At 48.7% G+C, this 243,539-nt stretch overlaps 7 protein-coding genes across 10 annotated transcripts in view; 3 read left to right on the top strand and 4 right to left on the bottom strand.

Moving 5' to 3' along the window:
* Positions 1-7,987: 7,987 nt before the first annotated feature.
* Positions 7,988-78,252, top strand: LOC146037301 (metabotropic glutamate receptor 6-like). Of its 2 annotated transcripts, XM_083161354.1 has the most exons (12): positions 7,988-8,157; positions 8,488-8,572; positions 23,252-23,823; positions 44,419-44,635; positions 53,133-53,268; positions 53,412-53,566; positions 53,652-53,792; positions 54,298-54,498; positions 57,731-57,870; positions 59,761-60,696; positions 61,007-61,266; positions 75,601-78,252. In XM_083161354.1, exons 3-11 carry the CDS (start codon positions 23,341-23,343, stop codon positions 61,253-61,255), a joined length of 2,658 nt encoding a protein of 885 aa, XP_083017480.1. In that variant the 5' UTR covers positions 7,988-8,157; positions 8,488-8,572; positions 23,252-23,340; the 3' UTR covers positions 61,256-61,266; positions 75,601-78,252. The 2 variants fall into 2 exon arrangements, with proteins under 2 accessions (XP_083017480.1, XP_083017479.1); XM_083161353.1 differs by lacking the exons at positions 7,988-8,157; positions 8,488-8,572 and adding an exon at positions 16,752-17,184.
* A 5,016-nt stretch (positions 78,253-83,268) lies between these two features.
* On the bottom strand, positions 83,269-168,359 carry LOC146037300 (caM kinase-like vesicle-associated protein). Its single transcript, XM_083161352.1, has 11 exons — positions 167,547-168,359; positions 127,433-127,532; positions 127,178-127,309; positions 104,866-104,940; positions 92,608-92,746; positions 88,335-88,455; positions 88,130-88,205; positions 87,903-88,039; positions 85,903-85,981; positions 85,585-85,672; positions 83,269-84,107 (listed from the first exon to the last, which is right to left on the bottom strand). The coding sequence occupies exons 2-11, from the start codon at positions 127,525-127,527 to the stop codon at positions 83,859-83,861; spliced, it is 1,191 nt and encodes a 396-aa protein (XP_083017478.1). The 5' UTR covers positions 127,528-127,532; positions 167,547-168,359; the 3' UTR covers positions 83,269-83,858.
* Positions 168,360-176,982: 8,623 nt separating this feature from the next.
* NDUFB11 (NADH:ubiquinone oxidoreductase subunit B11) lies at positions 176,983-190,726 on the bottom strand. Its single transcript, XM_083161351.1, has 3 exons — positions 190,506-190,726; positions 180,639-180,769; positions 176,983-177,159 (listed from the first exon to the last, which is right to left on the bottom strand). Exons 1-3 carry the CDS (start codon positions 190,683-190,685, stop codon positions 177,027-177,029), a joined length of 444 nt encoding a protein of 147 aa, XP_083017477.1. The 5' UTR covers positions 190,686-190,726; the 3' UTR covers positions 176,983-177,026.
* A 541-nt stretch (positions 190,727-191,267) lies between these two features.
* On the bottom strand, positions 191,268-196,894 carry PQBP1 (polyglutamine binding protein 1). 3 transcript variants are annotated; one of them, XM_083161348.1, is made up of 7 exons: positions 196,564-196,894; positions 195,942-196,022; positions 195,701-195,812; positions 194,512-194,612; positions 194,324-194,431; positions 194,178-194,235; positions 191,268-191,534 (listed from the first exon to the last, which is right to left on the bottom strand). In XM_083161348.1, the coding sequence occupies exons 2-7, from the start codon at positions 196,006-196,008 to the stop codon at positions 191,378-191,380; spliced, it is 603 nt and encodes a 200-aa protein (XP_083017474.1). In that variant the 5' UTR covers positions 196,009-196,022; positions 196,564-196,894; the 3' UTR covers positions 191,268-191,377. The 3 variants fall into 3 exon arrangements, with proteins under 3 accessions (XP_083017474.1, XP_083017475.1, XP_083017473.1); XM_083161349.1 differs by having other exon boundaries at positions 195,942-196,042; positions 196,613-196,894; XM_083161347.1 differs by having other exon boundaries at positions 196,613-196,889.
* Positions 196,698-205,193, top strand: TIMM17B (translocase of inner mitochondrial membrane 17B). The gene is made up of 6 exons (XM_083161350.1): positions 196,698-196,850; positions 200,781-200,880; positions 203,178-203,241; positions 203,322-203,450; positions 204,272-204,382; positions 204,992-205,193. The coding sequence occupies exons 1-6, from the start codon at positions 196,825-196,827 to the stop codon at positions 205,030-205,032; spliced, it is 471 nt and encodes a 156-aa protein (XP_083017476.1). The 5' UTR covers positions 196,698-196,824; the 3' UTR covers positions 205,033-205,193.
* A 1,459-nt stretch (positions 205,194-206,652) lies between these two features.
* On the bottom strand, positions 206,653-225,526 carry LOC146037294 (chemokine-like protein TAFA-1). The gene is made up of 5 exons (XM_083161345.1): positions 225,138-225,526; positions 214,869-215,014; positions 210,166-210,306; positions 208,481-208,605; positions 206,653-207,275 (listed from the first exon to the last, which is right to left on the bottom strand). Exons 1-5 carry the CDS (start codon positions 225,227-225,229, stop codon positions 207,258-207,260), a joined length of 522 nt encoding a protein of 173 aa, XP_083017471.1. The 5' UTR covers positions 225,230-225,526; the 3' UTR covers positions 206,653-207,257.
* Positions 225,527-240,153: 14,627 nt separating this feature from the next.
* Positions 240,154-243,539, top strand: part of LOC146037295 (ficolin-2-like) — a 20,271-nt gene continuing 16,885 nt past the window's right edge. Inside the window, exon 1 of the mRNA XM_083161346.1 lies at positions 240,154-243,539. This exon is cut by the window's right edge and continues 935 nt beyond it. The gene's annotated coding sequence lies outside the window, so the exon portion shown is untranslated.

Here is a 243,539-nt window from a genome sequence, read left to right as displayed (position 1 = left end):
CGCTCAGCCATCCACTCTATCACCCATTCCTGTGCTCCCTGCCATCCTCTACGCTCAGCCATCCACTCTATCACCCATTCCTGTGCTCCCTGCCATCCTCTACGCTCAGCCATCCACTCTATCACCCATTCCTGTGCTCCCTGCCATCCTCTACGCTCAGCCATCCACTCTATCACCCATTCCTGTGCTCCCTGCCATCCTCTACGCTCAGCCATCCACTCTATCACCCATTCCTGTGCTCCCTGCCATCCTCTACGCTCAGCCATCCACTCTATCACCCATTCCTGTGCTCCCTGCCATCCTCTACGCTCAGCCATCCACTCTATCACCCATTCCTGTGCTCCCTGCCATCCTCTACGCTCAGCCATCCACTCTATCACCCATTCCTGTGCTCCCTGCCATCCTCTACGCTCAGCCATCCACTCTATCACCCATTCCTGTGCTCCCTGCCATCCTCTACGCTCAGCCATCCACTCTATCACCCATTCCTGTGCTCCCTGCCATCCTCTACGCTCAGCCATCCACTCTATCACCCATTCCTGTGCTCCCTGCCATCCTCTACGCTCAGCCATCCACTCTATCACCCGTTCCTGTCATCTCTGGCTTTTACTGTGCATGACAGCATCCACAGATGGGGATGCGCATGCGCAGCAATCATGCAGCCAACTAGACTAGTGGATTGCATTCTCAGCTGCGACCGCAAGTAACATAAAAAAAGTTACATACGGGGAAGACGAAGGCGGGAACGCCAGGAACAGGCTGCGAAAGCAGCACAAGCAGACCGCTGCAGCAATGTGGTAAATAGTACATCCCGCCCCATGTATGGTAAATATTTCTCATTGATGAGGCGAAGCAGGTAGTGTTATAGTATTCTTTAAAAAACAGTTTTGTACTGATAAAATATCATTGTAAAGACATTACATGTAGATTGTATAAATAATACGTAAAATATCTATCTATAATCAAATGTAAGTTGGGCTTGTTTTTGGGCTTTTTAGGATTAGGTTGGGCTTGTTTTGGGCTTGTTTTTTAGTCATCAGTTGCTTGTTTTACGTTTCAGAGTTGGCAACACTGGTGGTAACATATTTCAGTGGCAAAGGCTCTTGAGTCACGTTTAGTGTCCTCCTTCTCATGTGTCACTAATGTGTGTGATTTTTATTTTTTAATATATAAAAATACGCCGGGGACCGATCAGGTCAGAATGACCTCCATTGTGCCCAGATCGCATTGCAGCTGGATCTGTTTGGAAGCAGAATGGGGGCGGCCAAGTACAGTAGTACAGTAGTATCTCAGACAGACCTGCAGCAGTGTGCGGGTGCCGGACGGGGTCCCGACTGTCGGGATCCCGACGGGCATTTACCCGACATCGGGATCCCGACTGTCAAAACACCGACAGCCGGGTTCCCGATGGCCACCTGCTATTTTCCATCGTGGGGGTCCACGACCCCCATAGAGGGAGAATAGAATAGGTGGCGAGCGTAGCGAGCCACGGTGCCCGCAAGGGGCTTAGTTGCGCTCACCATGCTGTCTGGGTCCGGCCAGTCGGGATCCCGACTGTCGGACCCCTGTACCACACCCGCAGTGTGCATATGGGGGGCACTGGTAAAACAAGGTGCTTATCAGATTGGTATGGACCACGCTGTGCTGTTCTCTGTATATCCGCTGCTACTGGGCTGCAGGAACAATACAGGGAAGTGCAGAGAAAGGTGCACATATCACAGTGCAGAGATACAGCTGTAGGCCCGGTCTCAGGAGTGTGCATGGGGGGGGGGGGGCACTGGTAAACCAAGGTGAATATCCTGTGGGTATGGACCACGTTGTGCTGCATACTCGCTACTGCTGGGCTGCAGGAACAATACAGGGAAGTGCAGAGAACGGTGCACATATCACAGTGCTGTATGCAGAGATACAGCTGTAGGCCCGGTCTCAGGAGTGTGCATGGGGGGGGGGCACTGGTAAAACAAGGTGCATATCCTGTGGGTATGGACCACGTTGTGCTGCATACCCGCTACTGCTGGACTGCAGGAACAATACAGGGAAGTGTAGAGAACGGTGCACATATCACAGTGCTGTATGCAGAGATACAGCTGTAGGCCTCGTCTCAGGAGTGTGCATGGGGGGGGGGGGGGGGACTGGTAAAACAAGGTGCATATCCTGTGGGTATGGACCACGTTGGGCTGCAGGAACAATACAGGGAAGTGCAGAGAACGGTGCATATATCACAGTGCTGTATGCAGAGATACAGCTGTAGGCCCGGTCTCAGGAGTGTGCATGGGGGGGGGGGGCACTGGTAAAACAAGGTGCATATCCTGTGGGTATGGACCACGTTGTGCTGCATACCCGCTACTGCTGGGCTGCAGGAACAATACAGGGAAGTGCAGAGAACGGTGCACATATCACAGTGCTGTATGCAGAGATACAGCTGTAGGCCCCGTCTCAGGAGTGTGCAGGGGGGGGGGGGGGGGGGCACTGGTAAAACAAGGTGCATATCCTGTGGGTACGGACCACGTTGTGCTGCAGGAACAAACAATACAGGGAAGTGCAGAGAACGGTGCACATATCACAGTGCTGTATGCAGAGATATAGCTGTAGGCCCGGTCTCAGGAGTGTGCATGGGGGGGGGGCACTGGTAAAACAAGGTGCATATCCTGTGGGTATGGAACACGTTGGGCTGCATACCCGCTACTGCTGTGCTGCAGGAACAATACAGGGAAGTGCAGAGAACGGTGCACATATCACAGTGCTGTACGCAGAGATACAGCTGTAGGCCCGGTCTCAGGAGTGTGTAAGTGGGGGGTGGGCACTGGTAAAACAAGGTGCATATCCTGTGGGTACGGACCACGTTGTGCTGCATACCCGCTACTGCTGGGCTGCAGGAACAATACAGGGAAGTGCAGAGGACGGTTCACATATCACAGTGCTGTACGCAGAGATACAGCTGTAGGCCCGGTCTCAGGAGTGTGCATGGGGGGGGGGGGCACTGGTAAAACAAGGTGCATATCCCCTGGGTACGGACCACGTTGTGCTGCATACCCGCTACTGCTGGGCTGCAGGAACAATATAGGGAAGTGCAGAGGACGGTGCACATATCACAGTGCTGTACGCAGAGATACAGCTGTAGGCCCGGTCTCAGGAGTGTGCATGTACAGTAGGAGCCTGGATGTGATTTACAGACATGTGAGCATCTCCCTGCCTTGCTGCCAAATTAAAAAGCTTCTATTAATTATAAGCAAGATGATGAGGTGGGGGCCGTGGCAGTATCATGGAGCCAGTGGGGTATAATTAATATGAATCTACAGCCTTTGGATGGGAGGGCAGGGATTTGGGGGATGTTAATCGGGTTCAGACAGCTGCCTGCCATCCAGGGATTACAGGCACAGATCGGTACTGCTCACACAAAGCCTCCGTCCATTATACATTATTACATGACCCTCTGCTGGCATCACCTCCACAGCCTGTGCACTTGTACTTACACATATACACGCGAGTAATGAGTTCACACAGATGCGCCTACTGGTCCTGCAAACCGCTGCTGCTCTGCTGCTCTGGGGACCTGTTACTGCACCAAGATGGCTGCTGTGTAGAGGCCTAGGGCCTGATTCAGTAATGTTTGCAGTTTTGTGCATGGCATGGTCTGCTGGGTCCTTCCTTGCCATGCGATTATTTGCAATCACATTACAGCAATGCGATGCGCTCCCATGTCCATGGTAAGTCCCTGCCTGTGCAACCTATCTGCGAAGGCAGGTGCTGTTCCACCATGTTTTGGCTTGCACCGGCTGTGTGTGACGTCACGCAACTGCCCCAAGTGCCCAATTCAGACCCTGGCACACATGGCGAAGAGTAACAGATCGCGATTTTCAGACATGTGCACAGCCTGCCTCGTAATCGGGGATATTTACTAAGATGGGAGTGCTATTGCAAATGTGATGTTGCTGTGGGCAACGAATCAGATACTATCTATTATCTTCTAGAACAGGGATGGGGAACCTCCGGCCCTCCAGCTGTTAATGAACTACGCATCCCAGCATGCCCTGCAACAGTTTTAGCATGTCCAAAGAGTAAAATTGTTGCAGGGCATGCTGGGATGTGTAGTTCATCAACAGTTGGAGGGCCAAAGGTTCCCCATCCCGGTTCTAGAAGGTGCTACATACATAAGAAGTATATTCTGATTGGTTTCCCCTAGCAACAGCCCATGTGAAATAGATCTCCCATCTTAGTATATTTCCTCCTTTATCTCTCTCCAAACTTTGGTACATGTGACCCGTAGTCTGTTCTCTGTCCCATCTGTTTATGCCGTTCCCACTTTCGTTTGCTCCTGACTCCCGAGTTATCCGTTCTCCTGCGATGCGCCTGTCCAGGCCGTCGCTGATTCCTGACCTATATATTCCTTATTGCACTGTTCCTTCACATCTATCAGTCTGTCCTGTTAGGATTGTGTTCTACCTAACTTGCTTTATGTTACTTTGTACTGTTAGAATGCGGACCCTGCCCTGGGGTCTGCTCTGTAAGTAATTACTGTATGTCTCCCCCTGTTCTGGCTCTATCCAGGCTCATTTATTCCAGACAATAAGAAGCCACTCAGCACCGGAGTTGGCTAGGCCAGGGCCGGGGGCTGCCTATTATCTCTGGCCCATCAATGTGGTTGTTACTGCCGCCTCAGTGCCCCCTATATGTTCCCCTGGGCCATAACCACCTTTATCATGTTACTTTCACATAAAGTCACAATTCTTTTCTTCAGCCATCTCTGTGAGTGGAGATCAACTTTGTCTGAGTCGTCCTTCTGGGCTACAGATACAGAGTAGGAAGTGCATTCGTCAGAGATAAGGGACAGAATGCTTTGTACATAGTGATCAGGAACAGAGAATTGGTTTTACCAGATGCCACAAATCTACCTTTACTCTAGAGAATGGCCATTCTCAGACTGTAGATCTCTGCTCCTTTATATTTACTGTATGTGCTCTTAATACTTATCTTCCCCCTATTTCCTGTAACCACAGGTGTTGCAGCGCTCCCCTTCCTAATATTTCCTGTAACCACAGGTGTGTCAGCACTTCCCTTCCTATTTCCTGTAACCACAGGTGCGTCAGTGCTCCTAAAGTAACCACAGGTGTATCATCATGCCTCCTGTAACCACAGGTGTGTCAAGGCTCCTCCTGTAACCACAGGTGTGTCAGTGCTCCTCCTGTAACCACAGGTGCATCAGCACTCCTCCTGTAACCACAGGTGTGTCAGCACGCCTCCTGTAAGCACAGGTGCATCAGGGCTCCTCCTGTAACCACAGGTGTGTCAGTGCTCCTCCTGTAACCACAGGTGTGTCAGTGCTTCTCCTGTAACCACAGGTGTGTCAGTGCTCCTCCTGTAACCACAGGTGTATCAGCGATCCTCCTATAACCACAGGTGTGTCAGCCCTCCTCCTATAACCACGGGTGTGTCAGCCCTCCTCCGGTAACCACAAGTGCATCAGCACTTCTCCTGTGTCTTAGTGCTCCTCCAGTAACCACAGGTGTCTTAGCGCTCCTCCAGTAACCAAAAGTGCATCAGTGCTTCTCCTGTTGAAAAGTATTTTCTTGGATGCTATTGTCCCAGTTTCGCAAAGGCTACGTGATGCTGTCATGATCTGGTCGCATTGTCCCAATAGCCAGGCAGTTGGGTGGCTGTGCTTGTCTAATGTTTCTTTAAATACCAGATACTAGGTGATTCATCGCGCCCTCCGGGCGCTCTTCACACGCAGTGTTGCAGAGCTACACCTACCCCCTTGGGAATGACTATTGGGCCCATTTATCATTGAATATTTGGTACTTGTTTCCTAGAACGGCGCCCATCGCGGGCATCGCATGTACATCGCATGCCATTATAATGGCATGCGATGCGACCGATGCGATGGCCGCGATTTTACATAGAAATGCATGGTAAAATGTAAATCGCGTCGGTCACATCGCATGTGGCCAAAAAATCGCATGCGATGCGACCGACGCGATTACCGATTTTACATAGGGAACAATGTTAAATGGCCCAATTGACCCGATTTCACATAGGGAACAATGTTAAATGGCCCACAGACCCCAAATAGCCACCCTGAAGTGTGAAATGGCCCCCCCAATTGTTAACGCCACCCCACGATCAACGTCAACCTGAAGTGTGGCGAGCACAGCGAGCCCGCGAGGGGCGGCGGTACGCGTCCTCCGACCTTTTCATACCCCCACTATCCACGTCGGCGTGGACCTGAGAATAGAAAGTGTGGCGAGCGCAGTGAGCCACCGAGCCCGAAGCGTGGCGTGCGCAGCGTGCTCCGCGAGGGGACGCGGATACCTGTGAAGCCCGCGAGGAGACGCGTATAGCTGTGAAGGTATCCGCGTCCCCTCGCGGGGCTCGCTGCGCTCGCTACGCTTCGGGCTCGGTGGCTCGCCACACTTTCTATTCTCAACTCCACGCCGACGTGGATAGTGGGGGTATGAAAAGGTCGGAGGACGCGTACCACCGCCGCTCGCCACGCTTCGGGTTGACGTTGATCGTGGGGTGGCGTTAACAATTGGGGGGGCCATTTCACACTTCAGGGAGGGTATTTGGGGTCTGTGGGCCATTTAACAATGTTCCCTATGTGAAATCGGGTCAATTGGGCCATTTAACATTGTTCCCTATGTAAAATCGCGGTAATCGTGTCGCGTCGCATCGCATGCGATTTTTTGGCCGCATGCGATGCCTAAGATAGCCAGCTGTGGCCTATGGGCTGTACATTGCACACCTAGCAGGCAGAGGGAGTTTTATAAAAGCTTGGAGAGAAATCCAACCAACCAATCAGTTTCTGTCATTTTTCAAACACAGGCCCAATCATCAAGGAGTTTTAGCTATTTAAAACTCGTGTATGACAAGTGGTGCTCCAGCCTTGCCGTGCATAACTGCCACATGTTTGAAAAATTACAGGAGCTGATTGGCTGGAGTGCGCTGTATCATACGCAATGAGTTTTAAATAGCTAAATCTTGTTGATAAATGGGCCCCACAGTCTGAACATGGCAGTTATGAGCTGATGACCTCCAATTTATCTCTCTCCAAGCTTTGAGAAATCTTCTCATTTATTTGTTATAAAAGATTGTATTTTTCGGTGCCTGACTACCACCGGTGATTAAAGGGGTTCCAGACGATGTACCGACAGTCAAAATACCAACACGGTCAACATGCATTATACCGACATGGAAAAATGTCAACATGTCAAATGTCAAAACAAACAACTTGTTTTTACTTTACCATCCCAGCGGGCTTAGCAACGAGCGCAGCGAGTCATGCGAGGGGAACGTGGTGCACGTATACAATGTTTATGTCGACCTATGTCGACACAGGCACTTAAAACCCCGCAAAAAAACTCACGTTGACTTTTTGACATGTCACCATTTTGATTGTGTTGACATTTTCTCATGTCAGTATAATGCATGTCGACATTTTGACCGTGTCGCTATTTTGACTGTCGGTAAATCATACAACACCCGATAAAAGGGTAGATGTACTAAGCCTTGGAGGGTTATAAAGTGGAGAGAGAAAAAGTATCAACCAATATCCTAACTGTCATTTTTCGAACAAAGCCTGTAACACAGCAGCGAGGAGCTGATTTGCTGTTGCGTTATCTTTCTCCACTTTAGCACTTTCCAAGGCTTTTCCTAGCCATTGTCGACATAATGCTTGTGTCAACCTTCCATCCATGTCCACCTATTTCCGGTGTTGACCAAAGCCATGTCCACCTTCAGTGGTGGACCCAATGCATGTCGACCTTTGTCGCCCAAGTCCTCCTCATTTTGCATTTCTCTCCTCTCTCTTTAGATCGCTGCGCCACCGTCTCCCTGCAGTGTGCTCCCCTGGCTTCCACCTGCCTCCTCTTTCCCTGCTCCCCCTTCTTCTGCTCCACATTTCATCTATTATGTATACCTGCTGCCTGATTCCTCATTGTACAACATCTGCCTTTCTCCTGCGTACAGCGCTCACCTGGGCACCTCCCGGGCCTCTTCTCCTCACCATCTAATCCCTGCGTCCCAGGTACCAGCTCCCTTCTCCACCTGCGCGTCCCCTGTGCCAACCACCCCTCTCCCTGTGCCCCCCCACCCTGTGCTATCAGCAGTGCCAGTGCTCCGGGCTGGAATATAATGGAAGGACAGCAGCTTTTGCCCATGGTAAATCTCTGCAGCTTTTAAAGGATTTAGTGGCACTCAAATCGTAAAGTGACCTCAGAGGGAAGAGAGAGGGGGGTGATGGGAGGGGGGTGCACTCCGCTCCACAGCCCAGGCTGCCAGAGCCACTCGGGCGAATGAGATACCATGAACATAGGAATGAGACGGACAGAGAAGAAACACTGGGAAGACTCGTAGGAACAGGGAAAAGGGGCGAGGGGATATAGATTGCATTCTGCCTTGATTTTTGTTATTAGCAAATTTCATTTATTTATTTTTATTTTTATATATTTATTTTATTAACCCATGCATGTCGGTGACCTTTATGCACAGAGAGAGCAAGCAGGCGCCAATCGTATTCACTAGCTGCAGCTTCCAATTACCAGACTGAGGAACCACAAACTTCCCAAAGTCACCTGTAAGTATTTTATAGGAGTCATGTGTGTTTTACTGCGTCACTGCTTTGCTTCGTATGTTGTGTTTGTTCATCTTGTGTGTTTTGTAACTGCGTCTCCGTGTGTGGCCTGCATTTAAACCCTTGGGGCTCCCCTTGCAGAAGATCTTCTAATACTTAACCAAACCCCCCTCCCCCCCATACAAATGATCTCCTAATATATTTTTATTTATCATTTGATTTTTACCAACCAGCAGTCTGTGATGTGGTTGCCGCAATGTGACGGTGATGTCCCTGGGTTATGTACTAAGCTGTTACATTACAGTCATACAGGATTTCCTCTACAGCAGGCATGTCCAAACTGCGGCCCTCCAGCTGTTGTGAAACTACACATCCCAGCATGCCTTGCCATAGTTTTAGCATTCCCTTATAGCAAAACTGTGGCAAGGCATGATGGGACTTGTAGTTTCACAGCAGCTGGAGGGCCATAATTTGGACATGCCTGCTCTACAGGGTCTTTAATGGAAAGTGTTCGTTTCTGTGAGTTGATTCATTGGGGGGAAATTTACTAAGCTGGGAGATCTATTTCACATGGGATGTTGCTACGGGCAACCAATCCGGATCTACTTCTTGTTTATTTAGCACCTTCTAGAACAGTGATGGCTAACCCTGACCCTCCAGCTGTGGTTGGACTACATATCCCAGCATGCCCTGCTACAGGCTTACTATTTGGCCATGCTAAAACTGATGCAGGGCATGCTGGGATGTGTAGTTCAACAGCTGGAGTGTCAAGGTTAGCCATCACTGTTCTAGAAGATAATAGATCGTATCTGATTGGTTGCCCCTAGCAACATCTCATCTGAAATAGAATCGCTCACCATTGAATATTCCCCCCCCCCCCCCCCCCCCTTTATTCTGGCTTGAGATGGCCAAATTCAGGGCGGGCACTGATGCCAGGCACAAGCATTGACGCGCCTGAATTTGCAAGGGTACGCCCAGGATTTCTTTGGGTGCATCCACCATTTTTGTGGGCATGCCCAAGAATCACCCATCACAGGAATCGCCCATGGGAAACTTGCCGGTGCCTACTCTGCCTATTGGGTAATCCGGCACTGACCACTACAGGTGTTATGTGCGTGTGGCTTACTATGTATGTACTAGGTGTTATGTGGGTGTGGCTTACTATGTATGTACTGTGTATGTTTCATGGTAGATTGTCTTTGTGTTCTAAGGTTACAGATTATGGGCCGCATTTATCAAACAGTATCTGCGTCTAAATCCCCGAAAACACCCGTTTTCGTGGGGTTAGCCGCAAATATTAAGTACCACCCCGAATGTATCAAAGGGGGACCACAGCAGGAATCTACGATCCCTGCTGCCATCCCTCCTGCACCACCGCCGGTCGCCTCCCCTATAGGTTTCTATGGGTGATGCAAAGCTGCGCGGTCTATCAACATCGGGCAGCAGCGCATCACATCCCCGGGCTACCGCCATTCTGAGATGGCGATAGCCCATTGTAGCCTATGGGCTACACATTGCACTGCTGCTGGCATGCGCAGACACCCCAGCGGCAGTGCGATCAGAGGGGGGTTCAGTGCTAACCGCGCATGCGCAGACCCCTCGGCTTCCGGGTTCAGCACATCGCAGGGACGGGCTCCTTTTCTTCTTTATACAATCCGATCCTGGGTGTAAATGCTATACATGATAAATGGGCCCCTATGTTGTCTGTATGTGATGTAGTCCATTTAATAGATGTTATATGTGTCCGGTGAAAACATTTCCCTTCTATAAATATATAAAAATATTGTGTATTGTAAATCGAGACTGGGAACATTTTTTTTCTACCCTCAAGTTAGCGTACTCTGTACACCATTATTAGGCCATCTGCTATGACTAGCCTCCATTTAATAATGAACTCTTAATCCATTTGTTCCCATAGAGCCGGAGAAGTGTTACATATATATATATATATATATATATATATATATATATATATATATATATATATATATATATAGACCGTTATCTGGAATTTAGGGTGCTGGATTATGGCATTGATCAGCAGGTTGACATGCACAAAATCTCGACACAAGAAATATGTCAATTTGGGAAACATTGACAAATGAGAAGGTCGAGGCGAGGTTTTCAATGTCAACATCCGTCAACATGGGCCCTCTATTAGTCTGGTGCTCCGCTCGCCATGCTTTAGGCACGGTTCCTCTATGCTGCAGTCGGCGCACTTTACCGTTCACAATAGATAGTCCACGCGGATGTTAAAGTCTGAAAAGTCCAAAATATGACAAAAATGTGGAAAAACTCACTTCAACCTTTTCATGTGTCAACCATTGTCATGTCCATGTTTTGCTTGTGCCAACCTTTTGTCAGTGTCAACCTAGTGCATGTCACCATTTTGTCAATGTACACCTACAGCATGTCCACCTTTTCTCAATGTTGACCTAGTGCTTATCGACCTTTTGGTGTCAACCTATTGACTGCCGACATAGACACTGTAGACCTATCATCCAGATCCTTTTTTTTTTACCCTTTCCTGCACGGCTGGGCATTCATGGTTCCCCTGAAGCACAGCATCATTTTTGATTGATTAGAAATTTATAAAAAATTGAATTTTAGCAGGCCTACTATAGTCCCCCAGTTAGTTTTGGTGACTCCAATCCTTAATTACATTGTTACCGCACTTGTGCTGTCTCTCCTTGACATCCTCTCTCTTTTTCTCCCCCCTCCTCTCATATTTCTCTCTCTCTCCCCATCCTCATCTCTCCCAGCTATCTCCTCTCCTTCTCCATTCCTCTGCCCCACTTGTTCTCCTCTTTCTCTCTCTCTCTTTTCCCAGCACCAGTCTCTTTCTCTCAACCCTCTCCCTCATTCCCGATCTACTCCAAGGGCCTTATTCTGATTAGATCGGTGAAACGTGCGTACGGTCCGTCACACCGTGCGTTTCCCGTACGCTCACGGTGAGCGTAAGTCCGCCTACAGAACAGCCGCACACGGACGGTCACCGACAATGGGGAGTGGCGTTCACTTGAGCGTACGCCACCGTGCACGGACGGATCTCCCTCTTAGCCACCGATACCTGGCGTACAACAGAGCGTACGCCACCGTGCACGGACGTATCTCGTCCGTTTTCACACCGACACCTTCCGTATATCTGAGCGTACTCCACAGTGCAAGTAGAAATTGAGTCCAAAAACATCCTTGTTGCTCTTAGATGCGGTTTATGTGTCTTTTTCCTTATAAAAAACTGGTATGTTTGTGTTACAGTGAAAAAGTTGACACATGTCGACTTCTGTGAATTGAGTGTCCTGCTTTTTAAAGTATACCAAAACACTTTCTGAATGGGTGTAGATGGTTATTGCAGCATTGCTTATTACATTCAGGTGTATGTGTTTGAGTAGTAATCAGCGTTAATTAGCAGACCCAGGCGTCCGCTCTCATGCGGTATCTCTAGGGGTGGTCAGGAGCACTCTTTGGCGTCCGTCTGTTTTTGGGCCAAAATGCACGGTGCGTTCGCCGATCGAGGCGGTTGTGGCACCGTGCGTTTTGTGTGCACACCCCCGTGTACGCCCATGTTTACGCCCAGTTTTCCGCATTATTCCGGCCGCTCCCATAAAAACGCCCACATGCCGCCCACAATGACCGTGCTCTTGCGGACAGGTTTTTTCGCAGCGGTGTGAGGTCGCCGCAATGCACATTGTGAAAGCTACGCATGCGCAGATTTTAAAAAAAACATTCCGACCGCGTACTGTCCAACCGCACCAAACAGAATAACCCCCCAAGTCTCTCTTATTCTCCTTCTTATCTTTCTTCATACCCTCTTTCTGTTTCCTCCCTCTCTCCTTCTCTTCCCCCTCCCTCTCTCTCTACCTACCTGGCACTGTCCCCCCCCCCCCCCTTTCCTTCCCTGACACCCCCCCCCCCCTTTCTCTCTCTCTATCTCCCATTCTTCTATCTGCCAGACACCCTGTCTCTCTCCATGGCTCTCTCACTCTCGTTCCCCTCTTTCTTTCTCTCTCTATCCCTCCCTGGCATTCTTTTTCACTCCCTTCTATCTTTTGCTCCTCCCCCTTTCTCTCTCTGACACCCTCTCTCTTACTGAGGGCCAGATGTATCAAGCTCCCCTCTCTCTCCACCTTACAATCCCTCTCTCACTCCTCTTTCCTTTCTTCTGTATATCTATCTATTGTAGTGACAATGGTGGGAGGGGGGCCCTTTCAATATTTTGCTATGGGGCCCACAAACTTCTAGTTACGCCACTGCTCCAATGCATCACTCTTCATGGCTTAGTCCATCTTCCCATTGTTACTTCTTTCCTTCATATGGTATTCATTAAAGTAACGCCGGAGATATCACAGAACTCCCCTGCCAACTATCCACTCCCCATCTGGCCCGTGCCCCCATACACTAGTATTTGGGACCTAAACTCATCGGATTCATTTACTAAGAAGGGAACTCTATTGCGAATGGGACATTGCTATGGGCAACCAATTACATTCTATCGATTATGTCCATCGACCATTGATGATTTTAAATTATCGATGGTTTGTGGCTAATGTAGAATTGTTTTGCCATTGGGGAGAACCGGATGGCTTACCTCCATCGATGGCACAGCAGAACCAAGGGGGTGATTCAGGTTGGTTTGCAAAAGCAAACTCCTTGTCTAATGGACAAAACCATTCTGCACTGCAGGTGGGGCAGATGTAACGTGTGCACAGAGAGTTACATTGGCATACCTCCCAACTGTCACGATTACAGCGGGACAGTCCCGATTTTTGGGTCCTGTCCCGCTGTCCCACCAGGCATTGTCCCGCTGCGGGGGGGTGGCTGTTGGGAGACCCCCCAATCTAATAGAATAGACGATGTGCGCACAGCGTCTATTCTCGTATGAAAATGAGGTCACGGCTAATTAGCATAAGCCGTGCCCTTATTTGCATACGCCCGTCCCCTTTTCGGGCGCTAACACAGAAGTTGGGAGGTATGCATTGGGGTGAGTTATTTTGTTTCTGTGCAGGGTAAATACTGGCTGTTTTATTCTTACACTGCAATTTAGATTTCAGTTTGATTACACCCCACCTAAATCTGACTCTCTCTGCACATGTTACATCAGCCCCCCCTGCAGTACACATGATCACACGCATGCGCGACGGCTATTGCCAGGAAGGGTTTCGGGGGAACCGTCTTCCGCGCACCCAGATCACACTGCAGGGTTGGGCTGGTGTCTCTGGAGCTTCTTTTAGGGGACAGGTAGAGAATGCTGCCTGGTTCTTGTAACTGTGATTTACACACAGTCAGCAGCAGGGACGGTGCAAGGCACCGGAGCGCCCCAGGCGAGGGGGGGTGGGGCGCCCCGGTGCCTACGGGGGGGGGGGGTACCTGCGGCGCTGTGTGATCTGGCGGCGGGGTCCCTGCAGTGATGCGCGCTATCCGGCCGCGCGAAGCGCTGAAAACTCACCGCACGCTGATTGGCTGAATCTCAGCCAATCAGCATGCGGAATGTTTTCAAACCGAGCACCGCTTCGCGCGCCGCCGCCTGGCTGCCGGATAGCGCGCATCACTGCAGGGACCCCGCCGCCAGATCACCCAGTGCCGCAGGTACCCGCCACGGACACCCCTGCAGCCTCCATGCGAGAGGCGAGGGGCGAAGTGCCGCCCTCCAGTGGCTGGCGCCCTAGGCAAATGCCTAGATTTGCCTAGTGGTGGCGCCGGCCCTGGTCAGCAGCATTCTCTACCTGTCTCTCAGCCTGCAGCCAGACAGTGGAAGGCTGTCAGCATGCTGATTGGTGGATGGCTGGAGCTTACTACCAATCAGAGTGCAGCATTTTCTTCCTGCCTCCCAGCCTGCAGCCAGACAGTAGACGATTGTCAACATGCTAATTGGTGGATGGCTGGAGCTCTTCTCTAATCTGAGTGCATCTTCTACACCTTGGTGGATTGCTGGAGCTATTCACTAATCAGAGTGCATCTTCTACACCTGCCTCCCAGATTGCAGCCAGACAGTGGAAGGCTGTCAGCATGCTGAATGGTGGATGGCTGGAGCTATCCACCAATCAGAGTGCAGCATTTTCTACACCTGCCTCCCAGCCTGCAGCCAGACAGTGGAAGGCTGTCAGCATGCTGATTGGTGGATGGCTAGAGCTGTCAACCAATCAGAGTGCAGCATTTTCTTCCTGCCTCCCAGCCTGCAACCAAACAGTGGAAGGCTGTCAACATGCTGAATGGTGGATGGCTGGAGCTATCCACCAATCAGAGTGCAGCATTTTCTACACCTGCCTCCCAGCCTGCAGCCAGACAGTGGAAGGCTGTCAGCATGCTGATTGGTGGATGGCTAGAGCTGTCAACCAATCAGAGTGCAGCATTTTCTTCCTGCCTCCCAGCCTGCAACCAAACAGTGGAAGGCTGTCAACATGCTGAATGGTGGATGGCTGGAGCTATCCACCAATCAGAGTGCAGCATTTTCTACACCTGCCTCCCAGATTGCAGCCAGACAGTGGAAGGCTGTCAGCATGCTGATTGGTGGATGGCTAGAGCTGTCCACCAATCAGAGTGCAGCATTTTCTTCCTGCCTCCCAGCCTGCAGCCAAACAGTGGAAGGCTGTCAACATGCTGAATGGTGGATGGCTGGAGCTATCCACCAATCAGAGTGCAGCATTTTCTACACCTGCCTCCCAGATTGCAGCCAGACAGTGGAAGGCTGTCAGCATGCTGAATGGCGGATGGCTGGAGCTATCCACCAATCAAAGTGCAGCATTTTCTACCTGCCTCCTAGATTGCAGCCAGACAGTGAAAGCATGCTGATTGGTGGATGGCTGGAGCTAACCACCAATCAGATTGCACCATCCTTACCCAGAATTCCAAGCACAGCCATAATAGAGCATGACTGCATTGGCTGACCACACCTGCTGCCCCTCCCACATGGCATGGCATCACAGAAGGGAGTGGCAAGGAGGTCTGGGGCTGGAACGAAGTGGAAGCTTGGTTCTTTAATAAACAGTCCACATATAGGCCCTTATTCTGGTTGGTGCGGTAATATCCGCGTGCGTTCGTGCCGCCGATGTTTTGTGTCTGCGCATGTGACAGAGGCGTCTCTGCGCATGTGCGAGCAGGGCGTACGGCCAAATCCCGCATGAAATGTGAACACTCCGAACAGGGGGTGGAGAGGGGCGTGAAGGGCTATTTGGGCTCATTACCATATGCATACGCCCCGCGTTTCATGGGCGTTCCCATGCAAACGCTGGGCGTACGTATGGTAATGCGGCCGTGACGCACGTGTAGGGGGTGGACATATGACATAGCCATCAGCTGCCCGCCCAGATCCCTGCTTTTGCACGGAAAAATGTCCGTGTGGTCTGAGGTTGCGGGAGCTGATGGACCACTCGGTCCTGCATTCGATGGTCTGCGACCATCGAATGATGGGGGAGGTTCCCTGAGATGGAGGAGGCGTATTCCATGAAAAATACACGTGCGGTCCATTTGGACAGCTTCTTACCGCGTACGGACGGAGTTGGCGATCCGTATGGAAGGCGGGGTTTCACAAGCACGGTCCTGCCCGCATATTCGGATCCGGCCGCACCGATCAGAATAAGGGCCATAGAGAGGAACCCTCACAACATGGAGAGGGAGTTCGGAGCCCAAAGAAGTGACTGCAGAATGGATATAGAGCACAGAGTCAGGGAATCGTCTGGAACCGAAGGTACTGTAGGAGTACTGGACTGGAACCTGGGGGACACTGGAGACAACTGGAGCAGGAGAAACAACACTGGAGAACGGGAGTCAACTGTAACTGAGGAGATTTGGTTAGAAGGTCTGACCGATGCTGACCATCGATGGTGTGTAGGAGACAATGAGGGAGCACTGCATGTAAGTGTGGCTCAGGCTGATACCTCTAACACAGGCATGGGAGAGGTTTACCGATGACGACAGGTACTGATGTTGGCACTCCGATGGTGGCTAATATCGAGGTTGACTCTCTGAACGATGACTGGTAGACATGCGTGGTACTGGGTAAAATTAGCAGGTAGCAGATGGAAGTAAGCAGTGATCGATGGTGAGCGATGACAATGCGATGGTGACCAAGTGAATTGCTACTGCGTAACGCAGTAACATTATTGCATACACAAGGTGCTGCTGCTGCAATTGAGACACCCGTTACCAGAAATGTCTTGGAAAATTGCCTGGCTCTCCTGGGCGGTGATTGGGTGGCGCTTAACAGATGCACAGAGACAGTCCGCATTATGGGAGTGCTACGGACGTGTCGCTGAAGTGTTTGCGCACACAGATGTGTCTGATGGCCTCACTCAGACAGAGAACTGCCTTAGGACAGGTGCAAAGATCGATTGTGCAGCCGATGGTACTCCAGGTGTATTACAGCGACTCACAGCACGCATCTCACTCCTGGGACTCAGGCGCTGTGACTTCCAGCTGCGTCATCTCAGCGACTGTTAAGTCGTTAGATTTGGCAGCGACAGCTTGTGTGGCATCTGTTCTAAGCTGTCTGCAAGCAACTTCCGTAAACTCCAACCTGCTCGCCAGCAACCTTCCCAGTGGAACCCAGTGCTGTACTGGAGCTCTGCACAAGCGTGATTCTTATAATCAGGCCAGGATGCAGGCGCATTTCCCACTGAGTGGGTATGGACTCATTGAGGGCAATTTACTCCTTGCTGCGCCACCTCGTGGTGCAATGAATCCCAATTTGCTCCAATGTACTAACCAATCAACTCCCAACTGTCATTTTTCAAACACAGACAGTAGCATGACAGTTAGGATCTGATTGGCTGCTACTTTGTCTCTCGCCATTTTTCCCCAAGGCCGGACTTTTTCCCCAAGGCCAGACTTAGGGATACATGGGCCTGGGGATGAAAATAATCAAGGACCTGGGTGTGGTCAGTGCTGCATGGGTGTGGCCAGAGCCATGTGGGCATATAAAACTTTTATATGATCAGCCACAATATCTCCCCAATACCTTAGTCCTGGACTGGTGCTTAAACCTAACATTCCCCCCGCCCCAGCCTAATGCTTACCATACTTACCATACTTACTTGTATACGTCCTGCGTCCCATCGGTGTATGCATCTGGGCTGTATACATCCTGCGTCACATCGCTGTATGTACCCATTGCTGTATACGTCCTGCGTCACATCGCTGTATGTACCCATTGCTGTATACGTCCTGCGTCACATCGCTGTATGTACCCATTGCTGTATTCGTCCTGCGTCACATCGCTGTATGTATCTGGGCTGTATACGACCTGCGTCACATCGTTGTATGTATCTGGGCTGTATAAGTCCTGCGTCACATCGCTGTATGTACCAATTGCTGTATACGTCCTGCGTCACATCGCTGTATGTATCTGGGCTGTATACGTCCTGCGTCACATCGCTGTATGTATCTGGGCTGTATATGTCCTGCGTCACATCGTTGTATGTATCTGGGCTGTATACGTCCTACGTCACATCGCTGTATGTATCTGGGCTGTGTACGTCCTGCGTCACATCGCTGTATGTATCTGGGCTGTATATGTCCTGCGTCACATCGTTGTATGTATCTGGGCTGTATAAGTCCTGCGTCACATCGCTGTATGTACCAATTGCTGTATACGTCCTGCGTCACATCGCTGTATGTATCTGGGCTGTATACGTCCTGCGTCACATCGCTGTATGTATCTGGGCTGTATACGTCCTGCGTCACATCGCTGTATGTATCTGGGCTGTATACGTCCTGCGTCACATCGCTGTATGTATCTGGGCTGTATATGTCCTGCGTCACATCGCTGTATGTATCTGGGCTGTATACGTCCTGCGTCACATCGCTGTATGTATCTGGGCTGTATACGCCCTGCGTCACATCGCTGTATGTATCTGGGCTGTATATGTCCTGCGTCACATCGCTGTATGTATCTGGGCTGTATATGTCCTGCATCACATCGCTGTATGTATCTGGGCTGTATACGTCCTGCGTCACATCGCTGTATGTATGTGGGCTGTGTATGTCCTGTGTCACATCGCTGTATGTATCTGGGCTGTATATGTCCTGCGTCACATCGCTGTATGTATCTGGGCTGTATACGTCCTGCGTCACATCGCTGTATGTATCTGGGCTGTGTATGTCCTGCGTCACATCGCTGTATGTATCTGGGCTGTATATGTCCTGCGTCACATTGCTGTATGTATCTGGGCCGTATATGTCCTGCGTCACATTGCTGTATGTATCTGGGCTGTGTATGTCCTGCGTCACATCCCTGTATGTATCCGGGCTGTATATGTCCTGCGTCACATCGCTGTATGTATCTGGCCTGTATACGTCCTGCGTCACATCGCTGTATGTATCTGGGCTGTATACGTCCTGCGTCACATCGCTGTATATATCTGGGCTGTATACGCCCTGCGTCACATCGCTGTATGTATCTGGTCTGTATACGTCCTACGTCACATCGCTGTATGTATCTGGGCTGTATACGTCCTGCGTCACATCGCTGTATGTATCTGGGCTGTATATGTCCTGCGTCACATCGTTGTATGTATCTGGGCTGTATAAGTCCTGCGTCACATCGCTGTATGTACCAATTGCTGTATACGTCCTGCGTCACATCGCTGTATGTATCTGGGCTGTATACGTCCTGCGTCACATCGCTGTATGTATCTGGGCTGTATACGTCCTGCGTCACATCGCTGTATGTATCTGGGCTGTATACGTCCTGCGTCACATCGCTGTATGTATCTGGGCTGTATATGTCCTGCGTCACATCGCTGTATGTATCTGGGCTGTATACGTCCTGCGTCACATCGCTGTATGTATCTGGGCTGTATACGCCCTGCGTCACATCGCTGTATGTATCTGGGCTGTATATGTCCTGCGTCACATCGCTGTATGTATCTGGGCTGTATATGTCCTGCATCACATCGCTGTATGTATCTGGGCTGTATACGTCCTGCGTCACATCGCTGTATGTATGTGGGCTGTGTATGTCCTGTGTCACATCGCTGTATGTATCTGGGCTGTATATGTCCTGCGTCACATCGCTGTATGTATCTGGGCTGTATACGTCCTGCGTCACATCGCTGTATGTATCTGGGCTGTGTATGTCCTGCGTCACATCGCTGTATGTATCTGGGCTGTATATGTCCTGCGTCACATTGCTGTATGTATCTGGGCCGTATATGTCCTGCGTCACATTGCTGTATGTATCTGGGCTGTGTATGTCCTGCGTCACATCCCTGTATGTATCCGGGCTGTATATGTCCTGCGTCACATCGCTGTATGTATCTGGCCTGTATACGTCCTGCGTCACATCGCTGTATGTATCTGGGCTGTATACGTCCTGCGTCACATCGCTGTATATATCTGGGCTGTATACGCCCTGCGTCACATCGCTGTATGTATCTGGTCTGTATACGTCCTACGTCACATCGCTGTATGTATCTGGGCTGTATACGTCCTGCGTCACATCGCTGTATGTATCTGGGCTGTATACGTCCTGCGTCACATCGCTGTATGTATCTGGGCTGTATATGTCCTGCGTCACATCACTGTATGTATCTGGGCTGTATACATCCTGCGTCACATCGCTGTATGTATCTGGGCTGTACATGTCCTGCGTCTCATCGCTGTATGTATCTGGGCTGTATACGTCCTGCGTCACATCGCTGTATGTATCTGGGCTGTTATACGTCCTGCGTCACATCGCTGTATGTATCTGGGCTGTATACGTCCTGTGTCACATCGCTGTATGTATCTGGGCTGTATACGTCCTGTGTCACATCACTGTATGTATCTGGGCTGTATACGTCCTGCGTCACATCGCTGTATGTATCTGGTCTGTATACGTCCTACGTCACATCGCTGTATGTATCTGGGCTGTATACGCCCTGCGTCACATCGCTGTATGTATCTGGGCTGTGTACGTCCTACGTCACATCGCTGTATGTATCTGGGCTGTATATGTCCTGCGTCACATCGCTGTATGTATCTGGGCTGTATACGCCCTGCGTCACATCGCTGTATGTATCTGGGCTGTATACGCCCTGCGTCACATCGCTGTATGTATCTGGGCTGTGTACGTCCTACGTCACATCGCTGTATGTATCTGGGCTGTATACGTCCTGCGTCACATCGCTGTATGTATCTGGGCTGTATACGTCCTGTGTCACATCGCTGTATGTATCTGGGCTGTATATGTCCTGTGTCACATCACTGTATGTATCTGGGCTGTATACGTCCTGCGTCACATCGCTGTATGTATCTGGTCTGTATACGTCCTACGTCACATCGCTGTATGTATCTGGGCTGTATACGCCCTGCGTCACATCGCTGTATGTATCTGGGCTGTGTATGTCCTGCGTCACATCGCTGTATGTATCTGGGCTGTGTATGTCCTGTGTCACATCGCTGTATGTATGTGGGCTGTGTATGTCCTGCGTCACATCGCTGTATGTATCTGGGCTGTATACGTCCTGCGTCACATCGCTGTATGTATCTGGGCTGTATACGTCCTGCGTCACATCGCTGTATGTATCTGGGCTGTATACGTCCTGTGTCACATCGCTGTATGTATCTGGGCTGTATACGTCCTGTGTCACATCACTGTATGTATCTGGGCTGTATACGACCTGCGTCACATCGTTGTATGTATCTGGGCTGTATACGTCTTGCGTCACATCGCTATATGTATCTAGGCTGTATATGTCCTGCGTCACATCGCTGTATGTATCTGGGCTGTATACGTCTTGCGTCACATCGCTATATGTATCTAGGCTGTATATGTCCTGCGTCACATCGCTGTATGTATCTGGGCTGTATACGTCCTGCGTCACATCGCTGTATGTATCTGGGCTGTATATGTCCTGCATCTCATCGCTGTATGTATCTGGGCTGTATACGTCCTGCGTCACATCGCTGTATGTATCTGGCCTGTATACGTCCTGCGTCACATCGCTGTATGTATCTGGGCTGTATATGTCCTGCGTCACATCGCTGTATGTATCTGGGCTGTATACGCCCTGCGTCACATCGCTGTATGTATCTGGGCTGTATACGTCCTGCGTCACATCGCTGTATGTATCTGGCCTGTATACGTCCTGCGTCACATCGCTGTATGTATCTGGGCTGTGTATGTCCTGCGTCACATCGCTGTATGTATCTAGGCTGTATATGTCCTGCGTCACATCGCTGTATGTATCTGGGCTGTGTATGTCCTGTGTCACATCGCTGTATGTATCTGGGCTGTATACGTCCTGCATCACATCGCTGTATGTATCTGGGCTGTATATGTCCTGCGTCACATCGCTGTATGTATCTGGGCTGTATACGCCCTGCGTCACATCGCTGTATGTATCTGGGCTGTATACGTCCTGCGTCACATCGCTGTATGTATCTGGCCTGTATACGTCCTGCGTCACATCGCTGTATGTATCTGGGCTGTGTATGTCCTGCGTCACATCGCTGTATGTATCTGGGCTGTATACGTCCTGCGTCACATCGCTGTATGTATCTGGCCTGTATACGTCCTGTGTCACATCGCTGTATGTATCTGGGCTGTGTATGTCCTGCGTCACATCGCTGTATGTATCTGGGCTGTATATGTCCTGCGTCACATCGCTGTATGTATCTGGGCTGTGTATGTCCTGCGTCACATCGCTGTATGTATCTGGGCTGTATATGTCCTGCGTCACATCGCTGTATGTATCTGGGCTGTATATGTCCTGCTTCACATCGCTGTATGTATCTAGGCTGTATATGTCCTGTGTCATATCGCTGTATGTATCTGGTCTGTATATGTCCTGCATCACATCGCTGTATGTATCTGGGCTGTATACGTCCTGCGTCACATTGCTGTATGTATCTGGGCTGTATACGTCCTGCGTCACATCTCTGTATGTATCTGGGCTGTATACGTCCTACGTCACATCGCTGTATGTATCTGGGCTGTATACGTCCTGCGTCACATCGCTGTATGTATCTGGGCTGTATATGTCCTGCGTCACATCGCTGTATGTATCTGGCCTGTATACGTCCTGCGTCACATCTCTGTATGTATCTGGGCTGTATACGTCCTACGTCACATCGCTGTATGTATCTGGGCTGTATATGTCCTGCGTCACATCGCTGTATGTATCTGGGCTGTATATGTCCTGCGTGCCATCACTGTATGTACCCAGGGCTGTATATGTCCTGCATGTTGGTGTATATATTGCTGTATATATATATATATATATATATATATTGCATTATGTATATTGGCAGTGTTCGGGCTGCGTCACCTCTACCAGCGGGTGTACAGTATAATCTCGTGGTGCTACTAGAACACAGATGAGTCAGAGATGCATGCAGGGCCGCACAGTGTGTGGATTCTGTGCTTCTTCTCTTAGTTATAAATAGTCTATAAAGAATAGAAGCAGAGATGGCCTGGGGCGGCCTGTCACTGGCAGGACTCTGAGCTGCCTGCCCGCCTCCCTCTGCCCCCTCACTGTATCCTGTGAAGGTTCGCTGACATTTCCCTGTATTTGCTTTCTTCTTTTCTGTCTCTACCCATTTCCCTGCCCAGTGTCAACTTACCTTTGTACGCCTCTCCCTGGCAGCCCCCAGGCATCCCTTGCATGTTGCTACTGAGTCCAATTGATGTTCTGCCATGAAGGAATTGCTTTACCTCTGCATGGAACCTTCTCAGAGCCCCGTCTCTCTGTTCTCTCTCCACAGAACGCTCCCGTTCTTATGTGTCTGGATTCAGCCTGAATGACAGAGTCTACGAGATCTTCAGTCCTCCTTCGAGGGGATCTCGCCAAGACATGGGACCTCCGCCGTCACCCAAAGCCTGTTTCTTTCTCCTCGTCCTGCAGAGAGTGGCCGAGGCCCAGCAGAATACTCAGCCTCACTCTATAAAGATAGACGGGGACATTACTTTAGGAGGACTGTTCCCGGTTCACGCTAAAGGTCCAGCAGGGGTTCCTTGCGGAGAAATAAAGAAGGAAGCTGGGGTACATCGGATGGAGGCCATGCTCTACGCGCTGGACCAAATTAACGGGGATCCCGAGCTCCTTCCCAACTTGACACTGGGGGCGCGTATTTTGGACACCTGCTCTCGGGACACCTATGCTCTGGAACAGTCGCTCACCTTTGTCCAGGCTTTGATTCAGAAGGACACTTCCGACATTCGCTGTTCCAACGGAGAGCCGGCTATTCTCAGCCGCCCGGAGAAGGTGGTTGGAGTTATTGGAGCCTCCGCTAGTTCAGTCTCCATCATGGTGGCCAATGTGCTGAGATTGTTTGCAGTAAGAGGATCTTCTGTTCTTCATTTCTACCTTCATCCGGAAATCCGGGCACGTGTATCCAGCTAGGGGTTCATAAGTGCGGTCCCCATTCTCCCTAACAGTCCAGGTTTTAAGTATATCTCCGGCTCAGTACATCTGATTCAATGAACTTTACTGAAGTACTAATGGAGTCACCTGTGTCCAAGCATGGATATACTTAAAACTTGGAACGCTGGGGTGCCTTAAGGACCGTACTTGGGAACCTCTGTTACCTACTTCTTCTATGCTGGGCTCCGAAACTATGATGTGCTTATATGGAACCTTGGTCCTGATTCTGGTTCACTCTCAATTCTCTCTTTCATGGACAAAACCATGCAGCACTGCAGGGGTGGATGGGCAGCTGTAACATGTGCAGAGAGAGTTAGATTTGGGTGGGATTTGTATTTCAAAATAAAATCTAAATTGCAGTGTCAAAATAAAGCAGCCAGTATTTACCCTGCACAGAAAAAATAACTCACCCAAATCTAACTCTCTCTGAACCTGCAGTGCACATGGTTTTGCCCATTAGATAGAGAATTTGCTTTTGCAAGTGAACCAGAATCAAGCCCCTTGTGTATAGCATGCGAGTTATCAAGGTACTTGTGTAGTTTCATGGCGCCGTGCTACTTCCGGTTTGTACGCCGTGAAACTACACAAGTACCGTTATCAATGATCTATGCAGAGTGCTATAGATCATTGTCTCCCATCTCCAGCCCTAGTGACCTCCAGCAGTACATGTTTTTAGATCTCCTCAGTATCACAACTGGAATGGCGCCATCTGTGGATATTTTTAAAATAAGTCTGCCAGTAATGAGTATACACCCAGTAAGCTCGGGCAGTACGGATGGTGTAATGGATACCATTACTGCCTGACAGCTCTGAGGCCATGGGTTCCATTCCCACCATGTCCCCTAGGTGTGTGGAGTTTGTATATTCTCCCTGTGGTTGTATGGGTTTCCTCCGGGTACTCTGGGTTCTATCCTAAAAAATACTGATGGGTCAATTGGCACAAATAATTAACTCTAGTATGTATGTGCATGTGTTGTCTGCTGACTGGTTACTATCTAGTTCTATACTAGCTAGGAGATCTGGAAAACAAGCACTGTTAGGATGGATACACACTATTTATTTATTTATTTACAGTTTCTTATATAGTGCAGCAGATTCCGTTGCGCTTTACAATAGTAGACAGTGATAAGACAGACTGGGTAACAACAGACAGACTTGGAGGTAGGAGGGCCCTGCTGCAAGCTTACAATCTATAGGGATATAGGGGGGAAACATAAGGACAGGCACCAGTAATAGCATAGCAGTTACAAGTCCAGAAGGGAAGCTATATAATACATAAGTGCCTCAGAGGGTTATGCGTGTAGAACTTAAATATGATAGGCACTATAACATTATTTTTCTAATCTGGCTTGTTGGAACAAATTACAATCAACCATTTGCTCCCGAAAGCTGGGAAATTGACAAAAACATTTGAATAAATTGATTCAGCCATTTTGACTGAATGACCATTTTCGTCTGTTTTTTTATGTTTGGAGGCAAACCGTCTATTGTCATTTGTTCCCATAAATTACCAGATTTTTCATTACAACCAGTCAGATTGGACAGATAATCTTATAGTGTGTATCCAGCTTTAGAGGGCCCCGAAGACTGGATTTGGGGGGGGGGGGTTATTCTGTAACAATCAGACAGGGCCGATTTTAGGTGGCCCGATACCTGCCGGGGGGCGGCGGCTGACATCACATGACACCAACACCGCCCCTCTTTGGCGGATTCCAAAGGAAATAAAGGTCGTTCTAGGCTGACTTTTGTTTTCAAAGGGGAGAGAAATCATTCGATAATCGGCGATCATCGAATGATTTCTCTCCCCTACTGCCGCATGTGAGAGGAGTGTTTACATACATCCCTTCACATGTAGGGATGGCCATGGTTGCCATCGATGGCAATTCTGCAACAGGCCATCGATAGTGCTAAACTATGCAATGGATGACCATCGATATTTTTACATATCGATGGTCATCCATTGTGTTTGATTGATTGGCCTGTGGGCTAATCAAAGCACGGGGCGGGGCTTCGCGGGTGTCAGGGGGTGGAGCTATGCTCCGTGTCCCGACACTTTGAAAAAAAAAAAAAGTAAAACATCGTTTTGCTGTTCCATCGATGGAGGAAAACCATCTGGTTCTCCCCCATCGATGGCAAAAGTATTCGACATCGGCCATGAACCATCGATGATTTCGAATCATCGATGGTCGATGGCCATCCCTATTCACATGTACAGAGGGGATTCGGCTGTGGAGGGGTGGGTGTTCAAGTGTGCGGCGTTAAGCAGGCAAAGGACAGCATCCTGAATTACCCTCGATAAATGTTGGTGCGCATCAAAGACTCTACTTGTAGTCACCTGAGCCAAGAGGTTGCAGTTCAGACCGCACCCTAAGTCAGCTCGATGAGGTGCATGGAGAGTGTGTTGCATGGCACTGTTGGATTAGTAAGTTGCAATGAGCAGTACCATTATCCTGAATGGAATGTACAGTATTAGTTGTCTGCTACGGAGTACAGCTACATGCATCTGGTGCACTAATCCTCGCTGACACCTGTCCAGGAATTTATTTCCAGGAATGTCAGGGTGACAGAGTATGATAGTGGGAAAGGATAACGGCGATTTGTAGAGAAATCACTGTGTTTCAGCCCAGGTAAGAATTACTCAGGTGTGTTGTGGAGATCTGATTGTAGCTACGATGTTACAGGTCCTATAAGAGGTGTGTAGTAGTGATATAATGTACATCACGTGCCGGTTATCTGTGCGTGTTTTATGTAACAGATAAATGACACACATTTCACCACAGAGTAAATCTCCCATATCCCAAATTTATGAAATGCAACATTTTTCGAGAGGGTCTGAGATAGTGACATCTCTGCCTTGTTTCATGCACACCGTTATTACAAACATTGTATAAATGACGTGTGTGTGTAAGGCGTAGATGATACATCAATGCATTCTGTGAATAGACTTGGGTCTCATCCCCGATGTATCTCATTATGGTGTACAAATATTCCAAACTGCGGAAACATCCGACATCCAAATTACTTCTGGTCCCAAGCATTTTGGATACGGGAGTCACAGCCTGTAATACAAAACATACTGAAGGCTAGAGAGCAAGACTGTTCTAATATGTTTCATTGTAATATATTGCCATTATAGGTGTTGGAGTAGGGGAGGTAAGGAGGTGGCTTACCCTCCTAAAACATTTTTTGAGATGGTTATACCAGTTATACAGTGTCAGGCTACAGATGGTTACACTGCGGTTACACTGTGTCATACTAGAGACGGTTACACTGTGTCATGCTAGAGACGGTTACACTGTGTCAGGCTAGAGACGGTTACACTGTGTCATGCTAGAGATGGTTACACTGTGTTAGGCTAGATACGGTTACACTGTGTGAGGCTAGAGACGGTTATACTGTGTCAGGCTAGAGATGGTTACACTGTGTCAGGCTAGAGACGGTTACACTGTGTCAGGCTAGAGACTGTGTCAGGCTAGAGACGGTTACACTGTGTCAGGCTAGAGACTGTGTCAGGCTAGAGACGGTTACACTGTATCAGGCTACAGATGGTTACACTGTGTCATGCTAGAGACGGTTACACTGTGTCAGGCAACAGATCTCTTGCTTGACACACTGTGTCAAGCAAGAGATGGTTACACTGTATCAGGCTAGAGGTGGTTACACTGTGTCAGGCTAGAGACGGTTACACTGTGTCAGGCTAGAGACGGTTACACTGTGTCAGGCAAGAGACGGTTACACTGTGTCAGGCAAGAGACGGTTACACTGTGTCAGGCAAGAGACGGTTACACTGTGTCAGGCAAGAGACAGTTACACTGTGTTATGCTAGAGACAGTCACACTGTGTTATGCTAGAGATGGTTACACTGTGTCAGGCAAGAGATTTTTAACCTGTGTCAGGCTAGAGATAATTACACTGTGTCATACTAGAGATAGTTACACTGTCAGGCTGTGTCATGCTAGAGATGGTTACACTGTGTCAGGCTAGAGATGGTTACACTGTGTCATGTTAGAGATGGTTACACTGTGTCAGGCTAGAGATAGTTACACTGTGTCAGGCTGTGTCATGCTAGAGACAGTTACACTGTGTCAGGCTGTGTCATGCTAGAGACGGTTACACTGTGTCATGCTAGAGACGGTTACACTGTGTCAGGCTAGAGACGGTTACACTGTGTCATGCTAGAGATGGTTACACTGTGTTAGGCTAGATACGGTTACACTGTGTGAGGCTAGAGACGGTTATACTGTGTCAGGCTAGAGATGGTTACACTGTGTCAGGCTAGAGACGGTTACACTGTGTCAGGCTAGAGACTGTGTCAGGCTAGAGACGGTTACACTGTGTCAGGCTAGAGACTGTGTCAGGCTAGAGACGGTTACACTGTATCAGGCTACAGATGGTTACACTGTGTCATGCTAGAGACGGTTACACTGTGTCAGGCAACAGATCTCTTGCTTGACACACTGTGTCAAGCAAGAGATGGTTACACTGTATCAGGCTAGAGGTGGTTACACTGTGTCAGGCTAGAGACGGTTACACTGTGTCAGGATAGAGACGGTTACACTGTGTCAGGCTAGAGATGGTTACACTGTGTCAGGCAAGAGACGGTTACACTGTGTCAGGCAAGAGACGGTTACACTGTGTCAGGCAAGAGACAGTTACACTGTGTTATGCTAGAGACAGTTACACTGTGTTATGCTAGAGATGGTTACACTGTGTCAGGCAAGAGATTTTTAACCTGTGTCAGGCTAGAGATAATTACACTGTGTCATACTAGAGATAGTTACACTGTCAGGCTGTGTCATGCTAGAGATGGTTACACTGTGTCAGGCTAGAGATGGTTACACTGTGTCATGTTAGAGATGGTTACACTGTGTCAGGCTAGAGATAGTTACACTGTGTCAGGCTGTGTCATGCTAGAGACAGTTACACTGTGTCAGGCTGTGTCATGCTAGAGATGGTTACACTGTGTCAGGCTAGAGATGGTTACACTGTGTCAGGCTGTGTCATGCTAGAGACAGTTACACTGTGTCAGGCTGTGTCATGCTAGAGATGGTTACACTGTGTCAGGCTAGCAATAGTTAAACTGTCAGGCTGTGTCATCCTAGAGATGGTTACACTGTGTCAGGCTAGAGATGGTTACACTGTGTCAGGCTGTGTCATGCTAGAGACAGTTACACTGTGTCAGGCTGTGTCATGCTAGAGATGGTTACACTGTGTCAGGCTAGCAATAGTTAAACTGTCAGGCTGTGTCATCCTAGAGATGGTTACACTGTGTCAGGCTAGAGATGGTTACACTGTGTCAGGCTAGAGATAGTTACACTGTGTCAGGCTGTGTCATGCTAGAGACAGTTACACTGTGTCAGGCTGTGTCATGCTAGAGATGGTTACACTGTGTCAGGCTAGAGATGGTTACACTGTGTCAGGCTGTGTCATGCTAGAGACAGTTACACTGTGTCAGGCTGTGTCATGCTAGAGATGGTTACACTGTGTCAGGCTAGCAATAGTTAAACTGTCAGGCTGTGTCATCCTAGAGATGGTTACACTGTGTCAGGCTAGAGATGGTTACACTGTGTCAGGCTGTGTCATGCTAGAGACAGTTACACTGTGTCAGGCTGTGTCATGCTAGAGATGGTTACACTGTGTCAGGCTAGCAATAGTTAAACTGTCAGGCTGTGTCATCCTAGAGATGGTTACACTGTGTCAGGCTAGAGATGGTACACTGTGTCAGGCTAGAGATGGTTACACTGTGTCAGGCTAGAGACGGTTACACTGTGTCAGGCAAGAGACAGTTACACTGTGTTATGCTAGAGATGGTTACACTGTGTCAGACTAGAGATGGTTACACTGTGTCATACTAGAGACAGTTACACTGTGTCAGGCTGTGTCATGTTAGAGATGGTTACACTGTGTCAGGCTAGAGATGGTTACACTGTGTCATGTTAGAGATGGTTACACTGTGTCAGGCTAGAGATGGTTACACTGTGTCAGGCTGTGTCATGCTAGAGATGGTTACACTGTGTCAGGCTAGCAATAGTTAAACTGTCAGGCTGTGTCATCCTAGAGATGGTTACACTGTGTCAGGCTAGAGATGGTACACTGTGTCAGGCTAGAGATGGTTACACTGTGTCAGGCTAGAGATGGTTACACTGTGTCAGGCTAGAGATGGTTACACTGTGTCAGGCTAGAGACGGTTACACTGTGTCAGGCTGTGTCATGCTAGAGATGGTTACACTGTGTCAGGCTAGCAATAGTTAAACTGTCAGGCTGTGTCATCCTAGAGATGGTTACACTGTGTCAGGCTAGAGATGGTTACACTGTGTCAGGCTGTGTCATGCTAGAGATGGTTACACTGTGTCAGGCTAGCAATAGTTAAACTGTCAGGCTGTGTCATCCTAGAGATGGTTACACTGTGTCAGGCTAGAGATGGTACACTGTGTCAGGCTAGAGATGGTTACACTGTGTCAGGCTAGAGATGGTTACACTGTGTCAGGCTAGAGATGGTTACACTGTGTCAGGCTAGAGACGGTTACACTGTGTCAGGCTAGAGACGGTTACACTGTGTCAGGCTAGAGACGGTTATGTCAGGCTAGAGACGGTTACACTATGTCAGGCTAGAGACGGTTACACTGTGTCATGTTAGAGATGGTTACACTGTGTCAGGCTAGAGTTGGTTACACTGTGTCAGGCTAGAGATGGTTACACTGTGTCATGTTAGAGATGGATACACTGTGTCAGGCTAGAGATGGTTACACTGTGTCAGGCTGTGTCATGCTAGAGATGGTTACACTGTGTCAGGCAAGAGACGATTACACTGTGTCAGGCAAGAGACGGTTACACTGTGTCAGGCTAGAGATGGTTACACTGTGTGAGGCTAGAGAGACGGTTACACTGTGTCAGGCTAGAGACGGTTACACTGTGTCAGGAAAGAGATGGTTTCACTGTGTCAGGCTAGAGGTGGTTACACTGTGTCAGGCTAGAGGTGGTTACACTGTGTCAGGCTAGAGGTGGTTACACTGTGTCAGGCTAGAGACGGTTACACTGTGTCAGGCTAGAGACGGTTACACTGTGTCAGGCTAGAGGCGGTTACACTGTGTCAGGCTAGAGGCGGTTACAATGTGTCAGGCTAGAGATGGTTACACTGTGTCAGGCTAGAGATGGTTTCACTGTGTCAGGCTAGAGACGGTTACACTGTGTCAGGCTAGAGATGGTTATACTGTGTCAGGCCAGAGGCTGTTACACTGTGTCAGGCTAGAGATGGTTACACTGTGTCAGGCAAGAGATGGTTTCACTGTGTCAGGCTCGAGATGGTTACACTATGTCAGGCTAGAGACGGTTACACTGTGTCATGTTAGAGATGGATACACTGTGTCAGGCTAGAGATGGTTACACTGTGTCAGGCTGTGTCATGCTAGAGATGGTTACACTGTGTCAGGCTAGAGATGGTTACACTGTGTCAGGCTAAAGATGGTTATACTGTGTCATGCTAGAGATGGTTACACTGTGTCATGCTAGAGATGGTTACACTGTGTCAGGCTAGAGATGGTTACACTGTGTCAGGCTAGCAATAGTTAAACTGTCAGGCTGTGTCATCCTAGAGATGGTTACACTGTGTCAGGCTAGAGATGGTTACACTGTGTCAGGCTGTGTCATGCTAGAGACAGTTACACTGTGTCAGGCTGTGTCATGCTAGAGATGGTTACACTGTGTCAGGCTAGCAATAGTTAAACTGTCAGGCTGTGTCATCCTAGAGATGGTTACACTGTGTCAGGCTAGAGATGGTTACACTGTGTCAGACTGTGTCATGCTAGAGACAGTTACACTGTGTCAGGCTGTGTCATGCTAGAGATGGTTACACTGTCTCAGGCTAGCAATAGTTAAACTGTCAGGCTGTGTCATCCTAGAGATGGTTACACTGTGTCAGGCTAGAGATGGTACACTGTGTCAGGCTAGAGATGGTTACACTGTGTCAGGCTAGAGACGGTTACACTGTGTCAGGCAAGAGACAGTTACACTATGTTATGCTAGAGACAGTTACACTGTGTTATGCTAGAGATGGTTACACTGTGTCAGGCAAGAGATTTTTAAACTGTGTCAGACTAGAGATGGTTACACTGTGTCACACTAGAGACAGTTACACTGTGTCAGGCTGTGTCATGTTAGAGATGGTTACACTGTGTCAGGCTAGAGATGGTTACACTGTGTCATGTTAGAGATGGTTACACTGTGTCAGGCTAGAGATGGTTACACTGTGTCAGGCTGTGTCATGCTAGAGATGGTTACACTGTGTCAGGCTAGCAATAGTTAAACTGTCAGGCTGTGTCATCCTAGAGATGGTTACACTGTGTCAGGCTAGAGATGGTACACTGTGTCAGGCTAGAGATGGTTACACTGTGTCAGGCTAGAGATGGTAACACTGTGTCAGGCTAGAGATGGTTACACTGTGTCAGGCTAGAGACGGTTACACTGTGTCAGGCTAGAGACGGTTACACTGTGTCAGGCTAGAGACGGTTACACTGTGTCAGGCTAGAGACGGTTACACTGTGTCAGGCTAGAGACGGTTACACTGTGTCATGTTAGAGATGGTTACACTGTGTCAGGCTAGAGTTGGTTACACTGTGTCAGGCTAGAGATGGTTACACTGTGTCATGTTAGAGATGGATACACTGTGTCAGGCTAGAGATGGTTACGCTGTGTCAGGCTGTGTCATGCTAGAGATGGTTACACTGTGTCAGGCAAGAGACGATTACACTGTGTCAGGCAAGAGACGGTTACACTGTGTCAGGCTAGAGATGGTTACACTGTGTGAGGCTAGAGAGACGGTTACACTGTGTCAGGCTAGAGACGGTTACACTGTGTCAGGAAAGAGATGGTTTCACTGTGTCAGGCTAAGGTGGTTACACTGTGTCAGGCTAGAGGTGGTTACACTGTGTCTGGCTAGAGGTGGTTACACTGTGTCAGGCTAGAGACGGTTACACTGTGTCAGGCTAGAGACGGTTACACTGTGTCAGGCTAGAGGCGGTTACACTGTGTCAGGCTAGAGGCGGTTACAATGTGTCAGGCTAGAGATGGTTACACTGTGTCAGGCTAGAGATGGTTACACTGTGTCAGGCTAGAGATGGTTACACTGTGTCAGGCTAGAGACGGTTACACTGTGTCAGGCTAGAGACGGTTATACTGTGTCAGGCCAGAGGCTGTTACACTGTGTCAGGCTAGAGATGGTTACACTGTGTCAGGCAAGAGATGGTTTCACTGTGTCAGGCTCGAGATGGTTACACTATGTCAGGCTAGAGACGGTTACACTGTGTCATGTTAGAGATGGATACACTGTGTCAGGCTAGAGATGGTTACACTGTGGAAGGCTGTGTCATGCTAGAGATGGTTACACTGTGTCAGGCTAGAGATGGTTACACTGTGTCAGGCTAAAGATGGTTATACTGTGTCATGCTAGAGATGGTTACACTGTGTCATGCTAGAGATGGTTACACTGTGTCAGGCTAGAGATGGTTACACTGTGTCAGGCTGTGTCATGCTAGAGATGGTTACACTGTGTCAGGCTAGAGATGGTTACACTGTGTCAGGCTCGAGATGGTTACACTGTGTCAGGCTAGAGACGGTTACACTGTGTCAGGCTAGAGACGGTTACACTGTGTCAGGCTAGAGACGGTTACACTGTGTCAGGCTAGAGGCGGTTACACTGTGTCAGGCTAGAGATGGTTACACTGTGTCAGGCAAGAGATGGTTTCACTGTGTCAGGCAAGAGATGGTTTCACTGTGTCAGGCTCGAGATGGTTACACTATGTCAGGCTAGAGACGGTTACACTGTGTCAGGCTAGAGATGGTTACACTATGTCAGGCTAGAGACGGTTACACTGTGTCAGGCTAGAGATGTTTACACTATGTCAGGCTAGAGACGGTTACACTGTGTCAGGCTAGAGGCGGTTACACGGTGTCAGGCTAGGGATGGTTACACCATGTTTACACTGTGTCAGGCTAGAGTTGTTTACATTGTGTCAGGCCCAGGGCCGTTTCTAGACAATTTAGCTCCCAGGGCGAAGAAAATAAAATGCGCCCCCCCCCCCCCAAAAAAAGACATAACATGGAACAGAAATAGTGGGTGTGGCTTAATTCAAAAGGGGGTGTGGCTTAATATAAGGGCTTGGCCTGGCAGGAAAACAATTACCTTACATCACACCTAGTACGCCTCACAGATCAAGGTCAAACAATGACAGGCTACTTAAATCATTATACACTATTTATCCATGATGCCAATTACACACGACGCCGCACACCGTGATGACAATTACACATTACGTTGCACACCGTGATGACAAGTACACATTATGCCGCACACTATGAGGCCAATTACATATTACGCCGCACACCGTGATAAAAATTACACATTTTTGTTGCACACCGTGATGACAATTACACATTATGTCGCACACCATGATGCCCATTAGACCCCACACTGTGATGCCCATTACACCCCACACTGGGATGGCAATTACGCAATACTCCCCACACCATAATGCCCATTACACATTATGCCCCACGAGCCACTGCCGCACAACTGATGCCGTTTACTAATATGCCCCCACAGTGCCAGATATGCCCCCACAGTGCCACACATATATGCCCCCACAGTGACAGCTATGCCCCCACAGTGCCAGATATGCCCCCACAGTGCCACACATATATGCCCCCACAGTGACAGCTATGCCCCCACAGGGCCACACATATGCCCCCACAGTGACAAATATGCCCCCACAGGGCCAAATATGCCCCACAGGTATGCCCCCACAGTGCCACACATATATGCCCCCCACAGTGCCACACATATATGCCCCCACAGTGCTGGATATGCCCCCCACAGCGCCACACATATATGCCCCCACAGTGACAGCTATTCCCCCAAAGGCCACACATATGCCCCCACAGCGCCACACATATATGCCCCCACAGTGACAGCTATGCCCCAACAGTGCCAAATATGCCCTACAGTGCCACAGATATATGCCCCCACAGTGCCAAATATGCCCCCACAGTGCCACAGATATATGCCCCCACAGTGCCACAGATATATGCCCCCACAGTGAAACAGATATATGCCCCCATAGTGCCACAGATATATGCCCCCACTTTGCCACAGATATATGCCCCCACTTTGCCACAGATATATGCCCCCACAGTGCCAAATATGCCCCCACAGTGCCACAGATATATGCCCCCACAGTGCCCAATATGCCCCCCCACAGTGCCACAGATATATGCCACCTCAGTGTCACAGATATATGCCCCCACAGTGCCAAATATGCCCCACAGTGCCGGAAGCAGCATACAGTGACTCACTGTCTGCGTCTCCCCCTGCTTCCATCGCCTATGCTGCTGCCTCTTCTTTATCTTCATTGGGGAGGGGAGCGCATCACATCTCTCTCCTTCCCCTTCACTGAGCTGTCAGCCATTCATACATCGCGGGCTGTCTCCTGATTGGCTGACAGCCCAGTGACATAGTGAGAGAGGGGAAGGAGAGTCGCACGATGCGCTCCCCTCCCCTGGGAAATTAATCAGCAGCGCCGGTGCCGGCGGCGGACGCCGGTGAGAGGCGAGCTGGGAGGGAGAGGAAGGGAGGCGGCGCTGGGGGAAGCTGCCGGGCGCCCCGGCTGTTTATTAGAGACGGACAAGCCGTGCGGCGCCCCGGGCTGCTGCACGGCTTGTCCGCCTCTAGAAACGGCCCTGGTCAGGCTAGAGATGTTTACACCACTGTTACACTGTGTCAGGCTAGATTTGGTTACCCCACTGTTACACTGTGTCAGGGTACAGATGGTTGCACCACGGTTACACTGTTTCAGGCTACAGATGGTTACACCACGGTTACACTGTGTCAGGCTGCAGTTTCACTGTCAGGGTGGTGATGGTTATACCATGGTTACTTTGCATCAGACTGGAGAGGGTTACACTGTGTCAGGCTGGAGATGGTAACACCATGACTGGGGCATCTGAATTATTCTCATCTGCCTCAGTCTCCTCCGTAGTGCAGGGTTAGCAGAGCAATTTGTATGGTGCTGTCTGGGCACAACAAAACACCTAATGCTGGCACCATAGGGCCTTATTCAGATCTGATCACAGTACAAATTTGTTCTCAAAACGGGCAAAACCATGCTGCACAGCAGGTGGGGCAAATGTAACATGTATAGAGAGAGTTAGATTTGTGGGAGTTATTTTGTTTCTGTGCAGGGTAAATACTGGCTGCATTATTTTTACACTGCAAATCAGATTTCAGTTTCAGCACACCCCTCCCAGATCTGAATAAGGCCCATAGTTACACTGCATTATAGGACTAGTCACACTGCATTATACTAGAGATACCAGGTGTCAGGCTACATATACTCACACTGCATTATAGAGCTAGTCACAATGCATTATGCTAGCGATACCGAGTGTCAGGCTACATATAGTCACACTGCATTATACTAGCGATACCGTGTGTCAGGCTACATATAGTCACACTGCATTATAGTCACAATGCATTATACTAGATATACCGTGTGTCAGGCTACATGTAGTTACACTGCGTTATAGAACTAGTCACACTGCATTACAGTAGTGATACTGTGTGTCAGGCTACATATAGTCACACTGCATTATAAAGCTAGTCACAATGCATTATACTAGACATACCGTGTGTCAGGCTACATGTAGTTACACTGCGTTATAGATCTAGTCACACTGCATTATACTAGAGGTACCATGTGTCAGGCTACATATAGTCACACTGCATTATACTAGAGGTACCATGTGTCAGGCTACATATAGTCACACTGCATTATACTAGCGATACCGTGTGTCAGGCTACATATAGTCACACTGCATTATACTAGCGATACCGTGTGTCAGGCTACATATAGTCACACTGCATTATAGTCACAATGCATTATACTAGATATACCGTGTGTCAGGCTACATGTAGTTACACTGCGTTATAGAACTAGTCACACTGAATTATACCAGACATACCATGTGTCAGGCTACATATAGTCACACTGCATTTTACTAGACACACCGTGTGTCAGGCTACATGTAGTTACACTGCATTATACTAGACATACCGTGTGTCAGGCTACATATAGTTACACTTCGTTATACTAGACACACCGTGTGTCAGGCTACATATAGTTACACTTCGTTATACTAGACACACCGTGTGTCAGGCTACATATAGTTACACTGCGTTATAGAACTAGTCACACTGCATTATACTAGACATACCGTGTGTCAGGCTACATATAGTTACACTGCGTTATACTAGACACACCGTGTGTCAGGCTACATATAGTTACACTGCGTTATAGAACTAGTCACACTGCATTATACTAGACATATGTAGGGTACACACCAGGACGACCCGCTCACGATGCACATCGTGAGCGGGTCGTCAGTGTCTCGTCCGACCCGCTCACGGTGACGCGGGGGGGCCCGACCCGCTCACGATGTGCACCGTGAGCGGGTCCGATCCGATGGCGACCCGCACCCGGCTGTATGGTCGTTATTGAGATCCTACCTGCAGCAGGTAGGATCTCAATAACGACCGACCGACCCGCGGGACCGCGCATCGGATCGGTATCGGTCCACACCAGGTCAGAAAAGGGCCCAATCACCACACAATCTACATCCAATTGGTCGGAATTGGATCTAGATTGAGGGGATCGGGCCCTAGTCGTCCTGGTGTGTACCCAGCAATACCGTGTGTCAGGCTACATGTAGTTACACTGCGTTATAGAACTAGTCACACTGCATTATACTAGACATACCGTGTGTCAGGCTACATATAGTTACACTGCATTATACTACACACACCGTGTGTCAGGCTACATATAGTTACACTGCGTTATAGAACTAGTCACACTGCATTATATTAGACATACCGTGTGTCAGGCTACATATAGTTACACTGCATTATAGAACTAGTCACACTGCATTACACTAGAGATACCATGTGTCAGGCTATATATAGTTACACTGCGTTATAGAACTAGTCACACTGCATTATATTAGACATACCGTGTGTCAGGCTACATATAGTTACACTGCGTTATAGAACTAGTCACACTGCATTATACTAGACATACCGTGTGTCAGTCTACATGTAGTTACACTGCGTTATAGAACTAGTCACACTGCATTATACTAGACACACCGTGTGTCAGGCTACATATAGTTACACTGCGTTATAGAACTAGTCACACTGCATTATACTAGACATACCGTGTGTCAGGCTATATATAGTTACACTGCGTTATAGAACTAGTCACACTGCATTATACTAGACATACCGTGTGTCAGGCTACATATAGTTACACTGCATTATAGAACTAGTCACACTGCATTATATTAGACATACCATGTGTCAGGCTACATATAGTTACACTGCATTATAGAACTAGTCACACTGCATTATATTAGACACACCGTGTGTCAGGCTACATATAGGGCCTTATTCTGATCGGAGCGGCCAAACGTGCGTACGTTCGCTAATAACGTACGCTATCCGCACGCGGCCGTTGGGGTTAAGTCCACCCACAACTCAGCCGCATACGTACGGCCAGAAACAACGTCGAAGGGGAGTGGCGTACAAATGTGCGTACGCCAACGTACACGGACGGGCCAGCCCTTACACTCCGACAACTGGCGTACAATTGAGCGTACACCACCGTTTACAGACGTCTCTCGTCCGTCTTCCCACCGACTTCTTGCGGCTATCTGAGCGTACGCCAGCTTGCACGGACGGGTCCCTATTGTTTTCAATAGAAAAGTCAGCTTATGTCACCGCTCGTGAGAGTGAGCGTACGTCCGTGTACGCTGACATACCCTTCACATATATGGACCTGCAAATCTTGCCTTTCAACTATAATTATGAAAATTAATTAATTGATTGAATTAATTAATGTGCAAAATAGTGGGCATGGGCTTAAAACATTGCTGAAACATCCTTTGTAGGTGTTAGATGTGGTTTATGTTATTGTATCCTAAATACAAAACCTATGTTTGTATTAGAGTGAACACGTTGACACATGTCGACTTTTGTAGATTGAGTGTGCTACTGTGTAAAGTCTATGAAAGCACGTAGTGAATGTGTATAACTGTTTAGCAAATACCTACCTTAGCATACTGTATATAAGCAGGTCTTAAAAAGATTCTTACCTTAAATTAAACAAACCTTTAAATGTAGAGAAGTATGGAAAGATAAGCTTCCAATGTGTTTGAGTGCTGTGTGTGGCTTGCAGGTAGTGAAATCATGGTTTGGACTTAATAGACTGCAGCATTGGTTATTACATTGAGGTGTATGTGTTTGGTAGTAAGCAGCGTAAATTAGCAAACCCAGGCGCACGCTGGCAAGCGGTATCTGTAGGGGTGGTTTGAGATGGCGGTTGGCGGCCGCCTGTTTTGTGTCCGAAATGAACGGTGCTGTAGGCGATCGTGCGGTAGTAGCACCGCTCATTTTTGGTGCACACCCCCGTGTACGCCCATATTTACGCCCATTTTCCCTCATTATTTCGGCCGCTCCCCTCATCACGCCCCTATGCCGCCCCCAATGCCCGTACACTCGCGTATAGGTTTTTTCGCACGTAGAGACCCGTCCGTAAGCGTTGTGGAGTGTTCGCGCCTGCGCATTAGCGAATGTACGCATGCGCAGATCATAAAAAACACCGGGACGTCCGCGTACGGCCCGGCCGCTCCAACCAGAATAAGGCCCACAGTTACACTGCGTTATAGAACTAGTCACACTGCATTATATTAGACATACCGTGTGTCAGGCTACATATAGTTACACTGCATTATAGAACTAGTCACACTGCATTATATTAGACATACCATGTGTCAGGCTACATATAGTTACACTGCATTATAGAACTAGTCACACTGCATTATATTAGACACACCGTGTGTCAGGCTACATATAGGGCCTTATTCTGATCGGAGCGGCCAAACGTGCGTACGTTCGCTAATAACGTACGCTATCCGCACGCGGCCGTTGGGGTTAAGTCCACCCACAACTCAGCCGCATACGTACGGCCAGAAACAACGTCGAAGGGGAGTGGCGTACAAATGTGCGTACGCCAACGTACACGGACGGGCCAGCCCTTACACTCCGACAACTGGCGTACAATTGAGCGTACACCACCGTTTACAGACGTCTCTCGTCCGTCTTCCCACCGACTTCTTGCGGCTATCTGAGCGTACGCCAGCTTGCACGGACGGGTCCCTATTGTTTTCAATAGAAAAGTCAGCTTATGTCACCGCTCGTGAGAGTGAGCGTACGTCCGTGTACGCTGACATACCCTTCACATATATGGACCTGCAAATCTTGCCTTTCAACTATAATTATGAAAATTAATTAATTGATTGAATTAATTAATGTGCAAAATAGTGGGCATGGGCTTAAAACATTGCTGAAACATCCTTTGTAGGTGTTAGATGTGGTTTATGTTATTGTATCCTAAATACAAAACCTATGTTTGTATTAGAGTGAACACGTTGACACATGTCGACTTTTGTAGATTGAGTGTGCTACTGTGTAAAGTCTATGAAAGCACGTAGTGAATGTGTATAACTGTTTAGCAAATACCTACCTTAGCATACTGTATATAAGCAGGTCTTAAAAAGATTCTTACCTTAAATTAAACAAACCTTTAAATGTAGAGAAGTATGGAAAGATAAGCTTCCAATGTGTTTGAGTGCTGTGTGTGGCTTGCAGGTAGTGAAATCATGGTTTGGACTTAATAGACTGCAGCATTGGTTATTACATTGAGGTGTATGTGTTTGGTAGTAAGCAGCGTAAATTAGCAAACCCAGGCGCACGCTGGCAAGCGGTATCTGTAGGGGTGGTTTGAGATGGCGGTTGGCGGCCGCCTGTTTTGTGTCCGAAATGAACGGTGCTGTAGGCGATCGTGCGGTAGTAGCACCGCTCATTTTTGGTGCACACCCCCGTGTACGCCCATATTTACGCCCATTTTCCCTCATTATTTCGGCCGCTCCCCTCATCACGCCCCTATGCCGCCCCCAATGCCCGTACACTCGCGTATAGGTTTTTTCGCACGTAGAGACCCGTCCGTAAGCGTTGTGGAGTGTTCGCGCCTGCGCATTAGCGAATGTACGCATGCGCAGATCATAAAAAACACCGGGACGTCCGCGTACGGCCCGGCCGCTCCAACCAGAATAAGGCCCACAGTTACACTGCGTTATAGAACTAGTCACACTGCATTATATTAGACATACCGTGTGTCAGGCTATATATATAGTTACACTGCGTTATAGAACTAGTCACACTGCATTATACTAGACACACCGTGTGTCAGGCTACATATAGTTACACTGCATTATAGAACTAGTCACACTGCATTATATTAGACATACCGTGTGTCAGGCTACATGTAGTTACACTGCGTTAGGCTATATATAATTGTAACATGTCAGTCTAGAGATGTGTCATTGTTAGACACTGTCAGACTAATGGTTACAATGTGTCTGATGAGATAGATCTGGAGATGTTTGCACTGTATCAGACTAGAATGTACATTCCGGAGGGGATATTTACTAAGCAGCCGCTTTGCATGTGTTTTGTAAACTGTCAGAACTCACACGCGACTTTCTGAGCCAAGCCACCGGATCTGCATGCCGCAATGCAATCAGTGTCACTAGGTGGCAGCAGAGAACCCACCATTGGGTACATCTAAGTGAGGGCGCATAGACGGAATTGCGGGCCACGCAGAATGGTGTGTACTGTTATAATTGGATGTGCAAGTCGCCAATAATCACGATGTCTAGGAACGCATGCAGATGGATAGGGCGGTCCGGACACAGAGATGTGTGCATTTTGGGATGCGAGATGTGGTCCTTTTGGAAATGTTTGTTCAATGTTGAAATTAAGAGTAATGTGGTGAAATTTCATTAAAAAATTAAACGCTTATTTGCAAAACTGAATTGGATGCACAAACAGCTTCTGTTGATTAAAATGATATGCAGCAGGCCTATATTCAGTGTGTAACTGCCACTGTATCTGCATAAGAAATGCTATGTTACGGTGTTTTCCAGGAAATCTCTGTCATGTTCCATTTGTTATGCAGGAAACACTGTAACGTTCCATTTCCAATGCCGATACAGCGGCAGTCACACATTAAATATAGGCATGCTGCATATCACTTTATTCAGCAGAAGCTGCTTGTGCATCTTATTCTCCCTGTTTACAAATAAGATGCTATTCGACTGAAAACATTGAAAAAAAAAAAGCCCAGTGCTACAGAGTCACATGGCGGCCATGGGGTATGTTATAACGTAACTTGTGTCACATGGAGGGTACATGTATATGGGCATACCTGTACCTGCCTTTGCCTGGTTGTGTTATAATAAATCTACATAAACTACGGTAGGTATACAGTCAATAGGTTGACCCAATACGGTGAACAGGGTAAAATGTTGAGGTTAAACTGATCAATACATAAAGGCTGACACATGCTTGATGACCTTTCAGCCTTGACCTATTATCCACTGACCCATGGGCCTGATTCAGAACTGATCGCTAGGCTGCGACTCAATGGATTTCCCCCCCCAGTGTGCCTAGACTTACTCAGTGGTCGGAGGACCGTGGGGGAGATCAAGGCTGCTGATGACATCAGCACCCCTCCCAGTGGCCCCGCGCTGCCAGTTTTTTCGGAGGCTCTCCCTGAAAACACTGGGATGCCACCTACAAACGCCTTCCGCCTTTCAAACCACTTGCGAACGGCCAGCCATGACCAGCCATCCTTGGCTTTGTTCGTAGGGGGGCCAGGCGCATGTGCACTGTCATTCGATAATCGCCAGGGCATCCCTGCAAATAGGACTCAATGGGGCCCCATACTCACAGAGACAGTTCCAGCCTGCCAGTCTAGAGTTGTTTGCTGTGTGTTTGCAGTGTCAGCATTCCGTACATGTCAGATTAATGATGGCATTACTGGTTACACTCTATCAGCCTACTGGAGGCTGCACAATAGGAATAGACTACAATTAGTTCCGTGTCAGACTACACATTGCTAAAAAACAAGAAGTGTCAGACCACCGTGTACTGATAGGGCCTTATTCTAGTTCACTCTTTCTGACAAAATTCTTCTTAGATGGACAAAACCATGTGCACTGCAGGGGGGGGGGGGGGAGATGTAACATGTGCAGGGAGAATTAGATTTGGGTGAGTTATTTTGTTTCTGTGCAGGGTAAATACTGGCTGCTTTATTTTTACACTGCAATATAGATCTCACTTTTGAAGTAAAACCCCACCCAAATCTAATTCTCTCTGCACAAGTAACATCTGCCCCACCTGCAGTGCACATGGTTTTGTCCATCTAAGAAGAATTTTGTCAGAAAGAGTGAACCAGAATAAGGCCCATAGTCACTGTGTGTGTCAGACTTGATATCATGACCCTGCGTCAGGCCATAGGTGCTTGTGCTGTACCAGACAGGAGATGGTCACTCTGTGCCCAAGCAGACCTCATTACTCCATGTAATATCTGGCTGGGGACTGCTCGCCCTGCGCTGGACTGTAGATCATGTACTGTATGTGTGTCAGGACAGAGATCTAATGATGCAGAGTACAGATGCTCATCGTAATCGAATTAAACGTGTAATGCCTCTGCCGGGATATGTTGGCAGCGCGCTGCGCTGGGGATTATGGTGGCAGCACCCACCCACATGTGCTAAACTGGGGATTATGTTCCTGACTACAGAACACGGCTACTCAGTGTGACAGAGACACTGCGCGTTTGTCATTGCACCATTAATCAGGAACGCTCTTTTCATGTTGGTCGACATTCATTAGGTTGACACCATTAGGTCGACATGCAGGAAAGTCAACATGAGTCTAGGTCGACATGGGTTAGGTTGACAGGGTCATTAGCTTAAAAGAAATGTGAAAACCCCCATGTCGACCTAATGACCCTGTCAACCTAACTCATGTCAACCTTCCTGCATGTCGACCTAGACTCATGTCGACCTAAATGCAACTAGGTCTACAACCATTATGTCGACAGGCATGAAGGGCGACATTCAGGAATGTCGACATGAATGAAGGTCGACATGGGTTAGGTAGACAGGGTCATCAGGTCGACGTGGAGACATGTAGAAGGTTGACAGTCAAAAGGTCGACATGGGATTTTTCATGGGATATTTGTCCCGAATGTCGAAACAGTCAATATGGACACTAAAACATGGCACCGCGTCCCCCATCCCCCATCCCCCGTATGGTTCACTGTGCTTGCTATGCTCGGCACACCCTGCCTGGTGGATGGTAGGGCATGAAATACCGCCTGTCAGCACATGTCGGTTCCCAAAAAAAACATGAAAAAACCCATGTTGACCTTATGACTGTCAGTCATGTCGACCTAGTGGTGTCGACCCTAATGCAGGTCAAGCTAATGTTTGTAGAACTAGTGACCGTATCCCCTGTGTGTTCTAGAATGTTGCTGAAAGTTGTTGTATTTCTTTCAGATCCCCCAAATAAGTTACGCCTCCACCGCCCCGGAGCTCAGCGATAATAACCGGTATGACTTCTTCTCGCGGGTGGTGCCGCCAGACTCATACCAGGCGCAGGCCATGGTGGATATTGTCAAGGCGCTTGGCTGGAATTATGTGTCCACCCTGGCGTCGGAAGGCAACTACGGGGAGAGTGGAGTGGAGGCTTTCGTACAGATCTCGCGTGAAGCTGGTGGGTTCCTTCCATAATTCACTACACAACTTTATCCTAGTGTCTGCTTGCTATTAAGTAATTGTGTGTGTGTGTGTGTGTGTGTGTGTGCAATGTCTCACTTTGGGGCATATGTATCAAAGGTCCAATCCGCTCTGTCAGTTTACAGGTTGTGCTTGGAAAATGACAAAAGATGACTGTGGATACAGTATCTCTCATAAAACACATGTAACCGTGAAAGGGAAGGTGGCCCCTCTCAGCTCTGGGGCCCATAGCAGCTGCACCCCCTGCACCTATGGTAACTACACCCCTGTATATAACACATGTAACTGTGACAGGGAAGGTGGCTACTCCCAGCTCTGGCCCCATAGCAGCTGCACTCCCTGCACCTATGGTAGCTACACCTCTGTATATAACACATGTAACTGTAACAGGGAAGGTGGCCCCTCTCAGCTCTGGGCCCCATAGCAGCTGCACTCCCTGCACCTATGGTAGCTACACCCCTGTATATAACACATGTAACTATGACAGGGAAGGTGGCCCCTCTCAGCTCTGGGCCCCATAGCAGCTGCACCCCCTGCACCTATGGTAGCTACACCCCTGTATATAACACATGTAACTGTGACAGGGAAGGTGGCCCCTCTCAGCTCTGGGCTCTGCACACCTGTGATCCAGACAGGCTTGTGGGTGGAGTCTCAGCAGTCTGTGCTGAGTCAGCTGTGAGTAAGGTGTTTGGTGAGCTCCAGCAGCTGCATCCAGTGTTTGCAGGGGGATTCCCTGCGATTTTCCCCCAGGGGGATGGATCCTCCTGGGGGACATGTCTCCCGGAAGTCCTCACGTGGTTGTGGTACTACAGAATCCAAAGTGAAAATTCCTGGTGCCCAGACAACTAGTGCGGTTGGCCAGTCTGGTGCATCAGGTAGCAACATGAGCAGCTCGAGAGGCAATGACGGCAGTTCCCTCAGCATGGCTTCGGTACAGGTAGAGCCGCAGCAAGCCCTCCCTATGCCACAGGGTGCTCTCCTGTGTGATGGAACACAGGATGGAGCAGAAATGGAAGTGACCTGCTCTGTTGGCAAGGCTCCAGTGGGTCAACTGGAGCCTCAGTCGGATAACCCCAAACTCTCCCTGGATGCTCCCCTGCATGAAGTAATGCAGGGTCGAGTAGCAGCAGCCATTGCTTGTCCAGGGGGGAGTGAAGCGGGGGGGGAGGTGAAGCCTCTAGATGCTTTGGAAAATGTACCTACATCCCCAGGTAATACAGAGGATGAAGAAGAGTGTGGTGAGGAGGAGGAGGAGGAAGAGTCCTTTAACAATTTCTCTATAGAGGACCTGCAAAAAGAAGCCAAGCGCATACAGTCCAGAATTGCAGATAAAAAGAAAAAAAGAAGTACCTGCCGCAAGTGGGAAAGGTCTGTACTGAAAGAGTCAATTGAATCCCTTTCTACCACCCTGGAAAGGGTTAAAGCCAAATTAAAGGAGAAGCGACTGGAGAAGCAGGCAGCAGTGAAGGGGTTACCTGATTGTGATGGAGCTCAGCTGTTAACGAGGCCTGTGGAAATGGCAGAAGCTGCAGGTAGCACACCTGTGTCCCTTTCTGCTGAACTCGAAAGTAAAGCATCAACTGAGAGTGTGTCAGTCCTGGCAGCAGCAGAGGATGCCAGAAAGGTAACATTGTGTAGTATGGATCAGGGTGTCTCTGCTAATAATGATATTCCTACAGCAGCTGGTAATGTGGGCTCTGCAGTAGCTCAGCATGGTAGTGACTTTTGTACATTATCTGTATGGGATGGGTTAACAGACAAGGCTGTGAAGAATGTTTCTAACATTGTACAGACTTCTGCTTCTCACAGTGACTTAGTGCAGCCTTGTAACACTGCACAAGGGATGCCTATCTTGGACAGAAACATTTTATCTGAGGGGGGGTAGGGAAGTGATTCAGGCTGTGTATGGCCAGTTGGATGCTCCAGCCAGGTTAAAAGCTGCAGCTGAATTAATCAGCAGTGAGAAAAAGAGACTTGAAGCCAGAAATGTAGTAAATGTGTCTAATGCTGCAAATAATAAGACTGATGAAGTAAATAAGAAAATTGTCCCAGGCACAAGGTCTTATGCTAGTTTGGTAAATATGAATGTACCCCCAACAGCAGTTACTTCTGGCCAAATGACTAAGAGGAGAAATCTTTTGCAATTTAAATGGGCAGGGACAGGTGAAGTCCCAACTAAAGAAGTGTTTTTAGAGATGATTTTCAGCCTGGGCTTCCATGCTTCAGATCTGTATGCCTGTATCCATCCAGTCAAAACACCTGACTTTGATGTAAGTTTCCTTTCCTATCAGGGCTTACAGGCTTTTTGGACAAAGTGGCAGGCATGCAGATCCCAGGCACCATATAGTAACTATAGAACTAATTTGGTTACAAAGCAGGATAAGGTTAAAATAACAATATTAGTCAGAAATGAGTCCATTCCTGCCCAGGATATTTTGTTTTGGTTGTCCAGATTCTGCACAGTGCAATCTAATTTAATAAAGGTTGGTTTCACAATGGGAGTCTGGGGAGGTGCGTGGTCGGCTATGGTTCAGTTAAAAAGTACGGATAAAGGTTTCTTGCATATACCATCTGCGGCCTATATTGGCAGAGACCGCGTCCAGTGCTTTTATGCTGGGCAGCCACGCACCTGCTTTAGATGTGGAGACTTCCGCCACTTGAGTAGTGATTGTAATGTCACCAAATGCACACTCTGTGGGAAAATTGGGCACATCTCAAGAGACTGTAATGATGTTAAATGTAACCTTTGTGGGGAGGACGGCCACCCTTACAGTCGATGTCCATGGGCAAGCCATAATATGGAGAGTGAGCGAGAACAGAGGGAGGAAGCTGTCAGGAAAGAGAAGGAGGGTCCAGTCAAAGAAATTGTCTTTGTAGGTGTGAAAACCAGGGCGGCTAATGTTGGGGAAAAGAAAGATAAATTCCAAAAAGAAAATAAAGGGAAGAGGAAAAAGGATGACAGTGAAAAATTAGTCCTCTCTAATAGATTTGATGTTTTTTCTACTGATGAAGAACAGGAGGGGGAGGTTCTAAAAAAGGGTAAAGAGTTAGTTTTTGTCCCCAAGGTTAGTAAGAAGAAAGCAAAGCAGGGTAAGAGAAGGAAACCAGTGGAGAATGAGGAGAGTAGTGGAGAAGAGGGATTAGAGTGGGATCCGGTAGGCACAGAATTAGGGGTTGAGGAGGTAGCTGGAAATTCTGAGATAGATGGTACAGGCTGCCCTACTCAAGAGATGGTAATAGAGGAGACACAACAGGTAGAGGAAGATGAGGAAAAAATTGAAATGGATTCGTCAAATTCAGTAATTGCACCGAGTGGGGTAGCTGCAAAAGACCTATTGAGAGTTCCAGGTTTACCTCCTAGGTCAGAGAGTAAACCACCAGATCCTGGACCCTCACAAAGTAAGGGTGGTCTGACCCAGAAGTCAGGCAGTGATGGCATGCTGGGTGCCATTGGGGAGGGGGAAACCTCTCTCAAAGGGAAAGGTTCTAGAAGATCTAGGTCTTCAAATAGGGTGTCTGGGAAGAATGTAAATGAAAAGTGAGCAAGGTCCTGCTTTTATAACCCAATGAAACATGGATCCCCAACCCATACGATGTGCCACCATTAATGTGGCTTCCGTAGTCTCTGAACGTGCTCGTTTTATGGCCTTTGATTTTTTCAATACGGTTGAGATTGATTTTTTTGTTTTTGCAAGAGACCAGAATTAGTAAGTTGAACATCCTCCACAAGGCAAAGAGGGAGTGGAAGCGCGGGCCTTCTTACTGGTCTCTTGCGGCCGAGCCGTACAGTGGGGTGGCAGTGCTTTTTACTGGTATGGTAACCGTGCACAGGGTTATAGAATTACAGGCAGGTAGGTGTATGATTTTAGATGTCAATCTGAGGGGACATGACCTGAGGCTCATTAATATCTATGGACCACAGTCAAAATGGGACAGGAAATGTCTCTTCAGTGAGATAAAACCGTTCCTTTTTACGGCTCAGCAGATTGTCTTTGGTGGTGATTTCAACACCGTTATTAGGCCAAAAGACAGGGGAGGTTCAAAGACAGCCCTGGGCTATGATTCTAATTTTTTAGTTAGCATGGTTAGACAGGCAGGTCTGGTAGATGTGCACGTTCGCCATTCTCCAGACCTCACGGGTTACACTTTCTTTAGTGGTAGTCGTAGGTCTAGAATAGATAGGTTTTTTGTTAAGGAGACTTCGAAAACTTTGCCTCCAGAGGTAAAGCCAGTAGAGTTCTCTGATCACGTTTTTCTCTCTGTCATTTTGAATGCTTCAGAAGCTACTCAAAAGGGGCGGGGCCTATGGCGATTGAATTCTGAGCTCCTAAAAGAGGAAAAGGTTAGACAATCCCTTAGAGACTTCTTTCAATCTCAGGAAACACTTTTGGAGGCTGGATGGAGTAGATCTGAGTGGTGGGAAGAGATTAAAAAGAGAATTCGGAGATTCTTCAAGAGGTTGGTAGCTAAAAAGAACTTGATAAAGAGAAATATCTACCAGAGTTTGAGAAGGAAATTAGATTTCTTGATTTCTGAGGGTGGAGATAGTGGGGAAATCTCCCGAGTGAAGGCTCAGATGAGGGAATATCAGTATAACCGTCTGGATTCTTTGATTTTGGAAAGGGATTTTGGCAAATACCACTCGCCTGATCCTTACCAAAATTGCGGAAGATCAGTCGAGATGAAGGAGGTGAGGGGTCTTTTTGACAAACAGGGTGTTCTTCGTGAGGATAAGGAAGGCATCTTGGGAGTCATTAGATCTTATTACTCCGATCTTTTGTCTGAGCAGCCACTTATCAGAGAGAGGATGGAAACATTTCTGAGGGAGACACCTGGACTTTGTAATCCAGATGCCTCGATTGAAACCTTGGGTAGGAGTGTGACAGCAGAGGAAGTTAAGATGGCGATTGATAAGTTGAGTTGTAAGAAATCCCCAGGCCCAGATGGTTTAACATCTGAGTTTTATAAAGTATTTGCTGACCTCTTGATTCCTCGCCTTGTAGAAGTATATAATGAGTGCCTGGGTGGGGGAATCCTCCCTCCTTCTATGAGGATATCTGCCCTCATATTACTGTCCAAGGGGAAGGACCCATCTCGTATTGAGAACTGGCGCCCCATCGCACTTCTCAATACAGATAGAAAGATTTTGGCAAAAATACTTTTCAACAGGTTGTCAGAATTTTCAGAACACCTGCTTTCCCCATCCCAGCACTGTACTGTGAAGGGTCGAAGCACATTTAGTGCTGTCCTTGGTGTCCGGGAGGCCATAGAACGGTGCCGTGCTGAGAAATGGGGAAAATACTTGCTGGCGTTGGATCAGTCTAAGGCTTTTGACCGAGTAAATCATGAGTACCTATGGGCCCTACTTGAAAGGTATGGTTTTCCAGTCAGGGTGGTCTATTGGCTCAGAACATTATACAGTCAGGCCGAGAGCTTCCCACTTGTAAACGGTTGGGTGGGCCCTGCTTTTGAGGTGAGCTCTGGAGTTCGTCAGGGATGTCCCCTGAGCCCTCTCCTGTATGTATTCGCGATTGACCCCTTCATACGAAGGGTAGAAAACGGTACGGTGGGAGGGGTGCAGCTGGGCCCAGAGTTCCCTTTTAAAGTGGTGGCTTACGCAGATGATGTCACAGTGGTTCTGTCATCAGTGGCAGAGGCACGTGATATGGAAGAGCTCATCTGTGAATACTCTATAGCCTCATGCTCTAGGGTAAACCAAGAGAAGTGTGAAGCTTTCTGGATGGGGGAGGAAGGAGAAGAATTTTCCCTTCCGGACAGCCTCCCCCGGCCCAGTCCTCAGATAAAGATTCTAGGTATTTGTTTTGACCATGGTGATTATGCCACTCTAAATTGGGTGAAGTGTCTGGAGAATGCTGCCAAGAAAGTGGAGTGCTGGAAGAGGTGTAAATTCTCTTTCAGGGAAAGGGTGGACTTGTGCAAAACTTACCTGATCCCGTTATTTCTATATGTCAGCTATGTGTGTTTTTTGCCTCAATCTTTATGGGCCAGGTTGAACTCCTTGTTTTTCCTTTTATTTTGGGGAAACAGGATGAACCTAATCAAGAGAGGTATTACTTACAAGTCGAGGAAAGACGGAGGGGCTGGCATGATCAACCCTGTCGTCTTTTTTGTTACAACCTTTTTAAAACTTAATCTTGGGAGTTTATTGTTAGAAACTCCTCCTCGATGGGTAAGTGGATTTGAAGTCTGGGTGTCCCCCTTCCTCAAACTTTGGTTAGGTGGTGGCCAAGTGAAGAATCTTCAAATTCGGAGAGGGTATCTTCCGATCTACGTTATCCAGAGCTTGAAGGTGACAAAGCGTTGGGGTCTGGAAGTGGGGGAAGTACAAAACCTTTCCAGGAAGGAGTTGGGGGACAGGATTTTGCGAACCCACTTTCATGTTCCGTTGTCACTAAGGGATTGCCCGAGTGATGTCGCTTCAGCTGGATTGGCTCTCATAAATTCAGAGAGAATACCGCCGAAGTTTAGAGACATTGCTTGGCTTTCTTTCCATGGGAAGCTTTACGTGAAGGGGAACATGATGTGGAGAAATGCCAATGATCGTGGTTGTCCACGGGAGGAGTGTCTAGGGGAGGTGGAGACGATGGACCATTTCTTGATCAAGTGCCCCTTTAATGTAAATGTTTACAAGAGAGTTTCAGGAGCTTTGGGTATCCCGTGCCTTTCGGGGCTTAGTTACCCAGAGTGGGCTTATGGAGCATTCAGAAGATATGGTGTATTTAATTTGACCACAATTTATTTAGTCAGTTTAGTAGTTAGATACCACACATGGATGGCACGGTGTCAGGTTTCCCTAAAAGATAAAATCCTTCCTTGTGAAGTGGTGGTGGATTTGATTCTGCACGAGGTGGAGAGGATGATGGATCTAGACCGGAAAAGGGTAGATGCTGTTAGGTGGTCCAATTGGTGGGGCCGCCTGAAACCCCCTTGAGTGGGTGGCAGATATCCTTTTCCAGGTTTAGCTGGAACTTTCTATCTTTTCACATCCTGTAGATTTTGGTAATAAGGTTTTTTTTAATGGAACAGGTTTTGCATAGATCTAAAAAGCCTTGCTCAGTTTTCCTTTGCAATATTGGGATGAAGTAGTTATAAAGTTAATATTCATGTGTATATATTTCTCTATTGATATTTTGCTTATTAGGCAGATGTATCCTTTGATATTGCGGTTTGCATTCATTTATGTTATGTATTAAGATTTCATTTGTAAAATACTATTTATTTATTTATTGTGATATATTGTAAATATTGTAAAATTTGTTGCAAGTTTTAATAAATGGGAGAATTCCCTCTCAGCTCTGGGCCCCATAGCAGCTGCACTCCCTGCACCTATGGTAGCTACACCCCTGTATATAACACATGTAACTATGACAGGGAAGGTGGCCCCTCTCAGCTCTGGGCCCCATAGCAGCTGCACCCCCTGCACCTATGGTAGCTACACCCCTGTATATAACACATGTAACTGTGACAGGGAAGGTGGCCCCTCTCAGCTCTGGGCCCATAGCAGCTGCACCCCCTGCACCTATGGTAGCTACACCCTGTATATAACACATGTAACTGTGACAGGGGTGACAGGGAAGGTGGTCCCTCTCAGCTCTGGGCCCCATAGCAGCTGCACCCCCTGCACCTATAGTAGCTACACCCCTGTATATAACACATGTAACTGTCAAAAGGAAGGTGGCCCCTCTCAGCTCTGGGCCCCATAGCAGCTGCACCCCCTGCACCTATGGTAGCTACACCCCTGTATATAACACATGTAACTGTGACAGGGAAGGTGGCCCCTCTCAGCTCTGGGCCCCATAGCAGCTGCACCCCCTGCACCTATGGTAGCTACACCCCTGTATATAACACATGTAACTGTGACAGGGAAGGTGGCCCCTCTCAGCTCTGGGCCCATAGCAGCTGCACCCCCTGTACCTATGGTAGTTACACCCCTGTATATAACACATGTAACTGTGACAGGGAAGGTGGCCCCTCTCAGCTCTGGGCCCCATAGCAGCTGCACCCCCTGCACCTATGGTAGCTACACCCTGTATATAACACATGTAACTGTGACAGGGAAGGTGGCCCCTCTCAGCTCTGGGCCCCATAGCAGCTGCACCTATGGTAGCTACACCCCTGTATATAACACATGTAACTGTGACAGGGAAGGTGGCCCTTCTCAGCTCTGGGCCCCATAGCAGCTGCACCCCCTGCACCTATGGTAGCTACACCCCTGTATATAACACATGTAACTGTCAAAGGGAAGGTGGCCCCTCTCAGCTCTGGGCCCCCAGCACCTCTGATAGCTATGCCCCTGTTCTCCCACTTTATCTGTCTCCAAGTGTGGATATATACCCCTTTGTCTGCTGGAACCTTTTATCCTACACATTATTTATTTAATCTATGTCTGTTGAAGAAAACATTCATTTTAAAATGTTATCACGTGTGTGACATATGTCTATCTCGTCCTGCAGGGGGGGTCTGCATTGCTCAGTCTATCAAGATACCACGTGAACCACGCCCCGGGGAGTTTGATAAGGTCATACGAAGGCTGCTAGAGACTCCCAATGCCCGTGGCATCATTATCTTCGCCAATGAAGATGACATAAAGTGAGAGAAAGTTTAAGTCCATGCCCCCCCCCATCTGCATGTCCAGTCCACCAATCAACACGGTGGTTAAAAGTGAATTGGTTCTATATACGTTGTCTTGTGTCACATCAATGAATAACACATATTATTTTTTTGTCCTGTAGACGTGTTCTAGAAGCAGCCCAAAGGGCCAACCACACAGGACACTTCTTGTGGGTGGGGTCAGACAGCTGGGGCTCCAAGACCTCCCCCGTCCTGGGTCTGGAAGAAGTGGCAGAGGGCGCTGTAACTATCCTGCCGAAACGGGCATCTATTGATGGTGAGTTTTATATAGAGACATCGCTGTTGGTCAGGCAGGTTATCTCTGGATAAGCCATTACTGGCTCTGCTGTGTTTCATTGTAGGCTTTGACCAGTATTTTGTCAGCCGGACATTGGAGAACAATCGCCGCAACATCTGGTTCGCAGAATTCTGGGAAGATGATTTTAAATGCAAACTGACCAGAACCGCAGCCCAACCCGAGGAGACCAGACGAAAGTGCACTGGTATGTAGCTAGCATGCTGCCACAGAGGCTGGTGGTTACAAGGGTCAGTTACAGTTTTCTGGCTACTAGTGGCGGCTCCTTATCCACAAGCTTTTGGCCGGCAATGATTTCAAAATGACACCAGGGCTTTCTCCATGGCCACCTTCTCTGCACCAGCTGTAATCAGCTTATGGCCCAGCACCAATCCAGGAATGGACTCTCCTCACTATCTGGGGCTTGGACTGGTTTCCCGGCAGTCCTCCCCTGATGGCAGCCCTGGTGGGAGCACATCCACCCAATGACAGTGCAACATGGCATTAGACACACCATGTTCCTCTCTTCCATACAGGCAGCGGGGATGTGTAAGTTGTTACAGAAGGTCAGTGATGCTGAGAAAGTACGAGGCTGCTGTGCTAGGAGTCTCTGAATATTTACCTAGATGTACCATGGCATAGTTTGGACTCTGAGGTTGTCAGGTACCCCACTAATGTATATACGGTTGTGATGGATGTATCTGTCATTACAGGGGAGGAGAGGATTAGCAGAGAATCTGCTTATGAGCAAGAGGGCAAAGTTCAGTTTGTCATTGACGCCGTCTATGCCATGGCTTACGCATTGCACAATATGCACATTGACCTGTGCGCTGGCAGCCTTGGGGTCTGTGACAAGATGGATCCTATGGATGGACGATTGCTGCTGCAGTACATACGCAGAGTTAACTTTAACGGTAAGAATCGTTACGTGTTGGCCCTCTGCTCTGCGCAGTGGGAAATGCTTGGCGCCAGTCACAAGGCGTCTTTCTGCAGATGTGCCCCAGAAGGCTGGGGCTGCCAACTAACATTACTTACAGTATGTCAGGGCCATAGGAGAAGGCTAGGTACTCTTTACCTAGAAGGGCGCCCACGATTTTGATCGTGGGCATCGTTAGGAAAAAAAAATCGTGAAAAAATCGCATGCGATGCGACCGACGCGATGACCGCGATTTCCCATAGGGAACAATGTTAAATGTCCCAATTGACCCGATTTTCCATAGAGAACAATGTTAAATGGCCCAATTGACCCGATTTTCCATAGGGAACAATGTTAAATGGCCCACAGAGGGCAAATAGGCACCCTGAAGTGTGAAATGGCCCCCCCAATGGCCCCCCGATCAACGTCAACCCGAAGTGTGGCGAGCGCAGCGAGCCCGCGAGGGGCGGCGGTACGCGTCCTACGACCTTTTCATACCCCCACTATCCACGTCGGCGTGGAGTTGAGAATAGAAAGTGTGGCAAGCGCAGCGAGCCACCGAGCCTGAAGCATGGCGAGCGGACGCGGACAGCTGTGAAGCCCGCGAGGGGACGCGTATACCTGTGAAGGTGTCCGCGTTCCCTCGCTGGGCTCGCTGCGCTCACCAGCTTCGGGCTCGGTGGCTTGCTGCGCTCGCCACACTTTCTATTCTCAACTCCACGCCGACGTGGATAGTGGGGGTTTGAAAAGGTCGTAGGACGCGTACCGCCGCCCCTCGCGGGCTCGCTGCGCTCGCCACGCTTCGGGTTGATGTTGATCGTGGGGTGGCGTTAACAATTGGGGGGGCCATTTCACACTTCAGGGTGCCTATTTGGCCTCTGTGGGCCATTTAACATTGTTCCCTATGGAAAATCGGGTCAATTGGGACATTTGAACAGGAAAATCGGGTCAATTGGGACATTTAACATTGTTCCCTATGGGAAATCGTGGTCATCGCGTCGGTCGCATCGCATGCGATTTTTTAGTACATGCGATGGCCGCGATGGGCGCCCTTCTAGGTAAAGAGTACCGAAGGCTATTATCAGGTCAATAGGAGTAGGCTATTATCAGGCCAATAGGAGAAGGCTATTATCAGGCCCACAGGAGTAGGCTATTATCAGGTCAATAGGAGTAGGCTATTATCAGGCCAATAGGAGAAGGCTATTATCAGGCCCACAGGAGAAGGCTATTACCAGGTCAATAGGAGTAGGCTATTATCAGGCCAATAGGAGAAGGCTATTATCAGGCCAATATGAGAAGGCTATTATCAGGCCAGTAGGAGAAGGCTATTATCAGGCCAATATGAGAAGGCTATTATCAGGCAAATAGGAGAAGGCTATTATCAGGCCAGTAGGAGAAGGCTATTATCAGGCCAGTAGGAGAAGGCTATTATCAGGCCAATAGTAGAAGGCTATTATCAGGCCAATAGGAGAAGGCTATTATCAGGCCAATAGGAGAAGGCTATTATCAGGCCAGTAGGAGAAGGCTATTATCAGGCCAGTAGGAGAAGGCTATTATCAGACCAATAGGAGAAGGCTATTATCAGGCCAATAGGAGAAGGCTATTATCAGGCCAATAGGAGAAGGCTATTATCAGGCCAGTAGGAGAAGGCTATTATCAGGCCAATAGGAGAAGGCTATTATCAGGCCAGTAGGAGAAGGCTATTATCAGGCCAATAGGAGAAGGCTATTATCAGGCCAATAGTAGAAGGCTATTATCAGGCCAATAGGAGAAGGCTATTATCAGGCCAATAGGAGAAGGCTATTATCAGGCCAATAGGAGAAGGCTATTATCAGGCCAGTAGGAGAAGGCTATTATCAGACCAATAGGAGAAGGCTATTATCAGGCCAATAGGAGAAGGCTATTATCAGGCCAATAGGAGAAGGCTATTATCAGGCCAGTAGGAGAAGGCTATTATCAGGCCAATAGGAGAAGGCTATTATCAGGCCAATAGTAGAAGGCTATTATCAGGCCAATAGGAGAAGGCTATTATCAGGTCAATAGGAGAAGGCTATTATCAGGCCAATAGGAGAAGGCTATTATCAGGCCAGTAGGAGAAGGCTATTATCAGGCCAATAGGAGAAGGCTATTATCAGGCCAATAGGAGAAGGCTATTATCAGCCCAATAGGAGAAGGCTATTATCAGGCCAGTAGGAGAAGGCTATTATCAGACCAATAGGAGAAGGCTATTATCAGGCCAATAGGAGAAGGCTATTATCAGGCCAATAGGAGAAGGCTATTATCAGGCCAATAGGAGAAGGCTATTAGGCCAATAGGAGAAGGCTATTATCAGGCCAATAGGAGAAGGCTATTATCAGGCCAATAGGAGAAGGCTATTATCAGGCCAATAGGAGAAGGCTATTATCAGGCCAGTAGGAGAAGGCTATTATCAGGCCAGTAGGAGAAGGCTATTATCAGACCAATAGGAGACGGCTATTATCAGGCCAGTAGGAGACGGCTATTATCAGGCCAATAGGAGAAGGCTATTATCAGGCCAGTAGGAGAAGGCTATTATCAGGCCAATAGGAGAAGGCTATTATCAGGCCAGTAGGAGAAGGCTATTATCAGGCCAATAGGAGAAGGCTATTATCAGGCCAATAGGAGAAGGCTATTATCAGGCCAATAGGAGAAGGCTATTATCAGGCCAGTAGGAGAAGGCTATTATCAGGCCAATAGGCGAAAGGCTATTATCAGGCCAATAGGAGAAGGCTATTATCAGGCCAATAGTAGAAGGCTATTATCAGGCCAATAGGAGAAGGCTATTATCAGGCCAATAGGAGAAGGCTATTATCAGGCCAATAGGAGAAGGCTATTATCAGGCCAGTAGGAGAAGGCTATTATCAGGCCAATAGGAGAAGGCTATTATCAGGCCAATAGGAGAAGGCTATAATCAGGCCAATAGGAGAAGGCTATTATCAGGCCAGTAGGAGAAGGCTATTATCAGACCAATAGGAGAAGGCTATTATCAGGCCAATAGGAGAAGGCTATTATCAGGCCAATAGGAGAAGGTTATTATCAGGCCAGTAGGAGAAGGCTATTATCAGGCCAATAGGAGAAGGCTATTATCAGGCCAATAGGAGAAGGCTATTAGGCCAATAGGAGAAGGCTATTATCAGGCCAATAGGAGAAGGCTAATTTATCTGACTGATTTAGCCCCTGCGAACAGCTATCTCTTTATTTTTGCTGCCCAGGAAGTGCCGGAACTCCCGTGATGTTCAATGAAAATGGTGACGCACCGGGCCGCTATGACATTTTCCAGTTTAAGATGACCAACGACTCCGCTCCGGCTTACAGATCGATCGGACAATGGACAGAGTACCTGCGGCTGAATGTAAGAGCTATCCTGTTAGCAGGGGATATGGTCGCTAGGTCGACGTTGACATACATTAGAACGACACATGAAATAGGTCGACATGGCTGAGGTCAACCGGGTTGGAAAGTCGACACAAGCATTTCATACCCCATCATCCATTAGTGTGTTGAAGGAGATTGTCAATTATTTGTCTGTCGACCTTTCTATTGTCAACCTAATGCTGTGTCGACCTTCCGAACCTCTCAAACTTAGCCATGTTGATCTATTTAATTTGTCGACCTAAGCCTAGGTCGACCTTTAGTGGTTGCCCTAATGTATGTCGACCTATGACCCATAACTGTTATCCATACCAGTGTAACTATAAGCCAATGATGGAGACCCTTGGCACTCCAGCTGTTATTGGACTACACATCCTAGCATGCCCTGCAGCAGTTTTGCTATTTGACCATGCTGAGATGTGTAGTACAACAACAGCTGGAGTGCCGCGGTTCTCCATCACGGCGTAAGCCATAACTACATGACGCAACATTGTGTTATACAGTACGTGCAAGTACAAGAAATCCGGTGACACCAGAGTGCCATCACAAGACGGGTGTATCGCCACTATGGAACTATTACATTGCGAAGGCCCAGACATGCCGCCACTCCGTTGTGTGATGTCATGCCTTCGTTAGTAACGGCGAGAGGCCAAATGGAGAATTACACATCTCTCCTTTTATCCCTTCCAATATTGTAACAATGTTGTCAATCGATGTCAGGCTTCCAGGGCTAAAACACAGGCTACAGACAGAAGAGCATCGTTTAGGACACCGGTGTCAGAATACAGGCGCCGTATACTGAAGGAGGGAATCGTGACAGGGGTCCGTTAAGTATACCGCCTAAACCTAACCCCCCCCCCCGACTCGGCAGCCTAACCCTAGCCCCCCTTTCTAAGTGCCTGAACCTTCCCCCTACCCCCCACAGCCTAATCCTAATCTTTCCCTCCCCCGCAGCCTGACCCTAACCCTCTCTGCTAATGCCTGCAGCCTATACCTAACCCCCACCCCGCACTGCCTAAACATAACCCCCCAACTCTACAGCCTAGCCCCCTCCCCACAGCCTAACTGTAACCCTACCCCCCTACCAACCACAGCCTAACCTTGTCCCCCCAACTAGTGCCTAAACCTCCCCCCCCCACAGATTTACTAACAGATTATTTTTTACATTCATTTATAAATATTTAGTAAATGTGCATTTAAGCCCTGGAAGCTCAACATCGATTAAGAGAACTGACCAATCAAAAGCGACCTTTAGGAACTATACCCCCTAGAAACTCAAATATCATGTATGCTATGACAATACCTTATTGTTTCCACCCACAGATCTGCTACAGTTATTATTATTATTCTACTAGTTAAAAGCCTGTCAAAATGACGTCTTCTGCAATGTACTTTCACTTAGAGCTGTGACAGTTTGTACTTTCACTTTGAGCTGCGACAGTTTTTAGCCCACAATCTCTCCACCCCACTCCCCAGTCCTATTCTGCTCCTACCTCCAATCTCTGTCACAGCTCCCTCTCTCCATATCCAGCAAGTTTGAAACAGATCAGTGTCCTTGCAAAAATTGCTTTCACTTTCTGTTATGATATCTTTAAGTACACAAATGAGTAATTTGGTCTGTCGAGTGGCCTCTAGGGGCCTCTGGTACTTCACCTCATAGAGGTGAGACGTAGTTGCTCTTTGATAGATAGCAAACCAAATAGAATATACACAAAAGACCTGTGTAATATTTGGGCGTGAGGCTATTAAAGTCAGGGGAGGGCAAAGGTGGATAGTGAGGGAGGTGGGAGGAGGATAGAGGGGGTGTCAGGAAGAGGGTACAGTTGTTACTCTTGTCATCAGATGATTTATTTTCATTTTACTATTACAGATTGAGGAGATGCAATGGTCCGGTGGCCAGCAGGACATACCGTCGTCCGTCTGCAGCCTTCCTTGCAATCCCGGGGAACGAAAAAAGATGGTGAAGGGGGTACCATGTTGCTGGCACTGTGAGTTGTGCGACGGGTACCAATTCCAGCTAGATGACTTCAACTGCCAGGCTTGCCCCTTTGACATGCGTCCTAACCTGAACCGAACCGCCTGCCGCCCAACGCCGATTGTGAAGTTGGAGTGGCATTCCGCTTGGGCTGTTCTGCCTCTTTTTTTGTCCATTTTGGGCATCCTCAGTACTCTGTTTGTGGTGGGTACTCTGGTACGCTTCAATGACACGCCCATTGTGCGGGCATCTGGGCGAGAGTTGAGTTATGTCCTTCTCACAGGGATCTTTCTGATGTACGCAATTACCTTCCTGATGATGGCAGAGCCCGGCGTGGCTGTCTGTGCCCTCCGGCGGCTGTTCCTGGGTCTAGGCATGTGTATTTCATACGCTGCTCTGCTGACCAAAACCAACAGGATCTACCGTATATTCGAGCAGGGAAAACGCTCAGTGACTCCGCCTCGTTTCATTAGCCCCGCCTCCCAGCTGGTCCTCACCTTTACCCTCATTTCTGTGCAGCTGGTGGGGACGGCTGTGTGGTTGGCAATATTGCCCCCGCACAGCGTGATTGACTATGAGGAGCAACGAACGCCCAACCCTGAACTAGCCAGAGGGGTGTTGAAGTGTGACATGTCTGATTTGTCTCTGGTCAGTTGCCTAATGTACTCCATCCTGCTGATGGTTACCTGTACTGTCTATGCAGTAAAGGCCCGTGGGGTGCCTGAGAACTTCAACGAGGCGAAACCAATTGGATTTACTATGTACACAACTTGTATTGTCTGGCTGGCCTTTGTTCCCATCTTCTTTGGCACCGCACAGTCTGCTGAGAAGGTGAATGGCCCACCTTGGCCGTCATTGTCTGTGCCATCCATCATATAACATCATGTCAGTTGTACTGTCCATTGTAAACTCATTCTGGTCACTGTTGGCCAAGAATGCTTTAGTCCATTAGACTGTGGTCCATGAAGTGTCCATTGTTTGGCCATTTCACCTGCCCCATCTTTGGGAGATCATTACCAGCACCTTCATGGTCCATTGAGTTCCCATCCACTGTCCATCCATTGGTTGGAGTCATCTCACCGTTTGCTCATCGTTCCACTTTCAGCGGAGTCGACTTTCTAATTTTACCTCATTCACTTAGATCTATATCCAGACCACCACGTTGACAGTTTCGATGAGCTTGAGTGCGTCTGTCTCTCTGGGAATGCTTTATGTCCCCAAGGTTTACATCATCCTCTTCCACCCTGAGCAGAATGTGCAAAAGCGCAAAAGGAGCTTCAAGGCAGTAGCAACAGCCGCCACAATGTCTACACGCCTGTCCCAGAAAAACAGTGATCGGCAGAACGGAGAGAGCAAGCCCCCTGAGAAGAGCCTCCCCGAGAGCAAGTGATTCCGCTGGAGGTATCTAGAACACATCTCGTAGTTGGTGATGGGTGATGCTTCCTGGTGGAGTTACTGCTCTGGAGGAAAAAGGAGGAGGAGGAATATTATAGAGAATGATGTACTAAGCCATGGATAGAGATTAAGTGCAGAGTGAGAAACTAACAGCCAATCAGCTGTTAATTGCCATGTTTAAGGCTGTGGGGCAGGTTTATTAATCTGGGTTAAGTGATAAAGTGGAAATTGATAAATAACCAGCCAGTCAGCTCCTAACTGTCAAATTACTTGACTTGGAATGACAGTTAGGGGCTGGTTGGTTAGTCATTTATCACTTCATTAGGCTTAATACATCTGCCCCTGTGTTTGAAAAATGACAGTTATGGGCTGGTTGGTTGGTAGTTTATCACTCTCCGTTTTATCACTTTTCAAGGCTAAGGATAAGAGAGTGATGGAGAGAGACCGATCTAGGTGGTAATGAGAGAGTGACTGATGGAGAGAGACTGATCTTAGCCATGATGAGAGAGGGACTGATGGAGAGAGACTGATCTAGGCAGTAATGAGAGAGGGACTGATGGAGAGAGACTGATCTAGGTAGTAATGAGAGAGGGACTGATGGAGAGAGAGTGACTGATGGGGAGAGTCTGATCTAGGACATGATGAGAGAGGGGCTGATGGAGAGAGACTGATCTAGGTGATGATGAGAGAGGGACTGATGGAGAGAGACTGATCTATGCAGTGATGAGAGAGTGACTGATGGAGAGAGACTGATCTAGGCAGTAATGAGAGAGGGACTGATGGAGAGAGACTGATCTAGGTAGTAATGAGAGAGGGACTGATGGAGAGAGAGTGACTGATGGAGAGAGTCTGATCTAGGCCATAATGAGAGAGGGGCTGATGGAGAGAGACTGATCTAGGCAGTGATGAGAGAGGGACTGATGGAGTGAGACTGATCTATGCAGTGATGAGAGAGGCACTGATGGAGAGAGACTGATCTAGGCGGTGATGAGAGAGTGACTGAAGGAGAGAGACTGATCTAGGTGGTGATGGGAGAGGGACCGATGGAGAGAGTCTTATCTAGGCAGTGATGAGAGTGGGACTGATTGAGAGAGACTGATCTAGGTCATGATGAGAGAGGGACTGATTGAAAGAGAATGATCTAGGTGGTGATGAGAGAGGGACGATGGAGAGAGACCAATCTAGGCAGTGAGGAGAGAGGGACTGAAGGATAGAGACAGATCTAGGCAGTCTTGAGAGAGGGACTGATGGAGTGAGACTGATCTAGGTTGTGATGAGAGAGGGACTGATGAAGAGAGAGTGACTGATGGAGAGAGACTGGCCTAGGCCATGATGAGAGAGGGACTGATGGAGAGAAAATGATCTAGGTCATGATGAGAGAGGGGTAATGGAGAGAGAACGAACTAGGCAGTGAGGATAGAGGGACTGATGGAGAGAGACTGATCTAGGCCATGATGAGAGAGGGACTGATGGAGAGAGACAGATCTAGGCAGTGAGGAGAGAGGGACTGATGAGGAGAGACTGATTTAGGCAGTGATGAGAGAGGGACTGATGGAGAGAGACTGATCTAGGCAGTGATGAGAGAGGGACTGATAGAGAGAGAGTTACTGATGGAGAGAGACTGATCTAGGCCATGACGAGAGAGGGGCTGATGGAGAGAGACTGATCTAGGCCATGATGAGAGAGGGACTGATGGAGACAGACCAATCTAGGCAGTCACGAGAGAGGGACTGATAGAGAGATACTGATCTAGATGGTGATGAGAGAGGGACGATGGAGAGAGACCAATCTAGGCAGTGAGGAGAGAGGGACTGACGGATAGAGACAGATCTAGGCAGTCTTGAGAGAGGGACTGATGGAGTGAGACTGATCTAGGTTGTGATGAGAGAGGGACTGATGAAGAGAGAGTGACTGATGGAGAGAGACTGGCCTAGGCCATGATGAGAGAGGGACTGATGGAGAGAAAATGATCTAGGTCATGATGAGAGAGGGACTGATGGAGAGAGACTGATCTAGGTGGTGATGAGAGAGGGGCAATGGAGAGAGACCGAACTAGGCAGTGAGGATAGAGGGACTGATGGAGAGAGACCGATCTAGGCCATGATGAGAGAGGGACTGATGGAGAGAGACAGATCTAGGCAGTGAGGAGAGAGGGACTGATTTAGGCAGTGAGGAGAGAGGGACTGATGGGGAGAGACTGATCTAGGCCACAGTGAGAGAGGGAATTATGGAGAGAGACTGATCTAATTTGTGATGAGAGAGGGACTGATGGAGAGAGATCGATCTAGGCAGTGATGAGAGAGGGACTGATGGAGAGAGACTGATCTAGGCCACAATGAGAGAGGGACTGATGGAGAGAGACTGATCTAATCCATGATGAGAGAGGTGCTGTTGGAAAGAGACTGATCTAGGCCATGACGAGAGAGGGACTGATGGAGAGAGACTGATCTAGGCAGTGATGAGAGAGAGGGACTGATGGAAAGAGACTGATCTAGGCCATGACGAGAGAGGGACTGATAGAGAGAGAGTTACTGATGGAGAGAGACTGATCTAGGCCATGACGAGAGAGGGGCTGATGGAGAGAGACTGATATAGGCCATGATGAGAGAGGGACTGATTGTGAGAGACCAATCTAGGCAGTCACAAGAGAGGGACTGATGGACAGAGACTGATCTGGTTTGTGATGAGAGAGGGACTGATGGAGAGAGACTGATCTAGGCAGTGATGAGAGAGGGACTGATGGAGAGATACTGATCTAGGCTGTGATGAGAGAGGGACTGATGGAGAGAGACTGATCTAGGCCATGATGAGAGAGGTGCTGTTGGAAAGAGACTGATCTAGGCCATGATGAGAGAGGGACTGATGGAGAGAGACTGATCAAGGTGGTGATGAGAGAGGAACTGGTGGAGAGAGACTGATCAAGGTGGTGATGAGAAAGGGACTGATGGAGAGAGAGTGACTGATGGAGAGAGACTGATCTAGGCCATGACGAGAGAGGGGCTGATGGAGAGAGACTGATCTAGGCCATGATGAGAGAGGGACTGATGGAGAGAGACTGATCTAGGCAGTCACGAGAGAGGGACTGATGGAGTGAGACTGATATAGGTGGTAGTGAGAGAGGGACCGATGGAGAGAGACCAATCTAGGCAGTTACGAGAGAGGGACTGATGGAGAGAGACTGATCTATGCAGTGATGAGAGAGGGACTGATGGAGAGAGACCGATCTACGCAGTCACGAGAGAGGGACTGATGGAGAGAGACCGATCTAGGCAGTCATGAGAGAGACATCAGTCCGATGGAGAGAGACTTATATAGGCAATGAAGATAGAGGGACTGATCTAGGTGGTGATGAGAGAGAGTGACTGATGGAGAGAGACTGATCTAGGCCATGATGAGAGAGGGACTGATGGAGACAGACCAATCTAGGCAGTCACGAGAGAGGGACTGATAGAGAGATACTGATCTAGGTGGTGATGAGAGAGGGACTGATGGAGAGAGACTGATCTAGGCCATGATGAGAGAGGTGCTGTTGGAAAGAGACTGATCTAGGCCATGACGAGAGAGGGACTGATGGAGAGAGACTGATCTAGGCAGTGATGAGAGAGAGGGACTGATGGAAAGAGACTGATCTAGGCCATGACGAGAGAGGGACTGATAGAGAGAGAGAGTTACTGATGGAAAGAGACTGATCTAGGCCATGACGAGAGAGGGGCTGATGGAGAGAGACTGATATAGGCCATGATGAGAGAGGGACTGATTGTGAGAGACCAATCTAGGCAGTCGCAAGAGAGGGACTGATGGAGAGAGACTGATCTGGTTTGTGATGAGAGAGGGACTGATGGAGAGAGACTGATCTAGGCAGTGATGAGAGAGGGACTGATGGAGAGATACTGATCTAGGCTGTGATGAGAGAGGGACTGATGGAGAGAGACTGATCTAGGCCATGATGAGAGAGGTGCTGTTGGAAAGAGACTGATCTAGGCCATGATGAGAGAGGGACTGATGGAGAGAGACTGATCAAGGTGGTGATGAGAGAGGAACTGGTGGAGAGAGACTGATCAAGGTGGTAATGAGAAAGGGACTGATGGAGAGAGAGTGACTGATGGAGAGAGACTGATCTAGGCCATGACGAGAGAGGGGCTGATGGAGAGAGACTGATCTAGGCCATGATGAGAGAGGGGCTGATGGAGAGAGACTGATCTATGCAGTGATGAGAAAGAGACTGATGGAGAGAGACTTATCTAGGCAGTGATGAGAGAGGGACTGATGGAGAGTTACTGATCTAGGCCATGATGAGAGAGGGACTGATGGAGAGAGACCGATCTAGGCAGTCATGAGAAAGGGACTGATGGAGAGAGACTGATCTATGCAGTGATGAGAAAGGGACTGATGGAGAGAGACTTATCTAGGCAGTGATGAGAGAGGGACTGATGGAGAGAGACTGATCTAGGCCATGATGAGAGAGGGACTGATGGAGAGAGACTGATCTAGACCATGATGAGAGAGGGACTGATGGAGAGAAACCGATCTAGGCAGTCACGAGAAAGGGACTGATGGAGAGAGACTGATCTAGGTGGAGATGAGAAAGGGAATGATGAAGAGAGACCGATCTAGGCAGTCATGAGAGAGGGACTGATGGAGAGAGACTTATGTAGGCAAAGAAGAGAGAGGGACTGATGGAGAGAGACTTATGTAGGCAAAGAAGAGAGAGGGACTGATGGAGAGAGACTGATCTAGGCCATGATGAGAGAGGGACTGATGGAGAGAGACTGATATAGGCCATGATGAGAGAGGAACTGATGGAGAGAGACTGATCTAGGCCATGATGTGAGAGGGACTGATGGAGAGAGACCGATCTAGGCATTCATGAGAGAGGGACTGATGGAGAGAGACCTATATAGGCGTTGATGAGAGAGGGTCTGATGGAGAGAGACAAATCTAGGCAGTGGTGAGAGAGGGACTGAGGGAGAGAGACTGATCAAGGTGGTGATGAGAGAGGGACTGATCTAAGTTGTGATGAGAGATTGACCTAGGTTGGGATTAGAATGAGACTGATGGAGAGATACGGATCTAAGCGGTGACGAGACAGGGACTGACGGAGAGAGACTGATGTATGCAGTGATGAAAGAGGGACTGATGAAGAGAGAGTGACTGATGGAGAGAGATTGATCTAGGCCAAGATGAGAAAGGGACTGATGGAGAGAGACTTATCTAGGCAGTGATGAGAGAGGGACTGATGGAGAGTTACTGATCTAGGCCATGATGAGAGAGGGACTGATGGAGAGAGACCGATCTAGGCAGTCACGAGAAAGGGACTGATGGAGAGAGACTGATCTATGCAGTGATGAGAAAGGGACTGATGGAGAGAGACTGATCTAGGTGGTGATGAGAGAGGGACTGATGGAGAGAGACTGATCTAGGTGGTAACGAGAGGGACTGATGGAGAGAGACCGATCTAGGCAGTGTTGAGAGAGGGACTGATGGAAAGAGACTGGTTTAGGCAACGATGAGAGAGGAACTGATGGAGAGAGACCGAACTAGGCAGTCATGAGAGAGGGACTGATGGACAGTGACTGATCAAGGTTGTAATGAGAGAGGGACTGATGGAGAGAGACTGATCTAGGTTGTGATGAGAGAGATTGATCTAGGCGGGGATTAGAAAGGGACTGATGTAGAGATACGGATCTAGGCGGTGATGAGACAGGGATTGATGGAGAGAGACTGATCAGGCAGTGATGAGAGAGTGACTGATGGGGAGAAAAGGAACTAGGCAGTAATGAGGCAAGGACTGATGGAGAGACACTGATCTAGGCCTTGATGAGAGAGGGACTGATGGGGAGAGACTGATCCAGTTGGTGATAAGGAAGTCACTGATGAAGCTAGACAGGCAGTGATAAGAGGGTGGTTGATGAAGGGAGACCGTTCTAGGAAGTGATGAGAGTAACTGAGACTGTGCTATGCATTAGAAGGAGAGACTGTTCTAGCTGGTGGTGCTATAGTCACTGGTGAAGAGAGACTGTTCTAGGAGGTGATACGTCACTGATGAGTTCTAGGTGGTGGTTAGAGAGTACCAGATGAATAGAGGCTGTTCTATGCAGTGATGAGAGAGTGACAAATAGAGAGAGACTGTTCTAGGCAGTGATGGGAGAGGGAATGATGAAGATACACTGTTCTAGGTGGTGAAGAGTATAACTGATAAGGAAGGATTATTCTAGGTGGTGATAAGAGAGTAACTGATGGAGAGAGACTGATCTAGGCAGTGATGAGGGAGTAACTGACAAAGGGAGACTGGTCTAGGCATTAGAGTGAGTCAATAATGAAGAGAGACTGTTCTAGCTGGTGGTGCCATAGTCACTGAGGAAGAGAGACTTCTAAGCTTTGTAGAGAAAGTCACTAAGGAACAGATCTAGGATAGGTTTTTGTGACAATATGCCACACAGAAGCGCTGATGATATCAGTTTATTATATCTTTTTCAAGAAGGGAGGGTTTAATCTGGGTTTAGATTGCAGCCCCCTATTTTCAGAGGTTTTTGTGGTCCTCTGGAGGGAAGCTTTGGGGGTAGAAGATTGGTGAAACCACCAACTTCTGTTTATAGGAGGCGCAGCTAAACCCAGAGCAAATAAACACAATTGGTATATATTCAAAAATACAAATTTATTTTCCACATAGCATAAAACAATTATTTGAAGTGCACTTCTTAATAAAAATGGACAAACAAGACAAACTACATATAACATATAATTGAATTCATGTTGAGGCTATAAATTTAACTAATGAGGCTTTGGTAATTTAGGCTTTTGCAATGTGTATGAGGCAATGGATATAGTTACCAGTCCCGCATTTCAGAGAATCAATCTCATCTGTGACCATATATTATGGTAGTTGGAAATATTTCTCCCTGGTGTGCTCTTGGCAGTCTTCTCCTTGTGGGGTATAGGTGCCCCCTTTCCTTATATCCAACAGGACTCCACACTCCCAGGCTTAGATGTTATTTAGGGTCCATAAACCAGTCACAGTCTCTGTTAGCCCAATGGCCATAGGTATTGCGATATCAGCGGTTCCTGGCAATAGATAAGAGGCTTACATACGCGTTTCTCCGCCTCTGGTGTGTCGGCGGCTTATCTGAGGAAGCCGCCGACACACCAGAGGCGGAGAAACGCGTATGTAAGCCTCTTATCTATTGCCAGGAACCGCTGATATCGCAATACCTATGGCCATTGGGCTAACAGAGACTGTGACTGGTTTATGGACCCTAAATAACATCTAAGCCTGGGAGTGTGGAGTCCTGTTGGATATAAGGAAAGGGGGCACCTATACCCCACAAGGAGAAGACTGCCAAGAGCACACCAGGGAGAAATATTTCCAACTACCATAATATATGGTCACAGATGAGATTGATTCTCTGAAATGCGGGACTGGTAACTATATCCATTGCCTCATACACATTGCAAAAGCCTAAATTACCAAAGCCTCATTAGTTAAATTTATAGCCTCAACATGAATTCAATTATATGTTATATGTAGTTTGTCTTGTTTGTCCATTTTTATTAAGAAGTGCACTTCAAATAATTGTTTTATGCTATGTGGAAAATAAATTTGTATTTTTGAATATATACCAATTGTGTTTATTTGCTCTGGGTTTAGCTGCGCCTCCTATAAACAGAAGTTGGTGGTTTCACCAATCTTCTACCCCCAAAACTAAGGAACAGAGACTGTTCTAGGTCATGGTGAGAGAGTCACTGAAGTAGACAGACTATTCTAGACAGTGATGAGAGAGTCACTGAGGAAAAGAGAGTCTGTTCTAGGTCATGGTGAGAGAGTCACTGAGGAAGACAGACTATTCTAGACAGTGGTGAGAGAGTCACTGAGGAAGAGAGACTGTTCTAGGTCATGGTGATAGAGTCACTGTGGTAGACAGACACTTTTAGACAGTGGTGAGAGAGTCACTGAGGAAGAGAGATGTTCTAGGTAGCGTTAGAGAGTCACTGAGAAAGAAAATCTCTTCTAGGCAGCGGTGAGAGAGTCACTGAGGAAGACAGACTGTTCTAGGCAGTGATGATAGAGTCGCTGAGGAAGAGAGACTGTTCTAGGCAGCGATAGAGAGTCACTGAGGAAGAGAGACTGTTCTAGGCAGCGTTGAGAGAGTCACTGAGGAAGACAGGCTGTTCTAGGCAGCGATGATAGAGTCACTGAGGAGGAGAGACTGTTCTAGGTAGCGGTGAGGGAGTCACTGAGGAAGACAGTGATGATAGAGTCACTGAGGAAGACAGACTAGACTGTTCTAGGCAGCAGTGTGAGAGTCACTGAGGTAGAGAGACTGTTCTAGGCAGTGTTGTGAGAGTCACTGAGGAAGAGAGACTGTTCTATGCAGAGGTGTGAGCGTCACTGAGGAAGAGAGACTGTTCTAGGTCATGGTTAGAGAGTCACTGAGGAAGACAGAATCTTCTAAACAGTTATGAGAGATTCACTGAGGAAGAGAGACTGTTCTAGGCAGAGATGAGAGTCACTGAGGAAGACATACTGTTCTAGGTCATGGTGAGAGAGTCACTGAGGAAGAGAGACTCTTCTAGGCAGCGATAGAGTCACTGAGGAAGACAGACTCTTCTAGGCAGCGGTGAGAGAGGCAGCGGTGAGAGTCACTGAGGAAGAGAGACTCTTCTAGGCAGCGGTGTGAGAGTCACTGAGGAAGACAGACTCTTCCAGGCAGCGATGAGAGTCACTGAGGAAGACAGACTCTTCTAGGCAGCGGTGAGAGAGTCACTGAGGAAGAGAGACTCTTCTAGGCAGCAGTGTGAGAGTCACTGTGTAATAGAGACTCTTCTAGGCAGCAGTGTGAGAGTCACTGAGGAAGAGAGACTGTTGGTCGTGATGAAGGTAGTCTTGTCTTCATTGAAAGTAGCACGTGTACATTATAATGTGTGCCCAGATAACGGGAATACTGTGTGGGTGTTGTGCGATTAATGCACACATAGTATTAATCAAATGCTTGGTCAGAGAATAAAATTGTACAGACTACATTTGTACTGCCCCCTAATCTGAGCATTTCCTTTCATTATTGCTAAACACCCCCCTCTCTATACAACGCAGCATGTAAAATATATACACACACACACATTCTGGTTCATTATATACTGTATATATATATATATATATATATATATACTGTATATATATGTATATATGTATATATATATATGTATATATATATATATATATATATATATATATATATATATATATATATATATATATATATATATATATATATGACTATATATATATATATATATATATATATATATATATATATATATATATATATATTAGAGATGTGCGGTGGCCACTTTTTCGGGTTTTGGATCTGGATCTCCTTTCGTGTTTTGAATCTGGATTGGTTTTGGCAAAACCACCCTTGTGGGTTTTGGTTTTGGATCTGGATTTTTATGAAAAAATGCTAAAAATGGCTAAAATAACAGAATTTGGGCCTGTTTTTGCCCCTAAAGTATTATTAACCTCAATAACATTAGTTTCCACTCATTTCTAGTAAATTTTGATCACTTCACAGCTTACAAAATTGTTTTCATTTACTGTAGTTGGGCCAAAAGGGTATTCCGAGGTAGCTGGATGACTGAGCTAAGCGACAGCAGTGGGCATCACATACATGTGGACCTTACACTTCCAACCTGGCACATCTTGGAAGCAGAGCGGCACTGCAGGGGCAGACAGGGTGGCAGTTTAATAAACTATCCCAAAAAAGGAGAAATGCTCCAAAGAGCAAAAAATACAAAGAGGTATCGGCCTTGTCATGACTGGTGTTAGAAGCTTCAGCACTTCTATCAGGTTGCTGATCTCCCACTATTTCCTCCTCCATCATCCTCCAAAAGTGTGTTTTTATTTTATTTATTACTTTTATTTATTTTTCTTACTTTACACTGGACACAGCCTGTCACACTGGACACAGCCCCTTGGACACAGCCCCTGGACACTGCCCCTGGACAATGGACACAGCCCGTTACCCTGGACACAGCCCCTGGACAATGGACACCGTCCCGGGACACAGCTCCTGTACACTGGACACAGCCGTCACACTGGACACAGCCCCTGGACACTGGACACAGCTCCTGTACACTGGACACAACCCCTGTACACTGGACACAACCCCTGTACACAGCCCCTGTACACTGGACACAACCCCTGTACACAGGCCCTGTCACACTGGACACAGGCCCTGTCACACTGGACACAGGCCCTGTCACACTGGACACAGGCCCTGTCACACTGGACACAGGCCCTGTACACAGCCCCTGTACACTGGACACTTCCCCTGGACACAGCCCCTGGACACTGGACACAGCTCCTGTACACAGCTCCTGTACACTGGACACAACCCCTGTACACTGGACACAGCCCCTGTACACTGGACACAGCTCCTGTACACTGGACACAACCCCTGTATACTGGACACAACCCCTGTACACAGCCCCTGTACACTGGACACAGCCCCTGTCACACTGGACACAGGCCCTGTCACACTGGACACAACCCCTGTACACTGGACACTGCCCCTGGACACTGGACACAGCTCCTGTACACTGGACACAACCCCTGTGCACTGGACACAGCCCCTGTACACTGGACACAGCCCCTGTACACTGGACACAGCCCCTGTATACTGGACACAGACCCTGTCACACTGTACACAGGCCCTGTCACACTGGACACAAGCCCTGTCACACTGAACACAGCCCCTGTACAGCCCCTTGTACACTGGCCACTGCAGCCCCTGTACACTGGACTTGTTTACAGCAGCCCCTGCAGACCATAATTGAGTGAGCAGCAGCAAAATAATATATTATTATTATAGCACAGCACACAGCACAACCACCCTCTTCCCTCTCCTATGCTGGAGTGAAGATGGCGGGGTGCGCATGCATCTTATATAGAATCCAGATCCCGCGAGAATCCGACAGCGCAATGATGACGTTTTGCCTCGTTTTCGGTCCGGAATTTAGGCGGGAACTCCTGAGCCGGCTCGGATCCAGACTCGGATCGCGATATTCGGATCTGCCGGATCCCGGAGATCCTGACCCGCTCATCTCTAATACACATATATATATATATATATATATATATATAAGTTCTCACATCTTTCTGTAGTGTAGACGCCAAGTTATTTGTGTGCAGCTCTGTACATACAACTAGGGCTGTGATAGGAGGCTGCCTCCAGCCGTTGGTTTTATTCGCGGTATATAGCGCCACCAAGTGGCCATTGCACCACACAGAAAAAAAAAAAAAAAACATTGTTGAAACACAACAATTCAATATGAAAAAATAAATAAAAACAGACCGGGTTTAGTATATTAGGTAAATCCCAAAAGTTCAACACACACAAGGTCGACACTGGAAAAGGTCGAAACAGAAAATATCGACATGTGAAAAGGTTAACATGCAGTTTTTTTACTTTTTTGTGTCAATATCGACAAATAAGCACTTGGACCCCAATGACCAAAATCCCCCCCAAACTCATGTTGACCCTTTCATATGTCGATCATAGCCATATCAAATTTCTGCGTGTGTTGACATTTTGCCAATGACGACCATTTGTATGCCGACCTTATGGGTTCCCATTCTGACATTTCTCTGTTGCATCCTAGTAAATATTAGAAAAAGAAAAACATAGAACGCGCTGGAAACAATCTATAATAATAAAACAAACGGTACTTGTTTCCTAGCACGGTGCCCGTCGGGTTCATCGCATGCCTTAAGTTTAAGGTACTTAAGGCATGCGATCGATGCGATGGACCCGATTTTCTGTCAATCACCAGTTTATTTGCCAGTAAAAGAGAAAATCGCGTTGATCGCGTCCATCGCGGGCCATTATAATGGCCCGCGATGCGACCGACGCGATCAACGCGATTTTCCCATAGAGAATAATGTTAAATGATTTTTAAAGGTAAAATCAATGCGATTTTACATAGGGAACAATGGGAAATGGGCCTATATGGCCATTTTCTCATTGTATACGCCCCCTCATGGGTATAAAGTATGGTAAATGCCCCCCATTGTTAACGCCACCCCACTATTGACGCCAACCCGAAGCGTGGCGAGCGGCGGCGGTACACGTCCTCCGTCCTTTTCATACCCCCAACATCCACGTCGGCGTGGAGTTGATTTTATAAAGTGTGCCGAGCGCAGCGAGCCACCGAGCCCGAAGCGTGGGGCGCGCAGCGAGTCCCGCGAGGGGACGCGTATACCTGTGAAGTTATGCGCGTCCACTCGCCGCGCTTCGGGTTGGCGTCAATAGTGGGGTGGCGTTAACAATGCGGCGGACATTTCACCCATCAGGGGGGTTTGCTATTGATTGATTCCAATGTAAAAATCGCGTTGATCGCATCGCATGTGATTTGGTTGGCATGCGATGCGATTGACGCGATTTTTCCGACCCGATCAATACAATCAAAATCGCGGGCGCCGTGCTAGGAAACAAGTACCAAACAAACTATTTATTATACTAAAACACACTGGCCAGTGAAAATTACAGCACAAAACATGTATAAAAAGACACAAATAAAAAAATTATTATATCTATATATGATTAATTAAAAGAAAAGAATAGTATTATTCCTAGCTTCATTAGTGAACTGATAGGGTTAATCCTATGTGGTTAATAGGGTTAGTCCTGTAGGGTTCATATAATTGGATTTGTTGGATACAGAGGTAGTTAGTTCAACCTTGATTCGATGTTAGTAGCAGAGGCGTACCTAGCTATTCGTAGGCCCCATAGCAAACATTTGTAAGGGCCCCCTATTTAGCAACTGATGGTGAGAAATGTATGTAAAACATATTACTTAAACAGCAAAAATGGGCCCCCTTCAGCTCTGGGCCCCATAGCAGCTGCACCTCCTGCACCTATGGTACCGTAGTTACGACCTTGGTTAGTAGTATTCAAATAAAATATGTCCACTAATGAAGAGTAGAGGCAAATGCTCTCCATCCTCTTGTCTGGCCAGACAAAAAAAATATTTTTGAAATAAACGGGCGAGTTCTGCCGGTACCGGCCGTGTTGTTAGTCACCACAATTCAATACGTTTGTAGCCCTTATTGGTAATGCAGACTCTGGATCTCAGGGCTTCTGTGCGGGTTGACCAATTTCTGGGGGGTGATGGTATCAGCAGGCAGGCAGGGGGATCCCGTGTGATCAACAGAAAGATGGACGCTCAGCGAAAAAGTGTGATGTGACGCGTTTCTCCGCCTCCCTGGGGTCTCAGTGCCCCGCCCCCTCGCAGCACGAGTTCGCCCGCACAGGCTGCTAAACATCCATTCGTATGCCACGGGTAACCTCCCACATCTTTCAATGGTCACTTCCATATGCGTGCACGCTGGGACGGATATAGACGGACAGGTGACATCCGGTGATGTCAGCTGCTAGCCCCCCACACCCACATCACTGCCTCATTACCATGAGAACGCCCAGTGTTCTCATGGGAACGCCAATGTAACGCTGGGCGTTCCCATATGGAAATGGGGCAGCCCTACGCTCTCCGCCCCCCCCTGCAAGCCGTGTAGGGCGGATGAACGTGAATAACCCCCGAAAAATGGGTAACCGGAACAGTGGACATTATGGACAGGATAGAGGGCAGTGTTGGCGGGAAATGTAAGGCGTAGTATGAGAGTGCAATGTGAGGGTGCACCTACTTTTGAAAACTAGTTTCAGGGTGATTATAGTTGGTAATAGAATTTTGCAGAGCGCCCCATTGAGGGGGCGTGCCATGCTCCACCCAAAGGGCGTGTCTAGTTCCATATATGGAGAGATTGTGAAAAGAGATTGTGAACGTGGCACCTAGAAGCGTGGGTGTGCACTGCTACATCTGAGAGGAATCTTTTTGAATGACTTCTATCCAAATGTAGATGATCCCCAAAGCAGTTAGTAAGAGCTACTATACTTGGTAAAGTGCTGGGAAATGGTGCTGATGATTCAATGTAAATGTATCTATCTCTCATTCTTTTTTTCCCAAAAATGTAACAGTGTAATGTGGGCTAGGTGAAATGAGGGAGATTGCTAGACTAATGAGGGAGATAGGGAGATTGCTGTTATGTCAGGGAGTCTCCTGCAGAATGCAGGAGGGGAGGTAACTATGATGTAACAGTGTAATGTGGGCTAGGTGACATGAGGGAGATTGCTAGACTAATGAGGGAGAGAGGGAGATTGTTGCTATTTCAGGGAGTCTCCTGCAGAATGCAGGAGGGTAGGCAAGTATGATGTGCACCAGTTACCACAATCTACTCGCCAATACTTTGTATAAGGTTAAGCACAACTGATGTCCTCTCTACACCCACAGGTATCATGATGTCTGGCACCTCTGGTGAGGTGGCATTACCAGCAGCTCTGTAGCACAGGATGTACCCAGGCTGCGCACTCCAGGACCTGACCGTCAGCGCTGCCAGACACACTGGGAGCCCACGGGAGCACTTGTCAGCGCGACAGAATCTCGGAAATCCTCCAGTGAACACTCTGCGCAGTATAAGTTATACGCTACCCGTATCAGAGCCGTGTGCAGCACCATTAAGTCCTCTCCTGGTAGAAGCATGAACACAGCACTTACGTCTGCCCCTGCCTCCCCGGCGTAACCCAGCATATGGTCATTTAACCCTTCTCCTGCCTGAATCATTATCCTGATACAACCGTACACAAAAACAGTATCCTGGTTCATAACCCAGTCCTGCCACAATACTTCTGTCAAGAACCTGTGACATCACATAACCTACCTCCTGCCAGAGTCCCCTGTAACATCACATAACCTACCTCCTGCCAGAGTCCCCTGTAACATCACATAACCTACCTCCTGCCAGAGTCCCCTGTAACATCACTTAACCTACCTCCTGCCAGAGTCCCCTGTAACATCACATAACCTACCTCCTGCCAGAGTCCCCTGTAACATCACATAACCTACCTCCCGCCAGAGTCCCCTGTAACATCGCATAACCTACCTCCTGCCAGAGACCCCTGTAACATCACATAACCTACCTCCTGCCAGAGTCCCCTGTAACATCACATAACCTACCTCCTGCCAGAGTCCCCTGTAACATCACATAACCTACCTCCTGCCAGAGTCCCCTGTAACATCGCATAACCTACCTCCTGCCAGAGTCCCCTGTAACATCACATAACCTACCTACTGCCAGAGTCCCCTGTAACATCGCATAACCTACCTCCTGCCAGAGTCCCCTGTAACATCACATAACCTACCTCCTGCCAGAGTCCCCTGTAACACCACATAACCTACCTCCTGCCAGAGTCCCCTGTAACACCACATAACCTACCTCCTGCCAGAGTCCCCTGTAACATCACATAACCTACCTCCTGCCAGAGTCCCCTGTAACATCACATAACCTACCTCCTGCCAGAGTCCCCTGTAACATCACATAACCTACCTTCTGCCAGAGTCCCCTGTAACATCGCATAACCTACCTCCTGCCAGAGTCCCCTGTAACATCACATAACCTACCTCCTGCCAGAGTCCCCTGTAACATCGCATAACCTACCTCCTGCCAGAGTCCCCTGTAACATCACATAACCTACCTCCTGCCAGAGTCCCCTGTAACATCACATAACCTACCTCCTGCCAGAGTCCCCTGTAACATCACATAACCTACCTCCTGCCAGAGTCCCCTGTAACATCACATAACCTACCTCCTGCCAGAGTCCCCTGTAACATCACATAACCTACCTCCTGCCAGAGTCCCCTGTAACATCACATAACCTACCTCCTGCCAGAGTCCCCTGTAACATCACATAACCTACCTCCTGCCAGAGTCCCCTGTAACATCACATAACCTACCTCCCGCCAGAGTCCCCTGTAACATCGCATAACCTACCTCCCGCCAGAGTCCCCTGTAACATCACATAACCTACCTCCCGCCAGAGTCCCCTGTAACATCACATAACCTACCTCCCGCCAGAGTCCCCTGTAACATCACATAACCTACCTCCCGCCAGAGTCCCCTGTAACATCACATAACCTACCTCCCGCCAGAGTCCCCTGTAACATCACATAACCTACCTCCTGCCGGACTCCCAGGTGACATCACATAAACCTCCTCCTGCCGGACTCCCAGGTGACATCACATAAACCTCCTCCTGCCGGACTCCCAGGTGACATCACATAAGCCCTCTCCTGCCAGTGTCCTACATTACACCACAAAACCCCCCTCCTGCCAGAGTTACATGAAAACATCACTTAACCCCTCACCTCCTGTCCAACATCACTTACCCCCTTCTCCAGTTCTTCTTTATTACTGACAAACCTACACAAAAGGGCTACTAACTAACAATGCATTTAGGGTGCAGAATTAGCACAAAACCTTACTAACCAATCAGAGACCCGCTACCATTGTATAACTAGACAAAAGCCAGGTACGGATTGGTTCATAAGGAGTTGTGCTAATTTAACAGCTAAATGGAATGTTACAATTCTTTGTATATTACATAAAGTAACAAGGTTTTCTTCCAGCTTGTCTCATCCATCATCGGTATTATTGCTGCCGTCTTTGTGCGGTTATGGATGTACCAGGTGCCGCCTGTAATATAGCCACAGGGCCTCCGTGAGTGCTTTCTGGCCGGCTGCTACCAGTCCCAACATTTCTCTTCTTCCATAATACAACAGCTAACATGACTCCCTGCGGACGTCGGAGAGTGCCGCAGCCCATCAGCAAGTAATAGGTCATAATGTTCATTTTACAATCCATCACCATGCATTTACAGCCTGTGCTGGAAGCCATTGTTCATTGCATCCCTTGTCGCTACCGCGCCAGTTTCCCAAGTTCCCAATTACCCCTCTCTCCTCCTACCCAATAAATAAGTTATTCCGATTCCTGGAAAAAAAAAAATACAAAAAAATATATATTTTTAGATGGACTTTATAGGAGCATTATTCATTATCAGTGGAAAGTCTCTCCCAAGGGGGGATGAAAAATAAACAGTCTATTCTCACGTGTCTTATCTGTCAGTACTCCCTGCGACGTGTGGGGTAATTGGGGGGGGGGGGGGGCCAAGGGGTTTTACTAGCTCTTAGTTCAGTAGAGATGCCATTGTTTCCCTTCTGTTTACATCCTCTCCGTTATCATCTTGCAATACATTATCTTGGCACATGGCCTAGTTGCTAGGGATAAATACTGTATGCCATCATTATGGTAAGTCATACTTGCCTATTTTTGAAAACTAGGGCCTTATTCTAGTTCACTCTTAGAGGCAAATTCCTTCTCAGATGGACAAAACCATGTGCACTGCAGGGGGCAGATGTAACAGGTGCAGATAGAATTAGATTTTGGTGAGTTATTTTGTTTCTGTGCAGGGAAAATACTGGCTGCTTTATTATTACACTGCAGTATAGATCTCACTTTGAAGAAAAACTAAATCTAATTCTCTCTGCACATGTTACAACTGCCCCACCTGCAGTGCACATGGTTTTGTCCATCTAAGAAGAAATTTGTGAATGTATCACAGATCGCTGTTCATTCGCAGATCCATACGCAAATCCCGGAACATTGAAGAGACTTTGCCGTCTGTGCAAATGTGATTAGGTCTGAGACTGCCACAAAACTGTGACTGAGACAGGTGGAAGTGGTCATCGCTGACGTCAAGGACCCTCCTCAAAAACACCTGGGTAGCCTGTATTTTTTAAAACTTACCCAGAAAATTCCCGGTTTCCGCCCATAAACGACGCCTTCGTGTCAGTCAAACTGCTTCTACCTATTAGAATTTTGGTGCTAATTCCGGGCATCTATGCACATTTGCTGATTAGTGATCGATGCTGAATTAGGCCAAAATTCAGGACTGGAAAGAACCTAACATATTACAGGGAGAAGCAGGCACTTTTGAGGTTCCAGCTTGAATTGTGTAGTCTGACAGAAATCTAATCTGTGGCATATATTACATTAACGACCTTGACATCAAACCAGCCGATTTAATGACTTTATAGCTCATTTTGTGTCTCAGAGGTAAAGTCCGGTGTCGGCATCTGCAGGGTTATGGCTTATTAATGCGCTTACTGATTAGCTATGATTCCAATGACTGCGTTGGACCAGTAATGTTACTGTACGATTCTCCGGTGTATTGTTAGATTATCATTGCATGGGGTATTTTTTGTACTTTCATTTTTGTTTTTATTAAACTAAGGGTTCTCAAACTCGGTCCTTATGACCCCACACAGTTCACTTTTCCAGGTCACCCGGCAGGTGCACAGGTGCATTCATTACTCACTGACACATTTTAAAAGATCCACAGGTGGAGCTAATTATTTCACTTGTGATTCTGTGAGGAGACCTGGAAAACATGCACTGTGTGGGGTCCTGAGCACCGAGTTTGAGAACCTGTGTATTAGAAGAGCAACATTTTGGACACAGGTACGAACTATAAACCCCATATACCAGAGGTGGGCAATTGTGGAAGTGTATTCCTCGTCTTATGGTTCAACATCTCTCAATGAAAAAAACCCCACTAATAAATGAACATGAGGGGAGATGTATGCCGGCTTGGGGAGAGATAAAGTATCAATCAATCAGCTGCCAACTGCTGAGACAGGCTTTGTTTGAAAAATGACAGTTAGGAGTTCATTGGTCGTTACTTTATCTCTCTCCCTCCACTTTATCACTCTCCAGGGCTTAGAACATCTCCCCACAGTCAACAAAAGTGACTTTGGTGTCTTCATGATCTTCCAAGCACAAAATCCTGCTTTTGCAGCCTTAACGGTTTAAGTAACTACCAGTGATATAGTTTGCTCTGTAACCATGGCAGCCACAGTCACATGATATATGATGCTGCAAGCAGAGAACATTTGGTACTTTACTCTTGTCAGCAGACACGCCCCCTGGCCATCTGCTCTGATGTCACATGACCAGCAAGGAGACCACATCAGATAGAGTAGAGCTGTTGAGGGAAGAAGCAGAAGCAAAAAGCCCTGGCATCGCCCTGATGTTGCACTCCAGAAGTTATATCCAGGCAATTTACAGATACTTGTTATTGTAGGTGCTTTTTTGAAATGCCGGGTCCTCCATTACCATCCATGGGGCTCCGGGCACTTAATCTGTGATTAGCTGGTTCGGTGATTCCTTGCAAATCCATTCACTTCCGATCACCATCAAATGATTTCCCAGTGTGTACGGTCAGTGCGTAGCCCAGGACTTACTCGGTGGCTGCGATAGAAACAGCCTGATCGGGGGTGGAGCTGACATCACATGACTTCCTGTCACATTCCTGTGCTTTCCCTGACACTCCCAGATAACAGCTGCTCACCATCGATTGATTTCCCAGTGTGTACGGTCAGTGCGTAGCCCAGGATTTACTCGGTGGCTGTGATAGAATCAGGCTGATCGGGGGCGGGGCTGACATCACCTGACCTCCTGTCACATACCTGCAGTTTCCCTGACACTCCAGATAACAGCCGCTAATCATGGAATGATTCCCCAGTGTGCGCAGTCTGTGCATAGCCCAGGACTTACTCAGCGGCTGCAATAGAATCAGCCTGATCAGGGGCGGAGCTGACGTCACATGACTTCCCCTCACACACCTGCGGTTTCCCTGACACTCCCAGATAACAGCCGCGCACCATGGAATGATTCCCCAGTGTATGCAGTCTGTGCCTAGCCCAGGACTTACTCAGTGGCTGCGATAGAAACAGGCTGATCCGGGCCAGAGGTGATGTCACATGACTTTCCCTCACACACCTGCTATAGTTGCCAAATCATCCCCTTTAACCCCTTGGGTGGTGGGTTTTGCTGGGGCAGGACAAACCTACCCCAGCAAAGTTTGTCCTGCCCCAGCAAAACCCACCACAGATCGTCAGAGGCCGCTCCCCCTTCCTCCCCCTCCCCTTTCACCTTCACTCTGGCGTTAGTATGCCGGAGCTCCGCTACCGCCGCTGCCCCAGCCGCCTGTCAGTGCGATCACACAGGCGGCAGGCCCGGGGATGTTTCGCGGCAGCTCGGGAGAACTCGGGTGCCTAAACTCTCCCGAGTCCCCCCGAGCCGCCCCGGACATCCCCGAGCCAGCCACCTGTCAATCACTAGAACTAATGGCGGCGGGGGCAGGGGAACTCCGGCGTACAATCGCCGGAGCTGAGAGGTGAGGGGGATTGAGGGGAGGGGACAGCAGAGCGGCCACTAGGGGGGAAGGGGGGGGGGGTGCCCGGACAGGTGATGCGCCAGTGGTGCACACCTTGACACCACTGGCGCACACCTTCATTTTCAGTGGTATGCCCGGAAATTTCCCGGGACAGCCCGCAGCTGAGCCCGAGAAATTTTCAGGCATACCACTCAAGTGGTTAATAAGCGCACATTTGAATCACACAGGTTCTTGACTAATTTTCATACCAACTACTGAAAAGTAGTCAAGAACCTGTGTAATTTATATGTTGGGCTTATTAAAGGGATGATCTGGCAACTATGACACCTGCCCGTTTACCCTGACACTCCCAGAAAACATGGCCAGCGACTACATAAGTAGCATGATCTGAATAACCCCCTATAGTCACAGGAAGGATGAGCGGTCCTGGTATAACGCAAATGCATGCAGCCCACACCAATACGTTCATTGTGATAAAAGGACTCTGGCTCTGTCCGTTGAGGGATCCAAATGATAGGTCGACACCAACAGGTCAACATGCAAAAGATCGGTATTACCAAAAGGTCAACATACACTAGGTCCTTCATGGCTAACCTTCACACTCCAGATGTTGTTGAACTACACATCCCAGCATGCTCTGCTTCAGTTTTGCCATTTGGCCATGCTAAATCTGATGCAGAGCATGCTGGGATGTGTAGTTCAACAACATCTGGAGTGTCAAGGTTAGCCATCAAGGTACTAGGTCAACACTGATAAAATGTTGACAGAAGCAAAAGGTGGACACATGAAAAGGTCAACTTAATTTTTTCCCCACAATTTTTTAAAAACTTTTTCTGACTTTTTCATACTTTAACATTCACGCGGAAACTCATGTCGATCTTTTCATGTGTCGTCCTTTTCCATGCTTGATAAGGCAACACATTATGACTTTAGTGCTATCGCTGCTGCCTTCATGTGCATCTAGTGAAACTACACATCCCAGCATGCCCTGCTATAATGATTGCATTGCATACTTGCAAAACTCTGGCGGGGCATGCTGGGACTTGCAGTTTCAGAAGAGCTGGAGAGTTGCAGGTTGGCCAGGCACAGTTACACATTACAGTTACACATTTATGTATAAAAGCGTGTGGATCATTTGGTCTACAACATGTTGGTCGACAAACATTAGTTCGACATGGGTTTAGGTTGACAGGTCATTAGGTTGACATGGGTTTAGGTCGACAGGTCATAAGGTCGACACACGCATTAGGTCGACGCGATCAAGGTATCGACAGCGAAAAGATCGACATGGTGTTTTCACTGTTTTTTTTCAGCCAAAGCGGACACTAAAACGTAGCACCGCGTCCCCTCGCATGTCTCGCTACGTTCTCCTCCACGCCCTAGTGGATGGTAGGGCATCAAATTCCACCTGTCGGCACATGTCGTGTTGACATGGACAATGGAACGTAGCACCGTGTCCCCTCGCCATGCTTTGGGCACCGAGCCTCGCTATGCTCGGCCCACTATTTTATTCTCCCTCCACACCTTAGTGTATGGTAGGGCATGAAATACCGCCTGTAGGCACGTCGGCTCCAAAAACAGTAAAAAAAAACATGTCGATCCTTTTGACTGTCGACCTTGCCCATGTTGACCTAATGCATGTGTCGACCTTATGACCTAACCCATGTTGACCTAGACACATGTCCACCTAAAGCCATGTCGACCTAAAGCCATGTCCACCTAAAGCTATGTCCACCTAAAGCCATGTCGACCTTACAGCATGTCGACCTAATGGTGTCGACCATCACACTGTAGACCAAATGACCGTATCACGTATAAAATCATCAGGAAATAACACGAGTCACCTGTACAAATGTTCCATTTGGTAGCGGTAAAGACGCACACATGGTTGGTTATTGGTCTTTTTTTATTGGTTTGATCTCCTTACCGCCAGGGTACCGGCCTCTGTGGCGGAGTAAAGGAATACACTTCAAAGTAAAACATATAAACATGCAGATGACATGCAGCGGGATCCCACCCGGACTGGTGTTGGTGCGTGAACAGTGGGTCTACCAGAGACCCCACAAGCGCTCGCCTACTCAGAACTAGGCCTCAGCCTCCGGTGGGTGGGTCTGTCAGTGAAATGTCGCTGTGTGTTCTATGTAGAGGGACTAACTCTCCTGACTGACTTTACTTATAAAACGTTTGACCATGAAAAGAGAAAATAATTAGCAAATCATCACTCGCCCGGGGGCCACTGTCCAATCAGAAGTCCTGTCCTCTCACGCCTGGTTACTTAAACCTGAAGCATCACCGGTGTTCCCCTTAATTAACTTAGGTCCTGTATCCCCAACTGCACGGTCTCTAATCTCTGCCAGAGTCATATATAAATATGTTTTTAATCAATGGTCTGTGCCAACTTTTGGTTTCGCAAGCAAGACACTTGCCTTGGAGTGGGCATTGTTTTGGTTTCAGGGTGCCAGGTGGTTCGAGTAGGCACTAAGGCCCGGCATGCTCTGGTTGCCCAGATAAAGGTCCTCCGCTCTCAGAGGTTTGCAGGGTCCTGCTGGGGTTCCAGTCGGCTTTCGGAACGCTGAGTTCAGAAGGGGAGGATTGCGGAGAAGGGCAGGCTTCCACCGTGACCTCGTGGGACACGCTCATGGACGATCGCGGGGTGACCGGAAGTCGCCCGGCAGTACCCTCTGGAGCTCGGAGTCGCTGCATGAACGTAGTAACCCGGATGGCTTTCTGTAATTGGCAGAGAGACAACAAAACTCAGTCCGTTTCCATTACTGACTTAATAGTGACTTTTAGAATGTAAGCTCTCACGAGCAGGGCCCTCTCTCCTCATGTGCTTTTTTTTTTTTAGAATACATATATATACATACACACACACACACATATAAATATATATATTTATTTAACACAAAAAATAGACTTTTGTTTGACTAATACGTAACAGCAGCGCTCTATATTTCCTCCCTGTTAGTGGAGGAAAAGAGAGATAGATAAAGAAAGAGTATATGGTGCGCTAAGTAGTGTCCACCATCTTTTACACAATTCAACGGTAGACCAATCAGAATAAAAATGTATTAAAATTTTATTCATCAGACGGATTCGGCATGAAAAGCCGGCGGTCGGGATCCCGGCGTTCAAAATCCCGACGCCGGAATCCCGAACGCTGAAATCCCGACAAGGGGGGGGGACGTGGATCGCCCCCCCTTGCGGGCTAAAATCATCACTAAGTCGAGATACCATTTAAAGTTCAGCCTTAAAACCTGTATCTTATGGTATAGAAAATCTTTTCCCCTGATGAAGTCATTTATGACAAAACGTGTCGGGTATCATTCCATCTTGGAAGAACTGAATCAATAAAACCTATGTCTGATGAATACAATTTTAATAATTTTTTTATCTGATTGGTCTACCGTTGAATTGTGTAAAAGATGACGGACACTACTTAGCGCACCGTATACTCTTTCTCTATATATTTATTTATTTATATATCTGCCACCCTGATAATTGCACCAGTGTCTTATCTCCTGATGGAACAGTCTTTATTTACCATGAACTTTTCCTAAATTGCCTTGTACTGCAATTCGTGAATAAATTGTTTCTCTTTTGCTAATTTCTGTATTGTTAGTGACAGTGGCGTAACAAAGGCCTCGGTCCCGGGGAGGCGCTGAGTGAGTGTGGGTGCTGCACTGTGCCTGCCTTACCCTGCAGCTTGCCACCGCCGTCAGGTCTGTGGACTGGACCCGCAGATTTACTTGTCCGCTTTCCCGGCTCCCCTCCTGGCTAGCTCCTACTAATAAAAAATAGCCCACATAAAATGTCCGCCCCCTTACAGCAGACACTTTTTGCTAGAGGATGCTAGATGGAGGTGGCGGCTTCCTCTAGCATCCTCAAAAACGGTCTGCTGTTAGGGGCAGCCATTTTGTGAGAGTCATTTTCATTAGCAGGAGACAGCCAGGAGGAGCACCGGGACTGCAGACAAGTAGATCTGCGGTCGCGGCCACATACCCGGGGGGCGGCAAGCAGTGGGTAAGGCAGGGTTGGAGGGTGTCCTTTATTTTACAGGGGGGAGGGTTATTTGACGGGGGGAATCTTCGGCGGGGGTGTGCTCATTTTATCGTTACGCCACTGCGTTACAGACCCCTTGTGGCGCCATATAAATAAACAATAATAATAACAACACACTGCCTTCGCCGCAGGTGTCACTTACCCTCCATTTGGCTTTGGCAAAGTTCTTTTCAATTTGGGCGCAAACGCCTTCTTTCAGATTCCTCTCCGAAGCGGCATTTCCCGAAACCCTGCAAGGCACAAAACAGGCCAGTTTGCAAGAGAGACTCCTGGGCGCACAGAGGCTGATGGATCGCATGATAAGTATAATCTTTGGCATGTGGTGAGAGAGCTGCAGGCCAGCGCAGAACCCTTGTGCTCACTTACATACCGTTCCCTCCTGCACGGCAATTAAAATAGCGCTGCCATTGAAGCCTGGTCTCGGAGATCATTTGCTGCCGCGTATGACCTGAACGCTTACCAGATGTGCCCTAGGGCGTCCTGTGCGGTGATTCTCTGCTCCTGGTCCATCTCCATCAAACGGGACACGAGATCTTTCGCTGTTAGGAAGACAGATCTGGGATGAGTCACTGAATGTGTCAGAAATAGATCAGGCTAAGATTGGGTTTGAAAACCGCCTTCAGTAATCATGTCTAAAATATATATATTTCAACATCACTCTGGGGTCTGATTCTGATTTGGAAGTTAATAAAAAAAAGCAAGAAACTGTGTCTGGAACAACCATGGGGGTGATCCACGTTGCATTTATGCAAATTCTGAACCATTCTGATGGTTTGGGGACGTGCAGCCCCCTATCCCAGTCGCCGATTCATTCACAGACATCGGGGCTGGCACATGGGGACGCCCACCAGTGACGTAACTATAAATTCGGCACCTCCCGATGGAAATTTCGGCTGCCCTCCCCTTAAAATAAAGACCGCCCCCTCGTAAAATAAAGCCCGCTGCTTACCCCTCTGCTCGCCGCCACCACCGGGACCCGCAGATATACTTGTCTGCGGTCCTGGATCTCCCCCTGGCAGGCTTCTGTTAATGAAAATGACCGTCACAAAATGGCAGCCCCTAACAGCAGACCGTTTTTTTGCGGATGCTAGAGGAGGCCGCCACCTCCTCTAGCATCCTCAAAAAGTGTCTGCTGTAAGGGGCGGACATTTTGTGAGGGTCATTTTCATTAACAGAAGCCTGCCAGTTGGAGATCCGGGACCGCAGGCAAGAGACAAGTAATCTGCGGGTCCCGGCGGCGGTGGTGGGCAGAGGGGTAATGTTGGTCCTGGGCCCCGGCAGCAGTGCAGCACATCCGCACACCCCTTGCGCCCACACTTACTCAGCGCCTCCCCGCGACCGCGGGTTCTGTGGGGCTATTGTTACTCCGCTGACGCCCAGTGTTTCCTGGACGTGCCCAGAAAAACAGTGGGAGTGCCCAGAAAAATGCTGGGCGTCCCCAATGCGAACGCAGGAGTGGCGAAGCCTGCACAGGGTGGGTGGCTGACGTCACATGACCTCAGTGCCTGTCCCCTTCTCCGAGCCAAATAAAAATTAGTATAGACTGATTTTTTTTTTGGAAACAGGGAAAAATCATTCGATGGTCAGTGACCATCGAATGATTTTTTCCCCCGTACGCTCGCATGCGAATGTGTCAGAGTAAACATCCATTCGCATGCTTCCGAGGGGATCTGCAAGGAGTGGCGTTTGTTCGCCCGGTGGACGGAATTTATCTGCTCGCCAGCAAATGACCGCTGCTTAGCGAGCGGACCTGAATCAGGCCCCATGTTGCCATGCAAGGGTAGAAAATACATTATATTTCTTTCTCTGCAGGGTAAATACTGGCTGCTTTATTTATTAGTTTTGTATGTAGTGCAGCAAATTCTGTTGCGCTTTACAATTCGAAACAGTGATAATACAACATTGTGTACTTAGCTATGCGCAAACCCCGATAGCGCAGAATTTGGCCTGAATCAGCCCCAAGGTGAGGGAGACCCTGGCATTGTAAGTGCATTGTAAGAGGACTGTACTCCCTTGTCAGCAGCGAGATCAGGCGTCACTCGGTACAGTGCGGCCTCAAATATGGCCGACTGGGCTATAGTTGGTCCAGGGCTAGTGGTCTGGTCACAGGTTATCGTGCACTAGTATATTCAGCAGGGTTTGGTTGACAGGGTCGACGGTTTCTAGGTCGACACAAGCAAATGTAAAAAAGAAAATGGCCGACGTGTGAAAATGTCGACATGAGTTTTTTAGGGTGTAATTTTTTATCTTGTAGCACATGGACCTCCGATTAGTGTAAGCGTCCCCTCGCACATGGATGGCAAAGTATAAAAAAGTTCCAAAAATAAAATAAACCAGAAAAAAAATCACGTCAACCATAGGCTGTGTCGACCGACATCATGTCGAACAATAGTGGTGGACTTATTGACTGTGGAACCTAAAGTCTGGATCCCCTTCAGCCGGTGTCACCTTGAGACTTACCCGATACGGAGATGACGTCCCAGTACGGAGAATCGAACTCGTATTCCCCGGCCAGGATTTTTCGGAAGATCTTCCTGTTGTGACTTTCGTCGTTCTCTTCCTCATTCTCATCATAGAATGGGGGGTTCCCAGAAAGTCTGGAAGAGGAAGAAGAAGGGAGTTAAGAGGATCTGTCTTTTGGAAGGAAAGTCACTTGTGCGGCGGCGTACACTAACCCTGCTACTTACAGTATATACATCACTACGCCGACCGCCCAACAGTCCACAGGACGTCCGTATCTGTGCCGGGACACCACCTCGGGAGCTGGCAAGGGAAAGAGATGAATTGTGCAGTCAGAGGATCCCTGGGGCTGTGCGATAATTCCAGCTGCCTGACGCTCCAACAGCGGAGGATTAATCTCATCGTCTGCTATTAGCATCTCCTGCTGCTTACCCAGATACTCAGGGGTCCCGCATGGCTCAGTAATTTCTCCGCTCTCAAAGCACGACAGGTAGAAGTCTCGCAGGACCACCTTGGAGTGGTTGTTCTGGTTGTAGTACATCAGATTCTCCAGCTGGGGGAGGCAGAGGCACAGGAACGCAGCGTTATGCATCTGATTGTGCAGCTTCCCTCTTTTCTATCTGGATTACAGACCTTCACAGCAATGGTATACGGTCATTGGGTCGACGACGCATATAAAGTCAACCTACATTGGGTCGACCACTGAAGGACGACACAAGACGAAGGTCGACACAAGCATTATGTCGACATGGGATTTTCACTTTTTCTTTTTGAGCTGACATGTGCCAACATGCTCCCTTCATGCCCACTAGGGCGTGGAGGGAGCATAAAATAGTGTGCCCAAAGCATGCGAGCGCTGCGGTACACTTTGAGGGTATCCATGACAACATATGGGGAAAATTTTGAAAAACTCGTGTCAACTTAACCATTGTCAACCTAATGATTGTGCTGACGATTCAACCATGTCGACCTATTTCATGTGTCAAACTTCAGTGGTCGACCCAATGACCAATACTCACAGCAATACCCAGTACAGCATGACATCTTACCCCAAACTGTGACCCACCCCCTTTGCAGAAGGCCCATATTCCTTGCAGCCCTTCTCGGCGCCGGGGCTCATATACTGGTGCTCATATACCAGTGCTCATATACCGGGGCTCATATACCGGGGCTCATATCCCGGGGCTCATATACCGGGGCTCTTATACCGGGGCTCATATACCGGGGCTCATATACCGGGGCTCATACACCGGGGCTCATACACCGGGGCTCATACCCCGGGGCTCATATACCGGGGCTCATATCCCGGGGCTGTTATACCGGTGCTCATATACCGGGGCTCATATACCGGGGCTCATATACCAGTGCTCATATACCGGTCTCATATACCGGGGCTCATATACCGGGGCTCATACACCGGGGCTCATACCCCGGGGCTCATACACCGGGGCTCATATCCCGGGGCTCATATCCCGGGGCTCATATCCCGGGGCTCATATACCGGGGCTCATATCCCGGGGCTCATACACCGGGGCTCATATACCGGGGCTGTTATACCAGTGCTCTTTTACCGGTGCTTATATACCGGGGCTCATACACCGGGGCTCATATACCGGGGCTCATACACCGGTGCTCATATACCGGGGCTGTTATACCGGTGCTCATATCCCGGGGCTCATATCCCGGGGCTGTTATACCGGTGCTCATATACCGGGGCTCATATCCCGGGGCTGTTATACCGGTGCTCATATACCGGGGCTCATATACCGGGGCTCATATACCAGTGCTCATATACCGGGGCTCATATACCGGGCTCATATACCGGGGCTCATACACCGGGGCTCATATCCCGGGGCTCATATCCCGGGGCTCATATCCCGGGGCTCATATCCCGGGGCTCATATACCGGGGCTCATATACCGGGGCTCTTATACCGGGGCTCATATACCGGGGCTCATATATCGGGGCTGTTATACCAGTGCTCTTTTACCGGTGCTTATATACCGGGGCTCATACACCGGGGCTCATACACCGGTGCTCATATACCGGGGCTCATACACCGGTGCTCATATACCGGGGCTGTTATACTGGTGCTCATATCCCGGGGCTCATATCCCGGGGCTGTTATACCGGTGCTCATATACCGGGGCTCATATACCGGGGCTCATACACCGGGGCTCATATCCCGGGGCTCATATCCCGGGGCTCATCTACCAGTGCTCATATACCGGGGCTCATATACCGGGGCTCATATACCGGTGCTGTTATACCGATGCTCATATCCCGGGGCTCATATCCCGGGGCTGTTATACCGGTGCTCATATACCGGGGCTCATATCATATACCAGTGCTCATATACCGGGGCTCATATACCGGGGCTCATATACCGGGGCTCATACACCGGGGCTCATACACCGGGGCTCATATACCGGGGCTCATATCCCGGGGCTCATATCCCGGGGCTGTTATACCGGTGCTCATATACCGGGGCTCATATACCGGGGCTCATATACCGGTGCTCATATACCGGGGCTCATATACCGGGCTCATATACCGGGGCTCATACACCGGGGCTCATACACCGGGGCTCATACCCCGGGGCTCATACCCCGGGGCTCATACACCGGGGCTCATACACCGGGGCTCATACACCGGGGCTCTTATACCGGGGCTCTTATACCGGGGCTCATATACCGGGGCTGTTATACCAGTGCTCTTTTACCGGTGCTTATATACCGGGGCTCATACACCGGGGCTCATACACCGGTGCTCATATACCGGGGCTGTTATACCGGTGCTCATATCCCGGGGCTGTTATACCGGTGCTCATATACCGGGGCTCATATACCGGGGATCATACACCGGGGCTCATACACCGGGGCTCATACACCGGGGCTCATATCCCGGGGCTCATATCCCGGGGCTCATCTACCAGTGCTCATATACCGGGGCTCATATACCGGTGCTGTTATACCGATGCTCATATCCCGGGGCTCATATCCCGGGGCTGTTATACCGGTGCTCATATACCGGGGCTCATATACCGGGGCTCATATCATATACCAGTGCTCATATACCGGGGCTCATATACCGGGGCTCATACACCGGGGCTCATACACCGGGGCTCATACACCGGGGCTCATACCCCGGGGCTCATACCCCGGGGCTCATATCCCGGGGCTGTTATACCGGGGCTCATATACCGGGGCTCATATACCGGGGCTCATACACCGGGGCTCATATCCCGGGGCTCATACCCCGGGGCTCATATACCGGGGCTCATATCCCGGGGCTCATACACCGGGGCTCATACACCGGGGCTCATATCCCGGGGCTCATATACCGGTGCTGTTATACCGGGGCTCATATCCCGGGGCTGTTATACCGGTGCTCATATACCAGTGCTCATATACCGGGGCTCATATCCCGGGGCTCATATACCGGGGCTCATATACCGGGGCTCATATACCGGGGCTCATATCCCGGGGCTCATATACCGGGGCTCATATACCCGGGCTCATATACGGGGGCTCATATACGGGGGCTCATATACCCGGGCTCATATACGGGGGCTCATATACCGGGGCATATATTCCGGGGCTTATATACCGGGGCTCATATACCGGGGCTCATATACCGGGGCTCATACACCGGGGCTCATACACCGGGGCTCATATACCGGGGCTCATATACCCGGGCTCATATACGGGGGCTCATATACCGGGGCTCATATACCGGGGCTCTTATACCAGTGCTCATATACCGGGGCTCATATACCGGGGCTCATAAACCAGTGCTCATATACCGGGGCTCATATACCGGGGCTCTTATACCGGGGCTCATATACCGGGGCTCATATACCGGGGCTCTTATACCGGGGCTCATATACCGGGGCTCATACACCGGGACTCATATACCGGGGCTCATATACTGGGGCTCATAAACCAGTGCTCATATACCGGGGCTCATATAACGGGGCTCATATACCGGGGCTCATATACCAGTGCTCATATACCGGGGCTCATATACCGGGGCTCATATACCGGGGCTCATAAACCAGTGCTCATATACCGGGGCTCATGTAACGGGGCTCATATACCGGGGCTCATATACCGGGGCTCATATACCGGGGCTCATATACCGGGGCTCATATACCGGGGCTCATATCCCGGGGCTCATATCCCGGGGCTCATATCCCGGGGCTCATATACCGGGGCTCATATACCGGGGCTCATATACCGGGGCTCATATACCGGGGCTCATATACCGGGGCTCATATAACGGGGCTCATATAACGGGGCTCATATACCGGAACTCATACACCGGGGCTCATATACCGGGGCTCATATACCGGGGCTCATACACCGGGGCTCATACACCGGGGCTCATACACCGGGGCTCATATACCGGGGCTCATATACCGGGGCTCATATACCGGGGCTCATATACCAGTACTCATATACCGGGGCTCATATACCGGGGCTCATATACCGGGGCTCATATACCGGGGCTCATATACCAGTACTCATACACTGGGGCTCATACACCGGGGCTCATATACTGGGGCTCTTTTGGGCGTCACTTGTTCGATGCCCAGGAGGTGGCAATGCAGTGATCGCATATCTAATATAGCATCGCCCTGGTTCAGTATAACCCACCAATCACAGTTCACAGCATCAATCCCCCCTCTCCTGAGTCCTGATACCTTCAGGTTCCGATGAACAATGTGGAGGTTGTGCAAATAAGAAACAGCCTCCAGCACCTGGCGGATGACGTTACTGGCGTCTTTCTCCGAGTAATATCCTTGCTCCAGGATCCAGTCAAAGACATCTCCTCCTGTGGCTCTGCAAGACAGGGAGCATTGGCCTGAAATACTGGGGCAATCCTCAGTCCAGTGCAATCAAGGGGCAAACACAGCATCACTATTCCAGGCACAGCACAGGAGGGGTCTCATTTATAAAGTGCAGTACCCTGGGTGATGGCTGTGTGTGTGGGGGAGCAGGGTACCTGGGTGATGTGGTGCATGATGGGGGTGTGTGTGTGTGTGTGTGTGTGGAAGCAGGGTACCTGGGTGATGGTGCAAGATGGCGGTGTGTGGGGAAGCAGGGTCTCTGGGTGAATGTACAAGATGGTGGTGTGTGTAGAGGAGCAGGGTCCCTGGCTGATGGTGCATGATGGTGGTGTGTGTGGAGGAGCAGTGTCCCTGGGTGAATGTACAAGATGGTGGTGTGTGTGTGTGTGTGTGTGTGTGGAAGCAGGGTACCTGGGTGATGGTGCAAGATGGCGGTGTGTGGGGGAGCAGGGTCTCTGGGTGACGATGCATGATGGCAATGTGTGTGGAGAAGTATGGTCCCTTGGTGATGGTGCATTATGGCGGTGTGTGGGGGAGCAGGGTCCCTGGTTGATGGTGCATGATGGCGGTGTGTGTGTGTGTGTGTGTGTGGTGGGGGGGGTGGGGCAAAGACCCTGAGTGATGGTGCATGATGGTGGTGTGTTTGGAAGCAGGGTCCCTTGGTTATTGTGGTGTGTGTGATGGAGCAGGATCTCTGGGTGATGGTGGTGTGTGTGGGGGAGCAGGGTACCTGGGTGATGTGGTGCATGATGGCGGTGTGTGTGATGGAGCAGGGTCCCTGGTTGCTGGTGCATGATGGTAGTGTGTGGTGGAGCAGGATCCCTGGGTGATGGTGTTGTGTGGAGAAGCAGGGTACGTGAGTGATGGTGCATGATGGCGGCGTATGTGGTGGAGCAGCGTCCCTGGGTGATGGTGTTGTGTGGATAAGCAGGGTCCCTGGGTGATGGTGCATGATGGTGGTGTGTGAGGGAGCAGGGTCCCTGGGTGAATGTACATGATGGCGGTGTGTGTGGAGAAGCAGTGTCCTTGGGTGATGGCCAGAAGGGCCGGTGGCCAAGTGGCCCTATTTTTGCCATCCTCTTAGTTGAACTAGTCTGTCACCTCAGCACCGCCTCCTCGGCCGTCGTCCCTGTGCTGAGCGGACAGCCTGAGCAACGTCATTTGCATATGATGTCATGACGCAGCTGCATCATGACTGTTATGATGCAACCTTGACTGAGCCTCCGTCCTTTAGCGGTGCTGGCATTTGTGGGCGACGGAGGAGCTGAATGGCATAGGGGAGAGGCGGAGCAAAGAGGCATTGCTGCATTTGTGGATGTTATGTCCGATGTCATGACACAAGCCGCCCACCGCTGCCCACCTTACAAGTTCCCGAACTGTGCAGGAAGTGCTGAGTGGCTGGGCAGGCTTGGCACCATCTGAGAACACGGCGCAGAGTGGACACATCAGGATGCCCGGCGGCAGCACCTCTTAAGATTGTAGGGACCACCCCTCTCAACCGGCTGGCTGTGGCTGCTGCAGCCTGCACTGCAGAGGAGAGGACTCAAAGTGACTGCCGTGACTCGACTCTGAGCAGCACACAAGGAAAATTGATAGTTTTACATTGTGCCAAAGGCACAATGTTTAATGGGCATGCATTAGTGTGTGCCACCAATGTGTAATGGGCATAACGAATTGTGTATTCTTATATGTAATGGGCATTACGGTGTGTTATAATGTGTAATTGGCATAATGGATTGTCAGATTCTGTAGTGGGCATTACGGTGTGTTCCATAATGAGTAATGCCTCCTTTTTGTGATGCCACGCCTTCTTTCCATGAGGCCACGTCGCATGGCTTGGCCGCGCAAGGGTCCCGCCTGCTACAGGTGGACCTGTGTGCTCAAAATGCCAGGGCCTGGTGATGGTGCATATGGCGGTGTGTGTGGAGAAGCAGGGCCTTGGATGATGGTACATGATGGTGGTGTGTGTGTGTTGGGGGGGGGGGGGGGGAGCAAGGTCCCTGGGGGATGGTGGTGTGTGTAGAGGAGCAGGGTCCCTGGCTGATGGTGCATGATGGTGGTGTGTGTGGAGGAGCAGTGTCCTTGGCTGATGGTGCATGATGGTGGTGTGTGTGGAGGAGCAGTGTCCCTGGGTGAATGTACAAGATGGTGGTGTGTGTAGAGGAGCAGGGTCCCTGGCTGATGGTGCATGATGGTGGTGTGTGTGGAGGAGCAGTGTCCCTGGGTGAATGTACAAGATGGTGGTGTGTGTGTGTGTGTGTGTGTGGAAGCAGGGTACCTGGGTGATGGTGCAAGATGGCGGTGTGTGGGGGAGCAGGGTCTCTGGGTGACGATGCATGATGGCAATGTGTGTGGAGAAGTATGGTCCCTTGGTGATGGTGCATTATGGCGGTGTGTGGGGGAGCAGGGTCCCTGGTTGATGGTGCATGATGGCGGTGTGTGTGTGTGTGTGTGTGTGTGTGGTGGGGGGGGGTGGGGCAAAGACCCTGAGTGATGGTGCATGATGGTGGTGTGTTTGGAAGCAGGGTCCCTTGGTTATTGTGGTGTGTGTGATGGAGCAGGATCTCTGGGTGATGGTGGTGTGTGTGGGGGAGCAGGGTACCTGGGTGATGTGGTGCATGATGGCGGTGTGTGTGATGGAGCAGGGTCCCTGGTTGCTGGTGCATGATGGTAGTGTGTGGTGGAGCAGGATCCCTGGGTGATGGTGTTGTGTGGAGAAGCAGGGTACGTGAGTGATGGTGCATGATGGCGGCGTATGTGGTGGAGCAGCGTCCTGGGTGATGGTGTTGTGTGGAGAAGCAGGGTCCCTGGGTGATGGTGCATGATGGTGGTGTGTGAGGGAGCAGGGTCCCTGGGTGAATGTACATGATGGCGGTGTGTGTGGAGAAGCAGTGTCCTTGGGTGATGGCCAGAAGGGCCAATGGCCAAGTGGCCCTATTTTTGCCATCCTCTTAGTTGAACTAGTCTGTCACCTCAGCACCGCCTCCTCGGCCGTCGTCCCTGTGCTGAGCGGACAGCCTGAGCAACGTCATTTGCATATGATGTCATGACGCAGCTGCATCATGACTGTTATGATGCAACCTTGACTGAGCCTCCGTCCTTTAGCGGTGCTGGCATTTGTGGGCGACGGAGGAGCTGAATGGCATAGGGGAGAGGCGGAGCAAAGAGGCATTGCTGCATTTGTGGATGTTATGTCCGATGTCATGACACAAGCCGCCCACCGCTGCCCACCTTACAAGTTCCCGAACTGTTGGAAGTGCTGAGTGGCTGGGCAGGCTTGGCACCATCTGAGAACACGGCGCAGAGTGGACACATCAGGATGCCCGGCGGCAGCACCTCTTAAGATTGTAGGGGACCACCCCTCTCAACCGGCTGGCTGTGGCTGCTGCAGCCTGCACTGCAGAGGAGAGGACTCAAAGTGACTGCCGTGACTCGACTCTGAGCAGCACACAAGGAAAATTGATAGTTTTACATTGTGCCAAAGGCACAATGTTTAATGGGCATGCATTAGTGTGTGCCACCAATGTGTAATGGGCATAACGAATTGTGTATTCTTATATGTAATGGGCATTACGGTGTGTTATAATGTGTAATTGGCATAATGGATTGTCATATTCTGTAGTGGGCATTACGGTGTGTTCCATAATGAGTAATGCCTCCTTTTTGTGATGCCACGCCTTCTTTCCATGAGGCCACGTCGCATGGCTTGGCCGCGCAAGGGTCCCGCCTGCTACAGGTGGACCTGTGTGCTCAAAATGCCAGGGCCTGGTGATGGTGCATATGGCGGTGTGTGTGGAGAAGCAGGGTCCTTGGATGATGGTACATGATGGTGGTGTGTGTGTGTTGGGGGGGGGGGGAGCAAGGTCCCTGGGGGATGGTGGTGTGTGTAGAGGAGCAGGGTCCCTGGCTGATGGTGCATGATGGTGGTGTGTGTGGAGGAGCAGTGTCCTTGGCTGATGGTGCATGATGGTGGTGTGTGTGGAGGAGCAGTGTCCCTGGGTGAATGTACAAGATGGTGGTGTGTGTAGAGGAGCAGGGTCCCTGGCTGATGGTGCATGATGGTGGTGTGTGTGGAGGAGCAGTGTCCCTGGGTGAATGTACAAGATGGTGGTGTGTGTGTGTGTGTGGAAGCAGGGTACCTGGGTGATGGTGCAAGATGGCGGTGTGTGGGGGAGCAGGGTCTCTGGGTGACGATGCATGATGGCAATGTGTGTGGAGAAGTATGGTCCCTTGGTGATGGTGCATTATGGCGGTGTGTGGGGGAGCAGGGTCCCTGGTTGATGGTGCATGATGGCGGTGTGTGTGTGTGTGTGTGTGTGTGTGGTGGGGGGGGGGTGGGGCAAAGACCCTGAGTGATGGTGCATGATGGTGGTGTGTTTGGAAGCAGGGTCCCTTGGTTATTGTGGTGTGTGTGATGGAGCAGGATCTCTGGGTGATGGTGGGGTGTGTGGGGGAGCAGGGTACCTGGGTGATGTGGTGCATGATGGCGGTGTGTGTGATGGAGCAGGGTCCCTGGTTGCTGGTGCATGATGGTAGTGTGTGGTGGAGCAGGATCCCTGGGTGATGGTGTTGTGTGGAGAAGCAGGGTACGTGAGTGATGGTGCATGATGGCGGCGTATGTGGTGGAGCAGCGTCCCTGGGTGATGGTGTTGTGTGGAGAAGCAGGGTCCCTGGGTGATGGTGCATGATGGTGGTGTGTGAGGGAGCAGGGTCCCTGGGTGAATGTACATGATGGCGGTGTGTGTGGAGAAGCAGTGTCCTTGGGTGATGGCCAGAAGGGCCGGTGGCCAAGTGGCCCTATTTTTGCCATCCTCTTAGTTGAACTAGTCTGTCACCTCAGCACCGCCTCCTCGGCCGTCGTCCCTGTGCTGAGCGGACAGCCTGAGCAACGTCATTTGCATATGATGTCATGACGCAGCTGCATCATGACTGTTATGATGCAACCTTGACTGAGCCTCCGTCCTTTAGCGGTGCTGGCATTTGTGGGCGACGGAGGAGCTGAATGGCATAGGGGAGAGGCGGAGCAAAGAGGCATTGCTGCATTTGTGGATGTTATGTCCGATGTCATGACACAAGCCGCCCACCGCTGCCCACCTTACAAGTTCCCGAACTGTGCAGGAAGTGCTGAGTGGCTGGGCAGGCTTGGCACCATCTGAGAACACGGCGCAGAGTGGACACATCAGGATGCCCGGCGGCAGCACCTCTTAAGATTGTAGGGACCACCCCTCTCAACCGGCTGGCTGTGGCTGCTGCAGCCTGCACTGCAGAGGAGAGGACTCAAAGTGACTGCCGTGACTCGACTCTGAGCAGCACACAAGGAAAATTGATAGTTTTACATTGTGCCAAAGGCACAATGTTTAATGGGCATGCATTAGTGTGTGCCACCAATGTGTAATGGGCATAACGAATTGTGTATTCTTATATGTAATGGGCATTACGGTGTGTTATAATGTGTAATTGGCATAATGGATTGTCATATTCTGTAGTGGGCATTACGGTGTGTTCCATAATGAGTAATGCCTCCTTTTTGTGATGCCACGCCTTCTTTCCATGAGGCCACGTCGCATGGCTTGGCCGCGCAAGGGTCCCGCCTGCTACAGGTGGACCTGTGTGCTCAAAATGCCAGGGCCTGGTGATGGTGCATATGGCGGTGTGTGTGGAGAAGCAGGGTCCTTGGATGATGGTACATGATGGTGGTGTGTGTGTGTGTGTTGGGGGGGGGGGGGGGAGCAAGGTCCCTGGGGGATGGTGGTGTGTGTAGAGGAGCAGTGTCCCTGGCTGATGGTGCATGATGGTGGTGTGTGTGGAGGAGCAGTGTCCTTGGCTGATGGTGCATGATGGTGGTGTGTGTGGAGGAGCAGTGTCCCTGGGTGAATGTACAAGATGGTGGTGTGTGTAGAGGAGCAGGGTCCCTGGCTGATGGTGCATGATGGTGGTGTGTGTGGAGGAGCAGTGTCCCTGGGTGAATGTACAAGATGGTGGTGTGTGTGTGTGTGTGTGGAAGCAGGGTACCTGGGTGATGGTGCAAGATGGCGGTGTGTGGGGGAGCAGGGTCTCTGGGTGACGATGCATGATGGCAATGTGTGTGGAGAAGTATGGTCCCTTGGTGATGGTGCATTATGGCGGTGTGTGGGGGAGCAGGGTCCCTGGTTGATGGTGCATGATGGCGGTGTGTGTGTGTGTGTGTGTGTGTGGTGGGGGGGGTGGGGCAAAGACCCTGAGTGATGGTGCATGATGGTGGTGTGTTTGGAAGCAGGGTCCCTTGGTTATTGTGGTGTGTGTGATGGAGCAGGATCTCTGGGTGATGGTGGTGTGTGTGGGGGAGCAGGGTACCTGGGTGATGTGGTGCATGATGGCGGTGTGTGTGATGGAGCAGGGTCCCTGGTTGCTGGTGCATGATGGTAGTGTGTGGTGGAGCAGGATCCCTGGGTGATGGTGTTGTGTGGAGAAGCAGGGTACGTGAGTGATGGTGCATGATGGCGGCGTATGTGGTGGAGCAGCGTCCCTGGGTGATGGTGTTGTGTGGATAAGCAGGGTCCCTGGGTGATGGTGCATGATGGTGGTGTGTGAGGGAGCAGGGTCCCTGGGTGAATGTACATGATGGCGGTGTGTGTGGAGAAGCAGTGTCCTTGGGTGATGGCCAGAAGGGCCGGTGGCCAAGTGGCCCTATTTTTGCCATCCTCTTAGTTGAACTAGTCTGTCACCTCAGCACCGCCTCCTCGGCCGTCGTCCCTGTGCTGAGCGGACAGCCTGAGCAACGTCATTTGCATATGATGTCATGACGCAGCTGCATCATGACTGTTATGATGCAACCTTGACTGAGCCTCCGTCCTTTAGCGGTGCTGGCATTTGTGGGCGACGGAGGAGCTGAATGGCATAGGGGAGAGGCGGAGCAAAGAGGCATTGCTGCATTTGTGGATGTTATGTCCGATGTCATGACACAAGCCGCCCACCGCTGCCCACCTTACAAGTTCCCGAACTGTGCAGGAAGTGCTGAGTGGCTGGGCAGGCTTGGCACCATCTGAGAACACGGCGCAGAGTGGACACATCAGGATGCCCGGCGGCAGCACCTCTTAAGATTGTAGGGACCACCCCTCTCAACCGGCTGGCTGTGGCTGCTGCAGCCTGCACTGCAGAGGAGAGGACTCAAAGTGACTGCCGTGACTCGACTCTGAGCAGCACACAAGGAAAATTGATAGTTTTACATTGTGCCAAAGGCACAATGTTTAATGGGCATGCATTAGTGTGTGCCACCAATGTGTAATGGGCATAACGAATTGTGTATTCTTATATGTAATGGGCATTACGGTGTGTTATAATGTGTAATTGGCATAATGGATTGTCATATTCTGTAGTGGGCATTACGGTGTGTTCCATAATGAGTAATGCCTCCTTTTTGTGATGCCACGCCTTCTTTCCATGAGGCCACGTCGCATGGCTTGGCCGCGCAAGGGTCCCGCCTGCTACAGGTGGACCTGTGTGCTCAAAATGCCAGGGCCTGGTGATGGTGCATATGGCGGTGTGTGTGGAGAAGCAAGGTCCTTGGATGATGGTACATGATGGTGGTGTGTGTGTGTTGGGGGGGGGGGGGGGGGGGAGCAAGGTCCCTGGGGGATGGTGGTGTGTGTAGAGGAGCAGGGTCCCTGGCTGATGGTGCATGATGGTGGTGTGTGTGGAGGAGCAGTGTCCTTGGCTGATGGTGCATGATGGTGGTGTGTGTGGAGGAGCAGTGTCCCTGGGTGAATGTACAAGATGGTGGTGTGTGTAGAAGAGCAGGGTCCCTGGCTGATGGTGCATGATGGTGGTGTGTGTGGAGGAGCAGTGTCCCTGGGTGAATGTACAAGATGGTGGTGTGTGTGTGTGTGTGTGTGTGGAAGCAGGGTACCTGGGTGATGGTGCAAGATGGCGGTGTGTGGGGGAGCAGGGTCTCTGGGTGACGATGCATGATGGCAATGTGTGTGGAGAAGTATGGTCCCTTGGTGATGGTGCATTATGGCGGTGTGTGGGGGAGCAGGGTCCCTGGTTGATGGTGCATGATGGCGGTGTGTGTGTGTGTGTGTGTGTGTGTGGTGGGGGGGGTGGGGCAAAGACCCTGAGTGATGGTGCATGATGGTGGTGTGTTTGGAAGCAGGGTCCCTTGGTTATTGTGGTGTGTGTGATGGAGCAGGATCTCTGGGTGATGGTGGTGTGTGTGGGGGAGCAGGGTACCTGGGTGATGTGGTGCATGATGGCGGTGTGTGTGATGGAGCAGGGTCCCTGGTTGCTGGTGCATGATGGTAGTGTGTGGTGGAGCAGGATCCCTGGGTGATGGTGTTGTGTGGAGAAGCAGGGTACGTGAGTGATGGTGCATGATGGCGGCGTATGTGGTGGAGCAGCGTCCCTGGGTGATGGTGTTGTGTGGAGAAGCAGGGTCCCTGGGTGATGGTGCATGATGGTGGTGTGTGAGGGAGCAGGGTCCCTGGGTGAATGTACATGATGGCGGTGTGTGTGGAGAAGCAGTGTCCTTGGGTGATGGCCAGAAGGGCCGGTGGCCAAGTGGCCCTATTTTTGCCATCCTCTTAGTTGAACTAGTCTGTCACCTCAGCACCGCCTCCTCGGCCGTCGTCCCTGTGCTGAGCGGACAGCCTGAGCAACGTCATTTGCATATGATGTCATGACGCAGCTGCATCATGACTGTTATGATGCAACCTTGACTGAGCCTCCGTCCTTTAGCGGTGCTGGCATTTGTGGGCGACGGAGGAGCTGAATGGCATAGGGGAGAGGCGGAGCAAAGAGGCATTGCTGCATTTGTGGATGTTATGTCCGATGTCATGACACAAGCCGCCCACCGCTGCCCACCTTACAAGTTCCCGAACTGTGCAGGAAGTGCTGAGTGGCTGGGCAGGCTTGGCACCATCTGAGAACACGGCGCAGAGTGGACACATCAGGATGCCCGGCGGCAGCACCTCTTAAGATTGTAGGGACCACCCCTCTCAACCGGCTGGCTGTGGCTGCTGCAGCCTGCACTGCAGAGGAGAGGACTCAAAGTGACTGCCGTGACTCGACTCTGAGCAGCACACAAGGAAAATTGATAGTTTTACATTGTGCCAAAGGCACAATGTTTAATGGGCATGCATTAGTGTGTGCCACCAATGTGTAATGGGCATAACGAATTGTGTATTCTTATATGTAATGGGCATTACGGTGTGTTATAATGTGTAATTGGCATAATGGATTGTCATATTCTGTAGTGGGCATTACGGTGTGTTCCATAATGAGTAATGCCTCCTTTTTGTGATGCCACGCCTTCTTTCCATGAGGCCACGTCGCATGGCTTGGCCGCGCAAGGGTCCCGCCTGCTACAGGTGGACCTGTGTGCTCAAAATGCCAGGGCCTGGTGATGGTGCATATGGCGGTGTGTGTGGAGAAGCAGGGTCCTTGGATGATGGTACATGATGGTGGTGTGTGTGTGTTGGGGGGGGGGGGGGGGAGCAAGGTCCCTGGGGGATGGTGGTGTGTGTAGAGGAGCAGGGTCCCTGGCTGATGGTGCATGATGGTGGTGTGTGTGGAGGAGCAGTGTCCTTGGCTGATGGTGCATGATGGTGGTGTGTGTGGAGGAGCAGTGTCCCTGGGTGAATGTACAAGATGGTGGTGTGTGTAGAGGAGCAGGGTCCCTGGCTGATGGTGCATGATGGTGGTGTGTGTGGAGGAGCAGTGTCCCTGGGTGAATGTACAAGATGGTGGTGTGTGTGGAGGAGCAGTGTCCCTGGGTGAATGTACAAGATGGTGGTGTGTGTAGAGGAGCAGGGTCCCTGGCTGATGGTGCATGATGGTGGTGTGTGTGGAGGAGCAGTGTCCTTGGGTGAATGTACAAGATGGCGGTGTGTGTGGAGAAGTAGGGTCCCTGTCGCCTCCAGTCACTATACACACACACTGATCCTTTCCCCTCCTGATCCTTGAATCCTTTCCCACCACATAAAGAAACATATATGTCTAATTTAGAAATAACATATTATGTATCATACATACACGTATGATAAAACGCTGTACGACATCTACTGGCTGCAGGAGGAGCGCGTAATATAACCGGGGTCCCATCCAGGTTGTAATTTCTACCTACAGGATTTAAATAATACCTATGGCTAAGCCCATTCTAAATTAAATTAGTAATCCTCTATCAGACCTGAGAGGTCATAACACAACAGCTGGCGGTAGCCGGAGGCACCAGCTCTTCCCCACGCAGAACCTTCACAGCCAGCCTGCCCCAAGCACACACGTATGCCACGTCCAGGGAATTATACCAACTCAATGGCCTTGGTTTCTCCTCCATCTGACATTAGCTTTCTTTATAGCCCCTTGAAAGAAACATGTTGGACTGATGCATTTCCTGGAGCTAATGGCTGTGTCCGTGCGTCATAGTGATTATCAAACTCCTTCTTATCACCTTCATTTTATTTCCCTTATTCCTGAGACCACTCCTCTGCAGACCATTAGTGGTTTTCCCAGTATAAGTGCTCCACCAAAGTCCTGAACACATATGTAGTTTCCAAGCCACCTTCTTCCTCATGTCCGCCATCTTCTGTTCTCAGGCCATGGCACATGGGAAACAGCATTCCATGCTCTCCATGAAATAAGGAAACCGGGCTAGACAGGGAATGGACATATGACTTAAGATGGAAGACCACATCCAAGGACTGAATGACCAGGAAAATGTCAAAATTAAAAGGATCAAGACATAAAGAGGTTGACCTGCTGGAAGGTCATCAGTGACAATTGCCCGGTTTTACTTTCCTCCATATATTAAAGATTTCTCTGAAGAAACAACTTGTAGAGGAATTATCACTACTGTGAAGATGTTGCAGGAACCTCAACCGAGCAGAAGGGTGGCGCAAAGCCTCAGTGGCTGTAGATGATACAGGAGATGTCTGGAATGCCTTGTCCACTCACTGATTATCTCTTTAACCTGGACTGCTGTAATCTCCTCCTATGTGGAATCCCTGACAAATGTCTCTCTCCATTCCAGTCTATCCTCTGTGCTGCAGCCCGGCTCATCATTTCACCAAATGCACTATGTCCACCAAACTGGCTCTCAAAACCCACTTCTTCACCAAACCCAGCCAGCTCTCACCTTAACTCTGTTCCATACACACCGTCTACCCATCTTTGTCACCCCTATTTGTCTGCCCCTACCCTAAGCTTTTACGAGCCGGACCCTCTCTCCATATGTTATTGTCCTTCTCTTACTTATACCATCTTTGATGGCTCCAAATCCAGTGTTTGTTTTTTTTGCCACCCTGACACTTAGCTCAGTGTCCTCTGCTGATGCAGCTATGGTTATATTCCCTATACTTGTACTCTATAGTATTAAGCTGTAAGCTTATTCGTTTACTGTATGTACTCTATGATTGCTGTGGATCCCCTGTGGTGCCATATAAATAAAGGACAATAATAAATAATAATGAGGAAGAAGTAAATGCACAACCCCAACTTCCTTCCTAAGCCTTGATAATAACCTACCCAGCCTCTCAGAGTCCTACCTCCAGGCTATCCCACACCTACCCCAGCCAAGATGCCTGCAATGCTCTTCTTTCCATCATACAGCTATCTCCTCTACTTGACTAGCAGCCAAAGTCATGGTATGCAATATGGGTGATACAGTCCGCAACACTGTGGTTGTGGGCTGTGATGTCACCAATGTAGTCCTCATTGATGGTCCTCCAACCAGCCTACTTGCTGATCTTTCTCTTTACAAGCAGTGCCACTATATTTCCTTTAGTGCACCTTCCATGATCCCAAAGTCGTGGGGCTCCATCAGAAACGAGGTCTTACCCCTGGTAACTCCAGCTAGGCCAAGGATCCCCCTGAGCAGTCATCTCTCAAGAACGCATCTGCTTCTCCAGCCATTCCGCCAACGGCAGTCCACTGTATCTCTAATTCTGTCAGTGTATATATACACATACATCCGCACAGTCAGCTCCCACCCATCGTCTTGCCCCCCAGTCATATTGAACTGCTCATGCACTTGCACAATTCTAGGTTAGAAGTCTCTGTCCGCACTTCGTCTGTCCCCTCCAGCCACTGCACACTCAATCTGTCTCTTCATGTGTCAGGTCCCCCCCAGCCCAAACTCACAGTTCTTGAATAATATAAAATTCTTTCTTGGTCTCAAAAGTATCGATCAGCTGCAGAATATTTGGATGATTCACCCTGAAAGAGAGGAACGGAGGAGAAAACATGAAACGGAGATCGAGAAATGGCTGCCAGGTAAATCACGGTCGGGGGGGGGGGGGGGGGGGGGAGTGAAAGGGGCATAATATTAATTTAAACATATACAATATCTATACATGTCGACGCAAGCTGATCAATCACGGCAAGGTCTTCCCTACTGGTCGGTCCACACGCTGAATGATGGGACTAGGACTTAGCACTCCCACTAAACGTCTGTTTCCACCCCAGACACCTACTTCCTGCTAATCACCGTGGAAACAGCGTGTATATAGAAAAAGAAGCAGGATCTTATTGCAGCACGGCCTCCCGCATGCGTACTACGGGCTGTACACATGTGCAGCAAACCGATACTCGGCCGCTGTGTGAATTCGCAGCCGTACGATCAGGTATTATTTGGACCTACATACTATGGGGCCCATTTATCATTGATCGCATTTACAATGCGATCTGGGCGGAATATTACTGCCCAGGATCGCATTGTAAAATGCGATCCTATTAGCAGGATGTATCATCCCTGACGCACAGGGACAGGGCGCCGAAAGGAGCCCGTCCCTGCGATGTCCTGAGCCGGAAGCCAAGGGGTCTTTGCGCTACCCCCCCGCCGACCCCGCTGCCCCGGTAGCAGTGTGGTGTGTAGGCTACAATGGGCTACCGCCATCTCAGAATGGCGATAGCCCGGGGATTGCGATGCGCTGCTGCCCGATGTTAATACATCGGGCAGCTTCGCATCCCCCTATGGGGGAGGCGGCCAGCAGCGGTACAGAAGGACCCCTCCTACATACATGGGGGTGATAATTAATTTTGCAACTAACCCCCGAAACGGAAACGGGTGTTTTCAGGGATTTAGCCGCAAATATTGAATGATAAATGGGCACGTAAACACTGTTAATCAGGTAACCTCACATGGTGGGACCCCAACACTAAGGTTCAAGTCCAGTATATGGGACTTCCCCAGGCCAGCACAAGCCAACCACCCCAAGGATGGGTTGGGATCGTTGGGTCTACAACAACTAGGTCGACAAGCAGTGGGTCGACACCACTAGGTCGACATGCAGCAAGGTCGACATGGGTTGAGGTAGACATGGGTCAAGGTCGACATGACATTAGGTCGACATGGACTAGGTTGACAGCCAAGAGGTCGACATGGGGTTTTTCACTGTTTTTTTTACCCGAATGTCGGCACAGTCGACATGGACACAGTTTGAAGTGCACCGCATCCCCTCCCATCGCTCGCTTTGTTTCAGGCTCAGTGCCTCGTTACGCCCGGCACCCTATTTTATTCTCCCACCACGCCCTAGTGGATGGTAGGGCATGAAATACCGCCTGTCAACACATGTCGGCTCAAAAAACAGTGAATATACCCATGTCGACCTTTTGACTGTTGACCTAGCCCATGTCGACCTAATGCTTGTGTCAACCTCATGTCATGTCGACCTAGACCCATGTCGTCATTAACCCATGTCAACCTAATGCTTGTCGACCTAGTTGTTGTAGACCTAATGACCGTATCCCCCCAAGGATCTGCACTAGTGAATGGTTGAGGTGTAAAACAATGTGACATTGGTCAGAAGCATCAGCAATGTGTTAAGGCCCTTATTCTGGTTCACTCGCAAAGGCAAATTCCTTCTCAAATAGACAAAACCATGTGCACTGCAGGTGGGGCAGATGTAACATGTGCAGAGAGAATTAGATTTGGATGAGTTATTTTGTTTCTGTGCAGGGTAAATACTGGCTGCTTTATTTTTACACTGCAATATAGATCTCACTTTGAAGTAAAACCCCACCCAAATGTAACTCTCTCTGCACAAGTTACATCTGCCCCACCTGCAGTGCACATGGTTTTGTCCATCTAAGAAGGATTTTGCCAGAAAGAGTGAACTAGAATAAGACCCTAAGCTTCAAAAGTGATAAAATGGAGAGTGATAAACCACTAGCCAATCAACTCCTACCTGCCATGTCACAGGCTGTGTTTGAAAAATGTCAGGCAGGAGCTGATTGGTTGGTTGTTTATCACTCTCCATTTTATCACTTTTGAAGATTAGTGCATCGGGGCCCAGGACTGAAGTCTATCAGGTATAATTTGTCATCATTGCACCTGGTGCTTGAGAGGTTGAGTAGTGCAGCCAGTCTGCGGACACCACCGGTCACACCAGGCACACAAGTGGTGAGTGGGGCCCTGCCCATTTTGTCAGTCCCGGGCCCCACACTTTTTAATGGCAGACCTGGCTGTTCAAACAGTCGCTTAGCAAAAACACTGACTAAGATGGGAGTTCTGTTTCACAGAATCTACCTTATTTATTTCGCACCTTCTAGACTAGAGGATAACAGACAACAGCTGATTTTTTGCCCATAGCAACGTTCCATGTCAAATAAAACTCCCATCTTCGTAAATTTCCCTCCAATGTGATTTATGTGACATATTGCATGAGATTCATCCGTACTTATAGCCGGCCGAGTGTAAAAGGTCTCGCCGCTGGGGACATGAGTTTTGGCTTCCAGCGTTGGCAGAGCCGGGCAGCGCAGATGCCAGGCGGCGGCGGCTGCTGCTGGCTGGCGATCGTCACACTAAGTTATTTCCTGTAAACTGCTAAAGAAGCACAACGTAGAACACAAAACTGCCACTATGGGGTTTATTCTAGTTCATTCTTTCTGACAAAATCCTTCTTAGATGGACAAAACCATGTGCACTGCAGGGGGGCAGATGTAACATGTGCAGAGAGAATTAGATTTGGGTGAGTTTTTTGTTTCTGTGCAGGGAAAATACTGACTGCATGATTTTACGCTGCAATATAGATCTCACTTTGAAGAAAAACCCCACCCAAATCTAATTCTCTCTGCACAAGTTACATCTGCCCCACCCGCAGTGCACATGGTTTTGTCCATCTAAGAAGGATTTTGTCAGAAAGAATGAACTAGAATAACCCCCTATGTTGACGATGCTGTTACACAGAGGGCCGCAGAAAACTTGGCAAGAACCTACAGAACAGGCGCGAAGCGGAGGGCGGTCTCCCACTCCAACAGCCAACAACAGCTTTGGCGCTGCGTTTTACACCTGCCAAGCTCATCTTTTTCGTCTTTCTACGTAGCAACTCCCAGGTGCACTATTGTTCCGCAAACTGTCTCTGTCAGCAAGTTTTACGACGACGACGAGCATAATCCACCGGGCACCGTGTCACCTGAATCTGGGGCAAAAATAGCTGATAAATATGTATGACGGATAAAACAGCTCCCCAGCGCTGCAGGCCGCTCCTTCCAGTTATACATAGAAGCGCGGCGCCTGGAATAGCATGCACATCGCTCATTGACTGCTAGGGTTTTGTACTGAAGCCATCCAAGTCTTCAAATGAATGCACAGAGAACGCCGCTTTGAAATATGTTCTCACTCAGCCTCAACACCCCCCCTCCACGAAAAGCGGTTGAAATAACATTTCTCAGGTCAGATTTGACAATAAGATTAGTCACATCGCCTGTGTGTGTGCCCTAATTCCATTCTCTGCCCGCCGGCAGCAGACGTAATGTCTCTCTAATCTTATAGCGAAGCAGCTGTACACAAACCTGTGGTTTCCAGCTGTCGCGGTGCTGTGATCTTTGTGCCGAGAGTATTGATCCACCGGCCCCGTCGCTCGTTTGTATTAATGAGATGGTGAGATGATGGCTGTCACGGAATTGGGTCATCTTGCACCTGTTGGTGCGTATGTTCGCATGTTCGCAGCATAGCGGACAGGTAAACGCTGCCTGATGGAACGGCCGCTCCCCTCGCCGCACGAATCCTCTCTCTAAGGTGTGAATGGACCATCTAATGATTTTTTTTTCACCCGTTCGCAAATAAAAGCCAGTCTGGATTGACTTTTATTATGCCCGGGATCGCCGAATCAGGGAGGGCACTGATGTCATGTGACGTAAGTAGGTACCAACGCGCCTGCATCAGCAGCACCATCTTACCCGACCCTATTCTGGATGATAGGTCATCAGTCAATAGGTCAACGACATGTGGTCAACATGGGAAAAGGCAGACAGGTTCAAATTATTGACATGGCAATGGTCGACGCAACATATGGTCGGGATGCAGTCAAAATCCCGATGGTCAAAATCCCGACAGGGTCAAAATCCCGAATGGGTCATAATACCGACAAGAACAAAATCCCGACATTTAAAATCCCGACAAGGTCAAAATACCGACATTTAGAATGTACAGGTGAAACTGTCAACATGACTTTGGGTCGACAGGTCGCGAGGTCGACATGGGCTTTTTCACAGTTTTTTGACCCGACATGTGACGACAGGCGGTATTTCATGCCCTACCATCCACTAGGGCGTGGTGGGAGAATAAAATAGTGTGCCGAGCGCAGAAAGGCACCGTGCCTGAAGCATTGCGAGCGAAGCGAGGGGCTGCGGTTCACCTCCAACTGTGTCCATGTCGACAGTGTTGACAATTCGGGTAAAAAAAACAGTGAAAAAACCCATGTCGACCTCGTGACCTATCGACCCAAAGCCATGTTGACAGTTTCACCAGTTTCATTCTATATGTCACTATTTTGATCATGTCGGGATTTTAAATGTCGGGATTTTGTCCTTGTCGGTATTATAACCCATTCAGGATTTTGACTGTCAGGATTTCATACCGAATCCATATGGTCAACATGTTTTTTTGCGGGGGAATGTTTGCCTTTGTCATACTTTAGCAACCTGTATGAAATTGCCGACATGACAACATATGGTCGACGTGAGTTGTTGTTTTTTTTGCAGTTTTTCCATTTTCATACTTTAGCATCCATGTGGAGTAAGAGTGGGAATGGAAATCTGGTCGACAGTCAATAGGTCGACCGCTATTGGTCGAAATGCATTAGATCGCCATGGTCAGATGGTCGACACCGCCTATGGTCAGCGTGAGATTTTCACACAAAAAAATGTAATTTAAATGTAAATGTAAAACCTTTTCATACTTGAATCCACGTGGACTATGACTGAGAGCGGAAAACGCAGTGTTCGACGCAGTAATAGCGGAACGCGGCGAGCACAGCGAGCCATGTGAGGGGGAAGGCGGTACACTAATTGGGGCATCGTGTTCTCAAACCTACAATTGGTTACGCAAAAGACATCAAAATAAACCTGCGTCAACCTTTTCATGTGTCGACCTTGACTATTTGGAGTCAACCTGGACTGATTTTAATTTAAAGAAAAAATAGAGCAGCCGTAGATGGATATAAAGGAAATAAAGAATCCACACAAAGATCTGCAAATATAGCGATCCATTAGAACCCGGGGCACGTTTATATTTGCCATATGAAAAAAGACAGACCCGATACACCGACAGATGTTCTCATATGAAGCGAGCAGCGTATTACAAGGACATCAGTAGGCAGCGCTGTTTGACGACATTTCCCGAGATGTTCCCCGCAGAACGCTGATGAGAACAGCAAGGGGCGTGCACTTGCGTCTACGCACAAACATAAATCTGTTTACAATCCCACAAATAAAAATAACAACCTCCAGCGCTTCCCGGACGGCTCATCACCTTACCAAGAGCTTCTGCAGAGGAGAAGTCACTGACACGGGTGACACAATACGAAACAGCTCATCTAGATTCTTATAAATCAGAGCCGGACAAATCGGATCACAAGATCCACCAACAGTGCAGGTTTTCCAGGTCTCCTAGCTGGTGCACAGGTGCAATCATTACTAACTGTCACATTTAAGGGAAAGTGGCTCTAAATTGCACATCCTCGTAATGAAAGGTGCCATCTGCTGAAAATAAGGTGGTATGCACAGAGACAGAGGGGATGCAAAAATGCACTATGGGATCATTACTAACTGTCACATTTTCCAGACCACCTAGCTGAGGCGCAAGTGCAGTCATTACTAACTGTCACATTTCCCAGACCACCTAGCTGGTGCACTGCTGCAGTCATTACTAACTGCCACAGTTCCCAGATCACCTAGCTGTTGCACAGGTGCAGTCATTACTAACTGTCCCATTTCTCAGATCTCCTTGCTGGTATGCACAGGTGTAGTCATTACTAACTTCAACATTTCCCAGACCCCCTAGCTGGTGCACATGTGTAGTAATTACTAGCTGTCACATTTGCCAGATGACCTAGTTGATGCACAGGTGTAGTCACTACTTACTGTCACATTTCCCTGATTCCCTAGCTGGTGCACAGGTGCAGTCATTACTAGCTGTCACGTTTCCCAGGCCACCTAGCTGGTGCACAGGTGCAGTTATTACTACCCATCACATTTCCCACATCCCCAAGCTCGTACACAGGTGTAGTCATTACTGTCATGCTCCCCAGTCCACCTAGCTGGTGCAGGTTTCTGTCTTGTGTAACTAAACACCTGCAGGTGTCATAACTGTCACATATTCAAACCTGTGCTGCCACAATTGGCCTGGAAAATATGGACTGTTGGTAGATCTCGAGGACCAGTTTGGCCAGCCCTGTGTTGGGGGGGCTTTAAATAGAGCCCCAGTAGTTCAGAGTCCCCCTTTTCAATGTAGAGACCATCGTGGGATTCAGGCAGGTGCGTGGCAAGTACATCTGCGCTCCTGCAGAATTCGGGGAGCAGATACTTATGTTGAAGACAGAGAGCTGCTTTAAGGGCCTTCTTCTGGTCGATGCGTAAATTTCCGAATTCTTTCGGATGGCGTTTTTTTGCCGTCTGCGCATGCGTGGGCAACGCTATGCGCATGTGCCACGCAAGGTCTCCGTACTCGTTCTCACTAATACCGTACAGAAAAGTGCACCGCATTCACTCATGAAATATGGGCGTAATATGGGCGTCATTCGGAACTACACAGGGGCGTAGTTTCAAAGTGGGCTAAACTGGGCGTAAACATGGGCGTACACGAGGGAGTGCACTAATTCTGGTAGGCGTGCATTCGGACAGAACACCGACTGCAAACGAACCAAAAGGCAGAAAATATGCGGACTCCATAAGCAAGTATTGCTTTGCGGACACCACTCGGTCATGCGCTAGGCATTCGGAACGCCCAATTAGTACGGCCGCACCTGAACCAATGTCAGCTGAACACAATACAATCCACTCCTCTACTCATTACTCATTAATTACACTCTTGTCATTGCTTCAATTGGAACCATTGCAGCTTAAATGGACCATTACAAAACACACAAATATATGCTCAAAGCACGGCTGCATTTTTTTACACACATTTACACTGCAAGCAATGGACAGAACTTGCTATCACTAATATAAATATCCATGTCACTTTTACATTCACCAATAACATCGGTGCGTACAGGCAGGTTCCCGTCCGTTCTGACGCTGTAAGAGCGTGCAGACGCTGTAAGACCATGCAGAATATGTGTGTGTCCACCGCACACGCAAGGTTTGGATGTCGTCTGTAAACACGCCCTGTTCTTAAAGTGTGAGTCCGTCCGAATGCGGAGGACCGGTGGGCGTTTCTTCGTACGATGTCCGCACAGCGTGGCGTGCGGACCGCTCCGAAAGAATTCGGAAATTTACGCACCAACCAGAATAACCTCCTAAGTGAGAACTCAACACTGAATCTTCTAAAGCAGGATCAGCTGCGGGCAAGAAAATGGCCAAGAGCACTTTCCCTGAATAGAAAGCAGACTACAGGAGCCAGAATATAATCAAATATTAATGCATTTCTAGCTGCCATGTGTTTGATTGATTACCATCTTCTCTCAGGACCATTACTTATAAATATGCAGAATTCCGGGGAGACACGTGCTGTAGATGTACTGAGACGTGCGGAGGGCACCAGATGGCTATCTTTGGAAAGACGATTTTCTTGTTCGATATTAAAGAATTAAGGGTCCTATGACACCATAGCAGGGTGGGAGAAAGGCAGAAGTCCTGGCGAGGCAGTGGGAGCTTAGGTCAGGGTAGCACGATTTAGGGAAATGATTCTTATGGCTAACGAGCCGCAGACACCAACCGTAATATTCTATACTTCAGGGTGCCAGGGGGAGTACGGCCGGATCGGTACGGAGACCTGGCACATATTCAACAAATAAATTCATTAGAGTATGATTTAAAATAATAATAATATATAAATATGTAATATACAGAGAGATAGATGCACACACATTTAGGAAAAACATTTTCTGACCTTAGGATAACTGACCCCTATGTGCCTGCGAGTGTGATGTCACACAGCCTCCACGGTCCTCCCCCGAACCATGCAGGCGTATCCAGACCGTTCCCCGAAAATGCTCAGTCATCATCCCCCCCAACAGTTGGTCGCTGCCCCCATTGCATCATTGCCGCCCCTCTGTCGCTACTTAAACTGCGGTTACGAAGTTACTGCAGTGTAAAGGGGTCCACACACGGGTAGGTGAGCACTCTGGGGATTATTCTGGTTCACTCTTTCTGACAAATTCCTTCTTAGATGGACAAAACCATGTGCACTGCAGGTGGGGCAGATGTTACTTGTGCAGAGAGAATTAGATTTGGGTGGGGTTTTACTTCAAAGTGAGATCTATATTGCAGTGTAAAAATAAAGCAGCCAGTATTTACCCTGCACAGAAACAAAATACCTCACCCAAATCGGTACTCTTTACCTAGCACGGCGCCCATCGCGGGCATCGCGGCCATCAAATGCACTAAAAAACGGGTGCGACGCGATGCCCGCGATTTCCCATAGGGAACAATGTTAAAAGTGTGATTGGACGCGATTTTACTGTTCAATGCCTCAATGCCCGCGATTTTTCCATAGAAAACAATGTTAAATGGGCCACAGAGCCCTAATAGTCCCCCTGAAGTCTGAAATGGCCCCCACAATTGTTAACGCCACCCCACGATCAACGTGAACCCGAAGCGTGGCGAGCGGCAGCGGTACGCGTCCTCCGACCTTTTCATACCCCCACTATCCACGTCGGCGTGGAGTTGAGAATAGAATAGTGTGGCGAGCGCAGCGAGCCACCGAGCCCGAAGCGTGGCGAGCGCAGCGAGCCCCGCGAGGGGACGCGGATACCTTCACAGGTAAACGCGTCCCTTCGCGGGCTTCACAGATATCCGCGTCCGCTCGCCATGCTTCGGGCTCGGTGGCTCGCTGTGCTCGCCACACTATTCTATTCTCAACTCCACGCCGACGTGGATAGTGGGGGTATAAAAAGGTCGGAGGACGCGTACCGCCGCCCCTCGCGGGCTCGCTGCGCTCGCCGCGCTTCGGGTTCACGTTGATCGTGGGGTGGCGTTAACAATTGTGGGGGCCATTTCAGACTTCAGGGGGACTATTAGGGCTCTGTGGCCCATTTAACATTGTTTTCTATGGAAAAATCGCGGGCATTGAGGCATTGAACAGTAAAATCGCGTCCAATCACACTTTTAACATTGATCCCTATGGGAAATCGCGGGCATCGTGTCGCACCCATTTTTTTAGTGCATGCGATGGCCGCGATTTTTTACCCCCGATGACCGCGATGGACATCGTGGGCGCCGTGCTAGGTAAAGAGTACCCCCAAATCTAATTCTTTCTGCCCATTTTACATCTGCCCCACCTGCAGTGCACATGGTTTTGTCCATCTAAGAAGGAATTTGTCAGAAAGAGTGAACCAAAATAACCCCCTCTATCACAATGCCCCTACACATCGATCGATATACGGTCATTTTTTAATCACTATATGTTTAGGCCCCATTAGTGCTCGGCACGTGCGGTGCTCAACTGCCGAAAATAGCAGTTTTGGACAGTTTGCGTGCCGTATTGAATCGTCGATAAATGCCGCCAGAATATTGTTAGTCTAATGGGGGCACTATATTTACTAAAAATCTATAATATAGGGAAATGTATTTTGACTTTTTTATATTCGCTTAGCAAACACCTTTCCATTTACTGGGGTACGGCTAGCGGGGTGAGCGGACGGTTTTGAAAAACTAGGGTTTCTCCGGGTTTTTCAAAGCGGTCAGAAAAAAACAACAACCAATAACCGCCACATGGTAAAGTTTGCCCATAGTATCTGGGTTTGGGCAACTGTAAGACCGAAGAAAACTTTAAATATTTCTATACTTGATTCTGAAAAATGTGCCATGAAATTAAATATTTCATTGGAATACAAAAGCATAAGTGGTACCACCATTCATAAACATCACAATTCTCCAATCGACGCTCGATGACGTAATGCGCGTTCTGTAAATCTATAGCCATGATCTTTTACAGTGCAGCAGCCAGACTGAAACCGCCGGATGACTTCACCGGCTGAGCTAGAACTTCCCAGAAGGTCTCCGTGACACAATCTTGCAATAAACCAGCAATTCTACTTTTACACAAGTTAGCGAGCGCTTTCTGCCTATTTACAGTTATTTATGCGGCGTACACATATTCTGCAGCACTTTACGCGGATTATTTATTCATTCACATCAGTCTCTGCCCCAGTGAAGCTCACACTCTATGGACCTGATTCATGTTTGTAAGTGAGGCAAAAAAAAAAGCAAACAACTGGGCAAAACCATGCTGCACTGCAGGGGGGCAGATGTAACGAGAGTTAGATTTGGGTGTTCAAACTGACATCTAAATTGATGTATAAATATACAGCTGTCTATCATGTGTGGGCTACATGCAGCCGGTATTTGCCCTGCACAGAAACAATATGTGTATTTGCTCCCTTTTCTTTTTTCCTTTGCGTTACTTACAAACATGAATCGTGCACTACGTTCCCTATCGCATCAGCCAATTAACCTACAATGACAATTGTGCTATGGAGGCTTTTTTGGGTCAGTTCCAGAGTGAATAAGAGTTAGTTTGCATCTGCTAGAGCGGTAATAGTATTTTGTGTATGCTGCGCGTTTCATCTGGGTAAAAGCAGACTTCATCAGCGATAAAGTAATATATTTTGGCAATAAAACATTTTAGTGGGATGCAGTTAGTATCCCGGCGGTCGGAATCCCGGCGGTCGAAATCCCAACGCCGGAATCCCGACCTCCGAAATCCCAGCACTTTGTCCCTCTATGGGTGTCCACGACACCCATAGAGGAAGAATAAATTAGTGTGCCGAGCGTAGCGAGGCACTGGGCCCGCTATGTGGGGAGCGCAGCGAGCCCGCAAGGGGGAACGATCCATGTCCCCCCCTTGTCGGGATTTCAGTGGTCAGGATTCCAGCGTTGGAATTTTAACCGCCGGGTTTTCATACCAATTCCATTTTAGTAATGAAAAATGTGCTATGGGGCTTATTTGGGTCAGTTCCAGAGTGAATGTGAGTTAGTCCATATCTGCTAGAGCGGTAATGGTATTTTGTGTATGCTACGCGTTTCATCTGGGTAAAAGCAGACTTTATCAGCGATAAAGTAATATATTTTGGAAAGGAACCATTTTGCCAATGACAATTATGCTATGGAAGTTTATTTGGGTCAGTTTCAGAGTGAATAGTCCATATCTGGTAGAGCGCTAATGGTATTTTGTGCGACCTACGCGTTTCATCTGGGTAAGAACAGACTTCTTCAGCGATAAAGTAATATATTTTGGAAAGAAACCATTTTGCCAATGACAATTATGCTATGGAAGTTTATTTGGGTCAGTTCCAGAGTGAATAGTCCATATCTGGTAGAGCGCTAATGGTATTTTGTGCGCCCTACGCGTTTCATCTGGGTAAAAACAGACTTCTTCAGCGATAAGGTATGTGGCATTGTGGCGGATCCAGGGTTTTACAGTTACCCTCCGAAAGAGAGGATCATTCTGGGAAAAGTTACTCGCCACCATCATTTCTATAGAGTTCCAATAGCGGCCTGTTATAGCGATGAGTCAGAGTACGACAACATAGAACTATCAGTTCTCTTCAGTTTATGTATTTTAATAATTTTCTAGATTGTTTAATTAGCCAATTAACCGTCTAAATCAGCCTTCGTGGATATCTCTCGAGGGAGAAGTCATTTATTTGTATATAAATATTTAAAAGTTGACGTTCACTGAAATCCGTTCATTATCCTTTATATCTCTCCTGGAGATTTGTAATCACTTGTCACACTCAGGAAATATAATTCTTATATTGCCCATTATCAATCCGTCTCCGATTCACTGGATGAGATGTTGCTTAATTAACCTTCAATATGTCTCACGACATAAAGTAAGGATACAACTGAACATCATATAAATGTGAAATACGATGCAAATTATCTCCCGCTATTGTGGCGGCAGTTACTCGCATGGGGTATATTTATTAAAATCCCCCACGAAAACACAATGGGGAATAAAAATATATGTGTTCGCTGTATGGCTGGGAGAAATACATGCGAGTAGTATGATCTATCAGGGATAAATGATAGAATGCGGTCAGGATAGTGGGTCTGATTCATATATGAACGCTGAACGGCATCTGGGGGGTTGGTGGTAACCGGCCCCTTTGTGGGCGTGCTAAAATCTGGAACATATCACAATCCCATGTAATGGGCGCAAATATATTTCCATATTTTCCATGCAGGGTAAATACTGTACGCTTTTGTAATTTAGTTTTTAGTTTGGACACCGTTGTATCTCCTCTCCGCACATGTTCCATCTGCCCCATCTGCAGTGCAGCATTGTTTTGCCCGGGTGCTTGCTATGGGGTTGAATTTTTCTAAAGCTTCTTAATATGAAAAGAGGTGATGTTGCCCATAGCAAGTAGCAACCAATCAGATTCTGCCCATTTTCTAGGATGCAGTAGAAAATTGAAAGCTTAGCTTTCATTGGTTGCTATGGGCAACAGCACCTCTTTTCATTTTTAGAAGCTTTAGTAAACCCCTAAGTGTTGTCACAGGGAATATTCACTAACGGTCGATTTTGGTCGATGTTGGTCATTTAAAATCGTTAATCGATGTTGGGGTTCCATGTTAAAAAACACACATTTACTGACAGATGGCTTTTTATATTCATTTTTAAATGTTAGTAAATGTGTGTTTTAACCCTGTAAGCCCAACATCGATTAAGAGTGATTTTCAATCGACCAACATCGAGCCAAAATTGCCGAATATCAACCTTTAGTAAATATACACCCATGTCTCTATAGAGTCTTCTTCTTAGGTTCCTAAATGTAAGTCTGAATTTAGGCCTCTTGAAGCAAGGGTGCCTAGACTGTATATCGATGGGTTAGTGCCATCGATGTGGAGAACCAGATGGATTCCCACCATTGATGGCAGGGCATAACATAATATAATGTTTTTTTTATTATTATTATTTACTTAAGAAGTTGACGGGACACGACGCATAGCTCCGCCTCCTTATACCTGCTAAGACCTGCCCGTGTGTTCCGATTGGCCCTCATAACTTAGGAGCCTGCTGAGGTGGGTATTAAGCAGTTCTTTGACATGACCCCGGGATTTATAGTTCCCCTTACGAACGTTCTCCAAAGTGGGCCGTTCTCTTCTATGTTCTCCACCCAATTTTATATATCTCTTCTGATACTGGGATATGACTAGAATACACTCATAGATGCCGGAAACTGCCCCTAATCAGTCATTGGTTTGTGTTGTGGGTCACAGTGCAGCCGCCATCGAGGGGTACCATGGGTTGCAAGATGCGTTCAGACCGCGTTCTACAACTGACATGACTGCTTGATGAACCACGTTATGAACGGAACCAGATCCGCTTGTGATTGAGTTTTGTACGTTTGTAATTCTTCCCTTTTTGATGTTTCTACAGTATCCGAGGTCCTCTTGAACTTGTCTCGCGTCACATTTCCTTTCCATAAATCTCTTTTTGAATTTTTCCGCTTGATTTAAACCGGTGTCTTTCTTTGAACAGTTTCCCAGGAGGTGCTTGACTTGCCTTCCCCACCACCACCCTCCATTGATGGTCTTTATCCAAATTTTATTGGGTTTACTATTGCTTGGGATGTAGATAAAGCAACTCAGAAATGTAAAAATTTCTGGGTCTACAATATTTACACGTGTGGGACAAAACAAAAAATTATAGTTATTGGGGGATAATAATGTACATTAGCGTATTCATAAATCTGTTATGGGTGTGGGTAAATGTGATCGGCATGTCCTGCCGGGACCCATACACGACTGTGAGGAGGAAGAGCTGACATCAAAGGAAATGCAATGCTTTACTCTCCCGAATCTCATGTTGGTGACCAGCAGCCGTAGATGAACATTAGGGCAGTTGGCCGGTGATGAGCACATTTTGAAGTGTTGGCCACTATATATTATCATTGATGGGGTGTGGTGGCTCAGTAGCTATTGACACTTCCAGAAGTAGACAGGTAAATATCATTTTCATTGGTTGCTTGCATCCTCATAGTGCAGGCTCCTCACTGCTGACTGATACAGATTGAGTTTTCTGGATTGGTGACTTTTTGTATTATGGATTCCTGACCTCTACTGGACTCAGATTTTCTTGGTCCCATGACCTCAGCTAAAGCCAGACTTTCAGTGGCTAGCTGACTGCCCTGACTGCTGCTAAAAAAAAGGCCTTTCAGTACCTTTTCTTCGGCTAATCCTCTGCCCTGACCTCAGCTAAAACCAGACCTGTGGCTAGCTTCCTGACCTGACCTCTGCTTAACCCATATCTGTCTGTGGCTAGCTGCCTGCCCTGCCCTCTACTTGACACAGGGTGTTCTGTGGCTCACTGCCTGCCCAAACCTCTGCTAAACCCATATCTTTCTGTGACTAGCTGCCTGACCTGACCCTCTACTGGACCCAGGCATTTCCGTGACTCACTGCCTGCCCTTACCTGTGCTAAAGTAAACCCATACCTTTCTGTGGCTAGCTGCCTGCCCTGACCCTTTGCTGGACACAGGCTTTTCTGTGGCTCGCCAACTGAGTTGACCTTTGCTAAAACCTTACTTTTCTGTGGCCAGCCACTTGCCCTGACCTCTGCTAAACCCATAACTGTCTGTGGCTAGCCTCCTGCCCTGACCTCTGCTTAACCCATACCTTTCTGTGGCTAGCTGCCTGCCCTGACTCTGCCTGAGAATGTTTTGATTCTGGTCCCTTACCTGTATATATCCATATTGATTTTTTTCTTTATTTGCACATCTTTCAGATTACATTTTATCTTTAGGCCAAATGTCATATATACGTGACCACTGAGCAGCTTACATATTCCTTCCTATGTCAGCAATACCATTAAAAAGCCTGACAACTCCATGCACAGGGTTAAGGAATACACAGTGCATTTACCGGCCACATTCAGCTCTAAGGAAAAAATGTCATGCCGCTACCGGTCTGGTTATAGGTACTTATTCTAAGGATCTCCATTCTGGTTATAGGTACTTATTCTAGGCATCTCCACTTGGCGTTACACATACAGTATGTGGGCATCGATTTTGAGACAGTTTGGGTCTATAGTGTGTGACTCCTAATGAGGTAGATCCTCACTGAACATAATCCAATCGAGGCTGTTATGTTTCCTGCATGGTTTAGTTTAGAGTTTATCTCACTGCAAAAATGTCAATAATATCAATTTTCTTCACAAAAGGATTCCCGTGGGTTCTCGGAAAAGGATAATTCATTAGATAGAATAAATAATGTGCTAATGATGGGTCCAGACCCTTTTCTCATGGACGGACCTATCTCCAGAGCAATCTGCTCCAGGGCCGCCACTAGTAATGTTGGGGCCCGGAACTGACCTTCAGCCCGGGGCCCCATCGGCATCCCCCCCTCGCGCGCACTGGCACCCCCCTTGCGCGTGTCACCCTTCCCCCTCAAGTGCCGGCATCTCCCCCTCCCCCACCCCAATTGCTTACCAGCGGTGGTGTCGGCGGCGCAGCAGCATCTTCTCCCGGGACTCGGAGCACTCACTGCACAGTGCAGCCTGCAGAGCCAGACAATGGGGTGCCAGGGGTACAGCTGTCCCGGCCTCCCAGAGGCTGGGGGCCCGGGACAGTTGTACCCCTGGCACCCCCCTGTCGGCAGCCCTGATCTGCTCTATCTGTTACATTCCGTATAGATGTAACAATGTATTTATAAATTTGTACACACGGTGTGATTCCTCTTCTATGCAATCCCGTTTTGATCGGGATCGAACCGGGATTGAATCGTACGGCGCAGTGCACACATTGGATTTAGACTATATAGTACAGATCTGTACTATAAAGTCTTGCCAGCACTGTCTATTTTTCTATTCGATTTAGATGTTGCAAGGCCACGCATCGGGATTGAATTGAAATTGAATGTGTTCAATTTCCTACTGATTTCCGTTTGATTTCAGTTTGATATCGATTCAATTTCGATTTGAATTTGCTTATATAGATTCCATCGCCCTATAACTGTTCTTTTCTAGCACTTTGTAAGACGCTGATATCCTCGGTCCCGCAACTGTAATAAGTAGGATAGTCCAGGAGACTGGCGCCAGAATGCAGACAGCGGTCAGAGTCCTGACAGCCAACATCCCGAACGTGGGAGTCGGACTGTTAGGACGCGGGAAAGGAGGGTTAGGGTTAGGACAGGGTTAACAAAGGGATTCTAGGAGTCGGAATCCCACAGACAGTCATGTGACCGCCGGCATTCTAAGCACCGGTCTCTCGTACCAAGTATACAGTACTCATCTAGGATTAGAACATACTGCAAAACAGGAATCATCTACATTACTTCCAAGCCTGTGATTCTGGCCACTTTCTATTATTCTGCAGTGTAGGAGAACGAGGCTTCCACACGTTACTAAGCATCTCACCAGATAATTCCCAGTGAGCATAATCTTTGAAAGAGACAATTCAGGAAATAATTTTCCTGGATGTACGATTCAGTTAATCCTTATACACAAATCTACTAAGGATCAATCGGAAAAACTGCAGATGTCCTCAAGGTTACGGGACACACATACACACACCACTATGTACATAAAACTCCTCACCGCCGTGTACAGCCTCTAGTTTTGGAGGAAGATTTTGATCTCATAGGTATTAGATATATAGAAGGTTGTAGGGCCAGATTCTCTAAGCTTCAAAAGTGATAAAATGGAGAGCGATAAACAGCCAGCCAATCAGCTCCTGCCTGACATTTTTCAAACACAGTCTGTGACATGGCAGGTAGGAGCTGATTGGCTGACTGTTTATCACTCTCCATTTTATCACTTTTGATGCTTAGAGAATCTGGCCCCCTATCTGTTTAGAAAAAATAGATTAATTATATTTAATGGACATCTCGGACACCTGCCCGAAATGCGACAGTCCTAATGCAACATTCTACCACCTTATGTGGGATTGCCCTATTATTAAACGTTTTTGGAAACAGGTCCAGGGATTTTCCACTACATTCTTACTGAACCGTCTTCCTCTGTCGGTAGAATGGGCAATCCTGAGCACTTTCCCCATGGGAACCCCAATTCCACAGGAGAGCAAAAAAATGATGCTCTGCATATCAGCGGTAGCCCGCAAAACTCTCCTAGACCAATGGATACATAAGGACCCTCCTTCTATACCTCTGTTTTGAACTAAGATATTCCATATATTCCATATGGAGTGGGTGGAGTCATCCCTCCAAAAAGAAGAGCATACGGAAACGTTCTTAAAACTATGGTAGGGTTTTATGGTCCAATGATCTGAAGTTACAAATCCATAAATGCTTCCGTTCCACTCAGTGGTACGAGACCGGTGTCCTCACTGGACCCAACCCAATAGACCTCCCAACGGGCGAGCCCGCAGGAGGTGCGGAGATATAGATTAGGCCGCGCCCGCCCGAGGAAGCCGGTGTTTTCAAACCATACACCTTCTCACTGTTAATTGTGTTCTAACTTGTATACATTTAAAATGTTTTCTTTTGACTGTATGGATTACGCAGGTTTCACTGCAATTGTAAATTATGTTGTGCATATTTATATTATATATACATATTATATATTATGGGTGACTTTAACTACCCAGAAATAAATTGTAAAGATATGTCAAGTAGTACCGCTAAGGGAAATGTTTTATTGGATGCACTGAAAGACCACAATTTGTATCAATTGAATGAAAGTCCAACCAGAAATAACAATATCCTGGATCTCTTGATAAGCACCAACGGGGACATTCTTACTAACATAACCATAAGGGATACATTGGGGACACTGGCGTAACTATAGCACCGCAGCCCCCGCGCGGGGGGGGGCGCTGTGCATATGGGGGCTATAGTTACACCTCCCCCCAATCCCCCGCAGGCTTACCTATTTCGCTGGTCCCGGCGGCTCCGTTCTTCTGCTGAGGATCACCACAAAATGGCCGCCCCCATATAGCACACAGTTCTCTGAAACTGTCTGCTGTATGGGGGCGGCCATTTTGTGGTGGTCCTCAGCAGAAGAACGGAGCCGCCGGGACCAGCGCGAAAGGTAAGGCTGCGGGGGATTGGGGGGGTTTGAATGGGCGGCAGGGGGTGCCCCCCCCTAACGGCGGGGGGGCGCCCAAAACGTAGCTACGCTGCTGATTGGGGAACAGTGATCACAATATGATCACATTTGATTTCAATTTTAACAAATATAATTATATTGGAGCAACTAGGTTCTTACATTTCAGAAAAGCAAACTTTGGTAAATTTTAGGAGTCCTTAAAGTACTGTATATATAACTGGAAGAAATTATGGATACTACTAAAAGGTTGCAAACTTTAAAAAAAAAACTACAGGAGGGCACTGATACATTTATTCCTAGGTTAAATAAAAAAAACAAATGTCAAAAGGAAAACTATGTGACTTAACAGCAAAGTCAAATTTGAAATAGCTAGTAAAAAAGGAGGGCACTCAAAACATTTAAACAAGATGGGACACCCAAATTATTTGCCGCATATAAAGAATGTAATAAGAAATGTAAAAATACAATCAAGATGACTAAATTAGAGACTGAATTTAAAATAGCGGCAGATAGCAAATCTAATCCCAAAAAAATCTACAGTTATATAAACGGGAAACGGATAAGAAAGGAAAATATTGGCCCACTAAGAAATAAGCAGGGTACCCTGATAATACAAGGAAAAGAGAAAGCAAAATTATTCAATGAATTTTTTGCTTTGGTATTTACAAGGGAAGAATCTTCAGTGGATCTCCCACAGATTAAATGCTCGGCTCTTGATTGCTCCCAAACTGTTTGTTTGAGTTAGAAAATAGTCAAAAATAGATTACAGAACCTAAATAGTAACAAATCTCCTGGCCTTGACAAAATACACCCTAGGATACTAAAATAATTGAGTTCTGTCATAACACTACCATTATATCTGAAGTTTGAGGAATCAAACTCAGGGACGGTACCAAGGGACTGAAGTAGTATCAATATGGAAAAAAGGTAGCAAAACTAACCCTGAAAATCATAGACCGGTCAGCCTTAAATCCATTGTGGGGAAAATATTAGAAGGGATAATAAGAGATAGTATCCAAAATTTCTTAGAACAGGAGAAGGTGATAGGCTCAGCATCGGTTTGTCAAAAACAGATCATGTCAGACTAATTTAATTAGCTTCTATGAGGAAGTCAGTGGGGGGCTGGACTTAGGGAAATCTGTTGATGTTACTTGATTTCACTAAAGCTCTTGACACAGTGCCTCATAAAAGGTTATTAATAAAACTAGGTAATTCAGGGTAAGGAGATAAAATTTGTAATTAGATTAAAAACTGGTTGCATAATCGGGGACAGAGAGTGGTAGTAAAATGGCATACATTCCAGCTGGGGTAAAGTCCAAAGTGGAGTCCCACAAGGTTCAATATTGGGACCCACCTTGTTTAATATTTTCATTAATGATATGGGAAGTGACATAGTGAGTAATATTGCAATATTTGCATACAACACGAAATTAAGTAAGGAAATAAACTCATGAGAGGAGGTGGATACAGAGGAGGTGGATACACTACAAAGTGATTCAATTAAACTGGAAAGGTGGGCAGAAAAGTGGAAAATGTAGTTTAACATTGATAAATGTAAAGTAATTCATTATGGGAACAAAAATGAACAAGCTACTTACAGTATAGGCTAAAAGGAGTTATTATAGGGAATTCTGCTGTAGAGAAGGACTTGGGGGTCATCATAGATTAAAAATTGGGTAATAGTGCACACTGCTCAAGTGCAGTAGCAAAAGCAAACCGGACACTGGCATGCATTAAAAGGGGAATGGATTCAAGGGATGCCAATGTGATAGTGCCTCTTTACAAGGCATTGGTGAGACCACACTTGGAATACTGTGTTCAGTTCTGGGAACCGCACCTTAAAAAGGACATAAATAATTTGGAACAGGTGCAGAGAAGTGCGACTAAGCTAGTAAAAGGTCTCGAATCACTAGAATACAAAGGTAGGTTAACCAGGCTGAATACGTTTTCACTGGAGAAAAACGGAGGTTGAGAGGTGATCTGATTAGTATGTTCAAATACAGGATTGGGAATCATATGGAACTTGTAGATGATTGGTCACTAACAGGCCTATACTTAGGACACGCGGGCATGTACTGAGGCTCGAGGAAAAGAAGAGGATTCTTCACCATTAGAGCAGTAACATTCTGGAACTCATTGCCGGTGGGGGTGGTTAAAGCAACTACTGTTAACGAATTTAAATCAAAATTGGACACATTTTTGGCCACTAAGGGAATCCTATAGCTATGACTTACTCAAGTCAGTAGTTACAAGTCAATAGGTTGAACTTGATTGACTAACATCTTTTTTCAGCCTTAATTACTATGTTACTATTTTACTATATACACTGCAACCCCTTCCTCTACCATATTCTGCACCCCTCCACCATATACTGCCCTATATGTACACTGCACCCTCATCCTCTACCATATTCTGCACCCCCCACTATATACTGCCCCTATACACACTGCATCCCCATCCTCTACCATATTCTGCTCCCCCCACTATACACTGCCTATAAATACACTGCACCCCCATTATGTACCATATTCTGCACCCCCACTATATACCGCCCCTATACACACTGCACCCCATCCTCTACCATATTCTGCTCCCCCCACTAAACACTGCCTATAAATGCACTGCACCCCCATTATGTACCATATTTTGCTCCCCCCACTATATACTGCCCCTATACACACTGCACCCCCCTCCTCTACCATATTCTGCACCCCCACTATATACTGCCCTATATGTACACTGCACCCCCATCCTCTACCATATTCTGCTTCCCCCACTATATACTGCCCCTATACACACTGCACCCCCATCCTCTACCATATTCTGCTCCCCCCACTATATACTGCCCCCCCCTCCTCTACCATATTCTGCACCCCCACTATATACTGCCCTATATGTACACTGCACCCTCATCCTCTACCATATTAGGCACCCCCTATTATATACTGCCCCTATACACACTGCATCCCCATCCTCTACCATATTCTGCACCCCCACTATATACTGCCCCTATACACACTGCACCCCCATCCTCTACCATATTCTGCACCCCCACTATATACTGCCCCTATACACACTGCACCCCCATCCTCTACCATATTCTGTACCCCCACTATATACTGCCCCTATACACACTGCACCCCCATCCTCTACCATATTCTGCACCCCCCACTATACACTGCCTCTATATACACTGCACCCCCATTATGTACTATATTCTGCACCCCCCCCCACTATATACTGCCCCTATACACTGCACCCCCATCCTCTACCATATTCTGCTCCCTCCACTATACACTGCCTCTAAATACACTGCACCCCCATTATGTACCATATTTTGCACCCCCCACTATATACTGCCCCTATACACTGCACCCCCATTCTGTACCATAGTCTGCTCCCCCCACTATATACTGCCCCTATACACACTGCACCCCCATTCTGTACCATATTCTTCTCCTCCCACTATATACCGCCCCTATACACTGCACCCCCATCCTCTACCATATTCTGCTCTATCCACTATACACTGCCTCTATATACACTGCACCCCCATTATGTACCATATTCTGCACCCCCACCATACACCGCCCATATACACACAGCACCCCCATCCTCTACCATATTCTGCTCCCTCCCCTATACACTGCCTCTATATACACTGCACCACCATTCTGTACCATATTCTGCACCCTCCACTATATACTGCCCCTGTGGCACACATATTGGGGGCAGCATGGAGGACAGGAGTGGGAAGATGGATGACAGAGACTATACTATAAACAGTGGAACAATTTGTCGTCACTCAGTATGACCTTAGAGAAAGGACAGAGTAATAATAGTTTCTTGTACAATACAATCCCGGGATTATAAAAATGGGTCAGATTTGGCGTTTCCCTGGACTGCACATTTGCTAATCATACGCAGTATTGCAGTTGATTATTTCCCTCCACTTCTGTACATGACTGACTGACGGACTACTTTCTTCAGACGACTTACATTTTCAGGATCATAATTTCATTCTTTGCCGCCCTCCTCACTTTCCGGCCATCTTTTTTCAAAAACTTCTTACAGACATAGAGACGGTCGGTCTGCATCTCTCGGGCCATACAGATCTCACAGAACTCCTTCCTGAGAGAGACAGAGGCAAATCACTCTACAGTTCCTACTTATTTAATGAGAGGCATCTAAACCACCCTCCCCCCCTCCCAAAAAAAAGCTGGAACCTGACGCGTTTCAGAGCACAATACTCACGCACAGAGAAGTTGGCCGATCTCATACTTGTCTGTGATGTCAGAGAAGCAATTATAGGTTTTCTCATTGCGGACACTGATGCATCCAAAAGGCATGACCGCTGCAAGAGAGTGGAGAAACGCGTTAGTAAGATGGCAGGAAAGCAAAACTCCAATGTACAAGACTTCCTTCACGCATAGACACTGCTAAGAACATTTAAATAACAAGGAATAGTACAGTACACTCATGTAATTGTTTCCAAGTTGTTACCTATGAAACCGTTCGATAAGTCAGTGGTTTCTCCAGTGTTAGGGGTTTGATAAATAGGCCTGATCTTAAAATTACCCTTTCTCTGGAGAAAACTGAAATTTTAGGTTGAGTTATTGCTTTAAAAATCGGTTCCCTTGTCCTTAGAGGTGTATTTGTTATATCCAACAAAATGGGCATTAACTGTGTGGCGTTTGTATAGTCTCCCCGTACTTGCGTAGGTGTCCTCTGGGTACTCCGGTTTCCTCCCACAATCCAAAAATATACTGGTAGGTTAATTGGCTTCCAACAAAATTAACCCTAGAATGTCTGTGTGTGCGTGTACATGTGGTAGGGAATATAGGGGGTTATTCTGGTGCAAATCCACCAAACCCCTCCCTGCGAATGTCCAGCAGTCCGCCCCACCCCTTGCAAAGCAAGTTCACCTGCACAGGCTGCGAATGGCATCCATTCGTATGCCGCAGGTAACCTCTCGCCGACCATCAAAAGATGTGGAAGGTAAACGCATATAAAAGTGACTTTCAAGTCATATGCATGCACGCTGGGATGTCAGCTGCCAGCCCCCCCGCACCCGCGTCACCGCCTCATTACCACCTTGTTCCTATTCTCTGCCCCCACCCCCCCCCCCTCGCCAGAATGTTCACAGTGAGTGCACGCACCCTTTGTCTGCAGAAACGCAACATCAGTCAACACCGGTCAACATTGGTCCTCCGTGCGAATGTATAGATTGTAAGCTCCGCTGGGGCAGGGACTGATGTGAATATTCAAATATTCTCTGTGCAGCGCTGCGGAATATGTGTGCGCCATATAAGAAATAAATATCTAAAATGCTCATAAAAAAGGTCAAACATGATTTTTTTTTGGGGGGGGGGGGGGGGGTGTCAGTCTGTACATTGCATTACGTGGACCCCCAATTAGTTTTGCACTTTGCTTGCCATTCTATGGGCCATGCATACTGCTGCGCTCAGCCCATATTACCGTTCACCATCGGAGTCCATGTGGATGGTAAAGTAAAAAAAAAAAAGCTCCATAAAAAAGAAAATCCCAAAAAAACTCATGTTGACCTTTTCATGTGTCGTTCATTGTTATTTCAGCATTTTGCTTGTGTCGACCTTTTGTCTATGTCTAGTATTCATTCTAGCACCTTCCCTCCCTGTTGTGGTGCTTCTAGCACAGTCTGTTCTGTATCTCAACACAGACCAGACTGTGCTAGAAGCATCACAGCAGACAGCGACACCCCAGGCAGGAAAGAGGAACTGCAAGGGGATTTGAAAGGTGCAGGGTGCTGGATTGAACACTATGGGGCCGGTTAAGGCTTGCTCGTTGGGATACAAAAGGGGAGAGAAGTCATTTGCTGGGGGGAAATGCCCACTCACTGTAAGTCCAGCTGTGGGGGTTTGCGGCACCTTCGGCTGGGAGTACTCGCGGCTGCTGATTGGTAGCGCATTGAGCATCGGTTTCCATGATTTTTACCACTGCTCCAAATCTGGTGCTGAAACCTGAGCTTCATACAGTGCGCTATGAGCAAGTACAGAACAGATGGCACACATACAGATGACTGCACCCACAGCCTGTTCTATCCAGCCACTGAGCAAACAACAGTCTGTTCTATCCAGCAACCTCAGCCCTGTGCGACCTGTCCTGTCACGTCACACACATAGCCTGCATTATCCAGCCACTGTACACATATGCTGCCCGAAAAACACGGCAACCTCAACCTACATTCAGGAGACACGACTTAGATAAGATCTCAGTGTAGTGAGAGGTGCGAGTTGTACTTGGAAATGGTAATAATTAGGGATGGCCATTGACTATCGATGATTCGAAATCATCGAAATGGTTCATGGCCGATGTTGAATACATTTGCCATCGATGGGGGAGAACCAGAGGGTTTCCCTCCATTGATGGAACAGCAAAACAATGTTTTGCCTTTTTTTTTTTGCAAAGTGCCGGGACACGGAGCATAGCTCCGCCCCCGCCCTTGTGAAGCCCCGTCCCCATGTTTTGATTGTCCCACAGGCCAATCAATCAAACACAATGGATGACCATCGATATGTAAAAATATCGATGGTCATCCATTGCATAGTTTAGCACTATCGATGGCCAGTTGCCGAATTGCCCTCGATGCCAACCATCGATGGCAATGGCAATGATGGCCATCCCTAGTAATAATGAGACAGCTATTTCCAGAAGTGGATGGGTAGCACAGGTCCGTCCTGGGAGCGACAACTCATTTGCAATGCTAGGTCCCCAACAGAAACCCGGCAATAAGTTGGGTCGCTGACATCATCAGGGGCGGAGCAGAGTGTGGTGACATCATCGGGGGTGGGGGAGGAGGCTGCACTCGGAGCAGATGCTGCCTCCTTTCTACCGTGTGAAAGGACTCAGGTTGGTCGACCCGGGTTACCCATTCACATTGTCCCAGCAACCGGGGTCCAAACCGGGTTTAACCTTTCTTTGAACCCAGGTCGGAATGCTGGGTTGCTGGACCCCGGTGTTTTCAGAAGGCCTTTCACACCGCATGTTGTCCCGTGTCAATCCAGCAACAACCCAGGTCAAACCCGAGTTATTTGTGCGATGTGAAAGGGCGGCAGATGGACAATATCTCAGATATTTGTTGCTTTAACATATCCTCACCTTTTTGAGGTAAAGTACCACCAGTGACCACTGAAGGCCACTGGACCGTCCAAATTACTCCTTAACAGAAAGTGAAAGCAAAATGATCGGTTTCAAACTTGCTGGATATGGATGGACAGAGTGAGCTGAGAACACAGAGATTGGAGGTGGGAGCAGATAGTAATATAAATAACCCCAGCACTAGTATTTGCCCTAATGTTAGGGCAAGTACAAACTTTATATACATATATGACATTAATGATGCATTTTGCTGTGGGATAAGCGTCATCTTCAGATGAACTTGTGTGTTATCTTACAACGAAACGCGTCAGCAGCTACTTAGATCTTTACATTCTTCCCCAAAATCTCTCAGTTTAGTAATTACACTGATCCAGTTTCTCATTTCGGTACAAAAACTTCACAATCAGTGCCGTCCAGTCATTGCGCACACAGCCTGCCCCCCAATTGCCCCCATATGCCCCCCATTCACTAGTACTATACACGCGGCAGATGATGAGAATGGGTTTCTAGGTAAAGATTAATTCGAGGCCACTGTGTGTATCACAGTTGGTTTGCTTTATACATATAATTGATGAAATTGTTTATAATCAGTCTAACATGAAAAACACCGTTTCCGTGAGCACTGTGGCTTCTAATTAAATCAGGACATTATTTCAGTTGAACTTAATATGGAACATTTAAAATTACTTTTGGTAGAGGACAGAAATGTGATTTACATTCTTTGTAATTTCTTCTGCTCATTGTCATTTGAAGATATATATATATATATATATATATATATATATATAGATAGCAGCTAAAGGGACCCTGCCCCTCCCCTTACCCCAACCCTGTCCTCCCGCAGCCTAATCCTAACCGCTTCCGCCGCCTTACCCCAACCACCTGCCCCGCGCAGCCTTACTTTAGCATTTTGTGGGGCACAGTCACATCATTTAGGGGGCATGTTGCTCCATAGAGGACCTGTCTACTACCCCCTATCCTCTTCACCTCTCCTTAAACCACACACTGACTGCTATGTGCAAGAGGCATACTCCCCAACTGACCAGGACAAAAGGGCAGGGCCCTCAGTCCAGACTGCTAGCTGAAAATGGAACAGCTGCCCTTGGTGATAATTCTTTAGTAAACTGTGAGGATTTTAGCGCTGTGATTCAAAAGACCCCCCCAAAAACCTAGGGGTTCTATGTACTAAGCCTCGGTGAGAGATAAAGTACCAGCTAATTAGCTACTAACTGTCATTTTTTCAAACAGATTGTAACATGGCAGCTAGGAGCTGGTTGGTTGGTACTTTATCTATCTCCACTTTATCTCAAGCCTTAGTACATAGAACCCTCAATCCTTAAATATGCATTGCACTCCCCACAAGGACACTACATACAGTCAACGGGGTAGATCCAAATGCCCTTAATGATCATGCAGGTGCCCCATATGGCAGAAGGTGCGGTTGGGGTGCCGATGCTGGCGTTAAAACGCTGCGGCAGTGGCACATTGCTCGCGTACTGCTGGCCACACACTTGCGCAGTCCATCCATTATCGCTTAGGCTGCTAATTCTCCAGACAGATATCTATATTACAGTGTAAAAATAAAGCAGCCAGTATTTACCCTGCACAGAAACAAAATAATCCACCCAAATCTAACTCTCTCTGCACATGTTGCTTCTGCCCCAGCTGCAGTACAGATGGTTTTGTTCATTAGCAAACCAAAGGTGCATTGCGAACCAACCTGAATCACCCCCCTAAATCCCATACACACAAGACTTCTGACACCATCACACTTACGAGAACACTAAAGTGCAGCGCAGGATGAGCAGGTTTGGAAACTATTTCCCCTGAGCTCTGTCCAACCATTCTAGTTCCGGCAGCCACAGAAATCAATGGTAATGTCAATTCTGTAACCCACACACTGGGCTTTGTAATTGCATCGGACTTACCATAACTCTGCGCACTTAAATATAGTGCTAAGAGGTGGAAGCATTTACCGGCAAATAGGAGAACGTACCAGCAGCAAAGGTTACAGCGCCCTATATTAATGATATATACTGCGCTCCACCTGTCAGTCTACAGCCTGGAGCTGTCGGTCTCTTGTCGTTGGTCGCGCTCCGTGATTATCCCAGAAATGTAAGGGTGAATTTAGGCGTTAGTGCGTTAGCTTTAAGGGAAGCGTACAACAAGGCCACAGTCAGCAAATAGATGAACAAAAATACTTAGGCGCTTATTTGATTTCTTTAAAAATGAAAGAGAAAATAATTTAATAAAAAAAGTAGGAATATTATATTCTATATAGCTGCGGGCGTCTGGCGGGCAGGTGTCTCGATGCCCAATAGTTTTAGAGTAGAGTAGACTGAAATAGCGACAGAGGTGGAAGCACCGCGTTAATTCTTTTAAAAACTCGTACCATGGACTGATACACATACACCAATAAGTATAAAAATATTTGGTACTTGTGTACTAGCACGGCGCCCATCGCATCGCAGATGGTATGCGATGCGATGTTATACAATTTTTAATTGTATACCATCGAATTGTATGGCATTGTATGCCATTCTATCGCATATACAATGGTATGCGATTTAAAATTGTATAAGCACCCTAATGGGGGCTTACAATGTTAAATGCACCCCCACGCCACCCCCACTATGAACGTGAACCCAAAGCGTGGCGAGCGCAGCAAGCCCGCGAGGGGCGGCGGTACGCGTCCTACGACCTTTTCATACCCCCACCATCCACGTCGGCGTGAAGTTGACTTTATATAGTGTGGCGAGCGCAGCGAGGCACCGAGCCCGAAGCGTGGCAAACGCAGCGGGCCCTGCGAGGGGACGCGGAATAAATGTAAAGTAATACGCGTGCGCTCGCCACGCTTCGGGCTCGGTTGCTCGCTGCACTCATCACACTATATAAAATCAACTCCACGCCGACGTGGATAGTGGGGGTATGAAAAGGTCGTAGGACGTGTACCGCCGCCGCTCGCCACGCTTCGGGTTCACGTTCATAGTGGGGGTGGCGTGGGGGTGCATTTAACATTGTAAGCCCCTATTAGGGTGCTTATACAATTAAACATCGTATAGGGGGCTTATACAATTTTAAATCGCATCGCAGTGCATCGGGTGTATACCATGCAATGCGATGATATGTTGTGCGACCAAATATCGTGGGCGCCGTGCTAGTACACAAGTACCAAATATTTAATCAATAAACAATAATTAAAAATCAAAATAATTATAGATATACATCATTTGGGGTGAAGGGCTTTAGAGTAGTGCCACCCACTGCATTGCAATGCACCCCGCCCTCCCCAATTGGGACAGCTCTTCCCGCATCTAAGTGGGCCAACTCTTACCACATTCAAGTGGGCCAACACTTCCCACATCCAAGTGGTACAACTCTTCCCGCATCCAAGTGGGATAGCTCTTACCACATCCAAGTGGGCCAACTCTTACCACATTCAAGTGGGCCAACACTTCCCACATCCAAGTGGTACAACACTTCCCGCATCCAAGTGGGACAACTCTTCCCACATCCAAGTGGGACAACTCTTCCCACATCCAAGTGGGACAACTCTTCCCACATCCAAGTGGGACAACTCTTCCCACATCCAAGTGGGACAACTCTTCCCGCACCTCCTGGGAAACATGGGAAAAACTTCGGCACTCAACACTCAATGCCTTCTCTCCCAGAAGGCCAAGAGTCTCCCAAAGATTTGGTGGTGCTCCCAGATGCCAGAATAAGCTGGCAAGTCTACCAGAGTCCCCTCATGGCTACACGTTCCCATGGCCAGTCCAAGCAGCTTAATGGCGCAACTCATGGCAAAATGCGTCGGCCTGGAACCCATCCTCTTCTTACAATGTTGGTAAATGAGGAGGAAGCCACAAAGGTGAAATACCGCAGTCAAGCCCCCCTCCCCTCACCCACTTGACAGTGATATACTCCTGCCTCACCTCAAGGGGGAGGCAGCGAGGCAGTAGGTAAGTAAGAACTCAATACAACAAGGTACTATGGGGCAGATGTACTAAGCTAAGAGAGATAAAGTGGCTGGAGGTAAACTACCAACCAATCAGCTCCTAAGTAATTTTTTCAAAGCACTAGGGCGACGTTGACAAATGGTTGATATGAACTGGGTCAGCATTCACAAAATGTTGACACAAACAAAAGGCTAACATGGCAATGGTTGACTCATGAAAATGTCAACACGATGGTCTCCAATTGGGAACAGTAGAGTGTGCCGAGCGTAGAAGTATAGAAGTGGACATGGACACCGAGATAACATGAAAAACTCATGTCGACTTTTTATGTGTTGACCATATTGGGTGACAGTGTCTAGGTCGACAGTCAATAGGTCGACTACGATTGGTCAACAGGCAGCAGAAAAGGTCAACATGGTCTCTAGGTCAACAGTGACAAAAGGTTGACCAAAGCAAAATGTTGATATGGATATGGTCGACACGAGAGAGGGTCGACACACATTTTCACAGGGTTTTGTTGTCTATGTCGATGTACAGATGGAGCTCACTTCATCTGGCGGTGGTCTGGCGGTCAGATTGCCAGCCGCCGCTTGTGCACAAGATGCACGTGCGTCCCCTTACAACGGCGCTCCCCGCCACCTCGCCCTGAAGCAGAGATGGTCAGGGTTCGCACATCCCGCGTCCCAGTCAGATGGAGCGCCATCTCGCCAGTGGGGGCATTCTGGCGAGCCTCAATGCTGGCTGAGAGGCGCCCCATTTGTATGTTGACATGGATACAGTACTAGTATACCACGTCCCCTCACATGGTTCGCTGCACCCACCATGTTTCGCCATTGCCCACTTGGATCATGAAGTAAGAACAAGTAAGTTAAAAAAAAAAATCATAAAAAACATGTGTCGACCTTTTGTCAATGTCGACCGTTTTCACGTGTCGCCCAATGTGTTGACCTATTGACTGTTTCCCCATGGTAGGGACACCGACAATATTCATGTTGAACAGGAGAGAAGGACTCGTCCTGATATTGCAGATTACAGGGCTGCAGTCACATTGTGTTATGTGCCCTTTATAAACGAAGGCGCTCGCACATAAATCCACAGATGCGAATGGCAGCGACTGCAGGGGTGCAGCATTTAGGAGGCTGTGACGACAGTCTGGGCCATTCATACTTTGTCGGTGGGCTAAAATGTGGCAGTTGCTCCCGTGGCTGTATGGTGGTTCATTATAAACCCTGCAAAATGCAATAACTTCCACCTCATCATCCAATGTGCGCCGTTCTTTCTGCTGCCTGTCCCAGGATTATTAAATAGCGCAGTGTTTCCGTTTTTTCTATTGTGACATGGACGCCATTGCTACCTGGCCATTTTATATTCGATGGGAGCTGGTTCACAGCCGCATGCTGCTCTGGGGTGGGTGTAAGGTTGATAATGATGACTGTGTGTGATTGGTCACCTGAATCCAAATCCTGCCCTGTGTGGGTCTGTGATAGCAACAGGCTGATCGGGGCCGTAGCTGACGTCACATGACTTCCCTAAAAACACATGGACTCGCCTGCGTTTTCCCTGACACTCCCAGATAACGGACGGTTACCACCCCACAAACGCTGTCAATCACCTTGCTACAGTCACTACACACACACACACACATATATACACACACACACACAGCCTGTCCCCTCCACTCAACACACACATTCCTTCCCCCAACCCCTGTACTGCGTGTTTCCGCTGCGTGTAGTCTGGGGTATAGGCAGTAACAGCCACTGATGTACAATTAATATAGATAAATAGACAGACTTGTGCATATATAAACACATTTAAACATTTACAAACACGCAGCTCCGCACATGCTGGCATGGTTTGCTTGCCATCTGCCCTGGCAGCTCTAGAAGCTGACAAGTGGGGGGGGAAGATATTACTGTGCACTCGTGTGAAGTGTTCAAACGGCATGAAGGATGCAAGAAGTGACCCGAGGGGGGGGAAACTCTGCGGAAGGTGAGAGAGCGGTGCAGCACGTGAGCTGGCTACTGCGCTTTACTTACATTCTGCAAATACAGTGCTGTATACAGCTGTAGGAGGCATCACAGATGTATTATTTATTACCAGTTATTTATATAGCGCACACATATTCCGCAGCGCTTCACAGAGAATATTTGATCGTTCACATCAGTCCCTGCCCCCAGTGGAGCTTACAATCTATATTCCCTACCACATGTACAAGCACATACAGACATTCCAGGGTTCATTTTGTTGGGAGCCAATTAGCCTACCAGTATATATTTGGATTGTGGGAGGAAACCGGAGTACCCGGAGGAAACCCACGAAAGCACGGGGAGACTATACAAACTCCGCACAGTTAGGGCCATGGTGGGAATGGAACCCACAATGAAGCCATCACATATCCTTGCCCCTGCACCGCCCTCCCATTGTGGGTACATTTCCCTACTTACCGACTTGTGAGTCCATGACCCTTGTTTTGCAAACCCGGCTGCCCCATGCGAGAGGGGGCAACTATGTCGGTGAAACAATGGCCTCACAAGCCGGTAAGTAGAAAACTGTATAAACTTCAAATTACACAGTTAGCTATGACATAGGGGCCTATGCACTGAGCCTTTAGAGGATGCTAAAATAACAGCCAATCAGCTTGTCATTTTTCAAACACAGCCTGTGACATAAGAGTTAGGAGCTGATTAGTCGGAACTTTATCTCTCTCCACACTATACACAGCATCAAGTCACCCATTGCTGTGCACAACAGCGCTGTGAGTTCCCCCTACCACTGGCGTTCTATTTACTGATGTCACTATTAAACCAATCAATAAAGTTGGCACCCCGTTTGTAGCAAAAAAAAAAAAAAAGTGGCGTTCTAGATAAAGCGGCTTTTTGTTTAAGTCTTTGCCCAGAAATGGATCGGAGATAACGATCCGCCGATGCAGCCTGATTATTAGAGGCCACCGAACGTGTGAAGAAAGGTTAGTCCTTGTCGTTCGTCATACGCCGTTATAATAAGTGTTCGTAACTTAGATCCCAGCATCTGGCTGCAGCTTGTTTGATTTCAATAGAGTCCCAGCCGTGCCGTAGAAGATGATTACCTGCATCACTAAGGGCCCGTAGGCAGGGCCGGATTTGTGCCTAGGCCCGTGAGGCACCGGCCTCAGGGCGGCACTAATTAAGGGCGGCAGGCAGGCTGACATTCTGTTAAATGGCACAGCGGGTGGGCAGTGGCGAGTGACGAGCGCCGCCGCCGCAAATTATCCTATGTCGGCGGCAGCACCGCTCATCACCCGCCACTGCCCACCACTCTGCCATGCATTACATCACCGCTTAGTGGCTGGATCCGACGGTCCCCCTGCGCGTCCGAAAATGGCTCATTGCTGCCGGCTCCCGCCCATTGGCTACTCCACACACACAGTCTATTGGCTGCTGTGTATCCAGCAGCTGAGCTGATTGGCGCGCAGATCCTTCCTGCGCTCAGTCAGTCACAGTGTGTGAGCCGGAGAGAGACTGATGGAGACACTGTGCTAATCACTGTACTAATAAGTGCCTCCCTCCGGGTCCTCCGTACAGTGAGCAGTCCAGAGTGCTTAAAAAAATATGAAGGTGGGCTACAGTTAAATTTTTATGAAATATATAAATAACAAAATATATATACATTTATGATTACATTAAAACAGGGTTGCCGAACCTCCCGGAATTACCGGGAGGATCCCGAAAATCTGGTCCTCCTCCCGGCCCCCCGGAAAGGTGGGCAACCCTCCCGGATTCTGGGGGACCCCCACGCCACCCCCCGATTGCGGCGTCTTCCCCATACCTTTGGATTGAAATCCATCAATCCGCGGGTCTCAGAGGAGGGGGCGGAGCTAAAATCGCATCATTTTAGCCCCGCCCCTCCACGTAGATCTGTGAATTGGGGTTTTTACCATCCTGGGGGCGGGGCTTAATGATGTATAGCTCAAGCCCCGCCCCCCGAACTGCAGCTGGAAGTCTCCTCTCCGACAGAAAAAGTCGGCAACCCTGCATTAAAATAGGGGGGGGGGGCAAAAAATGTTGTGCCTAGGGGCGGCCTGGCCCCTAAATTCGCCCCTGCCCGTAGGACCTGAGCAGAATGGCAGGTGACGTGGATAACTCTCGACAGCGGAGAAAGAAGGTAACCCCCCTCCTTGGGAGGTTTCAGTCATCAATGGCGTATCATTGTGAGAATAATGTCTATAGACAGTATGAAAACATCACATGGAACATCTAGAAAGTTAATGGTACAAGAACTGAGGGGTCTACGTACTATGGCTTGGAGAGAGATAAAGTAGACAGAGGTGACATATTAGCCAACCAGTTAGGTGTGACGTCAGCCGCCTGCCCTGACCAGGAAACAATGGGCGTACACATGCTGCAGTTCCCTGCCCACCCCACTCTGTGTGAACACCTCGGCGGGTGTGATACTCGTAGAGGCATTTGCACATGAGTATTCTCATTAATACACATGCGCAGACCCACAACATCGGTCCCGCAGTCAATTCACAGAGGACCGATCAAACCTGAAGCACCCTTCATTTGATACATTTCCCCCATGCTGGTGAATGAGGCCTGGTGGGAATGTGTTTGTGGGACGGGAGGCATAGCTGCCTATCCTCCTGCATTCTGCAGGAGACTCCCTGACATGGCAGCAATCTCCCTCTCTCCCTCATTAGTCTAACAATCCCCCTCATGTCACCTAGCCTACATTACACTGTTACATCATAGTTACCTCCCCTCCTGCATTCTACAGGAGACTCCCTGACATAGCAGCAATCTCCCTCTCTCCCTCATTAGTCTAACAATCTCCCTCATGTCACCTAGCCCACATTACACTGTTACATCATAGTTACCTCCCCTCCTGCATTCTGCAGGAGACTCCCTGACATAGCAGCAATCTCCCTCTCTCCCTCATTAGTCTAGCAATCTCCCTCATGTCACCTAGCCCACATTACACTGTTACATCATAGTTGCCTACCCTCCTGCATGAGACTCCCTGACATAGCAGCAATCTCCCTCATTAGTCTAACAATCGCCCTCATGTCACCTAGCCTACATTACACTGTTACATCATAGTTACCTCCCCTCCTGCATTCTGCAGGAGACTCCCTGAAATAGCAGCAATCTCCCTCTTTCCCTCATTAGTCTAACAATCCCCCTCATGTCACCTAGCCCACATTACACTGTTACATCATAGTTACCTCCCCTCCTGCATTCTACAGGAGACTCCCTGACATAGCAGCAATCGCCCTATCTCCCTCATTAGTCTAGCAATCTCCCTCATGTCACCTAGCCCACGTTACACTGTTACATCATAGTTACCTCCCCTCCTGCATTCTGCAGGAGACTCCCTGACATAGCAGCAATCTACCTCTCTCCCTCATTAGTCTAGCAATCTCCCTCATGTCACCTAGCCCACATTACACTGATACATCATAGTTACCTCCCCTCCTGCATTATGCAGGAGACTCCCTGAAATAGCAGCAATCTCCCTATCTCCCTCATTAGTCTAGCAATCTCCCTCATGTCACCTAGCCCACATTACACTGATACATCATAGTTACCTACCCTCCTGCATTCTGCAGGAGACTCCCTGACATAGCAGCAATCTCCCTCTCTCCCTCATTAGTCTAGCAATCTCCCTCATGTCACCTAGCCCACATCACACTGTTACATCATAGTTACCTCCCCTCCTGCATTCTGCAGGAGACTCCCTGAAATAGCAGCAATCTCCCTATCTCCCTCATTAGTCTAGCAATCTCCCTCATGTCACCTAGCCCACATTACACTGTTACATCATAGTTGCCTACCCTCCTGCATTCTGCAGGAGACTCCCTGACATAGCAGCAATCTCCCTCATTAGTCTAACAATCGCCCTCATGTCACCTAGCCTACATTACACTGTTACATCATAGTTACCTCCCCTCCTGCATTCTGCAGGAGACTCCCTGAAATAGCAGCAATCTCCCTATCTCCCTCATTAGTCTAGCAATCTCCCTCATGTCACCTAGCCCACATTACACTGTTACATCATAGTTGCCTACCCTCCTGCATTCTGCAGGAGACTCCCTGACATAGCAGCAATCTCCCTCATTAGTCTAACAATCGCCCTCATGTCACCTAGCCTACATTACACTGTTACATCATAGTTACCTTCCCTCCTGCATTCTGCAGGAGACTCCCTGAAATAGCAGCAATCTCCCTCTTTCCCTCATTAGTCTAACAATCCCCCTCATGTCACCTAGCCCACATTACACTGTTACATCATAGTTACCTCCCCTCCTGCATTCTACCGGAGACTCCCTGACATAGCAGCAATCTCCCTCTCTCCCTCATTAGTCTAGCAATCTCCCTCATGTCACCTAGCCCACATTACACTGTTACATTTTATTGGGAAAAAAGGAATGAGAGACAGATACATTTACATTGAATCATCAGCACCATTTCCCAGCACGTTACCAAGTATAGTAGCTCTTACTAACTGCTTTGGGGCTCATCTACATTTGGATATAAGTAATTTTAAAAGATTCCTCTCAGATGTAGCAGTACACACCCACGCTTCTAGGTGCCACGTTCACAATCTCTTTTCACAATATCTCCATATATGGAACTAGATACGCCCTTTAAGTGGAGCATGACACGCCCCTCAATGGGGTGCATCGCAAAATTCTATTGCAAACTATAATGTCCCTGAAACTAGTTTTCAAAAGTAGGCAAGTATGACGGGAGGTTGCGTGGCTGGATAGAGCTGTGGTCTCCTGCTCTGTGACAGGAAGCATTGTTCTGCTTGAGGCAGCGCTCAGTCTCCTGGGAGCGAGCTGTGCTGTAAGGCAGGAGAGGCAGAGGAACAATCAAGGGTACAGGGAAAGGCGAGGAGAAAATAAATAAATGTGAGGAAGAAATAAAGTAGCACAAACCCACTGAGTACCACACAGCACATATCCACTCAGCCAGCACGCACACACAACACATACCCACTGAGTGCCACACAGCACATATCCACTCAGCCAGCACGCACACACAACACATACCCACTGAGTGCCACACAGCACATATCCACTCAGCCAGCACGCACACACAACACATACCCACTGAGTGCCACACAGCACATATCCACTCAGCCAGCACACACACACACAACACATACCCACTGAGTACCACACAGCACATATCCACTCAGCCAGCACGCACACACAACACATACCCACTGAGTGCCACACAGCACATATCCACTCAGCCAGCAGACACACACACAACACATACCCACTGAGTGCCACACAGCACATATCCACTCAGCCAGCACACATACAGCACATACTGTACCCACTAATCTATCATATACACATCCCCACTCATCCAGCACACACAACACATACCCACTGAGTGCCACACAGCACATATCCACTCAGCCAGCACACACACGCAACACATACCCACTGAGTGCCACACAGCACATATCCACTCAGCCAGCACACACACGCAACACATACCCACTGAGTACCACACAGCACATATCCACTCAGCCAGCACACACACGCAACACATACCCACTGAGTGCCACACAGCACATATACACTCAGCCAGCACACACACACAACACATACCCACTGAGTACCACACAACACATATCCACTCAGCCAGCACACACGCACAACACATACCCACTGAGTACCACGCAGCACATATCCACTCAGCCAGCACACACACACAACACATACCCACTGAGTGCCACACAGCACATATCCACTCAGCCAGCACACACACGCAACACATACCCACTGAGTGCCACACAGCACATATCCACTCAGCCAGCACACATACAGCACATACTGTACCCACTAATCTATCATATACACATCCCCACTCATCCAGCACACACAACACATACCCACTGAGTGCCACACAGCACATATCCACTCAGCCAGCACACACACAACACATACCTACTGAGTGCCACACAGCACATATCCACTCAGCCAGCACACATACAGCACATACCCACTGAGTGCCACACAGCACATATCCACTCAGCCAGCACACATACAACACATACCCACTGATCTATCATATATATAGCACATCCACACTCAGCCAGCACAAACATAGCACATACCCACTCATCCAGCACACACAACACATACCCACTCAGCCAGCACTCACACAACACAAACCCACTGAGTGCCACACAGCACATAGTCTATAGAACACATAACCACTGAGCCGATGTACAGAAACATCCTTACTGCACCAGTCTATAGAACACATCACCACTGAGCCGATGTACAGTAACATCCTTACTGCACCAGTCTATAGAACACATCACCACTGAGCCGATGTACAGTAACATCCTTACTGCACCAGTCTATAGAACACATTACCACTGAGCCGATGTACAGAAACATCCTTACTGCACCAGTCTATAGAACACATTACCACTGAGCCGATGTACAGAAACATCCTTACTGCACCAGTCTATAGAACACATGACCACTGAGCTGATGTACAGTAACTATACCTCCCAACAGTCCCGATTTTAGTGGGACAGTCCCGATTATCAGGGCCTGTCCCGCTGTCCCACCCGCGGGCGACAGTGTCCCGCGGTGTGGGGGGGCTGTTGGGAGTCCCCCCTGTCAGCTGCTTAGCAGCAGGGAATAAACGCTGTGCGCATGCGCACAGCGTCTATTCCCACAGCCAGGGGGCTGGGGGCATGGCTAGAGGCTCACAGAGCCTCTGGGTCATGCCCCCATAGCGGCAAAATGGGGGCGTGGCCTCGCGGGAGAGCCGCGAGTATAGGCCATGCCCCAAATTAGGCCACGCCCCCAGAAAATTTCAAGGCGCCTGCGGCGCGCAGCTGCGGCGTCCCGCCTGCAGACCTGCCAGAGTTGGGAGGTATGCAGTAACACACATATTAATAAACCAGCTATTCCATCACCACAGAACCACAATACACAGAATACCTTGATCTAGTAAGTATGGAGTCCGTCAGGACTAATGGTTGAAATAAACTCGTTTTCAGCCTTAGGTAGCGTCACCGAACGCTGACATTTGATTGGCTGAGACATACCTACTTATAGAGTGTTTTAAAGATGCCAATTAGCAAACACTACAACAGTGATGGGGAACCTTCGGCCCTCCAGCTGTTGTTGAACTGCACATCCCAGCATGCCCACAGTCCTATATACACCACATAGAACATAGGTATGCAGCATGTGACCGCCCCCTCCTCCCGCTGCTGCTGGACTACACATCCCAGAATGCCCTGACACATTTTTTAACATGTCCTAACAGCAAAAACTGTGACAGGTCATGCTGGGATGTGTAGTGCCACAGCAGCTGGAGTCTACCCCTGCCATAGAACAATAAGGCCTAATCAGGTTGGTTTGCAAAAGCAAACACCTTCTTTTAATGGACAATCTGCCCCACCTGCAGTGCAGCATGGTTATATCTATTAAAGAAGGAGTCTGCTTTTACAAAACTGGGGTTTACTGGGTGAAGATCATGTCAAACAAATCTTATTGACTTTTTTGACTGGGTGACTAAAGTAATAGATCAAGGCGGGGCTGTAGATGTAGCTTATCTAGACTTTAGTAAGGCTTTTGACACTGTCCCACATCGCAGACTGTTAAATTATACCCCTTTTACACCAAAATCCCTGGTCCGACCCTGGTCTTTGAACACAGGCTTTTCCAGGGTCGGACCCAGGTCCATACTCCGTTTACACAGCACTTCGACCCAGGTCGGACCCAGGTCTGTGTCATTTACACTGAACCTGGGTCAGCCCTGCTTTTCCTTGTGGATATCATTTATTATATACTGCACACTGCAAAAGGAAACTGTACATCCAATAAAGGTTAACCGAATAGAGGAGTCTATATCTATATATATATATATATATATATTCTATACACACACATATTTACTTTAATACAGGACCGTATCCCATTTGCTGTTTTCGGACCACTAGTCCCAGCATACCTGCCGAGTCCCAGAGCGATAGATAAAATTGTAGGGTTTAAGACTACATTGCCCAGCATTCCCACCGGCAGGCCCACACTCACAACCCTTTGTCTGGGGGCAGCAGCTGCAGTGCCTGAGAATATGTGACTTGCAGCTGCTAGTCTTGTCTGGGTTCTATGTCCACCCTTCAGCGTGCATGTGCTGGAGAGATGACACTTCGGGCTGCATAGGGGTCCTTGTGGCGGGTGGCTGCAGCTGACTTTACAGAGGCAGCGCAGAGCCTGATATGCTCCCGCCGCCGCTGTCAGCTCCTGCCGCTGAAGGAGCTCCGATCACACCAGCGCAAAGCGGAACCTCGGCCGGCTCTGAGAGGTACAGGCTGCGGCAGTCAACAGCAGGGGGGTGTGAGGAGAGCGCACTGGATGTCCCGACCCGTGCTGGGACCATTTACACCGGCCTCTACACGGGTCCTAGCAGTGTTCCACCCAGGTCAGGACCTGGGTAGAGGTCCCGTGTAAATGGACACGGGTCGACCCCATTTACCGCCGGTGATCCGGGTCTGACCCGCCGCTGACCCGGATTTTTCGGCGGTGTAAAAGGGGTATAAACTTGAAAGCTTGGGATTGGATTCTAAGATAATTGAATGGATAAGAGCGTGGTTGCAGGACAGAAAACCGAGAGTTGTAGTAAATGGAGTACAGTCAAAGGAGGGAAAGGTTACAAGTGGAGTACCCCAGAGATCTGTACTTGGACCGGTGCTTTTTAATATCTTTATTGGTGATATTGCAAATGGAATTGAGGGTAAAATGTGCCTGTAGATGACACAAGGTATGCAACAGGGTAGACACACCAGGAGGGGTAAAACAAATGATTGAGGATCTAGGTAGATAAATGGTCAAGAGAATGGCAACTACAGTTTAATGCCAAAAAATGCAAAATCATGCACTTGGGTCTCAGAAATCCAAAGACTCAATATATTATAAATGGCACTATAATGGAAACTACTGAGGAAGAGAGGGATCTAGGTGTCACTATTTCAGGGGACTTAAAAGCAGGTAGGCAATGTAACAAAGCAATGAAGAAGGCAAGACAGATGCTTGGTTGCATAGGGAGAGGTATCAGCAGTAGAAAGAAAGAAGTAATAATGCCACTGTATAGGTCATTGGTACGACCTCATCTAGAGTATTGTGTTCAGTTCTGGAGGCCATATCTCCAGAAGGATATAAATACATTAGAGACTGTACAAAGAAGGGCAACTAGAATGGTGCATGGCCTACATCACAAAACGTACCAGGAAAGACTAAAAGATCTTAATATGTATACTTTAGAGCAGAGAAGGGAAAGGGGGGACATGATAGAAACTTTCAAATATATCAAGGGTTTTAACAAGGTACAGGTGGGAGACATTCTTCACAGGAAGAGGAGCAGCAGAACACGAGGACATGCACTGACACTAGGGGGAGGAAGGTACAGGTGGGAGACATTCTTCACAGGAAGAGGAGCAACAGAACACGAGGACATGCACTGACACTAGAGGGAGGAAGGTGCAGGTGGGAGACATTCCTCACAGGAAGAGGAGCAGCAGAACACGAGGACATGCACTGACACTAGAGGGAGGAAGGTACAGGTGGGAGACATTCTTCACAGGAAGAGGAGCAGCAGAACACGAGGACACGCACTGACACTAGAGGGAGGAAGGTACAGGTGGGAGACATTCTTCACAGGAAGAGGAGCAGCAGAACACGGGGACACGCACTGACACTAGGGGGAGGAAGGTACAGGTGGGAGACATTCTACACAGGAAGAGGAGCAGCAGAACACGAGGACATGTACTGACACTAGAGGGAGGAAGGTACAGGTGGGAGACATTCTTCACAGGAAGAGGAGCAGCAGAACACGAGGACATGTACTGACACTAGAGGGAGGAAGGTACAGGTGGGAGACATTCTTCACAGGAAGAGGAGCAACAGAACACGAGGACATGCACTGAAACTAGAGGGAGGAAGATTCAGGGGAAATGTGAGGAAGAATTACTTCACAGAAAGAGTAGTAGATAAGTGGAATAGCCTACCTTCAGAGGCATAGGCAAATCTAAGGGGTGGTCCGGGGGTGCACAGGACCACCCATTAGATTGCCTGGTACCTGCAGCTTTAAATATTATTTATGACCGGATTATCATTACATACCACTGCCCGCAGGACCTGGGAGGGCTGCGCGCATGCCCAACTGCACGCAGCTGCTCCCATGGTCCTTTGCGGAGCTTGCGCCGCCGCCACGTGACCTCCTCCTCCATCCGTCTCACAGCGTGACGCGGTGTCCTCCTTCTCCTGCACGTGCTGTGCTGCTGCGGCGGGTGCTAGCTGGCACGCACGGTGTGGTTGTGTGGCGCAGCATCACAGCCAGCAGCCAGCACATGGGGGTCGCCTGAGTGACTGTCTGTGTGGACTCGTGTGATAGTCTAATATATGAGGAGTCCTACCAGTGCTTAGTGGCTTCTATCTAGACTGATCCCCGGCCGGCTCCTGGTCCTGGGCACCTGACCTCGAGGCTCCACTCACTCTGGCACTAGTGCAGTGCCAGTGGGCGCTGGTAAGACAAATTTTTCTGTGTAAAATCATGCCCATCACCAATGTCTTTAATAAAAATAAAAAAAGACTGTAATCTTTCTCAGTGCCCTGCCCAGTGGCACTGGGCAGGGCATTGGGAAAGATTACAGCTATTTTTTTTTTTAAATAAAAGCCATTGCTGGGCTAGTGGGCTGGGTGGCCTGGCCTGGCCCTGCCCAGGGCCAGGCCAGCCCACTAGCCCAGCTCCGCTGTGTAGCGGTTCCTCGCTTGGCGGCAGGAGGTCAGAAAGTGACCTCATGCCGCTCCACCGTTGCTTGGCAGCAGGAGGTCACTTGTTTGGATTTGGTGACGTCCCCGGCGCTAGAATTCGCGCCTTCTCCCTTGCCTCATGCCAGGCTCATTCATCACCGCCACCACCGCTGCTCTTATTTAATGCCTGCATTCTGTAAACTTTCTTTTTAAACTGTGCGCAGTAGGTAAATTAGTGGCCTGTGACTCTAGCCTGCATACTCTTTTCACTGATATATAATGGGCATCATGTGTGTGGCATATGTTTAATGAGTCATTAAACATATGCCACACACATGATGCCCATTATACATATGCCCCACACCTTGATGCTCATTAATAATGAGCTTCACGTTGTGGGGCATATGTATAATGGGCAAAATACATTCTTTATGTTCTAGGACTACCCATTACCATATTTCTAGATTCGCCTATGATCAGAGGTGGTAGACGCAAATACAGTAGTACAATTTAAACATGCTTGGGATAAGCATATTGATATCCTTACAAAAAAATAAGGATCAAATATGGTTTGAGGTAACATGTTTAAAAAACGGGGCAGACTAGATGGGCCAAGTGGTTCTTATCTGCCGTCAAATTCTATGTTTCTATGTTTCTAATCTGAATCACCCCCCAGAGCGCACTGCAATTACATCTGATCTGGGATGTCCACGTTGGAGTACGTTTAGTTTATTGCTTTGTATGTGCTACAGCTGCGCGCCCTCCTGCCGCGGCGATACCTTATTGTATTCTGTGCCTCGCAGACATACATTTATGTAATAAGGACGGGGGATTGATTTTCTTTGCTTTCAGTGCCGTCTGCGTTGAATACAACCATATACCTCTTTACATGCAGGCGGCAGCTTTATTTGACTCTGTGGGCAGCAAAAAGCAATATAATATCATTAGGCAATGTTGCCTGATGATATAGAGACTTGGCTGAAGGAGGCCGGAGTTTCATTATTACCCCCCCAGAACAGTGAATTTCAATTCTGATTGCATTATGACATCGATAGAGCCAGAGGTCTTCATGGTGAATGGGCAAAACACCACGTCCTCTCTGCATATAGTTACATATATAATAACCAGAGTGACTTTCCAATTCCCACTTGCTCTAATTAGCCGAATGTTTCCAGCAATAGTTGAAAGACGTTTCGGTTTTACACTCGTGATTTACCTACAGTCACCCGGGAGCAATTAGCGAGTACAGGACGCGGCTCCTCTGCCGCCACAAAATGAACAAAACTTCCTGTCTAGAAATATACCGCGTAACATCGCACAGGCTATAATTAGAACATTGCAGATTAGAAGCTCTGGCGACCCAGGGGGGTGACATATGTGTGTGTGTGTGGGGGGGGGGGGGGGACGGGCGCTGTACCACCTCAAACAATCTGGCACAATAATCTGGAGATCAGAAGCCCAATACCAGAGGTGAGGAACTTGCGGTGGCTGGTTGATAGGCAGACACCAAAAGTGTCGACATACAAAAAGACACCATTGAGAAATGTCGATATTGGCAAAAGGATAGCGCAGCCCGACTGTCACTGTGGGAAAAAAAAGTTGACACAGGTAAAGGCTGACATGAGTTTTTCACAATTTTGTTTTTGACTGTTTCATACTTTATCATCCATGTGGACAGATTGGTAACGGCAAAGTGTGCCGAGCGCAGCAGAGCGAGTCGCCATGCCCAAAGAAAGGCAAGGGAAGTGAGCCAAACGAGGGTACATGCTGCACTAATTGGGGGCCCATGTCCGCAGGTGTCAATACTGACACCAAAAACCTCAATAAAAAAATAATAATAAATTTGACTTTTAGATTTCCAGTTGATTTTAGTTGCCAATCTAATCCGGAACTACGCGCATTGGGGAATGATCGTAAAATAGGGCTCATTAGCCATTCTCTATAACAGGGATGGGGAACCTTTGGCCCTCCAGCTGCTGTTGAACTACACATCCCATACTGCCCTGCTACAGTTTTGCTATTTGGCCAGGCATTCTGGGATATGTAGTTCAACAACAGCTGGAGGGCCGAAGGTTCCCAACCCTGCTCTAGAGATACAAAATAGGGTCTAGAGCTGGCCAGACACACACCATTTGGGCTCTTTTGACACGATTTTAACGGATCGGGCAGAGAAATCGGGTGAAAATTGGAAAATCGTATGTATTGCCGATCTGTTGTGCGGTCCCCTGCGCAACACATCGGAGCCAGAGATCGCAAGTGCTGCAATAACGATGTGTAGGATCTAGCAGCCTTGGCTGGGACGGGATGCAAGCATACGATATATCGCATGTGATCCAGGTGCCGGGGAGCTGCCGGGGGTACTTGCCAGGGTAACACATGTGATGCTAGAACACCTTGGCCTAATGTATGGGACTTTGAGTATTTTCTATCAAAATTCTATGGCCACTGAAAATGTTCAAGGCAAGCTTAGGAACCTACAGAATATTAATTAATGTCCGTTCTCAGAATTCTACTGGTCATTATCCAACCTCCTGGGATGAGGAAACTGCATAATATCATCTTATTATACATGAATATTATGCAGATTATTAGCCCAAATATAATACATGGCCACCATTAACCCTTTTCCACTGGTGCAATAACACGGGTTATTGTAGGGTCAACCATGAGTTGCAGCTCAGTGGAAAAGGGTCCAGTTACCCGGGAATCCTACCCTGCAGTACACAAGTAATCCCGGGTCATCCGACCTGGGTTCTGTTACAAGCCTACAGTATGGAGAATCAGACAACCGGCGCCTGGGGATGTCATCTACAGTATAAATGGGGACAACCATATAACCCAGTCATCTGTGTGAGCGGGGTCTGTTCCGGGTCTGACCCAGGCTGGATCTGTGTTTGCAAACATAGGTCGGACCTGGGATTTAGGTGGAAAAAAGGGTATAGGTCGACACCTGCAAAATGTTGATATATCAGTTAGACTTAGTGTTAGTGTGAATGTTTGCAACATATTGTGTCGGCCATGCAGCACAGCAGATGTATCGGCCCATTTGGCTGTTTGTACAGGCGATTCACCAACCACACATACACTTCCTGCAGGGACCACAGGTGACTGACCTCTCAACTGCCAGGGCAAATTCACATGACATATCAAGCGTCTGATGAGTAAGGGTGAATGTGTTGGCCATTATGTTGGGGTGACGCCGGCGTAGTGTATACCCAACATTAGTCTCATTTTCCCTCACCCTTGTCATTTACTTTATCCATTTTAATTGGAAGCATAATAAGTCATAAATAGAAATCTTTATTTCATAAAAAGGGTAGTACTGAGGGAACCTACTTGATCTTGCTGCTCTCCAGGAGATCCGCGGGGGAGGTGCAGGAGTTGTGGTGCAGTGAATGGCATCATAGCTCCGCCCCTGCGGTGTATGTCCTGGGAAAGTATGTTCCCTATTGCAGGAGAACAGAGCTGTCTTGGAAAGGTAATTATTTTGGAATAACTGTTAGTATTGCAGTGATAGTAAACTAAATATGCCACTGGTATTTAGACTCCTTGATAAATGCCTGAAATATTCTCTGTGCAGCGCTGCAGAATATGTTTGCACTATATTACTGGTTGTAATAATAATAACTGCAATCTTAAATTGAATACACCCCCATGTAGAACAATGTACAAGATCCGGTAGCAGGATACAGAATGGCCTCGGAGCTGTGGTGACTGGTGATATATACTGTATATAGAGGGGGGTTTATATGTCATCCCCCTCCTCTACTATTTACAATATGCTGAACAGCTAAACTCATCAGGATGGGCTCGGAGAACTAAACTCCGGCTTAGCGCTCAGGACAGAGGGGATGGGGTGGAACATTCTAATATATGAAAGGTATTAACAGATTTCACAAAGGCGTTTTTTTTCTTCTTTAAAATAAGAGGATTTCTAGAAAAACGAGACACTGACGAGAAGATTTCTTACGTCAAGTCGATAGATCCCAGACGTTGTGGTGAGGACTAAGAAAATAACCTGTCCAATGATGCCTGGGACAAACAAATGGGTTTAGTTAGACTGGAATGCAAAACACACACACACACACACACGTATACATATTTATATATATCTAGATCAGGGGGGCCTGCAATATAATAGTGATTTTATATATATATATTTATATGGTACTTGTGTAGTTTAATGGTGGCACTGAAATCTTATTGCATATGCGATGCAATGGTACTTGTGTAGTTTCACGGGGCCCCTGCCCGTGGATCGCATTGCATCGAACGCAATTCGCAAACAATGTGATGTGATTACGATGCAATGCAATGCGATTTAGCACATTTAGCCACCACCACTATCCACATCACCCCGAAGCTTGGCGAGCGCAGCGAACTCCGCATATCCTTTGACAATTCTTTTGCTTTTCCCATGACTCCAGACACGTCAGTGCAGCACTGGATGAGAGATGCAAGGGTCTTTCAGGAGACCATAAACTCACTGACCTTTTACACACACACACACACTGATTACAAGCAAACAGATCACAGGTGAGAATGGTTACCTTTAGTAGCCATTCAAACCCCTTTGTGTCGACTTGTGTGCATGTTATGAGGCCAAAATCTCCAGGGTATGTAAACTTTTGATCAGGGTCATTTGGGGAGTTTCTGTTGTCATTATGATTTAAAAAGAGTAAACACAGTTGTTTGACAATTAATGGCTTCACCCAACGAATAACCATGAGTGAAATAAAAGTTTGTGAGTTATCATTCATATTCTCTGACACATGGGCAGAAAATCACAAATTCTGCTAGGGTATGTAAACTTATGAGCACAACTGTATATCCTGTTGCCTCGAAACATCGATACTTCTATGTGACCAATAGAATTTTTTTGCACTAATCCCATGAGTGCCGCTGTATTTTTTTCCATGCTGAATTCATTTGAATCAGAGGGCATCACGTTCTTACGGTCATTGCAAGGGGAAGCGCCGGCCTATCACAGGAGCAGAGCATTGTGTCCCTCCTGGAGAGGGTCATGTTGGGAGGTATGATACAATAGCTTGAAGTGAGCCGGTATATGCCGAAACAGCATACCAGGCATACCGGCACTTTGAGCACTGACTGATGAACCGCGTCATTTCAAATCTGCCACCAATTGAAGCTCAGGAACTGGTTGACAAATCAGGAGTGCCCGCTCCTTATTAGCTGCCGGTCCATGGCAGATTTGAAATGACAGAGGCAATATGCTGGACTCAAGGGGGGGGGGGGCACAGTCCCACCACAGCATACAGCCGCTGCAGGCCACACAGCCTTATCCTCACCCGCAGCCTCCACTGTCACTCCCTGTCCCTACTGTCACACTCCCTGCCATTCCTTTCCCTGTCACTATGTCCATTCTGTCCCTCTCTATGTCCCTGCTGTCCCTCTCTATGTCCCTGCTGTCCCTCTCTCTATCCCTGCTGTCCCTCTGCGGCCATCCTGTCCCTCTCCTTGTCCTCCCTCTCCCTGTCACTATGTCCCTGCAGTCCCTCTCTCAATCCCTGCTATCCCTCTCTTGGACCCTGCTGTCGCTGTCCCTGTTGTCAATCTCTCCAACCCTACTATCAATGTCCCTGTCCCAAACACAGCATCCCACTCTGCTGCTTCAGCTGACCACAGCCTCTTGCACATCACCACCGTCGATGACAATGACAACCACAGCCTCCTCTGCACCGCTGCCGCTGACCACAGCCTCCTCTGCACTGCCGTTGCCACCAACCACAGTCTCCTCCTCCGCCGATCACAACCTAAAGTAAGGTAATCTTACCCTGCTGCCTTTTTCGCTTCCACTTGTATGTCCCTGCTGTCACTCTCCCTGCCATTCCTCCCTCTGCCTTTGCTGTCCCTCTCTCTCCTGCTGTCTCTAACTCTCCCTGTCCCTGCCGTCCCATACTCTCCTGCTGTCCCTCACTCTTCCTCGCTCTCCCTGCCGTCCCTCACTTTCCTGCAATCCCTCACTCTCCCTGCCATCCCTCACTCTCCCGGTCATCCCTCACTCTCCCTGTTGTCCCTCACTCTCCCTGTTGTCCCTCACTCTCCCCGTCATCCCTCACTCTCCCTGTCATCCCTCACTCTTCCTCACTCTCCCTGCCATCCCTCACTCTCCCTGTTGTCCCTCACTCTCCCTGCCGTCCCTCACTCTTTCTCACTCTCCTGCCATCCCTCACTCTCCTGCAATCCCTCACTCTCCCTATCATCCCTCACTCTCCCTGTTGTCCCTCACTCTCCCTGTCATTCCTCACTCTCCCTGTTCTCCCTCACTCTCCCTGTTGTCCCTCCCTCTCCCTCACTCTTCCTCACTCTCCTGTGGTCCCTCACTCTCCTGCCGTCCCTCACTCTCCCTGCCATCCCTCACTCTCCCTGCCGTCCCTCACTCTCCCTGCCGTCCCTCCCTCTCCCTGCCGTCCCTCACTCTCCCTGCCGTCCCTTACTCTCCCTCACTCTCCCTGCCATCCCTCACTCTCCTCAAACAATAGTGTGATACAGCGCCCAAATAGTAGAACAATGTCTGTCCTCTTTCTTACATTACCAACAAAAACTTTATCTTAAATATAAAACATTTATTAAAAAACAAGCATTAAAACAACTTTTTCTTGGATTTACATCAGTAGTATTTCCTTGAGATTATGGATCATAACAAGTACCTAGGGCGTTTCGTCTCATTGTGAGACTTCATCAGGGGTGTGACACTTTTTATAGTGTCTACAAAATTATATTTTGCAGATTCATATAAAAAGTGTCACACCCCTGATGAAGTCTCATAAAGAGACGAAACGCGTCGAATACTTGTTATGATCCATAATCTCAAGGACATACTACTGATGCAAATCCAAGAAAAAAGCTTGTTTTAATGCTTGTTTTTTAATAAATGTTTTATATTTAAGATAACATTTTTGTTGGTTATGGTTATATAAGTAAGAGGAAAGACTTTAATTGTTCTACTATTTGGGCGCTGTATCACACTATTGTTTGTGACATTGGATTGCTTGGTCCCTCTAGTAGGGGATCTAGTGTTTTCTAGAGATATTGTACTATATATATATATATATATATATATATATATATATATATATATATATATATATATATGTATAACGTACTTATTTATACCTTGTTTTTAGATTTATGAATTTATTTCCTTTAAAAAATAGTCTTCAGCATCAAGATTTTGTTTTGATAACCATTTTTGGTACAGTATGTACTATTACACTAAACTGTATTCTGTACAGCAGAATGTGTGTATTTATTATATATTATTATACTTACGCCCCAAAATACATGCTAATGAGGCCCATTTGACCTCTGACGGCTGCTGCATGACGTTAGCAGCCGTGACTGACAGCTGGAGGCACGGCTCAGTAGCGCGTCATCGGGGATGCCCGTGTACCGTCACCCCAGGAGGTGCGGCCGGCTGGGATCTCCTTGAACGGCTGGATGTGTGCACTAAATTGCTGAGTGTTACACCTGAGACCCCATGCATATATATATATATATATATATATATATATATATATATATATATATATATATATATATATATGTATGTAAGTATAACCAGCAGGTTGATATGTGTAACAGTCGGGGTTATTTTCCATTCTCTCTAGATCAGGGGCTACAGTATAATAATAATAATAATAATAATAATAATAATAATAATAATAATAATAATAATATATATATATATAGTAGTATAACAGGCAGGTGGTTATTGTCCATTCTCCCTAGATCAGGGGCCTGCATAACATTGTCTAAGCCTCCTATGAACACAATATGAAGATGATTCTGCGAGCAGGACACCGTGCTTATTATCACAGTGGAAACGCGGATTTGTGCGACGTAGCTGTTTATATAACTCTTCTGGAACAAAAACCTGGAAGGTGGAGTATGAGGCCTAACCTCACAGGATGCAGCATCTGGCAACGCAGGGGATCCGGCTGGAAACCTGCAGGGGATTCTTCACTATCAAAAAATATCTCTGTCTATCAGATCAGAGAGCCACAGAGTATAATGTGATGTGAAGCCGGATTTCAGACTCACATGTGCTCTCCGACAGTCTGACTGGCAGGCACGTAATTAGTCATTGTGCAGACGGGAATGGGATATTTATGGGAAGTGTAGAGATTTCAGGGTAGATGTATGAAGCAGCGATAACAGAGGAGAAGTGATAAAGTGCCTGGTACTTTATCACCGGCCAATCAGCTCCTGACTGTTAAGTTACAGACTGGGTTTAAAAAGGGACAGTCAGGAGCTGATTTGATGGTGTTAAAGTACCAGGCACTTTATTCTGTATTTAAATAAAAATCTGCCAATATTGGGTTAATAGTTTGTAGATAACAACTAGGGAACCTACAGGGGACCTTTCTCACAGAACAACGTGGCTCCCCATTTAGTGACACCTCATGGACTCTTGGAGGTCCCATCCTACAGAATAACATGGCTCTCTTTATCTTGTGAACTCTCAGGGGTCCCTTCCCACAGATACCATAGCTCCACATTTAATGAGCCGTCAATCTCAAAACTCCCCTAAATGCTGTAACACTACCTTGCTGCATGGCAGACCATGGTGGGGGCAAGGCTGCCCACACCTCTGACCTCATCTTTTCATTATTGCAAGGCCTATAACGGAAGGGGTACACAAGTGTGACATTTGGGTGCAGAACACTGTACACTGGGTGGTTATGGATGGCAGAACCAGGTACTAGGATGAAAATGTCCAAAGAATTGAAATACAGGGCCTTATTCTGATCGGTGCGGCCGGATCCGAATATGCGGCCAGGACCGTGCGTGCGAAACCCCGCCTTCCATACGGATCGCCAACTCCGTCCGTACGCGGTATGAAGCTGGCCGAACGGACCGCACGTGTATTTTTCATGGAATACACCTCTTCCATCTCAGGGAACCTCCCCCATTATTCGATGGTCGCAGACCATCGAATGCAGGACCGAGTGGTCCACCAGCTCCCGCAACCTCAGACCACACAGACATTTTTCCGTGCAAAAGCAGGGATCTGGGCGGGCAGCTGACATCCGGCAATGTCATATGTCCGCCCCCTACACGTGCGTCACGGCCGCATTACCATACGTACGCCCAGCGTTTGCATGGGAACGCCCATGAAACGCGGGGCGTATGCATATGGTAATGAGCCCAAATAGCCCTTCACGCCCCTCTCCACCCTCTGTTCGGAGTGTTCACATTTCATGCGGGATTTGGCCGTACGCCCCGCTCGCACATGCGCAGAGACGCCTCTGCACATGCGCAGACACAAAACATCGGCGGCACGAATGCACGCGGATATTACCGCACCAACCAGAATAAGGGCCACAGTTATTAATTTAAAGGGACAGCGCAATCAGAATTGTGCACGTTTCTGTTTAGACGTCGACCTAAGGAAGGCGCAGCCAGAGTGACTCATTTTCCCCATTTTACCACCGTAAATTTCCTTCCGCAGTCTTAATAGCCTGTCACATATCACTGTGCTACAACAGACCGCCATAGTACCACTAATTACTGGATAGTGGTGTCTGTAACAGAGGTCGCCACAGTCAGGTTAATTGACTGAACAAAACAAGGAATATTCTCCAAGTAAAACCTGACTGATGTGCAAGGCTCTTGTAGCAACACAGGGAGATGGGGGCTACAGAAAAAAACACGCTCATTAAAATTGTATTTATGCTAAACGGATGAGAAGACCCTAACATATGCGTAAAAGTATACAACGCCAAATATTTATTTCATTATTGGGTAATAAAAGGTTATGTGTCACCTGTGACACTCAATAACGGCTGCTCAGTTCATATACAGTAGTCACTAAGGGGCCTGCGTAATTATACTTGCAGCAATTCCGCGAGCATTAACCGTCCGCATCACTAACAATTTTTTCATTTGAATCAAAATTTCTGCTTCTGTGCACTAAAGAAAACTTGCAGGGTCAGTTAGAAATGAATCCGGTTGCATGGAAGCAGATACTGTGCATATGCTTAGTGTCAGTTTCCAGACACAAGCGGAGGCTGCAGAAGAGGGATTTTAAGATCCCACTCCTGTGAGTAAGCAGGCTGGGGATGGTAGGCAGGATGTAGTAGGCCGGCAGGGGGGCATGCAGGAGGTGGTATGCAGAGGTAGTATACAGGCAGGGGGTGGTAGGCAGGCAGGAGGTGGTATGCAGGAAGGAGGTGGCAGGCAGGCAGGATGTAGTAGGCCGGCAGGGGAGCATGCAGGAGGTGGTATGAAGGAGGTAGTATACAGGCAGGGGGTGGTAGGCAGGCAAGAGGTGGTAGGCAAGCAGGGGGTGGTAGGCAGGCAGGAGGTGGTGTGCAGGCAGGAGGTGGTAGGCAGGCAGGGGGATGTAGGCTAGCAGGGGGAGGTAGGCAGGCAGGAGGTGGTAGTCAGGCAGTAGGTTGTGTGTAGGCAGGAGGTGGTATGCAGGCAGGAGGTGGTGTGCAGGCAGGAGGTGGTAGGCAGGCAGGAGGTGGTAGGCAGGCAGGAGGTGGTGTGCAGGCAGGAGGTGGTAGGCAGGCAGGGGGAGGTAGTCAAGCAGGGGGAGGTAGGCAAGCAGGAGGTGGTATGCAGGCAGGAGGTCGTGTGCAGGCAGGAGGTGGTATGCAGGCAGGAGGTGGTGTGCAGGCAGGAGGTGGTAGGCAGGCAGGCAGGAGGTGGTGTGCAGGCAGGAGGTGGTGTGCAGGCAGGAGGTGGTAGGCAGGCAGGGGGAGGTAGGCAAGCAGGAGGTGGTATGCAGGAAGGAGGTGGCAGGCAGGCAGGATGTAGTAGGCCGGCAGGGGAGCATGCAGGAGGTGGTATGCAGGAGGTAGTATACAGGCAGGGGGTGGTAGGCAGGAGGTGGTAGGCAAGCAGGGGGTGGTAGGCAGGCAGGAGGTGGTGTGCAGGCAGGAGGTGGTAGGCAGGCAGGGGAATGTAGGCTAGCAGGGGGAGGTAGGCAGGCAGGAGGTGGTAGCCAGGCAGTAGGTTGTGTGTAGGCAGGAGGTGGTATGCAGGCAGGAGGTGGTGTGCAGGCAGGAGGTGGTAGGCAGGCAGGAGGTGGCGTGCAGGCAGGAGGTGGTAGGCAGGCAGGGGGAGGTAGGCAAGCAGGGGGAGGTAGGCAAGCAAGAGGTGGTATGCAGGCAGGAGGTGGTAGCCAGGCAGGAGGTCGTGTGCAGGCAGGAGGTGGTATGATGGCAGGAGGTGGCAGGCAGGGGGTGGTAGGCAGGAGGAGGTATGCAGGCAGTAGGAGGTATGCAGGCAGTAGGTGGTATACAGGCAGGAGGTGGTAGGCAGGCAGGCAGGGGTGGTAGGTAGGCAGGCAGGAGGTCCTAGGCAGGCAGGGGGTGGTAGGCAGGCAGGAGGTGGTGTGCAGGCAGAAGGTGGTAGGCAAGCAGGGGGAGGTAGGCAAGCAGGGGGTGGTGTTCAGGCAGGAAGTTGTATGCAGACATGAGGTGGTATGCAGGCAGGAGGTGGTGTGAAGGCAGGAGGTGGTATACAGGCAGGAGGTGGTGTGCAGGCAGGAAGTCGTAGGCAGGCAGGCAGGAGGTGGTAGACAGGCAGGCAGGAGGTGGTAGGCAGGCAGGCAGGAGGTGGTATGCAGGCAGGAGGTGGTGTGCAGGCAGGAGGTGGTAGGCAGGCAGGGGAGGTAGGCAAGCAGGGGGAGGTAGGCAGGCAGGAGGTGGTATGCAGGCAGGAGGTGGTAGCCAGGCAGGAGGTTGTGTGCAGGCAGGAGGTGGTATGCAGGCAGGAGGTGGCTGGCAGGGGGTGGCAGGCAGGCGGAGGTATGCAGGCAGGAGGTGGTAGACAGGCAGGCAGGGGTGGTAGGTAGGCAGGCAGGAGGTCGTAGGCAGGCAGGGGGTGGTAGGCAGGCAGGAGGTGGTATACAGGCAGGAGGTGTTAGGCAAGCAGGGGGTGGTAGGCAGGCAGGAGGTTGTATGCAGACATGAGGTGGTATGCAGGCAGGAGGTGGTGTGAAGGCAGGAGGTGGTATACAGGCAGGAGGTGGTGTGCAGGCAAGAGGTGGTAGGCAGGCAGTAGGTGGTATGCAGGCAGAGGGTAGTTTGCAGGCAGGGGGTGGTATGTAGGCAGGAGGTGGTATGCAGGCAGGAGGTGGCTGGCAGGGGGTGGCAGGCAGGAGGAGGTATGCAGGCAGTAGGTGGTATGCAGGCAGGAGGTGGTAGACAGGCAGGCAGGGGTGGTAGGCAGGCAGGAGGTCGTAGGCAGGCAGGGGGTGGTAGGCAGGCAGGAGGTGGTGTACAGGCAGGAGGTGGTAGGCAAGCAGGGGGTGGTGTTCAGGCAGGAGGTTGTATGCAGACATGAGGTGGTATGCAGGCAGGAGGTGGTGTGAAGGCAGGAGGTGGTATACAGGCAGGAGGTGGTGTGCAGGCAGGAGGTGGTAGGCAGGCAGTAGGTGGTATGCAGGCAGAGGGTAGTTTGCAGGCAGGGGGTGGTATGTAGGCAGGAGGTGGTATGCAGGCAGGAGGTGGTATGCAGGCAGGTGGTGGTGTGCAGGCAGGGGGTGGTATGCAGGGGATGGTGTGCAGGCATCGGATGGTGTGCAGGCAGGAGGTGGCAGGCAGACAGGGGAAGGTAGGCAGGCAGGGGGAGGTAGGCAGGGGGTGGTGTGCAGGCAGTAAGTGGTATGGAGACAGGAGGTGGTGTGCAGGCAGGGGGTGGTGTGCAGGCAGGAGGTGGTAGGCAAGCAGGGGGTGGTGTTCAGGCAGGAGGTTGTATGCAGACATGAGGTGGTATGCAGGCAGGAGGTGGTATGCAGGCAGGAGGTGGTATGCAGGCAGAGGGTGGTTTGCAGGCAGGGGGTGGTATGCAGGCAGGAGGTGGTATGAAGGCAGGAGGTGGTATGCAGGCAGGTGGTGGTGTGGAGGCAGGGAGTGGTATGCAGGGGATGGTGTGCAGGCATCGGATGGTGTGCAGGCAGGAGGTGGCAGGCAGGCAGGGAGTGGTAGGCAGGCAGGGGAAGGTAGGCAGGGGGTGGTGTGTAGGCAGTAGGTAATATGGAGACAGGAGGTGGTGTGCAGGCAGGAGGTGTCTGGAGAAGGCTGCACATGGGCCACCACCTCTCCTGCATAGGTACTGTCTACATAGATAGTAAATAGGTCCGCCCCATATGGTTGACATGCAATAGGTCGACAGGTAAAAGGTCAGCAGGACAATGGTTGACACACGAAGCGTGGTGAGCATACAAGTGTCCAGTAGTTGTGGTAACAGATGATCAGACATACAAAAGGACCTTTTTATGTTGACCTTTTTTACCCTGTCGACCTACTGACTGTCTATCAAAAACCTGTACACTATTATACCTAACCTGAAAAGCGTGCATAGGGGTCATACCGTAGTGTCTGGAAGAATTCACGCTCCCTCGCGGATTATCTTCAGTTCAAATTCATTCTTTCCTCCTTCAGCTCTGCCCTTGCTCTGGCCAAGGAATCCTACTTTAAGTCCCTCATCCTTTCCCAATGATCCAACCCCCGCAGGCTCTTCGCCACTTCAACTCCTTGCTCTCCCCCCCTCCTCCAGCTCTTCCGTCCTCCATCGTAGCCGCTGATTTTGCTACCTACTTTTCAACCAAAATCTCCTCTCTCAGGACTGCCATCACTGCTGCCATGACCTCACCCTCTCCCTCCTCCCCTCCTACATCTCCACACCCCTCCTTCCCACCCCTGTCCTCATTTTACCCCACCACTGCCGCTGAAGTCCACTCTATCCTTCAATCCGCTTCTCCCTCCACCTGCCCGCTCGATCCTATCCCGTCCAATATTATCCGTTGTCTCAGTCCGTCAGTCTGCTCTCACCTCTTTAATCTTTCTCTATCCTCTGGGATCTTCCATTCCTCCTTCAAACACGCTCTTGTCTCCCCAATTCTCAAAAAAACAAATCTGGACCCCAACTCTCCATCCAACTACAGGCCCATCTCCCTCCTCCCTTTTGCCTCCAAGCTCCTAGAACGTCTGACCTATAATCGTCTCCTAAGCGACCTTACTACTAACTCTATTCTAGACCCCCTCCAATCCGGGTTCCGCCCTTTACATTCCACTGAAACTGCCCTGACCAAAGTCAATCACGATCTACTATCGGCTAAATCCAAAGGCCTCTTCTCTATCCTCATCCAGCTTGATCTGTCGGCTGCCTTTGACACTGTTGACCACCCTCTCCTGCTCAACACCCTCCGCTCCTTCGGCATCAATGGCATGGTCTTCTCCTGGTTCACCTTATACCTCTCCGATCGCTCCTTCTCCGTCTCCACTCCGAGCTCCTCCTCTCCTACTACCCCGCAGCCAGTCGGTGTTCCCCAAGGGTCAGTCCTTGGCCCTCTCCTCTTCTCCCTCTACACCACCTCTCTGGGCACCCTCATCAGCTCCTATGGTTTCCATTACCACCTTTATGCTGATGATACCCTAATCTATCTCTCCTCCCCCCAACCTATCCCCATCACTCCTGTCCAAGGTCTCCGAATGCCTCACGGCCATCTCAGCCTGGATGACCCAACGCTTCCTGAAACTAAACATGGCTAAAACTGAACTTCTAATCTTCCATCCCCCGAACATCCCCTCTTCTCCCACTATCTCCATCAGCATTGGTGAAACCGAGATCACCTCCACCGACCAAACGCGCTACCTCGGTGTCATCATTGACTCCCCCCTCTCTTTCACCCCCCACATTCGTGCTCTCTCACAGTCTTGCCGCTTTCACCTACACAACATCTCACAGACCATTCCTCTCCACTGACGTGACCAAAATTCTCATTCACTCTCTTGTCATCTCCTGCCTTGACTACTGCAACATCCTTTCTGGGCTACCTCTCACCCGCCTCGCCCCTCTCCAATCCATTCTTAACGCTGCTGCTAGGCTCATCTTCCTCTCCCGCCGCTCTACCTCTGCCTCCCCCCTCTGTCTATCTCTTCACTGGCTCCCCATTCCTTTCTGAGTTCTCTTTAAACTCCTCACCACCACCTACAAGGCTCTCTCCTCCTCCACCGCTCCTTACCTCTCTTCACTGATCTCTATCCACACTCCCTCCCGTCCTCTTCGCTCCATCGCTGACCGCCGACTGACCTCTCACCTAATCACCTCCTCCCACTCCCGTGCCCAAGACTTCTCTCACGCTGCCCCCCTGCACTGGAACAACCTCCCGCCACCCATCAGGCTTTCTGATTCCCTTACCTCCTTCAAGCGCTCCCTCAAAACCCACTTTTTTCGACTAGCCTATCCATCCTCCTTACCTCTTTTGATCCTCCTATCCTGCCTCCGTTCCCATCCATTCCTACTTATCCTATTGTTTTTCGTTCGTCCACCCACCTCCTTTTAGTATGTTAACTCTTTCCTAACGTACTCACCCTACCTCTTTACCTCACCTGTGCTCCTGTCCTGTTCTTCCCTTCCTCTACTTCATCTTCGGTCTCCTCGACAATTTCGACACCTACTTCTAAACTGATGCTGATTTTAGTTCTACCAGCTATACCCCTATTTATGCTTTATTTTAACAACACACCCTGTACGTTACCTTGTCATTTGTTTTTTGTTTGCTATGTACGGCGCTGCGGACACTTTGTGGCACCTTATAAATAAACGTACTACTACTACTAGTCCCCACTGACAATATTGGGGAATGTGCCAATTAGCTTCCTGAATGAGAATTCTGGGAATTCTCCCGCATTAGCCTGTTAGCGCATAGCAACAATTCATAAAAGTATGCACAGATTTCTTCTGAAGGACCGTACACACGGGGCGATGGGGTGACAGGGAGCTTTGCTGGGCAAGCTGGCTTAAGCACAGATCGCTCAGTCACTGACGATTCCTGTCCCAGTTACACCTCTGATTGATTCCTCTCCCTGTTCCACTTCTGGCCGATTTCTCTCTCACCCGACTGATTCCTCTCCCAGTTCCATCCCTGACCAATTTCTCTCCCAGTTTCACCTGTGACCAATTCCTCTTCCAGTTCCACCCCTGACCGATTCCTCTCCCACCCCAACTGATTCCTCTCCCTGTTCCACCCCTGGCTGATCCCTCTCCCTTTTCCATCCCTTAACGATTTCTCTCCCACCTCACTGATACCTTTTCCAGTTCCATCCCTGACCGATTCTTATCCCTCCCCCAACCAATTCCTCCCCCAGTTCTACCCATGACCAATTCCTCTCTCTCTTCCACCCATGACCAATTCCTCTCTCTCTTCCACCCCTGACCGATTGCTATCCCAGTTCCATCCCTGAAGGATTCCTCTCCCACCCCATACCGATTCCTTTCCCACCCTCACCGATTCCTCTCCCAGTTCCACCCCTGACCAATTCCTCTCCCAGTTCCACCCCTGAACAATTCCTCTCCCAATTCCACCCCTGAATAATTCCTCTCCCACCCTGACCAGTTCTTCTCCCAGTTCCATCCCTGAATGACTCCTCTCCCATCCCAACCCAACCGATTACTCTCCCAGTTCCACCCATGACCGATTCCTTCACTACCCTGACCGATTCCTCTACCAGTTCCATCCCAGACTGATTCTTCTCTCATCCCGTCCGATTCCTCTCCCAGTTCCACCCCTGATGGGTTCTCTCTCACTTCCACCCCTGACCAATTCCTCTCCCAGTTCCACCCCTGACCAATTCCTCTCCCAGTTCCACCCCTGACTAATTCCTCTCCCAGTTCCACCCCTGATCGATTCCTCTCCCAGTTCCACCCCTGACTGATTCCTCTTCCAGTTCCACCTCTGACTGATACCTCTCCCAGTTCCACCCCTGACTGATTCATCTCTCAGTTCCACCCCCCGACAGATTGCTCTCTCACTTCTACCCCTGACCGTTTCCTCTCCCAGTTCCACCCTGACCCATTCCTTTCCCAGTTCCACCCCTGACCGACTTCTCTCCCTCCCCTGAGCAATTCCTCTCCCAGTTCCACCCCAACCGATTCCTCTCCCAGTTCCACCCCTGACTGATTCCTCTCCCAGTTCCACCTCGACAGATTCTTCTCCCAGTTCCACCCCTTGCCAATTCCTTTCCCAGTTCCACCCCTAAACAATTCCTCTCCCAGTTCCAACCCGACTGATTCCTCTCCCGGTTCCATCCCTGAATTATTCCTCTCCCACCCCACTGACTCCTCTTCCAGTTCCACCCGACTGATTCCTCTCCCACCCTCACCGATTCCTCTCCCAGTTCCACCCCTGACCAATTCTTCTCCACCCCCTGACAAATTCCTCTAAAAGTTCCACCCCTCACCGATTCCTCTGTCACTTCCACCTCTGACTGATTCCTCTCCCACCCTGAACGATTCCTCTAACAGTTCCATCACTTAATGATTCCTCTCCCAGTTCCACCCCTGACCAATTCTTCTGCCAGTTCCAATCCTGACTGATTCTTCTCCCAGTTACACCCATGACCAATTCTTATCCCTCCCCCAACCGATTCCTATCCCAGTTCCACCCCTGACCAATTCCTCTCCCAGTTCCACCCGATTGATTTGTCTCCCAGTTCCACCCCTGATCAATTCCGCTCCCATTTCCACCCCTGAATGATTCCTCAACCAGTTCCACCTCGAGCGTTTCGTCTCCCAGTTCCACCCCAACCGATTTCTCCCCCAGTTCCACCCCTGACCGATTCTGTTCCACTTCCACCCTTAACTGACTCCTCTCCCTCCCCTGACCAGTTCCAACCAGGATCTGTGAAAGGTTTTTCGGCACCCTAGGCAAAATGTTTGCTTATTGCTCCCACTTTCAATCACACACCAATACCAACTTTCCAGTACCTTCAAAGTGTAGTGGAGATGGCGTCTTAGAAGTTCCATCCCTGAATGATTCCTCTGCTACCACCCCAAAGATTCCTCATCCAGTTCGACCCCTGAACAATTCTTCTCCCCTCCCCTAACCAATTACTCACCCAGTTCCACCCCTGACCGATTCCTCTCCCACCCTCACCAATTCCTCTCCCAGTTCCACCCTGACCATTACCTCTCCCAGTTCCACCCCGACCAATTCCTCTCCCAGTTGCAGCCCTGAACGATTCCTCTCCTACTTCCACACAAACAGATTCCTCTCCCAGTTCCAACCTGACCGGTTTCTCTCCCAGTTCCACCCCCGAATGATTCCTCTCCCACTTTGACCCCTGACCAACTCCTCTCCCTCCACTGACCAATTCCTCTCCCAGTTCCACCCTGGACCTGTGAAAGGTTTTTCTGCACCCTAGGCAAAACGTTTGCTTATTGCTCCCACTTCCAATCACACACTAATACCAACTTTCCATTACCTTCGAAGTGTAGAGATGGAGATGGCGTCTTAGACCTGGGTGCCATTTGCATTAAGTTCAACAAGGAGGCCTTGCTTTGGGGGAGATGTACTTAAGTGGAGTGAGCCACTGGAGATGTTGTTCATGGTAACCAATCAGCTACTCTGGATAATTTTATAGTATGCAAATTATAAATGTTACTTCAATGTTGGTTGGTTGCCGTGGGTAATTTCTCCACTAGAATACTTCTCCACTCTTCACTGCTTAGTACATATCCCCCTTAAAGTCAGAACCCCCAGATTCTGGAGTTCTTAGGCAGCTGCCTAATAGTAGTGTCGACCCTGGTTCCACCCCTTTCACACCATTGACTGATACCTCAACCACCCTTGAACGATCATCTTGTGATGTGACCAACTTCACGATTTTTCAGAGCATTTAAACAGGGAGAACATAATTTTTGCACGCAAGTGATTTATCGGCCGGATCCTATCGATAATCGGCCCTGAAATATCACAAAGGCCATATTTTAAAATGACCATTGTGGAATTATGCACAGCCCAATTGGTGCATGATATCAGCTTATTGTTTTGTAACAATAATCGGGTCGGAGGAGACGTATCGGGCACATTAGCCCGATTATTGCACCTATCCTCACAGTACATCACGTGCAGACAAACATCCCCCAATGCCATCTCTCTGTGTACAGCGCATCTACGTCCCTGTACCTGAATGCATGCATTATACTGGTGCTGAAATATTTGCCACGCACGTCAAGGTAAAGCATTGTTGCCCAGTAAATATGATTCACAGAACGTGCAAACTGCAAGGCCAATTACATAGTTGTATTTCAGTCCTGAATGAACTCCAGGGAAGCTTTCCTGCATAATAAATCCTCCATCATTACACTCATCAAGCATCTTCCATCAGCCCTGGTAGGAGGATGCCTCATTTATCATCTGCAGTTAAGAGAGGAAGCCTATTAGGTGGGATTGAATTGATCAGTTACAATACAGTCTATATAATGTGTCCTGTGAGTGCTTTATCTACTCTGAGGAGACAATTCGGCCACTGGCTGAAGGAAAGGCTCCACCTACAGCATAAAACAGGTATTACACTCTAAATGTCACCAAAACTTGTAGCGCATGAATTAGGAATCTGCAGAACATGATGGGAGCTTTCAGTAAGAGCAACATTATCTGACCTTAGTGTATAATGATCAACTTTATTGTAAGTGTCATCCATCCACAGAACATTGCCCTGCCTTTCTGTAGAAGAACCTGCAGAGCAGTTAGCTGTGTGGATCCAGAACTTACACAACATTATCTAACCTATGTGGTTGGTTATCAACACTTTGAGATCTGCAGTGTGCAGAGCAGTGTAACCCTTCTACAGCCTGCAGAGCAGTGTAACCCTTCTACAGCCTGCAGAGCATTAGCTACCCACTTTCTAACCAGTATAGATTGAATCTGCAAAGAGCACAACCTGTAGAACAATATCTCAACTGAATGGATCCACAACCTGTTGCAGAGCATCATCAAATCAGGGTGGAAGCAGACGTTGCAGAGCATTATCTAACCCATGTAGATTTACAACCTGTGAAGCATACATGGATCTACAGCCTGCAGAGCATTATCTAACCATGTGAATCAGCAAACCTGCAGAATGTTATTAAAACATTCCCCCAGGTGTGGGCTCTGCAACCTGCAGAGCATCATCCGCCCATCCTGCATTTACAGTCTGCAGAGACGCATCTAACCCTGGATACAGTAATCCGAGGGCATTATCTATCCAGCCTTTATGAATGCGGAATCTGCAGAGCAATGTCTATCCATGTGGATGTAATCTTAATACCTCCAGAGTCCAGAAACTGCAGAGCATTAGTTTACCACGTGTGAGTACAGTACTTGCAGATCCTTAACCCGTGCAAGATGCACAAACTCACTGCAGAACATTACATAACACAACCCATGTGAGATTAGATTAACCTGCAGCATGCATGCACCATGGTGATCTACAACCCTGCAGAGCATTATCCTCGTGGATGTACAACACGCAGAGCATTATCCTCGTGGATGTACAACACGCAGAGCATTTTCTAACCCTTGTGGACCATCAGCATGTTTCTGCGAAGCATCCAACCATCCAGCCCCAAAGCTGAGATTTGTTACATAAAGTATCACTGCCAGGAGCAATGCAGAGCATCCCCAAACCACCCAAAGCTGGGAGACCTTCAAGACATTTCCCCTGACCCTATATAACAGACAGGTACCTACCTGAGCCCGGGTCCTGGCAGCTAGAGATGCCAGCCTGGTGGCAGGGAGAGTGTGGAGGATTAATCTCAGGCTGGGCAGGTGATGGCAGAGGGCTAGGAAGGACACAGGAGTCAGTGCAGCAAGGTGGATCCCAGGTGTCAGTGCTTCAGGGTGGAGCACTGGTGTCAGTCCAACAGGGTGCAGCACAGGTATCAGTGCAGCAGGATGGAGCACAGGTGTCAGCGCAGCTCAGTTGTCTGTGCAGCAGGATGAAGCACAGGTGTCAGTGGAGCACAAGTGTTAGTCCAACAGGGTACTGCACAGGTGTCAGTGCAGCAGGATGGAGCACAGGTGTTAGCGCAGCTCAGGTGTCTGTACAGCAGGATGGCGCACAGGTGTCAGTAAAGCAGGGTGGAGCACAAGTGTCAGTCCAACAGGGTACTGCACAGGTGTCAGTGCAGCAGGATGGAGAATAGGTGTGAATCCAAGAATCCAACAGGGTGCAGCACAGGTGTCAGTGCAGATGACTGGAGCACAGGTGTCAGTGCAGCAGGATGGAGAATAGGTGTGAATCCAAGAGGGTGCAGCACAGGTGTCAGTGCAGAAGACTGGAACACAGGTGTCAGTGCAGCAGGGTGCAGCACAGGTGTTAGTGCAGCAAGGTGGAGGTGAGCAGCATCTTAGCAGAAGAGGAGAAGAAGAATTCAGGTGAGGCAGAAAAGTGCAGGAAGATTGAGAGAGGATCTGAATGGAAGAGAGAGGGAGGTGAGGAGACAGGAGGGAGGAGAGTGAGAGAATGCGTGTACTCCGCTCTAATCACGGGAGGCTGCCCCCTACAGAGGCTACAGTACACACAACTCCCCACAGAGCGGCAGCATAGAGCAGCCATTGCTCCTCCGCTCTGCTCCCCAGGGCAGAGAGCTGCACCTTACAAGACAGAGGTTAAGTGATGCTGCTGTGGGGTAAGGAGGTGATAAGTGCCTCTTGCCTCCAGTGACTGAGTATGGAGATGATGCAGCACTTCCCCTGTCATGCAATATGTAAGAAAAGGATACTGTGTATGGTGGGGGCTGGGAAGATAGGTAATCTGAGCTGGATACAGACATTAAGTAGGGTTAATAAGAGGCAGTGTCCAGACCCCGTGCAATGATGCTGCTTGGGGTGTGTGTGTGCCCAGAAAGGGTTAAATGTCCAGGGTATTTTAAGTCATACTGGTGTCAGCCCCTGGCTGCTACAGGGTTCCTGGACTGTGAGTATTGGCAGGCAGATAAGTGAATGCAGCCTGGTAAGGAAAGGGTTACTAGTGCAACATCTGCCTGGCTGTCATTCTGCAGGACGCTGTAGATGATGTTAAATAATGCAAGCCAGGGGTGATGCAGCAGGAGGCTCCCAGCATCGCTCTGGCAGGTAAGGAGTTACATGCTGATGCTTGTAGTGTTTGGGTGAAGAGATGCTCTATTGATGTCTGGCATGGGAGGGGTTAAGTGATGCTGAGATGCAGAATGGTTACCATAGCAACTCCCCCCCCCTTTCATTCAATCTCCCCAACTCCGGCACCTGTCGTTGAGCTTGTCCTTGGGAATCTGATGATGCAGCTGAAGAGTGCAGACCCCCCCCTAATAATCTGGGGGTGCAGAGGTCAGGGCATAGTGCTGGGGGTGGGCTGAGGTCACAGACAGGTGTAACCATCCCAGAAGGCGGTGAGGCTGCGAGATGTTCAGGCTCCCCCCACATTGGATTACACAAGCTCTTAGCCTGTTTAACCCACAGATTTAAACCCAAATCCTGGGAGCTCAGGCAGATCTGTAACCCTTCCCCTGCCAGGCCCTGGCACGTAATGCAGAGTCCAGCAGTGCTATTATCACACCAGCTGCAAATCTCTGCCACCCTGGGTGATGCCAGCGTGCCCGCCTGGAAGCTGCCAGCACAGGTCTGCTCAGTCAGGATCAGCTCGCTTACTGCTCATCTAGCTGCACTGTGGTATGGGAATATGGAGGCACTAGTAGTCTCAGCAAGCCTCTCCATATTTAACCGAATCTGTCGTGCAAACTATGGGGGTTATTCTGATTCACTCAGAAAGGCGCAATCACTCTCTAATGCACAAACCCATACTGCACTGCAGGTGGGGCTGATGTTACGTGCCCCACCTAGTCTGTTACCTTGTGATTGCCTCTGTGTTTGTGCATGTGTGAGAGGGAGAGAGATGTAGGGTGAAATGTAATAGGATGAGAGATTCAGAAAGTAAGAGATTTGGTACAAAATCACCGTTTTTTTTTTTTTTTTTAAGCGGCAATCATTAGTGTAAATGATTGCCGCTTTTAAAAAAAAGGCAATTGTACTGCAGTGTAGCAAAATGAAACTGGTTTTGCAGTGTAAATGATTGCCGCTTTAAAAAAACTGGAGATTTCTTACCACATCTCTCACTTGTAGTTTCACTCGCTACCAACAGATGGCAGTGTTTCATAGACACACAAACGGACACTAGACATATAGTATATATATATATATTTATTTATTTACAGTTTCTTATATAGCGCAGCAGATTCCGTTGCGCTTTACAATAGTAAAGCGCAATATATATATACACACACTGCTCAAAAAAATAAGAGAACACTGATGCTGTGTTCTCATTGCCGCCCCTGCAACATCCCAGGTTTTTGTTCCAGTATTTTTGGCGGGGCACAGAGCATCTCAGCTCTACAGACCCCGTTCATACTGCACCTTAGACCCGGGAAATTCCCGTGTCTGCCCCGTTCACACTGCTTCCCCTGGTATGCCTGCCATCAAGTGTGTGGCACCTACGAGCTGCTTTGATTGGACGTTTAAAAAGTACCTTTGATTGGCTGTTTAAAAAGCAGCTTTGAGCAATGAAATGAACTTGCTTTTTTGCATTTTGTGAGAAAAACCCGGGTCTAACCTGTTTACACTGCCACACACCCGTGTATTACCCAGGAAAAACCCTACAAAAAACCTGTGAGTAATTCCCGGGGCATAACACCCGGGAATTTCACAAAGACCCTTTCACACAGAGACGCGACACAGGAAATTTCCGCTTGCCCCGGAAAATACCCGGGTTTTTACGGCAATGAGAATGGGGTATGAAACAACACAATGTAACTCCAAGTCAATCACACTTCTGTGAAATCAAACTGTCCACTTAGGAAGCAACACTGATTGACAATCAATTTCGTATGCTGTTGTGCAAATGGAATAGACAACAGGTGGAAATTATAGGCAATTAGCAAGACACCCCCAATAAAGGAGTTGTTCTCCAGGTGGTGACCACAGACCACTTCTCAGATCCTGTGCTTTCTTGCTGATGTTTTGGTCACTTTTGAAAGCTGGTGGTGCTTTCACTCGAGTGAAGTGAAAGTGACTCAGGTAGTGCAGCTCATCCAGGATGGCACATCAATGCAAGCTGTGGCAAGAAGGTTTGCTGTGTCTGTCAGTGTAGTGTCCAGAGCATGGAGGCGCTACCAGGAGACAGGCCAGTACATCAGGAGACGTGGAGGAGGTCATAGACAAGGCCGTCTTTTCGTATGGGCTTACTGGGCACTCTCCCAGGGGCCCTAGGTGTATAAGGGCGCTATGCTGATAGCTGAGGATCCCCTTTTTCCCGGGATACCAGAATTTTGAAAATCCGCCCTGGGGAACTGGAGATATCCAACTTCAAAGCAGCAGTCCACATCCGACCTATTAAATGCAATTCCCAGTCATATTTCTCAGGTTCGCTCGGACTTAGAGTTTTTCGGACATAGAGCTGGGACTCTTCCCTTTCTGTCGACACTAGCGGCTTGTCTCTATCATGCCCAGAACCAGAGATAGCCTTCCAGCAGCCGGTCCCTGCTCCAGCTCCAAACGTCTGGTGTACAGTTTTATATATTTTTTAATGGATTCCTCTGGCTCAGTCCTGATCTCTGATCCCCAAGTTCCCAGCACCTCCTGAAAGTTGGGACTCTAGGTTTTTATACTATTGAAGGCTAAGAAATCTATTTCCAGATAATGGCGAAAGCTGCAGTCAAACAAGCTGCCTTTCCACCGGAAAATGATGAATATTATCCAACCCTCCCCTGCATATAAAACACCCCCTACCTCCCTGGAAGTCATTTACAAGGGATCCTTCATTTATTTCAGTGCCCCCTTCCACATGTTAGTGTTCACCCGCCCACCACCTGTGCAGTAAAGGAGTAATTAGCAGAAGTTACTGCTCCAGGTCCTACATGTTGAATGAAAGATAGAGCACCCCCTGCCACCCGAGGGACATCAAAGCTGCTTCTGATAGCAGCCCCCACCCCTAGGAGGGGAGAATGGGTAAGGGCCCCAGTGCATTTCTTTGCCAAGGGGCCCACACTGCTGTTAAGACGGCCCTGGCCGTAGGAGGGCAACAACCCAGCAGCAGGACTGCTACCTCCGCTTTTGTGCAAGGAGGAACAGGAGGAGCACTGCCAGAGCCCTGCAAAATGACCTCCAGCAGGCCACAAATGTGCATGTGTCTACTCAAACGGTCAGAACAGTCTCCATGAGGGTGGTATGAGGGCCCAACGTCCACAGGTGGGGGTTGTGCTTACAGCCTAACACCGTGCAGGACGTTTGGCATTTACCAGAGAACACCAAGATTGGCAAATTTGCCACTGGCGCCCTGTGCTCTTCACAGATGAAAGCAGGTTCACACTGAGCACGTGACAGACGTCTGGAGACGCCAAGGAGAACGTTCTGCTGCCTGCAACATCCTCCAGCATGACTGGTTTGGCAGTGGGTCAGTAATGGTGTGGGGTGGCATTTCTTTGGGGGGCCGCACAGCCCTCTATGTGCTCGCCAGAGGTAGCTTGACAGCCATTAAGTATCAAGATGAGATCCACAGAACCCTTGTGAGACTATATGCTGGTGCAGTTGGCCATGGGTTCCTTCTAATGCAAGACAATGCTAGACCTCATGTTGCTGGAGTGTGTCAGCAGTTCCTGCAAGACGAAGGCATTGATGCTATGGACTGGCCCGCTCCCCAGACCTGAATCCAATTGAGCACATCTGGGACATCATGTCTCGCTCCATCCACTAATGCCACGTTGCACCACAGACTGTCCAGGAGTTGGTGGATGCTTTAGTCCAGGTCTGGGAGGAGATCCCTCAGGAGACCACCCGCCACCTCATCAGGAGCATGCCCAGGGATTGTAAGGAGGTCATACAGGCACGTGGAGGCCACACACACTACTGAGCCTCATTTTGACTTGTTTTAAGGACATTACATCAAAGTTGGATCAGCCTGTAGTGTGTTTTTCCACTTTAATTTTGAGAGGGACTCCAAACCCAGACCTCCATAGGTTAATAGATTTGATTTCCATTGATCATTTTTGTGTAATGTTGTTGTCAGCACATTCAACTATGTAAAGAACAAAGTATATAATAAGAATATTCCATTCATTTAGATCTAGGATGTGTTATGTTAGTGTTCCCTCTATTTATTTGAGCAGTATATATAACACACGTTTGCCGCAGATTCCCTTACATGGAAGTCTGTTATTGGTCAGCGGAACGAACATGCACCAAGTGTAAATCTCCTGGTTTTCCCTTGAATCCTCCTCTCCCGGATGTCACCTGTAGATAGTACATACCACCATTTCTTTCTAGGTCACTAACCTACACAGCCAACACTCAAACTCAGCCAGTAGTTTTTTCCCAATACCGAAACTAACGAACAAACAACATTTCATAATTTATGGTTTTCTCCTAGATATTCCTCAACGCAAAGGTCTATGTACAGAAACAACCCTTATGCGGGCTACACACTAGAATCAGGGGTTCTCAAACTTGGTCCGCAGCTCACATTATTCAGGTCACTCGGCAGGTACACAGGTGCACTTATTACTGACTGACACATTTGAAAAGGTCCGCAGGTGGAGCTAATTATTTCACTTGTGATTCTGTAAGACCTGCAAAACATGCACTGTGTGGGGTCCCAAGGACCAAGTTTGAGAATCAGTGCACTAAAGGATTCGCTCCGTTTCCAGGATCGACAGTGCTTCTGGATGAACGATCTAGTGCAGTGTTTTTCAACCACTGTGCCTTGGCGCACTAGTGTGCCTTGAACTGTTCTCCAGTGTGCCCCCGGATCTAGAGATGCCCAAACCAGTTTACAGCCAACACCAGTTCAACTGTTATTTACTGGTCTCTTCTTTTCATGTAAAGGGCCAATGTATGTTATTTTTGTTACCTGTGGGGACCAGTGTGATTGTTTTTTTTAAAAATGGGGGCCAATAGGTTTTTTTTCTTTTTCCTGTGGGGGCCAATGTGTTTTGCCCTGTGGGGATCTCATGGTGTGCCTTGGCAATTTTCTCATGCACCGTTTTAACTTATTTTTCATAGCTTATGTGAACTATTTCCCTAGGTCCTTTGCAACAGGTGTTTTGGTAATTGCCTCACCTTTAAAAGCATAGTCTCCAGTGAGCAGACCAGATAGCAAATTCCCGGGTGATGCAGTTCTACCCAGTAATTTGCCTTTTAACACGTTTTTTTAGCAGTGTGAATGGGTCACCCCTTGTCTGCATACCCTGGTCTCAAATCCAGATAAAAAGCAGGGTTGGAGAAATGGGAATTTCGACACGGGTTGATCCGTTCACACCGGGTCGACACGCTGGCCACGGGAATTTGCCTAGAAGTGAGAATGGGGTATATCAGACCTCTGTAAGTGCTTATCCAATCCCAAGCAGCAGCTGATGGGAGATGTTTTTAAGGACATAACAGCAAATTATAAAAGGGGCACTAGCCTCATTCCTACGCGAGGCACCCAACGCCTCATGCCTCTTTATGAACACTGGTTTAGACCACAATATAGCAGTTTCCGATAGCTGCACAATAGTGACAGCGTAGGGGACTTATTTGTCTCTCAGCACCCCCACCCCCAATCACACACACATATATATATATTTCACAATTGCAGAGCACTTGCATCTGATGGTCTAACTATACGGTCCGGCAGATTTCTCTATCCGTAGGGGGTGAAGAGGTTTCCTCCCTTCTGTGTCTGCCACCGTCGCCTTTCTCCTAATCTAGAAACATCTCTATTATTATTGACCTTGGCTATGACAAAGCTTTTCATGGGCCACAGCCTTAGTTGTGAACAAGAGGATTCTTGAGATGCCGTCTCAGTTTGTTCCCTGTGTGAAGTGACTGCAGCCCTGACTGGTCCGCAGAACAGGACCGATAACCTCCCCAGAATCAGGGCGAGCAAAATACAGCTGGTTCCAATGATGGCACTGAGATTTACTGATCGGGCACTGGTGCAGAGACCACTCTGACCCAGTATGTGACACATGTATGAGTGTTACAGTGAAGGGAAGACAGCCGTTTGGAGACACCTCATGCCTCATTGAGGTCAGCAGTTTCCAGTGTAGGGTTAGTTCATCTACACATAAAATAAAAAGAACATTTTCCTGCTTGACCTCGTGAACATAGAATTTGACGGCAGATAGTCAGTCCCTTTTTTAAACATGTTACCTCAAACCATATTTGATCCTTATTTTTTTGTAAGGCTATCAGTATGCCTATCCCAAGCATGTTTACATTGTACTACTGTATTTGCCTCTACCACCTCTGATGGGAGGCTATTCCACTTATCTACTACTCTTTCTGTGAAGTAATTCTTCCTCACATTTCCCCTGAATCTTCCTCCCTCTAGTTTCAGTGCATGTCCCCGTGTTCTGCTGCTCCTCTTCCTGTGAAGAATGTCTCCCACCTGTACCTTCCTCCCTCTAGTGTCAGTGCATGTCCTCGTGTTCTGCTGCTCCTCTTCCTGTGAAGAATGTCTCCCACCTGTACCTTCCTCCCTCTAGTGTCAGTGCATGTCCTCGTGTTCTGCTGCTCCTCTTCCTGTGAAGAATGTCTCCCACCTGTACCTTGTTAAAACCCTTGATATATGTGAAAGTTTCTATCATGTCCCCCCTTTCCCTTCTCTGTTTTAAAGTATACATATTAAGATCTTCTAGTCTTTCCTGGTATGTTTTGTGATGTAGGCCATGCACCATTTTAGTTGCCCTTCTTTGTACAGTCTCTAATGTATTTATATCCTTCTGGAGATATGGCCTCCAGAACTGAACACAATACTCTAGGTGAGGTCGTACCAATGACCTTTACAGTGGCATTATTACTTCTTTCTTTCTACTGCTGATACCTCTCCCTATGCAACCAAGCATCTGAGTTGCCGTCTTCAATGCTTTGTTACATTGCCTACCTGCCTTTAAGTCCCCTGAAATAGAGACACCTAGATCCCTCTCTTCCTCAGTAGTTTCCATTATAGTGCCATTTATACTATATTTAGTCTTTGGATTTTTGAGACCCAAGTGCATGATTTTGCATTTTTTGGCAATAAACTGTAGTTGCCATGCTCTTGACCATTCCTCTAATCTACCTAGATCATCAATAATTTGTTTTACCCCTCCTGGTGTGTCTACCCTGTTGCATACCTTTGTGTCATCTGCAAAAAAGCACATTTTACCCTCAATTCCATTTGCAATATCACCAATAAAGATATTAAAAAGCACTGGTCCAAGTACAGATCCCTGGGGTACTCCACTTGTAACCTTCCCCTCCTTTAACTGTACTCCGTTTACTACAACTCTGTTTTCTGTCCTGCAACCACAATCTTATCCATTCAACTATCTTAGAATCCAATTTTTTTTAACAGTCTGCGATGTGGGACAGTGTCAAAAGCCTTACTAAAGTCTAGATAAACTACATCTACAGCCCCACCTTGATCTATTACTTTAGTCACCTAGTCAAAAAAGTAATTAAGATTTGTTTGACATATCTTCCCCCAGTAAACCCATGCTGTTTCGGATCCTGTAAATTGCTGGTTTTGAGATATTCTACAACTCTTTGTTTTAAGAGTATTTCCATCAATTTCCCTACTACTGATGTAAGGCTCGCTGGTCGATAGTTGCTTACCTCTTCCATGCTTCCACTTTTGTGCAGTGGGACTACATTTGCTATTTTCCAGTCCTCTGGTATTACTCCATTGATTTATCCACTTTCATCTCATCAAGGACACAGCATCTAAAAGGGATTCAGTTTTGAATCCCGGCGGTCGGGATCCCGACAGCCGAAATGCCGACAAGGGGGGGACGTGGATCGCCCCCCCTTGCGGGCTCGCTGCACTGGCCACGCAGTGGGCCCGGTGCCTCGCTACACTCGGCACACTAATTTATTCTCCCTCCAGGGGTGTCGTGGACACCCCAGGAGGGAGAATGTGTCGGCATTTCGGCGGTCGGGATTCTGAACGCCGGGATCCCGACCGCCGAGATTTTAACTGCATCCCATCTAAAAGGTTAATTTCTTCCATTTATCTCCCCTACCACTGCCCACATGATGACTTTCTTCTGCTGGGGCTGAGAGATAATGTTGCTGCGTGGTATTCGCAACAACCGCCCCACGTGGTAACCCAGAGGATTGATCACACAAGGCACAATACAGAACATACACTTTATTGGAGGGATGAAAGTAAAACAATGGTCACTCGTCTTCCTCGGGCAACGGCAGCACCAGGGTGGAGGGATCATAGTAATTTGAATCAATTAGAGGCAGTCCCAAAGCCTCTCTCTTCTTTATCTGCATCTCTGCTTCTCTACGGGCCCAGTCCTTCATCCTGCGGGGAGATGGAGAGTCAGGGAGAAGGCAACAGGGGGAGAGAGAGGGTGCAAATAGGAGAGAAGGTGGCAGGGGTGAGATGGTGCGAGTCAGAGGGCAACAAGGGACGAGTGCGAGTCAGAGAGAAGGCGGTGGATGTGAGATGGTGTGAGTCACAGGGGAATGAGCGAGAGAGGGCGCGCGTCAGAGAGAAGGTGGTGGGGGAGTTAGAGCACAAGTCAGGGAGAGGGCACAAGGCAGAGAGAAGGCTGTGAGGGTGAGAGTAGGAGTCAGAGAGATGGCGCAAGTCAGAGAGGGCGTCAGGGAGATGAGTTAAAGAGTGCACGAGTCACAGCAAAGGCGGTGGGGATGAGAGTACGCGAGTCAGAGAGCGCATCAGGGAGAAGGCGGTGGGGTAAGAGAGCAACAGGGGGATGAGTCAGAAAAGGGCAACAGGGGGATGAGAGAGAGAGAGAGGGCGCGAGTCAGAAAAGGGCAACAGGGGGATAAGAGAGAGAGGGTGCGAGTCAGAAAAGGGCAACAGGGGGATGAGAGAGAGAGAGAGAGAGAGAGAGGATGCGAGTCAGAAAAGGGCAACAGGGGGATGAGAGAGAGAGAGAGAGAGAGAGAGAGAGAGAGAGTCAGAAAAGGGCAACAGGGGGATATGAGAGAGAGAGAGGGCGCGAGTCAGAAAAGGGCAACAGGGGGATGAGAGAGAGGGCGCGAGTCAGAAAAGGGCAACAGGGGGATGAGAGAGAGAGAAAGGGTGCGAATCAGAAAGGGCAACAGGGGGATGAGAGCGGGGGCGCGAGTCAGATAGATGGCAATAGGGGTGAGAGTAAATCAGAGAGAAGGGGGTGGAAAGGAGTCAGTGAGTAGGCAATGTGGGATAAGTGAGTGAGTCAGCCTGATACATTGCAATGGGAGTGATAGAGTAAGTAAGAGCTAACCAAAGGGAACCCGTCAGCGAGAGGAGTCACCTGGTAGTTTGGGAGTGGCACATGAACCCATGGAAGGGGTGTAGAAGGCCAGCAGTAGCATAATGGGGAACATTGCAGAATGAACTGAAGACTGCTCCATGTTGGGACGAGGCAGGAACCCTTCCTGATCACTGGGCATACATACAGCAGGACAAATACAGGGGTATATAGAGAATGACTGTGTGATCATGGAGAATAGGGCGGATGGTAGAGAGGAGCAGGCATCAGAGATGAGAGTTGGATGCCAGGGGGTCTCTGGATAAGCTCCATTCCAAGTGAGAGAATTATTAAACACTTCCTCTATTTCTGGCATATGCTGACACTCATTAAAGCGTATTAACATCTCCTTCACCTCCTATGTGAGCTTCATCCACAACATAGCAACCTCCCACAGTCAAACAGAACACCGTCACCCCCACCCGACACCTAGACTACCCCTCCCCCCATCCTCACACTACACTGGGATCTCACTGATGGGGCAGACTGTGCTCGTGTCACACCATGCATAGTTGAGGGCTTGCACCGTCCATGCAGGAGAGGGTGCTGGGTGTGCGCTATAGAGACAGATGGGCAGGAGGTGCAGGCCTGTGACAGGGGGTATAATGTGCAGGGGGAGGGGCAGGTGGATGGGTGATATGCTACAAGAGGAGATGCTGCACAGTGAGGTAAGGGTGGCACACAGGAGTGTGATACAAGGGGAGACGCTGCACAGGGAGGACTGGCAGTGAGGTACGGGTGGTGCACAGGAGTGTGGTACAAGGGGAGACGCTGCATGGGGAGGACTGGCAGTGAGGTACGGGTGGCGCACAGGAGCGTGATACAAGGGGAGACGCTGCACAGGGAGGACTGGCAGTGAGGTAAGGGTGGTGCACAGGAGTGTGATACAAGGGGAGACGCTGCATGGGGAGGACTGGCAGTGAGGTAAGGGTGGCGCACAGAAGCGTGATACAAGGGGAGGCGCTGCACAGGGAGGACTGGCAGTGAGGTAAGGGTGGGGCACACAGGAGCGTGATACAAGGGGAGACACTGCACAGGGAGGACTGGCAGTGAGGTAAGGGTGGCGCACAGGAGTGCGATACAAGGGGGAGCCGCTGCACAGGGAGGACTGGCAGTGAGGTAAGGGTGGTGCACAGGAGTGCGATACAAGGGGAGCCGCTGCACAGGGAGGACTGGCAGTGAGGTAAGGGTGGCGCACAGGAGTGCGATACAAGGGGGAGCCGCTGCACAGGGAGGACTGGCAGTGAGGTAAGGGTGGCGCACAGGAGCGTGATACAAGGGGGAGCCGCAACACAGGGAGGACTGGCAGTGAGGTAAGGGTGGCGCACAGAAGCGTGATACAAGGGGAGACGCTGCACAGGGATGACTGGCAGTGAGGTAAGGGTGGCGCACAGAAGCGTGATACAAGGGGAGACGCTGCACAGGGAGGACTGGCAGTGAGGTAAGGGTGGCGCACAGGAGCGTGATACAAGGGGGAGCCGCAACACAGGGAGGACTGGCAGTGAGGTAAGGGTGGCGCACAGGAGCGTGATACAAGGGGAGACGCTGCACAGGGATGACTGGCAGTGAGGTATGTTGGCGCACAGGAGCGCGATACATGTGAGACGCTGCATGGTGACTGGCGACGAGGTAAGGGTGGCGCTGTGCTTAAACCAAGCTGCAGGCCCCGCAAAGCGTCACGCCCAACCTCGCACATGCTTCTACTGGGATGCTACAGAAATAGGTGGGGTACTGATACCTGCCATTGTGTACACATTTGTGAGGATGGAGAACGGGTCGGCAGAGACGGAAGCAGCATAGCGTGGGGGGGGTGTGTGAGGTCTGCGCGTGTTAATGTGCGATGTGAGGAGAGAGCCGGGGTGGAACAGGCGATACTGCTGTTCTCTTTCAGCTCAGCATGAAAATAAATAATTGATTAGTGCTCATTAGAACGATCCCTTAGGAAGTGTGGACTAACCGTACAGCGCGTGCGGCCCTCACCTGAATTATCACACTAATCACTCCCTGGGTCCCCGACAGGCCAGCGTACATCTGTATCACCAGTGAGGCAACAGTGACAGACAGGACACGTCTGCGTGCATCAGTCCCCTCGTCCCAGATAGCAGCCCCTGCTCCAGTAGTCTCCTGAACAAGCAATTAGTGGCTATATATAGTCACTCCTCAGCCACACAAGTCCACGGGGGTTTGCTCTGACTCTACACCACCCCCCCCAACTGGGCCAGAGAAGGGGGGGTCCTGTCTCTGTCACTCTGGCGGCAGCGACAGGCTAGATGGAGCATTATCTGCAAGTTTCTGTCAGCACAAGACTTATCTCTGCAATATATTCTCCCCCTCAGAGATGACTAAGTGATGGGGATATGAATGCTGAGGGAATAGTCTCAGCCATGCCAGCGGTTTATTGTGTTTAGCGTGCAGGGGAGGGAGCGGAGGCAAAGAGGTAACGCGAGGAGGGTGGGGTGCGGAGAAGAGGGGGGGGGGGGGGGGGAGCGGCAAAAAAACAAATGAAGAACGGGGCACTCACTTCCTCGGTGGCAAATAATATACGAAGATGGTCCCCAGCACAAGGCAGACCGAGAAGCCCCAAAACATAACCGCCCGCATATTCTGGACGTCTGCTACCGGATCCTCATGGTATCCATGCCAGTCGGGGTTCTAGAGCAGAGGAGAGGTTGGGTAAGGGAGCAATAAGGCAGAAAGCCAAGTTGAGGGGGGGAGGAGGGAAATAAAGTTGGCAGGAAAGAGGTAATGTGAGAGGACGGGAGCAGGACAGTTGCCCAGGTGGTGCAAGGTAAATAGGGGGACAATGGGGGGTTAGTGAGATAAAGAGGGAGGGTGGAAAGAGGGGTTAAAGGAAAAGGAGGAAAATGCAGACACACAGGTGCAGACACACAGGTGGAAATGAGTTGGGGTACAGGTAAGAAATAGGGTTCGGAAATATGGGGGTGGGGTAAAAGAAACGGGGCGAGAGAAAAACAAACACATTAATTATCAGTGTAAGATCGTTACTGTTCATCTCGGTACACGCTATGACGTTTTCTAATGCCCCCCCATTTACAGAGTACGTTGTCACAGCTGCCATCGCCGCAGAGGCGCAGGACATGAAAGCAGCCCCCACTGTCAAACGTTTCCATCACACAAGCGCTGAGAGGTGAGAGAAGGCTGTGCAGCCGGGGAACAAAAGGAGAGGAACTAATGATGTGAGAGCAGACAATAGCAGCTCGCGGGAGAGAGAATACAATGTGCAGCTTCACAGGCGCAATACAGAGGGAGTTCTAAAATATATCTATAAAAGTCAAAGAATGTGTGTGCGTGCATGCGTGTGTGGGGTGTTCAAAAGGTGGGAATGTGTATGAAGAGGAGCGAGTGGAGGTGTAAAAGATTCACATAAGTCTGTCTCATGACAGGCAGAGCTCAAGGTGTGCCAATGTCGCCCTCTGCTGTTAAAACAGGAGACGGCACCTGTTCAATTGATTGACACGATGATCTGTGACTTTTTTGGTTTATTAAGGCTGTACATAGGCCCTTATTCTGGTTCACTCACAAAGGCAAATTCCTTCTCAAATGGATAAAACCATGTGCACTGCAGGTGGGGCAGATGTAACATGTGCAGAGAGAATTAGATTTGGGTGAGGTTTTACTTCAAAGTGAGATCTATATTGCAGTGTAAAAATAAAGCAGCCAGTATTTACCCTGCACAGAAACAAAATACCTCACCCAAATCTAATTCTCTCTGCACATGTTACATCTGCCCCCCCTGCAGTGCACATGGTTTTTGTCCATTTGAGAAGGAAATTTGACTTTGTAAGTGAACCATTTATTATATAAATTCAAATAAAAAAAGGTTATGTACAAAAAAACAACAAAAAAAAGATTTCCTATATAAAGGTAACATTACAGGTCATTATGAGGAATAAACTGGTTTTCTTGGCAATTTTCACACCTATTTTGACAAATTAACTTGGCACTTAACACACCTGTGCCTAAGCATGGATATCCAAGCAATACAGCACACTACTCTGCCTGATTATAGAGAAATGTGGAGGAATAGCACAGACAGACAAATGTATATTTTCCATATAATCAGTAAAAGTTTTCGGGATGAGAAGTCCGCAGGTTTAAAAAGTGTTTATGGTACTTATAGGTTAGTTGGGCGCCCGCTAAGCTATTTGCTTAGTTTTACGCGTCCGCTCGCCATGCTTCGGGCTCGCCACACTATATAAAAATCAAATCCATGCCGACATGTACTTACTATAGTGGGCGCCTAGTGTTCCCGCTAGGCTGTTTTAGCGGGGCGCTGTGCCCTGCCCGATTTCTAAAGCGCAAAATGCGCCCTGCCCCGCTAAAAGAGCCTACTGCCTGACTAATGTTGTGCCCGGGGAAGCTCCAGGCACCGCAATCTCGGCGGCGCTAGGCTTCCCCGGCAGCTCACGGACTTCGGGGGGTCAGACGGAGGAAGCCCGGGCACGCCTGCTTTGGTGACGCGGCGGCCCGGGCACGCCTCCTCTGGTGACGCGGCGGCCCGGGCACGCCTACAACGATGACGTCGGTGGGCCCGGTCCGCCCCCATCCCGTACAGCGGCGCACTGCCCCCAAAAATTCCTAGGGGGAACACTAGCGCCCAAATAACATATAAGTACCGTGTTTATTATTTTGTCTGAAAAGGATAAAACACGGTGGGGGGTTATTTACAACACATTGCCCAGGAAAACCCAGCGCTACTGATTGGGTTTATGCGCCATGTTTAAAAGGACAAATGCCCTGAAAGCATTGTCCTTTTAAATCCCGGGCATAAACCTCATCAGAAGCCGCAGCGTATTAGAACGTAAGTGGACACAAGTCTTTATTCAGCCTCACCTATGTAAATTAGAACGTGATGTTGGTAAAGAAATCCTGTAATGTCAACGAGGCTGCGGCGATATCACTGTCTGGATTCAATCACCTATACCCCTTTTACACCTCACCTATAACCCAGGTTATTGCCGGGTCAACCCAGAAAGCAGGTGCAGTGTAAAAGCACCAAACTTATACCCCTTTTACACCAAAATGCCGGATCGCACCCGGGTTATTGGACCCAACTTCAACCCGGCGTTTGGGCCCTTTCACATCAGCGGCTGCCCCTCCTGCACGACCCCCCCCCCTTCCCCAAAGCGGTTCCCACAGCGCTTGCAGATTACATCATTTCCAAGTGCCGGGACTCGGATCATTGTGCTGGGTGCAAGACCAGCATCAAGGTAAGCTGCAGCCCCCGTGCAAACACCCCCCCCCCGCAGTGCGGGATGTGAATGGATGCCGCACACGGGCATCCATTCCTTTCCTCCTCTGCTGTCTGCAGAGTACAGCAGCGGAGGCTGTGCCCCCATACAACCTGTGGACACCGCGGTCCGCAGGTTGGGATTCCCACATTGATGTAAACGGGAGCCAGGTCGGATGACCCGGCGTACCCATTTACACCTCCCTCTACCCAGGTCAGGACCTGGGTAGAAGTCCCGTGCAAAGGGACACGGCTGGACCCATTTACACCGCCGCTGACCTGGGTTTTTGCGGCGGTGTAAAAGGGGTATTAATAATGTCCAACCCACTCATTCAACCCAGGTTATAAAAAGGGTTAAACCCGGGTGTATATTGGGCGACCCAGGTTCAGCATGAAAGAGTCGGATCAGGAGCTGCCTCGGGTTTTCTCCCTCGTTCTCTGTACCATAAGGGAACGAGCTGCACCCATAAAATATGTACAACCCCAGTGTGTGAAGGTTTATAGCTGTGTGGTACATTATCTGTACGGGAGGTGCAAGAACAGGCTGGATGGTGTCTAGCATAAGATGCATTCTGTGTATGGTACATTATCCGGCTTGCTATTTAATGATACGGAACCTATTAAGTGTGATCCTCAGCGATATAACTGTTACGTCTTATTTCTGCAATAGGATTCACGACAGAAGAGAACTAAAATGTATTCCCATCATTTATTTATTATTCCTAAATGTGCTCATGAATCTATTATACAATGCAATAGCCTTCGCAGATCTGGCGCCACCTAGTGGCCTACATAGGATCTGCAAGAGAATAAAGAGTGACTATAAGTGGAGTGGGCCGGGCATCTGACCTGGACCAATCGCTTTCTGGGGGAACCACGGATTTCTGAACAATCTGCAGTGTAGCGAGCAGGTTAGAGTAGGGCTGGTCACTGACCATCGATTGAGAGAAAGCTTTAATGGTCAACACTTGATGACCGATGGTTTACCATTAATGGCAATCAAGTAATTTCCCAGCATTACTGGTAAAGATAGGCCTATCGGTACTTATGTAGTATCTGGGCTGCCGATTTTCTGATTGTATGCCTTACCTTAAGGCATACAATCAGATGCGATTCAACGCGATTTTCGGCAAAATCGCATGCAATGCGATTCGATTTTGCATAGGAACAAGGTCCTGTTCATTTCTCCACTATCCAAGTGGGCATAGCGCAGCCCGAAGCGTGGCGAGCGCAGCGAGGGGACGCGGAAAACATTTTACGTAATCCACGGCCGCTCGCCACGCTTCGGTGCGCTCGAAACGCTTTATAAAATCAACTCTATGCCCACTTGGATAGTGGGGAAATGAACAGGACTATGTTAACATTGAATCCTATGGAAAATCACATCAGATCGCATGCGATATCGGATGCGATTTTTCCGACCCGATTTTAAAATCGGGCACCCAGATACTACATAAGTACCGGCCTATCTTAGGTCTTTCATTTTACCCTGGCACTGCAGCACACAGCTACTAGATGCCCGGTCAGACTCGGAAACCTCTGGGCAGCATTCCTTAAGCCTTATACATACAGCGAGTGTTGTAACACTTCATCAGTGGTGCCAGAATACCCACTGTTTGGTCTGCTGTCGCCACCCTCTATTAGCGGTGTGTATTCCACAGCCCCACCCATTTGTTTGTTCATAGGCTGGCAAGGAGGCTACTTGTCCTGCCTCTGTGGGTGGGGTCTCCATCTCCCGGGAGTGAAATGCATGGAACTCTGAAATCTGCGTGTGCGAAACGTCGCTGGTAGTGGCCTAGTAAGAGGGGTGAGGAGGAGCTTCCTACATTCACCACGGGTGATATGAGTAAGTGGAAGAGTAGGGGCGGGGCTTCACGAGCCACCACAAGAGATGGGAGGTGACGGAACGGCTGCAGTCTTCCGATTCAGAGCGACTGCTCCATTTAGAGATGGTGTAGTGAATGTAATTATCAAAGGTCCGCATGTTTTTACATTGTTGGGAAAACATAGTTTAGAATGGTCCAGAAACACCAACAAGTAAAAAAAACAAAAAACCCAATATATCAAGAGAACATTGGAAATAAAACTTGAGGGTAAAGAAACACTGGCTCCTTACCATTGAAGGATTAGCCATAGGAAGGGTATTTAGTGCACCAGACAGCGAGAGCAGTGCTGATCGCTCGCCTTTAGAGTATTCGTTCCTTTTAGCACGGCGGAAACGGTGAGTGTGACCTTTAAAACGGCGGGGCTCACCACAAAATGCAGCGGACACGCTGCATTTGCGGCAAACCTTGCCATTTATGGGATCCTCGCCGTCCTCTGACAGTGAGGATTCTGGGCAAACATTGAATACGGCAAGGGGGTTGGAAGGAAAGGATGGCTTTTCCGTGCCGAAAATAAGCCATTCTCGCCGTCCAAACCTCCTCGCTGATGGCAATGAATACACCTCATGGTCATCGATTGTTCTTTGTAAAAGCATTTGATTTATTTATTTCTCTGGGTATAGATTGTACCAAATAAAAATAAAATAAAAAAATAAAATGATAAACCCCCCACTAGTGCCTAAACCTAACCCCCACCTTTCCTTGCCGCACACTAGCCATATACCAATCGGGATACCAGCTGTGTTTTAGATCAGATGGGTATATATCAAAAAGATATAGTGAGGGCGCTCCGCAGCAAGCTGGTTTGCAAAGGAGGAGGTATTAACTCCCCCAGTCAAATACATACAAGAAAAGAAAGTGGGTAACAGCGATATACACCAGATTACAATATGAATACATTTTATAGTAATTAGTGCAATTGATAAAGAATAAAAATAGGATAAGACACAAATGACCAGATGTATCAAGCTTCAAAAAGTGATCAAGTGGAGAGTGATAAACAACCAGCCAATCAGCTCCCATCAGACATTTTTCAAACCCAGTCTGTAACATGTAGGGAAGCCAATCCCAAAGCATCCCGGATTTCGGGATTGAAAAATGCCCAATCCCGGGATTGGCTTCCCTAATTTAAAAAACGCACCCCGGCCGTCCCGCATATTTACTTACATGTGGGGTGGGGTGCGGCCGGGTGTGTGGGTGGGCAGCCGGCCGGGTGTCTGTGAAGCCGGGCAGCCGGGTGGGTTGGCGGGCGTCAGGGGAGCCGGCGAGTGGATGGGCGGGAAACCGGCCTGGAGGGTGGGTAGCGGCTAGCGGGGCGGGGGCGAACGCATGGCCTGCGCAGCGTGACCTCTGTACTCGTCACGCTGCGCAGGGATGCACTACCGGGGAAGGGAGAAGCCGGGCAGCGTCTGAGCACACGCTCAGACGCTGGCCGGCATTAGACTGCACATGCACAGTCTAATCCCGAAATCCCGGGATTGAAATCCCAGCGTTTTAGGGGCCAAATCCCGGGATCCCGCAGATCCCGATCCCGGGATTGGCCACCCTAGTAACATGTCAGTTATGAGCTGATTGGCTGGCTGTTTATAACTCTCTATTTTATCACTTTTTGAAGTTTGATACATCTTGCCCAAAATCGGTTTGGTAAGTTATTTTGTTATTTTTTATTGATTGTAGAGTTTGTTCAGTATCATCATAGGTTTATTTTATAATGTGAACAGTTCCTGAAGAGTCGAAGAAGTTGCACCCTTGGAATATTCTTCTTCTATTCCAAGGGGACAACTTCTTAGACTCTTCAGGAACCGTTCACATTTGGAATTGTCCCAAGAACAAGCCAAAGGAATGCTGAATTCCTTTAAACAACGTGGCTATCCAGATCATATTGTTAAAAAAGCGAACAGTGAGGTTAGTACCCTAAACAGAGATGAGCTACTATCTAATAAACAAATATATGATGATACTGAACAAACTGTGAACAAACTGATGTGAATGTTCAACTATACTCTGTACAGCGCTGCGGAATATGTATGCGCTATATAAGAAACGGTTAATAAATAAAATATAAATCTTCTGTGACTTCTCTCCTCAGAGAATATGGGATGTCAGTGTCCCTTAGGATCCTGGGAACAAGATGTAGTTGTACTTACTGTAGGTCTCAATTAGGAAGGGGGATGCCAGGAACGGTGTGGTATAGGGGTCCAACAGTCGGGATCTCGACAGTCATTAGCCCGACTGGCCGGACTCAGACAGCTTGGTGAGTGCAACAAAGCCTATTTTATTCTCCCTCTATGGGGGTCGTGGACCCCGACGAGGGAGAATAGCCGGTGGCCGTCAGGCACCCGGCTGTCAGTGTTTTGACTGTCGCGACCCCGTCCGGCACCCGCCAGGAAAACCTGGAGGAATGGGACATCCATACAGATTTACGAACTTCAGCTCAAGGTTCCATTAACCAGCTATCTCGCTCCTATTCCAGAACCAGTGATTAGCCAGCCTAGGGCCTTCACAGTGTTTCCGGAGAGCACAGTACGGAGTTGGACCTTTAGAGAAGACAACTGTTTGAGAGCTTCCTCTGAAGATGCGACAAATGCGGAGCACTATTGGGGTGGGAGACGGTCTATCAACCGGCCTGCTCTTGGCTGCATCAATACCTGTCCTAGTATTCTCTGTCCTTGCTCATTCCGTAATACTCTGACATACACCCAGTGTCCCAGACCACGGCTGTTCTTCCAAACTGCGACCAGCATATCAAGCTTGGAGAGTTGGGGGCCGATGGCTGGGCAAGGGGTTAAGCTAAAGCCATACCAGCTGCCAGTCCCAAAATGCAAATCCATAGCAGACGGAGGAACTGGTGTAACAGGGCAGGATAGGGGAGATGTATTGCCACTTTTTTGCTTAATGTGCTTCATTAGCCTGCAATTACTCATCTTCTGAAGCGGTGTGTTCTGCAACAATCGGTGGCGGGAGCCGGTCTCATACCGCAGGTTAATGTCTACGAGTGTTTGTAAGTATGTATGACCCCCCCCTTTCTAGAGCCAGCCACTGGGGGAACTACATCTCCCAACAGCCCTTGCCCTTCCCAGAACACCGGGAGCCACACAGCAGCAATCTCCCCAGTAAAGACCGCCAGAGCAGTGAATATTATTTTTTTCCATGTGCTGACAACCCTGTGAACTATTTTCTTTCAACCGGATACCATTGGTATCGGGAGCGCACAGCAGTAATCCAAAACTAGGCACAAGGCAATAGAGTTTCTCTTCTACTTCACTCCAATTGAATTCCACCCATGGTGTGCAAAAGGGGTGACACCCACACCAAATTGCTGCACTGAGATACAGTTCCACAAAGGCTGAAGGTTCTGTACACCGGAACTTGGAATTAACCCTTACCTTGACAAAGCCCTTATTCATGGAATAGTTATTAATTTGATTTTTTATTCTTAGTTATAGTAGTTTTGAATTGCTACCAAACTCCTAGTAAAAAAACGTCAAAGTGGCAGGAGGGGACTGACTTAAGCTGGGTACAGACTGAGCGATAGATCAGTAACGATCTGCACAATACCAATGTCATTAATGATCATTGGTCAGTCTGTATGCTCAATATCTTTAACAATGCATGCTCCCAAACTTCGTTATCGACAATCCCTCTCGACTGTACACGCAGCTCAATCGGACAAAAATCGGTAGCAACTGCAAGTACAGAGCGGGTGCCGTCATTGACCAATATGATGAACGATATCGGTCAGTGTGTACGCACTTTATCATTCTCCGACGGCACCGCTGATAAAGATAACTATATCGGTGGCCGCTGCAATCGGTAAGTGTGTACCCAGAATTAGATGCTATAATCCTGATGTTCTAGTATTTCAGGTGGGTGGGTGGCAGAGGCACAGAACCTTCAGCTGGTGATAGCGCGGCCCCAACACACCTACTAAAAGATTGGAGGCTATACTGGATTTGCCGCGTTCTATATCAGTGAACCGTCAGTGCTCCAGGGTAACATTGCTTGGTCCTGGCATCCAGCAGCAACAAGTGTACGGCTGGACACATAGCCAGATATGCAGATATATCTGGCGTTGGCTTTGCTGCAGGGCCGACACGATAGGTGTGACCGATGTCATTCACTGCACACACACGCTCGCCATGTATCATTGGTTATACTAGAGATGATTGATGTCTGTAATATTGTAGAAAAGAGCCCTTGTTCCAGCCATATATTGGAAGGCAAGTCTAAGTGCATATCACAGCGTGTGGTACTCCAATCAATTAAGCAGCAGCTAATTGCGTATGAATAATACATAACTTATGGCAATGACTTTCCAAACTCCGAAAGGATCTGCTTTATATGTATTACAGACACACTATACAACGCAGGACTCTGTATATTAATTGTGGTTATATAATTCAGATACCACGCTCCATTTACTTATCTTATTTGGGCACCTAACACGGCAGAACAATGAAATAATTGAAATCACACCCTCTGTGTCTCATGGACTTTTGGGATTTTTCCCTCAGAATTCTACATTGTCCAACCCATCAGCTCCAGCTGTGTGGCCGCCGTCTTGAATCGTCCAACCCATCAGCTCCAGCTGTGTCACCGCCATCTTGCATCGTCCAACCCATCAGTTCCAGCTGTTTTGCCGCCATCATCTTGCATCGTCCAACCCATCAGCTCTGGCTGTGTACCATTTTGAATAATATGCAAAGGGGTTTAACTAATAGCATCACAGCCAAAAGTAAACAGGCGCCTAATAGGGTGAGGTGTCAAGCGGCTCCTACTGGGGGGGGGGGTTTAGTGCTCCACCTTTTGTTGTTGTATACCATTTGGAATAACCCCGGTTTTCAACAAGAGGTGTCCTGGAGTCTTCTGAGGAATTGGGCTAAAGCAAATCTTAAATTCAGCACTGCCGTTTTATAAAAGGAGGTCACTGCCGGCCTATCGCAGACCTCCAGCTAAAATAACCGTCCAGTACCCGGAGTGGTCCCAAATAGGGCTCAAACGCATTCTCCCAAACCCTGCTCCTTCCTCACCTAACACCTTTCAAATCACTACCCTATGTCCAAACACTATAGATAGGTATATAGGGGATGTCTACCCAATAAAGGACACATGGTATATAAGAATAACACTACAGTTAGGTATATAGGGGGGGACAGAAGTAACACAATAGATATGTATATGGGGGGGGGGGGGGGGGGGGACAGAACACATGGTATATAGGAGGAACAACACTATATATAGGTGCAGGACATACCTTGGCATAGGAGTGCGTTATATCGTCATCATGGTCGTCGTGGCCGTGATCTGCTGAGGCAGACACGGGCGCCTTGGAGGCCAGAGCGGGGCTGGTATGGAGCTTCTGTACGCGGGGAGAGCGTAGGAGCCGGGCGGCCCCGGAGAGCCGCAGCGCCCGCAAACACAAGGGCATCGCCATGATCAGCCTGCCCTGACTGACAGCGATCACAGGAAGAGGCGGCCGACTCCCTACTTCCCACCAATCAGCGTCCCGGAACCCAGCTCTACCTAAGCCTGATTGGCGGTTTATGCTACACACTATTCTCCGTCAGCGTCTGCACCAATCAAGAGCCTAATCTCTTCCAGGAGACACTGCAGCCGCGGCCATGTTTACTGTGGGCACAAGTTTCCATAAACCATTTTGCAGTGACGGGAGTGGGTGCTCAGCTAGTTCCAGTTACCATGGACACGGGGACCGCTCTCTCCCCACTTGGGTTTCTACTAAAATGACTTTTATGTGAAAAAATAAATTATAATAATAAACAAATAATTTAATTCAGTTCAGGCAAATTAATGTTTGATATTAGCCCGTAGAACAGCTGCAACCCTCACGCCCCCGGCTAACCTAACCCAAGTGATCAGGAAAGATTCCATCCCATGTTACCCAGCTCATTGTACATGCAAACTAACATTTGTTTTTGCACATTTATGTATTGTCAGACGCTGCGGAACCCTTGTGGTGCCATATAAACAAACAATAATTAATAATAAAAGGTTTCTTAAAAAAAAAAAACATTTTATTTCACACAGGCGATATTCCACATATACAGAGGCAGAGCGTGCTGTACACAGTTTAAATAGACGGCATGAGGGAGTGGGTGTCAAGAGTTCTTACTCCAACTGTTTGTTACGGGAGGCCTCTGCGTTTGCCCTCAGCACTGCCCCGGGACTGGGGTATGGCCTCTGCTGAAACAGGGGTCCGGCCGCTGTCGTGTCTGCACCAGTCTTGGCCTCATTTCTTTTGGGCAGGCCTGTCGACCAGGTACCCCTGAAACAAAAACAAAAAAAAAGACCGGTCCTGTTAGCGGGTTGGATGTATCCGGCGGAAACCATTTTACTTTTCATTTAATACCACTGGGATAAATTAACTATAGCTTCTAAAAATTAAAAGAGATGTTGCCCATAACAACCAATCAGATTCAGGCTACCTTTTCTTAATTGCATCCTAGAAAATGATAGACCGATAGAAGCTGATAGGTTGCTAAGGGCAACATCACTGCTTTTCATTTATTAAAATGTACCTCTATTATCTCCTGAAATATTTACTAATTTTAGATGTTTCCTATGTTGTTATAAAAAGGAGGTTGATCCATAGGCATCTTATTGGTATCACACCTAAGGCTGCATAACTATGCAATATATCATTAACACAGCAGCCGTATTATACATTGCTAAGTGCAGCGTCTTGTGGGTGCAGCTGATATGTCCGGAAAAGGCATCGTTCACAGTCAGATCCCATCGGCCCTGCACCACAGAAGACACCGCTAAATCTTGCATATTTATTGGTACATCTGCCTATGTCAGGTGTGGCCAACCCGCGGCTCTTGAGTATCATGTGGCTCTTTTCTTAAGGAGATGCGGCTCCCGAACCAGTGGCACAGCCACTTGCCTCTGCTGAATGTGCGCTACTCCCCTGTAAGCCACATTTGCCTCCTCTGATTGGGCGCTCTGCTGTGTACTCGACGTGACGTCATCATGTCGTGGGTGGAGCTTGCTGTACCCAGCTTCAGAAAGCAGACACAGGGACCGCACTGGGTGAGTCTCGGAGCGGCAGCTGGACTGCAGAGCAGGTGCAGTTGCGGGACAGCAGAACAGGTATGTGGCTGCATAGCAGAATGGGTGTGGGGGCTATTTGAAATCCGATTGGCTGGGGGTCTGCGTGGGGGCTGTCTGAGAACTTGTGTATCAGGTCCTTGTTACCTCCTTCACCTCTTCTTGTTAGCGATTGAGACATTTGCATTTTTCTGTACCTAACTTAGAACTGAGATCAGACACAAGGTCATGCTCCTACAAACGTCATTCCAACGATATGAACACCAAAATGGGCCATGGCCTTCTGGGAGATAGGCCAAGCCCATTTTTTTTTGCATGGTATCTGCTCTTTCTCTTCTCTCTTTGATTGGTTGGTCACCCCTGGTCTATGTGTACAGACAACTAATCCATTATACCGGAACCGGCAACACATAATCGAGCAACAGATTCTATTAAGGGGGAGATTCAGGTTGGTTTTCAAAAGCAAACTCTTTCTTTAATGGACAAATCCATGTACACTGCAGGTGAAGCAGATGCAGTGCTATTTTTCTGCAGGCTCCAGCAGGAACTGAGGCCCTTATTCTAGTTCACCCTGACAAAATATTTCTTAGATGGACAAAACCATGTGCACTGCAGGTGAGGCAGATGTAAAACCCCACCCAAATCCAATTCTCTCTGCACAGGTTACATCTGTCCCACCTGCCGTGCAGCGTGGTTTTGTCCATTAAAGAAGGAGTTTGCTGTTGCAAACCAACCTGAAGCACCCCCAAAGTGCGGGTTTGTGACTGTGGAGCTGTTGGAGGTAGCAACCAACTAGATTCTATCTATTGTCTTTTATTATCGTGTAGATAAATAAGTACAATCTGATTGGTTGCTATAGTTTATATCACTAGAGTTTATGGTAAAGAAACAAGAGTAATATGTCCATTTTAAAATGGCTGGGTCACCAATGTAATATAATAGCAAAACACACACACACGTTTATTGCTGGCATCGGCAAGTGCATGTACTGGCTCCCGCCGCTCTAATTCTGCGACTCCCCTTCAACAAAATCTGCACTGGCTTCCATTCCCCTACAGAATCCTCTAATTCCATTGCTCCATATATCTCTAACCTCATCTCCATTCATACACCCTCCCGCCCTCTACGGTCAGCTGACGACTGTCGTCTCTCCTCCACCCTGATAACTGCTTCCCATGTTAGAGTACAGGACTTTGCCCGTGCTGCACCCCTTCAGTGGAACTCGCTCCATTAGACTCTCCCCGACCTTGCAAAGCTTCAAACGGGCACTGAAAACTCACCTATTCATCAAAGCGTACCCTTCCACTGCATAAACCAGCTGGTTCTCCGACCCCTTGCCTGTTTACATCCTGCTATCTAACCACCACCCCCTCGCTTGCACCTCTTGTAATCTGTCTGTCTCCCCTTCCTACTAGATTGTAAGCTCCTCCGAGTAGGGCCCTCTTCCCTCCTGTTGTCAAAGCCCACTTCTCTTCACATTTCACTCACAGCTCTCCTATACTCCAACACTCAGTGACCATCTTCGTCTGCATACTCATCTCCATCATTGGCCACAAGCCTCTAGTTGTATGTTGATTGAGTCCTCACTACTTATATTTAAGCTGTAATGTGTATTGTACTGTGGCGCTCTTTATTTGTACTCTATTTTTGTTATTTATGCAATGTTATGCCAAGTTTTGTCTCCCTGTATTGTTCCTTTGTACGGCGCTGCGAAACACTTGTGGCGTCCTTATAAATAAAATTATAATAATAATAATAATATTAGCTACCTCTGAGTCCCGCTTCTGCATAGGTGTGGGACCCAGCAGCGGAGACTCCCCCACACCCGACAGCAGCTATGGAATTGTGTGTACATTACCTTGGAGCATCAGAATACGCACTCGGATCCATCGGATCAATCTCCTCTTCCTTCCTCCCTAGGATAAAACGACACCAATCAGAGTCAGGCACGGTGATGCTCTCAGCGCATCAGCGCACCCAGTAAGAACCCCCCGGAATAGTCACCTTTTTTGGATTTAGGATAAGGAGCCACGTCATCTCGCCTAATATGTCTCCTTTCTTTTACTTCTTCCCGCTCTATTCTCTCCACCTTCTCCGGCCGCTCCTCTACGTCTGAAAACAAATGGTGTTAATGAGGGAAGTGGCGCCAGAGAGAGAAAAAATGCAGGTAGGGAGACAGGGGCAGAAATCACCTTTGTGTTTGGAAGACGTTTTGGTGATCACCGCATTAGGGTCATGTGGGGATAACCATGACACCACCTCCGTTTCCACGTTCCAATAATAGGGGAGGCCGCTGATCCAAAAGGGGTGAAGATATAAAAAACAATGTTGTTATTTGGTTTCAAAGACTCTGCTTAGCACATTCCAAATTAGATGGAGCCACTAAAAGCACTGACAAGTACACAGCTCATCATTCACATCACCATTACCACAAGACGCAAAGCATTTATCAGCAGAGATCACCACTAACACCAGAATTGTAGATGAGAAATTGGCTATGGGTAACAAAAAAAAAAAAAAAATCAGAAGTGGATTCTGATTGGCTGCTATGGGCATCATTCCATCTTCATTAAAACTCCTGTCTTAGTAAAAAATAAAAATAAAAAAAAAATGCACACATCAGCACCGAGATCACCGCTATCTAGTGTTCTAGAACCCTGCACCTTTCAAAATCCTTGCAGTTCCTCCTTCCTGTCTGGGGTGTCGCTCTCTGCTGTGGTGCTTCTAGCACAGTTTGGTCTGTATCTCTCTGCTGAAAAACAGATCAGGTTGTACTAAAATCCCCACAGCAGAGAGTCTCACCCCAGGCAGGAAAGAGGAACTTCACACGTTTCGAAAGATGTGTGAGAAGAAACACCAAGTATCACAGACATGAAGCGTACAGCACCGAGATGACCACTATCAATATATATATGAAGTATGCATGGGGCAGCAAGGACGGTGTTATGGTTAGCATTACTGCCTCACAGCACTGAGGTCATGGGTTTGATTCCCACCATGGCCCTAACTGTGTGGAATTTGGATATTCTCCCCATGTTTGTGTGGATTACCTCCGGGTTCTCCGGTTTCCTCCAATTGGCTCCCAACAAATTAACCCTAGAATATCTGTGTGTAAGTGTACAGGTGGTAGGGAATATAGGTTGTAAGCTCCACTGGCGCATAGACTGATGTGAAAGTTTAAATATAATCTGTACAGCGCTGTGGAATGTGTGTGTGCTATATAAGAAAATGGTAATAAATAAATACCTCAGCACCTGAAATCACCACTATAAGTAAATCTAACTACAAAATGTTTCTGTGTACTGCACAATACAGTGAAACCAACCTCAAATAATCTTTTAAAGAACATTGAATTGTCAGCAGTGCCAGACAGGGACTCACCATATTGGGTCAAACACTTTGTACCAGTTGGGTGGAAGATTTTCTATACGAGTACTCTCATAATCCACATGGTCATCATCATAGTCCTCAGCAATGACCTCTTCTGCTGGCTCTGGAGGGATAACACACACACACACACACAAAACACAGACAAATCAGTAAATCAAATACAACAACTTCTGTGCATATGGTATAGTGGGAGAAGCTACAACAGTCACTCATCAGAGTATCAGGTACTCACCCGCTTCAACATGCTTCAGGATCCCCCTTTTTGCCAATCGCGCTTGTAGGGTGAGTGGCAGAGGCATCGCGAGTCACCAACCTGCCAGAGACAGTACAACACTATTACCCTTATTTTCTGTACTATGGTGTGCAGCAATGGGGGTCATTATATAAATATAGAACATACAATGACATGAGACAGGAAGTAGCTGTGACTACATGAGCATGCAATCAGGCGTGGGGAACACTTGATATAAGAATAAACACAATTACAATTGTGGTTAAGGGAAGAGTTTATGGAGACATTTATTATAGCAATGTCATCTGGGCGCAATATTACCACCTAACATTGCATTGTAGGGTGTGGATACATCGGGCAGCTGTATAAAGCCATGTTCACAGGGAAATGGTCTCCCTAAAAGGGATATACTATTTCTGGGGAGGGTTCTGGAAGAACCTTCTTCTGGTTAATAATGTGATGTGTGCCCATGAGCTAATACCATTTACAGAGGTCGAGGACACCCATTCAGACAAGGGGAGCACATACAAACTCCACACAGATGGACCATGGTCCATCTGTGTGAATTGAACTCATCATGACCTCAGGGACGTAAATCAGACATTCTAATCGCTACACCAACCGTGCTGTCCACGAGTTTAATGATGCCAGAAAATCCACCTCCCCCTCACCTCGAGACCCTGGACTGGATCCGTCGTCCTCCTCCTCCTCCGGTACGATTAGTATGTATGTATATTGTGGAGGAGTCCCTGGTTGATGGCGTCACTTATCCGCAGAGAAGAGCGGTGCGTTCCAGGCCTCACTTCCGGGTTGTGTAGTGGCCACGTGACCAGCCTTCCTTAAAGGAGACATCGTCACCCGCACCTCCCCGCGTCCAGACGGCATGGAGGAATATGTGCGGGAACCATGGTAACGGAGAGCATGACGGGAGACCGTACACATCCCCTACATTCCTAATATGCTGGGCAAACGACGCTGAGCGCTATATGTATCCACCGCAGTGCATTCTGGGAGGCTGGCCTCGGCTCCTATATAATGCTGGGAAATGGCATATGCTAGCTCTGTGTACTGCTGTGCATTGTGGGACATGCACCGCTATGTCTGGTCACTATGGTGATGCCTTGTATTGGGTAGCTATGCAATAGTTTAGTACACAGGTTCTCAAAGTCGGTCCTCAGGACCCCACACAGTGCATGTATTGAGGTCTCCTCACAGAATCAAGTGAAATAGTTAGCTCCACCTGTGGCTCGTTTCAAATGTGTCAGTGATTAATGAGTGCAGTGTTCTCCCCTGCGCTGCTTTTTTGGGCGCTACGCCTGGCAAGGTGCACCCTGCCGCCTGGCATTCCTCTGATTGGTCAGAGTGATGTGTTTTGTCTTCTTGTGGCAGCAGCTCCATAGGCTGTGTCCCCTTCCTGGCCCCAGCAGTGGGCCTTCCCTTGTCCCCCCACACTGTCAGTTGTAACCAGCGTGCCTTCTAAGAGTAGCAGTCAGCACTCCCTGTGAGGACGTGAGGTGATCTCGCGCTGTGGCATTAAGAAAGTGTGTCCAATGTGTCCCTGGTCCGAGCAGCTATCCCCGTTGGAGGCAGCTGTCAATCACCACCAGAGAGTTCCCTGTATGTAGCTCTGCTTGGCTCCCTTTTACCACACCAGGGCTTCCCTCTCACCGCTCCAGGGTTCCCCCTCTGGTGCGGTGTCTCCCATTTCACCTGGCCTGGGCTCCCTCTCTCCGGTGCGGTGAGGAGGAGGGGGTGGAGTAATCTTCTCTCCCCCCCCCCCCCCCCCTTGCCAACGAGCATGTACCCCTGGCAAAGAGCTTGTACACCAGGCAAAAAACATGTACACCTGGCAATGAGCATGTACCACAACAACAAGCATGCAACCCCTGGCATCAAGCATGTAGGTAAGTGGCATACCATGTATTGGGCATTATGGTATGTGGTATAATCTGTAATAGGTATTACAGCATGGCATAATGTGTATTGGACATTACAGTGTGTGGCATAACATGTAATGGGTGTGGGAAGTGTAGTAGGCATTACAGTGTACATTTTCAGCACGCACTGTCTGCATTTTTAGTGTGTGTTTGGTGTGGGCTGAGAGACTTTTTCTTTTTTAACTGCAATAAATGCCAATAGGTGGTGCTAGACAAGCCCCTATTACAGTGCAGCGCCCCACATTTTTACTTGTTGATGCCACTCGACTGGAAACATTTTCTGAAGAGAACATTGGAGTGCACCTGTCCAGTGACTTGGAAAACGTGAACTGTGTGGGGCCCTGTGGACCGAGTATGAGAACCACTGCAATAGTTTAATACACACCAGCTATGGGGGCTATGTAACCAGGAGGAGAGAAGGCAGGACTGTGACCATAGCCAGGGCAGCTGGGACATATGACATGACCAGGCCTCAGCATACTAATGATAAGCTGGAAGGGTGGCTGCCATCCCCTGTACTGCCCTACTGACTATCATACCTCCCAACATGACCCTCTCCAGAAGGGACACAATGCTCTGCTCCTGGACTTCCCTGGTAATGTATGATTACCATCACCCAGGGCCGGCGCCACCACTAGGTAAATCTAGGCATTTGCCTAGGGCGCCGGCCACTGGAGGGCGGCATTTTGCCCCCCGTGCCGCGGGGGTACCTGTCCTGCGGCGCTGTGTATTTAAAGCTGGCGGCGGAGGCAGCGGGGGGTCCCTGCAGTCAATAAGAAATAACGAGCGCTATCCGCCGGGCTATGCGGAAGCGCTTCTGTTGTGAAAACACTGTCCGCACGGCGCACGCTGATCAGCGTGCGCCGTGCGGACAGTGTTTTCACAACAGAAGCGCTTCTGCATAGCCCGGCAGATAGCGCTCGTTATTTCTTATTGACTGCAGGGACCCTCCACCGCCAGCTTTAAATACACAGCGCCGCAGGACAGGTACCCCCCCGGCACCGGGGCGCCCCCACCCCGACTCGCCTGGGGCACTCCGGTGCCTTGCACCGGCCCTGCCATCACCTGCGGTGAAACACCTTTCTTATTAATTAACCTGTTCAAAAACAGATGATGGCAATCCTACATTAAGAGGAAAGTCCAGGAGTAGATTCGTTTTTCCCTCCTGGCATGGGCCATGTTTGGGGGTATGGACTATGCCAGAGCCCATAGGGTTGACGATCATCCCAGTAATATGCGGCACACATGAATTATGCAGGTACTGTTGTGGATGAAACCTGAGGAAAATAGAGACTTGAAGTCAGCCTGCCACAGAACATGTGTAGTTCATATGTGTCCCCTATTACAAGAGTGAGCTGGCAAACTCAATGTTTGGCAGCAATGGTTGTGCCCCTGGCAGGTATATCTTGTATATTCTAACATTGGTTGTCTCCACCCAGTCTACATCTCTGGCCTCTCTCTTCAGTCGCTATACCCTCACCAGTCTCTGTCCCCTCACTAGTCTTCATCTCCAGCCTCCCTCACCAGTCCCTGTCCCCTGACCAGTCTTCATCTCCAGCCTAGAGCAAAAGAACGGGCTATGCACTGAAAATCAAAGTGAGCTAGATCAAATGGGGTTAATGATTAATGTCCTTTATTTGAGCAGCAGTCACTTAAAGACATAAAATAACGGCTTATGTAATAAAATAATATTACAAATAATAATCAAAAGGTAAGAAATAAACATACAATATAAAACATACAAGGACAAGACTATTAATGATAATAATCACCGGCTAGTTCTAATAACTTATGCATATATATGAATTCTCTTAAAAATCAATAAAAGCACAAAAAATTCAAACACTGAAGTAATGAAGATGGACATGGGAGAAAATAATGAAGTTTTAGATTATGCAGATGGGTTTGTTAATATGCAGAGGTGCAACAATGAGTTCTCCTTGCTTGTAAATTATTTTAAGCTGGGGTTAGATGTGCACGTACTGGCAGGTTAGTTTATCAGAGTTGTTTGATAATGGTATAGTTACCACTGTTGGAGGCAGATTTATTCAGCTCGGTGAAGTGATAAATTGTCTGTTTTTTTATCACCAGCCAATCCGCTCCTAATTGTGATGTTACAGGCTTGGTTTGAAAAATGACAGGTAGGCGCTGATTGGTCAGTGAAAAAAACCACACTTTATCACTTCACCAAGCTTAATAAATCTACCCTTAGTTAATTCAGTGCTGCTGTAATTGTTGCTGGATCATGTCAGACAAATGTGACAAACAGGAAGGACCACCCAGGTGTGGAATCTCTAAGCAACGGCTCCCGGCTTGTTAGCAATCCTTTCTGCCTGATCTGAAGTCCGTCCTTTAAATGAGTTACCACTGATGGTAAGGTCATATACAACGGTACCAGAAGCCTTATGCGTTTCTCCGCCTATGCTGGTAGGCGGCTTCTTCAGAGAGTGAAAAACCTTATTTTACATCTCCAGCCTCCCTCACCAATCACCATCCCTCACAGTCTCTGTCCCCAGCCTCCCTAACCAGTATCCATCTACAGCCTCCGACACCATTCCATACCCATCCCCTTACCTTGTCTTTATCTCCAGTCTTCCTGATCATTCCGTCTCCATCTCCGGCCTCCGACACCATTCTACCTCCATTCCCTCACCATTTTCCATCTCATAACCAGTCTTCATCTCCATCCCCTCACTAGTATCCATCTCCAACCTCCGACACCATTCTACCTCGATTCCCTCACCATTTTCCATCCCATAACCAGTCTCCATCTCCAGCCTCCCTCACCACAAGAGAGAATGAGCTGAGATTCGTTATCTACATCCCTGTGCTAACACACAAGCCACACCTTACTATTACAGCGAAATCCCTAGGTGGTATAATCACTGTATTCTTTTGGTAGCCCCTGGAGGATAGTGGATGACTGTGGCGGAGCCTTTACAATGGGCATCATTGGAGGAGGAGTATTCCAGGCAGTGAAAGGCTTCCGGAATGCCCCCATGGTGAGTATATTATACAGTATGTGTTGTATACTGGATTTCTGCTTTTTGCATCGCAGCCATGCATCGCCCTCTCCTCAGGATCTACTTTCACTGTTGAAGGACCGTATTGCAGCCTGGCACTCACGTCCTAGCTGCTAAACCACCCACACTCCTTATTGTGATTGTGAGCATTCCCGTTGTCACCCCAGATGACACTGCTTCCATCTTTTCTCTCCACATATTCCACACCACCCTGCAAACACACACACTAGCTTTGTATCTAAGAACTCATTCTCCATTATTGAACTTTCTTGAAGACTTGGTAATGACGTCACTTTCTGGTGGACCAATCATGTGTGAGAGACCAATCATGTATGATGGCATATGTGCTGAGGCCGGCCCCGCAGGCCAGGCATACAGTAGGTGCTAGGATCGGCCCTGCAGACCAGGCGTACAGTAGGTGCTAGGACCGGCCCTGCAGGTCAGGCCTACAGTAGGTGCTAGGACCGGCCCTGCAGGTCAGGCGTACAGTAGGTGCTAGGACCGGCCCTGCAGGTCAGGCATACAGTAGGTGCTAGGACAGGCCCTGCAGGTCAGGCCTACAGTAGGTGCTAGGACCGGCCCTGCAGGTCAGGCCTACAGTAGGTGCTAGGACCGGCCCTGCAGGTCAGGCCTACAGTAGGTGCTAGGACCGGCCCTGCAGGTCAGGCCTACAGTAGGTGCTAGGACCGTCCCTGCAGGTCAGGCCTACAGTAGGTGCTAGGACCGTCCCTGCAGGTCAGGCATACAGTAGATGCTAGGACCGGCCCTGCAGGTCAGGCGTACAGTAGGTGCTGGGACCGGCCCTGCAGGTCAGGGCTACAGTAGGTGCTAGGACCGGCCCTGCATGTCAGGCATACAGTAGGTGCTAGGACCGGCCCTGCAGGTCAGGCATACAGTAGGTGCTAGGACCGGCCCTGCATGTCAGGCATACAGTAGGTGCTAGGACCGGCCCTGCATGTCAGTCATACAGTAGGTGCTAGGACCGGCCCTGCAGGTCAGACCTACAGTAGGTGCTAGGACCGGCCCTGCAGGTCAGGCATACAGTAGGTGCTAGGACTGGCCCTGCAGGTCAGGCGTACAGTAGGTGCTGGGACCGGCCCTGCAGGTCAGGCCTACAGTAGGTGCTAGGACCGGCCCTGCAGGTCAGGCGTACAGTAGGTGCTAGGACCGGCCCTGCATGTCAGGCATACAGTAGGTGCTGGGACCGGCCCTGCAGGTCAGGCATACAGTAGGTGCTAGGACCGGCCCTGCATGTCAGGCATACAGTAGGTGCTAGGACCGGCCCTGCATGTCAGTCATACAGTAGGTGCTAGGACCGGCCCTGCAGGTCAGACCTACAGTAGGTGCTGGGACCGGCCCTGCAGGTCATGCCTTATTTTTAAATGAAAAGTATGTTCCTGCTCTTTAACAGTTTCATGATAATCTAGCCACAGAGGTTATACTGAAATTCACACTGCTTTATATGGTTACTAGGGGAGACATACTATATTCCAGTGGTTACGATGCCGGCCTTCAAAAGACCGACCCTGGCACCCTAATACGGACAATCCCGACAGGGTCTCCGTAGGTACCTAACCCCCTTCCCCTACCAACCTAACCCAAAATAATAGTGTATACACCTAACCCCCAAACACCACCACCTAAACCTAACCGCCCGCAACCCAACCCTAACCCTCCTCCCTAGTGCCTAAACCTAACTGCCTGACCCACCACCTAACCTTATCCACCCTACAGCCTAACCGTTACTCTCCCAAAAAGTGCCTACACCTAACCCCCCAAACCCCACCACCTAAACCTAACCTCCCGCAGCCCAACCCTAACCCTCCCTGCTAGTGCCTAAACCTAGCCCCCTCCTCGCAGAATATTGTCTGTATTCCTGTGTGGCACCTGATCTCTTTTGAAGTTCTGGTGCCGGTGTTCTGACAGCAGTAGGAAAGCATCCTGTTACTACGCCCCCCCTGTACTTATGTGGACATGCCGTGCATTTTCTAACTAGACGGTGAAAACCATAATGGCATCTGGATAAGTCACTGGGTCAACGTGCATATTTCCGGCAAAAGTACAGGTCAATGGTCAACGCATGAAGAAGTTGTCAGGCATTTTTTATTTTTTTAACCATCCACACAAACTCCAATTGGGAACGGTAAAGTGCCAGAACATTCCTTGTTAATCTAGAACAATGTCCCCTACATTCTGCACTCACAATGTATATAGCTTCCGGTGTAGACTGCTACATAGAGACTCTTAGCTGAAGGTCAGCCTTCTCTCTTCCTTAGGGAATCAGTCATCGGCTGCGGGGCAGTATGAGCGCTGTGAAGATCCGTGCGCCGCAGATCGGAGGTGAGTCTCTTTACCACGGCGCCTCCTCTGATTCCCAGTGTTCCATTACTCCCTCTCACAGTCTCCCTGTTCCCATCCAGGCAGCTTTGCGGTGTGGGGGGGCCTGTTCTCCACCATTGACTGTGGATTAGTGAGGCTTCGCGGGAAGGAGGACCCTTGGAACTCTATCACCAGTGGAGCTCTCACTGGGGCGGTTCTGGCATCACGCAGTAAGCAACCACTGACCATTTCACATATATGAAGTTAGTTATGTGCCATTCTTTTCAGACCGGTGATGTGCATAACATGAAATCTTGGGGTGTCTAACGTGACCTTGCGGCTTCTATTTAGCTCTGGGTAGTCCCTAAATAAGCCATTCCATGAGACTGAACAATGCATCACCCTGGTTTTGTACTTGAGAAAGCCCTATAAAATATAATAATTATTATTATTATATGATACGTTATCGTCATTCTGTGCATTTCAGTCATGTGTTAATATCCTCGGTTCAAATTGTTGGATGCCCTTGGATACAACATGGCTGAAAAGCACAGATTGAAGTGATGATAGGATTGCAAAGGTTGTAGAAGTCAATGAGCTAATATCCACTGAAGGTGGAACGCCTCTTTAACTGATTCATGGCTGGGGATGCGGAGGTATGTTTATAATCTTGTGGCAAAAGTAGGCACATCACACACTACATAATAATGCCATGATTAGTGATCATTTTAGCACCCTGCACCTTTCAAACCCTGTGCAGTTATTGTTTCCTCCTGATCTCTCTGTTTTGCTGCTTCTAGCACAGGTTGGTCTGTATTTCAGCACTGGGATACAGACCACACTGTACTAGAAATGGCAAACCAGAGAGCAACACAATAGGCAGGGAAAGAGGAACTGCACGAGTGGGTCGACAGTAAAAATGTTGTCACGAGTTTCCTTTTTTTTGTGTCTTGTCGACATGGTGCTCCGGGTCTACCTGTACCTGCTGTCTCTCAGCCTGGACTGCTCTGGCGTCCGGAAGTGACTGTGACTCCTTGGCTTTCTTCCTCAGGTGGACCCCTGGCCATGGTGGGATCTGCGTTAATGGGGGGCATATTATTGGCTCTCATAGAGGGAGTTGGAATCCTGCTTACTCGCTACACGGCCCAACAGTTTCAAAACCGTGAGTTTGCTTTATAGATAACATCGGGGAAGTCTGTGTTCTATGGCCTAATTCAGCAAGGATCGCTAATCTGAGACGTTGCTGTGGACTGTGATCATTAAGCCGCCACCCAGACAAGCTTATTTTCGCGCAAGCTGCAGCTACATAGCGATGAGAAATGTTGGCGCTAATTGTGGCCCCTCATGCGCCATACGGCTGATGCGTTTACTCAGTCATTTGATAATAGTATGAATTGGGAAATCGATGATCTGTGGTGAATTAGGCCCATAGTTTAATGTGATCTGACTCCCACTGCTCTCTATTATTTACATTTTCCACAGAGTGTAACGCCCTCATGCTGTTATCCCTATACAGTTCCCCCAGCATTCATTGCCGTCTGTTACACCTTGCTTCTAATCCTCTGATGGAGTCTCATTGCTATATATGTTCCTTCTGCGCTATAGAGCTTCCTGGTGTAAAATCTATATAGTCTCATTTATCATGGAGACAGCTATTTGCAGGCTGAAGCCGTAGTCGGTAGGATTAGGATGTACGGACATCAGCCAGGGAACTGAGCGGGCTCCTGGTGTGGTGTATTCCTCACACGTTATTGCTGATGTGTTTTTGCAGCCAACCCCTTTGGAGAGGAGGCGAGTAACATACCTCACTGACACCTGCCTCTCTGGCTGCGATACTGACACCGGCCTCACCTGCCGCTCTGGCGGCGTTACTGCGGGAAAGCAATGCCACAGATGCCAGAAGAATGCCGGGGATGTGCGCATTAAATGTTCCTGTGTTTCTTTATTGGAAATAAACAATGTTTATTGTAAAACATCTGGTCCCATTTTCTGCATTAACTGACATAGAAACAATTGTATGTCACAGAAATCATGGGAAACACATACTAACCTGGTGTTTCATTCTATCATCCTGCATCTTTCTAAACCTGTGCAGTTCCTCTTCCTTGCCTGGGGTGTCACTATCTGCTGTGGTTCTTCTAGCACGGTGTGGTCTGTGCTACAGCACTGATATGCAGACCAGACCTGTACCAGAAGCCTAGCAACAGAGAGCGAATCCCCAGGCAGGGAAGGGGAACTGTACAAGTTGTGAAAGGTACAGGGTGCTAGAATGATCACTACTTACTGTTACTTAATGTACATGTATTAAATGGGTGTACATACTAAAGTGCAAGTCATACATGTAACATAAACCTACTCATTTAGACATGGTCCTATATTATGAATGTCCGTGTCAGTAACTAGCTTTGTAGGCTTCTAAATTACAGCCCGAATGACGAACCTTTTACCTTCAACTATTTTAAACAGTCACATAATTACTGCGGCATTTCCAAAGATCATTTGCCATGTATTGCAGATCTGCCAGCTGTAACTATTTGGCCAGTATACTATATTTTTGTAACGGTCTGTACTGGAATGGAAGACGTTTGGAATCACCGCACCCTACAGTATTTTTTTCAGGGCACCTTTTAGGCTTAGGAAAATATATATCTTTTTTTTATTGATACATTTGGAAAAAAATATGAAATTAAGGGCCTGCTGGTAAGTGAACGTCAGCCCCCCCCCCCCCCTTTCCCTGAGTGAATGGCCGCATTTGCATGCGAGTGGATTTGTTCGCTTTAAACGCCGTTCACAAGGTGACTGACAGGAAGTAGGCGTGTGGGGGTGGTAACCGACTGTTTAGTAGGAGTGCTAAGAAAAATGCAGGCGTGGCTAGGAGAATGCTGGGAGCATCCAGGAAAACTCTATGGGCGGTATTCAATGAGCCTGATTCGCCATGTTTGGCGAATTTTTGACTAAAACGGTAAATCACCCTATTCAATGACAAGATGGCGAATACATTTGAAGGTTTTTTTGCCATGATGCTGGCACCCCCGGGGGGCAGCCTGTGCTGCCTGGCACCCAGGGAGCCCACCTCCCCCCCACATACGCTCTGGGGCAGGCAGAGAGACTTCCATCTCCCTGCCTGCCACCGTCCTCAGGCTCCCTGCGGCGTTCGCCGATGGAGCTCATATTCGCCGGTCAGGGGCAGCGAGCCCCTGACTCGTTGAATACCGGAGCCGGTGAGGCTCCGGAATGTGGCGAATGTGCAGCGAATCCTAAACAGGATTCGCTGCACCTCGCCGGTATTCACATTGAATACCGCCCTATGCATGACGGTATTACGGGAGGGTGCGTGTTAGTGCCAGGCCGGATGTGCCCTTTTCCATCGCACCGCCGAGTAAGTCCAGTGTGCCCAGTGTAACCATCATGCGACGGTGAGCCTGTTACGATGGGTTTTGAATATATTCGCCATACACATCCATCCGCACAGCGCGCACACTAAGGCGGGATTTCACTCTAGTGGGGCAACGGCCTAACTGAACGCTAACCATGCAAACTTGCTGCCGTGCGATCAGGTCTGAATGGGGGGCCCTTCGCAATCAGGTCTGAATCAGACCCTTCGCATAGAACAATCCTGTTCCGCCCATCATACACCAGCAGATGGCGCTGACGTACTCCACTATAATGGCTATGAGGCATACTATATGGGTTTGCACTTTTACATGTTTGTAAATGACCCTTGTGTCTGTTGCGCACACACTTTGCGTGTGTGTAGCATACAAGCGCACCAGGTAGTGTGTAATGAATGTTGTAGCGTCACACATGTTTTACATTATTTATTAATTTTAATTTTTTTTATTTTCGTCTGCCCGTAAGTCACTAGGGGGCATTGCCAGTGAATGTCACTCGTTATGGCAGCGCCCACTTCCTCATCCTTCACTCTCCCTGTAGGGCTGACCGGACGGTGGCACTTAGAGCGGCCCTGATCCCAAACCGCTATACACACACTGAACGAGAAAAGGTATCGTCCATCCACCGGGATTCCTTCAGACGTCTCAATACTGTGGGTGTATCTGAAATAATAGAGCAGAGAATATGGTGGGTGCCGGGAAAGTGACAACCAATCCATCACGGTAAATACTGTGGATCTCTGGCACCAGGGAGAATATGGTGTATTTGTTAGGGGTTGCTGCAGAGTATAGGTTTTGTAACTTGATGCTCTCTTCATAGGCAAATGCAGGGAAGGGGGGGAGCTTGGGGTTCTGGTCGCCTGGAAACCCCCCTCCTCTTGGCCAGCGGCTCAGATTATGACAATAGCAATGATATATATTACATCATGCAGTGTAAGGGGCGGAGCTGCTGCACATTCCCAGTAGTAGCAGCTTCCTCTACCAAGTTTACTGTGTGTGTGTGTGGATCTGAGCGTTTAATCAGTGCACTGGACCAGAGAGCAGCTACCAGGAAGAAGAGACAGGAGCCTTACCATAAGGTGGGAGAATGTGTTCTTAAAATGTGCAGTTCTGTGTACCACTGTGGTTGGTAAAATTTACTAAGAGCCAACAACAGGGGCGTGGTCTATTTAGACCCCTTGAGTGGTATGCCCAGAAATTTTCCTGGCTCAGCAGCGCTGCCGCAGTGGGCTGTCCCGGGCATACCACTAATCTAGAATAGGTGCGCACCAGTGGTGTCCACCACTGGCGCAGCACCTCTAGAGCCCCCTTCAGTCGCAAACACCTCCCCCCCCCCACCAGTCCTTTACCCCCACCAGTCTCTCTCTCCCCCCCCCCCCCCCCCCCCCATCAGCTTTGCTCCGGCATACGTCGGAGCTCCCCTGTCCCGGCCGCCAGCTGCCACTCATTTTACAGCAGCGGTGACGTCAGCGGCAGGCTCGGGTATGTTCGGCGCGGCTCGGGGGGACTCGGGAGCGCTCAGGCACCCGAGCCGCGGCGAACATCCCCCAGCCTGCCGCCGACGTCACTGCTGACTGTGACAGGCGGATAAGGCAGAGGCGGCAGGGAAGCTCCGGCGTACAGACCCCAGAGCGGAAATTGGTGGGGGGGGCTTCCAACGTCCTGTTGTGGGTTTTGCTGGGGCAGGACAAACCTGCCCTGGTAGATTTGTCCTACCCCAGCAAAACTCATCACTCAAGGGGTTCTAGAAGATGATAAATAAGTAAGACGTAGAATTTGATCGGTCGCTATGGGCAACATCCCATCTTCAACAGAAACCGTATCTTAGTCAATTTACCCCTAGAAATCCTGTATCTTCCCCTGCTCACCTTCGTGGTCTTTACGCGGCCTCCCTGGAAACAGATCCAGCCAGAGTTATCTGGGAGCGTCTGGCATTCCTCTTCCTGTAGACAGGGCTCCATGTCACACCACCACTTCCCCAGCACGATGGAAGCTGTCAGAACAGCACAGGGTCATTATAAGAGACTGGACAAACGAACGCTGCCGTAACATAGTCTAGTACAGCTTTGCAGGCATGCTGGGACTAGTAGTAGCAGAACAGCTGGAGAGCTACCCAAGATCTACACGATTGTCACTGAAGATCTTGTCCTGTGGGTCAACAGGTGATAGCCATAGACCACTGTCACATGACCTGTTAGTTTAGGTACAGACAATGGTACTGCCATGACTTCTCCTCAGCTCAATAACTTTATACAAGAGCCTGGGACTAAGGGGGTTATTCTAGTTGATTTGCAAGGCATGCTAATGGTGCCACCCCAAGCCCCTCTCCGCCCCTCGTCTGCTGTCCCATACCCTCCAACATCTGAGGGGAAGAATTCGGTACACAATATGAAAGGGGGCGTGGTCACTGGGAAAGGGGGCGTGGCAAATTCTACTTTCCAATCCTTCAATGGTAAAGTTTTTGCAGCCTGGCCAAGCACCTGACCCGTCACCCTACCCCCCGGCCCAGAAAATGATGCAGCTGAGCGCATGTCACATGGTGGCTTGATGGGCTGCTGGCATATTAAATAAGTATATTTAATATACTTATTTAATAAATAAGTATATTAATATACTTATTTAAATATGCCAGCAGCCCATCAAGCCACCATGTGACATGAGTTGCAGGCAAACGGGTGCGTCACACGATGCTGGATTTAGTCAAAGTGCAGCCCTGGCTAAACCAACTTGCCCTGCACTGGATCTGATGTGCTGTGCTGACAAGACAACTGTGGCAGGCTCCGGATGGTCCGCTGCGAAGATGACATCATCATGAGCGCCGGGGCTGGCCTGGCACCCCTCTCCCTCACAGAGGTTCGAGGCTTCGCACCCTCAGTTTCTCCGTCAGTGAGGGGTGAGACTGAGACGTCTTTTCCCGTGAGTGCGCACGGTGCGCGGTCCCGGCATTTGACATCATGACACACGGGACCGGCCCTGCAATACACTCATCGGAATGGAAGGGGCCCCGGAGCAGAAATTATTTTGCGGCGAAAAGTCAGTGTGAGTGTCAAAAAGCGGTACATTCGGTACAAACTGAATTTGCCGGTACAGACTGTTAAAAAACGGTACTGTACCGGCAAATTCGGTACATTTGGAGGGTATGCTGTCCTGGGTGTGTGCACCCGGTAAACAGTCGGTCCTTATGCGAACGGACCAGTATAAGGGCCTAAAACTGCTGGGAAACTGGTTGTTATGATGGCAAATGGGATCACCACAAGGTGGCACTGTTCCATGGGATCCCGACCGCCGGCAAATTAACTGCATCCCTGCAGATCAGCATTATCTATTGTACATGGAAGGCAGGATATATTGCAAGTGCTTTTTAATTGATAATATCTTAGTGTTGCCTGGATGCTGGCGCAGCAGGACGTTTATATAGGAAGGGGCCGTAAAGGTTTACATCTGATCTCAGTTTCTGTATATAAAACACGTGCTTATGTTGGTGGCATCTCTGGGATCAATGTGTCTATTGAAACCCCCCCCCCCCCCCCCCCCTGGTGAATATGTAACGTACCGTCCACACAAGATGGCTTGTCCCTCGTCGTTCCGGCTACTTTCCCGGGGAGGCAGGAGCACTGGACGGTCTGAGAACGTTCCTCAATACGATTCCTGTTACAGCAACGATGAGCCGATACCACCCGACAGGTTCCCCCGGCTGTGGAAAGATAGACGTTCCGTTATCAGAGCTGATGACTGCTGGTGAGACAGCCTGGTTTTACCCAGAGGTAGAGGAATGTTATCTGCCATATACCGGGCACCTAGGCCTTAGATACTGTACATATGTCACATGAGGGCAGCACGGATAGTGTAATGGTTAGCATTACTGCCTCACAGCGCTGAGGTCATGGGTTCCATTCCCACCATGACCCTAACTGTGTGGAGTTTGTATGTTCTCCACATACTTGCGTAGGTTTCCTCCGGGTACTCTGGTTTACTCTCACAATCCAAAAATATACTGGTAGGTTAATTGGCTTCCAACAAAATTAACCCTAGAATGTCTGTTTGTGTGTGCGTGTACATGTGGTAGGGAATAGAGATTGTAAGCTCCTTTGGGGCAGGGACTGATGTGAATGTTGAAATATTCTCTGTAAAGCGCTGCGAAATATGTATGCGCTATACAGTATAAGAAACTGTTAATAAATAAATAAATAATAATAATGAGGGCATAGGAGTAGAGGCGACTCGAGGGTGGAAAAGCTTGTGGTAACTTCCAGAGACATTGGAGGCACTGGCGTCTGGGCTCATGCTGTTATAGGGTGTATAATGTACCAACCAATCCACTCCTATCTGTTAATTTTTCAAACACAGCCATTAATTTGTAGGCAGAAGCTGAGTGGCTGGTACTTTGGGCCTGATTCTGGTGACTCGCTAAGCAGTGGTATTTTGAGCCATGTACCGCTGCCCACTGGGCTTGTGCCCTCCCCCTGCCGCTACCTCCTGCTCTCATCTCTCTGCTATTCTCCTCACCACTACCTCCTGCTCTCATCTCTCTACTATTCTCCTCACCACTACCTCCTGCTCTCATCTCTCTGCTATTCTCCTCACCACTACCTCCTGCTCTCATCTCTCTGCTATTCTCCTCACCACTACCTCCTCCTCTCATCTCTCTGCTATTCTCCTCACCACTACCTCCTGCTCTAATCTCTCTACTATTCTCCTCACCACTACCTCCTGCTCTCATCTCTCTGCTATTCTCCTCACCACTACCTCCTGCTCTCATCTCTCTGCTATTCTCCTCACCACTACCTCCTGCTCTCATCTCACTGCTATTCTCCTCACCACTTCCTCCTGCTCTCATCTCTCTTCTATTCTTCTCACGTCTACCTCCTCCTCTCATCTCTCTGCTATTCTCCTCACCACTACCTCCTCATCTCATCTCTCTGCTATTCTCCTCACCACTACCTCCTGCTCTCATCTCGCTGCTATTCTCCTCACCACTACCTCCTGCTCTCATCTCGCTGCTATTCTCCTCACCACTACCTCCTGCTCTCATCTCGCTGCTATTCTCCTCACCACTACCTCCTGCTCTCATCTCTCTGCTATTCTCCTCACCACTACCTCCTGCTCTCATCTCTCTGCTATTCTCCTCACCACTACCTCCTGCTCTTATCTCACTGCTATTCTCCTCACCACTACCTCCTGCTCTCATCTTTCTGCTATTCTCCTCACCACTACCTCCTGCTCTCATCTTTCTGCTATTCTCCTCACCACTACCTCCTGCTCTCATCTCTCTGCTATTCTCCTCACCACTACCTCCTGCTCGCATCTCTCTGCTATTCTCCTCACCACTACCTCCTGCTCTCATCTCGCTGCTATTCTCCTCACCACTTCCACCTGCTCTCATCTCGCTGCTATTCTCCTCACCACTACCTCCTGCTCTCATCTCGCTGCTATTCTCCTCACCACTACCTCCTGCTCTCATCTCGCTGCTATTCTCCTCACCACTACCTCCTGCTGTCATCTCTCTGCTATTCTCCTCACCACTACCTTCTGCTCTCTGCTATTCTCCTCACCACTACCTCCTGCTCTCATCTCTCTGCTATTCACCTCACCACTACCTCCTCCTCTCATCTCTCTGCTATTCTCACTACTACCTCCTCCTCTCATCCCTCTGCTATTCTCCTCATCACTACCTCCTGCTCTCATCTCACTGCTATTCTCCTCACCACTACCTCCTGCTCTCATCCCTCTGCTATTCTCCTCACCACTACCTCCTGCTCTCATCTCTCTGCTATTCTCCTCACCACTACCTCCTGCTCTCATCCCTCTGCTATTCTCCTCACCACTACCTCCTTCTCTCATCTCTCTGCTATTCTCCTCACCACTACCTCCTGCTCTCATCTCTCTGCTATTCTCCTCACCACTACCTCCTGCTCTCATCTTGCTGCTATTATCCTCACCACTACCTCCTGCTCTCATCTCGCTGCTATTCTCCTCACCACTACCTCCTGCTCTCATCTCTCTGCTATTCTCCTCACCACTACCTCCTGCTCTCATCTCTCTGCTATTCTCCTCACCACTACCTCCTGCTCTCATCTCTCTGCTATTCTCCTCACCACTCTCTGCTACCTCTTCCCTTACCTCCACACTGCCTTCTGCTGTCATCTCTCTGCTATTCTCCTCACTCCTCTCCAACCTCTTCCATCATCTTACCACTAACTCCTGCTCTCATCTCACTGCTATTCTCACCTCTCCCCAACCTCTTCTTCTCACCTCACCACTACCTCTTGCTCTCATTTCTATTCTATTCTCACTCCTCTCCAACCTCTTCTTTCACCTCACCACTACCTCCTGCTGTCATCTCTCTGCTATTCTCCTCACTGCTCTCTACAACCTCTTCCCTCACCTCCGCACTACCTCCTGCTCTCATCTCTCTAGTATTCTCCTCACCCCTCTCTGCTACTTCTTTCTCTCACCTCAACACTACCTCTTGCTCTCATCTCTCTGCTATTCTCCTCACTGCTCTCTACAACATCTTCCCTCACCTCCGCACTACCTCCAGGCTCCTGCTCTCATCTCTCTGCTAGTCTCCTCACCCCTCTCTGCTACCTCTTCCTCTCACCTCACCACTACATCTTACTCTCATCTCTCTGCTATTCTCCTCACCCCACTCTCCAAACTCTTCCCTGACCTCACCTCTACCTCCTGCTCTCATGTCTCTGCTATTCTCACACATTACTACCTTTTCCCTCACCTCTACCTCCCACTCTCATCCCTCTGCTACCTCTTACTCTCACCTCTACCTCCTGCTCTCATCTCTCTGCTATTCTCCTCACCCCTCTCTTATACCTCTTCCCTCACCTCACCAATACCTCCTGCTCTCATCCCTCTGCTACCTCTTACCTCACCTCTACCTCCTGCTCTCATCTCACTGCTATTCTCCTCACACCCTCCCGCTTGTGCTTCTCTCCAGCCTCTCTCCATCGATCTCCCCCACATCCCTGGAAGTCCCTGCTGCAGCCCTGTTCCTTTCTTGCTGGCAGATGGCACACGCACACCCGGTACTGAATGCTTGGGAAGCTGTGCCAGGATCTGGGAACATATCTGGCAGGATAACTGTAATGTGTTTTTCCGTGGCAGTGGTCAGGGCAGAATGGCATGCAGTGGGCATTGCTGGAGATCAGTGTGTGTGTGTACGGTGAAACATTGGGGCCACATAGCAAGTGTCAGTGCCCTCAGGCCCCGAAATGCAGCCATAAACATGCTTTAAAAGGTGCTTTGACATGCATGTGCCACTGAGAAGAGTATGTTAAAGGCAACCATCCAAGTTGTCAGCTTGTTGGAACAAACTCTTGTAATATATGGGAGCAAATGACAATCGACCATTTGTTCCTAAACGCACAAAAATTGACAAATTTGTTGAATAAAACCGCTTCAATCAATTTGTCAGTTTTTGACATTTTCTGTCAATAACTGGATTTCTGTCCTAACCAGCTGACGAGTTGGATGGTTGGAAAGATAATCTTAATAAAGCATATGGCGGCTCAACCCATTTTCCTCGCTTCAACCAAAAGCAGTCTTCCTTGCGGCCAACAAAAACACACAGGTTTGACTGAACCATGGAGTTTTCAGACTTGTTTTCTCCAGTTTGGATAGACAAAAAAAAAAAAACTGGAGAAACATCAGAAAAAATTGTGAAAAATACTTAAATTGTTTCTTCACAGGTAAAATAAATATTGGGGTAGTTTTTATGTAAATAAAGGAGATTGTCACGGTGTCGTTAATATATATATATTTTTAAATTAAACTTTTTTGCTACCTGTAGCATCACATACGATAATAATTTTCTTTTGCTGTTTTGGGGCTATCTCCTCAACCCCACCAGCATGGGTATTGGGCTGAGCATCAGTGCTTTTAGAAGAGGGCTGGTGAGTGATCATCACCTGCAGCACCAATCATAGCACTAGGGATTGAGGTCCGACAACACATATGCCTCTGAGCACCGTAGCTGACCATACTGTACTCTCACTGTACTCGACTTAGGTCTCCCCATCCCTGCCCTCCCACAGGAGTGACAAGTGTAGTATGTGTGCGTATCGACTCCTCTGTGTCCATTTTTTACCGCAATATGCGCAACAAATGAATGACATGGAAACAACCTTATTCAATTCCTTGCATATGGAAGAAGGGCTGTTTGGAAAGTGGCATAAATGTGTGGATGGAGGGTAGACTCAATGAGGACTGAAATATGGGGGTAGAACCTTAATATCAACTTACAGATGACTGGCAGTTGGTTGCTGTCTGTGAAATACTGGTAGTGTGGAGGCCACAGTGGCGAGAGGTCTGGCATCTGGACATGGTGCTTAGAATACGAAGCTGTAGCTGATAACCAGAAACAGGACATAGCGAGGAGGACACCTTGGCTGTTGGCACAGAGACAACATAGGGAAGATAGGTTAGTGGCTGCAAAAGAGGGACAGGAGAACACACATGACAGGGGAACACACGCTATATGGTTGCTGGTGGCGAGAGACAGGAAGGGGAATACAGGGTGGGTGGTATCTGATTGAGAGAGACAGGAAGGGAAATACAGGCTAGATGGCTCCTGGTATGGAAAGGCTGAAAGGTAAATACAGGCTACACAGTTTTTGGAGTGAGACAGGAAGAGGATTGCAGAGTAGATGTTTTTTGGTGGAGTAAGACAGGATGGGGAAAACAGGTTAGATGGTTCTAGGCGGTTCTTGTGTGGATACAGGAAGAGGAGCACAGGCTGGTTATAGGTGGTTCCCATGGAGATAGGAGCAAGAAGGAAAAAGGATTGCACTGTGGATGCACACCGAAGAAGAGACAAAAAGTTTTTTTGGGGGGGAGAGTAAATTACCCCAAGATATTCTAAAATTTAACTTTTATTAGTATTTAGAACTAAAAAGAAGGGAGACCGGCTTCCGGATTCAGTATTGAATCCCGGCGGTCGGGATCCCGGCATTCAGAATCCCGACGCCGGAATCCCGACAGCCGAAATGCCGACAAGGGGGGGACGTGGTTCGCCCCCCCTTGCGGGCTCGCTGCGCTCGCCACGCAGCGGGCCCGGTGCCTCGCTACGCTCGGCACACTAATTTATTCTCCCTCCAGGGGTGTCGTGGACACCCACAGAGGGAGAATGTGTCGGGATTTCGGCGGTCGGGATTATGAACGCCGGGATCCCGACCGCCGGGATTGTAACTGCATCCCCGGCTTCCTGTGTGGATTTTTTATATATATAATCACACAGGGTGATCTCCTTCTGAGACTTGCGAAATTATTAAAGAATTAAAAGGACTTTAGACATACAAACATGCAACATACATTTGTGACGTGCATTCGCACGAAAGAGAGAAAAGTGATTTTTATAGGGATAAAAGGTTCCCCTAAAGCTGGTTCCCATAGAGAGACAGGAAGGGAAATACAGGCTAAGTGGTTCCTGTGGAGAGACAGGAAGGAGAGCACAGGCTAGATGGTTCCAGGTAGTTCCTGTGGAGAGACCGGAAGGGTAGCACAAGCTAAATGGTTCTAGGTGTTTCTTGTGGAGAGACAGGAAGGGCAGGACAGGCTAGGTGGTTCCTGTGGAGAGACAGGAAGGGGATAACAGGATAGGTGGTTCCTGTGAATAGACCGGAAGGGCATGACAGGCTAGGTGGTTCCTGTGGAGAGACAGGAAGGGCAGCACAGACTAGGTGGTTCCTGTGGAGAGACAGGAAGGGGAGAACAGGATAGGTGGTGCCTGTGGAGAGACAGGAAGGGGAGGACAGAATAGGTGGTTCCTGTGGAGAGACAGGAAGGGGAGGACAGAATAGGTGGTTCCTGTGGAGAGACAGGAAGGGGGGGACATAATAGGTGGTTCTTGTGGAGAGACAGGAAGGGGAGGACAGGATAGGTGGTTCACATGGAGAGGCAGGAAGGGGAACACAGGATAGGTGGTTCACGTGGGAGACATGAAGGGGAAAACATTTTAGATGGTTCCTGTTGGTGAGAGGCTGGCAGGGGAATACAGGCTAATTAGTTCCTGATGGATAGCGACTGGGTGGGAATACACGCTTGGTATTTCCTGTGGAGAGAAACATGAAGGGGCTTACAGGATGAATGGTTCCTGGAGAGAGGCAGGAAGTGGCAAACAGGTTAGATGGTTCCTGTTAGTGAGAGGCTGGAAGGGGAAAACAGGCTAATTAGTTCCTGATGAATAGTGACCAGAGGGGAATACCGGCTTGGTATTTCCTGTGGAGAGATACATGAAGGGGCTTACAGGATGAGAAAGAGAGAGGCAGGAAGGGGAAACAGGTTATATAGTTCCTGTTAGTGAGAGGCTGGAAGGGGAAAACAGGCTAATTAATTCATTATGGATAGAGACAGGAAGGGGAATATAGGCCTGATGGTTCCTGGTGGAGAGTGGTAGTGTAGAGAGAACAATGTGTCCATTTGTCTGGGTATCCACTTACTTTGTAGTTAGCCTCTAAAAACATGGGATGTGTTATTTTATTGTCAGCCTGTCTCTACTTGGAAATGCAGTGCATATAGATTGCTGGACAGGAAAATGGCTGAAAACAGGTTTTGGCCCCAAGTCTGCTCCCAGTGCCATTATGGTCAGTAGAATGGATCTAGATAAACATACAGAGACCTACAATAGCTGTTTCAGAAGAGGTTATGGACATCCTCAACCTCTGACCTGTTGGGGGTAACCTTGTGGCCTGAGATGAAAATCCATGGTAGGATGACTCTTGTTCCTGCACACACTCACCATGTCCCCTGCCAGACCTCTCCCTGCGCACATTCACCCTTTCACCTCCCAGGTTAGAGGGATCACGGTAGAGTTGCAGCAAGTAGGATACAGGTTAGAGGGATCACGGTAGAGAGTTGCAGGAAGTAGGATACAGGTTAGATGGATTATGATAGAGAGTTGCAGAAAGTAGGATATACTGTAGGTTGTTAGGGATCATGGCAGAGAGTTTGAGGAAGTAGGATACAGGTTAGAGGGATCATGGTAGAGAGTTGCAGGAAGTAGGATACAGGTTAGAGGGATCATGGTAGAGAGTTGCAGGAAGTGGGATACAGGTTAGATGGATTATGATAGAGAGTTGCAGAAAGTAGGATATACTGTAGGTTGTTAGGGATCATGGCAGAGAGTTTCAGGAAGTAGGATACAGGTTAGAGGGATCATGGTAGAGAGTTGCAGGAAGTAGGATACAGGTTAGAGGGATCTTGGCAGAGAGTTTCAGGAAGTAGGATACAGGTTAGAGGGATCATGGTAGAGAGTTGCAGAAAGTAGGATAGAGGTTAGATGGATCATGCTGGAGAGTTGCAGAAAGTAGGATACAGGTTAGAGGGATCATGGTAGACAGTTGCAGAAAGTAGGATACAGGTTAGAGGGATCATGGTAGAGAGTTGCAGGAAGTGGGATACAGGTTAGAAGGATCATGGTAGACAGTTGCAGGAAGTAGGATACAGGTTAGATGGATTATGATAGAGAGTTGCAGAAAGTAGGATATACTGTAGGTTGTTAGGGATCATGATAGAGAGTTGCAGGAAGTAGGATACAGGTAATAGGGATCATGGCAGAGAGTTTCAGGAAGTAGGATACAGGTTAGAGGGATCATGGTAGAGAGTTGCAGGAAGTGGGATACAGGTTAGAAGGATCATGGTAGACAGTTGCAGGAAGTAGGATACAGGTTAGATGGATTATGATAGAGAGTTGCAGAAAGTAGGATATACTGTAGGTTGTTAGGGATCATGATAGAGAGTTGCAGGAAGTAGGATACAGGTAATAGGGATCATGGCAGAGAGTTGCAGGAAGTAGGATACAGGTTAGAGGGATCAAATTAGAGAGTTGCAGGAAATAGGATACAGGTTAGAGGGATCATGGTAGAGAGTTGCAGGAAGTAGTATACAGGTTAGAGGGATCATGGTAGAGAGTTGAAGGAAGTGGGATACAGGTTAGAGGGATCAAATTAGAGAGTTGCAGGAAATAGGATACAGGTTAGAGGGATCATGGTAGAGAATTTCAGGAAGTAGGATACAGGTTAAAGGGATCACGGTAGAGAGTTGCAGGAAGTAGGATACAGGTTAGAGGGATCACGGTAGAGAGTTGCAGGAAGTAGGATACAGGTTAGAGGGATCACGGTAGAGTTGCAGCAAGTAGGATACAGGTTAGAGGGGTCATGGTAGAGAGTTGCAGGAAGTAGGATACAGGTTAGATGGATTATGGTAGAGAGTTGCAGAAAGTAGGATATACTGTAGGTTGTTAGTGATCATGATAGAGAGTTGCAAGAAGTAGTATACTGGTTAGAGGGATCATGGCAGATAGTTTCAGGAAGAAGGATACAGGTTAGAGGGATCATGTCAGAGAGTTTCAGGAAGTAGGATACAGGTTAGATGGATCATGGTAGAGAGTTGCAGGAAGTAGGATACAGGTAATAGGGATCATGGCAGAGAGTTTCAGGAAGTAGGATACAGGTTAGATGGATCATGCTGGAGAGTTGCAGAAAGTAGGATAGAGGTTAGATGGATCAGGGTAGAAAATTGCAGGAAGTAGGATACAGGTTAAAGGGATCACTGTAGAGAGTTGCAGGAAGTAGGACACAGGTTAGAGGGATCACGGTAGAGAGTTGCAGGAAGTAGGATACAGGTTAGAGGGATCACGGCAGAAAGTTGTAGGAAGTAGGATACAGGTTAGAGGGATCATGGTAGAGAGTTGCAGGAAGTGGTATACAGGTTAGATGGATTATGGTAGAGAGTTGCAGAAAGTAGGATATACTGTAGGTTGTTAGGGAGCATGATAGAGCGTTGCAGGTAGAGCGTTGCAGGAAGTAGTATACCGGTTAGAGGGATCATGGCAGAGAGTTTCAGGAGGTAGGATACAGGTTAGAGGGATCATGGTAGAGAGTTGCAGGAGGTAGGATACAGGTTAGAGGGATCATGGAAAAGAGTTACAGAAAGTAGGTTACAGGTTAGAGGGAACACTGTAGAGAGTTGCAGGAAGTGGGATACAGGTTAGATGGATCATGGTAGAGAGTTGCAGTAAGTAGGATACAGGTTAGAGGGAACACTGTAGAGAGTTTCAGGAAGTAGAATACAGGTTAGAGGGATCATAGTAGAGAGTTGTAACAAGTAGAATACAGATTAGAGGGCTCACGGTAGAGAGTTGCAGGAAGTAGGATACAGGTTGGAGGGATCACGGTAGAGAGTTGCAGGAAATAGGATACAGTTTAGAGGGATCATTGTAAAGAGTTGCAGGAATAGGATTCAGGTTAGAAGGATCATGGTAGAGATTTGCAGGAAATAGGAAACGGCTTGAGTCAGCAGAGTAGAGAGTTGCAGGAAGTAGGATACAGGTTAGAAGGATCACGGTAGACAGTTGCAGGAATTAGGATACAGGTTAGAAGGATTATGTTACAGAGTTGTAGGAAGTAGTAAAGAGTTGCAGGAAGCAGGATACAGGGATCATGTTTGCAGGAAGTATGAAGTAGGTTAGACTCTAAACTATTTCATGGTTATTTAACCGTTAGATGGTCATGTTAGAGCAGGGTAATGTTTACCTTGTACCCCAAAAACATATTTAGATACGCCGATGTTACCCACGTGATTTGTACCATACACAGACATTATACATATGCCACACCGTGATGCCCATTATACATATGCCACACACTGAGATGCCCGTTACATGTTATGGCACATACGTGCTGCTTACCTACATGCTCATTGCTAGGGGGTTCTTTCTCAATGCCAGGAGTTACATGCTTGATTACAGGTTACGTGCTCAATGCAGGGTTGCCGACTTTTAAAAGCTCCTCTCCGGGAGAAGCCCGGAGAGGAGACTTTCAGCAGGAGCTCGGGGCGGGTCTTAAACGTGACAACATTAGCGGGGCTAAATTACGCGATTATGATGCTTTAGCCCCGCCCCCTCCCCGGAGATCTGCAGACATAAGGTAATTTAAACGCCGGGGGGGGGGGGGGGGTGTGACCCCATTTTCGGGACCCTCCCGGCCATTTCGGGAGGGTAGGCAACCCCGGCTCAATGTCAGGGGATTCCTGCTTGATGCCAGGGGTGTCATACTCAATGCCAATGAGATTTTATGCTCGTTGCCAAGCAGGTAGCAGTCTGACAGCTGGGCAGAGAGTGGTGAGCTGCCCGGCTGTATTTATAGCGGGTCCGCAGAGGCTGCAGTGAAACATTGTGACAGCCAGACAGAGAGTGGGTGGGCTGCCTGGTTGTCTTCAAAGCAGGACCGCGGCTGTTTGATATCTCGCATCAGGCCGCCAGCCACCACCGCTCCTGATTGGCTGCCGGGCCGGAAGCTCCTATTGGCTGGTGGCCCAGCACGAGATTTCAAACAGCCGTGGAGTGGACCCACTGTGAAGACAGCCCGGCAGCCCACCGTGTCTGCCCGGCCGTCAAACTGTTTCAGTGCTGCAGCAGTGCGGACAATGAAATTAAATTCCAGGGGGTAAAGTTTCCCAACCACTGTGTTAGAGTTACAGGTGTTGGATACAGTTTGAGGGATAATGCTAGAGAGTTTCAAGAAGTAGGATACAGGTTACAAGGATCAGGTTAGAGAGTTACACGAAGTAGAATAGGTGAGTGGCCAGCTGTAGGGGAAGGCTGGCAATGCTGGTTAGTGGCCAGCTGCAAGGGAAGGCTGGCATTGCTGGTTAGTGGCCAGCTGCAGGGGAAGGCTGGCAATGCTGGTTAGTGGCCAGCTGCAAGGGAAGGCTGGCAATGCTGGTTAGTGGCCAGCTGCAGGGGAAGGCTGGCAATGCTGGTTAGAGGCCAGGTTCAGGGGAAGGTTAGAGGCCAGCTGCAGGTTAGAGGCTACTACAAGTTGCGCCTTTTGTGTAAGTGAATGTTAGATGCATTTTTCATGTGCTTATTATTATTTATAATTTTATATTCTACAAGTGAAAAACAATTATCTAAGGATGAAAAATGTAATTAAATCTGCTCCAAAAACACAACATTCCTGCCGCTCATCACCATGGGCCTGTCATCAGAACGCATGCATTGTATCTACCTTGTGTATTCCACTCAATGAACAGATCATACTGTCTGTGCCTGAGCCTTAATCAGCTAACTTACCCCTTCCCCTGTCATACCCAGCACACCTACCCCTTCCCCTGTCATACCCAGCACACCTACCCCTTCTCCTGTCATACCCAGCACACCTACCCCTTCCCCTGTCATACCCAGCACACCTACCCCTTCATATGTCATACCCAGCACACCTACCCCTTCTCCTGTCATACCCAGCACACCTACCCCTTCCCCTGTCATACCCAGCACACCTACCCCTTCATATGTCATACCCAGCACACCTACCCCTTCATATGTCATACTCAGCACACCTACCCCTTCATATGTCATACCCAGCACACCTACCCCTTCTCGTCATACCCATCTTACCTACACCTTCTCCTGTCATACCCAGCACACCTACCCCTTCTCCTGTCATACCCAGCACACCTACCCCTTCCCCTGTCATACCCAGCACACCTACCCCTTCTCCTGTCATACCCATCTTACCTACCCCTTCTCCTGTCATACCCAGCACACCTACCCCTTCTCATGTCATACCCATCTTACCTACCCCTTCTCCTGTCATACCCATCTTACCTACACCTTCTCCTGTCATACCCAGCACACCTACCCCTTCTCCTGTCATACCCAGCACACCTACCCCTTCCCCTGTCATACCCAGCACACCTACCCCTTCTCCTGTCATACCCATCTTACCTACCCCTTCTCCTGTCATACCCAGCACACCTACCCCTTCTCATGTCATACCCATCTTACCTACCCCTTCTCCTGTCATACCCATCTTACCTACCCCTTCTCATGTCATACCAAACTTACCTACCCCTTCTCCTGTCATACCCATCTTACCTAACCCTTCTCCTGTCATACCCAGCACACCTACCCCTTCTCCTGTCATACCCATCTTACCTAACCCTTCTCCTGTCATACCCAGCACACCTACCCCTTCTCATGTCATACCCATCTTACCTACCCCTTCTCCTGTCATACCCAGCACACCTACCCCTTCTCATGTCATACCCATCTTACCTACCCCTTCTCCTGTCATACCCATCTTTCCTACCCCTTCTCATGTCATACCAAACTTACCTACCCCTTCTCCTGTCATACCCATCTTACCTACCCCTTCTCCTGTCATACCCATCTTACCTAACCCTTCTCCTGTCATACCCATCTTACCTACCCCTTCTCCTGTCATACCCATCTTACCTACCCCTTCTCCTGTCATACCCATCTTACCTAACCCTTCTCCTGTCATACCCATCTTACCTAACCCTTCTCCTGTCATACCCAGCACACCTACCCCTTCTCATGTCATACCCATCTTACCTACCCCTTCTCCTGTCATACCCAGCACACCTACCCCTTCTCATGTCATACCCATCTTACCTACCCCTTCTCCTGTCATACCCATCTTACCTACCCCTTCTCATGTCATACCCATCTTACCTACCCCTTCTCCTGTCATACCCATTTTACCTAACCCTTCTCCTGTCATACCCAGCACACCTACCCCATTCATATGTCATACCCAGCACACCTACCCCTACATGTCATACCCAGCACACCTACCCCTTCCCCTGTCATACCCAGCACACCTACCCCTTCCCCTGTCATACCCAGCTTACCTACCCCTTCTGCTGTCATACCCATCTTACCTACCCCTTCCCCTGTCATACCCATCTTACCTACCCCTTCTCCTGTCATACCCTTTGTTCCTACCCCTTCCCCTGTCATACCCATCTTACCTACCCCATCCCGTCATGCCCATCTTACCTACCCCTTCCCCTGTGATACCCATCTTACCTACCCCTTCCCATGTCATACCTTACATACCTACCCTTCCCATGTCATACCCAGCTTACCTACCTCTATCCCTGTCATACCTGGCACACTTACCCCTTCCCCTGTCATACCCAGCACACCTACCCTTTCCCCTGTCATACCCGGCACCGCTATCACTTCCCATGTCATACCCTGCTTACATACACCATGTTCTATCATACCTGGCACACCTACACCTTTCCATGTCATACCCAGCACACCTACCTCTTCCCCTGTGATACCCAACACACCTACCCCTTCTCATGTCATACTTGGCACACCTACCCCTTCCACTGTGATACCCAGTACACCAACTCCTTCCCCTGTGATACCCAGCACACCTCCCCCTTCCCATGTCATAACCAGCACACCTACCCCTTCCCATGTCATACCCAGCTTACCTACTCCTCCCATGACATAACTGTTACACCTACCCCTTCCACTGTGATACCCAGCACACTACCCCTTCCACTGTGATCCCCAGAACACCTACCCCTTCCTCTGTCATACCCGGAACACCTACCGCATTCTCTGTAATACCCCACAAACCTACCCCATTCTCTGTAATACCTGGCACACCTACCCCTTCCTCTGTCATACCTGGCACACCTACTACATTCTCTGTACTACCCAGTATCCCTACCCCTTTTTATCCTATAATACCAGTACATCTACCCCATTCTCTCTCATACCCCGGATTACCTACCCCTTCCTCTGTCATACTTGGCACACCTACTCCATTCTCTGTCATACCCGGCACACCTACCCCATTCTCTGTCATACCTGGTACACCTACTCCATTCTCTGTCATACCCGGCACACCTACCCCATTCTCTGTCATACCCAGCACACCTACGCCTTCCACTGTCATACCCGTCACATCTACCCACATTCTTTGTCATAGACTGCACACCTACCCATTCTCTGTCATACCCGGCACACCTACCCCTTTTTTTCTGTAATACCCGGCACACCTACCCCATTCTCTGTAATACCCGGCACACCTACCCCATTCTCTGTAATTCCCATCACACCTACCCAATTGTCTCTCATACACTGGGTTACCTACCCTTCCCCTGTCATACCTACCATTTTGTCTGTCATACCCCGGGTTACCTACCCCATTGTTTGTCATACCCAGCACACCTACCCCTTCCCCTGTCATACCTGGCACACCTAACCCATTGTCTATCATACCTGAGGTAACCAACCACTTTCTCTCAAAGCCATAGGCAGCTAAAAACATAACTGACTTACTTAACCCTTCCTATGCCAGAAACATACCCAGCTTCTTACCCCTAGTGAGAGACAAGCTTGCGCTTCACCTGTGTGAAGAGTTAACCCTTCCTCTGCCAGAATCACACACAACTAACGTAACCCTTCCCTTGTACAGCTCTGTGGGCCACTGACCTGTGCACCTTACTCTATGTAACCTTTCCAAATGATTATAACCTGTCTCTCCATTCCTGTATATTGCACATCACTTAACTCCTTCCTTGCCAGCACTATCACCACCACACCTTCCCCATAGACAGAGACCATCCCTTAACCCTCTCCATACCACCAGAGCCATGTAAACCCTTTCCTGGCACAGTGCAGGACATACAGTAAGTCCCTGGGTAGTCCTGAGGTCGGCCCGGCGTGGACTTGCGCTCACTTACCTCTGTTGTAGCCTGCAGCCCATGGAATCCGGTGGAAGAGATGAGCTGGGAAAGGAGAGCTGCTTGTCAGAGCCTAGGAGGCTGCAATCCATCTGGGATGTGTGAGTGAGGGGGAGGAGGGCTGGGTGCCATGTGCGATAACACAGAGTGGGGAGTGAGGGAGAGGAAGCAGCAGCGGGGGTCCTGAGTGCCCTGTATGAGAAGTGCCAGCTGGGTGAGAAGGAGGTGGGGTGTGGACTCACTGTCACCTTAGCTCATCCCACTGTCATCACACAACCTGCTGTACGTCCCATCCCATTAGTGACTGCACTGTCCTCCACTCCTGCCACCTACCCCCCCTACACTCATACAGCCCACCGTGCCTCCTGTTCTCCCACTCACACTCACCTCCCACCACCCGGCCTGCTCAACAGACGTGCCACTTCCCTTCCCCGCACACCCATGAGATTTTTTTTTTCAGACCACGCATAATCTGTTTATGAAACATTTCCTCGTTCAAAAAGAAAAATGGTAATGAGTGACGTCGACTACTGTACATCCATCAGTGCCGACACAAAAGTTATTTTAATGGGTGGTTGTGTTTGAAAAATAAATAATAATAACTAGCTTAAGTGCCCGGATTCACCTGGGCGGAACATTTTACCCCTATTTACCCCCATAGGTTTTGAATAAAAATAATAAAAAAATAATTCATTCATATTGGGTGGCTGCAAATAACTGTCACAGGTTTCAGACCACCCAGCAGGTCACATGTTCCAGGTCACCCAGAAGGTGCATAAAAAGAGTTCACCAACTGTCACATTTTCCAGAGCACAATGGTGATGCATTGTGAAGGGCAGCAGGACGTTTTGCCACATAACTCCGAAATGAAGCAACCAATCACAACACCAATATGCGTCAAGAGCTTTAATTTGGTAGGTGTCCTGTTCAGACAATGGGACCTTAGTTGACTTTTATGAGTGACTTAACACACTGGTTGACTTTCATCTGAAAGCCGCTCAGTTTAATTGTCTGAGCCCCCCGCAGTGTGTACGGTACGCCGGATAGTGATGCAGTGGATTTTAATCTGGTAATGGAATTGGAGCACATACAGTATGCTGCAAATATCATCTCAGTTGCCCAATTTCACCAGAGATCATGTGACCAGCATAAAGGGAAACCAGAGACATAACAATGCCACCGCAGACTGCAGACATTGTGATACCATCACAGCATGGGTGCAATAATCTCTACAAATTCCCTGCAGTCTGGCCATCTGCATGGCATCAAAATAGATCCCACCAAAAATGTCCGCCACCTTGGAGGATACAGATCTTATATGGAGCAAGAAACCCCTGGCAGCGGGCATGTAGTTAAAAAAGAATTAATGCATGGGGGCGCCAGAAACTCAGACAGGGGGAGGGGTTGGGCAACATTTCTAGTTACGCCACCAAATACATGACAATTTGTATGGACAACTTGGTCAATTTGGTGTTGCTATATTTATTATCTCTCTATACTGTGATCCATACCCATTGTAAAGAAAGTAGACTCACAAATCCTCAAACAGCGCCAACGCTAGGCAGACCACAACAGTGCGGCCCCTCTGGTACAGTGAACGCCAGTCCCAGGCTGGCCAGTGTGCGGCTGGTTCCCCTATGGTGGCAGAGGGAGGGGTGCAAAAATAGTATCCCCTCGTAAATGACATCAGGTGACACTTTTAGTTGTTGCTTGTGTTCCTTGGTCTAATAATGATGAAGTCACAAAACATCTCAGGTCATTTGGGGAAAGCGCGCAGTTGAAACTTAGAGTGAACTTTAAAATAAACAAAAAAACAGCCCCTCCCCTTAATCCTACGCCCCCCCCCCTCCCATTTACTGTGCGCTAAGACAAACATCCTCTGTTCCTTATTTTCTTGCTCCACACTCTGTCTGCATTAGCAACTGACAAATGGGAATTTACAAAAGTGCAATCTGGCAGAACGTAAATGAGCAAGAACAGTGTAAAGCTAATTTTCTACAAAGGTATTTCTCTCGGGAGGAGAAAAGATCTTGGAGCACACGGTCGCCGCACTCACACTGACAAGGACACAAAGGGGGTCATTTCCAGCCATGAAAAACGCAGCGGCGCAGAGTTCCTTAGCGGGGTAACTTCCATCCTGAGACATCATTTATCTCTCTTTATATACACATGCATGGGTTCTGGGAGGGGTAGGACATCTGCAGCTCCTCGGGGGCCACATATAACCCATCATCTCAGTAATAAGATATTGCGAGACATTTTATCACAGAGAAACATTGTAGGCACTACCTATATTTATTGCGTGTGTTTTTTTCCATACCTAAATAGCATTAATCAAATTCTTACCCTAAATCACAGCTCACTACAAACAGCAGCAGCATGCTATGGATGAGTGCACACCAGCACAGATAAGAATACCCTGTGTGATAATATGCTGCTTTATCTCTCTCCTCTGAGGCGTTGCCACAAGGGGGATAATGAGAGTCATCAGCATTTGGGAGCCTGAAGGCTAAAATAATTTTTAAGTATGTCCCCCCAATTTTTCCATACTAAACCGGGACACTCAGGTTCTGTAGTTGACTTAATTGAAACCTGCGTTTCACCTGGTTTTAATTGGCTCATTGGTCTCTTCTGGCACCTATCATGGGGCTGCTGCAAGTATCGACACTGATGATAACAGTTGCAGCAGCCGAAGTGACCCCAGTGCTTGCAGTTGCATGAGCCCCTCATTAACCCTATGGATTTTTGCAGTAGTAGTAAATATGGCTGGCTGTGATTGGAGACATTAACATGCGCCCTGGAATCCGCGTCGGCAGTTGCCCGTACTTTTTCCCAACATTTTACTTCTTGTATATAAACATTTACAAAACACAGCAGATATATTTAAATGTACCCAAAAAATATGCTAAACACTTTTAAATGCTGGAATGTGCAGACTGGTTTATTGTAACCAGGATACAACAGTGGCAAACGCAGGATTTTCAGAAGGGGGTTTCCAGAGGGGCGGAGCAAAGCACGGAGATGGACACTTAGGTGACCCAGTTAAAGTATTATAGATAGACCAAATGTATATTAATAATAATAATAAAAAAAAAAAATATATATATATATATACCACACCTACAATAGTGTCCTCAGCGCCCTCAATCAGTAATGTCCATCATACATTTCAATACATAAAATATATAGTAAAAAATACACTTTTTATTTTCAGTATATGTGACCAATACCCAACGCGTTTCGTCTCGTTAGAGACTTCATCAGGGGTTCATGATCTTAGAACTAAACTTTGACCCTTCGGGGTCCAAATGTGAGAATATCACAATTCAGAAAATAGGACCGTATTTAGGGTCTAGTTGAAACACCTCAGATGATGATGGGTGTAGCAGAAGCCTTCTTATGATCTCAAAAGAGTATGATACTTATATACTCTGATGTTTTGACAGTTTTTAAACCTAATAGGGCAATTTCTCCTCATATTCCACAGTCCAATTGTATTATATCCAGGAAAACAGGATTTTTATTCCCTGTGTCTGTGGGTGATGTGCACTCCTTGGGATCCAAACTGCATCCAAACTGGGATCCAAATATACATATATATACATACAGGGGCGTCAACAGCAGTGTAAACCCCTGGGCATAGCAATGTATTGGGGCACCTACCGATCATCCAGCGGTAGGGGTGGGGGAAGCTTTGATGTCCCCCGGGTGGTAGGGGGTATTATATCAACCGCTGAGCATGTAGGTCCTGGATCAGTAATTTCCACTAATTACCCCTTTACTGAACAGATGGTGGGAGAAGGGGGCATTGGGCTGAATGAAGGGGCCCTGATACATAACTTCCAGGGTGGTAGAGGATGTTTAATATGCAGAGGAGGGGTGTATAGTGGAGTGGGCTTATTATTCATAATTTTCTGGTGGGAGGACAGCTTACTTGACTGCAGATATCTCCAGTTTCCAGAAATAGATTTAATGGAATTAAAAACTAGAGGATCCCATCTACCAAATGGTATTGGGGACTAGGGGATCAAAGTCCAGGAGGCAGAGCAATCTGCCAAAGAGAATATAAAACTACATACCAGGTGTGTGGAGCTGGAGCAGTAACCAGCTGCTGGAAGGCAGATATATCCGGTTCTGGGAACAGTAGAGACAAGTTACTAGTGTCCATCAAAGGGGGAGAGTCCCAGCTTTTGGAATATACCCTCAGAAAAACTCTAAGCCAGACAGAACCTGAAATATCTGACTGTGAATAACAATTAACAGGCTTGGATGGGGACCACTGCTTTGAAGTCAGATATCTCCGGTTCCCAGGGCCGATTTTTAAAATTCTGGTACCCATGGAAAGAGGGGACCCTCAGCTTTAAGCCTTGGGCCTTTAGACTCCTGGGGGGGTTTCTGGGCACTCAGAAATCCCCCCTGCGTGCGCTACTGTACAATACGAGACTGCGTGACAACTGCTGCTCCTCCAGTGACGGACCGGACTCACTAGCTCTTGTGGATTTAGGATGGATGCACAGTGGGAAGCGTGGTCAGAGTCAGTCAGCCCCAGGAGGTGCATGACCCGGGAACATCCCTGAGATGGATGTGGATTATTAGATAGGCAATCCATAGGTCGACCCCAAAATGTTGACATGCAATAGGTTGACAGGGTCAAATGGTCGACATGGGAAATGTCAACAGGGACAAAACGTTGATATGGTTATGAGGCCGACTTAGAACAGTCGTCCTAATTACTGTCAATACCATAATCCATATCTGCAGCCGCTGTGGTGAGGAAAGGGGTAAAACTGCCTCCCAACCATCCCCATTCCTGGGATCGGGATTGGTAGGATCCTGGGAATTGGCCCTAAAATTGCTGGGATCATAGGCGTGCGCAGCCCATTTTATTAGGGGGTGCAGCATTTGAGGGGTGTGTCTAACACGCCTACTGGGCGTATCTATGACACCTACTGGGCGTGTCTATCATACATATATACAATATAAATACATAGTTACACAAAAGCACACACATACATACATTTATTCACACACATACAGTCAGATACTTGTACACACAATTATCACACACACATACATAAATAGAGTCACAGACACACAGACTATATAGTGCCTCTTCCATCCTCACATTATGCAGGGCCGGGGAAGCGGAGTCTCAGCAGGGGGCGGCGCTACACACTACACAGCAATGTATACGCTCAGCTCGGTTCCAGGATGAAATGCCAGAGCTGGTGGGCCCCGTCGGGTGCTCCCCTCTCAGCAGCCGGCGGGCGCCCCGTGTCACAGCATGGCCGTTTACAGGTAAAAACGGCACTGCTGGTCATTAGAGGTGCTGGGGGTGCCGGCCATTAGGGGGTGCCTGGGCACCCCCCGTGCGCACGCCTATGGCTGGGATTTGAATCCCGGGATTGGAGCTTCCAATCCCGAGATTAGACTGCCGGGCAGCATCTGAACTCCTGTGTAGCGTGACGTGGTCAGAGGTCACGCTGTGCAGCCGACCGACCACACCATTGCACCGCCGCTCCTAGCCACCCTGCTGAGTGTGAGTAAATGTGCTGGCCGCTGGTTTGGGGGGGGGTTTGTAGTTCTTTTATCAGGCAAATCCCAGGATTGAGCATTTTTGTATCCCAAATACCACAGGGCTGCCTACCCTCCCGGGCAGGCCACCCGGAAAGGTGGGCAACCCTCCCTGATTCTGGGGGACCCTCGCTCCTCATCCCTCCCCCTGTTTGTGGCTCCCCCCCCCCCCCCCCAACCGCGACATTTAGCTAACCTGATTTGCCAATCTCCGGGAGGGGGCAGGGCTAAAGTGTCATAATCGTGTAATTTAGCCCCGCCCCCTCTGTGGAGATAGGCAAACGGGGTCATTTTCCAGCATGGGGACGGGACTTAATGATGTCACGCTCAAACCCCGCCCCCTGAACTCATGCTGAAAGTCTCCTCTCCGGGCTTCTCGGAGAGGAGATAACAAAAGGCAGCAGCCCTGAAATACCAGGATTAGTAAAAGATCCCCAGGGATTTGCATCCCTAGTCCAACCATCATGATTGTCCCGATCTTCTCTGCAGCTGATGGATCAGCCCCATTTACCGCTGCTCTGTATGGCTGGGCACTGATGAATGGGTGATGCACACACCTGTAATTGGAGCATGTGCCAATATTGGGCAGCCTAACCCTTTTTATCAGTACGCACTCCCTTGGCGGCATTGCCACGCACAGTCCATGATGGTGGCAAGCTCCTCTGCAACATGGCTACACCCTTGTGTCCCGGTCTATGATCTCATGGAGTCTGGCGGCATGGGTGCACACATAGGCGTCAGTAAGGATTCGGTATGAAATCCCGGTGGTCAAAATACCGACAGCTATTGACCGATGGTCAAAATCCTGACAGGTGAAAAAGTCAACATGATTTTCGGTCGACAGGTCGTGAGGTCGACATGGGTTTTTTCACCGTTTTTTTTACCCCAATGTCGACACAGTCGACATGGACACAGTTGGAAGTCAACCGCAGCCCCTCGCAACGCTCGCTTTGCTCGCAATGCTTCGGTCACAGTGCCGTGCTGCGCACGGCACACTATTTTATTCTCCCACCACGCCCTAGTGGATAGTAGGGCATGAAATATGCCTGTCCGCACATGTCGGGTCAAAAAACAGTGAAAAAAACCATGTTGACCTCGCGACCTGTCGACCGAAAGTCATGTTGTCTTTTTCACCTGTCTAAATTCTATATGTCGGTATTTTGACCTTGTCGTATTTTAAATGTCGGTATTTTGACCTTGTTGGGATTTTGACCATGTCGGTATTTTGACTTTGCCGAGATTTTGACTGTCGGTCAATGGTTGTCGGTATTTTGACCGTCGGGATTTTGACCATCGGGATTTTGACTGCATCCCGTCAGTAAGTAGATGGGCCCAATACTATAATGGAACACCAGATCCACAGCCTACAGCAGTGATATGGACAATGCCATGGCGGGACAAGACCCCAGAACACCGGGGGTGTCTTGTCCGGGAGGATGTATGTGATAGCTTTCACCAGGGACAAGGGGAAGGGGAGATTACAGCATTACGAGTGTGGTCCGGACCATTCCAGTATTTGCTACATGCCCGTACCATAAAATCTCCAGAATGCAGAGTTTGATGTCCGGTCCGGCATTCTGGGGTCTTGTCCGGGCCCAGTGTTTACCCATAAACCCGCACAGCACCCCGGGCTTTCCCTATTGCAGCCTTCTCCTTTAAACTTCCATTCATTTGTGTTCTTCTTGCATATAAATGACACAGAGCAGAGATGTTACCTCAGACACATATCAGCCTCCCATGAAAGGCATTTCCTTGTTTGCACTTAACGACTTGTGTTAATTGGATGCTTGAAATGTGAGAAAATGCTTTTCGGTAATGACCTGGATTGGATCCTTGGATGCTAACGTTTCCCTGAGAGGCGGCATGGCTCCCTGACTGGCACACTGGCAGCCTGCCTGGCATGTGTACCACTCTACTGAATCAGGCATCCCAAGGTGTAGCCCAGGTCCCCGCTGATGTGTAAGACATCCACCTGCCAATTAGGGGATGTAATAGGGAGGATGCCGGGCAGCAGCGCATTAAGGTAAATCTGTCACCATTAATGATGTTTTCCTGGCTCATTAGACTTTAATAATCCTCCTGTATAACATTTGCTGTATTTCCATGATTGCTTGCTCTGTTCTTCCAGCATTTCATTCATGTCTTCTGATTCCATCATTCTGCGTCTGTGCTTTTCAGCCATGCCTTTATGCAATCGGGTTAATGTATACTTTTCATTGCATTCGGTGGGTGGCTTGAGGGCCGTTTAAGCAGAGCAACTGCACGAGGCCACCACTGGGGCTTAGGACTGATGAAGGGCCTCATTCTGGTTGGCTCTCGCAGATTGCAGCTTACCGAATGCCAGAGAGGCCGCCCCCTGTCATGTGACATCAGCTGACCGCTTCCAGCAAGCATCGACCTATGGGAACGACCGTTTTCAAGGGGACAGCCATGAAATGCTGGGTGTTGCCATGGCTTACCACCCCCGTCCTTTATTAATCGCTGCAAACGGCCCAACGAGTAACTCGCCGCGGAAGTTCGTTGTTGGGGGTTTTCATATGCATGCGCAAATCCCTACCATCGGGGCAGGGGCCGAATGTGGATCAGTGCGTGTGAACCAGAATCAGCCCCCAAGTCTCCCGGGTCTGGTGGCAACTGCAGCACCAGCAGAACCTTCGGGCCTGTGCAGTGCTGAACTATTCTGGATGGCTCAGCTATGACCTGGGCCATGAAAGGCGTACCATCTAACAGTGTTCTGCCATTCTAGGGCAATTCATGTGACAGGACTGACAATTTTCCCGAACCCAGATTGGAGTTTACAGTGGGGGCTGGGTTGGAGACCCCTTGTGGGGAAAGCTGAGAGTGTTTGTTAGGTTTCTGCGTATGAGGTTAGCACTGAGTAGACTATCAAGCACTGAAGAGGAAGTGGACAGAGATGTTTGTGAAATCAGCTTAACAGGTTCTTATATTGGGTAAGCATGTCTGGAACTGGTAGTGTGTCTGATTACCAGGCTGGAAATGGTAGTGTACATCAAGCAACCAAGCTGAGTCTGGTATTAAGACAGTGACCAGGGTGGAACAAGAATTGCTGGAGTAACCAAGCAACAACAAGAAACACTGTAGATGACTGACACCAGTCCTGCTGAGCCAGGAGGGAGTCCTGAAGTAGCAAAGTTGTACTGGCAAGTTGCCTGCACAAAAGCAAGGGTTTAAATAGGGGCTGATAGTCTCTGATTGGTTGCCAGCATCCACAGAAGTTGTGGGGTGTTCCTATTGGGTTAGCCATGGTCATCTGACAAGGCCACGTGATGGCCACTGTGACCAGGCTGTGGGCCATTGAAAAAAACGGGTCAGGGCCTAGCAGACAACCAGGGGTGGGGCTAAGCTCTGTGCCTGGGGGGGAAAGAAAATAAAAACTATTTGCTTCCCATCAGCCATTGATGACAGAGAACCATTGGCTTTCTGTCATTGATGGCAAAACCATTGACCATCGTTCATTATTCATTGATATTTAGCAACCAGCGATGTCTGATAACCTAGTGCACAGAAAAGCTCTGTCACACAATAGGGCAGTAAATATAGACAACTGATGATATAAATGCCTTGTGGTAAAGCACAGAGGATAGGTGCAGGGTGGATTGTATACATCAATAAAGTAAAATAAAGTAGATATATATTTTCCTTGGCCTTGCAATGCCCCCTGTGACTGACGGTCTGAGTATGATCCGACTTACTCAGGCTTGCAGTCGCAGATGAACATTGCATTTGGTAAGCTTATGTGAGCAGCGTAACATATATACAATCTAACCTGAATCAGGCCCAAATAGAACTATTCAGCCTTATCTCAGCTACGTACAGCAGGGGCTGCCCGGACGAGCCCCCATGGCATGTATATTGCCAGGAATATATGTCCAGCGTTACTAATAAGTTAGCCACATAGTTCTGCAACACCTGGGAGGCTTGGACAGGGCACTATCAGCTAGGAAGGGGCAAAACTAAATATAGCTAGGTTCAGGTGCAATCCCTGCCTCACTCATTACCCCACCAATAGCTTCTTTAAAGGAGTGATAATGATCTCCTGTGCCCTATGGGGGGTTTTGCCATGTATCAGAGGTTGCTGCTGCTATCACTGATCACGGTGTACAGCGCACACTTATATAATGCTGTGTAATACATGTGACTGCAATCTCTGACTCCTGTGATCCTTCATTTAACTATATAGAAGATATAAAAAGGAGAAAGAAGTCTGATTCAGTCTGGGTGTCAGTTCTCGTTCACACCTTGTCCTGTGTGGGATGTTTGTGTTCTCTGGTGACGTACAACCCTAACTATTCCTAGTCTGTACCCACGGCTCTGCTATGTCACAGCGTCACCACTAAGCTTCCCCCAATCTTACTGCACCCTTCCTGTCACTGTACTGTCAGTGTGCTCTGCTCTGTGCGCAGCCTGTCACTGTATTGTCAGTGTGCTCTGTTCTGTGCCCAGCCTGTCACTGTACTGTCAGTGTGCTCTCTTCTGCGCCCAGCATGTCACTGTACTGTCAGTTTGCTCTCTTCTGCGCCCAGCCCGTCACTGTACTGTCAGTGTGCTCTCTTCTGCGCGTAGCCTGTCACTGTACTGTCAGTGTGCTCTCTTCTGCGCCCAGCCCATCACTGTACAGTCAATGTGCTCTCTTCTGCGCGTAGCCCGTCACTGTACTGTCAGTGTGCTCTCTTCTGCGCCCAGCCCGTCACTGTACTCTTTTCTGTGCCCTGCCTGTCACTGTACTGTCAGTGTGCTCTTTTCTGCGCCCTGCCCGTCACTGTACTGTCAGTGTGCTCTCTTCTTCGCCCGGCCCGTCACTGTACTGTCAGTGTGCTCTTTTCTGCGCCCGGCCCGTCACTGTACTGTCAGTGTGCTCTCTTCTGCGCCCCGGCCCGTCACTGTACTGTCAGTTTGCTCTCTTCTGCGCCCAGACTGTCACTGTACTGTCAGTTTGCTCTCTTCTGCGCCCAGACTGTCACTGTGCTGTCAGTGTGCTCTCTTCTGCGCCCAGACTGTCACTGTACTGTCAGTGTACTCTCTTCTGCACGTAGCCCTTCATTGTACTGTCAGTTTGCTCTCTTCTGCGCCCAGCCCGTCACTGTACTGTCAGTGTGCTCTCTTCTGTGCGTAGCCCGTCACTGTACAGTTAGTGTGCTCTCTTCTACGCCCAGCCCGTCAGTGTACTGTCAGTGTGCTCTCTTCTGCGCGTAGCCCGTCACTGTACTGTCAGTGTGCTCTCTTCTGCGCCCAGCCCGTCAGTGTACTGTCAGTGTGCTCTTTTCTGTGTGCTGCCTGTCACTGTACTGTCAGTGTGCTCTCTTCTGCGCCCAGCCTGTCACTGTACTGTCAGTGTGCTCTCTTCTGCGCCCAGCCCGTCACTGTACTGTCAGTGTACTCTGTTCTGCACCCAGCCGTCACTGTACTGTCAGTGTGCTCTCTTCTGCGCCCGGCCCGTCACTGTACTGTCAGTGTGCTCTCTTCTGCGCCCGGCCCGTCACTGTACTGTCAGTGTGCTCTCTTCTGCGCCCAGCCCGTCACTGTACAGTCAGTGTTCTCTCTTCTGCACCCAGCCGTCACTGTACTGTCAGTGTGCTCTCTTCTGCGCCCAGCCCGTCACTGTACTGTCAGTGTACTCTGTTCTGCAGTTAGAATTTTCTGCACTTCTTAGAAGTTTCTTTTCTATTTAACCTAAGGTGCGAGATTATATCATATTCGTTTTACTAAAACAATTTTTTAATTAACAGATCACATTTTACATGAAAACAGAAGGTAATTTTTAAAAATAAAAAATCCAGCCGAGGTGACAAATGGCGGATGTTTGCGAAAGGTTCTATTAGCGATGCATAAAAACCCTTTCAGAATAAAGGGGAAATGATACAGGTAGTTGTGTATCCGGTTTGTAACTGCAGATCACACAGACAATACTAGAATTATCTAAGCATTGATACAATCATATTTCATGGTAGAAGTGTTTACCGTAAAATATCGTGCGATGAGATCGGTAGACAATATCGTTCAGTGACCCGCTGAACATGCAGGTTGATGGCTATATAGACAAAATGGACCCTCATGCTCAGTAGAAGGGAGGGGTCGTTAACAATGTGCCAGATCAATTCAATTAAGGGGTGTATTTAGAAAGGGTGCAGTGTACACAGGCCCCTGAGTCCCAGGGGCCACACCCTGCACCCATGTTTTAAATACTAACCCTCCAGAGTCCAATAAGGGGGGCAGCTGGAGTTACCTATCTCACTCTATAAGGGCCGGATGCACTAATCTTCAAAAGTGATGAAATGGAGAGTGACAAACAATCAGCTCCTACCTACCTGTGTTTGAAAAATGTCAGACAGGAGCTGATTGGTTGGTTGTTTATCACTCTCCATTTTAGCACTTTTGAAGCTTAGTGCATCTGGCTTTAAAGGTGGCCATACATCAGAAAGATATTGTACCCAATCATACAATCTCAATTGATTGTAAGATGGATTGTATAGAGATTGTGTGCACATCTTGTGTACACAATGATACAGCAGATGGATTGTATGACTGATCTTAAGATCGAGCAGGGGCCCAGCACTTGTTAGCAGTATTATTATCTACACTTCTGATTAAGGGCCTCATCCTCATCATTTGTGTCTGTAAATGTGTATGGATCATCAACGCAATGAAGCCAGAGTTTGACTGACAGGAAGCCGGCGTTTGGGGGTAGAAACTTACCATTTTCTAGGTGTGAAAATAAACCGCAGGCTATCCAGGTGTTTCTGAGGAGGGTCTCTGACATCAGCGATGAGCTAGGGATGCCACCTCTCCCGGATTTCCAGGATCCTCCTAGACTTGGTGGCAGCCCTCCAGGAGGCTTTTCCAGTTAAAAAGCCTCCACAGGATCCCCGTGCCCCCAGTGGTAGAGCCGGTGCTGCATGTTCTGCTGTGCAGCCTGTGCCTGTTACCGATGCGTCTCCTCCGTAGAAGATGGCGGAACTGTCTCCTGTGCTGCAGTCGCACAGGGATGGGGGGAGTCGGCATGGCAACACCATGCTCGCCGGAGAGTGCAAGTCTGACGCTGAGCTGTTCCTGAGCCTGGCCCAAACCAAGACCCGCTCATAAAGCAGCACAGCCAGTGGGACCACCCCGTGGGCTGAACCGTTCATCGAGCACCAGGTCAGCCCCTTCAAGACTGTTTCTGCCTTGTGGTTGCTGAGCAGGAAGTGTTACATTTGTTATATGATGTGAGTGTATGTATGTTTATTGCTCATATTAACTGCTGTTCAATTTATGACTTATTATTACTTTAACATTTTATTTGTTTATTATTACTTTGAAGTTTGCGTACATGTCTGTATTAGAGGCCACTCCCATTTTTCTGAAGATACCACACCCATTTTATGAGACCACACCCACTTTTCCAGCAGTGCACGTGCGTTTGGTGCATGCATGAGGATGGGGGGCAATCTCCAGGAATCAATGATGCCTGAGGTGGCAACCCTAGCGATGACCACTCACAGCCTGTCTCAGTCGCAGATTCTTGGCAGCCTCAGAACTGCTCACTGCTCCGACTGCAAAGTATCTTTCGATGTATCACAGTTAGCGATACATTCACAATTAATTCACAAATTAGCGCAGGGCAGTTTCTCTTTATGACTGACTTTCTCCTCGCAGTCCACTGCGAATTCTCTGAAAAGTGATTCATGCTGAATTATTAACCCTAGAATGTCTGTGTGTGTGTGTACATGTGCTGGGACTTTAGATTGTAAGCTCCACTGGGGCAGGGACTGATGTGAATGCTCAAATATTCTCTGTACAGCGCTGTGGAATATGTGACCGCTATATAATACCCCTTTCCCACTGCAGCTCTTAAACGGTATATTGCCGGTTTTTTTTTTGCCTTTTTAAACAGGTAGAGCTGCAGTGGGAAAGCTCCAGGGTGCTTTACCCGTTTAACAAACACCGGTAAAAAGCAGTGTCCTACCCGTTTCAGACCTGTTTTTTTGGCAGTGGGAACGGGTCTGAAACGGTATCCCCTGGTACCTGCCCTGCACCCCCATCCCTCCCCTGGTACCTGCCCTACGCCCCCCCTCCCCCGGTACTTACCTGTGTGGGGGATCCGAGCAGCAGGGTCCGGCATGTGCACAGTACTTCGGGTCCCTCCCTGTGGGTGATGTATGCTGGGCAGTGGGATGGCCATCGACCATCGATGATTCAAAATCATTGATGGTTCATGGCCGATGTCGAATACTTTTGCCATCGATGGCGTAGAACCAGATGGGTTCCCTCCATCGATGGAACAGCCCAAAACGATGTTTTGCTTTTTTTTCTTTCAAAGTGCCGGGACACTGAGCATAGCTCCGCCCCTGACACCCGTGAAGCCCCGCCCCCGTGTTTGATATGTAAAGATATCGATGGTCAGCCATTGCATAGCTTAGCAGTATCGATGGCCAGTTGCAGAATTGCCATCGATGGCAACCATCGATGGCAATTGCAATGATGGCCATCCCTAGTGGGAAGGCAGCGGGGTCCATCCCACATGGGCACGGTGCTGTGGGTGCTGGTGGTCCATCCAAGGTCCATGCAGGGTTCATCCGGCGTCATTCATATGCACGGCGCTCATTACACATGCACATAGTGAGAACTACTAGTTCCCATCAGCCGCAGGGACTGCCCGGACCTCGGATGGACCCCGCTGCACCACCAGCACCCACAGCACAGTGCCCATACAGGATGGATACTGCTGCCTCCCCACTGCCCAGCATCCATCAGCCGCAGGGAGGGACCCGAAGTACTGTGCCCATGCCGGACCCGCTGCCCGGATCCCCCATGCAGGGGGAGGGGGGGGGGGGCACAGGGGAGGGGGGGGGTATATAACTGGTTAATTACTGTTTTGTGCCTTTCACAGCGGGTTCAATGTGAAAGGTACAAAAATGGTAATTAACCAGTAATATACCGTTTACTACATGCAGTGGGAAAGGGGTTAAAACCTGTCTTTGACCCATTTAAAGAAATGTTTAAAAAAACCGGGTCAAAGCAGGTTTGGCAGTGGGAAAGCAGCATTAGAAACTGTTAATAAATAAATAAATTAGGCCTTAAGACTTTAAGTGCACATTGTAGCTGCTGTGAGAACAAAAGCAACCACTAGAGGTCCTCAGAGCACCGCAGATACAAGCCACCAGACAGTCATCGCAGTCACTTTTATACAACTGCAGCTGAGAACAGAAAGATAAGGCAAGTACTAGTAGAGGCAACTAAAACTGTGCAGCTTCCAACCCAGCATCACTGACTAAAGCGGCCTACACACGGGGTGATTTGCTGAGCGATCTGTCAGGGCCGTGTTCTCTGGCGATATTACTAGATTTATTCAGCATGCTGGATATTAATCACCGGGCGATAGCGTCGCACGAGGCTGCTCATCGCTATAGCTATGCCCCTACACACAGAGCGATGTATGAGCGTTTTCTAAGCAATCTAGTGAGATCGCTAAGAACACAGGTTCTCAAAGTTGGTCCTCGGGACCCCATGCAGTGCATGTTTTCCAGGTCTCCTTACAGAAGGACAAGTGAAATAATTAGCTCCACCTGTTGTTCTTTTAAAATGTGTCAGCCAGTAATGAGTGCACCTGTCGGTTGACCTGGAAAACATGAACTGTGTGGGGGGTCCTGAGGACCGATTTTGAGAACCACTGGCTTAGAAAATGCCCTGGTAACATGGCTGCAAATTTGCAATCCTGTTGATTATCGTACAACCACCTATGCGGTGTGCTTGCGCAAGGCTATCCTGTCATGATTCCAGTGACAGCTTTTCATTGCTCTATGTTCACAAGATGATTGACACCTGGCCAGCGCTTGGGGGCGGCACTCGGCTGTTTTTAGGGAGTGTCGCAGAAAACGCAGGCAGATCACGGATGTTTTCAAGGAGGACCTGTGATGTCAGCTCCGACCCCGGACTCCCCAGGATCATTGCAGCGCTGAGTAAGTATCTGGCTACGCAGTCGCTCTACACACAGGGGGTGGGGGATACCCATCCGATGGTGAGCGATTGCAAATGGTTTTCCCCATATTCGCGCGGTTGTGATTGCATTCGCAGCCACGCACTGGGAGGCTTACACTGGCGGGGCGGCGACTAACTGATCACTGGGCTGCGAAGATTCGAAGCCCAACGATCAGGTTTGAATCAGGCCCCTGGTCCATACAGGTCTGTCCTGGTGGGGTAAAGATTCAGGATGCGGGACTTCCCCGGTGTCTTCAGGATCCCATCATCGTTCCTCCTCCGCCGTCAGACAGTGCCTCTCCGGCCTCTCGCAGGCTAGTATTAGCCAATGCAAGAGGACAGGGCAATGATGTGGCATGCCGTGATTGGCTGTTCGCTGTGTTGCGTGATGTCACTTAATGCATTTATACTGGTAGCTGGACAGGTGACCAGACCGAGAGGGGTACTGGATTGGGGCCAGTGTAATTTTCCTTCCAGGAACCCAGGTGGGCAGGCAGCACCTTTATATACCATTGCTAGGGCTGCACTGTTGCAGCCATGTTTACAACCCCTGAGCCCCTCAGAGCCTTGGGGCCCCTCACAAGGTTGGGGCCCGGTACGAGTGTCCCCTTTGACCCCCCTGTCTCCTGCCCTGCTCTAGGCAGAATGAAGGTAACGCAAGCATGTTAGAGGTAGAGATGAGCTGAAGATTTGGATTTGGCTTTGTCAAACAGTGGTGAAAGGCTTTGGATTTGGATTTTTTTCAAAGATGGTCAAAAAAACGCCCAAATCGCGTAATATTTACATTTTTGATCCTAGAGTAATATTCACCTCAATAATAATAATTTCCAGCCCTTTCCAGACAATTTTGTCCACTTTACAGCTCACAATGTTGTTTTCATTAAATTTAGACCAAGGTCTGCAGCAAGCACTGCACAAGCACAACACCCCTCTGTCTGCACTGCACAGCACCCCCCTGCACTGACTGCACTGCACCCCTCTAGCCTGCACAACGCCCAGACCCTACTGCAGAGCAGAGCTGTGCGCAGCTGGAAGCGTGACTGTGAAATGGCGCCAAATTCTCGGGACGCCGAGCTTTAATAGACTCGGCATCTCGCAAGAATCCGACTCCACATTCCCGCGTTCGGCCGGGTTTCCGAACAAAGCCAGAAACTCGTAAGCGCAGCTTTTGGGATGTGTTTGGAGCGGTTCGGATTCCGGAGAATCTGAACCGCTCATCTTTAGTTAGAGGTAGGTGCATCAATGACCCTTATACTGTACATTCAGGGGTCTATGTACTAAGCCATCGGTATATTAATGTCTAATTTGAAATCTCTTTCAGCAATAAACTTTAAAATAAATATTTCTCTCTCTTTTTCTCAGCACAGAAATTGTCGTCATACAATATCGTTCCAGGTCTGTAGGACACAGGGATACACCATTGTCACCCCGCAAATCATTGTCCCTGCACAGACCCACAACAAACACCCCCCCCCCCCATTCTGTAACTCGACGTGCGCATTTCCCTTTGTTTTATTGTTGTCTTACATCCTCACCATTCACAGGAATGAAACACGAGGAGAAATTGTCTCACACAAGATGAAAAATGATAACACAATACACAGAGTCAATATGATCATTGGGTACACTTTTCTTTATGGGAGAAATGGGCAAGGGTGTGTGTGTGAGCGTGGAGGGGGGGGGTTGGGGTGTCTTCCAGTCACCTGTCAATCAGGTAGAGGCATTCATATTATAACGATGTGATCCCAGAACAGGTCCCGGACTATTGGTACGTCCCTGCGTCCCTCCCGCGGCTGGCAGTGTCCGCGGGAAGGGGGGGGGAGTTGGAAGTCCCCCCCCCCCCCCAAGTCGTCCGTGAATAGATGCTGTGCGTCACCCTACCTGTGGGTCGATAGGCTGCACTAGGTTGACACGGCAAAAGTAGACACATAAAAAGGGTCAACATAAGTTTTTCTTGATTGTGAAAAAAGTTTTTTGGGTTCTTTTTCATACTTTAAAATCCACGTGGACTCCAACTGGAAACGTTAATGTGGCCTGAAACCTGGGAACGAAGAGGGGTACACGCTCTCAGGTGTCTCTCCAGCCTTCTGCCCCATGTCACTCCATCTTTCTGCCCTATGCCACCCAAGCATCCTACTAATGTCAATCCAGCCTTCTGCCCCATTTATTCCAGCCTCCTACTCTGTGTCTCCAGCCTTCTTCCCCATGTCTCTCCAGCCACCTACCCCAAGTCTCTCCAGCCTCCTGCCCCTATTATTACTGCCTCCTGCCCTTTGTCACCCAAGCCTCCTACTCCTGTCAATTCAGTCTCTTGCCCTCTGTAACTCCAGCCTCCTGCCCCAAGTCTCTCCAGCCTTCTGCCCCTATTATTACTTCCTCCTGCCCTTTGTCACCCAAACCTCCTACTCCTGTCAATCCAGCCTACTGCCCTCTGTCATTCCAGCCATCATGTCTCACTAGTCGCCTGCCCCAAGTCTCTCCAGCCTCCTGCCCACTGTCACTCCAGCCTACATGTCTCTCCAGCTGCCTGCCACATGTCTCCCCATGTCTCTCCTGCCATCTGTCATGCCAGCCAATGTGTCTCTCTAGCCTCCTGCCCCTCTTATTCCAGCCTTCTGTGACACCTCATAAGCCAAAACCCTCCATAGCCTCCTCTTCCTGTCTGCTGTGCCACATGGAGGAAAGACGCAGTGGTGAGCTGTGCATACACAGAAAGTGCATGGCGGAGATTGTGCCTCCCTGGAAAACCGATGTGTCCTTGTTCCTTATGACTGTTGGCTACCAGTAAACAGAGGGCACTGGGCTTGCCCCTTGAGCCGCCTGAAGATGTGTGCTGTGTGTAGAACTGCGATC

Source organism: Crinia signifera, chromosome 9 (assembly GCF_055691185.1).
Source record: "Crinia signifera chromosome 9, ASM5569118v1, whole genome shotgun sequence".
In the NCBI taxonomy this organism is placed as follows: Eukaryota; Metazoa; Chordata; class Amphibia; order Anura; family Myobatrachidae; genus Crinia; species Crinia signifera.
This window is presented reverse-complemented; position numbering and strand designations above follow the sequence as displayed.

Bases quoted from the DNA above. Each gene is read 5' to 3' on its own strand.
- LOC146037301 (XM_083161353.1), top strand. From the start codon at position 16,773: ATGCACAGAGACAGTCCGCATTATGGGAGTGCTACGGACGTGTCGCTG. The intron at 17,185-23,251 runs GTGGGTATGGAC...CTCTCTCCACAG, and splicing joins GCAGGCGCATTTCCCACTGA to AACGCTCCCGTTCTTATGTG. The intron at 53,269-53,411 runs GTGAGAGAAAGT...TTTGTCCTGTAG, and splicing joins GCCAATGAAGATGACATAAA to ACGTGTTCTAGAAGCAGCCC.
- NDUFB11 (XM_083161351.1), bottom strand. From the start codon at position 190,685: ATGGCGATGCCCTTGTGTTTGCGGGCGCTGCGGCTCTCCGGGGCCGCC. The intron at 180,770-190,505 runs GTATGTCCTGCA...CCTCTGCTCTAG, and splicing joins TAACGCACTCCTATGCCAAG to AACCCCGACTGGCATGGATA. The intron at 177,160-180,638 runs GTGAGTGCCCCG...ATCTCCCCGCAG, and splicing joins TATTATTTGCCACCGAGGAA to GATGAAGGACTGGGCCCGTA.
- TIMM17B (XM_083161350.1), top strand. From the start codon at position 196,825: ATGGAGGAATATGTGCGGGAACCATG. The intron at 200,881-203,177 runs GTGAGTATATTA...TCTCTTCCTTAG, and splicing joins GCTTCCGGAATGCCCCCATG to GGAATCAGTCATCGGCTGCG. The intron at 203,451-204,271 runs GTAAGCAACCAC...TTTCTTCCTCAG, and splicing joins GGCGGTTCTGGCATCACGCA to GTGGACCCCTGGCCATGGTG.
- PQBP1 (XM_083161348.1), bottom strand. From the start codon at position 196,008: ATGCCTCTGCCACTCACCCTACAAGCGCGATTGGCAAAAAGGGGGATC. The intron at 194,432-194,511 runs GTGATTTCTGCC...ATTTGTTTTCAG, and splicing joins AACGTCTTCCAAACACAAAG to ACGTAGAGGAGCGGCCGGAG. The intron at 194,236-194,323 runs GTGACTATTCCG...GTTTTATCCTAG, and splicing joins TTATCCTAAATCCAAAAAAG to GGAGGAAGGAAGAGGAGATT.
- LOC146037300 (XM_083161352.1), bottom strand. From the start codon at position 127,527: ATGCCTTTTGGATGCATCAGTGTCCGCAATGAGAAAACCTATAATTGC. The intron at 88,206-88,334 runs GTAAGCAGCAGG...TTCCCTTGCCAG, and splicing joins CGGGACCCCTGAGTATCTGG to CTCCCGAGGTGGTGTCCCGG. The intron at 84,108-85,584 runs GTAAGTGACACC...TGCCAATTACAG, and splicing joins TTGCCAAAGCCAAATGGAGG to AAAGCCATCCGGGTTACTAC.
- LOC146037294 (XM_083161345.1), bottom strand. From the start codon at position 225,229: ATGGATTGCAGCCTCCTAGGCTCTGACAAGCAGCTCTCCTTTCCCAGC. The intron at 215,015-225,137 runs GTAAGTGAGCGC...CTGTGCCAACAG, and splicing joins GGCTGCAGGCTACAACAGAG to CCAAGGTGTCCTCCTCGCTA. The intron at 208,606-210,165 runs GTACGTTACATA...CTGTTCTGACAG, and splicing joins CAAGCCATCTTGTGTGGACG to CTTCCATCGTGCTGGGGAAG.